The sequence below is a fragment of the Macaca thibetana genome, chromosome 4 (genome assembly GCF_024542745.1).
Source record: "Macaca thibetana thibetana isolate TM-01 chromosome 4, ASM2454274v1, whole genome shotgun sequence".
Lineage (NCBI taxonomy): Eukaryota > Metazoa > Chordata > Mammalia > Primates > Cercopithecidae > Macaca > Macaca thibetana.
Genome location: NC_065581.1, coordinates 145,986,393 through 146,274,750, shown reverse-complemented (window position 1 = coordinate 146,274,750; position 288,358 = coordinate 145,986,393). Strand labels below are relative to the sequence as shown.

The 288,358-nt window shown below is 39.1% G+C and overlaps 1 protein-coding gene and 1 non-coding gene across 3 annotated transcripts; one reads left to right on the top strand and one right to left on the bottom strand.

The window, feature by feature from the left end:
- Positions 1-89,946: 89,946 nt before the first annotated feature.
- MAN1A1 (mannosidase alpha class 1A member 1) lies at positions 89,947-267,282 on the bottom strand. Of its 2 annotated transcripts, none has more exons than XM_050788747.1 (13): positions 267,005-267,282; positions 264,951-265,775; positions 218,334-218,430; positions 213,395-213,510; positions 201,895-201,975; positions 159,362-159,456; positions 118,418-118,541; positions 114,651-114,744; positions 107,920-108,035; positions 103,837-104,056; positions 102,572-102,744; positions 93,370-93,485; positions 89,947-93,005 (listed from the first exon to the last, which is right to left on the bottom strand). In XM_050788747.1, the coding sequence occupies exons 1-13, from the start codon at positions 267,029-267,031 to the stop codon at positions 92,879-92,881; spliced, it is 2,211 nt and encodes a 736-aa protein (XP_050644704.1). In that variant the 5' UTR covers positions 267,032-267,282; the 3' UTR covers positions 89,947-92,878. The 2 variants fall into 2 exon arrangements, with proteins under 2 accessions (XP_050644704.1, XP_050644705.1); XM_050788748.1 differs by lacking the exon at positions 267,005-267,282 and adding an exon at positions 266,031-266,272.
- Positions 243,633-243,734, top strand: LOC126954007 (U6 spliceosomal RNA). The gene has a single exon (XR_007725471.1). It is a non-coding gene; the product is annotated as a U6 spliceosomal RNA (small nuclear RNA).
- Positions 267,283-288,358: the final 21,076 nt, after the last annotated feature.

The following is a 288,358-nucleotide window of genomic DNA, read 5'->3' as shown; positions in this document are numbered from 1 at the left end:
GTTAGGCAGTCAATTGAAAATGATATTAAATGTCTACAAAAGCACCTGTACTAAAGATCTTCAAAAATGTCTTTGGGGTTTGCCAGGTGATCTCCAAGGTACTTTTAGCTCTCTTCTTATTTGCATCTCAATGTTATGCCTCTTAGGAACATTCAGTATTTGAATGGGACTCAATCTGAGGCCATACAGCAAGGTATAAGGGACTTAGAATCACTATAGACTGTGTACAAGCAACTGAACTCCAATGGAATCAATAATCATATGAGTTTTTTGTAAGACTTCACACAAATAAGGGAAACATTTTGAGTTAAACATTCTCTAAATGACAACTCTTCTCTTGGCACAAGTCTCCATGTATAATGGAAAGATAATCAGAATCTTGGTTGGTATTCTGGGTCTCGTTTTGCCATTAAGCCACCTCTTTTCTTCATCTGTAAAATAAGGACACTGGACTAAATGATATTGAGTATTTCTTATGTCTCTCTCATGTTACATGTTGAATTATTTAATATTTTACATTATTTATTTATGTATTTATTTAAGACAGGATCTTTCTCTGTCACCCAGGTGTGAACTCTTGGGCTCAAGCAGTCCTCCCACCCTTGGCCTCCCAAATAGCTAAGACCTATTTTTTTAACTCTCTCTCTATATATATATATGTATGTATGTATGTATTTTGAGACAGAGTCTCACTCTGTCACCCAGGCTGGAGTGCAGTAGCTTGATCTCGGCTCACTGCAACCTCCACCTCCCAGGTTCAAGTGATTCTCCTGTCTCAGCCTCCCAAGTAGCTGGGATTACAGGCACTCGCCACCATACCTGGCTTTTTTTTTTTTTTTAATTTTTGTAGAGACAGGGTTTCACCATATTGGCCAAGGTGGTCTCAAACTCCTGACCTCAAATGATCTACCCGCCTCAGCCTCCCAAAGTGCTGGGAATATATATTTTTAAAATTTTTGTAGAGATGGAGTCTTGCTGCATTGCCCAGGCTGGTCTTGAACTCCTGATCTCAAGTAATCCTCTTGCCTCAACCTCCCATAGCACTGGGATTACAGGTGTGAGCCACAATGCCCAGCCATTATTTCATATTTTTAGAACAGAATTTTGTTGTGTTTGTATGGATATACCACACATCAATCATGCTCCAACTCTCACTTCCATCTCCTAACACACCCGAACCATGCCGTACACAAAATAAGCCTAAATAAGGTGGTTCTTGTTTCTTTAGATTAGTGGTTAATCTAGATGGCTGCAAGTTGGTAAACATCATGATAAAAGAGTTTGACTATGATTTGTTGGTTCTTGCTATGTGCTTCTTTCTCTTTTTTCCTTATTTTTGTTTCTTCACCATGAATTCAGAAAACTCAGCTCTATCATCAATTGATAATGATATTGAAAACCTTCTAAAATGTTTGATACATAATATATGCACAATAAATATTTATGTCCAATTTTTAGTTAACTTCACTCTCGACCAAAACTATCATTAGCTTTTTCTCTAACAACAGCCAGCCCTTTCTATGAATATCACAATCAACCAGCAGCCAACTGGTTTATCCATCTACTTGGCTTCCTTTGAAAGCAGGGACTGAATAAGTTTACTTGGTAAGTGATCTTGAGAAGCAAGAATATGAGAGTGATAAGGAAAAGCCATTGAAGGACACATTGTTGAGATGGTTACTACTTTGGTCCACTGGGACTCAATCTCTGAAGAATCTTGTAAAATCAATCTCAGAATTTTCTCTCCCAAAGACGAAAGGCGGACTCATTTATCTGCTGTCTCCTTTCACTCACTGATCAAAGGTGGCTACCAGGGGAATTAACATCTCTGAGTGTCTGGTTATTCAATGTGAGCCTAGTGAACTCCTGTGGCTTTGGAGACAGTGGGAGTCAGGAAGGCAGAGAGATCCAGCAGGTGCTTAAGGGAAAACTATGGCATGCATAGGAACTGTCCAACACCTTTGCAGCTGAAATCAGAAGAAGTGGCACAGGACATCAAAAGTATCTCCTACAATCTATCCCTTAAACCTTTCAGATCCATTTTTGCTCTATATGAAATTCACTCTGTTACCACCTCTTTAAGGTCATAGCTAGCTGCTAATTGTTAAAAGGACTCCAGATGAGACTTAGTGTAGCGAGCAGATGTCCCTTGCTGCAACTGCTCCAAAGGCCATAACTGATATTCATCAGGTCCCTTTCAGATTTCCACCACCTATTCCAGATTTTCCTTACCCTTCGTGAGCACTTCAGCTGATCTAAATTATTTGGTTGGTGGGGAGATCCAAGTGTCTTCATTCTTGAGGAATCCAAGCTCTTAGTTGGCTTACCCATGTCAGGCTGAGGTGCTATAATTTTTCATTCAGTGCTTTCACCAGGTATGACAGAACTAGGTGAATCCCAGTGAATCTTTTGAGATCTAGAGATAGTCCTTACTGTTTTCATTATTTAGCAATAATCCTAGATGCTTATGATAATCAGGATCAATTACCTTGCCAGTATGAAAAATGCCTTTCTTTGTCTACTAGTCCTTTGGCATAAACAGCCAAAGTGAGCAGGGGGTAGTCATAGCTATAGGTCCTGTGAGACTCTTGCTGTGTATTAATGCTGTGTACTAATACTATGTATTGATACAAGTCATTTTTCTCCCTCCCACCACCAGTAAAAATTTATAAGAATAATTATTTGTATTTTTAAAGAATGTTAGCAGAGCCTAAGGATGTGAACATAGGAAGCACAAATTCTGCAAGTGGGTCACTGGGCATGATGGGATGAGAGAAGCCATTTCAACTTCTCCACCTTGGTTTCCAGACTTACGTATTTCAGTTATTGGATACACAGCATTGGCTCAATGCATATATCACATCTTGTAGGCCAAATTCTAACCATGGAGAGTATTGTCTCCAAACTAGCCAATCTCTTAATTGTTCATTCCAACATTTTATCAGTTCAGCAACTTGAGCAACTTGTGGATACTGCGATATATGGTAGGAACAGTGGATCCCATAGTCTTCTGCCCTTATTGTCTTGTTGTGCCTCCTTCACTATGGGTCCTTTAGTCCAAACTGATGTTATGCAGGTTACCATGTTAGTAAATGAATCATTCTGTAAGCTGTCAGATAATAATCCTAGAAGCTACACTATGAGCAAGGAGGACAAACTCATATTCAGAACAGGAAACAATTCCAGTAAGGATGAATCACTCTCTTCTCTGGAGGGAGGATGAGGGATCTGATGCAATCAATTTACCCATAAGTTCTTGGCTGGTGTCCTCGAGGGTTGGTACTCTACTGAATGTGTATTATTGGTTTTTCCTGCTGACAAGTCAGAACTTTGTAGATGCAGTAGCTATGCCAGCTTGGTGAGAATGAGCCAATACAATTGGAGCCTTGCATGGCCTCCATACCTGCTGACAAAGCTGCTGTGTTGATAAGTCCATTGCACTGGCATTGGAGTGTGAAGAATAGAGGCTGGCTGACATCTACCCAAGGAGTAGCCTGTTCTCCTGGTTGTTAAGAGCCTCCTCAGTGATGGACACTCTCCAGAGAACATTAGTGTGAGGCATGAAGATGTGAATGTTCATTTCTACTTCTATTCGTATATCCACATGACTTTTATTTGCCTGCTTATTTACTTATTTATTTGGGGGACAGGATCTCACTTTGTCACTCAGGCTGTAGTGCAGTGGCATGACCATGGCTCACTGAAACGTCGACCTCCCAGGCTCAAGCAATCCTCACACCTCAGCCTTCCAAGTTGCTGGGACTACAGGCACACACCAGCACACCTGGCTAATTTCTTATTGTTTGTAGAGACAGGGTCTTGCCATGTTGCCCAGCCTGGTTTCGAACTCTTGGGCTCAGGCAGTCCTCCCACCTTGGCCTCACAACATGTTGGGATTACAGGCATGAGCCAGTGTGCCCAGCCAATTACTATTTTTAATTGACATATAATTATACACATTTATGGAATACAGTATAATATTTCAATATGTGTACACAATGTGTAAGGATCAAATCAGGATAATTACCATATTATCCATCACCTTTATCAGTGGGGCCATGATAGCATTTGGGTCCCCTGTTATTCATGTCACCTCAGATCCTGTATCTAACAGCCCTTGAAAGGTCTGAATAAATAGCCATAGATCTCTTTGGGGGAAGAATTGGAGAGTTTATATATACATAAACTCTGATATATATATATAAAAAACTATCATATATATAAAAACTATCATATATATAAATTATCGTATATATAAACTAACATATATATATATATATATATGATGTGATCGTAGGGCCTTTCCTTGAGCAGATCATGCTTCCCCTTCAGTCACTGGCCTCTGGGTCTGATAACTCACTCTGGTCTAAAAACTCAACAGAGTATTATGTTTGTCTACTGTGGCACTGATCCTAGCCTACTGCTCACCTGTTTTTACTTTTTCTCTGGTTATGAAAGTCATGTAATATTTTTGTAGGCTGCCTATCCATCTCACTTCTGGGGACATGAAGATCTATTAACCATTATCACAAATCTCTAGGGGCCTGACAAAACCCTGGTTACCCCTGTAGTCTTGTTGCCTATTACATGAATTATCTCCATCTAGCCTTTAATGTTTAAGTGCAGCTACCTGGACTCTCAAATAATTGAATACTTTTTATTCCCATTGACCCTAGAGGGCTCAATTCTGTGGCAGAATTTTATTCTGTGAACCCCAATTCATAGAGGACACTGCCACTAACCTTTCATAAAATATTGGTATGTTCCTTCTTACCCTTGTGAAGGGAGTACACTAGGAAACAGTCAGACGATGGGTCTCACATAAAAATCTCGTTCTCTTATGCCCACTTCCTTGAGCCTTCCGACCTTTTTTTAAATAGACAACTGTGGCGTCTCTACATTGTTATCATGTGCAAGTTTCAAGGCACCATTTTTGCAGTGTGTTGGGACAAACTCCAGGCGTCCTTGACAGGATGTTACCGTGAGTCATGGGAGAATTACATTCTCCTCTATTCAGCCTTACATCTCACTTACCTATTCAATGTAACACCTTCAGATTTATTCCCATAGATCTTTTCCTCTTTCTTGTCAGAATTTTTCTGTAATTCTTTCAGCAAGTCATTTCTTCCCATAGAAGAAACAGTACCTTCCCTCTTACGGTATGCTAGAACTCGACACATTTTCAAGCTGCAGGCAGTTAGGGGAGTCACTGGAGTGATCCCAAGGAGGATGAGAAACATCTTCCAAGACACTCAACTCAGGAAAGTTTTCATCCTCTAAGGCAAGGGAAGACTGCTGTCCTCCAGCAAAAGGCAAGAGACTGGCTTCTGTAGCCTCCCTGATTCAAGAGCACCCAGGATTTAAGGTCCTCATCCATATCCTCACAGATGCCTCCATCCCAAGTCTGAGTCCCACCATTTCCCTATCAAAGCTGTGACTTTAGCATAGATGTTTAACGTAGAAGACCTGTATATTCAGTCTCCTTTGCCATTCTGCCACCACCTAAGATTAAATTTGGAGCTTGAATTTTAGCGCAGACTGCCCTTTCATCTCCCCTCCCTCCCTTCCTTCCTTCCTTCCTTCCTTCCTTCCTTCCTTCCTTCCTTCCTTCCTTCCTTCCTTCCTTCCTTCCTTCCTTCCTTCCTTCCTCCCTCCCTTCCTTCCTTCCTTCCTTCCTTCCTTCCTTCCTTCCTCCCTTCCTCCCTTCGTCCCTCCCTCCCTCCCTCCCTCCCTCCCTCCCTCCCTCCCTTCCTCCCTCCCTCCCTCCCTCCCTCCCTCCTTCCTTGCCTTCCTCCCTTCCTCCCTGCCTTCCTTCCTTCCTTCCTTCCTTCCTTCCTTCCTTCCTTCCTTCCTTCCTTCCTTCCTTCCTTCCTTCTTTCCTTCCTCTCTTTCTCTTTCTCTCTGTCTTTTCTTTTCTTTCTCTTTCAGAGATGGGATCTCACTCTGTTGTCCAGGCACAATCATAGCTCACTGCAGCCTTACACTCCTGAGCTCAAGCGATCCTTCTGCCTCAGTCTCTCGAGTAGCTGGGATTATAGGAGCAAACCACTGTGCCTGGCCAGACTGCCATTTGCTACACAGTCCCTTTACTTGCTGTCATGGAAGACTTCTGACTTTCACAGAATGTCTTGACCTGATAGTTGGCTGACCTGCACTTGTCTTTGTCTTTCTTTGAGGCACTCTTCAAAACTTTTATGGCATTTCACAAAAGCCAGTCAATTCCACTACTCTTATAATTACCATCGCCCCCTTTCATGCCAGTATTAGATTCTATGTAAGTGAAGCTTTCCCTTCCACAACATCCTGTCCACCACAGGTGAGAGTTTGATTGTTATGCCAGAGGTTATCAACACCACAATTACTACCAGCAATGGAGCTTTTGTTTTCATCTGTCTGGTGAGCAAGCCTCTTCCAGAATATCATCTTGAGGGGATGCTTTCTCCAATTACACCGGGGTATTACTGTCTTAGTTTGGGTCCACCCAAAAGCAGAGCATGAGGTAAGGAATTGAGTTCAGGTAATTTATTTGCAAGATGACTCCAGAAAGTAGGAACGAAGGAGTAAGCTTATTGAGAGAAGGAAGATGGAAAAGTAGAAAAAAAAAAAAAGGGTATGTTATTGAACTAATTACCACAGTGGTGATTGGGCTCAAGCCTTCTGAGGATCCTTTGAGGAACCATGTGGAATACACTTGAGAATGGCGCCTGCAAAAGAGGGGAGGCCGAACAATTTACCCCCTGGCTTGCAGGCACCACTGGCTGGGGTTCTAATGGGGGAATGTTTCTCCTTTGGGCTTGCCTTGTACACATATAAGCTCCTAGCGTATAAGCTCCCACTGCTTCAGAAAAAGACTTGGAAAGGAAGTCAGAGAGATGAAGAGGAACTTGCGGTGGGACTCTGTCAGCATGCATGGGAAAGTGCATTACAGCTGCAGCAAAAAAATCAAAGGTGGGCTGAGTGGATGTAGAGCATCTACTTTATCACAAAAGCCAGTCCAATACACCCAGCAAATGGTCTCGTTTAATTAAATATTCCCACCTCTTCCTTGCTAAGAACCCTACTTATAAGCCCTATTCATTCTTACCAGGATAACCTTTGTCTCTTCAAAGGCACTGAATGAGAGAAGAAACAACCCGCGTGTGTTTTATAAAATGTGCTGAAGTCAGGAAAGATCCTAGTGAGAGGCGTTGGTGAGTTCCCGTGAGGTGTTCTTCTTTTACATTTTGTATTAAGTTACTGGGGGGAAAGCTATAAGCAAGTTATAGATATCTAATCCCTTGCTCCTGGCTTGAAAATCCAGTGGCCAGAGACAGAATTTAGCTCTACCTTTCATGGCACTCTTTTGGTGGTCTCTCAGAGAGGATATTATAATATCTAGATGAGAAATAATATAGGCTTTTATTTTTATTTCATCATTTATTGATTTATTTTAGAGATAGGTACTCATCTGTTGCCCAGGCTACAGTGCAATGGTGTGATCATAGCTCACTGCAGCCTCGAACACTTGGGCTCAAGTAATCCTTCCAGCTCAGCCTCCTGTGTAGCTAAGACTACAAGTGCACACCACCACACCAGGCTAATTATTTTTATTTTTATAGAGACAGGGTCTTGCTATGTTGCCCAGGCTGGACTTGAACTCCTGGCTTCAAGTGATCCTTCTGGCTCAACCTCCCTAAGCACTGAGATTATAGGTGACAGCCACCATGCCCAGCCAGGTTTTTCTATTTTTGTGTGTGTCTGAACTTCTGGTCCATCTTCCATTGCTTTCTAATAGGGGCAGTTTGTTGAAGTAGCAAGATGTTGACTCTTGTGGGTTTCTCTTTCACAGTAGGTTCTTCTGTGACTTTGGACTTTGGCAAGATTCTTCTTTGTATTTGAGCCTATCTCATTCCACCTCTCCTCCAAACAACTCATGTCATTTGAAAAGAATTCTTTAGGCCGTCGATTAAAAAAATCACTCCTTTGAGTTGGTGACATTGGCTAGCAGGGGAAAAAGTTACCTACTGTGTATTCTGGTCAGTGGCTTGAAAACAGCCTCCTCCTCAGCTTGCTGTCTTTATTGCCTCATCTCTCATGACACTTGTTTTCTTCACTGCTCCTGGTGTGTCTTCAGGTTATTGACTTCTGGGATTTGCAGATTTCGTAATGCGGTACTGCTTTGAAAGGAGTACTTTACACTGCTTTGGAAGAATAGAAAGAAAAGGTTAATGCTAAGGACTATTATTGGTATTGGTATTGGTCTAGGCTGAGATTCAGTATGGGAGTGATAGCACCCTGGATAAATGCTTGAACACACTTTTGTCTCTCCTACCTCCTGACACCAACTACTTCCCCACCCCCACTCCTCCCCACTTGCTCCTCTCAGGTCCAGGCCTGTCCCTGTCGGAAGGCATGGGCTGATCTCCAGGAAGCCCGTCCAAGCTCAGAACTTAGAGACAAAGCAAAGCATTCTGCACAGTACTGCTTGACATTTCCTGTCTTTTCTCATTTGAAGATTTTATTGTGTTACCCTGGTGATGAGAAATGTGGTTAAGAAAGAGGAATTCACAGAGCAGAAAGTATGGGGGCCAGAAGAGGCAGTAAGAGTCCAGATTTAGAAAAATCCTATCAGAAGGAATGCTGGGGTCAGAACAATGATGACATTCCATTCCACCCTTCCTATCTTGCAGTTCACGCAGTTCTCTCTCACCTCTGCCTCATGACTGGTTTTATTCACACTTAAAAAGTAATACTTCCTTTTTCAAAACATGTTTTTTTTCACTTAAGAAACAGAGCTCAGCTTTCAGTTCTCCACCTCTTTTCCTCTTCCTCCTTCCTGTCCTACTCTCCAATTTCTTGTGCTCCCTTTATAAAACGAACAATTAAAAGCAAAGACAAACAAAATGTGAACCATCACAAACACATGCTTGTAAGCAAGTTTTACGTAACAGAATGAATATTCGAAAATGAAAAACAAATGTCTTACTTCAGATTTCACCCAAAAGTGAACTCTGAGACAAGGATTTGGGTGCAAGCAGTTTATTTGGGAAGTTGTGGTACTATTTTTTGTATACATTTATATATGTATAAATCTTTTCTACCACGGTTCCTGGCTCATAACTCCCATAGCCCTTGTTACTTGCTAAGTGGCTGAAACAATAAGCATATCTTTTGCTAAAGGTTTTGTCCTTTTGTCTTTTGTTCCTGAAGCAGCTTCAGGGTGAAAAAGGTAAAAGGCAGTCTTTTGGTATAACGTTGCAATACTTTAGGCCTCAGAACTAGACCTTAGGAAACAGAATCTGTTTCTCTCTCTCTCTTTGACCTGCCTTCCTTTCACCTGCTCCTTTTTCTTCTTGAGGCAGGCCATAGAAACTAAAAATATACTCTAATCTTCCCTCACCTTTCTGTCTTGGAGCTGGCCATAAAGAAATTATCTGACTACATTGTCTGATTGTAGGCCATAATGTTACTGAACCAAACTGGGGTCCTCACACCGGGTGCAGTAAGGCCGAACAACCACACCGAGGTTTTGCATCAGGAGGAAGCAGGGTGATATGGTTTGGCTGTGTCCCCACCCCAATCTCATCTTGAATTGTAGCTCCCATAATTCCCATGTGTTGTGGAAGGGACCCGGTGGGAGATAATTGAATCATGGGGTGGTTCTCCCATACTGTACTCGTGGTAGTGAATAAGTCTCATGAGATCTGATGGTTTGATAAGGGGAAACCCCTTTTGCTTGGCTCTCATTCTCTCTTGGCTGCCACCAGGTAAGACGTGCCTTTCGCCTTCCACCATGATTGTGAGGCCTCCCCAGCCACGTGGAACTGTAAGTCCATTAAACCTCTTTTCCTTTATCAATTACCCAGTCTCGAGTATGTCTTTATCAGCGGCGTGAAACAGACTAATACAGAGGGAATTTCTTTGCAGAATGGCAAGTAAAGAGAACCAGGCAGCTCACACTTAAGACCCAACCTCCCTGTGTCTTACAAGCAAGACTTTTTAAAGGCAGGGGTAAAGTTCAACAAAGCAGAAATTACAGGCAAAATCATAAATGTATCGAGGCTAAATGTTGGTTTGTCTTAAAAAGGTGAGATAGCTTAAAGTGGGGTGTTACAGGTCATAGGTAGATTCTAAGTTTTTTTTTTTTGAAATTGGTTGAGGAAGAGAAGCTTTCTTTAAAATTGTGAGTTCGGCAGACAGAAATGATAGGTCTGGCCCATGGGCATGACTTCCTCCAGGTCCCTCAGGAAGAAATTTAGAACAAAGAACCATGGTGAGAGTTCAGTCCTCAATTCTTATCTGAGGTCTTTGTGCCAGTGGACCCATTTAGTGGGGGTCCAAGTTTCTGAAAAACAACTCAGGTACATGTGTTAAGATGTTATCTTTAGGCCGGGCATGGTGGCACTTTGGGAGGCCGATGCGGGTGCATCACCTGAAGTCAAGAATGGGAGACCAGCCTGACCAACATGGTGAAACCCCGTCTCTACTAAAAATACAAAATTAATTGGGTGTGGTGGTGCATGCCTGTAATCCCAGCTACTTGGGACGCCAAGGCAGGAGAATCGCTTGAACCTGGGAGGTGGAGGTTGCAGTGAGCCGAGATTACACTGCTGCACTCTAGCCTGGGCAACAAGAGCAAAACTCCGTATCAAGGAAACAACAACAACAAAAAAGATGTTATCTTTAGCTTCTGCAAGAAACCAAACACCTCATGACTATAACTTCCTCGTGGATTGTCTTAAGCTACTATTACTGTCCTGTGTGTCAAGTTGCTCATTTACTTCTCAGGGCTGGCTAGGTGCCTGGAATTTCCCCTTAAGGAACTAAAGATTTTCCTTTATTTCATGCTTGGGGGAAGAGGTTCCAGTAGACCCCTAAGAGGGGTCCCTGCTCCATCTCAATAAGACCCCTCTTTCAAAAGGAGTCCTGCTCCATATCCTGGAAGAAGGAAAACTGCACAGACAGGCCAAGAAGAATCTGGACAGACAGGCCTTGCTGGGTTTCTCCACCCAATCTATTAGTATGAGATCATACACTTTTTGCCCAATCACATTTCTCACGGTTGCCAACGTTCCTATCCATTGAAGTCTCCATAAAAGGCACAAGAAGACAGGTTATGGAGAGCTTTCAGATAGCTTAATCCATGGAGCTTCCTGGAGGGGGGCACACCTGAAGAGGGCATGGAAGCTCCACACTCCTTCCCATACCTTACCCTATGCATCTCTTCATCGTATCCTTTGCAATCTCCTTTGTAATAAGTCAATGTTTCCCTGAATCCTGTGAGTGACTCTAGCAAATTAATGGAACCCAGAAACGGGATTTGGGATCTCCAGTTTATAGCTAGTCAGTCAGAAGCACTGGTGAAAGAACGTGGACTTGAGATAGGCATCAAAAGTGGGAGAAACCTTGTGGACTGAGCCCTCAACCTGTAGGATCTGATGCTATCTCCAGGTAGGTAGTGTCAGAATTATGCTGGAGGACACCCAGCTGGTGTTCACTGCAGGAGTGATTGCTTGCTGGCTGGTGGGGAGAAACTCCCACACATCTGGTGTGAGAGTACGGGAGGAGAAACTGAGTTTATTTTTTTCTACACAGAGGTGATCCCAGGAACTGTGGTGAGGGAGAAATGAAATGGTACAGGAAATGGAAGGAGACCGGGCAAAGATCAATGCATTAGCTTTGCATTGGACAATGCAATATACAGGTTACTGCCATGAGTAATTGGGGTTCACTATCACTGTGGGCACTCTGAGACACATTGTAAAGCACATCTGAAATTGTTCCAAGAGACAAGGAAGCAAGGGTTTTTATCCATCAATATCTGCCCATTACTGGTTGAAGTTTGCTCCCCAGGAAATTAACTCCCCGAGAGCTCTCAGGCAGAGGGATGCTTAAGGTGAAAAGTCATTGGGGGGTAAGCAAATTGTCTACCTAAATAAGTTGACCTCCAGGGTGGGCCAGAGGGATATGGGCTAGACACTGACATTAGCTAGTCAAATATTTTTGTCTGAATAAAGCCAATAGCTAGTTTAGCTTTTACCTCTCTGTACTAACCCATTGGTTTAGTTTTCTTGAACATTAAAAATAGTCTAGGCTGGGTGCAGTGGCTCATGCTTGTAATCCCAGAACTTTGGGAGGCCGAGGCGGGCAGGTGACTTGAGGTCAGGAGTTCAAGACCAGCCTGGCCAATATGGCGAAACCTCATCTCTACTAAAAAAAATACAAAAATTAGCCAGGTGTGGCAGCAGGCTCCTATAGTGCCAGCTCCTTGGGAGGCTGAGGCAGGAGAATCGCTTGAACGTGGAAGGGGGAAGTTGCAGTGAGCTGAGATTACACCACTGCACCCCAGCCTCGGCAACAGAACAAGACACTGTCTCAAAATACCCCCAAAAAACAAAACAAATGTTTTGTTTTTGTAGGCTCTATGAAAATAGTAATCCCCTATAATATCTCACATTTCTCACAATGCACTTTCTTTTTTTTTTTTTTTGGAGATGGAGTTTCACTCTTGTTGACCAGGCTGGAGTGCAATGGCATGATCTCAGCTCACTGCACCCTCTACCTCCTGGGTTCAAGGGATTCTCCTGCCTCAGCCTCCTGAGTAGCTAGGATTACAGGCATGCACCAGGCCTGGCTAATTTTTTTTGTATTTTTTTAGTAGAGACGGGGTTTCTTCATGTTGGTCAGGCTGGTCTCGAACTCCCGACCTCAGGTAATCTGCCCACCTCGGACTCCCAACGTGCTGGGGTTACAGGCGTGAGCCACCGTGCCCAGCCACAATACACTTTCATATCAATTATCTCATTTAATCTCAAAACAGTCCTTGAGATAAATATTATTAGCCTTACTTTACTATAGGATAACAGTGACCAAGATAAGTTAAATATTCCCCTATAAGGCCATAAATCAAGCAAGTTGCTAATGTTCAAACTTCACTCTTTTGATTCTAATTTTGGTACTTTTCCCACCATACCCATATTTGTTTTCTATAATCACACAAATTTCTTGAGTGTGGGCATGGGATGTAACATACTAATAATGCTTAAATAATATGTACAAATCATGTTAACATTCTTCATATGAATCCTTTGTACTCATATCCCTCACTGGTACAAGTGGGATACATAGTAGAAGACAACCACCATAAAGACACACAAAAAAATTAAAGAATAAAGGACAGGTTGGGTGCGGTGCCTCACGCCTGTAATCCCAGCACTTTGGGAGGCTGAGGTAGGCAGATCACCTGAGGTCAGGAGTTCAAGACCAGCCTGGCCAACATGATGAAACCCTGTCTGTACTAAAAATAAAATTAGCTAGGCCTGGTGGCGTGTGCCTGTAATCCCAGCTACTCAGGAGGCTGAGGTAGGAGAATTGCTTGAACCTGGGAGGCAGAGGTTGCAGTGAACCGAGATCGTGCCACTGCACTCCAGCCTGGGAAACAGAGTAAAACTTCATCTCAAAAAAAAAAAAAAAAAAAAGAATAAAGGATATAAATACATTTATATCTATATATATAGTATATAGATATATAATATATATAATCTCTATTATTATAAATAGAGAAATGCTAGAAAGAAACTGAACAATATTCTATCATGGAACATGAGTAGTTAGGCAGGGCACAGTAAACAGCAGATTGTTTTCCATCCCTCATCAGAAGATTGGGAGTATAATTTTGAATGAAAAGAGTGAAGTTGATTATAAATGTAAGATATTGGCCCTTTAGGATTTGCTGTAGGCCAGCAGTTAGTGGAATTCTTAATTCCCCCCAATTATTACTAAAATTGTTATACCCTAAAGACCAAGAAGGCATGAGAAAGGAGGCCTGTACCTAAAATAATCTCTACTTAGAATCAGGCATATCAGGCAATAGAAATCATAGTAAATAAACTTCAGTATGTATCAGCAAAGCAGAGAGCTATTACCAGCAGAAAATCTTGAGTTTGAAAAATATCTCTGTATCACTATAGGCTGGGCATGGTGGCTCACAACTGTAATCCCAGCACTTTGGGAGGCCGAAGTGAGTGGATCACCTGAGGTCAGGAGTTCGAGACCAGCCTGGCCAATATGGTGGAGCCCCATCTCTACTAAAAAATACAAGATATTAGTCAGGCTTAGTGGCTTGTGCCTGTAGTCCCAGCTATTCAGGAGGCTGAGGCAGGAGAATCGTTTGAACCCAGGAGGCGGAGGTTGCAGTGAGTCAAGATAGTGCCATTGCACTCCAGCCTGATGACAGAGTGAGACTCCATCTCAAAAAGAAAAGAAAAGAAAAGATCACTAACAAAGGGCAGAGAAGAACAATATGAGCTCTAAAGTAGGACAGACCTGCCAGGAAATGCTACAAAGAACATATAGCAGGCCTTGGTTTTCTATACAATGTCTACTCCCTTCTTATTCTTTCTTAACAGGATCCTAGTTTTGCTCAGATATTCATCTATTCTGCATGCAATTCTGGAGTACCCTCCAGCTCAGGAGTCAACTCTAATTCGTCTGAATCAATTATGATATTCCTATTCTCCTGCCAGCAATTGGTTTATGATCATGTGGTTCAGGGACCTGGTTCTTGTCCAAGGATAGAGAAGGACCTGCTTTCTACATGTGGACACTGCTGTGTCTGTATGTGATGCCTGAAACTACTACATCCATCTTGTTACCAGTTGGAGTATGAAGCTAGGACACTGATGAATGTAGAGTGGAAAGATGAAATGAAGCTGGATCCAAGATGACATTGATGAGTAGCTACATCAACCCCTCCAAATCTATTTACTGACTACTTCAGGATTTTCTGATATATGAGTTAACAAATTTCTATTATTTAAAGACCAATCTGGCTGAGTGATTTTTTGTAATTTATAGACAAAGACACTTTAGCCAATGCAAGAATTAGGATGGTAGTAGACCTTCCATCCCAGCATGCATTCTTTGCTCTTTCAATAATGAAAGATGAGCAAGACAAAACTAGAAGATGGTGCAAATTGGATGTCCAATTCATTTGTTGGAAAAAATTCAGGGAAATTCTAAGGAACCATGTCTATGTTTTTCTGAGGCAGGAAAACAAAATATTTTTAAAAAGAGAGGAGGCCAGGCGCGGTGGCTCATGCCTGTAATCCTAGCACTTTGGGAGGCTGAGACGGACGGATCACGAGGTCAAGAGATGGAGACCATCCTCGGCCAGCATGGTGAAACCCCATCTCTACTAAAAATACAAAAATTAGCCAGGCATGGTGGCAGGCACCTGTAGTCCCAGCTACTCGGGAGGCTGAGGCAGGAGAATTGCTTGAACCCAGGAGGCGGAGCTTGCAGTGAGCAGAGATAGAGCCACTGTACTCCCAGCCTGGCGTCAGAACGAGACTCCGTGTCGGAAAAAAAAAAAAAGAGCAATATTCATTCTTTACTCTGGTAATAGTGTATTGTGCCATATACCAGAAAACGATGATATTTTTATTTTATTTATGTAAGTTTTTTTATTTTTATTTTTGAGATGGGGTCTTGCCCTATTGCCCAGGCTGGAGTGCAGTGGTGTGATCAGGGCTCGCTGCAGCCTCAGCCTCCCAGGCTCAAACGATCCTCCTGAGTATCTGGGACCACAGGTGCCTGCCACCAAGCCCAGCTAAGTTTTGTATTTTTGCCATGTTGGCCAGGCTGGCCTCAAACCCCTGGGCTCAAGTGATCTGCACACCTCGGCCTCCCAAAGTACTGGAATTACAGGCTTAAGCCACCATGCCTGGCCAACAATATTTTAAAAAAGATGTTTGAAAATATTCCAAATACCACAGCAAGAAAAATGAGGAAAGTATTGGCTTTTAGAATGTGGAATCTCTAAAATGAGAACTTAAACCTCTTGAGGGCAAGGATAATGTCTCAGGTTTGCATTCCCAGGGTCCAGCATAGTGCCTGAAAATAAAAGCTTGTCAGAGAAGTAATCTGAGAAACCGGGAAAATGTGCTCAAAATGGTATCACACAAATAGCATCACATAGAAGATGTCCCTACAAAGATTGTAAGAATACGATCTTAAGTGTGTAAAGTGTGAAGGTTCCACAACGTACCAAGACTTTGATGATTTCATTTTTTAAATGGTGCATGCTTTCAAAATTACAACTTACATTTTATTTACATGTAAAATTAAATGGCTCTTCACTCCTTAAGTGTGGACTGCAAATAGAGACGTCTTTCCAAAAAGCCTTATAAAAAGACGGAAAAAGCATAACTTTAGAGAGCAGAAAGTTACTACCCCATACTACCTCAACTAAGTGATCAAGGTCAACATCAATAGTGATAAGTCATTTTGACAGCATGTGCCCTTGATCTGATGTGATGAAAATAGCACTTGATTTCTGTGATCTTCACTGTCAAAATCCCTAAGTCCAGTCAAATTATGAGAAAAACGTAAGGTAAATTTCAGTAGAGAAACATTCTGTAAAACACTGGCCGGTACTACTCAAAACTGTTGAGGCCATCAAAGTCAAGGACAGCCTAAGAGATATGATGACTGAATGTAATACGGTATCCTATATGGGATTCTGGAACAGAAAAAGGATAGCAGGTAAAAATTAAGGAAAATGGGCTAAAATGTGGACTTCAGTTAATAATAGTGTGTCATACTAATATAAAATGTTAACAACAGGGGAAACTGGGTGTGGAATTTATAGGAACTTTCTTTACTATTGATATGGTTTGGCTCTGTGTCCTCGCCCAATTTCATCTTGAATTGTAATCCCCACATGTTGGAGGAGGGGCCTGGTGGGAGGTGATTGAAACATGGGGGTGGATTTCCCCCTTGCTGTTCTCGGGATAGTGAGTTCTCCTGAGATCTGATGGTTTAAAAGTGTGTGGCACTTCCCCTCTCACTCGCTCTCTCTCCTGCTCCACCATGGGAAGACGTGCTTACTTCCCCTTTGCCTTCCGCCATGATTCAGTTTCCTGAGGCTTCCCAGTCATGTTTCCTATTAAGCCTGCAGAAGTGTGAGTCAATTAAACCTCTTTTCTTCATAAATTACTCAGTCTCAGGTGGTTCTTTACAGCAGTGTGAAAATGGACTAATGCAACTACCTTCACAATTTTTCTGCAAATCTAAAATTGTTCTTAAAAAACTTTATTTAAAGAATATATGGGCTGCAAACAGATACCTTCAGTTTTGAGCTACGTTTCCTATTTTCCCAATAATTTTCATCTAATACAAAGCTGGTCTTGCCCTTTCAATAATAGAAATACATTTAAAAAACCATATGCATTGCAGAAATTTATTATAATCTGTACGTTGACAGCAAATATCAAGTACATTTAATGCCAAGATTCATAGTCAGTTGGCAAGCATTTATTTTAATTAATTATGTATAACTAACATAAATATATCGGTCATGAACAGCTGAATGTCAGTAAGTTACCAGCTCCATAATTAAACAAACCACATCACTGTTTAAGGTCACATAATTGTCTTAGATTTTTGGCATGCTTTTTAAAAATTGTCATTTGTGAATTGGATACTGCTAGAAAAAGAAATGCTATTAAAAAAACCAAAATGACACATTTAAAAAGAGAACATATTAAATGATAATTTGTACGGCTATTACTCAGAGTGGGACCTTTCGTCTTCTCATCTGCGTTCACAGTCTTAGGATTTTGAAAAGTAAGCCAACTACTGGCTGTGCCATGAGGCTATTAGTTTAATTTTTATAACTAGAGGTCATATGAATCATTCAGAGTAAACTCAGTACAACCACTTAATTGGCTGGCTCTAACTTTAGTTTTGAAACTAATTAACTGGATGGGCTTCGGTAAATTACTTAATCTTTTTGTGCCTCAGTTTTCTCATCTCTAAAAAGGACTAATTGTAATTATCTGATGTGGCACAAAGATGTTGTAACAAAGTAAAGTAAAATAGGCATGAAAAGTGTTTGGGAGGCAAGGTTTATTTCACACGACAAAAAGTTCTTTGTAAATACAGATATTCACTGAAAAAAATCCGGTAAGTTATGGTGAATGGGAAGGGTTCTGGAAGAAGACAGAGATTGGTAATTAGGAGTAAGTTTTTCCAAAAATGAGAAAAAGCCATAAACATTTGTTGCACTAATTTATCCAAGTTACTCACTTCATGACATGTTTTTGTAGGCCATATATTACTTTCACAGTTCTCATGGGAATATCAACATTTGGGGTAAATCTATTATCCTGAAATTGTAATATGGAATTGTTAATGGGAAATACCACTTAATGTGTAGTAAACATTAAATGTATAAGCTGTACATGAAAATAATTTCTACATGATTGCAGTCTGCCAAAGCCAATAATCTCTCTCATGGAAACTTATGTTCATACACCTTTCTTAGGTTGTCATGGGATTCTTAAGTTTTAAAATACTTATGTTTACTAATATTACCATTGTCATTCCAGAAAAAAATGGCACTAGAAAAAATTATCTCTAAATATGATGGATTTACTCAGGAATAGAAGTAAAGATTATAATTTGGAGTACATGGAATGGCAAGCCACCAGCGCATTTATTTGGCAAGGGAAGGGTAAGGGGAGCTTTTATTAGCAAAAAAGAGTCTTACGTAAACTGCTTAGAAACAGAGTTCATTCGGCCGGGCGCGGTGGCTCATGCCTGCAATCCCAGTACTTTGGGAGGCCAAGGCAGGCGGATCACCTGAAGTCAGGAGTTCAAGACCAGCCTGGCCAACATGGTGAAAAGTCATCTCTAATAAAAAACCAAACCAAAACAAAATACATTAGCCGAGTGTGGTGGCGTGCACCTGTAATTTCAGCTACTCGGGAGGCTGAGGCAGAAGAATTGCTTGAACCTGCGAGGAGGAAGTTGCAGTGAACGGAGATCTCGCCACTGCACTCTAGCCTGGGTGACAGAGTGAGACTTTGTCTCAAAAAAAAAAAAAAAAAAAAAGGAAAGAAAGAAAGAGAGTTCAGAGTTCATTGGTTCCCAAGGTTCAAAGTCAGAGTTATTGTCAGTTCATTGTTGGAGATGCTGTTGCTGGACAAGTGTTCCTTGGAGAGCATCATATCTGTAGTACTGCAGTCTTCAAGAATGTTTAGTGACATACCTTATTAAAGCAGGAGGTGCATGAAGCCCTCAAAGGGTTTTTATAAAGTCCTTTGAAACAGTTCTTGTCTCAGACATGTAAGCATGAGCCTTCTCTCCTTCAGGCCTTGCTAACCCTGTTTGTCTGGGTCTGACATCTTGGTATCTGCAACATTCACACAATGAATGAGAATACAAGGTTTTGAAAGCAGAGCAGATTATTATTTGCTTACAGCAAATAACCATACCAGTTCTCCTTTGCCTCAATTCTAAACTCTAAGATCTTAACACTAAGACCTAGATCAGGTGTCAGCCTACACATATCAGAGTTTGTAATGTAAGTGAAGAATCCTGAAAATGTAAATCTGGACATTTATACAGGAAAGAAATAACTGTTTCCCCTTCTCTCTTGAAATGTGGGGGCAAAAACCTTTGTTCTTTCAAAAGAATCCTGGATTCTTATTCTTACACTTTGAAGTGTAAATAAATCTCTCCAAGGGAAGATAAGACTAGTAGCTCCTTGGATGGTTTTATAGTAATTAAAGCTGCCCCAAATGTGTTGAAACAAAATGAGAAATAGTAGCCACTCTATCACTGCAGGCTACCAGGATACATTTGAAAGGTTTAAAAACTTTTTTTAAGTATGTCATAGATGGAAGGATTATGGAATAGAGAATCTCCAAACCTTTTTTTGAGTCTGTCATATAAATTTTAAAAAGCAATGCTTTTTCCCCCTGCTCTTAGTATTCTAAAGAAATTTAGGACATATTTATTAGGTGACAATGTTCTTTACAAATATGAACTGTATTGGAATAAAAGGTCAATTAGATGTTGCTCTATGCTTGACTAGGGTTTTCCAGAGAGCAGAATCAGGAATTCTGGGAGTGAGGTCTAGAATCTGTGTTTTAATGAGCTCTCCACGTAATTCCCAAATTTGAAAGTTTGAGAAGCACTGGTTAGTGTGTGTGTGTGTGTATGTGTGGTGTAATGTGGTGTGGTGTGTAGGGTTCTTGTATGGTTGCCATGACATTCATTTTCTTCCTTGTTTGTAGTAAATATGAGTCACTCATCCAGACCTTTTGATGCCTTGATATATGATGGGCAAATTCCCCTTGACATTCTCACTGAATAGTTTTTAATGAATGAGATTGGAGCACCTGTCTGGAGTAGAACCATCGCCAAGAACTCGAGTCTCTTCTCTCTCCTGAAACGCTGCTAAATGGCCTCTACCCCAGGCTCTATCGAGGTCCTCTGCACTTCAGTTTGCCTCCTCCAAGTCAGCAGCTCTAGAACTGGCTAGCACTGGTGGCGATTTTGTTTTCTTTGCCTCTGCCAAAATTCCATGGTGGTGTACTGGGGTTGTCACTCTTAAAAACTTTCTCTTGACTTTTTAAAAGATTGTCTACCTTTTTAAATCATAATCTTCTCTTCAAATTGCAGGCAATGCCTGCAATCCTCTTCATGGATTGAAAATGACAGTACCCTCTGGAGGTTGGGTTGGTTCCCTCTTTGGAAGGAGTCACCCACGGGTTGATGGATGGAATTTGATGGATAGTGAAGAGAGCTGCTGGCCCAGGAGCTGAGACTCAGCACAAGCTTGGGTACCTGGGATGCTCCTGGGTTTCCCAACCATTAAAGCTTTGAGTGGAGTTGGGAATGCCTGAGCCAATAATCTCCACACTCCAGGAAACAGAATTCACTTCTACTCAGCTTCTAAATATTTTCTTCCTAGCTTTTGAGGGCATCTATGAGTTGACCCAATACTACAAACCTAAATTTACTCCCCACTATTTTCCAAAACAAGCCTTCCTTCCATGCCACAAACAAGCCAAACATATGCATCCCTTCTTGACTTTGCTTCCGTTCTACTTAGAAAGTTATTTCTTCAACTATCTGCCTTTGTAAATTATCCCTATTCCTATCTCCTCCGTGAAACCCTTTCCCAACTATTCTTGGTCTTATAATTCTCCTTGCTTTCTCAATTTCTGTAGCACTTGCCCTCTAATCATATAATTTAGCCGTTAATTACATACTGTGCCACACTATTTGCTCTTCTGCTAATGTGTCTTTTTTATTCTCCAACTAAATTATAAGTGTCATGAGACGTTTCCTATCTCTTACTTTACAAATGTAGAAACCTGTTTGAAGTATACAGAAGAAATTAGAGTCACAGATTTAGACCTGATTTTATCACTTAAACCTAGGCCTCTCTCACAATCACTCTCCTATTTGGTTCCATCCCTTTGAGTGCTCTGATTCTAGAATATTTTCTCCAAGTCTTTCATTTTACTTTTTCTGTGAACCTTCTCTCTCTCTCTCTGTCTGTCTCTCTGTCTCTCTCTTGGATGTTGATAAATGTTCATTTCACTGGATGAATACTTTAGCTATATATACAGAGCACCAAATGTTTTCATTAAAAAGATATGGATGAGGACAGGATTATCTTGACCTTGTGGCATTTCACAAATGAGTTATTATAACATTGTGGCAAAATCTGATGAATTGAAGCTGTTAATGAACAGAGACTCCCACATTCATGAGGATTTTTATGAGAAATCTTAGAAACTCAGCTCTGCTTTTATTATTTAAAATGTCAGCCTCTTCTCCTCCTTCTACTCCTAAATGCCATTCCTTTATATATGGAAAAGTCTACTAACTCGTTACTTTAAATGTTGCATAATATCTGCCTTAGTATTTTAGACCTACGTCTGATAAAACCTTAGTATTTTAGACCTACGTCTGATAAAAATGTAGTTCTGCACTGCATTTTAGGCACCTTTTCTCAATTAAAAAAGAAGCTAGTATATTAATTGTCTTTATCTTTAAACACACATTTAACTCATCTATGCGTCCCAGGGACTATCTATCCATCTCACTTGGGGGTTGGGCTCTACTTCACCTAGCATAAGTTTAAGTATGGTGCTTTAACTCAATAAGGAAATATTTTTCTCGCATAACGGGAAGTGAGAAGTCCTTGAAAGTCCTTGAAAGGACTGCTTACTTTCAAGTAAGTAAGCAGTACACCTAGAGTTGGGTAGCCCAGGGACCCTGGGGCACCTTACCTGGGCCATCATCGCCCCAGGCTCCTTTTTCTACTCTGCAGTGCTTCACATGTGCGTTTACTTTCCTGGTGGTCCCATGGTTACAGCATGGCTGTCCCACCTTTTGTTTTCCACCCAGGTTTTAGGTAGGAAGCAGCCAAAACAACAAACAAAACACAACAAAAACAACAGGGAAGAACCAGAGGAGCCTGTATCAGGAAAGCAAAACTTTTGATCTCAAGCAGACTTGAGCTTCTATCTCCAGGACAGAATTGTGTCATACGCTCATCTCGGCTGCAAGAGAGGTAAGGAAATGATTTTTTTTTAGCTGCGTACACTGTGACCTAATCAAAATTGGGGTTTTAATTTGTAGGCAAAAAAGTGAAAAGGATATCGGATACACAACTAGCAGGATCTATCCCATGGAACAGCCAGAGGCAGTTCCTCTGAATGATGAAGACCTACTTTCAGAGCCTGAAGATGTGGCAAGATTATGCATGTGTGGTTGGCTGAGACATTTCAGGCAAGACTGAAAGCTGTGAGCAGAATTTCAAGCACTCAGATACTGATTCACCATTCTTTTATATTTCACAATTAAAGTACTCCTTATTAGTTAAACCCGCACAGCGTTTCTTACGTTGAACATGGTGACCTGGGGAAAAATGTGAATTCCATTCTAAAGAGGCAAAATTTAACTCAGTAAAAAACTGCTATGGTTTTGCCAAACATTGAGTCTAGTTCATGAATATTTGCTGCCACCTGCAGTTTAAACTTGATATTCACTCTGGTCACCACCTGTGACTGAAGCGTGGCCCAGCAAATGAAAAGGAAGGTTGCAATGAGTATCCTCATTATTGCTGCAGCCTTATGCTTACTGAAAATTGAAGTTTCTATTTGTACATCCCTGTTCATAGCAACATTATTTATAATAGTCAAAGTGTGGAAGCAACCCAAGTGTCCCTCGATGGTAAATGGATAAACAAAATATGTTATATACAAACAATATAATATTATTCAGCCTCAGAAAGGAAGTTTTGACACATGTTATCTATCACATAGATGAGCCTTGAAGACTTGACTGCAATAAGCTGATTACAAAAAGATAACTAATATATTATTTCACTATATGAGATTCTCAGAGCACTTAAATTCTCAGAAGCAGCAAGTAGAATGGTGGTTGACAGGGGGTAGGGAGGAGGAGGGAATGGAGAGTCAGAGTTTAATGGGTACAGAGTTTCAGTTGGAGAAGATGAAAAAGGACTGGAGGTGGATGGAGGTGATGGTTGCACAATAATATGAATGTTCTCAGTGCCTAGAATCGTACACTCGAAAATGGCTAAAATGGCAAAAGAGAATTTTTTAAAATGTTGTATTTCCAGGGAAATGAGGAAGCTGATTCCAGAGACTACGGAAACTGGGCGTATTCCAGCTTATGTTACCATGTAATAATAAGTTGGCACTAAGTCTGTTGGGTTTTCCCGTTCCCGAAAGAGAAGGTGCCTTGTCTGTTGATGAACAGATTGTCATGTTCTAGTCACAATGCAAATTATTTTGGCGGTGTCGGGAATGCAGCAGTTTAATGTACTACAAAAAAATCATGTAGTCGATTTAGCTGCAGGGAAGGAGGCAAGTTAGGGTAATTTGGGCACCTCATATTTCTCTATAAAATCCATTTCTTGGCATATAGACTGAATGTTTTCATTAAAGAAATAGTTTTTGGACTGTTTAGTAGCCCTAGAGAAATTAAAAAAAATTTTTTATGGTCTTTCGGTAGTTTCAGAACATAGCAAAATAACAAGGCCATGTACTGCATATTATTCTAACTATTAAAACTATGTAATCCCTGATTGTATTTATTCTGGAAAGAAAGCAGGTGAGGACCTCCTATGTCCATGAAATGTGTTATTATTATACATAAGGTGTCTGAATGATCATATTTCTTTTTTCTTTCTTTCTTTCTTTATTTTTTCAGATGTAGTTTCACTCTTGTTGCCCAGGCTAGAGTGCAATGGCACAATCTCGGCTCATCACAACCTGTGCCTCCCAGGTTCAAGCAATTCTCCTGCCTCAGCCTCCCAAGTAGCTGGGATTACAGGCACGTGACACCATGCCTGGCTAATTTTGTATTTTTAGTAGAGATGGGGTTTCTCCATGTTGGTCAGGCTGGTCTCGAACTCCCGACCTCAGGTGATCCTCCACCTCTCAAAGTGCTGGGATTACAGGTGAGACCCACCGTGCCCAGCCTTGAATGATCATATTTCAAATTGAACGTGTCATAACTTCCATCCGTGTTAGGTTTAAACCATTTAGAAAACTCTTGAGATAACATTTTTAGTTTTCCGGCCATTGAAAGTTGAATGGGTTTTAGAGTACAGCAGTCTCCTTTATCCTTTCCACTTTCAGCTTAATTGATTTCCACCCTGACACTTGCAATTCAGATCGTCAGGAGCTATTACCTGTAATACCCTGAAGAGTGGCCCACAGGACAGACATCACTCTACAGAGAAACTGAATTTTATTCTTTTGGAAAATGGATTGCAATCCTGTCTCATAACTTGAGATAGTCATACTAGTTTTTAAAGGAAATGTGTGGAAAAGATAAAAATGAAACTGAGAAAGGTAGTTAAAATATGAGGAGAGTTGAAAAAGGATAGAGGTGGAATCCAAGGCATCTATGGAAAACTTGTTTGTGTGGGATAAAGGATGCCTTCTGCGAAGAAACGCAGCAAAATGACCAACTGCCATAAAAGGGCATTTGCAGTACAGTTTTCCTTACACCAAATGCTAAGTGGAGCTGGAGAAGGGAGGGGAAGGTTTTACTTCCTGTTTCTGGTGGCAGAGGGGAGCGTAGTTGGCTACCAGCCCCCTTGCTGTTCTCTGGGTCCACACTGCCCCAGGATGGCTGCAGCCACTGACTGAGCATGACGGGGTACTACTGCCAGCTCAGTTCTGTGGCATGGGCACTGTGCTCATGGGCAAGTTTCCTGATCACCATTATCAGATTATTTGACTCAACCCTTAAAAAAAATGCTCTCATTGTGTTCTCGAAACATTAGAACTGTGGCCAAGAAACTCTCTTGCATGCTCAACCCGCCCCCTAATTTCCCCAGATCCCCCTGGACTCTCAATGTCCTTCCGTTTCACTGTTTAAATGAGGCCTGGCTGTGTCCTGAGTTACGGGTTCTCCTGCAGCTTTCTAAAGTCCCCATTACGACTTGGTGCCTGGATGTGGAGACTTGCTTCCCAATGATGCTTCTGAAACCAGTTTTCTTCCCTTTTTTTCCACCCCACCAACCCTCATCATGCTTCTTTGAAGCTCATACGATACAACTATAGTTCTCAGTCCCCCCTTATCTGTGGTTTTGCTTTCCAAGGTTTCAGTTGCTTGAAGTCAACTGTGGTCTGAAAATAGGTGAGTACAGTACAATAATATATATATATAGAGAGAGAGAGAGAGAGAAAGAAAGAGAGAGACAGAGAGAGACCACATTCACATAACATGTATTATATGACTGTAATCCCAGCACTTTTGGAGGCTGAGGTGAGTGGATCACTTGAGGTCAGGAGTTTGAGCCAGCCTGTCCAACATGGTGAGACCCCCTGTCTCTACTAAAAATACAAAAATTAGCGGAGCATGGTGGCGCATGACTGTAATCCTAGCTACTCAGAAGGCTGAGGCGTGAGAACTGCTTGAACCCAGGAGGTGGAGGTTGCAGTGAACTGAGATCATGCCACTGCACTTCAGCCTGAGCAACAGGGAAACTATGTCTCAAAATAAATGAACAAATAAATAAATAACATTTATTACAGTATATTATTATAATTTTTCTATTTTATTGTTATTGTTGTTCATCTCTTATGGTGCCTAGTTTATAAATTAAACTTTATCATAGGTATGTATGTGTAGGAAAAAAGCATAGCATATATAAGGTTCGGTATGATCTGTGGTCTCCGGCAACCACTGGGGGTCTTGGAACTTATCTGCCATGAATAAGGGTGACTGCACTATCCCATATTGCTATTATCTCTCATTCACAGAATAGCTTCCAGGGCAGTGTTTCTCTCCACCTGGGTTGTCAGATTTGGCAAATAAAAATACAAAACGCCCAGTTAAATTTGATTTTCAGACAAACAGCAAGTGGTGTTTTATTTGGCAACCCCCTATAGTCCCTGATTCCTCCCATGAATTTCAGTGTTTCAGTGTCCACAGGGATGATCCCACTAACACCATCCCTGTGTCACTAGCTTCCTAACCTTCCATGACCGTACAAAGGAATGGACTTTCCCACCCTCTGAGGTCACCACTTCATAGATTCTTCTCTCTTGTCAATGCTCCTCCAGATATTGCCCCATTTATCTGTTATTTATTTTTTGTTTTATCTTATTCATTTATTTTGAGACAAGATCTTGCTTTGTCACCCAGGCTGCAGTGCAGTGGCATGATAACTACTCACTGCAACCGCCACCTCCTGGGCTCAAGTGATCCTCCTGCCTCAGCCTCTAGAGTAGCTGGGACTACAGGTGTACGCCACCGTGCCTGGCTAATTGCTGTATTTTATGTAGATATGGGGTTTCACCATGTTGGCCAGGCTGGTCTTGAATGCCTGGGATCAAGTGATTTGCCTGCCTTGGCCTCCTAAAATGCTAGGATGACATGAGTGAGCTACTGTGCCTAGCCTTCATTTTGTATTTTGAGACAAGGTCTCACTCTGTCTCCCAGGCTGGAGTGCAGTGCCACAATCATAGCTTACTGCAGCCTCAACCTCTTGGGCTCAAGCAATCCTCCCACCGCAGCCTTCTGCATAGCTGGGAGCATTTTTTCAGGTGCTTATTGACCATTTGTATATATTCTTTGGAGAAATATCTATTCAAATCCTTTGCCAATTTTTCAATTTTTAGATAAATATTTACTTAATGTTCCAAATGATTTATAAATTTGTCTTTTTCCAAAATATTTCATTTTTCCATCAACCATATTTAAACTGGTCACAAAGAAACTGTTTATTCCACAGCTCAGATAAAATTGAATTTTCATATTCCAACAATATTTAAATATAGTTCATTCAATAACCATTTATTAATTATTTTATTATAGGCACTGAGGAAAGGGAAATTAATAAGATATGGCTCATATGCCTAATAATTCTCTTCTGATCACCCTGCAGAAGTAGGATAGACCCCCATCTGAAATTTGATTCAGATGTCGAGACTGATGATGCGACTGGGCGAGGTAGCTCATGCCTGTAATCCTGGCACCTTGGGAGGCCAAGGCAGGAGGATCGCTTGAGACCAGGAGCTCGAGACCACCGTGGGCAAAATAGTGAGACCCTGTCAAAAGACTGATGATGCCACACATACATCGAGAAGTTATGAAAGGTTTGTTACTTACATAATGAGACTTTCTGAGTACAGCAGGTCAACTTTCCCAAGCTGGTTCGAATGGCTTAAGAGAGCAGGGTATATGGCAGGGTGCGGTGGCTCATGCCTGTAATCTCAGTAGTTTGGGAGGCTGAGGCAGGTGGATCACCTGAGGTCAGTTCGAGACCAGCCTGACCAACATGGTGAAACCCCATCTCTACTAAAAAAATTAGCCTGGCGTGGTGGCACACGCTTGTAGTCCCAGCTAGTCAGGAGCCTAAGGCAGGAGAATCGCTTGAATCCAGGAGGTGGAGGTTGCAGTGAGCCATGATGGCACCACTGCACTCCAGCCTGGGTGACAGAGTGACACTTGGTCTCAAAAAAACAAAAAACAAACAAACAAAACACACACACACACACACACACACACACACAGAGAGAGAGAGAGAGAAAGAGAGAGAGCAGGGACTAGAGACTGTCTTGGGGCTTTATGGTGGTTAGGAGATGAGGCCACAGCGAGGGCTTCCCTATTCAGGGTTTGAATTTCCTATCAGCTCCAAAGGAGAAAGAGCATGGCTTTTTGTAATGGCTTGCTCAGAGGTGGGGGCAGAACGGGAAAAGGGAGTGGTGGGCTTGAAAACTGCCAGTAGTCCATTATCCTAAGTGACTTAACGCAAAGGCAAAAAATCAGATACCACATGTCCTCACTTACAAGTGAAGTTAAACACTAAGTACACATGATCATAAAGACGGGAACAATAGCCACTGGGGATCACCAGATGAGGGAGGGAGGGGGCATGAGCTAAAGGACCCCATGTTGGATACTATGCCTATGGCCTGAACGACAGGATTGTTGGGACCTCAAGCCTCAGTGTCACACAGTTTACCTATATAACAAATCTGTATGTATACCCTTAATCTACAATAAGTTGAAATCTTTCTTTAAAAAAGAAAACTTTCAGTAGTCAGACATAAAAAATAGAGTCAGGCTCTTTATTACAAATCCCAGTCTAGTGAAGGAGAAAAGCAGGTGAATCAATAAAAACATTACAAGGTGATAAATGTCCACAGTGCTGTGCAAGTCCAGAGAAATGAGTGTCCAGCTGCCTGTGGAAGACTTCATAAAATTGGCATGACTGGATCTTGAAGGGAAGAAGACTGTCTCAAAGCAGAGGAGGATTAAGGAGGACAGGAGGAATTTTCAGGCTTAGGGAACAGTATTTGGAAAATCACAGATCTATGAAAGTGCATGGTATATTCTGAAAACAATCCACAGTCCTTTTGTAAAGAGTAAGGGGCATTTGGAGAGGGAGCAGAGGCCGGAAGAGGACGCTGGGGAGGAAGTGTGTGTGTGTGAGATGAGCTCTGTATGGCATTCTAACATTCTGACTTTATCCTTTGGAAAACAGGAAAGCCTCCCAGACAGGACTGTATCTGCATTTTAGAAATATTATTCAGGTCTTAGGAGAATTGGTGAGTGACCAAGTAGAACTACCAGATGTGACCAGCAGGGGACACTATTGCAATCATCAAGGTGGGAGGCTAGGAGGATGTTAACCAGACCAGGGGGTTGGGAGTAGGCGGAGATTTGGGAGGCAAGTCTGTGGATCATTTTGTATGTAAGGGTGAGAGAGAGTGAGAAACAAACTCTTGGGATTTTAACTTGGTCTACCGGGAATCAGGAATGATCAACAGATTTCCGATTTTGGTGACCGTGTACATAGTGGTGCCCTTAACTAAGCTGGGAAACAGGGAAGAGGGAAGAAGAAATAATGAGATCCATGCAGAGAATGTTCAATTAGCAATGCCCTGGCAGGGCTTCCTGGCTAGTCCTTTGCGTACAGGAAGTTGTCAGTAGGCCATACTGCCATACAATATATTTGAGTACAGCAATGTATAATCGGACCCTAACCCAGGTGGCCTCTTCCACCGTGGTCACCTTGAGAGGCTATATCAGTTCTGTTGCTGCTGTCAGAGGCCCCAGTGCTTTGAAACATGCCTGCGACTCAAACATAAGACCTGCTTCTTACCTACCTTCACAGTTTATGAAGTACTTTATCTTAGGTGAACCTCAAAACAACCCTGTGAAGTACACAGTAGGATTATCATTTTCTACAGATAACGAAACAGACTCAATGAGGTTGCTTCTGTAGTTTCACCTCGTTAGAAATGGAGGACTTGAACCCTCCTTTTTAGTAATTAATTTAATTGGTTGAGGATTTCTAGGACCTGAAAGTTTAGCTAGCTGTGTGGAGTCTGCCTCTTAGTGCAAGTTTAACCAGCAAAGGGTTGAGAGAAACAGGCAGGGGTGGGGGTCTCCCAGAAGCAGGACCAGTCAGGGACTCGGTTACAGGAGAGAAGCAGTCAGGGACCAGAGAGCTGGAGGCAGGTTGTAAATTCTGGATCACCCAGAGGGTCAAGAAGAGATGAAGTGACACCAAAGATCACTCAGATCCTAAGGCAGAAACTTCGCTTTCTGGATTGTTGTATATGGCCTTTGGGGCATGGGAAGCTCTGACCTGCAGTTATTAATTAAGCCAGGACCTTTCCATAGATGCAGAGGTTTGGTCTTCCAAAATCAAGGATAATTCTTATTTTTTATACTAATGAAAAACTGGAGTGAATGTAAAACAGTACACTGACTCCACCATTCACTAGCTATAAAATTAATTTAATATGCATTTCTTCCTATGTAAAATGTGAGCATAAAAATCACCTATCTTTTTGTCAGTATTAAATAAAATAATACATATAAAGGGCTTAGAATAATACTTAGCTCACGTTAAGCACTCGATAATCGTTACCTTTATTATTGTGGGAAATGATCTCACAGCGTTTATACAGCCATTAAGATTCTGTTTCTGATGAATCTGTGATAAGATGGCATACTTTAAAAATTGTTAGTATATGAACACAAAATAACCACAACAGTAAAATTAAGGAAAAAATAGACTGCAAAAAACTTCTCCAACATGTCATCAGTTTTTGCTTTTTTTAAAAAAAGTAATAGCTATATTGAGGCCAGATGTGGTGGCTCTTGCCTGTAAACCCAGCACTTTGGGAGACAGAGGCAGGAGGATTACTTGAGTCCAGGAGTTCAAGACTGGCCTGAGCAATGTAGTGAGATTCCGTCTCTACAAAATACAAAAAAAAAAAAAAAAAAAAAAAAAAAAAAAAAAAAAAAAATGGGGCATGGTGGTGCATGCCTGTAGTCCCAGCAGGCTGAGTTGAGAGGACTGCTTGAGCCCAGGAGGTCGAGGCTGCAGTGAGCCATGATTGTGCCACTGCAACACAGCATGGGTGACACAGCAAGACCCTGTCTGAAATGATAATAATAATAGTCTTATTGAGACAAAATGCACATACCCTAAAATTCACTCTTCTAAAATATACAGTTCACAGTCAGTTGTTTTTAGCATATTCACAGACTTGTGCAAGCATCACCAGCATCTAATTTTAGAAGGCTGCATCACTGCAAAAAGAAACCCTGTACCCATTTGCTGTTACTCATAGTCCGCTTGTTCTTCCCAGCCCCTGGCAACCACTAATCTACTTTCTCTACGGATTTGCCTGTTGTGGACATTTGATAGAAGTGACATCATACGATATATGGTATTCTGTATCTTTCAGGAAACACAATGTTTTCAAGGTTTATCCATGTTTTAGTATGTATCAATATTCATTCCTCTTTATTGCCAAATAATACTCTATTGTATAAACACACTACATATTGTATAGACACTCTCCTTCAGTTGATGGACATTTGGGTTATTTCTACTTTGGGGCTATTATGCTGCTATCAATATCAGTGTTCAAATGTGTGGACAAATGTTTTCAGTTCTCTTGAGTATACACATAGAGGTGGAGTTGCTGCGTCATATGGTAACTCTGTGTTTCACATTTTAAGGAACTCCCAACTGTTCCGTCCAGTTTTCTAAAGTGACTGGACTAGTTTACAATCCCACTAACAATGTATGAGGGTTCAAATTTCTCCATATCCTCGTCAACACTTACTATTGTCTGTCTTATTAAATATAGCCATCCTAATGGGTGTGAAATAGGATCTAGTGGCAGAGCTCTTTCTATTTGAGTGGAGAAATGTATTACTTTTTATTTTTTTCACTCAATTTTGTGGACTAAAAGAAAGTGATGGTTTTTCTTTCTTTCTTTTTTTTGTTTAAAAGATAGGGTCTTGTTCTGTCACCCAGGCTGGAGTGCAGTGGCACGATCAGCCTGCCTCAAACTCCTGTGTAGCTAGGACTGTACGCAGGCACCACCACACCTGAAAAACTTTTTTTTTTTGTAGAGATGAGGTCTTGCTATGATGCCCAGACTACTTTTGAACTCCTGGCCTCCAGTAATCCTCCCACTTTGGCCTCCCAAAGTAGTGGGATTATAGGCGTGAGCCACCATACCTAGCCCTGTATTATATTTTTAATAGAAAAGTTTTTTGTTTGTTTGTTTTGAGACAAGGTCTCACTCTGTCACTCAGGCTGGAGTGCAGAGGGAAGATCACGGCTCACTTTAGCCTCAACCTCCTGGGCTCAAGAGATCCTCCCACCTCAGCCGTCCAAGTAGCTGGGCCTACAGGTGCATGTCATCATACCTGGCTAATTTTTGTATTTTTTTGTAGAATAAAGATAGGATTTTGCCATGTTGCCCAGGCTGGTCTCAAACTCTTGAGCTCAAGCAGTCAGTCCACCTGGGCCTCACGAAGTGTTGGGATTATAGGCATGAGACACCACGCCTGGCCTTTTTAAATTCTTTTTAAAGGAAAATAAGATCCACCAGCCGTATGAGAGTTTTAGTTTGAGTGCCATTTCCATTAGTTTTAAATAGTCCCTGAAATTGCACAATCCAGAAATTAACAAAACTTAATGATGTCAGCAAATTTGAAGTGGCAACTTTACTTATTTATAAATATTTTAGCAGCACTGACATTCTAATGAGGACATCTAAGATATTTGCTATCAGTTGAGTGATTATTTGGTATTTAAGTGTAAATTAACCCATCAGCTATATCACTTATATCCAGATTCATGCTAAATAGTTTAGAAGGCTAAGTGGTTTGAGAATAAGGCAAAGTGATTTCTCAAAAAGGCATGAAGATCTGAACTGTCAGTTAAACAGAACCGTATTGAATTCTGCTTTGCCAAGATAAGTGACGCAGTACTTAACATAATTTGGCCCTATTTATTATCCTTTCTATGTAAACTCTTAGTAACTTTTTATTTTATTTATTTACTTGTTTGTTTCTTTACTTATTTATTTTTATAGAGATGCAGTTGTTGGCCAGGGTGGTCTTGAACTCCTGGCCTCAAGCAGTCCTCCCACCTCGGTCTCCCAAAGTGCTGGGATTACAGGCAGGAGCCACCATGACGAGCTTGGAACTTTTTAGTGCAACTCTTTTCTATCAGAGTGAATTAATTAATCCATCTCTTAGGAGTGCTACTGCTCTTTCTCTGTGGGGATGTAGATCTTTCTAGAAGCACTGGAGAGACAGCCCTCTCCATTCTGGACCTCCAGCCTTAGTGGTCAGGGAGAAGTGGGAAAAGGCCTCTGAAGGGAATGTCTTGGATTAGTAGGGCTTCTAGAGGAATTCAGATATTGTTGGTCTAACAAGAGCAAGCTCCTTTTTATGCCTCTGCTGTGTTAACTTAAAAAAATACAATTTATAAATTTAGAAGAGTAGAAGAGGAGACTTTATTTCTTACAAAGGTTTGTAGCCAGCAAGGTGCCCTTTCTGACCGTCTGGGAAGCATAGCCTGCGGCCAGAAGCCAGAAACAGATACTTCAGAGGAGGGCAAAGGGAACAGGAATGTATGCCAAGTAGAGTGGCCACAGATACATACCCAATAAGCTGTAAAAGGAGTCATGAATATTCATGAAAGGAGAAACGTATACATGCACAACTGAGCTTCCTGCTGCTTCTCCATGTTCAAAAAATGGCATTGGGCAGGGCGCGGTGGCTCCTGTCTGTAATCCCAGCACTTTGGAAGGCTGAAGGGGGCGGATTGCTTGAGTTCAGGAGTTCAACACCGACCTGGGCAACATGACAAAACCCTGGCTCTACAAAAAATACAAAAATTAGCTGGGCGTGGTGGTGTGCATCTATCGTCCCAGCTGCTTGGGAGGCTGAGGCGGGAGGACTGCTTGAACCTGGGAGGTGGAGGTTGCAGTGAGCCGAGATCATGCCACTGCACTCCAGCCTGGGCAATGGAGCAAGACCGTGTCTGAGAGAAAAAAAAAAAAAAAAAAAAAAAAAAGGCAGTGATCTGAGGGTGGAGTTTTTAGTCCTCTGATGTCAAAAAGTGAAGCAGAGGACGTGAAAACCCTCACCGTGCATTCTCCATGGACTGGCCAGAACCACTCCATGGTCTGTGGTCTCAGGCAAAACAGTAAGGCAGGCTGGGCGGTGGCTCACACCGGTAATCCCAGCACTTTGGAAGGTGGAGGCGGGCAGATCACTTGAGGTCAGAAACTTAAGACCAGCCTGGCCAACATGGTGAAACCCCATCTCCACTAAAAATATAAAAATTAGCCGGGCCTGGTGGTGTAGGCCTGTAATCCCAGTTACTAGGGAGGCTGAGGCAGGAGAATCACTTGAAACTGGGAGACGGAGGTTGCAGTGAGCCGAGATCACGATACTGCACTCCAGCCTGGGCGACAGAGTGAGACTCCATCTCAAAAAACCCAAAAAAACAAACCAAAAACAAAAACAGTAGGGGCAGTGTCGGGTGGTTGGTTCATGTCAGTGGTAACATGATTTTAAACATGATTTAAATGTTTAAATCAAGTCAATAATGATTATAACTATTCCACTGGCTTTAACTTTTGAAAGGGCTGAGTTCTGTTAGGCCCTGAGGCAAGAAAGCCCAATCATGGTTGGCAAGAAAGGGAGTCTGACCCCGGCTCCCATCAGGGCCGAGAACTCTATTTTCAACGTTACTCAGGGTCCCCTTGGCAAAGAGATGATCCATTCAGTCCGTTGGAGGCTTGGAGTTTTATTTTTAGTTTACCGTTGTTTACGTGGACAAGTTGATTGCTGTTTATGTGCTGTTTACAGTATGTGCATGTGTTTGGGTCACAGAATCTTAGGAAATAAATATGGAGAGTTATACACTGTAGAGAAATATATTCAGAAACATTTGTTTCTTCTCTACTCTATTTTAAATTAGAAGTTAGCCATTTGCTGATAGTGCCATTACATTACAGTTGTAAAATGCAAGTTTAGCTACATCCTCAGACACAAACATTTACAAAGCACACTCCAAGATACAACTTTACACACTCCCAAAACGTAGTGACTATTGCTATTTGTGGAATCCTATGTTCCTGGTAATAATATCCACTGTGAAAATTCTCATTTTATTCTTTTTTTCAAATTTAAAATATTCTCAGTTACTCATAGTCTTAGCCAATCAGTGTTTATGCAGTTACAGACAACAGCTAAAGAAATAGTTTAGTTCAAAGGATGTTTATCTTTTGTTTCATTTGATTTAATTATCTGGCCTGGAACAACTTAAATTCTGGCAGAGTTGCTCTTACTCTAGTTCTTAGCCTTGAAAACTTCTTATATATGTCAACTATGTAAATAGCTTTACAGTATCAACATTCTTCTTGTAAGTTCAACAACTTTTATTGACTGGCAATGTTTTAGGTAAATTGTAGAGTTATGTTGAAACTTATAAGGTATCTCTTAAATGTTTAAATCAAGGCAATAATGATTATAACTATCTCATTGGCTTTAACTTTCTGTCAGTAATTATAATTATAATTTTAAAAACCTGCATGTATTTATAAAATTTTACCTGGGGGTGTAAAAGCCTTCTCATACTCTATTAAAAAGACCATTAGATGCTGTTAAAATGAATGCGGCTGAAATCATTGCTTACAAAGGGTTCATCTAAATGAGAATGGGTATAAAAAGGAAGTTACAACCTGGTAGTAGAGGTCTTTTTTTCCATCTGGCAAATCTAATAAAACGTGAAAAGACATTAAGTCATGAACAAACAGCCCAATTAGAAGATCAAATAAACCATGCCCCTAATGGTTTATTTTATTTTATATCTTTAAAGTACTTTTGGTAACAATTATTAATCTGTATATTCCAAGTAGATACAACCTCAGAAACTTTATAATACAACATTGGTTTTTAGCTTTCATGAGGTTATGTAGCTGAGGAGAGAGAGAAACATTTTGCCACAGGAAAATGCATATGTGCTTACTTGATTTTACATAAAAATCCCAGGGATTCGCAGTCCCCTAGAACTCCTGTTATATTGTATTATTTGTTGTAATTAAGCTAATTTTTACTAACGTTTTGAAAGTGCTTTGAAAGGTGTTATTTACAAATCATTCTTTATAAACATTGTTGTGGCTTGATATTCAGGCATTTTAATTCATATCCAGGCAGTTACATCTATTAATAGTTTTTTAGAATAAGCTTTCAGAAAATTTGTATATAAGTCTGGTCTATGACTTCAAACAGCTTTATCAATCAATCAACATATATATGGTTAATAATTACTGTCTGAATCTCCTTCAGCAAGTCCAATAACAAAATAATATTTCTTTTTTTTTTCTTTTTGAGATGGAGTCTTGCTCTGTTGCCCAGGCTAGAGTGCAATGGCGTGGTCTCAGCTCACTGCAACCTCTGCCTCCCAGGTTCAAGCGATGCTCCTGCCTCAGCCTCCCAAGTAGGTGGGACTACAGGTGCCTGCCACCACGCCTGGCTAGTTTTTGTATTTTTAGTAGACATGAGGTTTCACTGTATTGGCCAGGCTGGTCTCGAACTCCTGACCTCGTGATCTGGCCACCTCGGCTTCCCAAAGTGCTGGGTATTATTTCTTTGTTTTAAAGCTCATTTCTTTACATTCATTGAAGAGTTGGTTATAAACCTAGATGGACACACCAATTTGCCTACCATTGTTGGATAGTATGAGTTTTCTGGCATATATATCTATCTAAACTTTGCAGCCACAACTGGCAGACTACTTTTACATTCCCAGAATAGTTTATCTAATTATACAGTGGATCAATAGGTCAACTTTCTGTGAGGACTTTCTAGAGTCTTGCTCATCATATGTGCCCAGGGAAGTTGTTGGAAGCAACTAGCAAGCCAGTAAGTGGAGGACTTCCCGGTAGCACTGTAGCCACTCAGAGTTGTAAAATTTCCCTTAATCTGATCTGTTGTAGTTTCAGTGTAGATGGTCTATTCATTTTCTATTACTGCATAACTAATTACCATAAATTTAATGGCTTTAAACAACAGCTTATTAGCACACAGTTCTACAGGTTAGAAGTCCAGACATGACACAGCTAGGTTCCTTGTTTAGGGTCTCACAAGAGTAAAATTAAGGTGTCAGCCAGGGCTGTGATTCTAATCTGAGGCTTCGGGTCATCCAAAGTTATTCAGGTTGTTGGCAGGATCTTGTTCCCTGTGGTTGTAGGACTGTGATTGCCACCTTCTTGCTCGCAGAGTTGCTCTCAGCTTCTATGGGCAGCCCACTGTTCCCTACCATGTGGCACCTCCATCATCAAAAGTCAGCAACGGAGAATCTCCTTTGCATCAAATCTCCCTCATGCTTTGAATTTCTCTTTCCAGGAAGAGCCCAGTCACTTTAAGGACTCATCTGATTAGGTCAGGCCCACCAAAGATGATCTCCCTGAAACAGGACATTTTGCCTTACCTTTTGTAGCGGGTAGGAACTGGACTATGGGCACTGGAGCTAGCCAGCTGCTTTGGCTGGCTTCACTTGCTTGGATCCACTGCATTCCAGCCCTGGTGGGATGGGGAGTGCAGCTGAGTGGGTGCAGGAGCCAGGGCGAGTGCTTCCGGGCACTGGCAAGAGCAAAACTCTGCGCAGGCCCTATGGCAGCATCTAGAGGGGGGTACCTGTGACTCCCGAAGCCCTAGAAGGAGTGTTACAGTCAGTTCTCTTTTAGTTTTGCTGTCTGTGGACGGCTTATGTGTTTAACAGCTCAGTGAAGCCTCTGCCTTTTTGTGAGGGCAGAGGGTCAGTGTGATAGCTTTCTGTACCCCGAGCTCTTGTCTGGCATCCAGGAAAAATCAGGTCTCACAAATGAATTTAAGGGTAGTACATGTGGGGGATTTTATTGCCAATGGAAGTGGCTCTCAGCAGGAAGGGGAGCTGGAAAGGGGATGGAGTGGAAAAATACTCTTCCCCTGAAATCTGGCTGTCTCTGGCCAGACTCTTCTCTGAAGTCCGACCATCAAGCCATCTGAAGTCAAGCTGCTTCTTCCCAATGTGCAGCTGTTTCTTCTCCTCTCAATGTTCAGCTGTTTCCTTTTCTCTGCCGGCTGGGTCAGGGGTTTTTGTGAGTGCAGGATGGTGGGTGGGGCAGGCCATGGGTGGTTTTGGAAAAGGCAGCATTCAAGTGGGAAAACGAGAATGCATGTTCTCACTTTGGGCTGTGGTTCCAGGCGTGAGGGTGGGACCCTTGCCGGGAACCCCACCCTTTTGTGCCTAGAATTTCTCTGCCCCCTGTCCCTATCATCCTTATCTTAAGGTCAACTAATTTGGGCCTCAAATTTCACCTGCAAATCCCTTCACAGTGGCACGTTAGTGTTCGACTGAAAAACTGAGAAAAGGTGTGTGCACACTAGTGGTGGTGAGGTATCTTGGAGGACACCTTAGAATTCTACCTACTACAGTGGAAGGGCAGGACCTAGGATCTGACAGGGGAAACAAGTAGCTAGGACTGTTTTCTACTCTTTAGAAAAAACATCTAAACACACGCAGATTGTGAGAGGACATGTCCTGGGTATCTGTCAATGCTGGTAAACCTCATAGAAAGATACTTTGCCCAAGACTTGGGAAACAAGCCCCTGCCATTACGTAATTATGTGATCTCAGTCAAATGATTTAACTTCTCTGGGTTTGGAGCCGAGAGGATTGAATGGATCAGGAATTCCCTACCAGGCAGGAAAGCAGGAGGGAAGCAGCTACCCCGAAGTCAGCTGGGGAGCTTTTTCAAAGTGAGCATTTCTCTTTCCTTCCCAAGATGTCATAACAGTGTTGGGAGTAGGGAGAGAAAGGTTGAGAAGGGAGGCATGAGTATGTGCAGTGTGCAATTGTTCCTCAGGTCATTCCCTCATTCATTCATTCATTCATTCATTCGTTCAACACACATTCATTGACCATCTACTTTGTGTCAAACACTGTCTTAGGCACTGGGAATGTTAGAGTTGTAAATCAAAAATAAAATTCTAAGGCCCTCAACCAACTAAATGGACCCCCTGCTTGGCCCAGGAGATCCCAAAGAAACCTGAAACACTAGTTCAGGCCATGACTGGAAGGTGCAGGTAGAGTAACCAGTCATGCCTCCTTATAACCTCCTCCCTTTGGAGTTTAGGCACAACTGACTAGCATTAACATTAAAACAGAGATCTTAAGACTGACAAAAAGATCTTTGTAGCAGTAATGTAAGCAAACCCAGGTTCAGCTGCTCACTCCTGGAAAACTAGACATGAGAGACAAGAATTGGTGGGAAGAAAAGCAGGCTTCTTTGGAAAGCCGGCAAAACTGAGAAGATGGTGAACTAGTCACAAAGACCATCTTAAATTTTAAAATTTTATCATAGGGTTTTTAAAGGGAAACTTGATATGGGAGACATGCGGGACTAGTGCAGGGTGAAGGGTCTGTGTGTGTGTTCTGATGGCTATCTTGGGTAATTGCCTATCTGGAAGTATGGTTGGCATTATCTTGTCTTGGGCCAGATGGTAGTGGACTAATTGAGACTCCTCCTAAGCAGGAGAATTCAGCAGGGGCTCTATGCCTTGTTTGTTTCAAGATTAGCTTCTGAAATTTCTTAAGCAAGAACATAATTAGATAAACATGAATTACTTGGAGGGTAATGTCTAGAGAGGGAAGGAATAAAAGGGTGAGTGGAGAGGGAAGGAAGAAAAAGAAAATGTGTGAATAAAAATATTTTTGAAACTGAGGTCCCCAGTTACAATAAAATACCAATTTTTATTTACAATAAAAATACTGACTCTGGTATAGCATCACATGGCAGATAGCAGGCCCAGAACGAAATCAAGGTATTTTGCCCCCAAATATATTCTTTGACATATTTTGAAATGGTCCTGCAAAGCTGTCTCTTGTGGATGGGACAGGGGGCCTGGACTTTGCATTCTGTAGAGAATGCAAATCGCTATTGAAAGAGTTGGTGGAATGCCTGCCTTTGGCAAAAATCTACTTAATTATATAAACTTTAAGCCCACCAGGGGCAGGGACACACTGCAAGTTCCTAGCATCCACAGCAAGATGTAAAAACAGAGGCTCGCAAGGATTTAAAGGCTCCCCTTCCCTTACTAGTTTTTTTCTGGAGAGCCTGACACCTTTTAAGGTCCAATAAAAAACACTGTCTATTCTCTCTGAAGCCTGCTACCTGGAGGCTTCATCTACAAGAACCTTAGCTTCACAATCTCCCTTATCTTAACTCAACCATTTCTTTATGCTGACTTTAAACTCTTCAGGCAAAGCTCAACTCTTTCAACCAATTGCCAGTCAGGAAGTCTTTGAATCTACCTATAACCTGGAAGTCCCTCTCCCCCAGATGTCACACCTTTCCAGGTTGAACCAATGTGTACCTTACATGTATTGATTTATGTCTTCGCCTGTAACTTCTGTCTCCCTAAAATGTAAGAAAACCAAGCTGTAACCCAACCACTTTGACCACATGTTCTCAGGACCTCCTGAGGATCTGTGGCTGGGCAGAGACACCTAAATGTGATCTGCAGAGGATTGCATAGAGAAAGCTCTGCCTGTGGTTGACATACTGAGAGCTAACCTGGGCGCCTCCCAGCAAAACCAGCCACGAAGCAGATATGGTGGGGCTTTGGTAATCTTTTAGGGCCCAGATGTATTTCACTGAGATGCATGTTGCCTTTTTCTGAAAGTGTCTCATAATTAGTCTTTACGTGTGTTTCAATCTGGTTTCACACTCACAATTGCTTGAATTGTAGAAAGCGCATTTTATTTTAGTCCAGTAGAGGGAACCAGAGGGATTAGGCATTGGCGCTAACAAGACTTTAACTGTTTTTTTTGTTTGTTCGTTTTTGTTTTTTGAGACGGAATCTCGGAATCTCGCTCTGTCGCCCAGGCTGGAGTGCAGTGGCGCGATCTCGGCTCACTGCAAGCTCCGCCTCGCGGGTTCACGCCATTCTCCTGCCTCAGCCTCCGGAGTAGCTGGGACTACAGGCGCCCGTCACCACGCCTGGCTATTTTTTTGTATTTTTAGTGGAGATGGGGTTTCACTGTGTTAGCCAGGATGGTCTCGATCTCCTGACCTCGTGATCCGCCTGGCTGGCCTCCCAAAGTGCTGGGATTACAGGCGTGAGTGTATTTTTTTAGTAGAGACAGGGTTTCACCATGTTAGCCAGGATGCTCTCGATCTTCTGACCTCGTGATCCGCCCACCTCCGCCTCTCAAAGTGCTGGGAATACATGCCTGAGCCACCGCGCCCGGCCTTAACATTCCTAATGTTGTAATTAGAGAAATTCCTAGGGGTTCTCAAAGTGAACTGACTTTGAGAGAGCTGACAAGGGGAGTGTTTTTTGGTTTCATTTTTGTGTTTTGTGTGTGTGTGTGTGGGGGGGGTTGTTGTTATTGTTGTTTTCTTTTTAACTTACTTGCATAAAAATACTATTTTTTAGAGCAATTTTAGGTTCACAGCAACATTGAACAGAAGGGGAGTTTTAAAATATGTAGATTTCCAGCCCCTGCCCCCCATCCACAAAATCAGAAGCTTTGGGAATGTTGCCCAGAAATCCCTATTGAAAGGGTTGGTGGAATGCCTGCCTTTTGCAAAAATCTACTTAATTATATAACCCTTAAGCCCACCAGGGGCAGGGACACACTGCAAGTTCCTAGCATCCACAGCAAGATGTAAAAACAGAGGCTCGCAAGGATTTAAACATATGTTTTTAAAAGATAGAGGTGAAATACTTGGAGATTGTCAATATTTGGAGTATGAGTCATATATTTTTCCATGTCAATATTTGGAATATGAGTCATATATTTTACCAATTAAATAACTTCAACTGTTAAACAGAATCCACATAATTTACTTAGAGCCAGAGGAAAATCTGAAAACCACCATTTGAGGAAGACTTCCGGCTCCAGAAATGAGATTTTAGGGAGCCCCCCAATCAGAAAACAGTATGTTGTTTCTGAAATAAGCATTTAGTGAAAGACTGACAGGTTCCTGTAGATCTTATCCAGACTCGGGGAATAGCAATAAATGCCCTAGATTCAATTGCCATGAGACACAGATGTTTCTATAGTATCAAATACATCTGGCACACTGGCCAACAGACACAAGTTGGAGTCAGAGGGAGAAGACAGGCCATAGAGATTGTCACGGGGGAGGATTTAATAAATTCTACTTCATAAAAAGCAGTTTAGTATAAAATGAAGATACTCATTGATTTATAGGGGAGTATGTTAGGTAGCCCAAGTGATATGAAAAAATTAGCAATCTAGTTTAAGAAACACAGAACTGCCTACCCTGATGGACCCTGCTGCACTGTGGAAATTTACAAAGGAATTTGTTTAAACAAACATCAAGTCACCAGAAATCATATGATAAGATCCAGTCTTGGTAACAGGTCTCTGAAACTCTGGTTTGAATATCAAATAAAAATTCAGAGCAATGCTCTGCCTTTCCCAAGGTCCACCCGAATTGGGTATTTGACATAGTGTCCTGCTCAAAATTGTATTTCTCTCTCTCTCTCTTTTTTTTTTTTTTTTTTCTGAGATGGAGTCTTGCTCTGCACCCAGGCTAGAGTGCAATGGTGTGATCTTGGCTTACTGCAACCTCCGCCTCCCGGGTTCAACAATTCTCCCCGCCTTACCCTCCTGAGTAGCTGGAATTACAGGTGCCTGACACCTCGCTCGGCTAATTTTTGTATTTTTAGTAGAGATGGGGTTTCGCCATATTGGGCAGGCTGTTCTTGGACTCCTGACCTCAGGCGATCCACCCTCCCCTGCCTCCCGAAGTGCTGGGATTACAGGGGTGAGCCACCGTGCCCAGCCAGAATTGTATTTCTTGATGCCAGTGAATTTCCTGAGTCAAAGGGAAGGGAATGGCCCTTTACTTCCTCCATCTAAAGACATAAAGATTCTCAGCTAGTCAGACTTGAAACATTTCTCCTAAAATATTGTTATGGATTAATTAAATAAAACAATAATGTAAAAATACTACAAGGCTCAGTGATAAGTTTGGAATAAGTGTGGAAACAAGATTCCTCTCTTACACTTCTGCCTGAGGCATCTGGGTAGACTGGTGGCAATCTTAGACTTCTTCATTATTCTTTTGTTTCAAAGGTTTGTTTGCCATGTATGGAGGGCACTCATACACTTTTATTTATTTATTTACTTTTTGGAGAGGGTCTTGCTCTGTTGCCCAGGCTGGATTGAAGTGGTGTGATCATGGCTCACGGCAGCTTCAACCTCCTGGGCTCAAATGATCCTCCTACCTCAGCCTCCTGACTAGCTGGGCACACAGGTATGTGCCACTATGCTAGGCTAATTTAAAATTTTTTTTGTGTGGATACTGGGTTATTGCCCAGGCTAATCTCAAATTTCTGGACTCAAGCCATCCCTCGGCCCACCCACCAAAGTAGTGGGATTACAGGCATGAGCCACTGTGCCCAGTCTTATGCACTTTTAGAACCTAACCTACTATATCACAAAATAAAATCCTGTATTGTGTTTTATGCTATAGATACATTTTAATACAAGAAGACAGTGGAGTATTGGAAGATGTGGTAAGGAGAGCTATAGGGATAAAGCTATTTTTTAATTTATTCTCAAACTAACTTTTGGAAGAAAGGTTATATGAGAGAGAACAGTACAGTTTTTAATACTCAGATCTTCCAAGTAAAGCTTGTAAATGAAAAAATTCCATTTCTAGCTAACTTGGTTATATTTCCTTTCTTGCATAATCATGCCTCATTTTAAGAGTAAAATTTAAAAACCTTTGCTCCCCCATAAAAACTTTCCTTTGTTTATTTCTGTTATGAAATAACAAATGCCAAATTCTGTGTAAGTTTTAATGCTATTGAGTGTCAGAATATATATCATGTCTTTTATAATAAAGAATCAATGTACACTGCTAGCCATCCTCTAATCACTGCAGAATCAGTTTTAGTCTCTTACCTGCCCCTTTCTGCTGAGAGTTTTTCTTCTATCAGCCTATGGTTGCAAATGCAATGTAATTTGCAGTAAGCTGGTTGGCAGCAAACCCTGGTAAATCCTAGTAGCTGGCTTGGCTAGAGGACAAGAGCTCTTGTTTGAGGTTCTGATACAGCTCCAGCCACAGGAGATCATTAAAATTGTCATCTGGTGCTACAACAGCTGCCTGCATCCCAGTCTCTATAATTCATGCACTCCAAATCCACATTTTTGAAGAGAAAGGTAATTACAATTGTAAAGGCCACTTTTCATTCATTTGCAAATTTTTTTAAAAAACATACTCAATTTTCCCACACATTAGCCACCCCTTACTTCTGCCCTGCCTAGTCTACCTCTGAGAGACATTTCTAACGGACTACAGCTCTCTTTTCTTTTGAATGGGGATGTAGCTCTCTAATCTTCTGCAACACAGTGACCCAAGTTGTTGCTGCAAATTGTTGGAAGTTGGCACTTGAGGTGAAATCTACTTATTACATTGGCTTTAAGCTGCACCTTTCAGGAATATTAGATTTCAATTAACTTTTCCCTTGATAGTGAGGAACTTAGAAGATGGGTTGACTGGGATCCAGATGTTCATACGAGGCCCCATCACTTTAATCAACTCTGAGAGTTGAAATACCAGGGGACAAAGTGAAATCAGGCTAAGAGCAAAATCAGATAGGATTTGTTCATAAATACTACTGGTTTGAGACTTCTCAGTGAGTTGAAGAACTGGGCTGTAGTAAATCTTATTTGATTCTGCTTGTTTATACTCAATTGTGGATATTTTGTGGGGTCAATGAGATAAACTCATCAGAGGTCTGAGAATTAGCAAAGTCTTAGGAGGAAGCATGTGTTCAGAAGAGAAAGCTTGGCAAAGCGTTTGGCACATAAGTTCTACTAATTGGTTGTTGCCAACTGCATTTTACAGCTCAGTTTCTATATAGGCTTTTTTTTTTGGCCTGAGTTTGATTTATTCCGAATTGTTTTACTAGTTTATTATAAATTATCTTAATTAAGGATTGATTAAAGTAATTGTCACAGCTTAGGATCCCTAGGAAGACTCTGAGATGGAGATTAACATGCAGGAGGATTATTAGGGAGTGTTCTTGTTGTTAGTACCTATGGAAGGGAAAGGAAGGAAGTAGGACTGGGCAGAAGTAAGAGAAGTGGGGGGCTGCAGTAGAGCCTAGGGAAAGCCTCAGCCTACCCTACAGAGAGCTCTGAAAATAGACCAGCTCTTTGGAGTTGGCCTGACTTGGGGTGAGTAAGTTGGGCCTTTGTACCTCACGTTAACCAGCTACCTGAGGTAGGCTGCCCCAAGAAATGGGCGTGATGTGGGCAGAGTGACTTTGTTCAGCTGAAGACGGTTGACAGTTGAGGGCTGTCCTCCAGCAGCGCTCTCAGCTGCTGGGAGAATTACTTCGCCTCAGAAGGGGGTCCTCCGAGTTACATCACAGTGTCTCTTACAAGCACACAGGTGCATACCACCACACCTGGCTAATTAAAAAAATTTTTTTTCTTTTTTGGTAGAGACAAGGTCTCATTATGTTGTCCAGGCTTGTCTCAAACTCCTGGGCTCAAGTGATCTTCCTGGTTTGGCCTCCCAAAGTGTTGGGATTACCGGTGTGAGCCCTCGTGCACAGCCAGTAAGCGTTTCTTGAAGAAGACACAAAAGTGCAAAATATGCAGGAAAAGATTAATACACTCAGTTACATTAAGACTAAAAATCAGTTCATCAAAAGACATAATAATGAGAATAAAAAAGATAAACTAAAAATTGGGAGAAGGTATTTGCCACTCAAACTATTGACAAAAGATTAGTATCTAGAATATAAAACGTTGAAGAATCAATATAGAAAAGACAAACTAATAAAAAATGGGGAAAACACAGGAACTCTTAAAAAGGGGGAATACAAATAGTCTATAATCTTAGGAAAATGTCAACCTCATTGGTTATCAGGGAAATGCAAACTGAAACTAAACTGTGCGGTATCAGTTTTCAGTTATCTTTTGCCCCCAAAGATATTATTGCACATCTAATAGATTGACACAAGTCTATTGGGGGGGCCAAGATGGGAGGATTGCTTGAGTCCACAAGTTTGAGACCAGCCTGAGTAATGTAGGGAGACCCTGCCTCTCCAAAAAAATGAAAGTAAATTAGCTGGGCATGGTGGTGTACACATGTAGTCCCAGCTACTCAGGAGGCTGAAGCAGGAAGATCACTTGAGCCCAGGAGGTCGAGGCTGTAGTGAGCCATGATCGTGCTACTGCACTTTAGTCTAGGTGACAGATGAGACCCTGTCTCAAAAAAAAAAAAAAAAAAAAAGTGTATCACTCCTTATCATAAAAAGACACAGTTATACTCACTGAGATCACATGGGAAAAGCTCACAGGCAGAAGAGTTAACAGAATGTGAGTCCTCCATCCTCTTGACGTCTTTTCTTTCTGGGGAGAGAGAGAGGTTCCAGGGGCATTAAATCATGTTGGCGCTCCTCAATCCAAGGGTGTGGAACAATGGAAACACTATCCCCTGCTTGTGGGAATATAAACTTGTATAACCATGTCCAGAAATTTTTGCAATATTGCATTTTGCATATTGGAGAGTTGAACCTGTGCCTAACTTTTGATCCAGCAATTCCCTCCTAGTATGTTCCTTAAAAATACTTTCGTACATATGCACTAGAAAACATGTTTGCGGAAGCCTTACTCTTAAGAACAAAAAGTAATAAATAATCCATAAATGGACAAACTAATTATGGTATACTTATAAAGTGAAATACTACTGAATAATGCAAAACGAATGAACTACAGGTACATGTATCAACCTTAGGTAATCTAGAAAACAATATTAAACAAAAGACTCAAGTTGCAAAGGAATATGCACAATATATTTTTTTAGAGAGCCATATATATGACATAAAACTATACAGAAAAGAGGATGGTCGATACCCCATACAGAATGGTAGTTACAGCTGTGGGAGAGGGATCAGGAAGTAATTGGAGAGGAACATACAAAAGGCTCTAAAGTACTGGTAATGCTGTTTCTCAAAGACCATGAGAGCTTATTATTATTCTTTAAACTCTGCAGCTACATTTTAGACAATATTTTTGTAAAAATGATATGTTTCACAATAAAAAAATTAAAGTATTCCTTAAAAAAGACATAATTTAAAATGGAAAGAGCTATTTCAGTGAGTGAATGAATGTTCTTAAATATTCATCACAACACATCAAGCATCTCCCTATCTTCCATTTCTCCCTATCAGAATAGAAAAGTATAGATGGACTGAGCCTGGAAAAGAGAGTTGAGTTTCCACAGTTCACAAATGTTACTAGAAAAGTCTTGGTAATTTGCTTTCAGAGTTCCCTCAGAGAATAGCTAACCTAGAATAATAAGCTGAAATCCATACTTCATGCAAAAGAAGATTAGAATTTGGTTGAAATTGATTCACCAGGTGAATTCTACTGTTTTTTAGGTCTGTAACATATTAGTATTAAAATATTAAAATATATATTACACTCTTTATTCTCCTAAATGTTCAAATGTTTCAGAATAGAAATCTTATCAACTCTGTTGTTACCCAGATGGCCCTAAATATTAGGGTTTTCCTGCTGAGAAAAAAAGCAGAAAGAACATTTCTGAAAATATAGCACATTTCTAATGTGTATACTAATCACTAAACTTTTTAAAAGTAAAATTCTTGCCCAATTATAGATAGCTTTCAATATGTATATGCGTTTTAGTTGCATAATGATAATCAAGATAATTTATTGGCATTAGAAAAATTGGCAGCACAGATTTGATAGACCCATGTGTCACTGACAGTTCTTTGGGTGCAAGCAACCAAATCCAAATTCAAACTAGAAAAGGTTTTTTTGGAAGGATATGGACTGTTTCATCAAAGTGAAGAAGCAACTGACCAACCAGGCTTTGGAAAGGGGTAGGAATTAGGGTAGCTCCAGGAATCTAGATAATGGGACTTGTCGGGCACCATTTGTTCCTAGATACTATCATGAAAATAAACTAGCTTCAGTATTTTTTCAATTCTTGTGTCACTGCGCTCAACTTTCAAATTCCTGCTACAGTCTAGCCTGGTTTGGGCCATATGCCCATTTCTTGGCAAGAGAAAATATGGCATAATTGACAGTTCCACTAAGACTGCTACAGTGATAGGGTTGACACGGTGCTGGGAGAAGTCTGGGATTGTCCAAAGGAAAGCCAAGGTGCTGTTACTAAAAAAATGGGGGCATTGATGCTGGACTGGCAAAATCGCAGATAGCTACTATAACCCCTTTAGTAGAAATTAATTTTGCTGTAATCTTCTTATCCAGAACGATTGTACAATTTATATTAATGCTACAAACATCTGGGCACTGTCCCGGTCTGTTCAGCTGCCATCAGAAAACACTATAGACTAGGTGACAGACTGTTTAAAGTAGACATTTATTTTCTCACATTTCTGGAGGCTGAAAGTCTGGGATCAGGGTGCCAGCATAGTCTGGTTCTGGTGAGGGCTCTCTTCTTGGCTTGCAGAGATCTGCTTTCTCACTGTGACCTCACATGGCCTTTCGTGTGTGTGTGTGTGTGTGTGTGTGTGTGTGTGTGTGTGTGTGTGCGCGCGCGCGCCAGAGAGAGACAAAGAGAGAGAGAAGGGAGATAAGAGAGAGGAAGAGCTCTTTCTCCCTTTTGTTGTAAAACCAATCCTATCAGATTAGGACCCCATCCATATGACCTCTTTCAACCTTAATTATCTCCTAAAAGCCCGCTCTGCAAATATAGCCACAACTGGACCTCATTTAATCTTAATTACCTTCCTAAAGGTCTTATTTCCAAATACAGTCACATTGGGGGTTAGAACTTCAATATAAGAATTTTCAGAGGACACAATTCAGTCCACAGTAGGCACCTACTATGGGACTCAGAATTTGCTAACTCATTTTTGATAATCTTCTCATTCTTATGCACAAATGTGATAGCAAAGTCCAGTGAGTGAGCACCAGCCATTTCCTGAGTCATCTGTCAGGGGTTTGTCAGGCTCTATGGGGTTTATTGCTGTTGGCAGTCCTGTTTCTCCTCCTCCTAGACCAAGAAACCCTGTCCTCAGAGCCAAGGCCCTGTCTCCGATGTCCATGTGCCAGGCTGGCTTGGTTGAGTCTATTACTATTCTGTAGTTCGGCTCCACGCAGTCACTGCTCCAGCCTTTGTAGTGGTTCCTCTTCTGTTTTGCAGATACCCCAACCGAAATTCTTAGCAAGGCCAGGTGGAATAGCAGACAGATGTGGAAGTCAGAACAGCTGTGTTCTATCCCGAGCTCCAGCACTTAGACAAGCTATATGAATTTAGGGAAATCACTTAACTTTCAGTAAGGTCTTTTATGCCGTAAGTGTGCATTGCTTTCTTCCAAGTTTTGTGCTAGGTATTGAGAAGTCAGTGATACATACTATGAAGGAAACATATAGAATGTTATGAGAGCATGAGGGTTGGGGGGAGGTATCAGCGAATCTGGTGGTGTGGACTGCAGAAGGTTTTCCTGAGGAAGCGACTCCTGTTAAGAAAAGTGAAGGATGAGCAAGAACCTTTGAGAAATGGTGGGAGCAGGTGGGGAAGGAAATGCATCCAAGACAGAGGAATAGCATGTGCATAGGCCCTGAGGTAGGAGGGACTTGGCACATTGAGCTTCTGGTTGGATTCATAACAGGTATGGGAAGAGTGATGTGAGATGAAGTTGGGCAGAAAGGCATGGGCAAGAGCATGCAGCCATAGGGTCTTTGCAAAGATTTCGTTCTGTGTCCCAGGACCTGTGGTGGGCGTAATGGGGAGACATGATCCAATCTGTGTTTTTAAGAGGCTACTCAGACTAAAACATGGAGGAATTACTGGAGAAGACCAGAGGTGGCTGTGGCTAGACAGTGGTGTGGCCGGAAGGATGGTGGTTTGGAATAGAATGGGGAAAATAGAGATAAATAAACATGTTAGTCATTCCTAACAAAGGTTACTGTGCCTGCGGATTGTATTGTATCTACCTGACTGGGCCAGAGTGGTGTGTACTGACTAATGCACGCAACTGAACAGTTACGATGTGCCAGATATTTTTCTAGGTGCTGAGGATATAGCTGTGAACAAAACGAAGACTCTGCCCTCAAGAAGTTTACTTTCTGGTAAAATGGTTTACATTCGAGTGTAGTTGTTGTAGGATCAAATGAGATATGTGAGCTACCCAAATGCAAGTGGCTACTTTGGGATCTGGAGTTCATTGATTTCTATAATAGATAGTACTGTTTTTCAGTTTCCTTGCTCTTAGTTTCGTGTTGCTGCTGTAACAAATTACCGCAAACTTGGCTTAAAACAGCACCCATGTATTATCTTAAAGTTCTGGGGGTCAGAAGTCCAAAATGTGTCTCACTGGGCTAAAATGAAGACATCTGCAAGGCTGATCGTGCAAGCTCTTGGGGAGAATTCATTTCCTCACCTTTTCCAGCTTCTAGAAGCGACCTGCATTGTTGGTTCATGGCTGCCTTCCATCCTCAAAGCCAGCAATGGCCAGTCAAGTCTTTCTCACATTTCACCACTCTGACGCACTCTCTCCTTCCTCGCTCTTTCACTTATTATTATTGTTATTATTTTTTGAGATGGAGTTTGGCTCTTGTTGTCCAGGCTGGAGTGCAATGGGGCGATCTCGGCTCACTGCAACCTCCGCCTCCGGGGTTCAAGCAATTCTCCTGACTCAGCCTCCCGAGTAGCTGGGATTACAGGCATGCGCCACCACGCCTGGCTAATTTTGTATTTTTAGTAGAGACGGGGTTTCTCCATGTTGGTCAGGCTGGTCTCGAACTCCTGCCCTCAGGTGATCCGCTCTCCTCGGCCTCCCAAAGTGCTAGGATTACAGGCATGAGCCACCGTGCCCAGCCCCTTTCACTTATAGGTATTCTTGTGGTTCTATCAGACCCACTGGAATAATCCAAAAAACCTCCCCATCTCAAGATCCTTCACTGAATCCCATCTGCAGAGGCCCCTTTGCCATGCGCAGTAGCACATTCACAGGTTCTGGGGGCCAGGAGGTGGACCTCTCTGGGGGTGGGGCTTGGTCCTGCCCACTCCTCTCCCCATGCAGCTCCAATCATGAAACAGAAGCGAGCTTTCCTTTTAGTTTTGTTCTCAGTGGATAACTGAGCAGTAAAGTGACTGAAACACAGGGACAACCAAAGCGAAATCAGCCTCTTTCTCTGGTGCCTGAGGAGTTTCAGAAGAAGCTCGGAGAGCTTGCTCTTTATCAGCAAGTCAAGTGTCAAAACCACAGGCCTCTCTGGAGCAGCTGGGGAGAAGGGCCCAGCAGGTCGTTGCTGGTTATCACACTCAGAATATTCCAGCCAGTGTCTGGAAATCTTTAACCGTGAGTGCTCTGTCGAGCAAGATTTCCTACCTACAGGGATACTCGTGGGGAGAAAAAATAGGCACTTTAAAGAAAATCTCTGACACGTTTTACAGCAGAGACAGGAAAAACATTCAAGTGAATAAGAAAAGATACGGAATTTGTTTTCTTATGGGAGACAAGATTCTAAGCAATTTCTTAAAGTATTACACTTTCTCCTAATGTTGTATATTTAAAGTAAAAAAAAAAAAAAAAAAAAACCACTGGGGATATTTGGTGAGCCGTTTAAAACTAATTAATTGGCATTTCATTGTCAGGGTCCAGGCTGTAGTTTTACGAATCTCTCTCTCTGGCCCTTTTAGAAAAGCGGCTTTGAAAAAGAAACAAAGGGCTGTCTTCAAGTCCTCTTTTTTCCTTCCAGCAAATGACTAGGGTTTCTTGATTCCAGGTAAGAAACTGCCAATTCAATCACAGCAAGTGAAAGATTAACCCTTCCATATGCACAATTGTGTGAGACGCGAGTGAATTCTGCAGCTGCTGCAAACGTCTGCGCTCACTCCCCAGCTTTGAACAGTGGTGCCTTGCTGCGGCTGCCCAGGGTGGCTCGGACCTCAGGCCCCTGAGTGAGAGGGCTTAAGGACTGACTGGCAGTGGGGAGTCATTAAAAATGTGTGGGTCTTCACCTGTAAAATGGATTAGTAAAAAAATGTGTGGGTGAAAGTGAGCTTAAGAGGCAGCTTGGGTACTAGAATGTTCAAGAAGGCGAGGTCATCCAGGAGGAAAATGGTGCAGTCTGCCCTCATGAGTTGCCTTGGGTTTGATAGGGAGAGGACATTGAGGATGTAAGGGAGTACCAACAAAGGGGAGCAGAAGAATGCATTTTCTGGCCACGTGTCTTTATTGTTTGCCATTTCCCATGCTAGTGGGTTGTCTGATCAGATTTGCTTCTTCAGTGAAAATGATTCTCCACTGTCCCTGGCCTCATGAGAGAGCCCCTGGGAGAAGCAGTGAAACTGACTCTAGACAGGATGGGCCTCATCTTTGAAGGACAAATGCACGGCAGGTACCTAATATGCAATATCCACTTTCCCGAACTCACAGGGCGTTTCTTTCTTCCTTTCTCAGCCATTTTCAGAACCATGCTCTCCGCTTTCCTTCAGTCCTTGTAATCAGCATCATCTCATCCGCACCTTTCAGCCACTGGCAACACAATGCCTGCAATCTGGTTCCCTCGCCTTCTTTCTCTGCTGTTGCAGTTTGAAGTCTCAAGGGCACCAGCAGAACAGAGGCTGCTTCTGCCAGAAATTGAGAGTCTCCTTTCCCACACTCCAGGCAGGAAAACCGGTGAAAGGGAGGCGAGGGAGGGTCTCTCTTTCCCTTTTGGAATCCTGGCATGAGAACCCTGCTAGGATTTACACGCAGCACTTTATTTTGCATCGTGGTCTACAGCCACTGTCTTTTCTATTAATGCTAGAATTGATTCACTTGGTAATAAATGGAGGAATCCTCCCCAGGCTTTCCAGCAAAATTACTTATGCTATTAGTAGCATTAAGCAGGCATTTACAACTGGAGATAAGCCACCTGATGTTCTGTCTGCTGGGATATGTGGAAGCCAAGGCTACTTTATATGACCAGGAGTAGGTGATAGGGACAAAGGAGAATGTAACCATTTGCATCTCAAGTCCTTTTCTAAGGTTTGGTTGTATTAGGAATTGCTCTTCAATTCTTTTACTAGAGAGCCACAGCTCATTAAAACTAACTAGACCCAGAGAGCATAAAATAACAACACTTTAAAACTCAGACTTTGCCTTAGGGTTTAGCAGCCTGCCTGGTCGAATTGCCCTGGTGTTGATCTTACAGCAAAGCTGCCTCTGTAAATAAATCACCAGGTGGCCCTGTTCAAGCCTCTGAGAAGTCTGTGTCACTGAGTTTGTCACTTCTTCTTTCCGGCTGGTTGCAGCTCAACAGTCAAGTGCAGCGTTGGCACCAACCGGAGGTTCCTGGATGCAGGGCTGCTGCCTGCTGCATGGCGGGTGGGGGTCCAGGGAATCCTTTGCCTGAACTCCTTTATTTTATTTTATGTTTTTGAGACAGAGTCTGGTTCTGTTGCCCAGGCAGTGGCGTGATCTTGGCTTACTGCAATCTCTGCCTCCCAGGTTCAAGTGATTCTCCTGCCTCAGCCTCCCGAGTAGCTGGGACTACAGGTGTGTGCCACCATGCCTGGTTAATTTTTGTATTTTTAGAGGAGATGGGGTTGCACCATGTTGACCAGGCTGGTCTCGAACTTCTGACCTCAAGTGATTCACCTACCTTGGCCTCCCAAAGTGCTGGGATTACAGGCATGAGCCACTGTGCCTGGCCCCTGTACTCCTTAAAAAAAAAAAGTCCATCTTGGGGCCCCAGAGCTGCATGTTGTGGAAAGAAGCTGTGTGATAAATATTCAGTAGCACCTATTCCAATAGAGGAGCTCAGAGAAATTTGAAGTAAAAATACATTATTGTTTTATTACATCATCTCCTTAAAGGAATCACACAACAAATCCTGTCTAAGCCCAAATAATCACCCCTTAATTTTATCTCTTCTAGAAATGCTGATTTTCATATGTTGGAGAATGGTTATTCCTCTAGAGTGCAGGGCATCTGGGTACGTCAGCCATTTAGTAGCAATATAGTTAAAGTGCTGCGAGTTAATCATTTCTATCCTTGCTCCCAGCAAATCTATTTTGTATGCCCCAGCTTGGAGAATGTTATGTAGGACACGGACGAACATCTGAAGACAATATATCAGCTAGGCAGCCCAAGCCTCTCTGGGGTGTGGTATTTATGGATGTGATGACTACTGAATGGGCCGGGAAAGGACGTAATGACCTTGAAGCCCTGATGGTGTCACTTCCCGAGATCATCCCAGGCACACTGTTTCTTCTAGGACAAGGAGGACAACGCAATGCAGCAGAGGGCATATTCTTCAGAGACCAAAGGCCACAAAAGTTAGAAAGTTTCTAAAGCCGGGCTTTATCTACTGAAGTCCACACTTAACATTCTTCATCCTCCCAGGGATGAAAACAACATTGAACATTTAACAACTCACAGTGAATGCAGACCCGGTTGGTACTAGAGTAGAACTCAAAAAAACAAGAATGGATTTAACATTGTGAGACAAGGCAGCATAGGGAGAAGGAAGTTCTTGCATTCAGAAGACAAACGAGCTCAATGTCAGTTTAGCCATGTCCATGACTCCTCTCCAGTATGAAGCCTCAGCATCTACAAAATGGACTGAAAATTCTCATAGACCTCCTGGAGGGGGAGTGTTGTGGTTGAATTGTGTCTCCCCGAAAGATATGTTGAAGTCCTAACCTCAGCAGCTGTGAATGTGAGCTTATTTCCAAATGGGTCTTCGTAGATATAATCAAGTTAAGATGACGTTATACTGGATTAGGATAGCCCCTAATCCAGTTATTGCTGACCCGATAAAAAGAGAGAAATTTAGAAACACACAGAAAAAGCATGCCAAGTGAGAACACAGACACTCAAAGGGAAGATGGCAAACAATGGCGCTGTATAGCTACCAGCTGAGGGCACCAGGGATTTCTGGCAATCACCAGAAACTAGGAGAGAGGTATGGGGCAGATTCTCCCTAAGGGCTCCTAGGAAGGAACCAATCCTGCTGGTACCTTGATTTTCAGCTTTTAGTGTTCAGAACTGTGAAAGAATACATTTCTCTTGTTTTAAGGTACCCTGGTTTTGGTACTTTGTTAAGGCATCCCTAGGAAGCTAATACTGTGATTATTCCTTTAGTAGGAGAAAAACACAGGTTTCAGAGATGTTAAAGAAATTGCCTAAGATTGCATAGCTGGTAAATGATTAACATAGAGGATTAAAATCTAGGGTTGTGACTTCAAATCCTAGATCCTTCCCCCAACATGAACTTGCTTTATGGGATGCAGAGAAGCCCACATTGTCCTGTTCAGAAAATCAACTAATCTATATCTCTGAAAACAGTTGGCATGGAGGTGAGTGAAACAAAAGATGTGTAGCAATTCCACATCTGGGTATAGGCTCAAAAAGAATCAAAAGCAGGGTCTTGAAGAGATATTTGTACACTCATGTACATAGCATTATTCACAATAGCCAAGAGGTGGAAACAGCCGAAGTATCCCACAGCAGATAAATGGATAAACGAAATGTGACCTCTACATGAATAGAATATTATCCAGCCTTAAGAAAGAATGAAATTCTGACACATGCTACAATATGAATGAACCTTTAGGACATGATGCTAAGTGAAATAAGCCAGTCACAAAAGGACACGCGCTGTACGATCCCACTTGGATGAGAGGCATCTACAGTAGGCTAATCCAAGATGAGAATGAGGAATTGTCTAATGGGTTTAGAGTTTCAGTTTTGTAAGAAGAAAGAGTACTGGAGATTGGTTTTACAACAGTGCCAGTGTAGTTAACAACACTGAACTGTATACTTAAACATGATTAAGATGGTAAATTTTATATGTGTGTTGTACATTTAAAAAGAGAGAGAGAGAGAGAGACGTGCATGGGGGCTTTTTCTGATAACAGCATTATTAGCTTGGCCTAGATGTGAGAAGGCAGTCTGATAGAACAGGCTGGTTTCCTCATTCAAGAAAATATTGTTTCTGCCTGACTGGGACTTGCGTCCTATGGAAGCATTCACAGAAGGGGGGCTGCCTACCTTACTCCAGTGGGGCCTGGAAGCCCACAGCTCTGACCGGTGCTGGCTTTGCCCTTCAACCAGCACACACTCTGCCACTGTTAGTCCAAACTGCTGTTAGAGTCAGCGTGGCTCAGGTGTTTAGCATCTGCTCCTGAGACTGACAGTGCTAGGTTCCTTTCTCAAAAGACTTGGGGAACAAACTCTTTCTGTGCTAGTAGGTGCGTGATTTCGATTGCATTGCTTCTTTATTTTGCTAGCTTGTGGTGAGGGCAAAAGTCATGAGAGTCTTTTCTATGGACTGTACCTGCCTCCAAAAGCATGCTGCTTAGTAGCAGAGCTCTGGCTAAGAAATGGGAGCCAGTGCTGAGCTTCCGCCAGCTCCCATGAAGTGTCTCCTGGCATAGGGGGTGGTAGATGGGTGGTATATGTGTCTATTTTATTTGCACTCCCACTTGTCTTTGTGTCACTGACATACACATTCACAGTCTGAATTACTTAACGTCTAAGTAAATTCTACTGAGAACTCTCATTCTACTGAGAGTTTACAGAGTGCAAAAGGGCATCATAGATCTAGCAACATCATCGTGTTATGTGATAAATGTGTTGGTCCTTCTCTGTCTGACCCTCCAGCTCCACTCTCCAACCTTCTCTGCTGACCTCTAAGCATGGCATGTCGAGTGCTTCCCTTGTGCTGTAGCTGCAGCTGGTTTGTTTCTGAGCGGCACTGGCCAGAGATTGGCAGGCAGGAGGAGAATCCATCCATGGCAGGTATTCTCTCTGCTCCCTCCCTGCTGGTCCCTACCAACGTGGAGACCCCTGAGGAGCGTTGGGTGGAGTGGTCTGTCATGGCTGCAGCTCTCCCCAGGTTGCAGCAATAGCTTCCTCCCATTGTCTGTTAGGCTGTAGGGGTATAAGAGCTTCCTGTTGTTGCTAGGCCCTGGGAGATAACCATCTTTTGTTGGCTTCTTTTTTTTTTTTTTTTTTTTTCTTTTTTTTTTGAGACGGAGTCTCACTCTGTTGCCCAGGCTGGAGTGCAGGGTGCAATCTTGGCTCACTGCAAGCTCCGCCTCCCGGATTCACACCATTCTCCTGCCTCAGCCTCCCCAGTAGCTGGGACTACAGGTGCCTGTCACCACGCCTGGCTAATTTTTTGTATTTTTGGTAGAGACGGGTTTCACCGTGTTAGCCAGGATGGTCTTGATCTCCTGACCTCATGATCCGCCTGCCTTGGCCTCCCAAAGTGCTAGGATTACAGCCACTGCGCCCAGTCAGCTTCTTTAGCTCCTACCCACACTTCTGCAAATACACCCTTCTGTCATTAAACCCTTCAATCACTCCTTTGGGTGTGATCTGATTCCTGCTGGGACTCTGACTGATTCAGTGAGTGCCAGGAAAAAAATACCACACAGAACCAAGGGACTAGGAAACAAGTCATATCAAAAATAAAAGTGAAAAGTAGGTTGATACACTTAGGTTCACTGCCTCACTGGCTGGCGTTTTTAACATGAAAGGCCCTTTGGCTTGGTTTCTTATTTTCGGTAGTCTGCAAATCTTTTAAGACATCCATCCTCTGTGTATTTCAACCACATTCCTCTCCAGAGATAAGGCGTGAGTGTTTTGAGGGCCAACTATTAGGAAGAGCTATGCACCAGTGACCCAATTCAAAAGGATAATAGTAATCATACTAATAATAGTGACCGCTAATATTAATATTTATTATTTATCATATGCCAGGCATCATGCTAAATCTTTTATGTATCATCTCACTGAATCTTCGCATCAGCTCCATTAAGCAAAAACATGATTTTACAGGGAAGGAAATCAGACTTAGAGAGGCTAAATATTTGCACATGATTTTACAGCTAGAAGTCGAACCTAGGCAATCTGACACCAGAGCTAGAGCTCTTAACTAGTATTGCACAAGTATTTCGCCAAATGTGGCCCTAGTACCAGTAGTGGCATAGGAGACCATTTGGGGACAGTCTATGGGTGAAGAGTTTGATTTGTTTAGTTATGTATTTATAGTTAGGATTACTTTCTATTTATGACAGGTAATATTGACTTTTTATTTTCAATAATGATATAATTTCCCTTTCAAAATAAATGTAATAAAAACAAATAAATTAATTTAAAGAAAAACATTGAGGAACTCTGTAGGCTGAGTATAGATATGGCCAAAATTATGACTGAAATTTGGGAACTCTGTACGCTCCACATGTTCACACAGAACAAGACTGCTAGAAATGAGAACAATTATACACCGTCTGCTCTCCAGTGCCTTTCCCGATTCACTTACCTCTGTGTGTGTGTGTGTGTGTGTGTGTGTGTGTGTGTGTGTGTGTATTTGGAGACAGCGACTCACTATGTTACCCAGGCTGGAGTGCAGTGATGTGATCATAGCTCACTGCAGCCTTGAACTGCTGGGCTCAAGCGATCCTCCTGCCTCAGCCTTCCAAGTAGCAGAGACTATGAGTATAAGCCACCATGCCTAGCTTAAATCACCCATGTTTTCCCATCTCCAGATACTGTTCATAATACAGTCAGTTTTGCTATAACTAGGGTTTCTGTGTCACCAATTGACTCTTATGAATTTGACAAATAAGGAATAATGTCAGTATATATGGGGGTGGTTGGTCGACTTTTCCCAGCTGAGAGATGCTGTAAAAATGGGAGTAGAGTTAAAATCACCAGCAGGAAAGGAAAAGTCGCCCTCTCTGCTGGTGCACAGATTGGAGCTCTTCCAACTCTCCTTGAATTAAAAAGGAGTGCCTGTACCCAGGTTTTCCTCCCAGAGATGTGCACCTCCAGGCTTGCATTTATAGCTCTTGCCCTTTCCACATGATAGTCACTACATTCCAGAAAAAATCAAATGTAGTTTACTAGCCGGATAGAGCCAGGGCCCCAAACCCTAGTTAGAGGCACTAAGACATCCAGCAGGGGCAGTGCCAGGCTCTGTGTTTTTTTTTTTTTTGTCTCCCAGATGCCTACAAAATGTGCCAGCCTAACATCAATACCACCAACACAAGCACCACTTCCTCCTCTTTCTCCTGAGGCTGAAATCTCTTCCAAGTTCCTCATCCAGTCATGACTAAGGCAGCAAATAATCAAGTTGCTTCAGCTACATACTAGTGGCTGGGAGAGGGTTTAGCATGGGTGCATCCGAGCTGTGGGTCTGAGCGATGATACAACCTGGTATGAATCACCGGGCTTCCAACCGGTCCTGTCCCCTTGAAGACCTGATTCTGACCGGGGATAGGGTGGGTGGGGCCTTTTGCTAATTCCAACTCCTCGCTGTTTGCTGACATAAGATGAGGGCTCCCAACACTGACTACCTCTTTCCAGGCTGATCCTTGCTTGAGTCATAGCCCCTCGAAGTTGGTAGACTGAATATAGAAACAGACCAGACCACATGTAAAAATAGACCTTTGACCCACTCTCTGTACCAGAGAAGAAAACCAACCCCCTTATGTACAACAAACAACGCGGGAAGTCAGCCTGCTAGAACTCAGACTTGTAGGAAGCCAGGCTGCTATCTCCAGTGACAATCCAGGAAGCTGAACAATGACTTCTGTAACAATCAGCCAAAAATGGCCAGGACCTGATTAATAACTGACAGCTTCCCTAACTTTCGTCACCATTTTTAACTTAGGAACAACCAGAGAAAGCCAAATCTGTACCTACCCCTAACCAATCACACAGTGTGCCCTGCTTCCAGTTAGCCCACCTGCAGCTTCCCCAGGCGAACAACCTCCCATCAGGGCACACCTGAAGACTTTTTTCCACTCTAAAGCTTTCCCAGTGCTTTGCCTGTGATGGGGTCTCTGACAAAATGCAAGTAATGGTGGCCAACTTCCTTGCTATAGCAAGCTCAGAATAAACAGCCTTTGCTTTTCTCATTTGGTTGGCCTTTGTCTATTTCCACGGAACCTATAACCTGCTTACTGTCTACCCACCCACCCTAGTTCCCTGCCTAGCAATGAAGCTCCATACCTCAACTTCTCCTATGTGGACAACATTTCTTCCTTTGCTGGAAAGAAGAGCGTGACCAGGAGAGTGTCAGCAGAAGCACTTTCCTGGGAAAGAGCCCAGGCAGGGCTTGGCTGGACTTCTGGTGGTCTCCTGAGTGAGGTGCATGGAATGCCTGTCTTCTTCTAAGAGCCAGTGACCAGGGAAGACTGTAACTGGGTTTTAGCTCCAGTTGCTATTTTATTTCCCAGTCCCACCTACCCCACGAGGTTGGAGCCTAGCCTTATTCTTGCCAATTCCTCCTTCTCAGTGATGAAAGTGTTGCGTATGAACCCAAGCCCACTAGTATGGCCCTAATCCCAGGGGGTAAATGTCCTCTCTGCCAGCTGCCTGTCCCCATGGCCAAATCCAACTGTCTGGATTCTCTTTGTCCCGCCCCTGCTCTGCCTGCAGGGAGCCTCTCAGCTCTGTCTTTCTTAACTCCTTCCCCAGCACACTGTTGCTGCCTGTATCAGATGTGGGACTAGCCAGCACTGTTCTGCAAGCCTCCCAACACCATGAAACTGGAATCATTCAGTCACTCTGCCAGGCTTGGATCCAGCAGAATTTTTGAACAGATTGCGAAGTGGCCACATGATGGCACTATAAATCTAGCAATGCCCTCAGAAAGTTGGCAAACTGCAAAGCCCCAGGGAGTCAGGATCTGTTTTTTGTTTTGTTTTGTTTTGTGTTGTTTTTTAATGAATGTCAGAAAAGTGAAAACTGGTAATGGTCAACAGCCCCTGGAAAATCTTGATCTTATTTTGCTAAGGATTCTTCCTGATCAGTGGCCATTTGTTTTTGACACTTGCCAAACATTAGCTATCCCTCTTCAGCACGCATCCCACCACCCAACACTGCCTTCGCTTTGTACTCAATGCAGGCACATTTCTGTTCTAGTCTGCCGGTTGCTATGAACACAAAAATAGACACACAAAGATTTAAGAAAGATGGAAATGTCTTACCTAAGCATGAGTAAAATGATTTCTGCTTTTGTTTTGGTCCATTGTTATGCTACATAAACGGAAGCCTTTTCCCTCTTCATATACAGAACTGAGCCAATCACAGGCACAAATGAAAATTGCCTATATCTAGAAACAAATCCCTTGGCCACCCTGGTTGATTAGTCATTACACATTTACATAGCACAGAAAAGGTTGCCCGGGTAATCATACAAACATTTGATATTTTCCCATGCCTTCTCTTGGCTGATCCAAATTCTTTGGAATTGAGATTTGTTTTGTGTACCCTTTTAAAAATGAGTACTGTGAGATTTACTCGGACCTCTTATTTTTTCATGTGAGTGAATCATAGCCTGGTGTGCTCTGAGCTTTGCATGAAAGGCAGCACAGCACAGTGGAGAAAATACATCTTCAGGCTCAAGTGGTGGTAGGTAGTGGCCGGGGCAACCTAAATCCTGGCTCAACTCTTTCTTGCTTTCTTGGCCAGCTGTTCTCTACTTCTTTGACTTTCAATTTGCTTATCAGTGAACTGGGATAAAGAGTACTGAACTTCTAAATTTGCTTGGGAGACTAAATGAGATAATGTAATATATATATAATAGGTGTTCAACCAAGCGTAGCTAGCATTCTTCTGAGTAGAGTGGATGACTACAATATGTAACCTATGGCCAAGCAGCCAAAAGGTGGAGAAAGTTCTTCATGCTCTTTTGGAAATTTCATGTGGTGATTAACAGCGTGGTTTTTTGCATCAAACTGTCTGCATCCGTACCCTAGTTCTACTATTTGTGTAGTAGATGCAAAAGAAAAGTGTAAGCAAAACTGTCTAGGCCTCATTGTCTCATTTTGTAATGTCAGTAATCATAGCCCCTGCCTCATGATGCTGGTGTGAGCATTGAATGAGACAATGCATGTGTTAGGGGTTGGATTGTGTCCCACAAAACGTGTTGAAGTCCTAATACCCAGTACCTGTGCGGGTGACCTTATTTAGAAATAGAGTCTTTGCAGATGATCAAGTTAACATGAAGTCGTTAGAGTGAGCCCTAGTCCAGTGCAACTAATGTGCTTATAGAAACAGGAAATTTGGACACAGAGGTACCCACGCAGGGAGAACACTGTGAAGATGAAGGCAGAGATCAGGATGATGCATCTGTAAGCTAACAAATGCCCAAAATTGCCAAGAAACGATAAGATGCTAGGAGAGAGGTATGGAACAGATTCTCTCCGACAGCCCTCAAAAGGAACCAGCCCTACTGACACACTGATCTTGGACTTCTAGCCTCCAGAACCACGAGACAATACATTTCTGTTGTTTAAGCTCCCAGTTGGTGGTGCTTTGTTATGGCAGCCCTAGCAAACTAATACAGCATGGATGTATGTGACCCAGGGCATGCCTCCTAGTAAGCATCCAGTAAATGTTTGACACTATTGCTGTTGATGTGGCTAGTGAGATCTCCACTTTTTCTTATTTATTTATTTATTTATTTTGAGATGGAGTCTTGCTCTGTCGCCATGCTGAAGTACGGTGGCATGATCTTGGCTCACTGCAACTTCTGCCTCCCAGGTTCAAGCGATTCTTCTGCCTCAGCCTCCCGAGTAGCTGGGACTATAGGCGCACATCACCATGCCCAGGTAATTTTTGTATTTTTAGTAGAGACGGGGTTTCACCATGTTGGCCAGGATGGTCTCAATCTCTTGACCTTGTGATACGTCCACCTCAGCCTCCCAGAGTGCTGGGATTACAAGCGTGAGCTACTGTGCCCGGCCACTACTTTTTCTAATCAATAGCTTCACACAGCAATATCCCCAGCTGGTTTCTCCTACCTGTTACTAGAACCTGCTTTTCACTGTGATGCTTAAACATGTGCAGAAAAGAAAAGAATATCCAAAAGCAGATTTCAATCAAGCTGTTTAGATTTTTGGACGATTTAAACACCTTGAGCAGAGATTATTAAATAGAAAGTCCAGCGTATAAAGAATGGTTTTATACAAGGTGAGGGTAGAACCAGACAACACCCTTGATTACACTGCGAGGTGTTTTGGCAGATGTCAGGTCCGTGGCTAACACAAGACAAACCAGCAGTGCTGAGTGTGGGGGATGCGGATTCCTGAGTTGCTGTTCACTCATCTCTAGGGAGGGGAAGTTCACCTCATGAAAGGCACATGATTCATAGCAGGGCTCCTTGGCAGCTGCTGTTTTTAAACACTTGTTCTGCAGCAGCACAATGGAAGCAGTTTTATTCTGTAATTTCTTGATATGAACTGTCTCGCTGATGACAACTGTGCAGAAGTCTTGCAGAACCTATCTGGCTTGTAACTTGAGTTTGGATCTTGGCATCCTAACTGTCTGTAAGCCAGCAGAATCTCTAAACCCACCTACACAGCAGAGAAGCCTGTACAGCTCCAGACTCATAGAAGGGTTCAATAATAAATATTTGGTGTTAGAATAAATGCACTGTGGGCCAGGCGTGGTGGCTCACGCCTGTAGTCCCAGCACTTTGGGAGGCTGAGGTGGGTGGATTGACTGAGCTCAGGAGTTCGAGACCAGCCTGGACCATATGGTGAAACCCCATCTCTACTAAAATTTAAAAAAAAAAAAAAAAGATTAGATGGGTGTGGTGGTGCATGCCTGTAATCCCAGCTACTTGGGAGGCTGAGGCAGGAGAATTGCTGGAACCCAGGAGGCAAAGGTTGCAGTGAGCTGAGATAGTGCCACTGCACTCCAGCCTGGGCAACAAGAGCGAGACTTCGTCTCAAAAAAAAAAAAAAAAAAAAAAAAGCTGCAAAAATAAATATGTAGTTTACTAATACTTGATTCTGGGATAGAAAGCTCATTAGCACAGCCTTATAGGAAAATATGCTTTTAAAGTTTGAGGTAGGAAGCCTTGGTGGTCTTTTTTTTCCGGAGAAATTAAAATTTCAAGCATTTCCTTCCTCTCATACATGCTGTGTACAAACTATCCCTAGAAATGAACTGTCTGGGGTATTTTATTTCTTAATTAATCCAGTTTTGCTCTTTGGTATAAATAGGATGATGTTCAGGCTGAATGAAAGAACAGGAAAGTTTAGGGGATACAATTCAAGGAGGAATTTCAACTCCCTCCACATCTGCTGCTCTATTTTGCTTTAAATTAGATTTTAAAATTAATTTAATTTTTCATTTGAAACTGCTGTGCTCTCCCCCACCTCTCTTTCTTTTCTTCCAGTAACTGGTCCTCCTCTCTGTGGCCCTGGTCCTTCCCTAGGAGACCGAACACTGCATCATCTGACAGTTCTTTTTCCATCATTTTTTTTTCATTAGTTAGCCAGGCAGGTAATTTTTTAGTAAGGAGAAGGTGGTATCAGCTGACAGGACTAGGCTTATGGGCATATGAGAAAGACAAAGATCTCCCTCACCAATTATAGAAATTCCAAGTTGTGATCCACTTCTTTCTAGTAAGCACCACCCTCTTTTAACATGCAAAGACTCAAAACACAACAGTACATAATTTGACACCTCACCTAAACTTCTGCATCTGGAAAACTGAGACACAGCATCGGCTACCTATTTCACGGAGCTGTTGTTGGAAATCATATTTTCATGTATTTATTAATTCTCAGCTTCCCACCAAACAAAGTTTTGATCTTCTGACCACAGACATCATACAAGAAAAGAATGTAAGATAAAATAAAGGAATCGGGAACAACCAAATTACTCATAATAGCCGAGGCGGGCGGGTCCTGGCTAACATGGTGAAACCCCATCTCTACTAAAAATATGAAAAATTAGCCAGGCGTGGTGGTGGGTGCCTGAAGTCCCAGCTACTCGGGAGGCTGAGGCAGGAGAATGGCGTGAACCTGGGAGGTGGAGCTTGCAGTGAGCCGAGATCGTGCCACTGCACTCCAGCCTGGGCGACAGACCGAGACTTCGCCTCAAAAAAAAAAAAAAAAAAAAAGTCAAAACTAAGGGAATATATGTTCAGATATTGGAGAGGGGTGGGCTACATAGTTTTGGTAAATAAGCTTTAAATATGACTCTGAGATTCTTGAAAGTTCAACGTTGTTACAGTGATGTCTGTGGTCAGCAGATCAAAACTTTGGTGGAAAGCTGAGAATTAATAAATACTTGAAAACATGATTTTCAGTTTTGTGGTTTTCATGATCAGAGAGAAATGTAAGTCTTTTTTTTTGTTTTTTTTCTTTTTTGGAGTTGGAGTTTCACTCTTGTTGACCAGGCTGGAGTGCAGTGGTGCGATCTTGACTCACTGCAACTTCCACCTCCTGGGTTCAAGTGATTCTCCTGCCTCAGCCTCCCGAATAGCTGAGATTACAGGCATGCACCACCACGCCCAGCTAATTTTTGTATTTTTAGTAGATACGGAGTTTCAACATGTTGGTCAGGCTGGTCTCGAACTCCTGACCTCAGGTGATTCACCCACCTCAGTTTCCCAAAGTGCTGGGACTACAGGTGTGAGCCACTGCACCTGGCCAAGAAGTATAGGTCTTCTAAGAAATGGTGTGTGGCACTTTAATGTCCTTAGCCCCACCAGCACGTGGGTACAATGAGGTGACATGTTCATTAAAAACAGTTTCTCCTGACTTTTGTCCCCTGCTTGTTGATTGCAGACTCTTCTCATTCCTTTACTGCTCTTCTCCATCTCCCTGCATCTATTTCTTGCAGCCACAATACAAACAAACAGTGGCAATAACAGCAACCACAAAACAAGAACAATTTCCCACAGACATCAATTTGTGCGAGCAGACCTGAGCAGGGAATGGTCACCAATCTCTCGTGAATTACATGAAACCAGACTCGAGATTCTGTTTAGGCTCTCTGGGACCCTACCCCTATAAGACTCGCCCATGCAAAGTGATACACAAGTGTAGGATTTTATCAGCGTGTCACTGAAGACATTTAAAAGCCATTTAGGAGGTGGAAAGGAAAGGGGGAGACTAAAGACAAATGCTGGCTCTTTCCCCAAGTTTCTTTGCCTTGTCTCTAGGCTTTCTTGTCACTGTTGTTGTTAAACCCGGATTTCCTTAGTATCCTTAAGAAATGGTGGTGGCCGAATCTTCTGCTTAGTAGTGGGGTAGGTATGAACAGGGAGAACTCAGATCTTTTTGGTTTTTAATTTAAAGTGGTCTCTAAGTTACCTATTTTGGACACAGTTGAAACCCCTTGGGTGGAGGGGATAATGAATTAGGGAATTAATAGAAGCCAAAAGAAAGAAATCAGGAGAAGTCTTCCTGTATTCTAACTGAGAACTAGGCTGCTGACCAACAACCCCTGTCGGGCTCTCTTCCTTTTTTGCTTTGGAGATCTCTTCAGGTTACACCGTAATATACCCTAGCAGAGTATTAGCTCTGAAGCTGGGCAGCATCACTTTTTATTAACTTGTCTGTCTCTCCTTCTGGACTGTGACATTACTTGAGGGGAGAGTTTTGTCTTTTATCTCAGTATCACCATTTCCTAGCGGATTCTTGGCTCCAAGAGGGAAGAGAATTTATTTTATTATTTCCTGTACCTCTTACTCAGTCTCCAGTAAATATTTATTGTACGGATAAATAAGTGACCTGGCAAATTGTAGGCACTTAATAAATACTTGTTCAATTATTGAATTATACATGGAAATTAAGTCATATTTTCATTCAGTCAGGAAGTTACCTATTTTGAGAAACATCTAATGTATCCTATGTAAAGTGACTTTCTTCTCCACTTAAAATTCCTAGTTTTCTTTTTAGTTTTAAATAATCTGGAAAATAATCTATGTTACAGAAAATCTGGAAACCACAGAAGAAAAAATCCATTCACGTCAAATTAAAAACTTGTATTGTGTATATAATTTTTTTTTTTTTTTTTTTTTTTTTTTTTTTTTTTTTTTTTTTTGAGACGGAGTCTGGCTCTGTCGCCCGGGCTGGAGTGCAGTGGCCGGATCTCAGCTCACTGCAAGCTCCGCCCCCCGGGTTTACGCCATTCTCCTGCCTCAGCCTCCCGAGTAGCTGGGACTACAGGCGCCCGCCGCCTCGCCCGGCTAGTTTTTTGTATTTTTTAGTAGAGACGGGGTTTCACCGTGTTCGCCAGGATGGTCTCGATCTCCTGACCTAGTGATCCGCCCGTCTCAGCCTCCCAAAGTGCTGGGATTACAGGCTTGAGCCACTGCGCCCGGCCTTGTGTATATAATTTTAAATCCTGCTTTTTACATAATCATGACTATTTTGTTACATCATTAACCTTTTTGGCTTAACGTCCTTTTTAGTGGCTATACAACATTCTGACTTATCAATGTGTCTTAATTTTAGCTATTTCTTTTGTTATTTACACTGTAGGTTGGTTTTAATTTTTCACTATTATAAATGACATTTAGCAATGAAAAGATTGAATATAAATTCCTGCTTGCTTTTCTGATTATGTGCTTAGAATCGATTTTAAAAACTCTTCTTTTTCTCCTAAGGTGTTCAGTCAGGGCAGCGTATTCAAGTAAAGACTGGCAGTTTCTGCCTTTCGTTAGTGACGCTGGGTAAAGGTAAACACGGTTACTAGCTGTTAGTTTGCTGATTGTCCTTTCTTAAAAGATAGTGACCCAATATTTTTGAATACTGTAGCCTTGTGGCCAGCTCCTGAACTGTATCTTTAACATAGCCAGGCTTATGACCCAACCCTCTATCTCCCACACCCTCTGCCCCCAAACCTGGGTGCTCTGGACATTCCCGTGACAGCCAAAGAACGATTTTGAAAAAGCTGAGATTGATGTGGCCCATTCAGGCGTGCAGTCTTTAGGTGGAAGGGATAAAAGGTAAGTGCATTTTTATGATAGCTTTCAGTCATCCTGAACACCTATTGCCCTAACTGAACTCACCCCCTGAGTTTATGCCCCTGGTAACTCTGAAGAGTACACTGGGCTCTAATACAAACTCAAGGACATGCTGATTCTTTTTTTTTTTTCTTTTCTGGGACAAAGTCTCGCTCTGTCCCCCAGGCTGAAGCGCAGTGATGTGATCTCGGCTCACTGCAACCTCCGCCTCCCGGGTTCAAGCGATTCTCCTGCCTTAGCTTCTTCAGTAGCTGGGATTACAGGCATGTGCCACAACACCTGGCTAATTTTTGTATTTTTAGTGGAGATGGGGTTTCACCGTGTTGGCTAGGCTGGTCTCAAACTCTTGACCTCAGGTGATCTGCTTGCCTCAGCCTCCCAAAGTGCTGGGATTACAGGTGTGAGCCACGGCGCCCAGCCAAGGACACGCTGATTCTATAAAGACAGTGTGGGGCAGCAGATTATCCTTTCTTCTTGCTGTCTAAAATAGCCCATTAGAAGAGGAGACCAGGTGACGTGGCTCACTAGCACTTTGGGAGGCTGAGATGGGAGGATCCCTTGAGCTACGAGTTTGAGGACTTTGTAAAAAAACAAAAAGAAGAGGAGATAGGTATATTTTAGTCCAATACATTGTATAAGCAATGCCACAGCATGAGGAACAGCATATCTTTATATTTATTTAGAGACAGTCCATGCTCAGCTAAAAACCCAAGTGGCTATTGATTTTAACTGAACCGAGCAGAAATTGCCACAGGGTGAAAAATCCAGAACTGGTTATAGACATCAGCTCTGTACAGGAAGGCATCTGTGTAAATCCTTCCTGCCACTGGCTATGGTCTCCAGCAGCAACTGGGATAGAGGCTGAGTGACCTGCATGGTAAGACACAGCTGATGGTACAGGATGGAGCACAAGAAGGTCACATGGCTCAGAAGAGTATCAAGAGAGTCAGAATACCAAGCACCCACTTCTCCTTTTAGAAGTTGTGTGGGTTCCAGGGCCTGACGTGGGGTGGGGGGAGCGGGGAGGGATAGCATTAGGAGATATACCTAATGTAAATGATGAGTTAACAGGTGCAGCACACCAGCATGGCACATGTATACATATGTAACAAACCTGCATGTTGTGTACAGGTACCCTAGGACTTAAAGAATAATAATAATAATAATAAAGAAGTTGTGTGGGTTACTGTTCCCTGAGAGGTTGGTAGGTCCAGCAGAAAGAAGTTCTTTGAGGGACAGGGGAGTTGGGGAGTTGAGGTCATGTATTGGGGAGCTGTGTGCCCCAGGCCTGAGATGAGCACAGAGGCCTCCTCAGGCCTGAGATGAGCACAGAGGCGAGGACGGTCAACAGAATGGTGGAGGGAAGGCAGGTAACTGTCACCATAACCACCTTCACAGCCAGCTAGTTCATTCTGTTGCTCTGGCATTTTTTGTTTTAGAATAAAATAAACTCTTTGCCTGGAAAGAGATGATAGGCAGGATTAAAGCAGGCATTTATTAACTAATAGCATGAACTTTAAATAAGTGATACACACACTTAGCTATAGCCCAAACAGTGTGTTTCTTGTTTTTTTTTTATAAATCACATGGCCAACAAACCTCACCAATATATTTTTACAAGGCTGTTAAATACTGCCAACACTCTGTGACGTTGAGCCAAATTATTCTGGAATATCGTGGTAAAAACACCATGTTTTTGTGAAAGACTAGAAATACCAGGGGAGCAATCCACAAAGCTCATAAATGTCTCAGTGTAAACCGGAATGTCTCAGTGTGAGCCAGCCCCTTGGGGCTGAGGGTCTCACCTCCTTACCTTTGATGGCTTGTGGGGGTAGAGTTAGGCTCAGTGGGGCTTCTCATTTGGAGGCAGGGGAGCCAAAACCTGGGTCTTTTAAAATCCTGAGACTGTATCTCATAACTAGAGTTGGGACTTTCACCTCAGTAAGTGCCAGTGATCTTTTCCAAGAGCCGATCTCAGAGCTGGTAGGAGCTCAGCTTGCAGGAGCCTGGAGCATGTCTCCTCGACGTCATTGATCTCAAGCAGGCCCAGCATCCAGCTTTCACCAAATGCTCACTGCATCCAGGGCCAGGCTGGCCTGCCGCCTACCTTACTAGGTGCCATCCTAGCCAGTGCTGCTTCCCACCACTCCCACTGGGACTTCCTTCCTGCCTTACTGCGGCCCCTCTTAATCCAGCCAGATTGCATAATTAGCAAACTGTGCTTCAGTCTGTACTTCAGTGCAAGGAGATTCAAAGGACTGGGAGTTTGGCAAAGATTTGAGTAGTAGACAAACCAGAGTACAGCTGAGAGGCTGTGGAGTGTGCAGATGATTCACATCTGGCTTTCTGCAGAGGTTCTCAAAGAGCTGGCGTGATGCATGGTCTCCCACAGTGCTAAGGGAGATAGCACATGAGTGCTGGCTGAAGACATTGAAATTTACTGGGGTACAGCAAACACACAGGTCATCAGCATCAGCGTATAACACACGTCCTGGAGCAAAGAGTAAGTGTACCATAAATATTTACTAAAAGAGAAGGGTAATTCCAACCACAGATAACATTGTGAAGGACAGAAAGAAGTATTTTCATACTGGGAAGTGTGGATCATTAGTTCTTTTCCCAGTAGCAACGCCCCTCCCTACCCCAATCTACCTTCTGAAGGGAGAGTCCTCTGGATATGTAATGGGGCTACATTTACCTCTTCAATGTATCCCCGGCAGTTTTTCTGCCATTCAGATGAAGCCATGACCACTGAGTAGGAAAGAAAGAGGACTTGACTTAAGGAAGGTCTTACTGGGTGGAACAAGGAGAGGAGAGTGCTCCTGCCTTTGTGGATGGGCATGAACTTGAGAGGAGATGTAAAGTGGAGGCAGAGGTCAGCTCGAGCGCCTGGTGCCACCTGCAGCGGTTAGGTGAGGTGTTGGCAGCAGGGTAGGCTCTGCCTACCAGCAGTGGGCCCTGGAGCACATCCTTCTGTCCCTCTCCTCCTCCACCCAGTCCAGCCCTCTGTCACGAAGTGTTTCCCAGGCTACCGTGACTGGAACCTGCAAATGCAAAATAAAAGAACAAAAAACGGATGGGGCCAAAATAATGTGGTCTGTGCTTGCCATCTGTGAGTTTTCAGAGTGATTTTGCTTCCAGCCTCCCCTCCAGAGGCGCTGACATTACTTTCATATGCAGAGCTTCCCCTATCCTGGCAGCCTTCTTTGGCTGCCAGAAATAGAGTATCCAGGTTGAGAAGCCTCCCCAGAGATCTGATCCACTCAGGAAGAATGTTCTCTGTGGCTGTGACTCCGTGGGATCTGGACAGCATTTACTTCTGCTGATGCACTGAGTGTGTGCTGTGTGTCTGGACAGCCTTGTGCATCATGGGAAGGTGAAAGGGCTGTGCAGCAGCTCTTTCATCATCAACATCAGCCCAGCACATGGAACCTTCAATGACCCCATATTTCTCCATGGGTCATTTCTTAATGAATAATTCTAAGCCTTTCCTCTTTGCTTTCAACACTCTGCTCGGTCTGCCCCCATCCTGCTTATGCAAGTTGTTTTGTACTTGTCCTTAATATCCCTTCCTCTGTCTGGTCGCCCTATTGGCCTCATTATTAAATTTCTCATCTTCCATAGAATCTTCCAGGTCTCCTGGCTCTCCTCCCTTCTGATCAGTGACACTTACTATACAGTTGGCGTTCATTGTGCACCATCTTCAAAGCTCACTCTTGTCTTTTGTGTCAGTCTTGTCTCCCACTCAGCTCATTTAAAACACATGGAGGTCAGAGTTATGATCTAATTTTTCTCCCCAGGCCCCATTTTGGCAAACACAGACAAGAGCGGTGCTTTCCTTGGAGTTCAGGAATTCCTAGGCAGGAGATCCAGTGATTTTCAGCTGTGACCTGCTGTGGAACAGAGAGGGACAAGTCAGTTAGTTCTTAGAAGGGGAAAAGGAATGGGGCAGTTGCTGCCCGACAACAAGGAAAATTCCTCATCAATCCTTGGTTATTCTCAACTAATCACAAAGATACTGGAACACTATACCTATTATTTGGTGCATGAGCAGGAATAGTAGGCACTGCCCTGAGCCTCCTAATTCGAGTAGACCTGGGCCAACCAGGAACTCTACAATGGGATGACCAGATTTATAATGTTAATGTTGCAACTCCTTCCTTTACATACAAGCAGAACAGGCTCCAGGATGGCCAAGAGGGAGCCTGCTCCTTCCTGCTGTGCTGTTCCTCAGCTTCACTTTTCTCTCAAGGCATTGTGACCTAAAGTCAGGCCTGGAGAAGAAACTCTAGCCTCGGTTCCTGCTTGGAGGAAATCCACACCACTTCACCACGCTGGGCCCATCCTTGGGTGGGGAGGGTTTGTGGGAAGGAGAGAGGCATTTGCCACAAGAAATTGCGCGTTTGGCAGTCTGGCTGCCGCAGGCTCCCATCCAAGCACTTCTTCTGCAGTACGAAGAGGACTCTTCTCCCTCTTGGTTTCCTCTCATTGGTCATAAGGGAGAAGTGGGAGAAACCACAGCCAGAAAGGCTGCAACTCTCTCCCCCTACCCTAAGGAGGGTGGAAATGGAAGCCCCCAGGTCCCCTGGAGTGAGCATTCTGCTTCAAGGAAGACCTGCCGCCTGCCTGCTGTCCCCTCTCTCATATGCCCTCTTTGTTTTTAAGAACCTGCGGTCTATACCCACTTCCCTCCTCCAAGAAGTACTTGAGATGCTTTTTGTTGTGCCCAGTGGCAACAACCAGGAGGGCCCATGGTGACAGTCACTCGGCGGCAGGATAAGGCCCCACCCCACAGTTTAAGGCCCAGGCAAGCATGGGGGTGTTGGGGGAGAAAAGAGACAAGGGAGGGAAGGAGGAGCCCCTTGGGAACAAATGTTCCTCTATCTTGGACTCTCCGCATTGATGTTGAGTCTCTGGATCGTACAACTCCTACCCACTGCCAGGGGACTGAGGGAGTCTCAAGCTTGGATGCTGGCTGGAGGTGGGAGTCTAGGGCAGGGAAAACCTTCATATTTGTTGACAAAAACTTTAAACATCTTATTTAAAAATGTGTGCACTCCACTACTCTGTTGTAGAGCACAGCTCCCACTTCCCAGCCCTAATTTTGGGCTAATTTGTATGAGTTATGTCATCTGGGGCAAAAGAGGGAGAAGAAAAACCACAGACTTTTACGGACACTCCACTGTGTGCTATGCCAAGCCCTTCACACCTGTTATCGCCTTCTCACAGCCCCTTGCAGAGGTATTTTTCTATACATCGTATCAATGAGGAAGTGAGGGCAAGAGGAGGTGAGTTACCGCTGACAATGATCTTCACGTCACCCTCCTGCAACTCTGTCCTATCATTTATGCCCTTGTCCATTCCACTGCTGCTCACGGTGTCCTCGCTGTTCCTTGACCTGCCATGCTTCCTTGTACTGAAAGTCCTTTGCTGTAGCCAGGGCACCCTTGCAGCACTCTTCCCTTGGGAATCCCAAATAACTGCTTGGCTAATTCTTCATAGCTTTCATGCCTTTGCTCAAATCTCCTGTTCTCTACTGGCCCATTCTGACCGCTGGCTCTTAATACTACAACGTGTGCTGCATCCACACTCTGCATCCCTGAGCCTCCAGGTCATCTTACTCTGTTCCACTTTTAAACTTTGCAATAGCTCCTATCATCTCCTAACTCTTATATGATTGACTTACTTATGAAGTGTATTGTCTTCTGCTAGAATGTAAGCTGCATAACAGCAGGGAACTTGGCCTTTCTTGTCCACTGATGTTTGCCAAGCACTTGGAATGGTGACACGCATATGGTAGGCACTCAGTCCATAGCTAATGAATCAATTTTTATGAAACGTCACCCTAGCCTTGTTCTAGTAAGAGGCAGAGCTGGACTCAACTCAAAAGCTGGTCGTCTTGCCTTCCCACCAAAGAACCCACGGCCTGTCCAGGTAGAGAGCATATTGTTGGTTGCTCAAAAGATGCCTGTTTGTTAGATTTCACCATTAGACTGCTCCTTCATAGCAGAGATGCCAGACTGATGTCTGTGAACATAGGACCTTGCCTTGTCTTTCCTGAGTTACAGGTTTTCCCATGGGCCCACCTGTTGCTGGCATCCTGCTGTTTCAATGAGGTGGCACACTCCTGGTCACAGGGCACCAACCTCTATGGTCCTTGGGAGTGTCCCCAAAACAGCACAAGTTGTTGGATCCATGCTGGATGCTTAAGACACATGCTTGAGATCTCTCCAAGTCAGACACCTGTCAAATCCAGGGTTGGCTCTCAGCCTCTGCTTGAAGGATTTGCTTTCTAGGAAATGATGGAGGGAAACAGCTGGGGCTTGTTTGTAAGATGTCAGATGGAAGTGCCAGGCCAGGACAGAGCCTGAGAGGGTGTGAGGAGAAGCCAGTGGAGAAGGGAAATCACGTTACCAGGGTGGCTGCTTTCTGGGCAGGAAAGCAGTTGAGTCTTAGGGCTGGGCTGCTGCAGTGGTTTTGTTCTATGTTTTTTTTTTTTTTTTTTTTTTTTTTTTTTTTTTTTTTTTTTTTTGAGACGGAGTCTCGCTCTGTCGCCCAGGCTGGAGTGCAGTGGCATGATCTCGGCTCACTGCAAGCTCCGCCTCCTGGGTTCACGCCATTCTCCTGCCTCAGCCTCCTGAGTAGCTGGGACTACAGGTGCCCACCACCATGCCTGGCTAATTTTTTGTATTTTTAGTAGAGACAGGGTTTCACCGTGCTAGCCAGATGGTCTCGATCTCCTGACTTCATGATCTGCCCGCCTCGGCCTCCCAAAGTGCTGGGATTACAGGCATGAGCTACTGCGCCCGGCCTCTGTTTTGTTTTTAATTAGAATTTGGGATGGAGGTGTTTACTGTAAAGAAACTCCATACCATGAAGGCACAGTTGGGCCAACTGGTGGGGTCCACCAGCTTTAGATTACAAACATGTAGCTGTTCATCTTTACCTCAGTTTCCTCAGTATAGATCCTCCTGTGAACTCCCATTCATCTGATCTTTTTACCTATTACGTGTGTGGTTCTGGTTTCTGTTTTGTTTTTCACATTTTTGTTCCTGTTATTGGCTGACCTTGTTTATGCTGGCATTAAGGGCAATTTTCATTGTAATCTCAATAGCTTGGTAATAAAAAGTTACACATTGTATGGATGTTGGGCAGAAGGGAACATTCATATTTATTCTCATACTCACTGGCTCACTATTAATGTTTCTACAATAGCCCAGGAATTAATGTTTTAATGAAAACTCCAACTGCTCAGGAATACTATCCTGGCACATATTAACCCAGTTAATGAGCAGCCAGTTAGATTGGCATTTGGTCAACAACAAGCATTTCTTTCTCACAAAAGAGAGTAATGGGATTCATTTATCATTTCCTAGCTTGTGGCATCTATTTCAACATAAATCTCTATATGGAGATTGATTGCATATATAACTATAAAGCAGAGTATTTGGGGGAATAGTATGATGAAGAAAATCAGAACATAAGCACAGATCAGGCCTTGGCTGATGGCATGCAGGAAGCCAATGCATATTCTTGGGAACAGCACTTAGAAAATGGACTTAGTGAAAATAAATCACTTATATATAATTTCCTACTGCAAGAAGTTGATATCTGCAAATATTGTCAGTACTTGGAATGAACATGTCATTCCTTTTGTTAATTCTGGATGATTTTCTTAGTTTTGCTCCCAAAAGAGATACATTTTCTCTTTATGGGTTGCTTTGTAATGAAAGATCTCAAAGCATGTCTCGGGATGCGGACTGTCACTTTTTGATCACCTAACAAATAAATGAAACAAATCTTTTAGAGAGCACCCGAGTGGCTTTGAGACAACATTCTCAACTCCCCAGAGTGTACTGGTTAGCAGCATGCAGTTTGTTCATGGCCCCTTGACAAACCCACCTGCTCTAGCAGAAACATACTGGGTATTACCCAGAAGCAGCTTCCTTTTCCACATGTGCATCTCTTCTTTGATTTCTTCTTCTTCTTCCTCCTCCTCCTCCTCCTCTTCTTCTTCCTCTTCCTCTCCTTCTTTCTTCTTCTTTCTTTTCTTCTTTCTTCTTCTTTCTTTTCTTCTTTCTTCTTCTTTCTTTTCTTCTTCTTTCTTCTTCCTCTTCCTCTTCTTCTTCTTCCTCCTTTCTTCTTCCTCCCTTCTTCTTCCTCCCTTCCTCCTCCTCCTCCTCCTCCTTCTGCTTCTGCTTCTTCTTCTGAGATGGAGTTTTGCTCTTGTTGCCCAGGCTGAAGTGCAATGGTGTGATCTCAGCTCACTGCAACCTCTGCCTCCTGGGTTCAAGCAAATCTCCAGCCTCTGCCCCCCAAGTAGCTGGGATTACAGGTGCGTGCCACCACACCCAGCAAATTTTTGTATTTTTAGTAGAGATGCAGTTTCACGATGTTGGTCAGGCTGGTCTCAAACTCCTGATCTCAGGTAATCTACCCACCTCGGCCTCCCAAAGTACTGGGATTACAGGTATGAGACACCATGACTGGCCTCTTCTTTGGTATTTCTAATTGAAATTCCTAAATAAATAAAAAAAACCATGTTTACTGTCTGTTACTGGGAGCATGGTAGAAAAGATGAGCAATTTTAGCAGAATTCTACAGATCCAAATAGATCCGTGTAACAAACCTGCATTTGGGGGGCTCCTGGTTAATGGAACCATTTGTATTTAATTGTTTACTGTAGCATCTGTCTGAAACAGTAGTTTCCAATCTTTTTCAGGTCACAGGCTCTCCTCCTCCTCCTCTTTTGAGAGTCTGATTAAAGTTTTGTATCTTCATTTCTGAAAAATACACATATATGCACACCCCCTGAGACCCCAATCCTGGACCCCTGGGTCAATAATCACTCATCTGACACCATGCCACAACTTTGTTGTGTTTATATGTTCTTTGGTGTGCACTCTAGAAATATACCAGAATTATGCTGTTTATGTTAAAACATGTGCATATACTACCTATGTATGTGAATGACATTTTCTCTACTGAATGATTACATGAATGAATCTTCATACACGTATGAAGATATATCATAAAAAGTCAAAGGTGATAATGTCAGTATTGTTCCTCTTATTTGCACTGGCCATTTAAACATTCAACACTAAAGCTGCTGGGCGACATTGCAGCTGGTAAGTTATCTTATGGAAACTGCTCTTAAATATGATCTTTCCATTCTCATAATCCCAAATGCCTTTTTATTCTTGTTTCATTTGAATGATTTATGTAAACAATCACAGCCTTCCTACTCTCCAGTCTTTAGAGAACAGATACTTTTTGGGTGCATACTATGTATAAGGCCCTTTGCATTCTGTGAAAAAACAGAACAAAACAACACTTCTCCATAATATTCTGTCAAGCCTGCACATAACTGTAATTCCAAAAAAGGTCTTGCCAAAAGCAATTAAATTCTGACCTGAATTAGCAATTTTATTAATTACATTTCAAGCAAGCCAATTACTTGTTTGTTTAATGGATTTCTTATTATGAACTGATTATAGACCATTAATGTTCATTAACATACCAAACTAGATTTCATGTCTCCTGCACCATATACTGGAAATAACACCAGTCAACACTTTGCTAGCATCAGTTATAAAGGATACGTGTTGCAGTCACACTCTCAGTCAGGCTTGGGAAGTAGATAACTACTCAAGAACAACTTATGAGCTTGCTAACCCCTGTGCGTTTAGCTGTAATAGAAAACTTTGATATGGAAGGCCCTCAAGAGTGTTGTCCAAATGAAATTCCTGGATTTGAGGAGAAGGTAATTATGAAAGAGATAACTTTGTCCTGGCATATGGTTTATGTATAGTGAAACTTTTGCTTAAAATTCCAGGAGGAGGAGTAGGGGAATGAGAGGAATAGGAAATGCAAGAATCAGACTCTCTCTGAGAGAAGAGTAGGAAGAGAGACAATGTTTATTTTCCATTTTGAAAAATAGCATCTTAGCTCAGTAGAATCAAGTTCGAACTCGCGTATTCATGCAAAATCTAGGGGCTTCAATAAAAAAAGACCTCTGGCCAACCAGTATACACACAATTGTTGAATACCTGAAAGAATGGGTACCATCTATTGATATGGATTGTACCCAGTAGGAAAAAGGACAAAAGTTATATTCATAGTCATTTATTAGATACTTATTATGAATTATGAGCAACGTCAAAGATGAATAGGCATAAGTACAACATTTTTCTATAAAAGGGAAACCATAGCTTACATATTGTTTTCTAGCCAATCAACTTTAGACTTTAAAGTTTTTCCAATTTGTCTTCTGAACATGTGTTTCAAACAGTCTTCTACATTGGATATTTTGGTTGTTTCAACTCTTACCTATTACAAATAACACAGAGTAGCAATGACTAGCTGAAAATAAATAAGGAACAAATGAGAAAAATGCCCAATCCCATTTCTTTAAAAGTGACAAAAAGTGTTTAAATTCTGGACCCATAAAGTGTTGAAAAACAACCCCATTGTACAACAGAATTATAACACTTGGCAAAAGGGACTGGAATATTCATTTTTGACCAATTTCTGGTACTGACCAATTTATATTTGTTCAATTTCTAAAGTTAAATTGCTTTTGACAAGTTGTTTTTGTCTAAATCACTAGTAGAAAGAGAGACTGGCAACAAATAATTGCAATATAATGTAGTAAGTACATCCGTTAAGGCTTATAGAAGACACTAACAGAACAAAACGGAAGGAGACAGGGAAAGCTTCAGAGGTGGCATTTGAACTGGACTTGAAAGAGTAGGTATTGCCATCTAAGCTCAGTGAGAAATTCAGAACAAGATGTTCCAAAACGTCTTTTCTCTAAGTAATTCTTTTAAAAAAATCACAGGGTTCCAGGTGGATGAGTACTGTGCTATTAAGCTAATAGAGTCAGTGTCTTAAAAATAATCTAAGTTCTCTCTCTTACATGATCATTTAGCTTTCATCATTTTTATGCTCCACTTGGTAGAATATAAAATGAGGCTGGTATATTTGGGTTGGCAGATGAAGGCTTAGGAAAGTGTTACTGTCAGTCATATGAAAATTTGGAGTTAGGATCAGTTGTGATCCAAAGCAGGGTGGGCAAAGTTTAATCACTGACATCTAAAATGATCATTTTGACGGCCATGCCTTCTACAGGTTTTATTTTAGGCTTATCTGTCTTTCTAGTCTCTGAGAGCAAGTCCTTCATGAACTCAAATTTTCTTCTCTGAAATCGTTTCTTCGATGGAAACTACTTATTAAATATCATTTTTGAACTTTCATGGGTGTGCCATTTGTAGCTTCTCGCTGGCAAGTTCAGTACTGAAATACGAAGGAGCTCTTAAAGGCTCAAAAAAATACATCCATTATTTTTGCTGTGTGGGGTCAGGGAGGACACAGAGATCACAATCAAGCCTCGAAACCTGTCAGTGTCTAGTCGCTGGTGGTCTTGAGGTTTCTTTATTTCAATGAAGACCTCTCAAGCTAAGCAGAGGCTCCAAATGGTGAATCGTGATTAGGCTACAGTCACTTTTGCCAGTCATTTAACTGTTTTCTCTCATCTCTATTTCCCAAACTTTCTCAGCTTGGCCCTGCATCTCAGGGAACTCGATTTTTCAGACTCCCTTGTCCTGTTTTCCTGGTAGTCTTGACAAGTGGGAGGCACTGGCAAAAGACTGGAAGGAAGGAGACCCCAGGATATGTCTCCTATTCACTATGCTTCTAGTGATGTCTCTGGCAATTGCTACATCTCCTTCATATTCTGCCTCCTATTGGACTACTGCTTCTCTCTGTCATCTCACTTTCTGCTGGGAAGTCCTCCATTGCATATCTATTAATAGTTCATGCTCTGCTTCCTATTTCTGGTCTGTGGTGCCATCACTTCCACATTGTGTCTTTCCATCTCCTACCCCAGATAGAAGCATCCTGCTCTTGTTAATTGCAGTATTGTCATCAGAATTCATCATCCTCTGTGTGGCTTCTCAGCTCTCTCATCACAGGTATAACCAATTCCCTGTGTTAAATTTCTTCTTTTTGAGATAGAGTATTTTCTGTTTTTCTGGCTGATAACACTACTTGTAATGACAAATATAATGATTATGAAAGAATCTGAGAGGCAAGACTAAACCAGGAAGAAGTTGAATCCCTGAATAGATCAATAACAAGTTCTGAAATTGAGGCAGTAATTAATAGCCTACCACCAAAAAATGCCCAGGACCAGATGAATTCATAGCTGAATTCTACAAGAGGTACAAAGAAGAGCTGGTACCATTCTTTCTGAAAGTATTCCAAACAATTGAAAAGGAGGGACTCCTCCCTAATTCATTGTATGAGGCCAGCATCATCTCAATACCAAAACCTGGCAGAGACACAACAAAAAAGAAAACTTCAGGTCAATATACCTAATGAACATGGATGTGAAATTCCTCGATAAAATAGTGGCAAACAGAATCCAGCAGCACATCAAAAAGCTTATCCACCACGATCAAGTCAGCTTCATCCCTGGGATGCAAGGCTGGTTCAGCATACACAAATCAATAAATGTAATCCATCACATAAACAGAACCAATGACAAAAACCACATGATTATTTCCATAGATGCAGAAAAGACCTTTGATAAAATTCAACAACCCTTCATGTTAAAAACTCTCAATAAACTAGGTATTGATAGAACATACCTCAAAATAATAAGAGCTATTTATTATAAACCCATAGCCAATATCATATGGAATAGGCAAAAACTAGAAGCATTCCCTTTGAAAACAGGCACAAGACAAGGATGCCCTCTCTCACCACTCGTATTCAACGTAGTATTAGAAGTTTTGGCCAGAGCAATCAGGCTAGAGAAAGAAATAAAGGGTAGTCAAATAGCAAGAGAGGAAGTCAAGTTGTCTCTGTTTGCAGATGACATGATTGTATATTTAGAAAACCCCATCATCTCAGCCCAAAAGCTCCTTAAGCTGATAAACAACTTCAGCAAAGTCTCAGGATACAAAATCGATGTGCAAAAATTACAAGCATTCCTATACACTGATAATAGACAAGCAGAGAGCCAAATCATGAGTGAACTCCCATTCACAATTGCTACAAAGAGAATTAAATACCTAGGAATACAACTTACAAGGGATATGAAGGACCTCTACAAGGAGAACTACAAACCACTGCTCAAGGAAATAAGAGAGGACACAAACAAATGGAAGAACATTCTATCTTCATGGATAGGAAGAATCAGTGTTGTGAAAATGGCCATACTGCCCAAAGTAATGTATAGATTCAATGCTATTCCCAAACTACCATTGACATTCTTCACAGAATTAGAAAAAACTACTTTAAATTTCATATGGAACCAAAAAGGAGACCATACAGCCAAGACAATCCTAAGCAAAAAGAACAAAGCAGGAGGCATCATGCTACCTGACTTCAAACTATACTACAAGGGTACAGTAACCATAACAGCATGGTACTGGTACCAAAACAGACATATAGACCAATGGAACAGAACAGAAGCCTCAGAAATAACACCATACATCTACAACCATGTGATCTTTAACAAACCTGACAAAAACAAGTAATGAGGAAAGAGTTCCGTATTTAATAAATGGTGTTGGGAAAACTGGCTAGCCATATGCAGAAAACTGAAGCTGGACCCCTTTCTTACACTTTATACAAAAATTAACTCAAGATCGATTAAAGACTCAAATGTAAAAACCAAAACCATAAAGACCCTAGAAGAAAACCTAGGATACCATTCAGGAGATAGGCATGGGCAAGGACTTCATGTCTAAAACACCAAAAGCAATGTCAACGAAAGCCAAAACTGACAAATGGGATCTAATTAAACCAAGGAGCTTCTTCACAGCAAAAGAAACTATCATCAGAGTGAACAGGCAACCTACAGAATGGGTAAAAAATTTTTGCAATCTACCCATCTGACAAAGGGCTAATATCCAGAATCTACAAGGAACTTAAACAAATTTACAGGGAAAAGAAAAAAAAAAAAAACAACAAAAAAACCAACCCCATCAAAAAGTGGGCAAAGGATATGAACAGACACTTCTCAAAAGAAGACATTTATGTGGACAACAAACATATGAAAAAAAGCTCAACATCGCTGATCGTTAGAGAAATGGCAATCTAAACCACAATGAGATACCATCTCACACCAGTCAGAATGGCGATTATTAAAAAGTCAAGAAATTGGCTGGGCACAGTGGCTCATGCCTGTAATCCCACCACTTTGGGAGGCCAAGGTGGGTGGATCATCTGAGGTCAGGTGTTCAAGACCCACCTGGCCAACATTAAAAGTCTCTACTAAAAGTGCAAAAATTAGCTGGGCGTAGTGGCGGGTGCCTGTAATCCCAGCTGCCCAGGAGGCTGAGGGAGGAGAATTGCTTGAACCTGAGAGATGGAGATTGCAGTGAGCCAAGATTGTGCCACTGCACTCCAGCCTGGGTGACAAGAGCGAGACTCTGTCTCAAAAAACAAGCAATAACAACAACAAAAATAAAAAAAAACCCATCAAGAAACAATAGATGCTGGCAAGGCTGTGGAGAAATAGGAACGCTTTTACACTGTTGGTGGAAACGTAAATTAGTTCAACCATTGTCGAAGACAGTGTAGCAATTCCTCAAGGATCTAGAACCAGAAATACCATTTGACCCAGCAGTTGTATTACTGGGAATATACCCAAAGGAATATAAATCATTCTACTATAAAGACACATGCACACATATGTTTATTGCAGCACTATTTACAATAGCAAAGACATGGAACCAATCCAAATGCCCATCAATGATAGACTGGATAAAGAAAATGTGGTATGTATACACCATGGAATACTATGCAGCCATAAAAAAGAATGAGATCATGTCCTTTGCAGGGACATGGATGGAGCTAGAAACCATCATCCTCAGCAAACTAACAGGAACAGAAAACCAAACACCACATGTTCTCACTCATAAGTAGGAGTTGAACAATGAGAACATATGGACACAGGGAGGGGAACAACACACACCAGGGCCTGTCAAGGGGTAGTGGGGTAAGAGGTGATGGGAAGGAGAGCACTAGGATAAATACCTAATGCATGTGGGGCTTAAAATCTAGATGACGGGTTGATAGGTGCAGCAAACCACCATGGCACATGTATACCTATATAACAAACCTGTGTGTTCTACACATGTATCCTGAAACTTAAAGTTTTTTTTTTTTTTTTTGAAAGTACACAGGAGGGATTCTCACCTTGATCTCTTCATTATATGCTGCCTGCTTCTCAGGGTTCTATCTAGGTGTATTGGTATATTCTTAGCCACCAGAATCACAGAAAAAGGAAGGGGTTTTTCTGACCCCATTTGAGATGTGGAGTGCATCAATAGTTTAGCCAGTGGTCTCCAAGGGAGTTTCTCCTGTGTACTGGGGAGTCACTAAGTGACCTCTGCTCAGTGGAGTATTAATTCTTAGATATCTACTTGGAATTAGTTGGAGTAGCAATTCTTGGAGTAGGAGTTCTTGAATATCCATCTCAGGAGGAAAAATACAATTTCATTGCCGAATAGGGTCTTTTCCTACTTCCAACTTTTTATAGAAAAATTGCAGGCAAAAATGTAACATATATTTGTAGGATGGGAGAGGAGTAGCAATGTCTCGTTTTTCCCTTTACACCTTTTACCCTAATGTAGAATAAAACATTTATTTTAGAGAGTCTTTAAGATTCATTTTAAGCAGAATATCCTCTACAGTTAATCAATAGATAAAGACTCTTTAGAAGTCTTTGATCCTGCCTGGACATGCTGAAACTTCTATTTAAAGAATGAGCTGTGTATGTGAGCCAAAAATGCTTTTTGGTTTGGCAGTCTTTATCTAATCTTTGGGAGAGGTTAAAAGCCCAGACATACAATGTGGAAATTTTGAAACTTCCCTTAATGTAATCATCATTGTATGAAGAAGACAAGAGGAAAGCAATCTATCCTCTATTTTTTAAAGCAGCAAAATAAATTCAAGAGCTTGTTAAAATTAATTATATTTATCTACTTTTTAATTGTGGTTTTGACATACTATATTTTTGTTTATCTAGTGTTTAAAGAAATCCTGTATGTTGATTTATAATGGTGACAAAAGTCACTTTCAGATTTTCAGGGACTGATTAATCTCTCTGAGATCCTTTGTTTTTCTCCCTCTCTGTTCTTTGATCATTTGTGTCAGCACCTCTTCTGGAGGTAGAGAAAAGAAGATAAGGTGGATGATGGCGAAATCGTAATCAATCATTTCATTTCCGTTAGAATGGTTGAAGAAAAGCCAGCTTGGAAGAACAGAGTGAACTTATTTGAAAAAATTTAGCAATAGAATTATTAATAGTTTCACTTTAGCCCTAGAATCCTTGGTCCTATTACTAGAAAGGATTACAGAAAGGTTGCAGTCACTACAGAGAAGTTCTTTATTATTTACATCACTCACAGTGCTCTTCAAGTGTTCCATTGAACAGAAGAAGCCAGCCCTGGACGTGGGGGCATGCCAATTCAGGCATCGATAAGGGTTCAAACAAGCAAACAAACAAAGACATCCCCTGACTCCCCTACCCTCAAACCAAACACAAACAAGACAAACTCTAGCGGAATTGAGAGTATCTGATATGTCTGTTGATCTCAAGGATAGTGAATAGTTCACAAGCAATGACAATGAGAGAATATAGCTTGGACTCTTGTGGGTTTTCCCTAAGACAGTTGGTGTATTTTGAACATACTACAATATGAGAAAACCATTCTACTTTTGGTAAGTTTGTTTTGAAATTATAGTGATGCAATTTTTCTAATGGCAGCTTATAATTAGGTATCTCACAGTTAAGGTAAACACCAGATTTTTCACTGAAAATAGAATCTGTATTCAACTTTGCAGATGGAAGTACCACTTTGAGTTAGTAGCACTTTCCAGGGCTGTGTTGTGTTGCAGGCAAACTTAAGATGAAAATTATGTGTATGTTTTTGAACAGAAGTTTGAGACTCACTTTTTCTTCATTTCTTAACAATTTGTTCACTCTTCACCAAGTGTTCACTGAGTGCCTCCTATGTGAAGAATGGAGGGGTAAAATTGGGTTGAAAACAAATGTGTGCCAGATGCTATATCAAATCCAGTATTTATATTAGCAAATAAGCCATGACGCCCTCTTTTTTAAATTTTAAAAATTCTATTTTTTGCGTATTTGCCTTTTTTCCTAGTCAAGACTTGCAAGAAGCAAGTCTAACTTGCTTACTACTAAATTCCCCAGGACCTATGACAGTATCTGAAATATTCTGGTTACTTAAGAAATATTAGTGGGATGAATGAATGAATGAAAACCAATAATGACAATATAGTGTGATACATGAATAGGAGTTTGCACGAAGTCCTTTGGAGTCCCAGAAGAAGCAAGAACAAATTGGAATGAGAGGCAGACTGGTCACAGACATACAAATTGAGACTTAAAAGGAGGAATAGACATTCTCCAAGAAGTGGAAGGAGGTAGACCAGGAAGGCCTTTTCAGGGATAATACAGAAAAGTGAAGGCCAGCAGGAGGGAGGTGTATTGGGGGAAGGAAGTGAACTATGGGTACTTTGTTCAACAGTGTTAGCCTCTCTTCAGAAGCTAACAGCCTTATTCTTGTGTGGGGAGTGCCAGAAGAAAAGGTAAATATTAGTTGCATATAATTTACATCTCCACTGCTATAGAAACCAAGAGTTTTTTGTTGTTGTTGTCGTTGGGCGGCTCGGGGGTGGTGGGGACTAGGTAAGTAGACTCTCAATAAAAATCACCTTATACATTTTTCTTTGAAAGTGATCAGTTTTAAGTCACTATAAGTAATTTTCAAACATACAAGCTGATTTTGGAAGCAATGCTGGTTCTTTCAGAAGAGTTATTTCAGTAAACCTTCCTAGTTCATAAAATTGATTTGGTTGGTTTCCAAAGCTACTCCGGGTTGAAAATAAAACTGCCCTTCAATCGAAAAGGAGTTCTTAGCTGTCGTAGACACTGTCTCATTTTCATTGGATTGTTTGAATACACAAATAACACAATTGATAATAGTTCAACAATCATGCAGTTTGATCCCTATTTCTTGTCTTCTACAAATGCTAAAAAAAATCCCACAAGCCAAAAAACAAAACTCTACTGCTCGCTAACAAAAAAAAAAAAAAAAGTGGAAAAATGTCCAATTAGTTCATGATGCAGGTGTGAAGAAGAAGAGCTGGCTACTTCTGTCTTCTCATGTCAGAAAAGAGCTGAACTTTGACCTTAGAAGATGAGTAATAACATGTGTTTGAAGCAGTCTGATTGAAGGAAGGCATCCAAAAAAGCCTAGGGTTATTGGAAACAGCAAGTAAAATAATAACAAATGTGTTGTCATAACAAAACAAGCTGGAGGCTTCCCAAGGTGGAGGAAAGATGATTCTTTTATAGGATGCAGAAGCTGAAAGAAGGGGCTGGAACTCATGGATTGAAGGCATGAGCTAAAACCTTTTACATATATGATTTTAATTCTCTGGAAAGTAGATATGATCCCTCCCATTTTATGGATGAGGACACTAAGGTTTTGATGTCTTGTAATTTGGGTGTGGTGGTCTCTAGTCTATGCATGGAAATATTCTAGGCATGTGGACTGCTGTTTCTTGCTCGGGTATCCACAACAGATGTCATGCAACGCACAGCCTAGCTGTTAGGCCTGGGCTAATCACTCCTCTCATTTTACATATTAAGGAAAAGGAGATGTGAAGAGTAAGTTCTTGTTCCAAATCACACAGGGAGTTAATGACACCAGCTAAGGCTGGGAACCCTTGTCTGGATTCCTAGTGAGGTCAGCTTCCCACTGGCCCATTGCACCTACTTTCTACCCCTTCTGTATGCTGCATCATATACAGAAGAGAGACTTAGGCTTAATGTATTTTAATGGGGCATTAAAAAAATATATTTTTGCAACTCCCTGCCAAGATTATGTACGTCACAAAGTTATCAAGTTGACAAAAGCAAGATGGAGAAGGAATGTGGATAGCTGAGAGAGGCACTTAGGGTTTATTTAACCAGTGAGGTTTATTTAACCAGTGAGGTGCAGTATTGAAAGGCAGAATGGTAAAGAGGTTTTGCACAGGAAGGAAGAGATTTAGTTTGCTTCTCCTTCAGTCACTTGTTAAATAGACAGCCTTGGGTCATAACAAACCAAAGCTGCCACATACATGAAAGGGAACCAATAGCATCGTGCCTGCCTCAAGAAGTTGTTATGGAACCTCCCATCCTGGTTCTGCGAGGTGATTGTGTTTCTGTTTTCCACAAAGAATGCCAAGAGTTGGAAAGTGAGGAATAAAGTTCCCAAAGATTTTGTGAATGGGAATCATTCACTTGTTTCTCCTAGGAGAGTTAAACAAAACAAAACAAAACAAAACAAAACAAACAAAAACCTCTCAGGTGCCAGTCATTTTGGAAAATACTATTTGAAAGCAGTACACTTTATGGCCCTGTTTGCAGAATTGTGAATTAGTAAGCGCTTGTAGCCTAAGGCCAAAATATCCCAGCATGTGTAAAAGTTTTAAAAAACCATACATCTATCACTGTTTTCTAATGTTTCATGGTAATTTGCCTTCACTGAGGAATTAAATGGATCTGTGATACACATTTAATTTATTCTGTAAGTAATGGCATGTTTTAAGGGGACTCAAAGTAATCATAATAATGGCAAGTCAACAAATCTTTGACAATTAGCATAACAATGAATGTAAAAACATGGGTGGGGGAAATGAAGGTATTTTTCAGAGGTCATTTCCAAGAACATTTTATACATTTACATGACATATAGCCAAACTAGAAATTCCGTGTGGTCTGTGCAAGTGACACTCGTGTTAAAATCAACAAGAACAGTAGAAACAATTTGAAAAATGACTTAAAAATACAGTTATTGGGAAAAGAAAGCCAATGAAACAGTTGCTGAATAAAAAGAAGAATGATTGTAGTTAATACTTTTGAGATTCCCCTAATAAGAATTATGTTTAAGAATCTAGTGTAAATCTGTTTCTAAAAGATTTAGGTGTATGGCTTATTGCAGATGAATGCTTTTGTAGAAAAGGAAGAATCTGTTTTCGAAGTGACCAAAGTTACGTCAAGTTGTACTTAAACCTTGAGGTAGAGACAAAAAAGCAGGAAAAGGTACACATTCTTGTCATGATTTGCTAATTAACTCATTAATTGTTCTGATAGTCTTGGGATTTCCTTCTACCTATAACTTAAAATTGTTTTCAACTTTAGTGTGTGTAGGAGTAACACAAAGGGCTAAACATGGGTATTCCAGGACCTCATCACAATTTTGATTTGGTAAAATTTGGGGGAAGGCCTTGAAATCTGCATTTTAACAAACCTTAGCTGAGATTCAGATTAGGTAAACTGTAGCCCACAGCTGGAGAAAGAAACACAGCAGTAGACCAATTTCTAAGGGTGAACTCTGAATGTGAATGTATACCTTTATTTTGGAGTGGTTGGTTGGAAATAACATACGCTCTCATACATGGCTGTTTTTTTTTTTTTTTTTTTTTTTTTTTTTTTTTTTTTTGAGGCGGAGTCTGGCTCTGTCACTCAGGTTGGAGTGCAGTAGTGCATTCTTAGCTCACTGCAACCTCTGCCTCCCGAGTGCAAGTGATTCTTTTGTCTCATCCTCCCAAGTAACTGGGATTACAGGCATGCACCACCATGCCTGGCTGTTTTTTTTTTTTGTATTTTTAGGATTAGCACGAAATCTTACCATATTCCTGTGTCTGGCAGCACAGAGGAAGGATAGAAAAACAGTTCCTGTTGCTGGGAAAATCCCCATTTCCTCATATTTAAAATGAGAGTTGGACTAAATGCTGTCTACATTCCTCCGTAGTTCCAATACTTTAAATATGTATCTGACGCCTAGCAAATATTTCTTGAAAACTGTGACTCATGTATTGGCTAGTGTGGTGGATGGAATGAGCCTGGAAAAAATAGAAAGGAGGCTTCAGGCCATAAAATCAGTTAAGAAGTTTCCTAAGACTCCCCTCCCTGCCCTCACTCCTCAGTCACAAGGTAGGGACCCTTGCATGGCAACTAGATAGATGAACTCCATGTTCAAATGAAAAAGATTTTATCTTACCTTTGAAAAGCTTTTTAAGCAACCGTCTACATATCATTATCAGTCATTAGACGTATTTGTTGCCAAGCTGCCATCTCTGTGTTGATGGCTGATTAGTATACATAAAAACCATGCTTAGAATAAATTTTAATAATTCTGTCACCAACAACATAAACACAACCAACATCATTTGTGTTACCAATAATTTAATTCAGAAGGTTCCCATTTGACTCTGTTAGGTAATCAGCTGATTTCTTTGCTTGGTGCTGTTATAATCATTTTTTGTTTTTTGTTTAACATATGAGGCAGGGACTGTGACATTAAGTCACATAAAACAATAATGGGCTGTTGAATACTGAAAACTCTATTGGAGGAGTCATGCCTTACTTTATTTTACATGATGTAAGTGGATTAAAAATAACGTTGATTGAGAGTTGATTCTAGTCACAAACATGTACTTTATTTTTAAAAAGTGTACTGCTTAGTAAAAGACATTTGCAAATAGTTGTAGCAAAGACTATGAATATAAGGCAGAGTTTCCTAATTCATGTACTTTCTCGATTGTGGAGTACATCAACTGCTAGTTGTTGCTCTCAGCACTAGACAGAGAAATGGGGGGGAAAATGCCAGTTGAAGTTTCTTTTCTCATGGGGTTTCATACCAAGGGGTTAGAAAGACATGAACAAATAAGGAAATAAATATGTAATATAACAAATGCTAAGTAGAAAATAAAATAGGGTAGGGGACAAAAGGTGGAGATAATTTTATACTGATTTGCCAAAGGAGTCATTCTAATAAGGTGACAATTGTGCAGAGACCTGATAAAGAATGAGCTATAAAAATACTAGGCAAAGTGAGTTCCAGGTAGTGGCAATGGCAACCAAAATATCTGAAACATTCTAAAAAGTACAGTATGAATTTGAAGAACTTAGAACCTGGGCTTTTTGAAAATTTTTGGAGGATCTCCTACAGCATAAGTTCTCCTTTTTCTATTAAGCCTCTCTGACCACTCAAATGCTATGGACCTCCTGTTCCCATGAACTTCTATAGAATTTTGGGCTTGTAATTTAACACAACTAAATGCTATTTTTGTCTTGTTTTGAGGGGTAGTGTGGGGTTAGTCTAATTTTCTTAGTTGCACTGCAAATTTATGAACAAAGAACATAGTTTGTGCCATTTCTGACACCAAAACTTCTAGCCTTTGTGTCCTGGTGTTGAACATATGTTAGATCCTTAATAAAAGTTATTTGATTACCCAAACACTGTATAAGCAAAATTATGTGCAATGTAAAGTTTCTTAATGGGAAATGTTTCCTTGTCAAGATTCTATAGGTGTGGTATGGAATTGCTGTTAGGATCAAGTACTTTTATTTGCAACAGAATGCACTCACCCCTTAGATATACAAAAGCCAACTAAAAAGGAGAAAAATATAACAAATGAGGAGATATATTAAAAGACTTTATTCACAATAGAGAAATTTTACAAATATAATTTTTAAAAATTATGTGTCAATCTATTGTTTCCCATAACATTGGAGATTTATATATAAAGTTGAAAATGACAGAATGGATTTATGTAAAAATCAAAAACAATGTACACAATGTATAGCTCATGTGAAAATGTCATGACAAGTCACTGAGTTCTGTAAACCGCCATACAACTCACATGTGTAATATTAATTGCACAAAGTATATCAAGACATATTGAAGAAACACAAAATTAAGTGCCACTTTAACTGTTCATTTTTCAGTATGTGAATACATAAATTTAACTGCACAGTTTTGTTGAAAATAAGTTTCTACTTAAAGACTTCAGTTGTTAACCCAAAATATAACTTTAATTAAATTACATCACTATAATATTCCTCTCTTATCTTGTTTACATTTTTGGTGTTTTGGGACTTTTGTTAAAAAAAATCCAAGTTCTAGAATTGCAAAAACTTCATTGTTGCCACTGAGAGAGCAACATATAGTACAGCTTCTTGTCTATTCACACCAGGACACCAAGGTACCTTACAGTGCAGTGTGTACACACAACCTGATTTTAATACTGTATCTGCTGCAGAAGTACTTATCAGCTTTGTGCTCTTTCAAATCAAACTGAAAAGAAAATGAGTTAATTTAAATGGCAAGTTCAAGGACATTTATACAAACATTATAATCTTAATACATACGGCCCAATTTTGGCAATAATTTTTAATATTTTGCCTTAAAGTCCTGGGAACAAAGGGCTCTTGCTATCCATTTATTTCATTAGGTGAACTGAAGACATGAGTGGGAGAAATTATTCTGGATCACAGAGACACATTACCACGGAAATGATGATGTATGGAAGAGTCTTTTGCATTTACTAATTTTACTAATTTATTCTCTGACATACACCAATGTATGATACTGAAAAACAGAAAGCAGGTCATAAAGGTGGTTCTGTCAGATAAAGGCAATCTTTTAAAACACTTTCAAATGCTAAAATAACTAAAACCATTAAGCCTATAGCTAAGAAAATAATTGTCTTCAGTAATATTAGGTGGAACCATATGAAACTGTGGACAGTTTTTAAACTACAAATGCAGCAATTTCATATGCTTCAGCCTAATCCATGGGGTTGTATTGATCTTTCTGACCATTCTCAGCTGAAAATTCACATGGTCAAAGTCTTTGCACTTTAGTATATGCATCATATTAGCCCTTTCATGGAAGTATCTCTATCCACATAAATATATATGCATATATAGCGAGCCAGTGTGAGCAAACACAAGGTATCACCAAATCTATTCTTGAGAAAACCATTCCTATTTCAAACTTAATGTTTAAAAGAATCAGATATTGATTTTTATCTACTCCAGGACTGTGGGGGATTGGGAGCGGCCATTTCTTTATATTTCTTCTAAGTTGTGATCTCTACGTTGAATATAACCATACTAAATATGCTATATTCTTATTTGGTCTAAAATTTATTAGATTTTCCTTGATTGATCATGAATAAGCAAAATTGGCAAAGCTTCCTTCAGAGCCAAATCCTGCTTTCACAAACTGAAAGGAAATAATTTACTACATTTGAGATAGAGCCTTTTTCAAATCTGAGAAATCTGAACCAAACAGAATGCTTTATTTTCCCAAGAAAAAAAATCAAGATGAAATACAAACAAATGGAACTAAAAGCCATATGAAATACCCTCTCTTGGCCGGGCGTGGTGGCTCAAGCCTGTAATCCCAGCACTTTGGGAGGCCGAGGTGGGTGGATCATGAGGTCAGGAGATCGAGACCATCCTGGCTAACACGGTGAAACCCCATCCCATCTCTACTAAAAACACAAAAAATTAGCCGGGCGTGGTGGTGGGCGCCTGTAGTCCCAGCTACTTGGGAGGCTGAGGCAGGAGAATGGCATGAACCCAGGGGGCGGAGGTTGCAGTGAGCCGAGATAGCGCCACTGCACTCCAGTCTGGGCGACAGAGCAGGACTCCGTCTCCAAAAAAAAAAAGGAAACACCTTCTCTTTAGAGAGACCCAATTTCTTCATATATTCAGTTAAACACAAAAGCTAATCCATTAAATTATACTATTTTCTTTAGAAAAATGTAATTCAGTGATAGCAGAGCTCTGCAAAATTTGAGAGCTCACCTCTCTGTGTAGTAGGGAATGGAAGAAATTAACCAGTATATAATTCAGAATTGACACAGGGCAGTAAAGTAAAATTAAAGGACACATTTACAAAATAGAAAACACTAATATAATTAACCAACAAAAATACACTGCAGTTCCGATGAAATGAGGTCAACATGAGATGATCCTTTTGGAATGACTTTCTAATTTGAATTATAATGTGAGTGAAGTATTTTAGAAGACATTCTATCAAATAATGATAGACCTGCATAAAGAGGCTGTCACAGTTAGAAGATCTGTCTCTGGTGGACAGACAAACCAGATTAACATGAAATTGAAAAGGAAAAAGCTTTTTTATACTTATTATTATGGCTTTTTGCAACATGGCAAAACATTACAGCTTAAAGCAGACATTATCTCCTCTTAGAGGAGGAAAAAGTTTTGCAGTCAAATCAAATTGTAATTAAGAGGTCATTGCTATACCATTCTACTCAGTTTAATAAAAATGGTATTACACCTTCATGAACTCCAGAGATAATAGGTTACTTAAAAACAAACAAAAAACTGGTGGATACACTGGCTGAATAATAAAGGATACGATAAGGAATTTAGGTCCACCTATACTTATGATAATAAACATAAAAGACTGCAAAACAATTTAAGAACTTAATCACAGACCTACTAATCAAAGTTCATCATGTGCCTGATTACCAGGAAAGGAATTATTAAGGTATGCAGTGAAGGGAATGGAGCAGAGTAAAATATAAAATGTCTTTTTATTCCTCTCTGATTTCAACTTCCTTTTTTTCTTTACGGAGGATAGGGAGAAGATGTGCCTCGCTATTGAAGATCCAATGCTCCAGTGGAAGAAGATCATCGTCAGAAAATATTAGGTACAAATATCTGGTGAGAGAAACATAAGTATATGAGGCCCAAGGGCAGGCAGTGAAACCACAAACACACAGCAAAAACCACATCAATGTCTCCATTCATCTTACCGAGAAACATGGACAAGAGTCAAATATATCAACAAAACCCTGAGGGGTTATACTCACTAACGTGGGGTAAAGAAGCTACTCAGTGCTTTGGTGTTGGCAGTATCAAGTCACTGAACCTAGTTATTGAGAATACGCCTGCAATTATAGCCATGCCTGATATTCTGAATCAGTCACACTTGATATTACTTCAATGTGTTCGTGATAAAAGATATCTACAAAGATCTGTCCAGGTACCTTAGCCACATGGTTTTAGAATAATTTTTACCTACTTCAATGTCTCTGCCAGGAAGAAACTCTGCTGCACATCATCATAACTCTCATGAAGAAGGTAAACATCCCTTAGGCCTGAATAGCCTCCATTCACTCTGCAATGGTTTTCCAAGGCCTAAATTACAAAGAGGAGGGGAAAAAAATGGTCACATTTTAATAAGCTGATTGTCACTAATTTTTATTATTAGACTGTCAAGTTCAGATAAAACTTTTTATTTTTTATTTTTTTGAGACAGGGCCTCACTCTGTTGCCTGGGTGGAGTACAGTGGTACCATCGTGGTTCACTGAAGCCTCTACCTCTTGGGCTCAGGTGATTCTCCTGCCTCAGCTTCCCAAGTAGCTGGGACCACAGGCATGCATGCCTGGCTAATTTTTTGTAGAGATGGGGTTTTGCCATGTTGCCCAGGCTTGTCTCAAACTCCTGGGCTCAAGCAATCTGCTTGCCTCAGCTTCCCAAAGAGTTGGGATTACAGGCATGAGCCACTGTGCCCAGCCAAAATTTATTTTTTACAAATTGGATTCAAATTAAATCAAAGTTTGTTAGAGTTTTAGGTAAAAAAAAATTAAAACCATAACTAAATGTAAATCAAAAATGAAGTCACAGAACATATGGACAACATACCTTACCTAATTTGAAACACTTCTGCCTTTAGTTTTGGAAAAATTTTTCACTGATTTTTACCAATTCCTCCAATGGTCTAGAGCAGGGTTTAGCAAAGTATGAACCATAGGCTAAATCCAGTCCACTGTTTATTTTTGTAAATAAACTTTTATTAAACCACAGCCATGTTGTTTAAATATTGTCTGCGGCTGTTTTTATACTACAATGACAGAGCTAAGTAGATGCAAAAGAGACTGGCTGGCTGTCCCCCAAGCTTGATATTGTCTGGCCCTTAACAGAAAGAGTTTGCTGACCCCTAGTTTGGAGAGATTGCTAATGTCAACTGGGATCATAAACCACTGGTTGAGAAACTGTACTGGAACAAAATCAGCTGCTACTATAATTGGAATATCTGAGTTTTTGAAAATTGATTGTAGGGTACTAATCAGTGATACTGGTAACAGAGCTAAAAGAAGAAAATGAAAGACAGTGAGAGACATGTGACTGGGATCTATTCCTAAAATACATTTTTTTTTTTTTAAGTCTAGTATGGAAGAAGATGGGATGACTCCACTGACAACTCTCTAGAGAGAAATGATCCTACATTTCTGTAGTTGTCTGAATTTAATGAATATTTGGAAAACAGATGGGTTGGGCAGTGTGAGGATGAACATTTAGGTAACAACCTAAACCAACCTGCCTTCCACTTTGTTGGTTACCACTAAGATGGCTGCTGTTTGTGTTTTCTTTTCTCCTTCCAGAGCCCACTTTCTTTCGTTTGTTTCTATTTTTCTTTAACCTTTTTCCAGCTTTCCCAATGTATGACAAATACAAATAGTATACACTGGAAGGTGTACAATGGGATGTTTTGATATACACTTCTGTGGATATACACCATCTTCTGTGGTGGATATACATCATCTTCTGATGTGGATATACACCAAGAATTAGGATTGCTGGATCAGCTCTATTTTTAATTTTTTGAGAAACCTCCATATTGTTTTCTACAATGGCTATATCAATTTTCACTGCCACCAACAGAGTACAAAGGTTCCCTTTACTCTGCATCCTCACCAAGACTGATTATCTCTTGAATTTTTGATAACAGCCATTTAAAAAGGTATGAGGTGATATCTCACTGTGGTTCTGATTTGCATTTCCCTGATGATTTGTGATGTTGAGCATCTTTTCATTACTGGCCATCCGTACGTCTTCTTTGGAAAAATGTCTCTTCAGGTCCTTTGCCTATTTTAAAATCAGGTTGTTTTTCTGCTATTGAATTGTAAGTTCCTTAATATTTGGGATAGTAACCCCTTATCAGATATATGGTTTGCACACATTTTTGTTGTGTTTCGTTTGGTTGATTGTTTTCCTTTGCTGTAAGGAAACGTTTTAGTTTGATGTAGTTTCATGTGTTTATGTTTGCTTTTGTTGCCTGTGTTTTTGGGTCAAATCCAAAAAATCATTGCCAAGCTCAGTGTCAAGGAGCTTTTCCCTCATTGTTTTCTCCTAGGAGTTTTATGGTTTTAGGTCTTATATTTAAGTCTTTAATTCATTTTGAGTTGTTTTTTTTTTTTGTGCTGTTTATATTTTGAAATTACATTTGCTGCTCTGCTAGTTACCAGGCATATTCATTTCTAGGGAAGTTATTTTCTGCTCATCACATCCTACTAATCTTATTAATTATATGGTCAAATAAAAATTTCCATTGTACAAAAATTGCCATCTGCAATCTGGTTCTAATTTATTGACTATAGACAAAAATAATAAAGTTTAACACTAAAACCCTAATATATTTTATAGTGAAATAAAGAAAATATAAACAAGATATACTTACTCTTAGTTTCTCACGTCATTTTTCACTTTTTAGTTTTCCCCTGTGGATCATAGTTCTGTCCCTCTTTTTTTTTTTTTTACATGTACAATTGTACCCCATTTTCTCCCATTTAATCCAACTACCAAGAAGATGGAAAGCATAGACCTTGCCTTATTACTTGAGAAAAATCTTCTCTGGCTAGAAAGGATTTTGGAGGAAAATAAGGCTCTAAGAATGTAGAGCCCAGAAAAGAGGTGAGGGAAAGTAAATACCAGCCATGGATTCTCATGAGCAGAGATGCTGCACTGAGAGCTCAGCTCCCATCTGCAGATACTGATAATGAGGTTATTGATTTTTCACATCAGGGCTGGAGGACAGAAGGGAGAGAGCAGAGACTATGAGGAGAAGAATTTAATTACCTGGTTAAAGAAAATCTGACCAGAAGGCCACATGAATAAAGAAAATGCCTTATGATTTCACACTTTTAAAAAGCCCCCAAGAAAATAAGACCAATCAACTTAAAAACAGATGCTTTGATTAAATTCTAAGTTCCAGACAGTGCATCAAATGGAGGAGGAGTGTGAGGAAACTTTCTTTTTTTTTTTTTTTTTTTTTTTTTTGAGACGGAGTCTCACGCTGTTGCCCAGGCTGGAGTGCAGTGGCACGATCTCGGCTCACTGCAAGCTCTGCCTCCCGGGTTCCCGCCATTCTCCTGCCTCAGCCTCCTGAGTAGCTGGGACTACAGGCGCCCGCCACCGTGCCCGGCTAATTTTTTGTATTTTTAGTAGAGACGGGGTTTCACTGTGGTCTCGATCTCCTGACCTTGTGATCCGCCCGCCTCGGCCTCCCAAAGTGCTGGGATTACAGGCTTGAGCCACCGCGCCCGGCCCAGGAAACTTTCAAGTCCTATTATTTTTTCTTTCCTCCTTTTTCTTTGACAAAAACTCAAATACCAGATACGTAGAGTAAGCCAAAAATTATTGGTTAAAAAAAGGAAAAAAAAAATCAGAATTTAGAAAAAATGGGCAAGCTTTTTATGGGAAACCCCATTTCCAGATATTTCTTTAAACAGATTTTAATCCCAAAACCTGTGTTCCCTTGAGGTTTTTTGGTGATGAGCTAATGATAGGGCCAGCCATGATAAATAGCCACTCCCCCTGCCCATGGAAACTGCTCTAAGCTCCTTCTTTTGTTAGAGGAGTTGCTTTTGGGGTAGACAATGCCTGATCACCTTTCTTTCTAGTTCACCCTCTCATTCTTGTTCCCCACAAGTCCTCCTGAGGTAAGCTATAGTATTCATGAACACAGTCAAAAATTTTGAGTGGTGGGCCAAGTTCCAGCTTGAGACTCCCCTTATCATTGGCCCCAGAGGCTCCATGTCCCAGGCAGCGTCTTCCTTCTCAACATGCGGTTGTAAGTGAGAATGAAACAAAATGAAGAAATGCTTAGACAATAACAAGGGCTTCCAGAGGTTTAGAGAGGCCCAGCCACTTTCAGTTTTTAAAGCTTTTGGTAAATTAAAAAAAAAATTTTTTTTTTTTTTAAGGAAAAGCATCAAAGAACCACCCCTCTCCCCTTATGCAAAAGTCTAGATTTTAAGACTTTAGGAATGTGAAGCCGGGGACAAGTAACTTTCCTGGGCCCTTACAACAGCCCTGATTCTATCAGCATCTCAACAGTGGAAGTTGTCCGTGTTTGTATGGCTAAGTCTAACCAGATCATCATTGTACTACAATCTGTTCTTGGGACTCTCAGCCTCGAGGCATAGGGACCACCTTGGTTTTGAGTAAATTATTAGTAGTTGTTAGTAATTATTATTAGTGATCCTATGTGACTGGGATGTGCTAATAGCAGAGAACAGGATATGAGAATGTTTATAGTGACTGGAGCTCTAAACAAGGGATGAAGGGTAAGAAAATAGCAAGCATCATGAGTTAAATCCTAAGTCAGAGGACAGAAGACTATTCTCTTGTCTACCAGATATATAAATGGCTGATCCATGGAGTAAGGCTGTCTGTGTGAGTGTGGTCTGAACTCAAGGGTAGAACACAGAGAATCAGGCACCTTGAACAAATCAAAGAGGGTCTGGAAACAGGATGAAGCCTGAGGAGGCAGGAGTATGAAGGAAGAAGAGAAGTCACTTTCTGAGAGTCGAAATGACTGAGTGGAAAAAGTTAGGTTTAGAAGAGCAAAGAAAAATGTCTGTGCAAAAAACAAAGCCAAAAAACCTGAAATTACCAAAAAAAACCCCTGAAGCCAAAAAAATCACAAATCCCTATGTAAGGCTTTACCCTCTACTGTAGATCAGCTGAGATATTATATAATCTGTGAATATATACATATAATTAATATTCCGATAAAGCTCATGCTGTAAGTTATCAGATGTTTTACTGGAAGGAATTTGTCAGTTTCTCATGTGTTTTTTTTTTTTTTTTTAAATTTCGAGAGGGTCTTGCTCTGTTGCTCAGGCTGGGGTGCAGCGGTGCAATCTTAGCTCAAAATAACCTTGAACTCCTGGGCTCAACTGGTCCTCCCTCCTCAGCCTCCTGAGTAGCTAGGGACTATAGGAGTGTGCCACCATGATGAGCTAATTTTTTTTTTATGGGTATGAATTGGTATTTTATTGTGCTTTTGATTTGTGTTTCCTTGATGACAAATGATATGAAGCATCCTTCCATGTACTTCTTGGCAATTATATGGCTTTTGAGTGAAAAGTTACTCAGATGCTAGGGTGGTGTGGGGGCTGGGGTGGCCGGAGAGATGTTGGTCAAAGGATATAAAATTGCACTTAAGAGCAGTAAGTTCAAGAGATCTATTGTACAATGTAGTGATGATAGTTACCAGTTAATAACAATATATGGTAATCTTAAAAAATGGGGCCATAGACCAAAAAAAAAAAAAATGCTGAGAGAGGTCTGCTGGGTGGCTCATGTCTGTAATCCCAGTACTTTGGGAGGGCAAGGTGGGAGGATCACTTGAGCCCAGGAGTTCAAGACCAGCCTGGGCAACATAACGAGACCCCGTCTCTATTTAAAAAAAAAAAAATGTTAAGAGAGTAGATTTAAATGTTCTTACCACAAAAACTAAGCTATGTGAGGTAATGCATTTGTTAATTAGCTTGATTTAGCCATGCCACAACATATATATATTTCAAAACATTATGTTGTACACAATAAACATATACAGCTTATTTTGTCAATTATAAAAAGAATAAGGGAAATAAATAATTTTTGAAAAGCTGTTCATTCGGGTGGTATTTTCCTCCACAGGCATGAGTTTCGATGAGCTAATTTTTAAATTTTGTAGAGACAGGGTGACTTGTTGCCCAGGCTGACCGCAAATTCCCATCCTCGAGCCATCCTCCCACCTCGGCCTCCCACATGCTGGGATTACAGGCTTGAGCCACCACGCCTAGCCTTCCTGACATTTTTGACAAAAAGCAAAAGAAATATCAGTTAAATATTATTAATATAATTATATTATATATATTATATATATAATTTAAAATTATATTTTATATAAAATAAAAATAATAAAATAAAATATTATATTTTATATATAATATAATAATATATTATAATTATAATATATTAATAATATTAAGTATTATTTCTGTCAGGCAGACTTGCAAGTGCTTGAACATCTGTGGTTAATGGAGTGCTGTTAACCCACAAAAGAACTCCCTAGTGTTGTAGTGCTGGATTATATACCTTTTCATATCTTATTTGACATTATTATTAGAAATTTAAGACACAGAAAGCAGGTTTCTCAAGTGTATCAGTGAAAGAAGGCTGGGAAGGGAGTGCTTTGTTAGAAGATAGGAAGACGGCTTACAATTTACAAACTGAAAGTATGGGTGAAAAAGTACAGTGCAAAGGAGATGTGACTCAACGGTAGCGAATGGAGAAGCTAACACTGACTATAATTTCAGTATAAGCCAGTTTTTTTTTTTTCCTTTGGAGATGACAGTCTTGCTCTGTCACTCAGGTTGGAGTGCAGTGGCATGATCTCGGCTCACTGCAAGCTCCGCCTCCCGGGTTCATGCCATTCTCGTGCCTCAGCCTCCAGAGTAGCTGGGACTACAGGCACCCGCCACCACGCCTGGCTAATTTTTTTTTGTATTTTTAGTAGAGATGGGGTTTTACCATGTTAGCCAGGATGGTCTCGATCTCCTGACCTCGTGATCCGCCCACCTCAGCCTCCCAAAGTACTGGCAGTTTTTTTTTTTTTTTTTTATATAAATCTACTAAAAGAACAAGTTGGACTATAAGCTGTGAAAAATCACACTGCTAAGAGAGGAAGAGAGGTTTTTGAGACACACTGCTCAGCCCTAAAAGACCACAGCTGGAAACCAGGTCAGGAGAAGAAAATCAAGGGAAATGATGGATGAGGAAAGGAAGAGATGGCAGAACGTGCTGTCTTCAGATAACTGGGGAGCTGAAATGTAGAAGGGAGATTTCTTTCCTCTGGTACCCCCAGAGCACAGAACATTGTAAATTGTGGCTTCAAAATAAGTAACTTTCTAACACCTTCAACCATTACCAATTGGAATGAGTTACTTTATTAGGTGATACATTCCCCTTTGCTGGGAAGTCCTTGGGTTGATGAGGAACAGCTATCTTGCAGAGATTTGGAAGGGAGTCTTGTCTTTAAGTAGAAAGCGGAATGAGGTGATTTTTAAGACCCCCTATGTTTCGGTTTGGGTTCCCTTAAAAATAAAGCATGAGACAAGGGTTGGACGCAGGATGCAGGAAGTCTGTCAGGGAGGTGACATCAGGAAGTGGGCAAGTGGGAAGAGCAAAACAGGGACGCAAGAGCCAATGAATTATACTAAGTTACAACTGTGTGCAACGAGGCTCACTCCTGCTAGAAACCCTCTGAAGAACCATGTAGCATGCATTCCAGAATGATTCTTGAGAGAAAGAAGACTGGCATAGTTATCCATCAACTCCAAAACCTCCTTGGTTGACAGCCATTAACTCCCCAGCACTTCCCAGACCACAGCCAGCTGGCTAGGGAAAGCTTTTCCACCTTCTTTTCCTGACATGGTTTCCAGCTGTGGTCTCAAGTGTGCATCACAACAGCCAAGTGCTGGAGGTGCTGGGGGTGAGAGCTGCCAGCATATGCAGGTCTGCTGCTGAAACACAGGAGGCCACGGGGGCGGGGGAAATGTGTGGCCATGCCTTCAAAGTCCTAGTTTTTCTGGTTTAAAAAATGCAAGATCCTACAGCACTCCTTGCTCACCACTATAGCTCAGGTTCTAGCAGAGGTTACTGGGGGTGTCCCCAAAATTGAGACCTCAGTGTTGTGACACAGGGAAATGATTTCATGTCATATATTATGTTAAAGGGTTGACAAGAAATAAAAATCATAACACATAAACCAACCTTATGATCCCATAAACAACCAACCTCCCGAAGAACAGAGCAAACCAAAGCACCCTGTCTACCTTGCAATACGAATTTGCTTACCTCCCATTTTTGATCCCTTCTCGGCCATACATTTTGCACATTCTAACATCTATAAAATGGATGTCATAATTTAATTGGCAGTGTTATTTTTCTTAGTGGTATATAAAACAATGATGCTTCTTACTAACTATGGTGTTTTAGATTTGATGGAATACATTATTCCTGATATTCTCAACTTAAACTGATATTCAATTCATTTGCTGGCCAATTGAAGATCAAAACAATTCCTATCATCAAAGTTTAGAAAAGCCTCAATTTTAACATTTTTTTCCAGAGGAAAAAAACAGAAATGTAAAGAAATTACAATGACTACTGATTAAATGTAATAAAACTGCCCCCTCAAAGAGGCCTAGAGAATTGCTGTTATTTAAAATGACTGATGATTAATAAGAAGACACATACTAAATGAAGAGGATAATCAGCAAGATTCACCGATGGCTTCCTAAGATATTAGTTAAATTTTACCAAAGGCAATATTCATTTTAGATTTCCTGAGAGAAGTCATTCCTCATGGACAGTTTTTAAAGATAGCTAACTTTCTAACAAAGAGTGCTAGAGAATGAGAGTGTAATTAAAGCATTTGCTTGTTCTTATCACCTGAATTCCCTTCCACTCCTTGCGGAATAATAACTCTTACAATTAGACAGACATTGTTAGATGCATATCCTGCAGGGTGTCTCCTCAGGCATTTGGCACACAAAGCATTCACTAGATTAGTTTAGGAAGGAGATATACCATCCTGGGCAGGAAGAGACCCAAGAGGTGACAGACAATGAAAATAACACCCTGGGCAGATGGAAAGCTTACAGATATTCCAAGAAACCTGAGGCTGGTAAAGGAATATCCTTATACAAAGTAATTCTTCTATAAGTGCTTTCTAAAAGTTAGACCTAAGTAGCTATTTACTCTAAGTAGAAGCATGTACTAGCATTTTAAAGCTCAAAGACAGAAAAAAACAGGAAGTGTTTATTGAAACAGACAGAGGTGAATATCCCCAAGCTGCCAATAACCCTTAGCTGGAATTAAGAGATCATCATTTTTGTATTAATGGGAACTTAATTTTAGACTATGCCTTTCTAGTCATCTCCTTCAATATCTATCAGTAGGTATATCTATATCAATGTTATACAAAGCAAAGCTGAAGCTAGGGATATAAAACGACTTCAATGAAAATACACAGTCCTAGGTGGAAAAAATCCTGGTTGAAGCTTTAAAAATTATAGAAAAGTTGATAAGCCTGATTTATAGGTATCAACTGAACATTTTTTACTATGACATTTATCTATAAGAAACATGCAAATTAAAACATCACCTCTACAGCTTCCCAGGCCCATTTCCTGTACTTTGGTTCATGAGTCAGTCTCCACATATACATGTAAGTCTCCATAACTTCTGGCCGTAAGATGTAGTATTTTTCATTTTGTCTTGTAGCAATGGCTTCAACACCACCATCAAATCTGAAAGCTTCTGGTCCCAGTTTCATAACTAAAGGACATGGAATGAATGAATAAGGGTTATTGTTCTGGACAGTGCTTACAGTCAATAAGTTAAATGAAACTAGAAAGTACAGTCATCCCTCAGTATCTGTGGGGGATTGGTTCCAGGACCCTCCGAGGATAACAAAAATCCATGGCTCCTTGAGTCCCTTATATAAAATGGCAAAGTATTTGCATACAACCTAGGTACATCCTCCCATATACTTTAAATCATCTGCAGTTTACTTATAATACTTAATACAGTGTAAATGTTATGTAACTAGGTGTTATACTGTATTGTTTAGGGAATAAAGATAAGAACAAAAACTCTATAAATGTTCAGTACAGAGAGAACCATCCATTTTTTGGGGAACATTTCTGATCTGCGGTTGTGGAACCCACGGATACGAAGGTCTGACTGTACTTTAACAACACTGAAGAGAGATGTCAAAGTGGTCAGTTTTAAAAAAGAATTATAAACATCATGTAATACATAAAACTCATATACTTAAAACATTTAGTCATCTAAAAGAGTCCATTTTAGAAAACAGTAACAATTTTTTTTTTTCATTTAACCCCCATTTACTGAGCACCCACCAGGCAAGTGCAAGACACCGTGGAATACCATTTGAGTTAGCCAGAAATTTAGTGGTTGACAATCCTAAGTAATTTTGCTACAAAAGGCCAGTTATTTGTACTTTGTGTTGCAAATTCCTATTTTATAAGAAGGGAGTGGGATTCATGATCTATTTCATGGGGGATGTGGAGAAGATTAACAATGGATAATACAATGCTAAGTTTCTCTTTGCAGGGAGATAGAGACCCTTGTCCAGTGTTATTAGCAAAAGCAGAAGTCAGTAAATTAGGCTGGCTTTAACTCTTTAGGGCCTGGATTTTTGTTTCTTGGCAAACTAAAGGTAGATATTTTCAGGTGGAAAATCATTGCCTTTTAAAATAAAAATATACATTCCTTTATGACATTAATCACGATCATCAAGTTTCATAGGCAGAGTGGACAGTCTTTTGATGGCAGCAATGACAAAACTGCATGAAATCAAAGCATGTGGGAATAGACTGTAAGTGAAGAATAACATGTACTCACATGTTCGATTATATGATTCATGACAGGTACGGGCAATTTCAGCCCCGAGTTCAAGGTAGTGTTGGGCCATGGCTTCGGGAGCTCCATCAGCCCCGAGTGCGAACATGCCTCCTGCAAAGCAGGTCAGGTGGCCCATCTTGTGCTCCAAGAGGCCCCCTTTCCACTCCGCGATGTAAGTTAGTCCGCTGCTAGACTTGCGGATCAAATGAGTCTCGATGGCCTGTAAAAAACACTTTTTTACTATTTTGTAATCTCTTCTCAAATTTATACTAAAAATATGCCCAACATTAATAAAAAAGAGAATAAAACACAACTCCCAATCAGAGTTTGGTGTTACAAATCCATTCAACCTGAAATTACACGCTATTGCTTTCTGTATTCCTCCGCTAGCTTAGGCCTTATTAGTTTGGTTAGTCAGAATTAACACTGCTGCGCCAGCACAGTTGGTTTTGCTTGGTTCCGCGACCAAACACTTGTATTCCTCACACTCAAAAAACTTTCCCCTTCCCAAAGACAGGCCACTGTGCAGCGGTAATAGTTGTTTTGGTACATTTTCATTTCCACAGGTGGTGAAATAACACAAAGCCCAGGCCCTAAGGTGGATGAAGAACACAGCATATTTGTGCATGAGATCCAGGATGGTGGCAAAACTCTTCCTTTCAATTCTGTAGGCCTGGAGGGATCACAAAATAGAGTGACAAAGAGGAGGTGTTCTGTGGCCAGAAGACTTGGCTTCAAATTCCAGCTCTGACACTCTCTCTAATTTGTGGAAGTGAACAATTTGCTTACTATATCCCTAAATCTCAGCATCCTAATCCATAAATGGGAACAACAGGATCTCCTGATAGGACTCTGCCACATTTTGTTTATAAAGCAGTCACTAATGCAAGTGGCACGTGATAAAAGTCATTTATAATTATTCACATTTCCAATGTGGTGACACTTGAATCAAGTTCCTCCCTAATACTTCTATTAAAAAGCACACTATTATATAATGAATGAATATATATATTTTAAAAATCGGAATAAAAATCTTTAAATTTGGGAGAAATGATAATGTTTACAAAAATGATTTATAAAACATCTTTTATTTCTATCCCAGGTCTGTTGATATTCTCTTAAACTAGACAGACAAATAAAATATGCCTTATATTTTAAAAAGCAAAAATAATCTCCAATTCCTCTAATAGAAAATGCTCTCCCTGCTGCCCCACAATTACTTCATGGAAGGAAAAAGGCCATGACTGTGTCTATACCTGTACACTGCTATCAAGAGACAGGGATTTGTTAGGAAGCACATTTGGGAATAGACACAGAAAAAAACTTGTGATAGAGAAGAATGAATGAAAATGAATACACAGGAAGCTAAAACCTTTCCTACCTTTATTAGAAATAAACGAATGAAACCAAGATGGTAAGAAATAAATGAACATATTACTGTGCTCATTAACTGTGGTTAAGCTAATGTTATTGATGGTTTAGTTATTACATTAATATTTCATTCTTATTTTATGCAACTGAAGATCTTAGCTATTTATACTTCTCATAACAAAAATTGCAATAAAGTCCTTCAAGCAGATACTTGTTCATAACCCAAGAAATTATTCTTTCTACATGGCAAGAGTAATAGCTTTTGAGCATGAATTAGAGAAACATTATTACCCTGTTATGGATCCTAAATAAAGTACGATATTATTTCTGGCATGATTCGGACCAAGTTGCTACCTCTTAATAAAAGCTACAAGGAAATTCCAAGACCTTCAAAGCAGTAATTTTGTGTGGCCATGGGAAAATGCAAATAAATACAAAGAAGGATAGTTTTTAGTAGATCTACTGTGTCAAGGCTACAGATAATTGATTAGAAAAAAGGGTACTATATATTTTGTGATTTAATCCTTCTATAATTGCTTTAAAAAATTGGTTTGATGAAGGCTTCAGAATCTTAAGTGTCTGATAAGTCATCTGCCCAGGTATCATTTACCATTGTGAGTTCCTAGTGTAATCTCCAGATAGGGCCATGATAGCCAGTTGAAAGCTCAAAATATTTTGTTACTAAAATAATCAAATAAAACATACCACTCTGGGATTAAATGCTTCCCAAAATCTACTTGAAGCTACAACAGAGTAACCGTATCTTCAGTAATCAACTGTCCAGAACAATAGTGTGCAGCATCCTCCCCCTTGGTTACAATAATCTTCTGAAGTACAACTTAACAGAAAGAAACTTTGCTGTATAAGACGCTGCTACTTCTCAAAACAGAAATTTAGTTGTTCTAGCTTTGCTTTCTAAGTTGAAAATATACAATGCAATGAATATTAGCTTTTACTAGGAAGAGAAGCAGGAAACACTTTGACTTCATTTGTTCTTAATGGATTTTCCTGTCAATGATTTGTCTGATTACAATATACTAAAAGTTGTGTAGGTATGGTTTTAGGAACTAGGAAGAAAATATTTCAAATAATATTTTAAAGTTGTCTTTTTTTGAATATCAAGATCTCAGAGGGCCAATTTAGGATTAGAATAATTAAAATGTCTGCCAGTATGGTGATTAGAGGATGACAGAATGGAAACTATAAAATATGGAGAACTCCCTAGATTAAAATCTGAAACCTCATAGCAGTGAGGAAAAATAAACCTAAAAGAGGCCATGTGGATCATATCCTAGTTTGCTTTTGATGTTAATCACATGCCTTTATAAAGGCTGTGCCAAATGTAGGCCAATGTTCTCACTAAGGCGCTTCTGGTTCCTGCATGGGAAGTAGTGAAGACTCGTAAAGGAAACCAACGTCATACTCAGTGCCAGAACAAAGCAAGCTGCATTTATATTTAAATAAACAAGTATGCCTATGTCAAAATAACCCAGACCTCTTGTTAGAAAGACCAATTTTATAATGGCTACATCTTTGGGATTAAAAATTTCCATTTTTTTCCTATGAATTAACACTTTACTAAAAAATTTCTAAGCTGTCAAGACAAAGAAAATTTTTCTGAGGACTGAGCCACTATTTTACAACACTACTTGAGAAACCTTGATAATAATATTAAAAGAATATATGTGTTACCACATTAAATAATCACAAAAACACCTGATTCCACTAAAAAATTTTGTTCCTGAAGAGTATAAATATTTTAGATAAAATAATTTTCTTCCTGACTTGATTTACTTTCTAACTTTATTTTCGGTTTTGATTGAGGCTTAACTGGAGGTGTTTCTTAGTTTACTTTTATACTGGCCTATAGACTTTAAGTAGTTTCTAACTTACCTTACTAACTTACTGCTTGCAAATTAGTAAATGAAGATTTAAATGTAGAATGGAAATTCTTACAAATAAATCCACAGTGAATGAGTTAAAAGGAACAGGTGTTGATACAGACAAACTTTAATCTTAATTTTGGTTTGACATGTAATTTCTCTGAGGTACAGCAACTTTATCTGTAAAACTGGGTGAGTAATAGCTCAAGTACTGTGAGAGAGAAAAAAAACAACACAACTCCACCATTTCATTTAAAGGAGCTACCCTAACACACTGCTTAGCACATGGTTGGCAATTCAACACACAACTGTTGCCTCTTACTTCTCCACTGTAAAGAATCTTTGATACTATTAATGATCTTCCCTTAAATATGAGTTTATTCAGATTTTTATGTGTGGATTTCCTTAGAGTACTGTCCACATATCTCTGGGGACAAGTTTACTTCACATGGAGGTAGCCATTGGGACTCTCTGTCTTCTTGGGCAATTTTAACTTAGGCAATTGTCAGAATACAAATTCAGGATTTCCCCCCACATAATATAAATTGTGGTCCTAAGGAGACAATTCGTATTTATGAAAGAATACGACTTTTTCAGATATGTGACTCTTAACTGAGGTTTAAACCATGCAAAAACTTTAGCTGCCCAATTAGAAATAAACATCAAATATGATTACAATTATTATCATATTAGCAGATATCGAACTCTACCTAACTGGAAGTATTTTGTAACTCATTCATGTAGTACATCACTTATTCATTAAAACTTGATTAATATAAAAGTTATAAATTAGGGCTGAGTGGCAAAGAAGATTTAAATATTAGGTTACCTGAACAGCATCAAAATACATCTTCTTAGCTTCCAGATCTGTCTTGTCAGACATTAACCAGGCCTTCAGCAAATATTCATAGAAGCTGTCTCCAAGACCTCCAACTGATACATGATCTAGAAAGAGAGGGAAATGAATTTTAGAGTGATTCAGCTTTTAATTCAGATAAAGGAGCAAAATCACATTAGCAACTAGGATGCAACCTTATGTCAACTGCAAGTCACTGTTACATTTAAATTCCAACAAATCTTTTATTTTCAGAAAGATATTCTGAAATGAGCAGATGGGCTATTAACTAATGTAACATACTCTAAATAATTACCAGAGTAGTTTTGTAAACATGGAAGATAAAAGATATGTAATCACCCCTAATTCTAAAAATCTGGTTCTCTAGTGAAAAATACCCAACTAAAATGTTCACAGTATATATTTAAATACATTTTTATTTGCTTTAGTTCTGAATAATATAAAATTCTGGCCATGCTATGAATATTAACAAATCTTTTTTAACAAGTGGTTTGTAATAAATTAAACAAGAAGCTCCTCAGGTTCATTGCCATTATTATTATTTCTAATCTCACTCTGTCACCCAGGCTGGAGTGCAGAGGCACGATGATAGCTCACTATAACCTCAAACTCCTGAGCTCAAGCGATCCTCCTGCCTCAGCCTCCCAAGTGGCTGGGACAGCAGGCATGCATCACCATGCCAGGCTCATTTTTAAATTTTTGGTAGAGACGGCATCTCGCTATGTTGCCTCAGCTGATCTACAACTCCTGGCCTCAAGCGATCCTTCCACCTGGGCCTCTCAAGGAAGAGGGATTATAAGCATGAACCACTGTGCTCAGCCTATTATTGTCTGATAAATTTTCTAGTGCTATGAATCTGAAGGGTCAAATACCTATGGGACAGGGGCAGTCAGAAAGAATATGGGGCAGAAGAAGTTTTTCCTCCTAATACTCCGTTCCTACAGTCCACCTTCACTGCCATTTATCATGCCGGACCCACTACATGTATTATCAACAATCTCACAACTGTAGGATAGGTATCCTCATTTTTTTTTCTTTTTTTTTGAGACAGAGTCTTGCTCTGTCACCAGGCTGGAGTGCAATGGCGTGATCTCAGCTCACAGCAACCTCTGCTTCCCAGGATCAAGTGATTGTCCTGCCTCAGCCTCCCGAGTAGTTGGGATTACAGGCACCCACCACCACGCCTGGCTAATTTTTGTATTTTTAGTAGAGACGGGGTTTCACCATGTTGACCAGGCTGGTTTCAAACTCCTGACCTCATGATCCGCTCGCCTCAGCCTTCCAAAAGTGCTGGGATTACAGACATGAGCCACCACACCCGGCCCAGAGTTCTAATGACAGTGCTCCTTCAATCTGTTCCCCACATTAATGTCAGAGTAGCCCTCTTAATACGTGAATGTGATTACCCTTTACTCGAAGCCCAATCCTGTGTGTTTGGTGCCATGCAAAATCTCAATCTTCTCTATGCCATTCAGTCTGGCTCCACTTGCTTTCTGCTCACTTGCTATACAGCCCTTCTTTTGGTTCCTCAAAATCATCAGGCTCCATCTCATCTCAGGCAGGGCTTCTATAGGCCTTGTTCTCTCTGCATGAAATGGACCCTAGGACCCCCTTCCCCTTCTTTAGTAGTTCTTACTCTTACTTCATACCTGGGATCAAATGGCACTTCGTCAAAGGAGTGTTCTCTGACAATCCCACTAGGTTCCCTTGTCACACCCTTTTTGATCGCACACATTTATCACTTGCAATTTCATAATGTGGTAACATTTTCTTCTGTCTCCTCCACGAGATCATGAACCAAGAGGGCAGAGACCAGACCTATTATGTTTCCCAGTCCACCCAAGCCCCTGGAAAGTGTCTTGCCCATGGTAGGTACTCAACAAATAATTGATGAACAAAGCAAAATTCTTCTATGTCAACCTTAATAAAGGGCTGTAACTATCCAAGCTAAAGAGCCATGTTTTAAAGTAGTTAAGTACGTGATTTTCTTGTTGCAGAAAGTGTAGAATTATAGTTTAAATTTTAGTGTAAAAATATATTTTAAAAATTCTAAGTCTGATTCTTGAAGTGACATTTACAGTTTCCTAAATTAACACAGAAACCTCTGACATTTACAAACTAAATAGATTAAGTATGAACTCATCAATAATAAACCCTGTTGTTATCAACATCATTGTAGGAGACAAATGCAAGTGATGCGTGGAAAAGCAAATCCCGGGCTGGCATTGTCAAAACAACACTGACTCCATGAAGTGATAGGAAATGATGGCCAGGATCCAGACATGTCCTTTGGAGTTAAAGCAATGAGAGCTGAAAACCAACGGCCAGAAGGAGCTTGATGTTTTCCTCCCCTTGGGTTATGATTTTCTAATAGATGGAAGAAGCAAGTTTGGGCATTTGGGGATTTTTTTAAAATAAGAAAAAAGTGTTACATAAGAAAACATTTGTTTTAATTAATTTTGGTATTTGCTAGTTTTCTATTTTTAAAATTTCCTGCCTATAAAAATTTCAGACAAAGAAACGTAAAGGAGAAACAGGTCTTCTCATTAATTTAGCATATCACTCACTAAGCTTCCTTCAGGCCTGGATGGCTGTTTGTTAACACAGTCCTGTGTAAACATCTTAGCGGATGTGGGGGAGAGTAGGCCTGATTTTATCAGTAGGAAAGGATCAACCTACTTCTAGAAAGAACATAATATGGTATTTTTATGTCCAACCGCTCTAAAGGTGAGGTGTACTGTAGTCAGTCAGATATTACGCTTTTCTCTGCAGGAGTAATTTATTCTTTTCTTCATAAGAATAGGTCCCATAAAAGGATTTCTAATATCTAAAAAAGAGAAAAAGCAAGTAGCAAAAGAATCCAGACAAAGAAGAATTAAAATACTCAATATCTCCCTTTTAAAATTTTTGTTGACTTCATCTGAATTTCTCTCTCTGAAACAATCCCCCACTGATGCTAGTGACACTACACATAGCTAGCTAGATTAGATACAGATAGATGGATGGCTGTTACAGAATCAAAGGATGATAAATGCTCTGTGTACAGACATGAAACCCTGCCATCTGGCCTCAATAGTAACAAGATCAGTTCATATTATCAGTGACCAGGACCGGATACTGCCTTTCAGCCACAACTGAGGAGCAGGGGCAACTGCTAAAAGAGAACAAGCAGAACAACCATTAAAAGCAGAAGCAGGCCCAGTGTGGTGTCTCATGCCTATAATCCCAGCACTTTGGGAGGCCGGGGAGGGCGGATCACCTGAGGTCAGGAGTTCAAGACCAGCCTGGCTAACATGGTGAAACCCTCATCTCTACTAAAAAAACAAAAATTTGCTGGGTGTGGTGGTATGCGCCTGTAGTCCCAGCTACTCGGGAGGCTGAGGCAGGAGAATTGCTTGAGCATGAGACAGGGAGGTTGCAATGAGCTCACATCATGCCACTGCACTCCAGCCTGGGTGACAGAGCGAGACTCCATCTCAAACAACAACAATAACAACAACAACAACAATAACAACAACGGAAATATACACAAGTTGTTTTATCCCCAGTCCTCTAGTGGCCCTCAAACTGTTGAGTCTCAGCACCCTTTTGTAATCTTCAAAAGAAATGGGCACCCCAAATAATTTATGTAAGTAATTTACTACATTGGAAAATTAAAATTTTCCAATTTACTACATTGGAAAATTAAAATAATTTAAAAATACTTTTCTTATTTCATTTAAAATAATAATTACATGCCCATTAACATATACAATTTTTCAAAAAAGTTATATTTTACAAAACAAAACAAAAAATTAGCGAGAAGACTGACACAGTTTCACATTTTTGCATATCTCTTTCTTGTTTGCTTGATAGGAGACAGTTGGATACTCATGCCTGCCATACTTTCAATCCTTTGCTATATGTTATTTGGGCTATAATACATCAAGAAAAGTCAGCCTCACACAGTAATACAGTCAGAAAAAGAAAGGATATTTTAACAGACTTTTCACACAATTGTGGATATTTTTCTTTGATACTATAATAGTCAACAGGTGGTTTCTTTTTTAAAGGTTAATTGCGTTGTAAAATTAGAAATTACATCAATGAATTTTTGTATTGTTACATTAAAATCCATTGGTCTATCTTGTACTTTACATAGATTGTTTTCCATGTATGATCTTATAATGTCATGCTTTGGTCATTTGGAAAATACTGGCTCACTGAATTATGCAGATCTTTCAAATATTGACATGTTCCATTATACAATGTCAGAAAACCACATTTGTTAATATCATCATCAATCTAATAGGAAAAGTATTTGTGTCAAGTTCATGGTAGCATGTACAAGTTTTCCAAAATTCTATTTTTTTTTTTTTTTTTTTTTTTTTTTTTTTTGAGACGGAGTCTGGCTCTGTCGCCCAGGCTGGAGTGCAGTGGCCAGATCTCAGCTCACTGCAAGCTCCGCCTCCCGGGTTCACGCCATTCTCCTGCCTCAGGCTCCCGAGTAGCTGGGACTACAGGCGCCCGCCACCTCGCCCGGCTAGTTTTTTGTATTTTTTAGTAGAGACGGGGTTTCACCGTGTTAGCCAGGATGGTCTCGATCTCCTGATCTCGTGATCCACCCGTCTCGGCCTCCCAAAGTGCTGGGATTACAGGCTTGAGCCACTGCGCCCGGCCCCAAAATTCTATTTTTTATTTAGAAACTTGGATTATAATCATTGGCATAAATACTGTGACTTTTCCTTGAAGTGACAAGCTCATTTTCAAGAATATAGCTCCCAATTACCTAGCCTAAATAACCATTTTTTAAGTTGTTCTTTCAAGTAAAAATGTTGAATCCAGGAAACAGTAAGTGGCTAGTTCAGCTTGCAACTCAAACACCCAAGAGCTTTTCCTTGACGCAACTACCATTTTTCATAATTCAGCAGGAGTGATTTATGAGTGCTTTCCATTTCATCTTATAGAACATGACAAAGGTGTGTACTCAAGGGTTGATATTTACTAGAATCACTAATTTTTTTTTTTTTTTTACTGTTTCATTAAGCACATTCATAAGTGAAACTGATATCCTTTTTTTAAATGCTACTAAGAATACAATGGGGGCTGGTGTGGTGGCTCATGCCTGTAATCCCAGCTTTGGGAGACCAAGGGAAAGGGATCGCTCAAGCCTAAAACTTTGAGGCCAGTCTGGGAAATATAATGAGACCTTGTCTCTACCAAAAAAAAAAAAAAAAAAAAATGAAAATTGGCTGAGCATGGCAGTGTGCACCTGTAGTCCCAGCTACTCAGAGGGGCCGAGGTGGGAAGATCGCTTGAACCCAGCATGAGCCCAGGAGGCAGAGGTTGCAATGAGCTGAGATCATGCCACTGTACTCCAGCCTGAGTGACACAGTGAGACCCTGTCCCACAAAAAAGAAAAAAAAAAAAAGAAAGAATACGAGTATTAGTACTATTTGATGTTTGTTTGCCTTTGTTCTCAGTGAGGCTTCAGCAGTTTCACCTAACAGTGTAGGTATAAATATCAACATTTTAGAAAAGGAAGAAAGTCTTTTAAAGTACCACTATTAAACAGCAGAGGCAGAGAGAGAGATGAGATATAGAGTACATATGTATTCACAAAATTTAAGTACGTAAACACCCACTAAGTGCAAGACATGGTGTACTGGCTTAGTAAATATGACTAAGACATGTATTACATGTCTTAATATATTATATTATTATAATAAAAATAGTTTTGACCTTGTGGGCCTCTTCAGAGGTCTCAAGGACTTCCAGTGATCTGTTGACCACACTTAGGTAAGTGGTAACCTTGATTATAGCCCTAAGGTTTCAACGGCTAGGCTTCCAGAGCTATAGACACATTTTAGCATATGGATTTTAGCATATTCTTTCCTATTATTCTTTAAGAAAAGTACTTCTAAAGTAACAGTGAGGTATCTAAGAACATGACATAAAAATATAAAGAAAAAACCCAAATTAGAGTAAAATCTTAAGGCAATGTACTCTTGCCACAGCTGGGCATCTCAATATTCTTCACTTGTTTTCAGTTGCTATTTAATCTACTACTGTTTTTCCAAATCAGCTTGAGAACATTTCTTTCAACTACTCTGAATCTTTATGCCCCTTCTCAAAATCATCTGAAGAGTCTTAAGTGCAGGCTTCTAGGATCAAAAGTCCTTGTGCAATACTTTCTCCCATCCTAAAGGTAATTCTACTGGCAAGAAACCTTTATCTGGCAGCTTAAAATTAAGTAGAGAAAAACAGGCTGTTTGCTCTTCCAATTTCCCAACTCTTAAAAATTCAGGCTCCCTCTTATTGTATAGTCACGAAGAAATAGAGAATGTTGGGAAGCAGAATGGTCTACCTACTCTCTATAAAACCCTCATAGTCATTAATACAAAGGATTGAATTTCCTTTCTATCCACATGACCAGCTTGTTACAGGTTATCATCCCCACACTACTCTGGCCAGATCTTCCCTTTCTTATTAATAGCTTTAAATGTGCTTATATGTCATCACACTTGGAGTTACATATGAAAAATACACAATCCAGTTTCCTGGTAACACAATCTTGATGACAGAAGCCTGTTTATCAAAGGAGCCATGCCCTTTTCTCCTTTTCTAAACATTTCTCAACAAAATCTGTGCTACTTTTGTGCTTCCTCTCTCTCGACGAGTACAGTACCATAAAGAGCTATAATAATGCGAATCTTCTGACTTACGTTGACCCCACTGTCCACTACTGGGATTCAGATAGTTAGGATAAAGGCCTTGTGGTTTTTCCAGTTTGTTCAGTACTGTTCGAATATTCATTACCTATAACAGAAAATAAAATGTTACTGTGAAAATCTGAAAAACAATTTTCATGCCATTCTTCTTCTTCTTGAACATATTTTTCCATTTTAGAAAAAATAAGTTGACTTAAATGATGCAGAGTTAGAACAAAGATAATTGCTGTTAGCTTATTATTACAAACATAATAGCAGTAAGTGAATATAGTCACACTGATTAGTTATCTACCATTAGCCAGATGTCATCCTAGGAACAAGGGGCCAGTGGATAAACAAAGTCACCGTACTCTTAGAATTGTGCATCCTAGTGGGATGGGACAGACAATAAATAAATAAATAGATAAATAAATACGTAAGTATAGTCATGTGTCACTTAATGACAGGGATACATGCTGGGAAACACAGGCATTTTCACTGTTGTACAAACATCATAGAGTACACTGTCAGAAATGTAGTTGGCATAGCCTACGGTTTGTAGGCTACAAACCTGTGTAGTGTATGTTACTCTACTGAATATTTGTGTATCTAAACATAGAAAAGTACACTATAAAAGATGAAAAACGATACCTTTCTATAGGGTTATACATTTTATAACCCTATATATAAATACAGGGCACTTTGTAAAGAACACTTTTCATGAATGAAACTCGCAGGACTAGAAGTTGTAGTGGATGAGTTAGTAAGTGAGTAATGAGTGAATGTGAAGGCCTGGGACGTTACTGTGTACTACTGTAAACTTTATAAACACGGTATACTTAGCCATTATCAATACATTTGTAAAAGTATTTTTCTTTCTTCAATAATAAATTAACCTTAGATTACTGTAATTTTACTTTATAAGCTTTTAAATTTTAAAAAAATTTTGACTCTTTTGTAATAACTGTTAGCTTAAAACACACTCTGTATAGTTGTACCAAAATATTTTCTTTTTTTATATTCTTATCTATAAGCCTTTTTCTATTTAAAATTTCTTTTCAAAGTTGTTTAACTTTTTAAACTTTTTGTTAAAAACTAAGACATGTATACACACGAACTTTGGACTACACAGAGCAGGACCATCAATATCACTGCCTTCCACCTCTACATCTTATCCCACTGGAAGGTCTTTCAGGGGCAGTAGCATGCATGGAGCTGTCAACTCCTGTGATAACAATGCCTTCAAGAGGAATACCTTTGCTTCTACAGGTAACTTAAAAAAAAACTGGTACATTCTAAAATAACAATATAAATGATAGTACATAAATCAGTAATGCAGTCATTTACTTTATCAAATATTATGTACTGTACATAATTATATGTGCTATACTTTTATATGACTGGCAAAAACTGGTACATTCTAAAATAATAATACAAATGATAGTACATAAATCAGTAATACAGTCATTTACTTTATCAAATATTATGTACTGTACATAATTATATGTGCTATACTTTTATATGACTGGCAGTAGAGTACGTTTATGTCATCACCACCACAAACACGTAAGTAATGCATTGCACTATGACATTATGACGACCATGATGTCACGAGGCCGTAGGAATGTTTTCAACTCCATTATAAACTTACACTGTCATATATGTGGTCCATTGTTGACTGAAACACTGTTAAGTAACATCTAACTGTATAGTATATCAGGAGATGGTAAATACTGTGGAAAAAAATAAGAGGGTACTACGGATTGAACTGCATACCCCTAAATTCATATGCTGAAACCCTACTTCCCAATGTGATTGTATTTGGAGATTTATTTGGAGATGGCAATTAGGTTATGATGGTAGAGCATTATACGGGAATGGGTAAGTGACTTTAGCACTGTGGTGCTCACTGGTCACTGCGACAGGTGTGGCTGGGGGAAAAGTCCTACTGAAGCAGGTTCAAGTGCCCTCATAAGAGACACAAGAGCTCTCTCTCTGTGATTCCTTCTCTCCCTCAGAGCACAAAGATGACGTCATGTGAACAAACACTGGGACAGTGCTCATTGTCTAAAAGTCCAGGGAAGAGGCTCAGAATGAAACCTACCTCATTGGTAGTTTGATCTTGGATTTCCCAGCCTCCAGAACTGTAAGAAAGAAATTTCTGTTGTTTCTGGCTGCATTTTTGTTACGGTAGTCGGAGCTGATTGAGAGTAATGGGACAGGGTGATGTGGAGAGGCTATCCCATGTTAGTCAGAGTGGCCCGGCAAGGCAGAGGTGTTTGAGCTGAATATTGAAGAAGTGAGGGAGCAGGCCACGTGGAAATGTGGAGGAAGCGCACTTGGAACAGAGAGGGGAGCAAGTACAAAGGCCCCGAGGAAACAGCAGGTTTGCAAGGTCACTGAGGCCAGAGGTGAGGAGGCAAAGGGGAGAATGTCAGCAGGCAGAGGAGAGGAGAGGAGAGCCAGGGCCCAGGCCACCCAGGCCCCACAGGTCACAGTAAGGGCCTATTTCACTCTTGAGTGTCATGGGAAGGCTGAGGGGGCAAGACAAGAAGTGGTGGTCAGGTGGCTACTGTATAGTCCAGGTGACATGATGGATCCCAGATCAGGACAGCAGTAGAGGCAGCGAGACACCCAAAGGATTTCTTAGTGGATCTGGGCCTGGGGTTTACCAAAAAGAAGAACCAGGAGGATCTCAAGATCTTTGGGCTGACCACTGGGTACAGTGAGATGCCATTTACCAAGATAGCAAAGACTGGAGGAGAAGCAGGTCTAGGCGTTGAGCCTGAGGCATTTTAAGTGGGACTTGTCTATCGGACCTCTTAGTGGAGATGTTTAATAAACAGATATAGAGTCTGGAGTTCAGGAACGGGTTGGGACTGAAATAATAAACTTGGAGTCCAGAGTATAGAGATGGTATGCCAAGCCCAGAGACTGGATGTAACAATGTAGGGAGTGAATATAAAAAAGAAGAGGCACAGGATTGAGTGCTAGGGCTTTCCAATATTTAGAGGTTGGGGTGTTGAGGACACAAAAAGGAAGACAGAAGGAGCATCCAGCAAAAAGGGAGACAAACTGGGATCATATTACATGCCATGCGCAAAGTGTATCTCAGGAATGAAGAACTGACTGACTGTGTCGAATGCTGAGAGCGCAAGGAAGATGAAGGGGAGAATGGGTAAGTGGCTTTAGCACTGTGGTGCTCACTGGTCACTGCGACAGGTGTGGCTGGGGGAAAAGTCCTACTGAAGCAGGTTCAAGAGACTTGAAAAGCAGACAACAGAGACGACTCTTTCAAGGAATTTTACTGTAAAGGGAAGCCAAAAAGCAGGTTGAAAATAAAGGTAGAGTGATGGGGGGAACATGAATTTATCCAAATATCGATGGGTTTGCTTTCGGAAAATGAGGGACCAATTCAGGTGCAACATCACATTTGTATAACACTTTCAGTCTGTATTTCACATAGTTGGCTCATGCAGTGCATTTAGTACCAAATATTTTTAGATAAGGACACAAACTTCAGACGAGTTAAGCAACTAACTTAAGGTAGAGGGCACCAGAGGTGGAAGCCGTGTCCTCACATCCTGAGCTAGAGTGGCGCACTGGAAAGGCTGTAGGTTTACAGTTTGGGTAATTGAAATGCTGCATGTTGCAAAACTTCAGAAAGAGCTATAACAAATTTGGTTGTTATTTCCACCTCAAAAATTCCTAAACCTTCTCAGAGAGGATACTGTTTCTCATAAGTGTTGCTTTGCAGGCCAAGGCACATTGAAGAATCTCACCTTTTCAGCAAAGATGGGGTTTCCTGATAAGTGGCTCAAGTGCATAAACTCCAAATGCAGGGTTCCAAATTCTGCCAGAATACTGCTGCCTCCAGAGGCCCAGGGCCAGTTCCTTCCAATACCGCTAAAGAAGAGATGACATCGAAGAGTTATGGGTCAGACTAATTTCGTTTTTCACTACGTAAATAGTAGACATGAAATAGATGGCTTTTAAAACAAGGCATCCTACCCTAACAGTCCCCTCTAGATACTGTAAAACCAAGCACTGTTTTCTTTGGCTACCAGTTTTAGGGTTTGACTCCTGTCTCCAAATTGAAAATTACTGTTGACTTAATTTAGAAAAAAGCTGCTGAGTACTTGCTGTTGATGAACAGGCAAATCTTTTGGAAAGTACAGATGCTATATAGATGTATAACCATTCCATGCAGAATATAAAACAAAACCTGACCAAAACAGTCCCACCATGCCCAAATACCACATAAAGCTCTTCAACATTTTAATTAGTTTCAGCCTGAGAGTCCAAGGAATTTTGGATATTATGTACAAAATTTTATTTGGATAAAAGATGAATTTCCAAGATTCATGAATTATACACTCACTTCAACCCTCTCCAAATCTTCCCGCATTTACCAGACTTTCTTTCTTCCATGTGTCTTCACTCTATTTTATTTTTTTCTAAGCATATTACCTAAGGTGCTAACTCATTCCCTACTCTATACAACCTGTGATCAAGAATTCCAACAAAATTAGGTTATAAAATCTGGAAAGGTCAGAGGCATGAGCTTCAGAACTTACTGCTCCATGGCCTTTCTTGGAGAAATGCTTTTTTAAAAAACTAGGCCTTTTAAAACAGTTATAAACATACACACATCCAAATACACATAAAGTGACTCCTGAGACATGGCAGTACTCTTGGGTACAGTTTATTTCTGGAGAGCCACTTAACACTTCAAAAAAAGATGTGGTAATTCAAAAGAATAAAGTTCGTTATTCTTCTAATACATTCCCTTTCTGATAGCTAAAATCCCACACTTTTAGTTTAGAATGCACATTTAGTGCATGCCTACTATCTGCCAGGACTATACATGGCATTGGGTTACAAGCATGGTTATGATAATCAATCACTTTTTCTCAAAGACCTAATAGTGTAATAACAGAAAAAGAACTAAGCATAAATAGTTCCAATCACAGACGGTGAATGCTGAGATACATGTGTGAAGAGTTCTCTGAGCATCTAAAGCTGGGACACACAGTCCAGCGTGGTGGGGATGGATCACAGAAGAACTTCTTCAAGGAAGAGACTCCTGAGTTGATTCTTGAAGGGTAAGTATGAGTTGGTGAGGAAAAAATGATGAGAATCTGGGCAAGGAGAGAACACACGAGCAGAGGGGCTGGCCAGGAACCAGAAGCAGCTCTTACGCTGCAGAATGGAGGGAATGGAGGTTGGTGGGAGAGAAGGCTGGAAGGATAGGCTGCAGCCAGGTCTTAACAGCTTGTGGAATTCTCTCTTTCTAAGGTAGACCCCATCAAAATGCTGCTCTTGGTGTTCACCCCCACTTGTTTTTGCCATATATCCGTCACAGCTCTGGGTAAACCCTTTCAGTCCCGTCCTGGCGTCTGCCGCCAGGCTGCTGAGGAATGCTGAGGAAGAGAGAAACCATGAGGATGACTGGCGCTTACAGTCCTGGGCTCGCCTCACTCTCACTTCTTGCTCCTTTCTACAGCAAAACCTAGAGTTTCCTCCAAAACACTGACATACAGTACATCTAAGAAAAGTAAAGAGAAATAAGACACAGAGATCTGAAAACGATATATTCATTTATTTTACAAAATGCCCTAAATTTATTAGGTTCTGGGAATGTGAGTCAGTTTTTATTTTCATAGTTGGCTTATAAAAAAGAATTTTCAATCATCCAAATAGGATGAATAGCTACTTTCAAAGTTTATTAACATATGGCAAATGCACATGGTAATTGGTCATTAACTAGTTGTCACGACATGTCAATTTTTTTTTTTTTTTGCAACAGAGTCTTGCTCTGTCGCCCAGGCTGGAGTGCAGTGGCGTGATCTTGGCTCACTGCAAGCTCCGCCTCCCAGGTTCATGCCATTCTCCTGCCTCAGTCTCCCGAGTAGCTGGGACCACAGGGCCCGCCACCACACCTGGCTAATTTTCTGTATTTTTTTTAGTAGAGACAGGGTTTCACAGTGCTGACCAGGATGGTCTCGATCTCCTGACCTCGTGATCCGCCCGCCTCGGCCTCCCAAAGTGCTGGAATTACAGGCGTGAGCCACCGTACCTGGCCAACATATCAATGTTTTATTCCTATCACTCCATCACTGACCAATGCCAATAAGCCTATTTAGCAAAACTACAAATTTCTGTGGTCTGGAGAAATATTAAAAACAAAGCTGCAACATAAGGCAATATCAGGGTAAGAGGAGATGACTTTATCCTGGAAAAGAAAGAGAACACAGTGCTGAGGAAGCCCAGCCCGCCTTCCAGATCTTAGGGACTGGTTAAGTTCGGGGATTAGAGCATGTGGTAGCACACTCAGATGAGAAAGTTAAGCAATATATATATACTAAACTAAACCTCATATTACTTTATATCCATGTATTTGTTCTCTGCCATTAATGTGGTGAATCAAGAGAAAACCAGAGATATACTGGAAAAGCATTCAGTATGTTTAGAAACATTTCTTAACATTTAATTTAAACAGTTAAATGTATCCTTCCTCCCTCTTTGTACACGTTCATACCAGAAGGAAAATGGTACTCTTTTCTGTCACCACCCTCCCAACCCCCAACCATGGAAGCAAGAACATTAAAATCACTAGCAGAGGAAATGTTATGCTAATAGAAAGAAAACTGGATTTAGAATATAAAGCATGTTTATATGAAAGGACAGCTTTGGTTACCATTCATTCAGTCTGCAGAATTAATGTATTTCAGTAAGATTACTTATGTGATCAACGGTTGTACTGGCTTTTAAATATAGGTCAGGGAAGGGGTTCAATAAATTAGAGATAGTACAACTATAGACATTAGATGAGGACATGGGGCACACATCTATCTACCACAGGCCGCCACAGTTGAAATGTGTGTGTGTCTCAGAGAAATGGCTGCTTCCTGTGTTGCATAGCAAGCATGTAAGCTTTGGTCACTCAGAGATTGAGGGAGATGAACAGAATGATTTCTAAAGTTATTTTTGTCTTTAAATTCTATAAATCTACTGAGGAATCTATGTATTTGTAAGGCTTTAATCTTTAAAACGATGTATGGACACAGGCATTTGACACAAAATGGGGGGTTGGTGACAAAAGGAAATGAGGTCAGAGAGAGTTTAGCTCCCTTGGTCTGGTGCGGGGGTCCCAGTGTCTCAGGCGTCCCCGGTTATGAAAGGTGAGGCATTCTAGACTGCTGGGCCAAAAATGAATTTTATCTATGGCAGTGGGAGATTTAAAATGTCTCTAACTTCAGTTCCACTATGACATTATTTTAAACACAGCTATGGTGTTATCTGGCCTATTTTACAAAAACTAATCATATTTAGAAAAATATTTCAAAGATAAAATAATAGTTTGTGTTCAGAAACCATTAGTTCCATAAGACAGGCATGAAAGGAAAGAATATTTAAATATTACCAATCTTGTTACAATGACTACATTTTAAGCCAAGATGATGAGTCGGCCAGTGCAAATGTATACACAAAAAGGCAATTAATGTGATCTGGGGAGCTGCCAAGTGTTTGGTTCAAAGGATTCTGCAGCAGAACTTCAACTTCTACATCATTCTAATTATTTATGTTTCTTCCAATTCCTACTTCTTCCATTTTAAATTGGAGTATTACTTAATGTATATGTTTCAATTTTAAAATTTTCAGTATTCTATAAAGGTAATAAATATTTAAAAAGAATATATCACAACTAAAATAATTGATTTTGGCAACTATAAATAGAAACGTCTCTTTAAAGGAATTGAGTCACTATGATCTTTTCAAAGTGTGGAATGCTTTTGTTGCTTTGGAGGCTGTAATTTGAATGTAGTTTATTAACTGTGGTAATATACTTCATTCTACTTTACTCAAAAACAAGAAGGCATAATTATTTACAGACCTCAGAGCTCTGAGAGCAATGGGCTTTATGTGCTTTTCCTCCTGTCTCCTGGGAATGGTTAATAGAGTCAGAGGAAGGAACTGCAGTACTAATGGTGCTAATCTATTCATATCTGGATCCTATGGGAGAGATGCTAACTCTTTTCCTAAAGCCTGTAATGATTCAACTAGTTGGAGGATTGTTCTGGATTGATGGTGTATTCTTTCAAAATAATCTTAAATTAAGGTAACTCAAGGTACAGGTTGCTGTGTGCGATGTATCATTCTGGTAATCCCAGCACTCTGGGAAGCTGAGGCAGCCAGATCACTTGTGTCCAGGAGTTCGAGACCATCCTGGGCAACATGGTGAGACCCTATCTCTACAAAAAATACAAAAATTAGATGGGCATGGTGATGTGCACCTGTAGTCCCAGCTACTTGGGAAGTGGTAGCAGGAGTGGATCACTTGAGCCTGGCAGGTGGAGGTTGCAGTGAGCTGTGATTGCCACTGCACTCCAGTCATGGTGGTAGAGTAAGACCCTGTCTCAAAAAAAAAAAAGAAAGGTATAGGTTACAGTGACTGTCCCAATACAATTTGGATCATTAACACATATATTTGGCTACCTATTATCATCAAATGTACCAGATAATTTATAGAACTGAAGCAATTCTAAAAATTGCCAGATGAATATATAAACAAAGCATTAAATAGTTATAAAGTCTTGATTAGCTATGACTTTCGATTTATTCTTCCTTACTGCTTGCTATTTGATGCAAAATGGGAAATGAACCAAAATTATTTTTCTTGAGAATTCTGGTTTGAATAATTTCTGAGCCGTAAGCAAACTTCATTCAAGTTCATAGTCCAGAATACAGTTGACTCCTTGGGGTTATACGGTTATCAATTTTTGGAAGAAAAAGATTCCCTCAGATCCCATACAACTATTGCAAAGCCTCAGTCATGTACGCAAATAGAATGGCACAAAGGGATATTTAATTCAAAAGAGCAGATAATCCAATATTATTCCTTTTGGACTTTAGCACAGATTGGGAAAGAATAATCAAAAATGTCATGAATGACTGTGTCATTTAGCTGTATTCTCAAAGTGAACTGATGTTTAGATAAAGCAATTTCGGCTTCACTTACAAATGCGTCCTTCCTGAAAAGGTTTGCACAGTGCCGATCTTTCAAGTTTACATTCTTAAGACCTCACTAAAAGCTGGAATAACAATTCCAGGGGACTGGCATTCTAAGACTAGCCACAATTCTATTGCAGCTTGCAGAAACTCTGACTGTGGAGGACTACTTCCCAATGACTATCCCTCTGGGGAAAGGTGGCTAATAGAGGGCAGCTATTTACTGAATTAATCCATAAACCCCAGCTTCCTGCTTCCAAACAGCAGCAGGGTAAATCTCCACAGAATTTCCACACAACTTTTTAACTAAGGGTCAAAATAATGTTTAAAATTAAGTCATATCTTGCTCCATCTCATAACGGGTAGTTGTTTTAGACAGAGCTGCAACTGAACATGGAACAATTTAGTTTACTCTGACTCTCAGTACTGCTGTTCTTACATCTGACTATCTTGGGCTGTGGGGGAAGATGGGGATTATGAAGACAAAGATGGCGAAAGGTGCTCTCTGATTCCACAAATAACCTGCTCCTGAGGTTCAAAGATGCCATAATTCTCGTTCTCATCTATCTTTTGGGTAAGATCTCCTTGCTAACGTCTATCAACAAATTGTAGATAAGTCGAGTGCAGTAATTGCAGATAAGTTGAGTGCAGTTTCTGTCCAGTTACTGGGCAAGTCGGGATATTCTATCACTAGCTTCAGAGACATGACCAAAAAGGCGAGCAGAACTGATGAAAAAGCAGTTTGGTGTATTTAGTTGGCATGCATATACACCACTTAAAAAAAAATCAGTCCTACATGTTGCTTTAAATATACACTGCATTTTTCACAAACATTTTCCATGCCAATCAATGTACATCATTATTGCTGTTGAGTGCATACTATCTGACTAAATAGATGCATTATTTTAAAACATTTTCAAAGGACATATTCCGATGTATTTAAACTCACTGTAGCACTGGACACTGAAGCTAATTTATTTGTATCTTTTTGCCACTATAAACAATTCAGTGGTGTGTCTGGTTTCGTTTTTTTCCATTCCTGTCATGTTTATGAATCATTTCTTTTTAAAGCTAACTTATTTTCAGACAAAAATGTCTACAAAGATTCCAGCTGGAAGATGTTGGTTTAATTATCTAAACTGATAATGAGGAAGGACTTGGGAATGTGTATTAGAGACATAAACATCCAATACTTACACAGCTATTTCTCTTTACAGTGTGGGCCAATAATATCCCACCTCATTTGGTAGCCTCCATAGCCTTTGGGATACTGCACATCCATCCACCTGTTGTAAATCATCATACTGACTCCTTTTAAAACCGGGGAGGGGGAATCTACACACAATCATTTATATCAAGATATTTTTCTAATAGGCTTCAAGATGGAATAGAAGCATAGTATATTCCATCTTCGGAAATAATAATATATGAAATTAGTTTGCCCAACATCTCTTAAAATTCCCCCTTACTTTGATTTTAGATACAACTGTCCCATCATTGTAAGAGTTAAACACATAGCTTCATTTCAAGACAGTACTTAAGACACTAACACCATAGTGAAATTCGGCTATGTCTGTCCATCTCTGTCTTTCATTCTATGGGTCTGTGGATCATCTATGGCTCAAGCCACATGAAATTAGTACAGACTTCAGGCTTTTAGTAACTCTCCAAATTCTGTCGTATGGTCTCTTATGGTAAACAGTGTGGCCAGTATTACTTGCTTCTCCTAGTTTCTAAGATCATCAGCAACAGAGATCCCTGCATCATGCACATGTTTTATTCCAAAGTCTACAGCAGTGCCAAGAAACAGAGGTGCTCAATACGTGCTTAATTTAATAAAACCGAAAAGCAAAAACAAGGAGGTTGTGTCATTGGCTCTCACCCCAAACTTATATCTGGATAATCTAATCCCATATTTAGTGTCACCACATACATGCTCCTCTGATAGCCAATTTAAGGAAAACTTCCTCTTCCAGGCTGATCCCATGATTTACTATCACAAATTTGCAATGGTCTGAAGTGACTTCTAAGGGTCAAGAAAAGGTAAAATGAGGAAAATGACAGGGTGGCAACTTCTTATGAAGGTTTAAATTTTATTCAATTTAAATGATTGTCTTTTTTTCTGAATCTGTCTTTCCTATTTTTGTGATGTTAAGCTTATCTTTTTTTTTTTTAATGAAATAATAGTAGGTTTTTTTTGTTTTGTTTTGTTTTGTTTTTTTTTTTGTTTTTTTGAGATGGAGTCTCACTCTGTTGCCCAGGCTGGAATGCAGTAGTGTGATCCTGGCTCACTGCAACCTCCACCTCCCGGGTTCAAGCAATTCTCCTGCCTTAGCCTCCTGAGTAGCTGGGATTACAGGTGCCCGCCACCGTGCCTGGCTAAGTTTTTGTATTTGTAGTAGTAGAGACGGGGTTTCACCATGTTACCCAGGATGGTCTCGATCTCCTGACCTCATGATCTGCCCGCCTCAGCTTCCCAAAGTGCTGGTATTACAGGTGTGAGCCACTGTGCCCGGCCAATAGTAGGGTTTTTTTTTTTTTTTTGGTATACTTTTTAAATGAAATAAAAACACTGGTAACCTAAGGCCAGTCTCTCAGTAATTAGGAAAATTTTACCTGGCCCATGAAAGCTACAAGTCTGGCACCATTAGTCTCAGGGCCCAGCTGAAGCACCAGAGCAATTACTATTGGAAAGAACAGTTCACTATCAATTATGCCAAAAGTAATGTTAGTTTTTGGCAGAAATTCTGAGGCATAAAGGACAATATTAAGTGATTCTGTTCAACAGGTTAAAAAGTAAGCACTTCAGGGATGCATCTTGCCAAACTCAGCAACTTACAACTGAGCCAGTCAGTCTGGCATAATTTACGGAGCGCTTACTCCATGCCTGTTACCGTGCCATCCAAACACCAAACGCCTTAGGAAATATGCTCAGGTTGTTTTTGATGACCAAGATGTCCTACCCTGAAATGTTGGAGGATTGGGGTCTCAATTGCAATTCAATTAAATTTTGTTCTGACAGCTGAGTAGAGGAAAAACAGTTTTTGGAAAACCATTTCTGTTCTTCCTCTGGGCATTACTTAGCCAAGATCAAGAGGCTCTAATTAAACTTCTATAAAATAAATTGAACTTCATCTGACTGGTATATGAAATACACTGATATCTTATTACCCATTTCAGCAGATCCTTACTGTAGGTCTTTTCCAGATATTGAACTACTTAGGATTAAGTGGAAAGGATTCATTCCTTGAGGCCTAGTATATTCATCATCACTACACCTCAGAGTGAGTAATCAACTGTTTTAAGGCAGGATCAGTAAAATGGATGCTATTAAGGAACCCATAGGGAGAAAATGGTATTCAAATTCCCAAATGATGAATTAATATGAAGGGAGTTTAGGAAAACAGATGATGTCTAGGTAATCAGGATCAATAATTAGGGTGTAATTTTTAAGCTGCATGAGGTAAGTTTAGATATTTCTCTTCAAATTAAATGAATCTACCCAACCAAAAGAAACCAGACAGTTAATTAAACCATCTCATAATTTAAAATGGTAGCTTTTCTTACCTTTTTTTAAATGAAAGAAGTAATGCACAAATAAAAATGTGCACATAGCTTGTGATAAAAACAAACAGATTCAGAGATTACTCTCAAACAGATGCTGAAGAATAAAGCTACCAAACTACTTCATTCTCATTTTCCTGCCTTCTGCCTGCAACTTATGGTTTGGAGGCTGTTGGATGCTGTGTTATGAAACACTTTGGCAACTAAAATTTTAAAAGCATAAAGATGAAAGAAAAAGACAAAATAATAAAAAGGACAATAAAGAATAAAAAATGAGGAAAACTCAGCAATAAAGATAATCTTTTCAATGGAACATAAACTACTACAAGGAAATCAGTGTGTACCCTGTTTTGGTCCTTAGAAACACCTTTATATAAAATACAGTCAGTGTTAAAGGACAATCTGCATCTAATCAGCTCTATGCTGCCTTGCGACATCTTCTGTGTTTAACTTCTCATGCAAATCTAAAGGCAGAAAAACAATTGTTTCTTTTACTAGCACCACCGCTCCCTCAAAAAGATAGTTACATAGTAGATGCCATTTTATAACTGCTGCATTTATAATAAGGCAGTGACAAATCCATTTCTAACATATCACAGTAATCCATTATATTTTCTATGAAATAGAAAACAAGGTTTATTACACAAGAGTTAAAATATTTTCATGTGGTGATAGTTTCAATTTATGTTTACCTTTAATTTACATGTTTATACATTTTCAGTGATTAAGATTATATTATTGGATAAATATATTGCAAATGTAATGAAACTCCTAAAAACTTTTTTTTTTAAGATGAATTCTTGCTCTGTCGGCCAGGCTCAAGTGCAGTGGCATGATCTTGGCTCACTGCAACCTCCGCCTCCTGGGTTCAAGCAATTCTCCTGCCTCAGCCTCCTGAGTAGCTGGGATTATAGCCATGCACCACCACGCCTGGCTTAATTTTTGTATTTTTAGTAGAGATGGGGTTTCACCATGTTGGCTAGGCTGTTCTCGAACTCCCGACCTCGTGATCTGCCCGCCTTGGCCTCCTAAAGTGCTGGGATTCCAGGTATAAGCCACTGCGCCCAGCCCTAAAAACTTTTATAAAATAAGAATAATCAAAATGGAGCTACTTCTCATGCTCTGAACTTCTGGTAGCCTCCTAATAATGATCTTGACATTAAAAAATGTTTCAAAGAACAAAGTAACTGGCTGATAGTAAAACTGCATATTTTCTAGGAGAAATATTCAAAATATATCAGTGTTGACAGAAATAACTGCAGTTTATTAAAAAAAGTTTTAAAACTGTTTATAAAATGCAAAAAGTAAAAACATCACTATAGTATTTTGTATTTTTGTTTTGTTTTTTGAGACAGCGTCTCACTCTGTCACCCAAGTTGGAGTGCAATGGCAGGATCTCAGCTCACTGCAGCCTCTGCTTCCTGGGTTCAAGCACTCTTCCCACCTCAGCCTCCTGAGTAGCTGGGACCACAGGCGCGTACCACCATGGCCGGCTAATGTTTTGTATTTTTGGTATAGATGGGGCTTCGCCACGTTACCCAGGCCGGTCTTGAACTTGTGAGCTCAAGTGATCTGCCTGCCTTGGCCTCCCAAAGTGCTGAGATTACAGGCATGAACCACCACACTTGGCCCACTATAGCATTTTGAAACAAATTACTGGCATTATTTTGCCTTTAAGGAAATACTCAGATAAATTAATGCTGACACAAGAAAACTAACTTTTGGAAACTGTACTTTTCAGAAAGCATTATAAAATGCAAAATAAAAATCTTAGAATAGCATTTTGAAATTAGAGATACTAATCATTCTCATTTTATCTTTAAGGAAAAGGAAGAAAGAAAAGAAAAACCTTTCTTCTTTATGTTCTGTTAATGGAATCTGGGCTTTACATGGCATCAAACATATAGTATGAGGTACATGGCAAAGGATACAGAAAAGTTTATGTAATAATTAGGCCCCAAACTCTCACTTCTAGGGAATCATTAGGGGTAGAGACTGGTAATGTGGTAAGAAGGGTCTCTAGCTGATAGATGAATCTGAAACAGCAGGAGAGAGGCTGAACTTCAGACTATTTATACTAGACTAATACTAGACTTTTCCAGATAGATCTGGTGTGAAATGAACTGTTGAGGAATAAAGCAATGAGCCAATGAGAAGATCCCACAATTTATGGATTGGGTCTACTCTTGGTACAAAGTATATCTTATGGTTGGGATGAGTTGCTTCTTTTTCCTTGAATGTCAATTTAAGGATAATAACAATATTTTTGGGCTACTTTTCTCTTTACTCAAAATGAAAATGTTTTCTTGGATCCTATGGGGGAAAGTAGATATTCTTAGAGCTTAAGATTACTTATTTCAGTTAACAGTGGAATGCCAATGTGAAAAATGGCTAAACTCTCTTGTAATGTGAAGTGCCAAATAGAAAATAAAACAGGTTGATGTGGTGGAGTCTGATGAGAAGCTTCTTTAGATTGGCTTGTTGTGAAGAACATGTAGAAGGCGAGATCTTCAAGCTGAGACCAGAAACGATCAAATGAACCTGCCAGTGAAGACTGGGAGTAGCTCTTACAAGTGTCCTAAGTTAGGCATGAGTCTGCAAAGTGTGAAAACAGAAGGTTGGCTGGTGTAGCTGACAGTCAGTGAGGGGACTCCAGTGCCAGGGCCTCTGGAGAGCTGATAAAGGGGCAAATTACACAGGGCCATTAGGCCATATCAAGTGTTTCTTTGATCCTGTCTTCCCTCATCCCCAAATCCAGTTCTTCCTGACAACTCTTACCTCCCGAACATAGCTCCAGTTCCTCCATATCAGTCCAGCTCTACTATCAGCACCCAGACCAGGCCACCAACCATCTGCCTCTTGCCTATATAATCATTTGCTTGCTTGGCTTCACTCTTCCTTTTATGTAACCTATTCTTCCCACGGTGTCCAGAGTGAACTTTAGAAATGTGAATCAGACTTTATCATCCCCTGTTTAAAAACCTGGAGTGATTTTCTTCCTAATTAGGTTCAGGAGAGAAAGTTATAGTAGTATATACAGTATGTAAAGTTTACTGTTTTAAACTATAAATATTTTTGTTTTTCCCATCAGATAACATGTTGTATTAGGCTCACCTGTTCAATATCTTAGCTAATTACTGCTCTTGAATATTAAACCACCAAAGATCCTCAAATAAGGTCTTTTCATTCAATGTCCTTTACTTATAACATTGATAAGAAAAAAAAAAAAAACTTGATTCCGGACTGGGTCCACTGTCTGTATGGAGTTTGCATGTTGTCTCATGTCTGCCTGGGTTTTGAGTACTCCAGCTTTTCTCCCACATCTCAAAGCTGTGCATGTTAGGTGAACTGGCACGTCTACATGGTCCTAGTCTGAATGAATGAATGAATGTGTACGTATGAATGCACCCTGCTCTGAGATGGCGTCCTGGCAAGGGCTGGTTCACACCTGGCACTCTGAGCTGCCAAGATAGGCTCTGACAACCAGTGACCCTGAACTAGAAAAACTGGGTAAATAATTATCTGTTTTATTAATCTTTCTTAAATGTTAAGTATAGCTCACATTTACTTCAATGTTTAATATTAGAAGTGCTTTGATCTTTAGAAGTTTGGTGATGTTTTTGTGACCATGAATGTGCCGTACAAACTTAACCCTTGTTTATAACAATTAGCCAAGGGTAAAATTGGTTTGGTTATATATCATTTTGCTTAAAGCTGCAGTTTCAAAGTAATACTTGCCTACCCCATCTTACAGAGTTTTAGTGGCATCAGATGGAATAATACACATGAAAATGCTTTGAAACTACAGGGATTAGTCCAGCAAAACATTTTTATCTTTTTGGATTAAGCAATTGACATTTAGCTAACCAAAAGAAATCTGTTTTTTTTTTTTCCCTTCAATTTTAGACGTCTACTAAAAAAAAAAAAATTCACCAAATGTTCACTTGGAGATAGAATTGCAACACAAGTAGTAATGAAACAATGTAAGGTATTCCCAAATTTAAAAGTGTAACAAATTGCTACTGTTAACAGCCAACTTTCTCAAAGCAATTTAATTGCTACACAACTACCAAATATGCAACATTTTAAAGAAGCTCTTATATGTCATAAGTCTTCCAGAAAAAGGTAATAAAAATATTTCTAATAGTAAGAGACAGCGACAGACATCAATGACACATTATACAACTTAGTAAGAAAAGCTAGGAAAACCTTGTCTGGTGATTTTTTTTTTCCCTCAAAGGAATATCTTGCAGGTGGCTAAGTAATCAACTATGAGTTCTTACAGAATCATCATGTAAAAAATCCATACACTTTTGAATATCCACATGCACAGGAAATTAGTAAAAATTATTCTCTTTATCCCACCAGAAGAAGACTTTTACCACAATATTCATTTTAGAATGATTTTCAAAAGACTACCACAGAAATCTTTCTTCTGCCAAAACTTGTTCATTACGACAACTACTTTACTATGGACAATATATAAGGTTTGTAAAGGACATCATGATATTTGGAGTTGCTGATTCAGTCACCAGTGAACCCACTGGTCAAATGCAATACAAAATTTAAAGCTTAATTCCAAGAGGTAAAAATTTGATAACATAGGAATTTATTTTACTTGGTGAGTTTATAGAGACATTGATTAAAATTTTAATTTAATTAAACATTACTTTCACGTAGTATCCTTTTGTATGTAAAATGGTTTAAATTTCCTTCTCTTTAGAATTAAATTTTAGAATTTGTTTTTGTAAACAAAGCAATGCATATAACCAATGTTAAACTGCTAGTCCTTCAGACTTATTGGTAATCCGCATTTAAAAAAAAAGAGGCACCTTCTTTAAATGAGGACACTACAAGTAAGAGTTGTTTATGTAATTCAATTAATCACCACAATAACCTTGTAGGTGGTAGGATATTACTGTTTAGCAAAAGAAACTGGGACTCTACAAGGTTAAGTGACTTGCTCCAGTTATTAAGTGTCAGGGGTGGGTGGGTTTCCACACCAGGTCTGACTGGTTTAACAATGTGTGCTCTGCTTTTTTCAGATACTACAGAATGTCATTTTTCATATGAATACTTCTATATAGGTTAGCAGTTGAATTAGCCAATTTCCTGAGCCGAGGAGAGCAAAGGAAATTTATTAGCACTGAAAATTGAGATATCACCAATCTATATTTATTTGAAACAACATGGCATTAAGGAAAAACAATATGTACAAAACTGACTCATAATATACTTTTTTCTTTAAGAGTCCCCAGTGAAAACATGTTATAAAAAGACAATAAAAGAAAAACAATGCTGACATGTTGTAACAAAGAAAAAGAAGTCCAATTTTTTAATACCCCCGAAGCAAATTCTAAATGTATTCAGCAGGTCAACAACAGTTACAAGCGCAGTGCTTTAGCATTATATGAAAAAATTTTTGAGCATAAAATACATTTTTCTATTTTTTAGGCTCCAATCTTTAATGACAATATTCTCTTTCTCTTTCAATATATAATATTTATTAGATAATAAAATGTTTCAAAATATTAAAAAGCATAAAAAAGTAACCACAAATTTTACTTCCAATTCCTGCCCATTCCACACTTTTCCTATTCCCTCTCCACAGATAATCACGTTGTTTCTTCAATCACATTTTAAAGATAATTTTTGCATATACTGACAAATATGAATAGATATCCTCCTCATGTTACCTAATACTAGCAAACTAAACATACCATTAAGATCATATTCTTGTTTTGTATCTAGAATATTCAGAGACCCATTTTCTTTTCTTCCTTTCTTTTTTTTTTTTTTGAGACAGAGTCTCACTTCAGGCTGGAGTGCAGAGGCACAACATTGGCTCGCTGCAACCTCCGCCTCCTGGGTCCAAGCAATTCTCGTGCCTTAGCCTCCCCAGTACCTGGGATTACAGGTGATTTTTGTATTTTTAGTAGAGACAGGGTTTCACCAAGTTGGCCAGGCTGCTCTCAAACTCCTGACCTCAAGTAATCCACCCACCTTGGCCTCCCAAAGTGCTGGGATTATAGATGTGAGCCACTGAGCCCGGCCTCAGAGACCAACTTTCCAAAACGTTATTTTTAATGAAAAATGTCAAATACATAAAAAAGTAACAACAAGAGTGAAATAAACACTTAAATTTACTCATATACCCACCATTTAGATTTAACAAATATTAATAATTATTTTGTAGTGGCGTCACCTATCTATATATAAGCATAATATTCTTTTCCATATTAATATTCTTTTGGGAAATTATTTTGAAGAAGTCACAGATATCAATTCACTAAATATTTTAGTATGCATCTCCAAAAAGTAGGGAAATTCTCCTTTATGACCACAATACCATATGGCAACAAAGAACATTAACAATAATTTTCTCAAATGAAATAGTAGTACGTTGTCCATATTCAAACTTCCTCAACTTACTTAAAAATGTGAAGAACCATATTTTCCAGAGTTCATTTTTGCTACAGCACTGTTAGCATAAGATATATATTATATTTCTGGCTAATATAAAACGTATTACAGATAATAATACTTTTTAGCTAATAAACATCCTGAAGTGTTTTTTATTTTGGTTATTAGCTTATAGTATCTTTCATTTTTTTTTTTAAGGATTTTTTTTTTTTTCCTTTTTTTTTGAGACAGGATCTCGTTTTGTTGCCCAGGCTGGATTGCAGTGGTGTGGCCATGGCTCACTGGAGCCTTGACCTCTTGGGCTCAAGCAATCCTCCTACTTCAGCCTCCCAAGTAGCTGAGACTACAGGCATATGCCACCATGCCTGACTAATTTTTTTAAGTTTTTGTAGAGACGAGGTCTTGCTATGTTGCCCAAGCTGGTCTCAAACTCCTGAGCTCAAGAGATCCTCCTGCCAAAGCCTCCCAAAGTGCTGGGATTACAGGCATGAGCCACTCTGCCCGGTCCACCTTTTATCTTTACAAAACAACAACACCACAAAATGATCTTGATTTCATTTTCACATTAGCATAGGGAAACTTCTTCACCATGACTGGTTTTCTATAGTTTAAAAATGCACAAAATTTCCTTTAAAATGTTATTTATATAATCACAGCTGAAATCCTGGGCAGAGTTTGGGAGTGAGGAGGAGAAAATCCAGCTTCTCTGGTGGCAGAATCTCTCTTCTCCTTACCCCATAAGCTCTCTCCTTCCTGACCTTGCCACTGGGATTCTATCTGTATTCCCATTTTGTCACTCAAAAGGGAAGGGAAATCTGTTGTGCTGATGGCTGCACAACTCTGTGAATATACTCAAAACTATTGAATTGTACCCTTTAAGTGGATGAATTATATGGTATGTGAATTACATCTCAAAGTGGCTTAAAAGGGGGGGAAGGGAAGAAATAAGAAATAGGAAATTTCTAAAATATTCTGTGAACAAAATTAGTTCCCTATAGTGGAATTTAAAAATTTTCTATGTTTTTGTATTTACTGAAATAAAAGTCTACTAATTAAACTACATAAACTAAAGCTCCTACTCATTCTACTATTTTAGTTATATAACAGTATTACAAGTGATATTTTTCTTAATGTAAGCATAGCCTATGCAGTTTACAAAACAATCAGGAATAATTTTTTGCTTATAAAACAAATCAAATAATTCTTTTAGCAGAAACCAAACACCACCAAATCTCGTAAGTTTAAAGTTATCTGACTTTAAAAAAAGTAAGTAATCTTACATTTCATAGATGGCACTGAAAACTGGCACGACCATTCTGCAGGGATGTTTGGAAAAATGTACCAAATGTATTAATATTCATACTTACTAACTGAATTCATTTCTAGAAATTTACCCTAAAAATTATAATTTTATCCCCAAGAATACTAATATTCCCAAGTAAAAATACGTGGTTTATACATTATGGTAGTATTTATACTATTACAAAACTGAAAAGAGTTTGGATATCTAAAAACAGGAGACAGGTTAAAAGTTATGGCCTATTTAGGAGATCTGATATTATGCAGCTACTAAAGGTCAAGCTGTAAGAGGATGTTTAATGACAGAAAATTCTTTAGGATATTTTAAAAATGGAGGGACTTCTGGCCTCTAGTAATGGTGAAGAAAATTGGTCAGCAAATACTCTAGTAATAGCAATTATAAAATCTGGGCATTTTATATATGTATCATAAAACTCAACTATTTAAAGGCATTAGAAAGTGACCAAAAGCAGGCGCAAACTAACAGAGCATTAACCATTGAAAGACAGCAACAGCAACAGCAATTAGTAAGAATTGGAGTTACAGTCTTTTAAAAAAAAATCTGATTTCAAAAAATTGCATTTCATTTTAAGATGGCACAGGAAAGACTGAAAGGCTGGCAGCGTAGCTGAAAGCTCAGGGTGGAATCCTGGAAACAAGTAGGCCATAGAAGAGGTGGGATCAAAACTCTGGGGATAATCTCTGCTGAAATCCCAGGATGACCACTAAACAAGACATGCTATAAGGGAGACACTGGGGATCACCAAGAAATAGCTGAGAGAAACCAGACGGATAGCTACCTTTGAAAGACAGACTGCACTAGATGAGATTTCATGTTTGCTACTTTATAGACTGTGAGTACTCCTGAACCCATGATCTACGCAGGACGCAGGAAGCGAAATCCTTACTGAAGTGTCAGAAGACAGAGCTTAGCAATGTCTACAAAATTTGCCAAAATCCTTGACTGAATGCTAAATTGCACAGGTACAGAGAAGATCCCCAGGGTGCCAGGTTGAAAACCAACAGCTGGAAACGGAAAGAACTGAGCAGAAATACCAGCTGTCACACACGGCAGGGGACACAGTTTATGGTTTGAATCCAAGAGAGTTAACTGCTAGGTAAACAAGAACAAAATAATTCTCGGAAGAACATAATATATCAAAAGCTGCTAAACATATCTAAAATATCCAGTTTTTAACCCAAAGTTACTAGACATACAAAGAAACAGGAAAATGTGACCCATGCTCACGAAGAACAACAATGAACAGAAACGGACCGTGAGTGGGTCTAGATGCTGGATTTAGCAATGACTTTAAAGCAACTATTTAAATACAATCAAAGAATTCAAAGAAAATGTGCTAAATAAGTGGGCAGAAGAAACAGTAAACTTGAAGATATCACTAAAAATAATTGTATCTGGGGCAGGGCGCAGTGGCTCATGCCTGTAATCCCAGCACTCTGGGAGGCCGAGGTGGGCAGATCACAAAGTCTGGAGTTTGAGACCAGCCTGCTCAACATGGTGAAACCCTGTCTCTATAAAAATACAAAAATTAGCTGGGCATGGTGGCGCGTGCCTGTAATCCTAGCTATGCAGGAGGCCGAGGCAGGAGAACTGCTTGAATCCGGCAGGCAGAGGTTGCAGTGAGACGAGATTGCACCACTACACTCCAGCCTGGGCAACAGAAGGAGACTCTGCCCAGGCAACAGAGCGAGACTCCATATCAAAAAAACAACAAAAAAAATTGTATCTGAAGAATATTGAGAAAAGATTAAATATAAATGAATAGAGCTTTGGAGACTTGTGAAATAACATTTAGGGGTCAAAGAAAAGTATAACTGGAGCCAGGTGTGGTGGCTCACACCTGTAGTCTCAGCTACTTGGGAGGCTGAGGCGGGAGGATCACTTGATCTTGGGAGTTTGAGGCTGAAGTGCCATTGAACTCCAGCCTGAGTGACAGAGTGAGACCTTGTCTCTTAGAGAGAGAGAGAAACAGAAGGAAGAGGAGGAGGAGGAGAAAAAATATCTGAAGAGGTACTGGCTAAAAACTCCAGATTTTGTGAAAGCCATGAATTTACCAATATTAAAAAGCCAGCAAACACAAGCAGGATAACTATAACAAGAACCACCCTAGCTATGGATATCAAACACAAACTTCTGATAGCCAAAGATAATGAGAAAATCTTGAAAGTACCCAGAAAATAAATAACACATTACATACATGGAAAGATTAATGGCTGACTTCTCAGAAACAATGAATAGCCATAAGATGCAAGAATGGCATCTTCAAAATTTGATAAAAAATCTGAAAACCAATAACCCTTCTTTACATATTTTTTAAAGAACAATATATCTGATAAAACTTTTCTTCAAAAGTGAAAGGGAAGTATTTTCGGATTAGCAAAAAATGAGATACTTTGTTACTAGCAAACCTGCAGTAAAAGAAATACTAGAAGAACATATTTAGGCTGCAGGGAATAGCTATAGAGGAAAAAACTAAAGGCATTTAAAATGGCAAATTATGTAGGTACATCTGTCTGTCTATCCATCTATCTGAATTTTTTCCCAAAAGGTAAGATGGTTAAGATCTATACTTTTAAAGTTCCTATAATTTACTTGAAATACAATATTAACTCTAAGTAAGTTGTAATCCCTACAGCAGCCATGAGAAAAGAAAGTAATATGAAGAGAGACGGCTAACATGTCTAAAGAGGACTCAAAATGAATACTAAAAATATCTGATTACCATAACACACACACACAAAGCACAGGAAAGGAGTGAAAGGAACAGCAAGCAGCATGAGTTTCATCCATGCATCAGTGCCCCTTGCCTTTCACGTCACACAGGGGTGACGCATAGCCGCCTGGGTGGACGCTGCACATGCCACTGGCTTGTGTTACAGCTGAGGGAACCCTAATCTTTAAAAGGTGCTGCTAGGAAACACACCCCATCTTTGTTCCAGAAGGAAATGTTATTATTGTGGACAGCAAACAAACTAAAAACCAATGAAATCAAACAAAAAACTGCCCATTGTCCTAAAAGATGACATTTTAGACACATCTTCCCAGGTTGTTTAATAAACATCCTTGAAAAAGACAGTAGGGAATAAAAATTGATATGATCAATAATTCCACTGATAGGTATCTACCAAGAATAAATAAATATATAAAATGTTCATATAAAGACCTGGATATGAACTTTTTATTTTTATTTTTTAATTTGAGACAGAGTCTCACTCTGTTGCCCAGACTGGAGTGCAGTGGCGCAGTCTTGGCTCACTGCAGCCTCTGCTTCCTGGGTTCAAGAGATTCTCGTGTCTCAGCTTCCTGAGTAGCTGGGATTACACGTGTGAGTCACCAAGCCTGGCTATTTTATATATTTTTAGTAGATACAGAGTTTTGCCATGTTGCCCAGCTGTCTTGAACTCCTGGCCTCAAGCAATCCTCCTGCATTGGCCTCCCAGAGTGCTGGGATTACAGGTGTGAACCATCATGTCTGGCCTGAACGTGAACTTTCATAAGCTGTTTTACTCATGATCACTGAAATGTGCAGATAACACACACATCCATGAACAGGAGAATAAACTATAGTATATTCATACAATGAAATCCCACTCAACAATACAAAGGATTTAACTACTATACACAGAATACTTACTAACGAACCTTGAACACCATGCTGTACCAAAAAAAGCTATATAGTAGAGTACATATTGCACATTTGCTTGTATAAAATTGTAGAAGGGACAAAACTAATGTATAATGATAGCAACATATCAGTGGTTGCCTGGGATCAGATGATGGCAAATGAATGGCTGCAAAGGATCACAAGGAAAGTTTTGTAATGAAAAGTTTTTATCTTGATTGTGGCAGTGTTTGCACAGACATATACATTTGACAAAATACATTGAAATTTACACTTAAAATGGGTGTATTCTGTAGGTAAATTATGCCTCCAAAAAGTGGATGCAAAGCAAAAGCAAACGCAACAAAAGTATACAATTTCATTGTTTTGTTTGTTTTTAAGGCATGGTCTCAGTCTATTGCCCAAGCTAAGTGCAGTGGTGTGATAATGGATCATTGCAGCCTTGACCTCCTGGGCTCAAACAATTCTCCTCTCAGCCTCTCCAGTAACTGAGACCACAGGCATACACCACCATGAGCAGCTATTTTTCAATGTTTTGTAGAGATGAGGTGTCACTACGTAGCCCAGGCGAGTCCTGAACTCCTAGACACTCAAGCTATCTTCCTGCCTTGGCCTCCTGATGTGCTGTGATTACAGGCACGTGTCATTGCACCTGGCCTGTTATTTTAAAAATGAGAATTGAGTGATGCATATGTTAACATTGGATTGCAATTTTGAGTGATTTTTTTTTCCCATGAACATTTTTCTATAATCAGAAAAAAGAAACTATGTTTTATAAAAAAGTGAATTTAACAAAAAGTTTTATTCACTAAAATTTTAAGACAATGCACTATATATAGAGAAATACACCTGCAATGTTTCATTGCTCTATTCATGTAAATGCTTAGGAAACCAAAACTTTTTTAAAAATATGAAAGTATTGGAGAGAAAAAAAGAAACAAAACATTTTATATCATAGTTCTTAATTTAACATACTCAACTAAAAGTTAATGCTGAAATTTATTAGACTTGTGAAAGGGATATGGTTCAGAGAGACCCTTGTAATACAGTTTTGTAGTAATTACATATTGATTGTTCACCAGCATATTTATTCCTCAATAACTTAACTGAAGAAAGTTTTACATTTAGTTTAAGAGCAAAGAATATGATTAACTTCATTCCAACCCTAACGGTATTTCATGTATTTATAATGAATCCAAAGCTTTGGGTAACACAAATGATCATAACGCAAGTATCATGACATTGTGGAATTGACTTAGGGTCTTCTTTAATAATATATAGTGCTAATTTTCAAAAATCTTAATTCTTTCACTAAATTTTTCACTGAGAAATTCAACTATCTAGACTTGCCATTCAAATATACATCATGATGGCTTCCCTGGTGGTCTAGTGGTTAGGATTCGGCACTCTCTCAAATATACATCATGGAATACATGTTATTAGACCGCAAAAGACCCTTGTAATTCAGAAAAAGAATTCTATGACTATACGTCTTAAATTTGTATCACAAAATTAAATAGCTCAGACTCTTAGAAAACTATCTTTTTTAAAGAAAAACCCCCAATTTCTTAGTCATAAGGATATGAAATTCAGAATAAATCTGAAGAACTTAAAAAAATTCTGGAAGGAAAGGTTAGAATTTTTCTAAATATACAAATTATGTACCTATCCATATATGAAAATAGTTATAATTATAGTATATCTTATACTTTTTAAAAAATGACAAAACATAGGCATAAAAAGTGTGGGCCCTTATAGTGGCCCATTGCAAAACTTCACATGTGTAACTATGTGTGACTCTACCTTGTCCCCACTACTTGGCCTCCTAGTGTTCAATTCTCTCACTGAGGGCAAACAAGGCTGCTTTTTTATTTTTATTTTTTATTGAAAAGAAGCATAAACAGAGCAATAATGCTAATTTTCTGCAGTAGGTACTTTTAAAGATTTCGTATTATAAATCACAAAGTATTCTCATTAGTAACTAGTATACATGTGTAATAAATGACTTACCTCAAATTATTTTAAAATATATTTGAGGCAAGAACTTTATTACTAGGGTAATGATATTAAGATGACTATTTTGAAGGACATATAACAACATTTATCAGAATCAGTGACTATCAAACTGTGTTCTGGCGACAAAAAAAAAAAAAAAAAAAAAAAAAAAAAAAAAAAAACCCAAAAAACGCAGATCAGGAATACTAGTAATTGTTTTGGATAAAAGAGGTTCTATGGCGAAAGAAGTTTGGGAAGCAGTGTTATAGTAAAGCTCCATCCCAGAGATGAGCCATGTACATTGCACATTAGCCAGTTAATAGTTCTGAGAAGTTTACAGTAATGAAACCTTTTAAATCCAGTGTTGACAAACTTATTTATCTATAGAGCTGTTTTCTTTTCATAGATCATCTATTAATATTTCATGGACATAATATTCTGGGTAATGCAATTTGGGAAATATTACTTATCCATAAATTGTTATGTTAGCTTAAATATGTAGGTACACATTTCATAAATGCAGTGGAGTTGCAACCACTTTTGACTGAAAATCAATGGCACCCACTTATGTCCTCTGAATGTAAATACTTTAACAATACTAGCACAGAACGTTCATTTTTCATGAACCTTTCTCTTGGTCTCCTATAGTGCTAATTCCTCCGTCATGTTTTCAATTCAGGCAATCCCCTCTTCTCTGTTTTAAAAATAAAGAAAATAAACAGATAAAGATATGTACATATATCTGCACGTTCTGACTTTAGTTTTTTGGTGACTGGACTCATTCTAAGTTGTAGCAATTGTGAACCTGAATCCATTGTACATGACATTCTCTTCTTCAAATTAAATGATTCTTTTTTTAAAGTTATTTTTGACTATCTGAAACAAGTTAACAGAACTAAAAAATACAAACTTGCTAGCTGTGTCAAATACATGCTCTTTCCCACAAGTGAGGCCTTTCTTTTGGTAGCAGTCTCTAGTGAAACAATCTGATGACAGATAATCTCAAATGAAATCTTTACTGTTTGATGGTGAACCAATTCCAGGAGACCAACCAGAGTTTAATACTATACCCAACATTTCAAGGGCCTATCCAGCTAGGAACTTGCGTTTGCAGGCTTGTGTTTTTGGGAAAAGGTAAACAAATATCAAAGAGGTAAAACATGACAACCTAAAACGATCGCTCCTGACAGCTGGCATGATTTGGTCATAATGCCTCATGGCTCTTGAGACAGGGATAAGCAGTGAACCTGAATCAACTAAACACAAACACAACGATGTCCTTCTCAGGACCTTGAGTGCTTCCCACTGATGCCAAGACAAACCTGAGACCCTGCCACAGAGTCTGCCTGTGTTTGCTCTCCAGCCTGCTGCTCTCTGCCCCAGGCAGCTTTGCCATCCTTCAGCCTCATGGCCTTGTCCTGCTCCTTTTCAATACAGAGATTTGACACTCCACGTGCTCTGCTGCCTGGACCATCCACTCTCTTCTCTTGTCCTAGCTCTTGTCTACACATCCCCTTGATCTCAGCTCAAAAATGACTTCTTCACGTCCTGCAATTCGAAATGCTTTTGTGATTAACTAATGTCTGTCTCTCCCCTAGACTATAAACTCTGTGAGAGTCACCTAGAAAATGTTTACCAGTTATCCCCTGCACCTGGGTCCAGGATATAGGAGAAGGGTGTTCACCTGGTATTTCCTGAATAATGAACATTTTTTTTGTTTTAGGGGAAAAAACCCCCAAATGAACATATTACTTTTTAATTCTCCCAAGAGCCTTCATTTTCATGCCTTCAACACAGTTATGTACTAACAGAACTTGGTGGAGTCCCTCAACTCCATGGTATAGCTTATACTGACAATGGGAAACCAAGTGTTAGAAGGAGGAGGTGGTGATTACTTTTCCAAGGTGGGGAAGGGACAAAGATGAGAGAAAGAGATGATGACATCTTTTACAGATGAGATGACACAACTGAACCTTTAAAAATAGCAGGGTTTTGTTTGAGGTGAAGTCCTTCAAAGGGGCTACATGTGGATGAACATGGGGTTACAGAGTGCAGTGCCTACTTAAATGCCCATGGCCGGGTGCGGTGGCTCAAGCCTGTAATCCCAGCACTTTGGGAGGCCGAGACGGGTGGATCACAAGGTCAGGAGATCGAGACCATCCTGGCTAACATGGTGAAACCCCGTCTCTACTAAAAAATACAAAAAAACTAGCCGGGCGCGGTGGCGGGCGCCTGTAGTCCCAGCTACTCGGGAGGCTAAGGCAGGAGAATGGCGTAAACCCGGGAGGCGGAGTTTGCAGTGAGCTGAGATCCGGCCACTATACTCCAGCCTGGGCGACAGAGCAAGACTCCATCTCAAAAAAAAAAAAAAAAAAAAAATAAAAAAAGAAAAGCCCTGAAGCTTTTGGAAAACTATTAAAGATTCTTGATTAAAGGGAAAAAGTATGAAGAGCAGAGTGCTGATATGTTTTGAGACAATGAATCTTGAATTACAATCCCCATAATCCCCACGTCTCAAGGGTGGGTCCAGGTGGAGGTCACTGGATCACGGGGCAGTTTCTCCCATGCTGTTCTCGTGATAGTGAGTGAGTCTCATGAGATGTGATGGTTTTATAAGCATCTGGCATTTCCCCTGCTGCCACTCACTCCGTCCTGCCACCCTGTGAAGAAGGAGCCTGTTACTCCTTTGCCTTCCACCATGATGGTAAGTTTCCTGAGGCCTCCCCAGCAATGCAGAACTGTGAGTCAATTAAATCTCTTTCCTTTATAAATTCCTCAGTCTTGGGTTTTTCTTCATAGCAGTGTGAGAACAGACTAATACAATTACTGAGGAGCTTTCATCTACAGAAGCCTCCCCAAGGCTGGAGGCTTGAGGAGTCAGGATAAGGTGGAGGGAAGACCAAAGGTCTCATTCCCTGAGGGCCTGGCCAAGGCACTGAAGGAAGGATGAAGCCCCTGGACTGGAGGGAAATGCTTTCACTCTCACCACTGAGGCTCTCACTGAATATAGTTTCACATTCGATCACATGATCACAAAGATGGGGAGAAGACAGAAGAGTAGTGGAGTCAAAAAGATGGCATAAAGGAAGGAAAATCAGTTCTAACAAAAGATGTTTAAGAGAATCCAGGTTCTATAATCCTAGCTTTCACATCCAGGTAAGAAAGGTGCTATGTACATAGTTGCCACTTTTAACTCTTTAGAGAAAGATTTTGAACTTTACATTTATTTTTTATCTTTAAATAGTGAGAATAAGCTTAATGAAAGGTGGTTGTATATCTCAAACCCTAGGATTACTGGTGAAATATGGTTCTGCTAGGTATGTAGAATTCAACCTGACCCATGGAAAACTTTTTAAAATAATATTGGAACTACTTAATGATCAATATACTACAAATAGACAAATAGAGTGATAGCCTACAATGCTAACAAGTGATAGCTTACAATGCCAATAAAATACTAAGATAATTTTATCTTCCCTGCCTTTGCCCTGAGTATTGGGAAGTTTAAATTATTTCTTTCATTTCCAATAGTTCCAAACTATTTCAAAAGGAAATTCAAATTTTAAAATTGTATATTCATGCTTGTACCAGATTAGATCAAATTAATGAGACTTTATACATACACGTGTGTGTGTGTGTGTGTGTGTGTGTGTATTTGGAAATCTGTTATAGACTACAGAAAATTACAGAAGCATAAGGCACTACTATTAGCTTATCTGGCTGCCTATAGCTTGTAAATTCATAATTTTCCTGACTCCCACCTCTTCTCCTTTACTCTCTTTTCCTTTAGAATTAACATAATACTGTATATTGTAACATCTTTAGTTTGAAAAGGGACCTATTTTCCCTTCTTTAGAAAAACTTGAAAAGCAAATTTATAATTCTTAAGGATTATTCTATGTAGTGCTTATGCTTACACTACAAATTCTATTTTCTGAAATTTCTTTATCAAACATAAATATGAAATTATCACTTTCTTGCTCATAAGACTCAGAAACTCAGATTAGTGAATTCTATAATTTGAATCCTTTTGAATCTAGCAAAAATTTTGGATACTAGCACCAAGTATGTTGTTCATTTATCACTCTTTTAGTACAGACTGACACCCTCCACCATGTTATTGCTTACCCAACCAATATTAGAGAGTAATGTGTTTAAGTACTTTCCAAGTGATTTCACATGAAAACCACCTAAGACAAGCTCTTTATCTAATCAATAACCAATCTGGGCACAAGAACACAGTTTGGCCTACTTTAAAGTGGAGAAAATTAATACAAATAAAAGAGTGTGCCACAAATTTAGTCTTGTAATAGTTACATCTAGTTAAAAATAATTTAGAACTTTCCTTTAAGCCAATTTGAAAAATATTCTCAAGAGTAATCTGAAGAGGATCAAAGTCCACTTAATGTAATGAGACAACATGCCCATTATAAACTGTCAGATGATAAGGAATTGGTCTGGGCTTAAAGGTAAATGACATTTAGATAGTTATTGTTTATGGCAGCAGCCTTTGAAGCCAAATGCAAGACTCTTAATTAGAGTGCAATAAGCATAGGGTACAAGAGGAAACTATCAAAGCTGCTAACTCTTAAATCTAAAAGCAAGAAAAAAGGCTTTCATAAATCTTCAGACATATACTGCTCCCATTCCTTGGTGCTTCTGTGAAAGGTGACATACAAGAGATACCAGAGATTCTTGTAGAGACTCCACAATCAGAAGTTGGCAATGGGACCCTCACTGTTCTACAGCTTTCAGAGGCTTTTGATGGATTGTGGATTATGAGGGCCACCAATGCAATTAATTTTAAAATCCAAAACCTTTGCACAGTAGAATTATTACATTATCACAATACTTTGTAAAGAGCTGGACAGTGACCACAATAATATCTGTACCAAACAGATTTTTGGATTGTCTTGAGGCAAAGTATTTAATCAAAAGTTGCCATTTCACAAAATAGAAAGGTGTCCCCACATTTGCTGATGGTTTCTTCTGTGACAAGTGGTTGTCAGCAAGTATGCTTCCTACCAGATAATTTGAAAAGAAGAAAACAACACACTTGATCTCCCACTTCAAGATAAAGGAGGTGACAATTTAACAAGAATAGAACAAATCTGCATTTTGAAAGAAACTCATTCTAAGAAAAGATTACTTTGAAACTAAATTAATGAAAATATTTGTGAAAGTGGTTCACCTTTAAAATTCATCTTTGTATTTAACTTAAAAATTGAGTTTTTCTACCTTGTCTTAAAATCTTCCAGAAGAAAAGTTTCAGGCGTTTCTGAACTCATTTTTAAAAATTGTTTTTGTGTATGTGTGTGTGTGTATGTATATAAAATAAACAATAATTTTTTTTTTTTTTTTGAGAGACAGGGTCTCACTCTGTCACTTAGGCTGGAGTGCAGTGTTACAATCATGACTCACTGCAGCCTCGACCTCCTGGACTCAAGCAATCCTCCCACCTCAGCCTCCCGAGTAGCTGAGGCTACAGGCATGTGCCACCATGCCCGGCTAATTTTTTAAATTTTTTGTAGAGACAAGGTCTTGCTTTGTTGCCAAGGCTGCTGTTGACCTCCCAGGCTCAAGCAATCCTTTTGCCTCGGCCTCACAAAGTACTGAGATGACAGGTATGAGTCACTGCACCCAGCCACATAATTCTATATATTAAAAACTATACATTTAAAAAGTTTATATACAGGGATATCTCATTGCACTTTGCTTTACTGCACTTCACAGATATTGTTTTTTTAACACATTGAAGGTCTGTGGCAACCCTGTGTCAAGTCTATTGGTGCCATTTTTCTAATAGCCTATGCTCACATTGTGTCTCTGTCAAGTTCTGGGAATTCTTGCAATATTACAGACTTTGTCATTATTATGATGCCTGTTATGGTGATTTGTGATCATATGGTACAATTCTAAATGTATTTTAGGGTGCCATCAACCCATATAAAATGATGAACTTAATTTATAAGCATGTGTGTTCTGAGTTGCTCCACTGACCAGCTGTTTCTCATTTCTCTCCCTCTCCTCAAGACCTTCCATTCCTTGAGAAACTACAATATTGGAATCAGGCCAATAACCCAACAATGGACTCCAAGTGTTCACAAGAAAGTGAGAATCGCATGCCTCTCACCTTGAATCAAAAGCCTAGAAATGATTAAGTTTAGTGAAGAAGGCATATCAAAAGTGAAAACAGAACAAAAGCTATGCCTCTTGTACCAAACAGTTAAAGGAGATTAAAAGTTCCAGTGAAACCATGAATCATAAGAAAGCAAAACAGCCTTATGGCTATATGGAAGAAAGTTTTAGGTGGCGTGGATAGAAGATCACACCAGCCACAACATTCTCTTAAGCCAAAACCTACTCCAGAGTAAGGCCCTAACTCTCTTTAATTCTATGAAGACTGACAGAAGTGAAGAATCTGAACAGAAGTTTGAAGCTAGCAGAGGTTTGTTCATGAGGGTGAAGAGAAGACGCTGTCTCTGTAACATAAAAGGGCAAAGTGAAGCAGCAGGTGCTAGAAGTGCAGCAGACTTGGCTAAGATTATTGATGAAGGTAGTGGCCACACTAACAGATTTTCAATGTAGATGAAACAGCCTTCCATTGGAAGAAGATGCCATCTAGGAATCTCACAGTTAGAGAGGAGAAATCACTGCCTGGCTTCAAAGCTTCAAAGGACAGGCTGACTTTCCTGCTAGGGGCTAAATGCAGCTGGTGACTCTATGATTCCAGAAATCCTAGGGCCCTTAGGAATTATACTAAATCTGGCTGGGTGTAATGGCTCACGCCTGTAATTTCACCACTTTGGGAGGCTGAGGTTGGCAGATCACTTGAGGTCAGGAGTTTGAGACCACCCTGGCCAACATGGCAAAACCCCGTCTCTACTAAAAATACAAAAAATTAACCGACTGTGGTGGCGTGTTCCTGTAATCCCAGCTACTCAGGAGGCTGAGTTACGAGAATTGCTTGAACCAGGGAGGCGGAGGTTGCAGTAAGCTGAGGTTGCACCACTGCACTCCAGCCTGGCTGACAGAGCAAGACTCCATCTCAAAAAAAAAAAAAAAAAAGAATTATGCTAAATCTATTCTGCCTGCGCTCTACACATGGAAAAAAAAAGCCTGCTTGACAGCACATCTGTTTATAACATGGCTTACTGAATATTTAAAGCCCACTGTTGAGACCTACTGCTCAGACAAAAAGATTCTTTTCAAAATAATACTGCTCATTGACAATGCACCTGGTCACCCAAAAGCTCTGATGGAGACGTACAAGGAGATCAATGTTTTCATGCCTGCTAACATAATGTCCGTTCTGCAACTCATGGATCAAGGAGTAATTTTGAGATGCGTGTGGTGGCTCACGCCTGTAATCCCGGCACTTAGGGAGGCTGAGGCAGGTGGATCACTTGCTGGTCTCGAACTCCTGACCTCCTGGCAAACATGGTGAAACCCCGTCTCTATTAAAAACACAGAAATTAGCCAGCAGGGTTGTGGGGGCCTATAATCCCAGCTACTCGAGAGGTTGAGGCAGGAGAATGGCTTGCACCTGAGAGGCGGAGGCTGCAGTGAGCCAAGAGGTTTATACCTGAGAGGCGGAGGTTGCAGTGAGCCAAGATGGTGCCACTGAACTCCAGCCTGGGCGACAAAGCGAGACTTTGTCTCAAAAGAAAAAAAAAAAGTAATTTTGACTTTCAAGTGTTATTTAAAAAGTACATTTCATAAGGCTATGACTGTGATTCCTCTGATGGATCTAGGCAAACCAAATTGAAAGCCTTCTGGAAAAGATTTGCCATTATAAATGCTATTAAGAACATTTGTAAATTATGGGAGGAAGTAAAAAAATCAACATTAACAGTAGTTTGGAAGAAGTTGATTCTAACCCTCCTGGATGACTTTGAGGGGTTCAAGACTTCAGTGGAAGAAGTAACTGCAGATGTGGTAAAATAGCAAGAGAACTAGAATTAGAAGTGGGGCCTGAAGACATGACTGAATTGCTACCATCTCATCATAAAACTTTCATGGATGAGGAGTTGCTTCTTATAGATGAGTAAAGAAAATGGTTTATTGAGATGGGATCTGGTGAAGATGCTGTGCACACTGTTGAAATGACAACAAAGGATTAAGAATATTACATAAACACAGTGATAAAGCAGTAGCAGGGTTTGAGAGGACTGACTCCAAACTGGAAAGAAGTTTTACCGTGGGGAAAATGCCATCAAAGAGTATCACATGTTAAAGAAATCTTTCATGAAGGGAAGAATTAAAGCAGTAAACTTCACTGTTGGCTAGGTGTGGTGGTGGCTCACACCTGTAATCCCTGAACTTTGGGAGGCTGAGATGGGAGGACCGCTTGAACCCAGGAGTTTGTGACCAGCCTGGGCAACATAGTGAGATCCCATTTCTACTTTTTTTTTTTTAAATTAGCCAGGCATAGTGGCACGTGCTGATATCCCAGCTTCTTTGGAGGCTGAGGTAGGAGGATTGCTTGAGCCTGGGAAGTTGAGGCTGCAGTGAGCCATGACTGTGCCACTGCACTTCAGCCTGGACAACAGAGTGAGACTTTGTCTCAAAAACCACAACAAAATAAACTTTGCGGTTGTCTTATTCAAAGAAATTGCCACAGTCATCCCAACCTTCAGCAACCACTACCCTTATCCATTGCCAGGATTACAGGCGTGAGCCACCACATCCAGCTCGAAATTACTCCTCGATCCATGAGTTGCAGAATGGACATTATGTTAGCAGGCATGAAAACATTAATCTCCTTGTACGTCTCCATCTGAGCTTTTGGGTGACCAGGTGCATTGTCAATGAGCGGCCATCAGCATCGAGGCAAGACCCTCCACCAACAAAAAGATTACTATTTGCTGAAGGCTCAGATGATTGTTAGCATTTTTTTAGCAATAAAATATTTTTAAATGAAAGTATATTCATTGTTTTTCTTAGACATAATGCTATTGTACACTTAATGAATTACAGCATAGTGGGAACATAACTTCTATTTGCACTGGGAAACCAAAACATTTGTGTGACTCGCTTTTATTGCCACAGTTGCTTTACTGTGGTGGTCTGGAAACAAATACACAATACCTCCCAGGTATGCCTGTATTTATATATTAAAATTACATACTCACAACACCTATTTTTCTATTAATTTGTAAGAATGTATGATGATATCAGGAAAGACATTTGCTAGCAGAATTTTAAGAAGATTCTTTGCATAGCTAGAAGATGGGATTTGAAATAAACATGTTTTAGGAATGTCAGCCAATACCATACTTCTTTCATCAGCACCACTTTGTGTCTTTTCATCATGTGGGACAGATGTTAAAACCAAGTTTTGAAATAAGCAACACAGACTTCTGAATCACTCACTATACCACAAGTGTTAAACTGGAATTTTAAGAATGAATGTATTCACTAAAAATATCAGTATCTCACAATGCTCTCACTAAAACTTTTCATCCATTCTCAGTAATTTATAAAGACTTTATTTCTTCATCTATATATTATCATTTTACAATTTTACTTTTTGAATGCATCAAAGTGAACATGACATATTAGTACAGTGGTACATGTACATATAATTTATAAATAAAAATACATGTTTTGAGGTGAATGCACAAAAATATTTTAATGATGAGAGAGCAATCAAAACAGTTTGAAGACCCCTGGTTTATGGTCCTGATATATTTGTGGGATGCAATTCCTACACCATCATGCAACTAGATATAGTAATTCATATGTAAATAAATCGATAAAAGGACTGCATTTATTATAGTGTGACATTAACTTTTTGGTGTTAAATTTAAGGTCCTCATAATATTTCATAATTAAGGAAATCGCCACAACTTTAGTCCTTATTCTAGTTTCATTTTAGGGTATTGCAATAATTGAAAAATAATCATTCTTCAGCTGGGTAGTTTCATTGTATACTTCTCTTTGTTGTCCCAGATGATGACAATTACCATTAGGACTCTATAATGCTTCCTTGTTTGCAGAAGACTGTGCATTATAAAATGAATACATGGAGGATTGTTAGAACTACAGATGTGTGTATACATCTCACACACACACACACACACACACACACACACACATGCAATTCTTTACTTCAAAATCCATTCTTCCTTGCTAAGGTCTAAATCAAACATAGTACGGATGGCCCCTTAATGATTTCAGGAAATCTGGATGGGCATTATGCTGGCAGCAACCTATATGAGGTCCTGGAATTCCATAATGATCCATTCCTTTGGGCGTAAAATATTGCTCTGCTCCTCAAATTTCTAGGTCCTGTCATAAATGTGATCTTTGTAAAAATGATATTACTTATTAGTCCTACTTTAACAAATAAGAAAACCAATGCTTAAACAAGGTACGTTGACTAATGGCTAGGTAGCATGCTACATTTTTTTTAATTAAAAAAGATACGTGATCGCACTTAAAAAGATAGAGTAATACTCAATAAAGCACAGCACTTTAAATACACACAGTTAGATGGACCTAGGCAAATATATATAACTGTCACATTATTCTTAAAGTGATGGAAGCAAGACTTACATCCCTGCTCTTTCTACTGCCTTTTCTTTTCTGCTGATTTTTCTTAAACACAGTCAGCACAGTTACAGGAATTGGCACTGTCAGATATTTAAGTTATGGCAAATCTGTAATTCATAATTTATTCATTTTTCAATGTCCATTGCAGAATGTCTACCAGGTATAAAAAGGCACTATGCTGACTTTGTCCCCAAAAAGCTTTTGGGGACAAAGAAAGAGCAAGACAAGATATTCTATAGCTCTCAGTGGAGAGATAGCACCAAGGACATAGCACATAAAAAAGTAGAGATGAGAGAACACATAAGAACATGTAATTGTTTTGTCCATGGCATATGGAAGACCGCTTGTAAAATTATATGCTCTAAGGGCTTAGCAAGTAGACTAATTGACCTTTGAAATAAACAAATGTAATCATATTTAAAAAGAAAGAAACACATACAAATTTAAACTACATGTATAATGTACTTGAACACAGCTATTTGAAATGACACCCACCTTAAAATGGCATATATCATTTTTATTGTACTTTGGGGGGGGCAGAATAGATTTATGCTTAAATTTTGAAAAACTGTTCACTGATAAAGCCATTATAGTAATTGCACAGGGTCTGTTTATTACTTTGTCACCATTAAGAATAAGAGCTTAACTAATGTCCTATTACTTGATTAGTTTTGAAAGTGATTATCTTAAGAACTTGACTTAATTGGAAGCCTCTCAATTTACAAGGTACATTAAACTCTCAGTAGCATCTTAAGATTATTCAATATATGCAGGTCAATTACCAGTAATCACTGTTTTGTACAAGTGTTCCATAAAAACTATAGCATGACATGACAAAGAGGGAAAGCAAGATTTAATTAATAATGTTAAACTCCAACTCACACTTTCAGGATAAAAGGGCAACATGAGCATTCACATAAAGTCTTCCTGAAACTGGGTCTATTATTAAAAGATGAATAAAGGAATCCTAACAACTCTCTACCTTATAGATGAAGATAATTTGTCATGATTGCTAAATCACCAAATTGCACTGCCTGTACTTATGCCCAGCTGCACATTAATTTCCAGATTTGTAAATTGCAATTAATTCTCAGTATTGCTCCATCACTTTTTTCTCTAGTTAATAAAAAGAACTGCAATTAATTATTGTTCATCCCATTTTTCAGAACAGATCAACTATAACTATTACTGCACAAGCAGGAAACATGGAGTAGTTAATGTATCCATTGAGACTGTGAGGTCTTTAAAACTATTGGCTGTAGCCTAAATATTTTACATTGACCTTCCAATTCCCAAAGATTCAATGTAGTTAGTTGAATATTTACAATGATTAACAATTATGAGGGCTGATAAAGTGCCTTGATACCTGGGCTGATTTTCAACCATGTATTCAAACAATTTCATAAATTTTTAAATGAAACTTTATTAATTAGATATTTGAAAGGTTTGTCCCACAATAACAACATAAGCCCAGTCTTGAGATTAATCACAGGAAAATTGATTGCTGGGTCATTGAAAACCTGAGGAAGTCAATTCCTTGAAAAGATTATTCCATTGCTAGCTTGTGAGGGAGGTATATGAATTTACGCGTTCTGACTTGTTCCTGATCTAAGTTCTGTACACAGCATAAATTTCAAATTGCTGAGGCTGATTCGCAACCAATTGTGTGAACAGCGTGAACAAAGCTGAATCTGTAAAACACTAGTTCTGTGCATTTGAAAAACTTGAGATGAAAGCCACTTTGAAATTGTTGCATTAAAATAACTATAATTGTCCTTACATGAAATTTTCCTGGTGAGTTAACTGCTTAAACTGTGGTAGATGCTATGGGAAAAGTCGTGGTCATATTTAACAATCCAGTCCCATCTGCTTTGAACCAAGGTTCTATTTGCCGAAAATTGAAGGGTGAGGAAGCCCTCTTAACAGACTTCCCACATATCACAAGTCATTTAAAAAGAGATTTAAGCAACTCTCTGGATAAACTGCCTCTAAATTCTCTTACATATCACCTTTGATAAATTTCTGCACTTTAATTATTCATATGCTACAATTTACCCTTAAAATGTAGAACCTTCTGAAAGTTTCGAAAAATATTTTAAAATATCTAATTTATTGTTGAGTAAAACATGAACCTGGTCATTCCATTCATGTCAATTTTCTGCTCTTGCCCTATCAGAAACACACAGCAGGAGCCTGAGCAGATGGAAATTCATGGAAAAGGAGGGAGGGTGGGGAGCAGAAGAAATGAGGACCGCGACAGCCTGTGTTCAGAGGCAGATATGGTCTGCCCCTTCCTTCAGAGAATAAAAGACACTTAAAAAACCCATTTACCTGAGTGCTAACTTCAATTATGACCAGAGAGGTGGGAAGAAAGGTAACCTTTCAGGCATCCTGAGGTTCTTCAAATTCCTACTGCCTCACAATGCATGACCAACAACATCAAAGCATCCTTTGCTCAGACTTGCTTGTCCCTAATGTCTCCAAAAAGGGGGCTATACACAAAGTACATTTAAATTAAGTATCGCTATCCTTAACTGTCCACTTGCAATAAATAAATGTCCTTAGTTTGGTCAAGGTACTGAGTGCCTGGCAGAGCTGTAGTGATCCAAAGTTCGGTGAGAGGATTAAATGATCACAGAAGAGACCTCTATTCCCTCCTGTTCATCTGGTGGGAGGGTAATCCCTGATGCTGCTTCATTCTTGCCAATACCCTTAGGTACAGGGCCAGGTTACCAGTTGTTTATAGTAAGGCCACTTTGCCTGAAGCTACAAGTGTGACTTTATGGAAACAGCTTTACTTTTAAACAGTAACCCAGAAGTTTCTAATTAAAAATGCCTGTTTTTTTCTCCTCTATGCTAAAAACGCTGGTTTGTTTTCCAGTCTCACCGGATTGAAAAAAAAAAAAGTACAAGGGGAAAAAGGACACGCAAACTCTGGGTAATTACTGCTTGGAATTGGCTGCTTTCCAGAAGAAGCAACAAACTGCTTAGAGTTAAGTGGAAACTTTGTGTAACTATTAACGAAAGTAAACTAATGATAGAAACAGAACACAGGCCCCACTCCGCTTCCCCAACAGTGGACCTGGCTGCCTCACTGAACAGCTCTGAGATTTAACTACATGCCTCTGATGGCTCAGTCATTTCTTACTACAATGGTTCTCAAAGTGTGGTCCTGGGGTGAGCAGCAGCAGCAGCACCAGCAGTAGCTTCCCCCATCAGCTGGAATCTGGTTAGAAACGCAAATTATCAAACCTTACTAAACACCTACAGAATCAGACTCTCTGTTTATGATCCAGCAATATATGTTTTCATGATCTCTCCTGGCAATTCTTATATATTCTAAAGTTTGAGAAGCACTGTTCTATTAAAGCTGGGTATTTTCAAAGTAATTTTCTAGGATTTTAAAATTTCAATAATTAAACTGACCATCAGTGAATAGGGAAACGTTTTCAACCCAATGTTTTCAAATGCAACTGAGATGAGAAATAAAGCTATCCTCAGCATATAAATCCTGGATTCCTGACCCTAGCTGAGTATTAGAAGGTCCTGGGAGGTTTTTAAAAAAAATGCCAGGATTTTATCCCCAAATCAACTGAAACAGACTGGGGGAAGGGGAAAGATGAAGGCAGCAATTAAATGTATGTATGTATGTATATGTGAGTTTGTGTGTGTGTGTGTGTGTATATGTGTGTGTGTGTGTGTGTGTTAGAATCCCAGTTATTCTAAGGCATGGGAAAGTTGAGAATCACTGATATAAAGCAACCAGAACGGTTAGACCCTTAGCAGAACAATCCAAGAACTAGGAAACAGGGCTATGTGGCTATCTATAGCAGACACACACCACACACACCACACACACACACACACACACACACACACACTTTCATAGACTGGGTTTGCACCACATTAATTAGGCACTAGCTAGCATGTAAGACTTGGGATAAGCACAGAACCCTGTACTGCCTCACATCCCTTTTAAAACCTAACTGGCTGAACAGTTCCAGTTTCTAGTACATAGTTCACGAATAAATGTAAGTTTAGGAAGCAAATGTAGTTTTGATGCTATAGGCTGGATCCCAAATAATTTAAAAAATAATAAAAGCTTGAGCATGGAGCCACCACTATCCTACATAAACCACATTGAGACATTCTCTCCACACATCCAATTGGTTCTACCATCTCTTTTCTGTCAGAGAAAAATACAACTCGAGCTTGAACAGGTCAGGAGCACTGATGGCTTAAAAATGAAATCCTACCATAAAAGGACATCAGAACCAAGTTAGTCAGTTCTAGAAATGTACTATTTTATCATATACCATATTCATATATACTCTTTCATAATGAAATATTGAGAACAGAACCATAAATTAAGAAAAAATTCAATGTCCATCTATTTCGCAGCACTCTGCAAGGTTTAACCTCCTTCTGCACATTAACTAAACAGATTTCCATAAAAGCCCTTACGAGGTCAAGACAGGTATTATTATTGCTATTATTTTAGTTTTACTTATGAAAAGATAAACCCAGATAGTTAAGTGAATTTTCCAGAGACAGACTGCTAATAGCAGCTTTAACTATGGTAATAATATTCTAATGTTTGACATCAATAACTGTACATACCACTATTAAAATCTTAAAGTATTGTTGATTACTATTTCCAGAAGACTACAAATGGCCAAATGAATTAAAATAGATAAAAGAGGGAAGTGGGAAACCCAATATTTTAAAAAACTCCAACTGGGGGAAGAATAGAAACCATAAAAAAGATTAACTTAAAATACTTGGAATGACTGTAACTTCTTTTAAAAAAACTTTTCTCCAGTTGCTAAACTTGTCTCTCAATTCTTAACAGATCCATAAAGCATATAAATAAAGCATAAAGTGTAAGATGGAGCTCTGATTTTATACTCAGGCTTGTATCACTGCTACAAAACATTCTTAGGATAATTAAGCAATATTTTTGCCTCATAGAATACTAGCACCATTAAATCAATTTGATCTGCTTATGTTCAGAAAATTTGTTTACTGATATTTTCATATTATTCCTATTACATGAAAGTATGGAATTGTATTCTGCTTCATTTGAAAATATAATACATTTCTTTCAAATCTGAAACCAGGAACTTTAAAAAACTGTTAGCAAATTTAATAATGCAGAAATTTATGCTTTAACTGTCGAGTAAAAACATAGGGAGATACAGGAAAATACTTTAACAATATTTAACCTATTAGACCATCTTTCATAGTTTGTGTTTATTAAAATTAACCAACTATAATGTAATATTTAAACATTTTATACCACCAAAGTATTAATAAACCCAACAAGGGTCTATCACCTTTTCTTAAAATATACACATTACATGCTTCCCTAGGATAATCTTTCACTATTAGAAGACAGGCAGCTATGTACTATTCTTAATTAAAGCCCTATTTCAGTTAAAGTAGAGCAATCTGCAATTTAATTATAATATAAACTGTAATGTAACTAATGACATTGTATGTATTTTCATCAGATAATTAGAACAGTCAGTAAATAAAGCTTTACAAAGCAGGAAATAAAACAGGTGAGGGGTTGTGCCTCATTCGTCACCTCACTGCTAATGAGAGTCTGAATGAAGATCAGTCATCTCCTACCTATGCCTTGACGGTGTGCAATAAAAGCACACACTGTAGACAGCTCTACTAACTTAATGTAACACCAAGCAGGCGTCAGAAAAATCCACACAGAGAAGTGATAAAATAGTGTACAGCTAAAACTAACTCATTTATCAAGAAAGACAGAATAATTATGAGGAATGCCCAGACTGTAGGCCCTGTGATAGAAATGAATAATGGGAACATTAACTACACTATTTTAAGAACACACTTAAAAAACCCCCAAATCTAAGTCTACTCTACCTAGACTTGAATTACCTTTGGAAATACAGTAATGGTGAAATGCCTGATTTTACAATCACAGAGGTAATTTTTCTGCTTCAGGTTGGAGAAAAAAAAGCATAGGCTTCTTGCTAATAGTAATAACAAGAACAGACACCAAACTTTGACATTTTCACATTAGAGAAATTGAGTTCTACCAAAACCTAATACTAGAAAGGCAATGATTTTCTTTTAGCGGAGGTATGTAACTTATGCATCCTCATTCTATGATCGTATTGGTGAAGGAAACATGTTAGTCTAGTGAGGGACTGTGTATAGCATTTAGGTCATCAAATGAGTACTTTCTATTAAATCACCATTTCAGAATTTATTGAATTAAGAATTCTTATCGAATTAAGAATTTATAATAGATGTGGAAGAAAAGACAATTTAAAAATATTTTTTTTCTGAACCGCTTTTGGAATAGAGTTCCTAATGTAGTATATGAGTGAATTATTTAGTTTCTCTGCATATATTCAGCTTGCACAAATACTGAAATACAACTTGACTTACTGATGTTTTGTCTCCAAATACATAAACCTCCCCAATTCAAAATGCTGCTTGCTTTAAATTCAACCTGGTGAGTACTTATTATCTCTCCTTGGCCCATCTTAAGTTTGTCAATCACATGTGTGAGTGTATAACACAGAAAAAATATATTCTGCTTTACCAACCAGGCTGAGAGTCCCCTGAGGGAAAGAACATGCCTGTTATCTTCTTGAATAAAGTGAAGAGAAGTAGAAACTCTTCCCAGGACTTAGTAAGAAATCTTTATCACAGCAGAGACTCAAATAAATGCTTAGTTTTGACAAAGAAAAGGTAAAGAAACCAATTATCTTTAGGCAATAACCAGAATACCAGAGGAATGTGAACAGATAATACCAATAAGTTTACACTGCTGTTAACATATAGATGTTGACAAAGAGACACATTCAAAAGGATTTTCAAAATTGAGAGGGAAGAGCAGAATTACGATATTACGGCCAGCACATTCAGTGTCTCTCCAGTGGTAATTCTTGCCAAGAGTTTCAAAGTCAGTCAACAATGACTAACACAGCTAGTCTAAAAAGCATCTTTAAACCCCCCTTTTTTCTTCTCCTGGGTAGCTTTCTACATTCTCTTATTCTGAGAAGGTAATTAAAAACTATGATTTTGCCACATATATGTTTCCCCCCTCCTTTGAAACTTTTGCTGGTGACAGCCTTCCAAAACTAAGAAAGCAGCTTTAGGCCAGCTGTTCCCTATACCTTGGCCCATACTGTGAAATAAAGTGATTCGCAGAACAGTATATATGTATAAGTGACACCAAAAGCACATCTTGAAAAGTAATATTGTAGATAAATACGAAATGTCACTTCTTCCCCTACAGGAAAACTTTTAAGATGATAAATCATCCTCACACCTTGAAGTATAGCTGATTCAAGGAGTGTACTTGATCAGGCAAAGGAATGGGGAATTTTAGTGAACTGATACTATTAATTTTGCCAGTGCTTATTGTGCGAATTTGGGTAAGTCACTCGTATTTAGTAAATGGGATTGAGAGTGGATACAATTTATAATTAAAAATTCATGCATGTTGCCAAGAAGAAATTATTTTTATCAGCTGCAAAATGGTTGCTCAATTTCATTCAGTTTAACTTCAAAACATCAGAGAACACCAGAAAGTCTGTTCAGCCTGGGGGTATGTATGTCTGTGTGTGTGTGTTTTCCAATTGGGACCACGTTCTCAAGAACTTGGCATATTAGGGTTCTCCACCAAAGAAGATGAGAAGGTTGGATTGATCTGAGTGAGTGCATCAGCTGCCTTCCCGTCTTACAACTGGGGGCTGGGTAACCGCAGGTGCTCCCAGTCTCCATTATACCAGCTCCTTTTATGGGGGATCTGATTAGGCCAAATATTGTATCTCTGCCATACTTCTAACCAGTAGCTCAACTGAAATAAAGGTTCTTAGGAATTTGCTTCTTTGGAAGTGAAATGCTTTGATGACAACTTTAAAGATAATGGGATTCTTTTGGTATTTATGGAGAGAGACAGTATCATTGATGCAATGTCACTATGAAACAGTGAAAACCTCCAATCCTGTCTGGCCTGAATGACTCTGTTGAGGTCATGCCATCCCACAGTGGGGACACACCTGAGGCTATGGAACACTGGAAAGCTAATAGCTGCCAACGAAAAGACAGATCTCAAGACTCCCAGTGGAGTCTGTTAGTCACCAGCATCATACAAGTAATTATCTATCTCATGTATACTTATTAAGCAACAATCTTGAATATTTAAACTTAAAACATGTTGTTGAAAATGAAGAGTTTTACCTTTTCATATTCAGCAATGCCCAAGGTATTCCAGAGGGAGTATGAAATGCAGGTAGTAATTTTACCCCAAGTTCCACTGCTTTCTTTCGAAAAATCTGAAAAGTTAAACAGTTAACTGTAAGCTACTGTTGCAAGCAAAACAAGAGGTACTACACTATTATCTAACAGTTACCACTTTTCTACTTTAATATTTTCTACCTTAATATCTGACAAAAAGTTTACCAAATTAACAGAATTACCCAGTAAAGCAACAATGGTCCAGGGGCCATCACACTGGGGGATATTTATTCCCAATCTTGGTTGCTCATTAGAATCATGTGGGGAGATTTGGATGCTACTGATGTGAACGTCTTACTCTTGAGATTCTAATTTCTTTGGTTGTAAGCTTCTGGATCAGGATTTTAAAAGCATCACAGGCGATGCCAGGTGATTTCAACGTGCAAGCCAGTGGGGGAACCACTGTTGTTGGAGGATAAGACTGAGAACCAGGAGGTCTGGTCTATCCCACCTTCAGCACTATTATTCACTAGAGCACAGAGGAAGGAGAAGTTTTAAAAAGACATTATCACAGGTCTATGTGTCTTCTCAGCCCTTGTAGCTTTAACTTTCTCTGATGTTAAGTGTAAGTGATATAAAAAATACTAAGTTAAATTAGGTACAGATTCTGCCCAGAGTTTAGTAGGGAAGATAATTATATGCACATAAATATCTAGAACACAGATAAAATGAGAGCTGGAGATAAAATACTAGGTGAGTTCAGTGAGGCTGTATGCTGGAGACAGCATTTAGATGAGAACTGCATGCAGCATTGAACTGGGGCCGATAATACCACAGACCGGAGTGAAGATTGGAAAGTAAAGAGGGACTCCCTGAGGGATCAGCCTCCTCCCCACAGAAGAAGGCAAATGGGGCCCTACAGAATAAACAGGGAATTGGGCAGCCGGCCTGAAAAAAGGGGATACTGGTAAATCAGGTCAGGCATCCACAGCTCAGGCCAAAACATGGAGGGCCACAAATGTAAGGCTACAACTTTTATCCTGGTTAGAATGGAAAAATAATGAAAGTTTTTGAGCTGCCAATTCTACTGTGCAGAACTGTGTTTTAGGAAGATTAATTAGATGAGATCTATCCTCAGTTTTAGGTCCAAAGAAAAGCACTAGCTTATTTACTGAAGAAAGGCCTGCTACAGTTGTAGCACCAAGCAGGTGCCTAGTCCCATCCTTTAAGCTGTATGACTCAGCATGGCGGACTGGAAGTGTACCATTTCCTCCTCAAACAAGGAAGAAGTGAGAGAGGCTGGAGGAGCCCTGAAGAGCATGGAAAATAGAAGCAACGTTCTCTGTCGGCCACTGGGGAAGCATTCACTAAAGCAATCAACAAAGAAGTCGTGTGTGGCTTCTCCCCAGAGGGAAGGGCTTCAGTGTCTAACTCCTGCCCTAAGTTCTGAGCCTCTCCACTAAGACATCCAGGCACCTGGGCTCCCAGATGGAAGGTAATCCAGTAATACCAATGTTGACGCTACTTCCCAAACCCTATCTTTTGGGATCTTAAAAAAAATTATTTTTTAATTTAAAATTTTCCTTATGCATACCATAGATCTTTTGGAATCTAAGTCTCATTTAGTAGTGGAAGTCAAGAAAGAAATGACTTTGGTTGACAGTCAATTTAGATAAACTGATATTCCTTGTATACAAATAAGCACATTTGTAGTATATAGAAAATGCTAAAAAATAGAGGTGCCATTTTCTCCACAAATTATTGTAACTCTTGTCAAAGAGGGTAATTTCCTGTATCAATAACTTGTAGCGTATGGAGAGGAGAAAAAAAAGCAGAGCAAAGGGTATATTCTTCTTTCCCTTTCTCTGCCTTACCCTAGATAAATTTCATGTTGTCTTCTGCTATAAGGATTTATCCAATCACTGCCCAGCCATCTGTTGATTTTCTGGTTTCTGCCCAAATTTTTAAAACTGTTAATTAACTCCTTTTCAAGAAACTTACATAAGATCAAAGTCAAACCATGTAATTAAAACATGAAGTTGGGTATAACCATATGGCACAGGAGTTGAGAGCTCAGGCTTCGAAGCACAATGCCTGTGCTTGAATCTCAGCTCCACTTCTCCAAACTGGGCAATCTTGTACAACTTGCCTAATTTCTCTGTCCTAAGCTTCCTCATCTGTACAATGCAGATAACAACAGCATTTACTCTTTAAAGGCTGTGGAAAGAAATAATAAGTTATTATATTTAAAGACTTTAAGACACATAGTAATCACTAACAGGTAGTTGTAGTTTTTATGGTGATAATGATAATGGTATTTCCTCAAGAAGCTGGCTTTTATCCAACCATTGCTTTGGTACCTTCTACTTATTCAGACTCCTCTCTCATTCTCTCTCTCTCTGTGCGTGTATGTGTGTTAGTTACTCCCCACCTGTCTCCTTGCCTCCTCCCCAACATACACACACTCTTAATCATGTGCATGCATTCTCAAGAGCTAAGGCCTCAGTTCTCATCACCTATTTGCATTCTCAAATTCAACTTTCTATTTTAGCTCTAGTTCAGTACTTCTACCTGTGTACACCCATCACAATTTGGGTGTCTTGTTATCTTCTGAAACTTAACATGTCCAACATGGAATTAATCTTTTAATATCCTGGGCAAACTTCCCCAGCTCTATCACTGATATTACTTTCTGGTCAGTCCCTTGGACTCAAGTGAGCAGGCATTTTTGATTTACTGCCCGCTTCAGTCACCAAGTATCATTGTTAACTCATCTGAAATGTCTTGTATGCAGTTCATTCTCTGATAGGAGCATAGGCCATGTTCTCATTGCCAGGTACAATGAAATGTATGATTTAAAAAAAGAAGGTCCTCCTATCTAGTCTGCTTGTTCCCTTATTTTCATTAATAATTTTTCCTCATTTCTATTAATCTGTATTTATATTACCAACTTTCTCTTTTTACTATAAATTTTCTTGTTCAAGAAATGATCATGACTTCCTCTCTTGTCTAACATCAAGTCAAATCTGCTCTACTGACCATTCAACCACCTTTATGAATCAGACCCTTCAATTATTTTCCGTCCGTCTGGCTCTGGCTCCAGCTCCAGCTTTTGAGTCTTCATGGTCTTAAGTACTCATTCATATTCAGTCCATCTTAGCAACTTTATTTATACATTCTCTCATTTTAAATCACTCTCTTCCGCCTCCTTTTGGCTGGTCCAAATTTACTTATTTTTTAAGGGCAAAGTCAAGTCCAGGCCAAGACTCCAGGCCAAGATCTTTGCCTTCTGTGAATTCCCACACTGACAACTAGTACCATACAATATGGTCTTTGATACAGATCCCTAAATGAAGATACAGAAGGCAAGAGAGAGATCTCTGAACATTTTCTTGTGTGATTTCTCTCATATACCCCAATAATTTTTTCTTCCTAGAAGTAGAGAAAAAGACCCCAATTTCTCCTTCACTGCCTATTATACAGATCTAGCCCAGATTAAGTCATTTTGTATTTAAATTTACGGATATCGCCACAGGGCTCCTATGAGTAGTAGGCAGGAAGAACTAATATTCTCAGTTAACAGACAGGAACAGTGGCCCCTTCCCATATCGGGGTTTTTACACTTGCAGTTTCCTCTGCCTGCAATGCTCTTTCCTGAGCTCTCTCCATGCTTCGCTCATTCTTACCTTCAGGAATCTGCGTAAATGTCCCCTCGAGAGGTCTTTTCCTAACCACCCCACACAAAGTTGGCCATCCCTATTTATTATATCACCTTGTTTCTTTTCCACTATTTATCATGTCTTAATTATTTTATTTGCTTGTTTATTGTTTGATAACTCCACTAGATACGATCTCAATGAGGGCATGGAAGCAGCTGGCACTCAATAAATGTTCACTCAATAAATAAATGAATCAATCTAAGATTAATTATTAGGTGAGTACAAAGGTAATTGTGGTTTTTGCATTGTTGGAATTTGCTGTTTGATACTGGAATACATTCTTAAATGTGGTTATGTTACATATAATTTTAATGGGTATTTCTCGCTTTCTTAGTTTTTTTCCTAATGAATTATTACTTGCTGTTTATTTTATGTTGATTTTAGACTATGGAAATGATGTTAGACAGAAAGCAAATTCGAGTGATTTTCTTATTTGAGTTCAAAATGGGTGGTAAAGTAGCGGAGACAAACTACAACCTCAACAACACATTTGGCCCAGGAACTGCTAACAAACATACAGTGCAGTAGTGATTCAAGAAATCTTGCAGCAAGGCGCAGGGGCTCACGCCTGTAATCCCAGCACTTTGGGGGGCAGAGGTGGGTGGATCATGAGGTCAAGAGATCAAGACTATTCTGGCCAACATGGTGAAACCCCGTCTCTACCAAAAATACAAAAATTAGCTGGGCGTAGTGGCGCATGGCTGTAGTCCCAGCTACTCAGGAGACTGAGGCAGGAGAATCCCTTGAACCTGGGATGCGGAGGTTGCAGTGAGCCAAGATCATGTCACAGCTCTCCAGCCTGGTGACAAAGTGAGACTCTTGTCTTAAAAAAAATAGAAAGAATAAGTTTTGCAAAGGAGACGAGAGCCTTAAACATGAGGAGCATAGTGGCCAGCCTTGGCAAGTTGATAACGACCAACTGAGACCAATCATTGACACTGATCCTCTTACAACTACATCAGAAGTTGCCACAGAACTCGACGTTGATCATTCTATGGTCATTTTACATTTGAAGCAAGTTGAAAAGGTGAAAAAACTGGCTAAGTGGGTGCCTCGTGAGCTGAGTGAACATCAAAAAAATTGTCATTTTGAAATGTCTTTCTCTCTTATTCTACACATTAATATGAACCATTTCTCGGATTGTGATGTGTGACAAAAAGTGGCTTTTATATGACAACAAGCGATGACCAGCTCAGTGGATGGACTGAGAAGAACCTCCAAAGCACTTCCCAAAGTCAAATTTGCACCAAAAAAAAGGGCAATGGTCACTGTTTGGTGGTCTGCTGCCAGTGAGATCCACTACAGCTTTCTGAACCCTGGTGAAACATTGTATCTGAGAAGTATGCTCAGCAAATCGATAAGATGCATGGAAAACTGCAATGCCTGCAGCTGGCATTAGTCAACAGAAGGGGCCCAATTCTCCATGACAATGCCTGACGGCATGTTGCAAAACCACTTCAAAAGTTGAACAAATTGGGCTATGAAGTTTTGTCTCATCCACCACATTCACCTGACCTCTCGCCAACGCATTACCACTTATTCAAGCATCTCGACAACTTTTCACAGGGAAAACATTTCCACAACCAGAAGGATGCGGAAAATGCTTTCCAAGAGTTTGTCAAATCCCAAAGCATGGATTTTTACACTACAGGAATAAACAAACTTATTTCTTGTCGGCAAAAATGTTTTGATTGTAATGGTTCCTATTTTGATTAATAAAGATGTGTTTGAGCCTAGTTATAACGATTTAAAATTCATGGTCCAGGCCGGGCGCGGTGGCTCAAGCCTGTAATCCCAGCACTTTGGGAGGCTGAGAGGGGCGGATCACGAGGTCAGGAGACCGAGACCATCCTGGCTAACCCGGTGAAACCCCGTCTCTACTGAAAAAATACAAAAAACTAGCCGGGTGAGGTGGCGGGTGCCTGTAGTCCCAGCTACTGGGGAGGCTGAGGCAGGAGAATGGCGGGAACCCGGGAGGTGGAGCTTGCAGTGAGCTGAGATCCGGCCACTGCACTCCAGCCTGGGCGACAGAGCAAGACTCCATCTCAAAAAAATAAAATAAAATAAAATAAAATTCATGGTCCAAAACCACAAGTACTTTTGCATAAACCTAATAACATACCTGGGGCATTGTAATAAGAAACCATTGATACTATATTGTTTGCAAAGTGCTCCATCCCATTCCACTAGTTGCTACTGTCTGAAAATAATTATCTCCAGTATTGTAGAGTCTCAACCTTGGGCACAATTAGGGCACAATTACAAAATATTTTTAGATAAAAATATTAATTAGCTCATTGATGCTTTAATCAAATCATACATGAGACTAAATCAACTTCAATTCTCAATGTTTGATTTGTTATCTCCTCCTGAGCTCTGATGAAGTTGCTGGAGGAAGAACACAGATTCTAAAAGAGAATATCCGTCTACCTCAACTGGTGAGCTTCAAATAAAACTAGCTTGTAAAATTAAAATTGTTGAGAGAATGAAGGAGGCATATCACAAATCATTCTAAAGGGCAATTAAGTTTTAAGTAGCACATCTTAGATGATGTGCTAAAAAGCAAATTATTACAAAAAGTACACTAAATGGTACTTTAGTGCTACTTCAAATGGGGATACGCATGATGGAGATACCCCCGGACCCAGGTCCTTGGACTGGCTGCACTACTGTTTCCATGTGAGGCCTGGGCTGGTCAGTTAACTCTTCTGGTTCTCAATATCCCCAGAAAAAAAAAGGGAGAGTAGGGCTGATCATTTCTATTTTTGATTTATCACTAGAAAAATAAGTACTCAGAAGCCACAAAACTAGTACTAAAATGTGACTGGGAAAAAAGCAAGACAAATATTTTTTGAAGATAGGAAATGTTAATTTGCCAACAAATTCTTCACCAATCTTGGTTTCCGGGGTTTGCTGGTACCTCTATTTGGTAGGGAGGATTTTATAAAGAGAGCCAGGTGAAAAATTACAGTTCATAAAATGTAATCCCTGCTAATAGAAGATATTTTTTAATGTCCACTAAAAATATGGTTTTTGTACAACTAGCAATCAGTTTGGGATGGGCAGACATCTTATGATCCAACAAGAATTTTCTAAAATATTTTGCATTCTAGGGATTCTGATCACATTCATAGCAAAAGTCAAAACAATGTAACTTGCTGAAAGAAGGGTGGTAAAATATGATGAAACAGTTCTTTTGAGCATGTAACTAACAAATAACTTTAAATAAAAACTTTTATAGCCTAAAGTTAAGAATTTCAAAATAACTACATGAAAATTGTATCTTTTCATTACACTTAAGTAACAACATCACAGTCTTATTGCTGTTTTTGATCAATGTTTTAAAAATTTCAAAATTTAAAATCTATTAAATAAACACATTTATCTTTTTACTTTACCCTGACAGATAGCATTAGACAAGGCTGTAAACAAGACATATGGTTTTCTTTGCCTTTCTAGTTTGCAGTTCCCTAAAGAACTATATAGGAATATATACATGCCAGAGCAAAGAATAAGGGAAAAAGAAATGAATAAGAACAGATGGATTTGGAAGGAAATATTTTCAGTTCAGACATGCTTCAGTTTGAAATACGCAATCAATATCAAAGCCTTTCTTCAAATGCTCATGTTGAAAACTTCACCATTAAAAGATCAAACACCAATTCACCATTAGGATAAGTAGAGTTTACCTATTACTCATTTTCACTACATAAAGCTTTCAGCACAAGATGCCATAGATACGATAAATACCTTTGGCTGCAAATAACTAAAATAACCCATACACTGTTAGTTGACTTGATCAACTTGCACATAATACGGGCCAAAATCAATCATTAAACCAGTAAGTACTTATTAAGCTATTCTGGCTTTTTAGAGTAGACCCGTGAAAGATTTAAATATCAGAATAAAGATATGTAAAAATAATTAATCCAGCAGAAACTTAAGAGCTGGAAGGGACATCAAAGGTTATCTAGTTCTATAATCTGATATACAGATGAGGAAACTGAAGTTCAGAGAGGGCCTATTCTCCTAGTTAAATGCTCTGATGTGGGATAGTTTACTGCCAGCTACACCCAAGTGAATACCAGCTTCCTGTCATCTCAGAGACGCGTGATCCTTTTGATTCAGAGGGACTCTTCACTGTGCGCACACCACTGTCTCTTTCTTTCTTCTCATTCTGTTTCTGTAATTGATCAAAACCTAAAACTGAAGTTTTAAATTAAAAAAAATTACGTGTTGTATTCGTCAAATTTCATTACAAACTTCATTTTTTTAAAAACAATGTATTTAATTAGATGACTGCTTTTGTTAATTACTTTTTCTCCCGTGATTCAATACAATTCAATTTTTAGCCTTCAGGCAATTAGATGAAAAGAGTGTTGCTTATTTTCCTGAAATATTAAAGCACAGAGATCTTCCCAACTTGTTTCTTTCAAAATAAAAAGGCTACAATGCTATCCTGCCAATAACCATCGATTATAACCAAGAAGAATCAATGTAGCTGTCCTTTAGTCTTGAGTTTATTAACACATAAAAGCATAAAATGTAAAAAAAGGAAAACACTTCTAATTGTAAGCCTAGTTTAAAAATCTAAATGTAGAATGTTCTAGTGAATAGGCACTTTAGATTTATCTAGCTTTTTAAAGATATTTATTCTCATGAAAAAAAGAGGTAGTGAAGAGAAGTGGCTTTTATGCTATCTCCTAGTCAAAATGAGTAACTGTTGATACATGAATGAATAAAATTACATCCCGTTATTGATTTTTTTTTTTTTTTTTTTCCCTGAAAGAGGACTCTCATTCATTCCCTAGTTTCTGAATAGGGAGGGTTTTATAAAGTTAAGAAGGCAAGATGAAAAAATGGGGGAATGCTGGGGAGAACTTCAGGCTGTTGTTCAGGGCAGGGATATCACCGCTGTCCATGTGAGCAGCAGTGAATGCCATGTTCTTGTGGCAGTGTTTCCCTCAGCATCAGCGTGGTCAAGGCTGCCTGGGAACAGGCACACTGAACTAAGAGTCAGGAGCCTTAGGTTCTAGTTCAGGGCTTGCTACTCACCAGTTACGCCACAAAGAAATGGGTCACTTCACTGCTCTAATTTTCTCTTTGTAAAATGGGAACACTAGATAAGACACTCTCTGAGGAACATTTCTGCTCCACAGGACAGGCTTATTTTAAGACTTAATAAGCACTTACTACACATTAACCAATGTGGTAAGGACTGTAAGAGAGATACATGAGAAAAAATTAAATCCCTGATCTCAAGAAGCTTACCACCAGGAAGGTAAGTCAGCCATTTAAAGCCATATAAGCATAAGATATACAATATAAAACAATATAAACCATAGGTAGAGAATACATTAAGTGATACATGCTGTAACTGTGGGAATTTTTTGAAAAAGTGAGTTAGGTCTAGGGTGAGAGGTAAGGTTGAGGAAGTGGCACTTATATAGATACAGGTGTGTACTTATTTTGGAGTAGGTATGTACATGTTTGTGTACATGCTCTGGGTTAATGTGGAGGAGGACAAGAGATCAAAAGGGAAGACAAAGGGCTTTTCATGATAGAGAGCAGGTGGAGAGCTAGATTACTAGGGTCTAGAAAATAGAGACAGAGGTCGGGCGCGGTGGCTCAAGCCTGTAATCCCAGCACTTGGGAGGCCGAGACGGGCGGATCATGAGGTCAGGAGATCGAGACCATCCTGGCTAACACGGTGAAACCCCATCTCTACTAAAAATACAAAAAATTAGCCGGGCGAGGTGGCGGCGCCTGTAGTCCCAGCTACTCGGGAGGCTGAGGCAGGAGAATGGCGTGAACCCGGGAGGCGGAGCTTGCAGTGAGCCGAGATCCGGCCACTGCACTCCAGCCCGGGCTACAGAGCGAGACTCCGTCTCAAAAAAACAAAAACAAAAACAAAAAAAAACAAAAGAAAATAGAGACAGATAAAATAAGACAAGCTCATGGCCTTAAATGCCAGGAAGAGAAGTTAAAAAGATGGTTAAAAGAGCACATTAGATGTCTTAAGGAAGTCCTAACACTGTGTTAGTGCCTCCCGTTTATGATAAGTGGAGGGATTTCTGGGTCATCTGGGTTATGAGAAATAGGGAAGGAAGAAAGACAGTAGTTCTCACTGGTTATGGGACTTTTCTGAGTTGTAAGAGGCAAACATATATGAATGACAACATCAAAAAAACACTGTATTGGCTACCTGATACCTGATGAAGGAAAATAAATCTTAAGAAATAATTAGAGTCCTTTAACAAATTTTTTCTCAAGAAGAAAGTACATGCTATTGTACACATAAATGAGCAGTGGGCTGGGAGCAAGGAAATAGTATGATAAAAGTTACATGTCCTTCTAATATGCATTCAATATGGAAGTTAAAAAAGGAGAGGAAACCCAATGGCTATACAGCTCTAGTGCTTCAAACTATTCTTAAGCGTACCACATGTGTTATTGTAGGCATTCTAATTACTAAAATACCTGCCCAAGAATGATAAATAATAATAAATTACAGCAAGAACACCACAATAATTCAAGTCATTATACGGTGCCTAAAGCTGCTCATTGTATCTCAATTTTAGGTTTAAAAAATGGGCAAATCGCCAACATGACATTTAGAAAAATATGCAGTATATAGTGAATAATGTTTACACTAAATATGACAAGTAATTTCTGAAAATACATTTCACATCAAAAGGAAAACATCTTTATTTAAAAAAGTATAATGTCTACTAAAGGGAAGGGAATTATGAAAGCACATACTCTATCTGGCTATGATTTCTAACTGAATTTGTGGAAACCACTTCATAGATGTTAATATGCGACATCCATCATAGGGTTAAAATTGGGGCTATTCTATTTACTATTGCTTTTGCAAGCAGACATCAGAAATCATTAAAATATACACAATCCAAGCTTGGTAATATTTGTTCAAGAAAAAGACAAAAGAAAAAATTATAGCCTCGACTATGCAAGTACAGTTAGACCTTTGTATCTGTGGGTTCCACATCTGTGGTATCAACCAGTTGCAGATCAAAAATACTTGAAAAACAATGTATGGCTGCATCCGTACTGAACATCTATAGACTTGTCATTATTCCTAAACTACACAGTACAACAACTATTTACATAGCACTGACATTATATTATGTATTATAAGTAATCTAGAGATGATTTTAAGAATATGGGAGGATGTATTCAGGTTATATGCAAATACTGTACCATTTTATATAAAGAACTTGAGCATCTGTGGATTTTGGTATCCTCAGGGGGTCCTGAAACCTACCCCCACAGATACCTAGGCATGACTGTATGTCATAATTCCCTGACATGTTTTAGTTACGAAGCATTCTACACTAGTGAATTTTTTCCTGTTAACTGAACCTCATCTCTGAAGAGCATTAAAACATTTATAGTTTAATAATTTACATAAGTTTTAAAGACATGTTTATCTGTTTTTTATGAGTCGGTGAAAAGTAGAGTGATCCTGCCTTTACTCAACATCACCATCATACGCATACAGAGTTGGGACTAGGTGATGGAGTTTTCCATTATTACTTCAACGGTCTGTACGACCTTGAACACTCACTCAACCTCCTTTCTGTGCCTCAGTTTCCAAATATGTGAATAGAGAATAATCCTCCCAAATCACAAGATGGTTATAATTAAAGGAACAAGTGCTTTTTAAAGAGCAATAATAGTTATCATTCTTGGCTATAAGATAGTAGTTTCCTCAGGAATAATAGAAGGATATTAGGCCTTTTGTCCACACACCAAATGGTCCAAAAGCTGCTGAGCTATCATGTCTGCTTTCTATAGTCCTACTGCTTCTTTGAGTTATTAGCCATCAGTTCATTAAAATGAGATTTCTCACTGTTGTATTCATTCTCCTTCTGAGTTGCTTATTTTGTAAATAGTTATCTGCACAAGGATCTGATAAGTCAAATGTCTTTCCTCTTACAGTGAAGGGCACAAGCTTTAGGACATGGTCCCTTTCTGTGTCACATGCCTGAATTTGAACAATTAAACTCTATAGGTATGAAAGAGCAATGAATTACCATACTATGTAGCAGTAACAGTTTGCAAATTTACAAAGTCAACTGAATATCTGTGTGCACAGGTTTTGTTTCTTTTAAAAAATGTAAAATGTAAGCTACTAATTTTTCATTCTATTTAAGCAAATGTAAACCTATCCAGTACACACTTAATACCATTAGACAGGCAGTTTGTGATTTCTGCATAATCCTCCTTTATCATATATTATACACTGATACCTTTAAATTGCCTTTGGGTACAGAGTCTATAGTTTTATTTCAGCTGACAGATGAGCATTTTAAATTATCAAATGGTGACACTGCTGGACAGAAAATTTGGCAGCAATGCAATTTTTGTCTTATGTTTGTATCCCTCCAGGGAAGTTAATTAAACTCTTAGTCTCAGTTTCCTCATCTACAAAATGGAAAAACATATTTGTGTACCTTGAAACTGAGAGAAGTTCTCTTTTTTCTCCATGCCAATATTAAATTTTTATTTTCTTAAACAATGAATACATTCTCATTATTGAAAAATCACAAAATTAGACATAAATTATAGAATCTTATTAATCCTGTCTACCCAGAAATAACTATTAACATCTTAAGTGTCTAAATGATATTGATTGCATTTTTTTAAAAAAAGTATTGGTCCATATATACTATTTTGTAATGTTTTAAACCCATCCCCACCAATTTAATCTCCATTGTATACAACATTCTGTATCAGAGGTCAGCAAACATTTTCTATAGAGGGTTAGATAGTAAATATTTTAAGCTTTACTAGTCACATACTCTGTCTCATGTTTACTTTTAACAATCCTTAAAAATTTAACAACCCACTCATAGCTCTGGTAGTATAAAAACAGGTATTGAGCCAATTTGGCCAAAGGGCTGTAGTTTGCTGACCCTTGTTCCCTAACACTAGATACATTTCTGTAACATCTTTTTAAAAATAGCTATATCATACACTAGTTCTGGTATAATAAGGATACACCAGAACTTACCTAACCAGTCTTCTATAAGTCAACATTTAGGTTTCCCTTGTTTTGATATTACAAACAGCTGTGGAATGACCGTCCCTGTACATACTTATTTGTATATATAACTATTTCCTCAGGTTAAATGTTTGAAAGTGCAATTTCTGGTCAGCAGTCATTCATTCAATTTATTCACTCACTCACTCACTAGAGCTGTAGGGTCAAAGCAGCCATAGACAAAATGTGAATGAATGTGCTTGGCTATACTTTGCTAACCCCTGAATTTTGTTAATTTACTTGAAAGCATCTAATTTTTTTTTTTCATTTAAGAGGCTTTAACATATTTTCATATATCCCATTTCATGACAACATTGCATCTGTTTTTAATAGATCAGTGTTAAATTCTTACAGTACTATAAACTCAATGAAACAACGCCCTGCCTTAATAACGATCATCATCAGAATATCAAAATGTCACATAAGTCAGTATCTTTTTTATTAGAAGAGTTTTGAATATATCAGACTGAAATAATTTGGCAGGCATTTCCTCTTTAGAATACAAACAGAAATAATAACAAGAAACATAATTTATGTTGTCCATTGTAGCTACTCATGCACTATCAGAATGTTTTTTTTACTGCTTTTTAAAGATATTGCACACACACACATATTTCAACATAATTGAAACTTTCTAAATTACAAACTTTCAAAAAGGAACTGCTTGTATAATTGACCTTTTAAAAATGTCAATCCATTTATTCAACAAATATTTATTTAATGCCTATGTACTTACATACCAAGCTGCACAAGCACTTGGAATATGAAAGTAAACATGACAGCGGTGGTCAATGACTCATAATAACACTTGTTTTTGAAGTGCAACACTGGAAAAATGTGATAGATAGGAAAGGATCAAGTAATAACTTCGATTCCTCCTCAAAAAGAAAATGAAGACAAATACTGTGAATACTACACAAGGTAATCAGATAAATTCTCACCATCAATCTTACCACATACAACTGGCAAATTTAGAAAGAGAATAGCACAAAACTGCAAAGAAAGGTCATTTAAGTGTTTTTGAAGATCTTAAATTCAGTTTTAGATAAAACTGACTTTACCGAATATGATTTATGTACATTATATGTATATGTTTTCTTCTGAGACTGGCCAACATCCTGAAGGTTATTGTTGAGACAGGAATCATCCTAAGTAGTGAAGTAACTGATCTATTAGATTTGTTCAAAAGGACTAGTTCTAAAAGAAATAGTACCATAGCAGCATGTGCATTTAAAAAAGACCCAAAGCTCTAAGTGGAAAAAACATAGGTAGGCAAGGGTTAAACGGGAAATAACAGAAGTGATGGTGGATGGCAAGGCAAGGGTAAAAGGGAGTAACAGAAGTGACGGCAGATGAGTGGCAGTGCAGTGTCCCGTCCCGGGGCTGGGCAGCAAACACCGGCTGTCTATAAAACCCACAGAATCGAGGTGCAAAAGAAATGGAGTCCAGCTGTTTCAGCACTAAACAAATAGCAACACAGTGGTTAAAAACTTAATATCAATGCTGAACATTTCATCTACTACAAAATAGAATAAAAGTGAGTTACTGTTACTCTGGCTCTAATTTTAGCCAGTCCAAATTAGTACCATTGAGGGCAAATGGCTGATAACCATGGGAAAAAGAAACTATCTTATTTTAGGGGGTAATAAAACAAACAATTCTGGTAAAGGCCAACACGGATCTTGGGCTTTAAGGAAATAAGATTTCAAAAGCCTTTTTAAAAAATTTCATTATATGGCTATTATTAAAAAGTAAAAAAAAAACAAAAACAAAAAAACAAAAAACAGAAGCTGGTGAAGTTGTGGAGAAAAAGGAATACTCATTCATTGCTAGTGGGAATGTAAATTTAGTTCAGCCATTGTGGAAAGTAGTTTGGTGATTTCTCATGAATTTAAAACAGAATTACCATTCAACCCAGCAATCCCAGTATTGGGTATATACCCAAAGGAATATAAATTGTTCTACCATAAGGACACATGTATGCATCTATTGTGCACTGTTCATAATAGCAAAGATACAGAATCAACCTAAATGCTCATCAGCAGTAGACTAGATAAAGTAAAGGTGGTACACATACACCACGGAATACTACACAGCTACAGAAAATGAGACCGAGTCTGTGAAGGTTAATACTGAGTGTCAACTTGATTGGATTGAGGGATACAAAGTATAAATGCTGGGTGTGTCTGTGAGAGTGTTGCCAAAAGAGATTAACATTTGAGTCAGTGGGCTGGGGAAGGCAGATTCACCCTTACTCTGACGGGCACAATCTAATCAGCTTCCAGTGAATATAAAGTAGGCAGAAAAATGTGAAAAGGAGAGATGGGCCTAGTCTCCCAGCCTATGTCTTTTTCCCATGCTGGATGCTTCCTGCCCTCAAACATCGGACTTTAAGTTCTTCAGTTTGGGGACTTGGACTGGTTCTCCTTGCTCCTCATCTTGCAGACAGTTTATTGTGGGACCCTGTGATTGTGTTAGTTTTATATATAAAAGAGGAGTTTATTAAGTATTAACTTAATACTTACAGTTTATTAAATATTAATACTTATAGTTTATTAAGTATTAATTTAATACTTATAGGATATATGTAGATCCATAGATACAGATAGATAGTTCTGTCCACTCTAAGAGCACCCTGATTAATACAACGTCCTTGCATCAACATGAATAAAGGTGGAGGCCATTATCCTAAGCAAACTAACACAGGAATAGGAAACCAAACACCGCATGTTCTCACTTGTAAGTGGGAGCTAAACACTGAGTACACATGGACACAAAGAAAGGAACCACAGACACTGGGGCCTTCTTGAGAGTGGAGGGTGGGAGAAGGATGAGGACTGAAAAGTTACCTATTGGGTACTATCCTTATTACCTGGGTGACAAAATAATCTGTATACCTAACTTTCGTGACATGCCATGGACCCATATACCAAACCTGCACATGTATCTCTGAACCTAAAGTTAAAAATAAAGGTAACTCAATTAAATATGCAGCCAGGGAGATTAAGCAAAGTATAACACAGGAGAAAATGACAACAAACAAAACAATACCAGAAAAACTTCATTAAATATTAATGATAGAAATTGGTGTCATATATTCCTCAGGGATTTTAAGAGGGCTCTTCTATCTGCTTTATTTAACTGGAGTTTTCCCAAATATAAATGAAACCTCGAATAGTTTAACACTCCGTTTGATAAATACAACGTTTGTAAGATTTCAAGAAGCAGCTTTACTATGATATCCTATAGAAGAAACGTTTCCTTCAGTTCGTGACCCAGTAAATTAGAACATGGTTTCCTAAAGAGTAGTGACAGCCAAATCATGAGCCCTACTTTTTGTTTTTAGCTAACTTTTTAAAAAAGAATTCTGTTCATTGTAGAGAGAAAGGTTTCATGGTAATAGGTCGGTGGTTCCCCAAATGTGGTCCTCCAGAGACGCAGCATCAGCATTATGGAGAAACTTAGAAATTCCAATGATCAGGCCCAACCCAGATCTACTGAATCAGAAGCTCTGAGAGCAGGGCTTATAAATTTGTATTTTAACAAGCTCTTTGGGATCCTGATGTACACTACATTTGAGAACCACTGAACTAGGTTAACTCAGGTAATTCGACAGGAATGGGAAACAAACTGATTGGAAACAATACTTTAATCAAAATATTTGTATAATATAAGTACTGCATTGTTCCCGCAGCGAACAAAGCAAAACATGTTAATAATCTTTAGTCTGGCAAATAACACATAAGATATTAAACCATGAGATCCTGAATGTGCAGTTTAACAATCAACTCTCCATTTGCTGTTATATTTAAGAGTAAATAGGACAGCCAATTCCTGAACAAATGGCATGCCATCACTGCATAATTTCGGTTTTTATGTGCTTGCGGTTGTTGTTTAGGAGCTTATTTTACTGTTAAGTCATGTCTCTAAGTCATTTAAGAGCATTAGAATGAAAAGATATGGTCAAATTTATGAGGCCAAGAATGAACCTCCTGTGAGTACTTCACACCACATTGAAAATCTAATTATTGGTCTATAACAAAGCATTTATTAGTATTTTCTCTTTTCATATAGACTATGTTGCAAATTGGCATACAACAGTATCCAGTTTTAAAGGGCCATTTATATGTAAAGTAGCTATTTTATCTATTTGTGGTAGTTCATAGGTAAAATACCCTGTTTTAGCACAAGACTGGTGATAGGAGGTTAAAAACATTTTTAAGAAATGAAACAGTTTTCAACAGTGAAAGCTATTCCAATACTGTAGATTTGGAATACCATAATTGAGAAACATCTGTAAAATGAGGCCTGTCTTATAGTAATAGTGTGAAGATTTATGTACAACTTTCCTGAGATGCATTTTGGACTTCTTTTAAGTGCCTTTTTAAAAAAAAATTTTTTTATGACAAGGTCTCACTCTGTCACCCAGGCTAAAGTGCAGTGACACAATCATAGCTCACTGTAGCTTTGAAAGCCTAGGCTCCAGGGACCCTCCTACCTCAGCCTCTCAGGTAGCTGGGACTACAGGCATGCACCAATACAACCAGCTAATTTTTAATTTTTTTTTTTTTAGAGACAGGGTCTTGTTTTGTTACCCAGGCTGGTTGCAAACTCCTGGGCCCAAGTGATCCTCCTGCCTTGGCCTCCAAAAGTGCTGGGATTATAGGCATGAACCACTGAGCCTGGCTTCATTAAAATTCTTAATAGAGAAATCAACAGGATGGAAATATAAACTAGAGATGTATGTAAATATTTCTTGATGTCTAAATACTTCAGGAAACTTGAACATTTTCAATAAATAAACGTTTTAAAAAATTTCCTAAGGTCTTTCCAAACTCTTCACACAGCCTAAACTTCTTCTACCAATGATTACTTAGAATCTAGAAGGAAGGGGAAAATAAACATATTGGTTTTGCGCTGGTTGAGCTTTTACATTTGAAAAATCATAATACGGTGAGAAACTAGAAGATTTCCCACTAACATCAAGAATAAGGCAGGGATGTCCCCTCTTACCACTGCTTTTCAATACTGTACTAGATGTCCTAGCTAACACAATAAGAAAAAGTGAAAAAGGAAATAAAAGGTATACTGATTAGGAAAGAAGAAAAACAAAATTTTGTCTGCAGATGACATATTTTCTATGCAGAATATCTGAATCAACAAAAGAAATCTGAAACTAATAAGTGAGTATTGCAAGTGAGTATAAAAGACTAATATAGAAAATCAATGCTTTCCTATATATCAGCAATGGACAAGTGGAATTTGAAATTAAAAACACAATACCACTTAGATTACATTGTGAGCACCCCCCCAAAAATGAAATATTTAGGTATAAATTTAACAAAATATGTACAAGATCCATATGAAGAAAACTACAACATTTTGATGAAAAAAATCAAAGAACAAATGGAGATACTCCATGTTTATAGACAGAAGATTGAATATCAAGATGTCAGTTCTTCCCAACTTAGTTAACAGATTACTGCAATCCCAGTCAAAATTCTAGCAAGTTATTTTGTAGATACAAACTGATTCTGAAGTTTATGTAGAGAAGCAAAAGGTCCAAAATAGCCAGTTTCTGACAAAGATTGACACTACCCAACTTAAAGACTTTCTATAGAGATACAGAAATCAAGACAATCTTGTCTTGATTTGTGGTACTGGTGAAGAATAAATCAATAGGAACAGAACAGAGAGCCTAGAAATTGATCCACTTTTGTCAGTTGATCTTTGACAAAGGATCAAAGACAATTAAATAAAGAAAAGATAGTCTTTTCAACAAATGGTGCTAGAAAAACTAGATATCCATATACACATACAAAAAAACAAAATGAATGTAGACACAGACCTTATACCTTTCACAAAAACTAACTAAAAATGGATCATAGACCTAAATGCAATACTATAAAACTCCTAGAAGAGAATATAGGATAAAATCTAGATGACTCTGGGTTTGGAGAAGACTTTTGAGATATGACACTAAAAGCACGATCCATGAAAGAAAAAACTGACAAGCTGAGCTTCATTAAAATGAAAAACTGCTCTGAAAAAGACACTGTCAAGAGAATGAGAAGACAAGCCAAGGCCTAAGAGAAAACATTTGCAAAACACATACCTAATAAAGAACTGTTTATGAAAATATACAAAGAACTCTTGAAACTCAATAACGAGAAAGCAAAGATTCCAATTTTAAAAATGGGACAAAGATCTTAATAGACACCTCACTAAAGAAGACAGACAGATGGTAAATAAATATATGGAAAGGTGTTCCACAACACAAATCATCAGGTAAATGCAAATGAAAACAACAATACCTACTGATTAGAATGGTCAAAATACAGAACACTAACACCACCAAATGTTGGTGAGGGTGTGAAACAACAGGAACTCTCATTCATTGCAGGTGGAAATGCAAAATAGTACAGAGTTTGGAAGACCGTTTGGCAGTTACAAAACTAAACATACTCTTACCATATGATACAGCAATAGCACTCCTTAGTATTTAAACAAAGGAACTGAAAACTTATGACTATACAAAAAACTGGACAGATATTTACAGCAGCATTTTCAGAGATGTATTATAGAATATTTACATGTACAAATTTGAATTATGCTTGTTTTATGTTGAAATATAATCTGCAGCTTACATATATGAAGATAACTCAGTACATTAAGTATTATTTTACAAAGAGAGAGCCAAAATACATCTCAAGATCTAAGGCAGATTCCACTAAGCTTGATTTTCTAAATAACCTTTTAAAAATTATGTAGTTATTTCAAAACTTTTTTAATTAAAAAGACACACACAGATATGAACTCTCCAACACAAACATACAGCTGTATAGCCTAGTGTAACATTATAAGACACACGCCATAGTACGCAGCATCCAGATCAAGAAACAGGACTTTGCCAGCCATCCCAGAAACCCTACGTGGGCCTTGTCCCAATCATACTTCCTTTTCTCTCTCCCAAAGCAACCACATCCTGGTATTTACTATCTTATATGGTTTCAGCAACCAAATCTACACCATTTGACACTACAGACAGCCATCATTATTTTAAAAAAGGATGACTTTGAAGCCTCTTATTTTAAATCATAGGTGTCTCAGTTTTTCTTTTCTTTTCCTTATAATTTATGTGGACAAATTTGGGTTATTTGAACTGTTGGAGACTTATTCTATGGGTTCCTGACTGTATACGTGTGGTGGAGTTTGGCACGTTCTTTTTTCTGTATTTATGACAAATTGGAAGCTGGATGTGGAGACTTGATGCCTTTGGCAAGACTGTAGGTGATATGTTATCAGGAGGCATGTATGTGGTTTGCTCTCCTTTTGAGAAGTGAGCAGCTGTTGGTGACCACGGCCCAGATCCATTAATTCATCAGGGGTTGTAAAAATGGGTGATTTTCTAGTTTTATCATTTCACTTTCATTTGTAAGCAGGTATAATTTTAAGAGAAACTTTGCTTATCTACTATTTAGTTACCGGTGATATAGTTCATACAGGAGAGGCAAGATAAATATCTGATTCTTTTCCTTTATTTACCAGACTTTTTTCTTTAAAAGTAATTTATTTGATTCTGACCACAAAATACAGGCAAGGAGCAAGGGCTACTCTGTAATGCCCTGGTCACACATCTTCCCAGTGTATGCTTCTATACATACTCTTTGTAAAACAGCAAGCTCATACAGTCCCCAAGTGTTTCCCGCCCCCCCCCCCATATTCTCACAGCTGCAGAGTATATAAGGTGGGAAGTTGAAAACAGATGGCTCATTCAGAAGGTAGGGTTCCCTGCATTCATGTTCCAGCTCCCTTTTGCTAATCTTGAAACCAAGGTAACTGGCTCTTCTTACTATTGTTTTACTTTTTTTTTTTTTTGAGACAGGGTCTCACTCTATCACCCAGGTTGAAGTGTAGTGGTGCAATCTTGGCTCACTGCAGCCTCGACCTCCCGGTCTTGGGTGACCCTCCCACCTCAGCCTCCCAAGTAGCTGGGACTACAGGCATGTGCCACCATGCCTAGCTAATTTCTGCATTTTTGTTAGAGATGGGGTTTCATAATGTTGCCCAGGATGGTCTCAAATTCCTGGACTCAAGCGATCTCTTGGCTTCTCAGAGTGCTCGGATTATAGGTGTGAGCCAATGCGCCTGGCCCTCATTTTTCTAAAACAACTCTCTCATGAACGAGTAGGCCATAGACAAATTACGCCTGAACAATTCTTAGAGTTGTTTAAAGTAACAATACAGATGGGCAACTGACTAATGCCCTTTCCCGCCACAGCTTCCTAAGTCCCAGGCTGTCTGTGGCACCTGGATTGCCACCCTTGGGTCTTCTACACCCTACAGCAGCAACGGTGGAAGGCCAGGCCAGGCCAATCATAGGGAATAAACAGTCTTCACTGGGCTCAAACCAGGAGTCCATAGGGCTTGAGAACCTCTGTGTAATTGTTTTCTCCTCCACATTCTTTTCGGCCTGTTTACATAGTGTCATAAGCTGTTTTTCCTTCCAATAATGGATACTGGCCTTCTCCTTCCTCTTCTCCTGGGTGGCTGTCACTTCCAGCCAACCCTCGTGAACCAGGCACCCCAGGCAGGCAAACTTTCTCACAGGCTTCGGACGCACAACCTTGGGAGCAGCAGGAAGCATCATTCACTTTTTCTTGTCATAGGGCAGTGGGATCCCATTAAACACCTTGGGGTGGTCAGGGACGGCCTGGTCTCACTCGGTCTCGCAGGGCACCATGCCTCAAGCAGTCTGCCAAAAGATGCAGGTGGGGGGCCTCAGAAAGGGTTGGTGTTCATCTGCTTGTGAAGGAAGGCCAGGTATTCCAACTTGTTTCTGTGGAGAGTGCCAAAAATGTTGATGCCTTTGCAGTGCACGACCACCACCTTCTGGCCCAGCAGTACCTGCCTATCCATGACGGTGGTCAGGCAGCCCAGAAGGGGGCCTCGGCCAGTGAGCATCGGGACCTGCCCCTCCATCTTTGGCAGCTGCCTGGGAAAATACCAGCTTTCAAGATAACTGCTTTCCTGTCATTCTTTGAAGGTGACCAATTATTTTTGCTTTTCATTATGATGAACTTATCCATTTGATTTTTATTTTTAATTAGAGATAGGGTCTTGCTATGCTGTCCAGAATGGTTTTGAACTCATGGGTTCAGGCTATCCTCCTGCCTCAGTCTCTCAAGTAGCTGTGATTATATGCATGCTTCACTGCCCGTGGCTTGAACTTACCAATTTAAACATACTTAGTGGATTTTAATCTATTAGACAGTTCTTATTTTTACTGAAACTCAAAATTATCATTTTTGGCCAGTGGAAGCCTCTTCAAGTTGGCTCCCAAGTCCTTTGACCTTACTCTAGTAGTCTTTGTTAGCTTCTTTGTTACCTGGTTTGATATTTCAGACTAATCCTGTACATTTCCAATTTCAGTCTTTTCTCCAAGAAGCCCTGGTTAGTGGAAAATATTAATTCAAGCCTGCACTCTGTGTGTTAGAGATGCTCATAGCCACTGGTTTCATTACTGTTTCTAGGCCTTTTCAGGGGACACACACATATATGCATATTTATATATATTTAAAATACAATATATCATATGCTCATATTAATATTTTCAATTAAAACTCAGAACTATAGTGTTTTTCTTTTTAAGACCTTTATCATACAATTCATCCATTTAAAGTATACACTTTAGTGGCTTTAGTATACTCACACTGAGTTGATTCACAATTTTAGAACATTATCATCATCTCAAAAAAGAAGTGCTGTGCCCATCAGCAGTTACTCCCCATTTCCCTTCAATCCCCTGTCCTAGGCAACCAGTAATCTACTTTCTGTCTCTATGAATATGCCTATTTTGGACATCATACAGTATGTGTTTGGTTGTCTGAAGCTTGTTCCCAGGTAGTTTCATCAATTCATCAGGAAAGCTCCTGGAAACAATATTCCCAAGTTCTTGCAAGCTGATAATAGCCTGCTTGTGTCATTTATATCTGAAAGTCAGTTTTTCTGGGTATAAAAATCTTTGTTTCTCATTCTCACCATGGCTGCCAGAATTTCCCTTGAGTTGGTCATTAAAATGAGAGATTTATTTATAATATAATAGAACGCAATCTGCAAATTTGGGGTAAGAAATGAGTTAAATCTGTGGTCATCCCATAGGAATTAGTACATATTCCCAACTGTTTCTGTGAATACTGCAGTTTATTGTTTTCCTTGAACGACTTCTCTACTTTTTAGCATCTTCCTTCTGCTATCCACCAACTACTTTGTCTTCCATAGAACACAGTATTTTTCCAGGGGAAAAAGATGCCCAACTTTTCTACTTCTTTTTCATTCCCATGTATACATATCTGGACTACCTAAGCATTGTACGGGAAGAAACACAACTCTACATTTCACTGGAAGGAGTCATTGGGTTTAGATTAAAAAAAAAAAAAATGGGTTAAGAAGTTTTCACTTATGGGAAAGAAATTTATCCCACTATACCCCTCCCCTAATTTATAATATTCTATGAACTTGAATGTTAGTATATCATAGTTCTAGAAAACTGGATTTGAAGGAATGCTTAAAAGACACTTATTTCATATTCCATTACTTAAATCAATTTAAAAAAAAAACAACAATGTGATAAAGGGTTTGCTCTAGGTAATACCTAATAACCAAACAGAGCCTGAGAAACCAGGATTCTAGATTCTAAAGGTAATGTTCTTTCCACCCTATAAGAGCTACTTCTTAAGTTCACTAGCTGGATGTCTCCAATACAATGACTATTTCAAGTAGCCCGTCTTTACTTTTATTTATTTATTTTTTTCTTTTTGAGGCGGAGTCTCACTCTGTTGCCCAGACTGGAGTGCAGTGGCATGATCTCGGCTCACTGCAACCTCTGCCTCCCGCGTTCAAGCAATTCTCCTGCCTCAGCCTCTTGAGTAGCTGGGGTTAGAGGCGTGCACCATCACGTCCAGCCAATTTTTTGTATTTTTAGTAGAGATGGGGTCTCATCATGTTTGCCAGGCTGGTCTCGAACTCCTGACCTCAGGTGATCTGCCTGCCTTGGCCTCCCAAAGTGCTGGGATTACAGGTGTGAGTCACCCTGCCCGGCCAATCCTGTTTACCAATGGTTTACCTATAGGCTCAAAATTTGGTGATTTCCCTCAGAAAGAAAGAGAACTAGTAAGGGCCTCAGATCACTACATAAAAGTCTACTCCAATTACATGTTCTCAGACAAGCAGCTCGTATCCTATTACTGGAAGGAGAGGCACAGCCTTAGGGTGACAAGGAAGTAAAGTGAAAGAATACATTATTAGCTTTTTGTCACATCTACAGATCCCATGAAACAGTTTTTAAAAATTAAGTATTTCAAATTTACACACAGCTTTAATATCTGTGTAGTCCTAACCAAACTATCAATTCCTATCATTAACAGTCTTAGATTTGCTTTGGATAATTAGAAAAGTAAAATATTACAAAATTTTAAACATATACTTTCTAATTATCTTGGGTTTCCATGGTAAAGCGAGTCTAGATTTTGATTTGTGAAGCCTCACGAGTTTCTGGTAGACTGTGTCCTTCCCTTTTAATAGTCACCTCTTTTATCTCTCAGACCAGGTTTTCTTTTTTCTCCGGCTCATTACTGAACAGCTTTTCTCTTACTCCCTTTTTCCTCAAGTAAGCATTCATTCTTTTTGAAGTTTCTTAAGGGCCATTTACTGCTTGTAACAACAGAAAAGAGCTCTTTGCTATGCCTTTCCTAACACCTTTCAATTAGATCCTGTAGGAAAAGACAAAGTCACTGATTGTGCCAGGTATCTCAGTAGCCCAAAATTTCCATGTATGTTAGTAATAAACTTTATTATATTCTTATCTATAGTAATAATATATTAATACAGTGTATATACTTATCACAAATAATTCAACTTTTGACTTCTAAGTGGTTAAGGAAAATGCAAAGAGATTAGAAATGTTCATTTTTTTAAAAGAATATGAAAGACATACTATTGTGTACCACACTTTCAACTGATTTATCAATGCGTGTGTGTTTTCAATGGAGAAATCTTGTTACTATCAGCAGCCTTTGTCTTTTTGAACTGCTTTTGATAATATAAGGACAAAGTAGTTGGATCTGAGACTGTGCAAGGATTTATGACCAATCTTTATTTAAGCTTTATATCACCTCCATTTCCATGTGAATGGAGAATAATATTAACAGCTAATAGATGTTGTTGTAAATAAACAACCTTCTAAGATGGAAATCTATAAATTGACTATAAAGAAGGAAATCCAGTCACCATTAAGTAAAGTCATTTTCTTTATGAAACAGATGTGAGAAAGGGAAAAAGATGACTTTTAAGACTCTATAAGCTGAATTCTAGTATGAAAAGTTAAAAAAATTTAAACCTTAAGAGGTTAGAATAACTGAATCCTGAGTAAGAATGGGGAAGAAATTTAATGATTTTTTTCCAAATCTGTTGTGATTTTCCCTTAATATTTTTCTGATCATAAGAATACTACAAGTTCAATATGGAAATTCCGATGAGTACAGAAAAACAGGCAGGGGGAAGGATCACGTACCAACCAGAAGCAAATATTTAGGAATATTAAGTTTATAGGTTTCTATTTAGAAATAGCTCCATATGCATTTTTCTCTATATTTTCCATAGCTGAAATCATGTTATGCATGAAAGTACCCTGCATTATTTATCATATCCATACCTGCCCATGCCCTTAAATAAACAAGCATACATTTTAATGGCTGCATATCATTCTGTTATGTGAGCATTCCATGATGTGCTGCGCTCCCTTACTGCTGAATATTTGAGATGTTTCTTCTTATTTACTAAATATATAAAATATTTCCAAGACCTACTTTTGGCATAATATAATTACATTTTTGGATTATTTCCTTTGGATAGATTCCTCAATGCAGGATAAGAGTAACTGGAGCTAAAAGGATCTACTCATATATATGGCACTTTTTTTTTTTCTTTTCCAGAACACTTTTATCATATTGCATTCCCAACAGCAATGTCTGAAAGTAAATTTTTGCCCCACTCTTACCAAACTAGGTATTAACATGGTTTTCTGTCTTTGTTAATTTGATAGGAAAAAAAAGGGTGGGGGGAGAGGAGTCTAAGTGTTGGTATTTTATTTTGAGTATTCATAAAGTGGGTAAATGCTGATTCAGCATTTATCTGGACATAGGGGAAAGCAATGAATGGATAAGGAAAAGTAGCGGGAATTGCAATACCAAGTAGTGGGGTTGAGTGGGATTGAGAACATCTGTCAATGTGGAAAACTGTTCATTTATGAGTAATAATTAAACTGCATTATTTGAGGGGATCTCCTGAGATTTCACTATGGGTTGGACCCCTATGAAAAACTCCTGACAGATGCCAGGTCACTGGATCTAATCTTAGTTTAACCTTAGAAGCACTGGTTTTGAGTGTTCTCATTTGCGAACAATTAACATAATTAAGGGAAAACATACTATATAATGTTCACTGCAAATCTTTAACTATAATAAGTAGATATTTTAATCATATTTTTCCAGTTACTTTTATGATATATGACAATCTGAGCGATCCTGTCTCACTTTTTCTAAGTGAATAAAATATAAAGAGCACTGGAGTCCAAATTTTTATTCATAGTCTGGAGAAATTCATTAAAGTGCTGTCAACATATGGTAGATTTATGAGCTATTCCTAAGTGCTTTTTGGAGTTCTCTAATTACATAAAAGCATACCAATTGTATTGGTAAACCTTCACAATTTATGTCTGTTGATAAAGCCAAAATATTTTAGTTTCATTTGAAATGACAAGGTTTTACCTTTTCCCTTCATATTTTATATCAGGTATGATTTGAAAATTGAAAATACTTTTTTTTTCTAAATCGTGAACATCTACCTCATTCAGTGTCTCAACTACTACCATCTTCAATATGCCTGAGAAAAGGCTGAATGTATACCTTAACTGTCACGATGTCACACCAAAACATATTCATTTTACCAACATTTTGAAGTGTATCTGACACTAGTTCAGAATAAAAAGAGGGATTAAAGCTGAAATCACATGGCTGTCCTTATATATATATTAAAAGTTTTTGTTACATGTACTTACTGGACAATGAAAACCATTTTACTCTACTGAAGAGAGAGACTGAGGAATAAAAACATGGAGAAAGAAAATAATTTTTTCAATTTAATGAACTATATGAAAAATTCAAGGAGAGCTTTGTGTTTTGAGACAGCCTTAAGTGCAATGAATAATTTCAAATACAACTTGTGCAAAAATCTGTTATTAACTCATAAGCATTATGCGTGTGATTACAGCTTAGTTTTCATAAGTTAATTATTCTTTGTTGCTCAAGAAGTGGAAGATTTCCTGGGCTAGAAGGTTGCTGCTAGTTCCTTTTTTTTCTTTTTGAGACAGAGTCTCACTCTGTTGCCCAGGTTGGAGTGCAGTGGCACGATCCTGGCTCACTGCAACCTCCGCCTCCCAGGTTCAAGCAATTCTCCTACCTCAGCCTCCTGAGTAGCTGGGATTGTGGGCGTGCATCACCATACCTGGCTAATTTTTTTATTTTTAGTAGAGATGGGGTTTCACCATATTGGCCAGGTTGGTCTCGAACTCTTGACCTCAGGTGATTTGCTCGCCTCGGCCTCCCCAAGTGCTGGGATTACAGGCATGAGCCACCGTGCCCTGCAACTGCCAGTTCATTTTTATGAGATTTAGGTATTTAACTGATGAGCAAGTAAACAGAAGAGGAAGAAAAGTTGTGGTACCAACCCTGGCAACACTGTTTTTGGGAATAATATGTGGACAGGTTCATGTGTTTTGCTCCAGACAGCAGAGTCTAATCCCGTTTCTGTCATCTCCTATATGGCTAAGGATTAGCTTCTCAGAGCTTCAGTGTATCTACAATATGGAGATTATGTAATTACCCCAGTACTGATACTGTACTTGGCACACAATAAACCATAAAAAAAGTTTTATCACCACTGCTGCCTTCCTTCTCCTCTTCCTCATTCCAAAAGAAAGAAAGAAATAAACCATCAATACAGAACTCTTCAGTTCCTCTGTTTAGAATGTTATTTTCTCCAAATCTTTCATGGTTGACCCTTCTATGTCATTCAGACTGTGGCTCCGATTTGGCCTAAAGTAGTCCTCATCATCTCCCTTTCCCACCCTCTGTCACTTTATCCCATGGCTATATTTTCTTCAGAGCTCTTATTGTCATCTAAAATTATCCTGTGAACTTGTTGAACATTTTACCCCCTTACCATGTAAATTTCATGAAAGCAGAAACTTTGTCTAATTTGTTCACTGCTGAATCCTCCAGAGACTGGAACATGGCATGGAACATAATAGATGCTTAACACATTTGCTGAATAGAGGAGTGAATCATAAGGGACTAGACATGTCAAAAATTGGAAGCCTGACCAGATGATAGAGAGAAGTCTACTATAACTAGTTATTCAGGGCTCAATTCTAAGTTAGTATTATTCTAAGTCTAGTTATAAAGCATTCGATGGCAGAAACTCATAAATGCTGGAGTTGTTATTTGACTTAACAATTAAGCCTAAACTGTATTACACAGTGTTCTTTCTACCTGACTACAGTAAGTACATGAGAGAAAACGAAAGAAGTCACTATTTAATAATCATAATACTAAGTTAGATCTAAGAACTGAAACACAAAAGTTAGCAGTAATTTATAAATTAGATCAACTGTGGGTATTGTTTTGTCAACTAAAAACAACAAAATATGATTACACAAGTAAATGCATCAACCTACTAAATGGTATTTATAAAACTAAGATGAAAATCTCTTCTGCATATCTTTTCTAACTCTAGCCTTCTACCTAATGGCAAGAATGAAAAACAAAAGTGTTTAGAACAAAGAGCCATGAAAAAAATTCTTCTGTTCTATGCCTATCCTATTAAAGCTCCTGAATTTCCTTGTTTTTGAAGGACCCTAGAATCTCTATCTGTACTACTTCAGAGGAATCGGATACTTCAAATTATTGTAAAATAAAGATCAATTGTTAAGTTAAAAACAAACATTGCCCTCAAGGCTTATGTTTATTTTAATATCAATTTAAATGAATTTTCAGCTAAATTATAAGACTGGAGCTGTTTGCTTTCAAATGCAAATGAATCGTGGCATACTCAGATATATAACCTCTCTTGGGAAAATATTTCATCATGTAGCAGAAGTGGACTCAGTTACTAAAATGGTTAACCCTATGATCTGTCAATGAACTATTTTCTAAAATGTTTTAAAGAAAAAAACTTTAAAAAGTACATAAACTATAAATCTACATCATAAAGTGATAACACAAGAAAGTTTGACAAATGAAATCTTTAGAGGACATCCTTTAGAAGGCACCTCATTCCCAGACCATAAAAATTTTTAACAAAAACAAATTTTTATGAATCAAATGATAGTTTCATACATTAAGGTAAGACTTAATTTACACAAGAAATCCAGGCCAGGGGCAGTGGCTCACGCCTATAGTCCTAGCACTTTGGGAGGCAGAGGCAGGAGGGTCACTTTAGGCCAGGAGTTCAAGACCAGTCTGGACAAAATGGTGACGGCTTAAGTAATTAGCCAGGCATGGTGGTGTGCATATGTAGTCCCAGCTATCCAGAGAGCTGAGGCAGAAGGATTCCTTGAGCCCAGGAGTTCAAGGATGCAGGGAGCTATGATCATGCCACTGTGCTCCAGCCTGAGTGATAGAGAGACCCTCATTTCAGGAAAAAAAACAAAAACAAAAACAAAAAAACCCCAAAAAAACCCAATGACAAAAATCCAAAACAAATTCACAGCACCACAATCAAATTGTCTACATTTATCTATGCAGATAAAATTCCAGGAGTTATAGTTTACAAGAAACAGCTCTGTACAGGTATAGTTGCATTAAAATCCAGCTAATTAGCTGATATGCATTTTGTTTACATTTCTACTGCCAACTCTAATCATCTGACTTACTTCTTAAGGCTCTAGAGTCATAATGTTTGTTCAACAATCACATATTTAAACTTCATTCTGCATGAATATTTCCCTCTGCTTTTTGTTTAAGCAGCAAGTTTTGTTCAGTACCTATTTTAGTATGGATTTATGAATTTTATAGAAAGCGTTTATATTTTAGCAGTATTAAAAATCAGTTCACTGGTGCTTAGATTTTTTAAAACAGCAATTTTTACATCTTATTATTTTTAAAATTGAAATACGTTGCATAGTCAGTGATAATAGATATCTGTCCCCTCCAAATCTCATCTTGAAATGTGCCCCCCTTCCCAGTGTTGGAGGTGAGGCCTAGTAGGTGATGTTTGGGTCATGGGGGCGGATCCCTCATGAATGTCTTGGTGCCCTCCCCTTGGTGATGAGTGAGTTCTTGCTCTGCGAGTTCACATGACATCTGGTTGTTTAGAGAGTATGACACCTCCCTTCTCTCTTGGTCCCTTCTCCCACCGTGTCACATGCCTGCTCCCCCACTGCCTTCTGCCATGAGTGGAAAGCTTCCTGAGGCTTCACGAGAAGCCAAGCAGATGCTGGAGCCACGCTTATACAGTCTGCAGAACCGTAAGTCAAATAAATCTCTCTTCTTTATAAATTACCCAGCCTCGGTATTCTTTTATAGCAATACAAAATGGATTGACACAGCCATGCAGAGAGACTGGCAAAATCCCCCCTTAACCACTCAATCTCATAATGTTATCTTAGATTATGACATCACTTAAAACTGCTCCATTACAAAAAAATTATAATTCATACATCCCACCATATAGCCTTAACTTTAAAAGCTTCCAATAACCTGTTATATTATGGCTACTACTCCTATTCTACTTCAGCTAAACCTCAAGCAATTCAACCAGTCCATTTTCTCTCTAACCACTACTTACCTGCCTTTTTCCTACTGCCTTATATTCACCTTGGACTGCATGGTCTATAAATTCAATAAATTTTGCCAGTACTTTAAAATCCATGCCTTTCTCTCTGTGTTACCTGGCTACCAAACCTCAACTAACACCAACTAACTGCCTTCTCCATGCTCGTACCTAAAGTGTTGATCACTGTTGGAAAAAGTATTATACACTTATGAGGATTGAGGCTACCATCGATTCATGGCTATCAGCCTAGATACTGTCCAGGACCTCTACCATGTTTCTGTAGTCAACCCTTCAGAATGACAATTTTAAACTGTACACATTCACATCAAACATCTCTCCTCTCCCTGAGTCTCAGCAGAAATCCTTGTCTTGTACTTAACAGGATCCACCAGAGAATAATTATCTCATTTATTTGCCACCAAGTCTAACAAGTTACCTACTTATATTCCTACCTTCTCCCCCACTTTCTTATATTGCAAAGGATGCCTCCCCAAAGGCCATCTGTTTTCATGAATGCCACCTTCCCTAACTGCTTAAAGACCCTGAACGAATCTTAATTTCCTTACCATCTTCTCTTTTTCAATCAAAAACAATTTGGATTCTATCCTATTACTCTACCAGAAGAACCCTGCATAAAGTCATCCATGACCTCTATGTTGTAAGATGCTAAAGAGTCCGTATACAACTTCTAGCAGCAGTATTTGACACAATTGAACATCTCAGTTTTCAAAATACTATTTTCTCTTGGACTCTGTGATGTCAAATTCTACTAGTTTCCCTCCTACTTCTCAGACCATGACTTCTCAGTCTCCTTTTCTAGCTCTTTCTTCTTATTAATGCTTAAATATTAAGGCCTATTGCCCTGGACAACCTTATTCCTGTCCATTCCTTCAATTATCATTTAGTTGTTGATGACTCATAGGTTCAGGCCTATCGATACCTTATCTTCTGTGCTTGAGATCTCTAATGTCTAGCTGCTATTCAGTAGCTTGGAGCCAGAATGCCCAAGTTTGAAGCCTAGCTCTGCTACTTTGCATGTCCTTGGGCAAAGAACACTCTGCCTCTGTTTCTTCCTCCATAAAATGAGAATAAAAACAGTTCCTACTCCTACTTTATAGGGTTGTTGTGAAATTAATATTAGAATTAACATTTGTCAATGGGGACTATGTTTCTCTTATTCACTTGTTTCTGCAGCACCAACTGCAGTGCCTCAAAGCAGGTATTCAATAAGCATCTGCTGATTCACTTAATGAATGAAATTACCAGATGGTAAATTATCACAATTCTCAGGCATTTTCTGCTAGCCCTATTAAATTTTAAATTCCTCGCTACAGCTATCTTATATACCCTTCTAAAGGAGATCACAATTTCAAAGAAAAATAATTTGCAAGAACATTCCTGGAAAAAACAACTTTTGTTGAAAAACATTCACTCATAGGCAAAAATCTGTGTTAGAAATCCATGTCAATATGACTCAGGCAATAAAAATGATTTGATGTACTGGTTTCAACAGTCATTATGAATTATAAAGTGATTCAACATAAATCAAAATATAACGTATTACCTCATCTCTTTCATTAGGCTTTTGAAAAATGAGAAGTGACTGACCTAGTGAGCACTTAAATCAAAGAAAAAGTGGTGGAAGGAAAAGCACCAGGTCTTCAACATCCAGGCAACACAGCAGGCCGCTGCCAAACAGCAACTGGCTCCCATCACAGACAACAGCAGTGGTGGTATAGAGGGCAGTATATGTCTGTCTGTCAACTTTACTGTTTCAAATCTGGAAGGCTGGGGAGAAGCCTACAAAGTAGAAGGTATTTCCAGGAGAGGGAAAACTTTGTAAACAAGTGCTTTTTACTTGAAAATTTAGTGAAGATGTGTATTAGTGAAGATTCGTATCCCAAATCATATTCGTCACCCTTACTACTTTGGTGCCACTTTATGGAAGGCGTTTTCCAGTGAGACTGGCTGGCTCCAGTGTGGGGACTCTTGAAAAAGTTATCTTCTCAGTAATTCTTATCTTCTGCTACTCTGGGCAGTCGAGAGGGCTACACAGTCTAACCCAAGCCAGCGGTTGCTGTGGTGGTCATGAATGCTGTTCATCACCTCCTCTTCACCCCTTTAAGTTACAGTGGCCCTATGACTTGCTCTGGCCAATGAAATGTAAGCTGAAGTAACATGGGTCTTTCAGACAGGTGCATTCAAAGCCAGTGTGGGATTTGCCAGAATCTCTTTTGTCACCACTCCCTCTTCCCCATGACAACTGGAAATGACCTAGATGGCAGCTGCCCCAGCAGGTTGGACTCTGAAGGAAAGATGATGAGAAGCAGAGTCAAGGTAGAACATACTGTCTTAATCCATTGAGATTTCAGGCTGTTGCTGAATGATAACACAGGTCTATTTCTCAATGATGTGAATTTGTAGTTTGCTGCTATGTGTAGGGAATTATGCTAAAGTACAAGGAATAAAAACATTCCATTAAAAAAACAACTGAATTTGGCCGGGCACGGTGGCTCATGCCTGTAATCCCAGCATTTTGGGAGGCCGAGGCGGTTGGATCATGAGGTCAAAGATCAAGACCAGCCTGACCAACATGGTAAAACCCTGTCTCTGCTAAAAATACAAAAAAAAAAAAAAAAAAAAATTAGCCAGGCATGGTGGCGGGAGCCTGTAATCCCAGCTACTCAGGAGGCTGAGGCAGGAGAATTGCTTGAACCTGAGAGGAGGAGGTTGCAGTGAAGTGAGCCAAGATCGCACCACTGCACTCCAGCCTGGGCGGCAGAGCAAGACTCCGTCTCAGAAAACAAACAAACAAAACAAAACAAAACAAACAAACAAAAACAACTGAATTTTCTGACTTTCCCTTTCCGTTAGGTTTCAAACACTCACTTGGCAATGAGATCAAGGGGTAGGCCCGCTTCTACCATTTACGTATTAAGTATAAATAAGTTTTAGTGCTGGGATTACTAGTGAAATGTAGAAATGAGCTCATGAATTGTGGAGATAACATTTTTACAGCTTATAAAACTATGCTTTCAAAAACAATTATCAGTGCAAGATAGGGCTTATGCAGAGGGACAAATAGAACAAATCTGAGTTAAGGGGTAGGTATGATTTCTGTAATTCACTCTAGGACAAGAAAAAGTAGTAATTTCTTTTGACTAAAATATGTGTTGTTTTTGAATCAACTCTGTACTTTTAAAGTGCAAATTAAATTTACCAATCATAATGGAATAGTCAATGTGTAACAGCTATAACTCATTAACCATGGAAATTTAATTATAAACATAATAAGTAAAATTACAATTCTCTGTTTTACTGAATTAAACTTTTAAATGAAAATATTAGCTATTCAGTATTTTACATTCCTTTCTTATAAAAATTTCAATAATGCCAAATAGTAAATTAATATTTAAAATATATGTAAGGCTAAATCTAAACCTCTAAGAAATTATAGGGCCGAACACATTAATATACAATAATTACATAATTATATAATTACATTAATATAACAATCAGTATCACCTGATAATTAAAATTGTTCCTTTCTAGGAAATTGGCATAAATGTGTCATTAAGTTTTAGTTAGATAGTTTCCTCAAATTAAGGACCATATATATATACCTTGTAGAATCACTTTCACATTTACTTTTTATAGTTTCTCCTTAGGTTTATAATTTCAGAATGCTCTATGTCAAATCTACTTTAAATGTCTACATTTACATAAAGTACATAAGGTACATTTAAATACAGTAGCTCATTTATGACTAAATGAGTCATAAATACAGTAGCTCATTTATGATTCAACTCATTTATGAGCTACTGTATTTAGTAATGATATAATTTAGAAATAATTATATCATTATTTATTTGTAATATAATTTACAAAATACTATTTGTAATATAATTTACAAATAGTTTCCAGCTGATTTTGAAAACTTTCTTTTTCAGAGAATCAGCATGTACAGAACAGGTAAAAAGGAAGATGTTTTGCTAGCTGGGGTGGTTGGAGGTGGAGCCACAGAGGCTGTATGTGGTTAGAGATCATGCATATTGTCAATCACCTTACTACATCACATTTTCTCCTTCCAATCTCTTACCCCAAGCCTTCCAGGCCAGTTGCTTATTTATATTATCCATGTACAGATTTTACTTTAAAAGTCACTGGAAGAATTTTCTGTTGGGGTTTTAAAAAGTGAAGGTCACAGAAAACCTGTTGAAGAGTTTTAGTCAGTGAACATTTACTAAATGTTTTCTAGTGCCAGGCATACAGTGCTAAGCATGAGGATATGAAAACAGCAGAAACGTCATTTTTATTTTTGAGTTGTACAAATCCTACTGGGGAAAAGGAAGTGAGGAGGTGAGAAGGTTCACAGAGCCATGAACAATGAACTATAATAGCAGTGTATGCAGAGAATGCAGGAAAGGAAGAGAAGGGGGAGGGGTGGGGTGTCTTAGTGTTGTGCAACCAGGGAGGGCCTCAGAAGGGCTGTATCTATCTTGGCAGGTGGAAGGAGCAGGGTGAAAGCCATTCCAGGTAGAGGGAATGCAGATATAAGAAGTACTCAGATGTGCTTGGTGTGTTTTTTGGAAGAAAAAGGGTCTGTTATACAGCGGAAGATGCATGAGGATGGTTATGAAGGAAACCAAAGAAGGTAGGCTGAGACTGAATTACAAAGGCTTTGTAGGCTGAATCAAAACGATTCAACTTTTAAGGCCACATGGACCAGTGGTGGTTTGCAAGAAGACTGTGTGGAGTGATGACGACTTTCCTTAGTGCTACAGTGGGGGAGAGACTAAAGAGGGGAGATGTTGGCAGTATGAAGGTCAGTTGGATGAACATCACTGTCAGTTTTCTCCCTGTGTGCTCGCCTGTCATTCCAACAACAAAACTGACCAACCAGAACATCAACTTTTTTCTTACAGGTCTCATCAAGTTTTCCAGTTTTGGTTTACGAGCTACATTTAATCAGTAAAATGTAAGCTCCACAAGGCCAGGGACTGGGGGCTATTTTATCTTAGGCATATCTCGAGGCCATGGGTAGTGTCTGACACGTAGTTGACACTCATCCAATACCTGCTGAAGAGATACATGATTTCTTCCAAATAGTGATTGTGATCTGCAGCATATCTCTCACGGCTTTATCCCAATCACCACCCAATCTGATAAGCACCATTTCCATGAGCTGCTCTGTACAGGTGAGGACACTATACAAAAACATGCCTAGAAGAGTCTTCCTGCTGAGGGGGCCACTCAAACTCACGGTCATCAAAACTTTCTGTCTCTTAATAAGTGAACAACATGGTTCTTACTGCTCTCAAGGTTTTTCCCAGAAGACTGTCTCAATAAGGATGCTGTTGAGAAGGGGCAGAGAAAACTTTATCAGCTTCTCTTTCATTTTGCAATCTATTTATATTCTTATTTTTGTTATATATTTCTGCTTTTTTTCCCTAAATTAATGAAATATAGACTTAACCACATATTTACCTTTTCTTAATGCAGACCTTTGGAGCTACGTATTTTTTTTAAGTATAACTCTGGCTGCTTTCCACCAAATTTAATGTGATGCTTATACTGTAGTTGTTAAGTAGTCTAATATTATATACTCATTCCTTGATCTAGTTATTTGAGAGATTTTTAAATTTTCAAGTAGGCATACCATTTTAAATATGTGTACATTTCTAATGTTATATTTTGATTGGAGGTATGATGTACATATTTTCCTAAAATTTTCATTGTCTATAGCATATGAAAAATATTGTAAATAATTTAAGTACTGCATTAGTCTGTTTTGTGTTGCTATAAAGGAATACCCAAGGCTGGGTGATGTATAAAGAAAAGAGGTTTATTTTGGCTCATGGTTCTGCAGATGGTATAAGCAGCACAATATCAGCATCTGCTTCTGGTGGGGCCCTCAGGAAACCTACAATCATGGCAGAAGGTGAAGGGGGAGCAGGTGTCACACATGGCCAGAGGGGCAGCAAGAGAGACAGGGGAAAGGGAAAGAAGGTAGCAGACTTTTTTTTTTTTTTTTTTTAAAGTAGAGACTGAGTCTGGCTTTTGTTGCCTGGGCTTCTCTCAAATTCCTGAGGCTCAAGTGATCCCCCTGCCTCAGTCTCCCCAAGTGTTGGGATTACAGGCATGAGCCACCGTGTCCAGCCAGATTCTTTTTAACAACCAGACCTTGCGGTAACAGAGTGAGAACTCACTCATTACCCTGGAGGAAGGCACCAAGCCATTCATAAGGGACCTGGCCCCATGACCCAAACATCTCTCATGAGACCCCATCTTTAACACTGGGGATCACACTTCAGTATGAGATTTGGAGGGGACATACATCCAAACTGTATCAATTACCTACTTTTCAATTTCACTGTACCACTATTTCAATTCTTCCTTTTAACTGTATTGCACAGCTCTGTTATTTCTTCATTGTATGGGATTAACGTTTATTTTTATTTTAAGGTATTATGACCACTGTTTTCAATTCCGGCCTTTTTATTTTTTTCCCCAGTTAGGCCTTTTGTTGATATCTCTGCTTTCTGGATTTACATCTACCGAATTAGAGATCATAATTAAAATTCTTTCCATATATAAGAGAGCAGGATAAATCTAAACTCAATTTTCATAATTTAGAATTTAGGCAGGATTTGGGAAGGTGCTAATGTATTTCTGGTGGATCCAAATGTATTGCCGGATTTTTCTTGTTTATACCACGTATTTCTGCCTTTTATGGAAAATTCAACATAGCAATATATGTGGGTTATTTTATGATATCAAATTTTTTGTATTCATAAGGCAAAACCAGATTGCTGTTAATTCTCTTCCCTTCTTTGCTCTGATCACTAGGAAACCTGAAGATACATTTCCGTACAAAGCCCAGATGATTTACAAACTGGCAAAATGCACTGCTATGTGCTAACCTTACCTGAAACTTTAATACGCCCTAACTTTATTCTCTGTTTTTCCACAGCTCTGATTGAATCATACCTATTTTCCGGCACTCTGATTTTTTTGCAGAATGAGGCAGGAAACAGTCTGGGAGATTACTCACTTTCTAATGAATTGTGGCAGACATTGAGTTTGAAAGGTAACCAATCATATATCCTAATTTTCTTTTCTCTTTTTTTTTTTTGAGATGGAGTCTCGCTCTGTCCCCAGGCTGGAGTGCAGTGGCGCAATATCGGCTCACTGCAAGCTCCGCCTCCCGGGTTTACGCCATTCTCCTGCCTCAGCCTCCTGAGTAGCTGGGACTACAGGCGCGTGCCACTACGCCTGGCTAATTTTTTGTATTTTTAGTAGAGACGGGGTTGCTCCGTGTTAGCCAGGATGGTCTCCATCTCCTGATCTTGTGATCCACCCGCCTCGGCCTCCCAAAGTGCTGGGATTACAGGTGTGAGCCACCGCGCCCGGCCCATATATCCTCATTTTCCAGAGAATTTCTAAACATTTTTATGATTATCCATAAAACAAACTCTAAAAAATCGATTTCTAACTCCCAAATACTCCAAATATCTTAACCCTATTATGAAAAAGCAAATACATCTTCCCACCAGTAAACATTCTCAATCTTATCTCTCTCCTCTCTACTCCACAATCCTACTCCCCTCCGTGTTTCCTCCTTGTTAGTCTTAAAATTTGGCAGTATTATACTTATTGAGTAAATCTCTCTCAGCAATATTTTGTACTGGTGTTTGCAGCAGTGGATAACTTTTAGGGGGAATCTGAAGAAAAATCCTTTTGCTGCCTTCAAAATGAAAGGTTATCATAGTAAACTCATCTACTGTAAAAATCCATTCTGTCTCTTTTACCATTCTTGGATACGATGTCTCCCTCACCTTTTTTCTTTGAAAGCTAGTTCTTAATCATTTTGGCTTCCAGGAGTTGGCTATTGTTTTTCTATTTTACACACTTAAGTTGTACTGGCAGAATGTTTTCTTTGAGGATTAAATACTCTGGTCTATTCTAAATGTCGTCTCTTAGCTTACAAAACAGTTTTGCAAATCAGATTACATTTTTTCAGATATCTTATTAACTTGTCAGTTTCCATGTGGCTTGTCTATTTCCTCTGCCATATTTATATTCACCACAGTGGGTGAAATCTTATTGTTGGCTCCTACCCGTCCTACCTCCCTACCCTTCTCACAGGGCCTCAATTTCCTGTTCAGGAATTATCTATACTTCCTTATATTACTCAGTCTTCACGGGATATGAATCCCGTGAACTTTGCACAAGACTTCTATCATATCCCTTTTCATTCTCCAAGATCCCCAAAGAGGCTGAATGTAACTGAAACTTTCACAATTAGTTTCTTTCTCCAGGGACTTTGTGTCTTGAGTAGACTAACAGAAGGGTGGAAGAAACAGTCATGTTACTAATTGCAGGGTGTCCCAGGGTGATAATACAGCTATAGAGATCCCCTATGCCAACTTGACACTTTTTGTTCCAAGTTGCTCTTCAGCCCTCTCTCTGATTCTGTAACATCTCTATGTCCTATTACATTCGCTTTCTGCTCAATATAGCTATTGGTTTCCGTTGTAAAACAATGTTATGTGGTATATTCACATAGTTCTTTTCTACATGTGTCACCTTCTCTTGCAATGTCATATTTTACATGTTTTTGCACTTGTCAATGTCAATATCATCTTTGCTTTACTCTTATTCTGTAGTAGCATTTCCAAAAATTGTTCTGAAAAATAATTATAATTTACCGTTAGCAGATGTCACTTCATTTTTTTTTTTTTAAATAAAGGAAGGCTATTGTTAAGTAAGTGTGGAAAATGCAAGGATAAATAAAAGTTAATTCGCTTTTTTTGTGCATTCTAAATTTCCAAGAAAGAATACAGGATGTAGCTCTTCCCAAACATATTTTTAGTATCTACACAGATACAGATTTATCCTGCCATATCAAAAGAAACTAGTGGTCTTTAGAACATATTTTGGGTAATCATATTCTAGATCCTGCTATATTTACCATCTCCAGTGAGAATTTTAGTTCCCTTCCAGCTTATAATAGAGCAGTGCTACCTTTTAAATTTATTTTTAATACTGATCCTTCCTATTTAATATTCATCTTATCTCCATCCTATCTGTTTGTAATTCTCGTGGTTGAGTTTCTTACATAACATTTGAAAATACTGAGGATTGACTTTTTTATGGTGCTACAAAATATTTTAACTGAGCTAGGAGGTTTCAAATTTTTGAATATGCGCCTGTAATCAAAGTTTACTACAGGTACTTCATGTTTCTATTAGTTTTTCGATAGCTTAGACTTCTGCTGGGATTCTTAACTATTGTTCAGTGTTTCTAACTGTAACTTTCCTGAAACACGTGTCACAAATCAGTGGTACTTCTTCTCCTGCTTTTGCAATATAAATTTAAGAATCTTGAGCTGATATCAATGTGGGGTCTATCTACTTCTGATGGTGATTTGTTCTTAAAATACTCCTGAGCCTCAGTGATGAAATCAGAATGTCAAATTATGGTGGTTTAAAAGTCTTCCTACGAGATACACAGAAAGATGAATTGTCCTAGACACCTTAGTAAATTGTCTGATCTACATAAAAAGTGTGTCGTATAAAACTTTGTCAACTATTTAAAACCAACTTATTCATAATTTGCTATGTTGGTGTTCTATTACATGAATGCTCATTTAAAAACATTTTGATATGAATACAAATAGCTCAAGAACAGACCTGGGGTAAAATAAATTTTCTGGATCACATTCCTAATGGCCAATTCCCCTGAATGCATTCATCAAATGAAAATCAATTGTCAGGGACTAAGTAATTGGGAGAAATAGGTAAGTGATGATGTTAAAACAATCCAGTATTAATCACTTCTCACCTGCCAACACCACTTCAGAGAATAAATATTTATTGATTATAGCAATATTATTCAAAATAAAAAGATACTGAAAATAATCTAATTGTCCAACGTTTAGAAACTATAAGAAAAAACATGCTAAGAATATGGGTCCCTATAACTAAAGCACTCTACAGATACAAAAATGAAAGAAGAAAATCTTAAATTTTTATCATAAAAATAAAAATACAAAAAACCTACATGTAATAAAAACATGTTTGTATAGTGATGAGGACAAAGCAGACTGAAAGAATAGTTATTTGCAATGGAAGTGTTCTTTGTAGCCATTTGTTTACTAAAGTTCACTGTACAGAATTAAAAAATATCCTTACAAAGTCTTAGGCAAATTATTTTATCTATAGGCAAACTATAATATGTGGGTATTATAATTATATATATATACACATCAAGTATACACATATATAGAAACACATTTATATATGTAAACTTAAAACACTGAGTGAAAAAGTATCCTAATCAAATATGATGTATATTTAGAATAAATACGTATGTGTTTTTCTTTGTATGCTCTATTATCCTAATTGAGCCCAGACACAAAAGGATGCAATCCTTATTTCCTCCAAATTGTCTCACCTCCACAAAAATCATGGAAGAAGTTAAAACCAAGGTCATCTTAGTATATCATATCCAAAGCAATGAGAACATCCTGGCATTGGACACTCAAGGACAAGTATTCTAAAAGCAGAAACCTGTTAACTAAAATAACATTAGTTAATTTTAAACATAACTTTTTAAAAATATAGTGTTCTGGGGTATTTTGGTTTGGGCTTATTCCTTAGTATACCCTAAACTGAACTGAACAAATGAAGTTATTTGGTAGTGGAAAAATCGAAAAAAGGGAGGAAGAGGCATAATGCACCAGGGGATCACATTACCCTGGCTGAGAAGGTAACAGAGTCCACAATGAACAACATTTAACACTAAAACAGGAGAGATACAGAGGAATACAGAAGTCATCTATTTACTTTGGAAAGATCTAAGGTAGAATAAAATCTAAACAGAGAGGAAATGTAAGATTGTGAGGGTTGTATGTTGTGGTTAAGAAAGTGCTTGAGACACACAAACAAAGTCAAGCAGCTTTTCTCATTAAACATTTATTGCTCTGCTTAAATCTGTTTGAAGGAGCATAGCAATACATGAAATACTGCATTGGGTAAGATCTACTCTTTCCCCAGTTGGAATGCTGAGGCTAACTCAAATCTGATTGACGTGCAACTGAAGTATGTGACAGTTTTTCCATAATGTCAGCATTTAACACTGTCAACATTAAAGATAAGGCCCATTCCAACAACCCTTAGTGGACACTTACGATATTCATAAAGTTGTCCAAAACCTTTCAAGAAAATAGCATCAGCGGCCTTTAAAAGGATACAAAAATCCTTTCTTAATCTATCAATAAAAGGCAGTTAAATTTAAAATTCCTGCCTTGCTCCAAGCAGTGGATAATTAATGAAGCCTTGACTCAGGAAGAGCTCCAAAGCACTTGATACAGGGATGCTGGCCTTTAGGACTGTTTACTTGGTAGCTAAGTGTCTCACCCCCTCAATTACATAAAAACTATAATTTTTATATCTTACTTGCCAGGCTTTATTCATTTAAAAAAGTTTTTATTTGTATTAACATTGAAATAATTCTTAAAGAAAAAAATTCATCCACAAGCCTGCCACTACACTAAACTTCTTTAATTTGTCCATAGGCACATATAATTTGTAGCTATAATCACACCATACATAACACAATAGAGCCAGTTTTTAAAGGCGTTAACATTTGCTGACAATATGTTCTGCCAAACTTTCCCAGCTTGCTCATTTAATTAGTACATATTATAAGAAACTCAGTGTAAGCTACAGCTTCATTGAAATATAAAAATTCCATAGATTCCTTCTAAATATATGTCACAAATGGCATATTTTACCAAAAACGTAGTTTAAGACGCTTTATAATTCACATTTATATACCACTTTTCATCTTACCTCTTCTCCAGACAGATAGTAGGCTGAGAGTAGTCCACCAACAAAGCGTATATTTACTTCAAAGACAGAAATTTCAGCATTCTATGGAAAAAAAAAATCAAACATAGTACACATTTCAGAAAACCATAATTGTGATAAATTATACTAAATACTTAAATTTTGTTCAAATCTTATGCTTACCCAGAGAAATTTACATACAGGGGGAAACGCTCTCCCTTTTAAAATTAAAGTATTAAATATCACTGTGCATTACATATATCAAAACATCACTAATGGACCCCCAAAATCGTACAATCATTATACAACAATTTTTTAAAATAAAGAAAAAACATACTTAAGATAAAAGATATGGTGTGTCTCTGTGTCCCCACCAAAATCTCATCTTGTAGCTCCCATTATTCATACATGTTGTGGGATGGACCGCATGGGAGATAACTGAATCATGGTGGGCGGGGGTCTTTCCCGTGCTGTTCTTGTGATAGTGAATAAGTCTCATGAGATCTGATGGTTTTAAAAAGGGAGTTTCCCTGCACAAGCTCTTTCTCTCTTTGACTGCGGCCATCCATGTAAGATGTGACTTGCTCCTTGCCTTCCGCCATGATTGTTAGGCCTCCCCAGCCATGTAAAACTGTAAGTCCATTAAACCTCTTTTTCTTCCCAGTCTCAGGTATGTTTTTATCAGCAGTGTGAAAATGGACTAATACAATAGATAAAAATAATTTTGACTCCTAAACAAAATTATAAAAATATTTGCAAAATAAAGTTCTTTCCTCTCTCTTCAACAGCAGATACTTGATATTCCCTATTTGTGTAAATGCAATGGGGCCAGGGTATTTTTTTTTCTGATCTGCATTCTCCTTTATTTTATTCATTTGTCTGCTTCTTATTCCTGAAAGGCCATTCAGCCTACATTAGTCTAGGAATCTAGTAGTTCAACATTAGTCTAGGAATCTTTTCATTATGATGCACAGCTGGACTGCAAATAGGATTTGAAGTCCGAGGACTTGGGTCCTAGTGCTGGTTTCCAACTTTTTGCCTGTGGCTTGGGATTGTTCTTCTCATCTCTGAGAAGATAATTCATCTTTGCATAAAGGACATGATAATAATCATGTATGCTATACCATGGTGAAATAGTCCTTATTTACATCAATAATAGCTTGCTTTTATTATTTACAACGTACCAGGTGCTGTGCTAATGTCTTTATATAGACTATCTCTTTTAGTCCTCACAATGACCTTATGAATTAATTACTATTCGTATGTCCATTTTAAAATGATAAAGCCGAGACTTATAGTGGTTAATGTTACTTTTTGAAGTTCAGACAACAAAACTTAGAAGCAGGATTTGAACTTGAGTACTGTGACTCCTGATTCAGGGCTCTGCTAGTCTGACTTCTATACACCTCACATGATAATGCCCCCAAGTCTCTTTATTCATGGTCATATAATTAGTAATTACTGCCAATATTTTATACTCGATTAGTAAATAGATCCGTCTTACATTGTGTTACTAGATAAGTTAGAATAGTTAACCTACTATTTAGATTATAAAGTACATTTCAAGCTTTAGTTACCTTCTTTTCATGTTCATTGGGCCTACTGAGTAGTTGTTCACTTTTGCCTAACATCAAACCACTCACTAATAATCATGGGACTCACAGCAATTTAAAATATATGGAGTCAATATCTGGCAGATAAACTTACTCCAAATCATGAGATATTATTTCCTTTAACAAGCATTTATTAAGCAACTACTATGTGCCAGATCCTGTCCTAGGTTATAGGGAAATGGCAATAAAGACTGATAAGGTCCTCAAGGTCACTTGAGTCTACATTTTAGTGGGATAAAACATTTCCACAAAAAAAGGTGATAAGTATTCATTTTATCCTTACATGCTCTCTGTAAAAAGGTTTAAGGATCTAACAATTAAAGCCAAATAATTGCTTAAGTTAAAAAAATTCAAAAAAATTCCTATAAAAGGACAATTATGAAAACAAGTTAGGAGACAGAATTATTAGGTCAAAGTTAGGCAAAAACATCACAAAATAAGACTGGTGTGTTTAACTGTATTTTATAATTTGTAATGTGCACCTGATACAATCTGATTAAAAGTACTCTATATAGGTGTAATTTAACTTTGAGGTCTATCACTCTGAATGAGTTTTACATAAATACTGGCAAAGGCTTTAATGTTCTACAAAATTACTGATAAGGAAAAGGGAAGATAATCCATACATTTAGTTTGGTTCACGTGACTATGTTTCCTATGTTTAAGAGTAATAATATCTAATAATAAAATGGAATAAGCTTAAACCCTCAAATCACATTCCTCTCAATTAGTACTTGTGTTTTTCAGTTTTTAAACCTGGAAACAGTTTCCCACATTGCTGCCTATTGAAGACTTATAAGATGATCTTATATTCTTATTCTGGCTATAGATTCTTTACATAATGCATTTTCTCTTCCTCCTGTGAAAATCTGGATAATCAGGACCTTTATATAGACATCTGATAAAAATTATTGCAACATGGAGGTCTGAGTTATGTCAAACACCGCCAGAAATATATCTTCAGCTAGACATCAATCAACTGTTGGATGCGGTTATTCAACCAGTTATTGATTCAATTACATATTCTAAAACCTAAATTTTATTTATCTTGTACTGTACAATATTGAGAAATGACCCTGCAAGGTGCCATACTCAAGGTAACTTGCTATAGCTCTGGATTTCATGGATCTAACAGTCTGTCCAGTGAGCCTGTTTAAGAAGCAAATCTGGCTTGTTAGTTAATCCATGAAGGATCCCAGTGACTGCTATGTCCTTGTCTTTAATAAATCTTGCTCTGGAACATCACACCAGCACCATCACTAGTTCTCAGGTCACCATCTTCTCTGTTTGAAAACCAGAACCACATTCAAATTTCCAACATATAATTCTTTCTCTCTCCTTTTCAAAGTTAAGTTTAAGGAATATAGAAACCTTACTTTGAGGTTGCTTTCAATATTCTAGGTTGTATTATGTTTTTAGGCCAAAAGATTGAAATTTAGACCCTTTAGTTCACTCTTTACAGATCCGTAGATGAAAAAGACTAAGAAGATAAAAATCCTCTCACCACACCAAATTGGTTGGCTATCCTGGAGCAGCAGACTATAAACTGCAGAAATCAGAAAGACCTGGGATTGAAGGCTGATTTGGAAGCCATCTGAGTTTGAGGTCCCAGGTAACCAATTTATTCCGAGTCTTGGTTTCATCATATGTAGAAAGGGACAAAGCATTCCTCCACGACATAAAGCAATGTACATAATAGCTGGCCCAAGTAACGCACTCAATAGACAGTTGTTGCTGCTACCACTGTGCAGCTCAGCCTAAATGAACTACAACCTACCTTCCCAGGGTCACTGGAAAATCAGAAACTCTAGAGTCATAAATACTCACCTTCTTTGGCCTATTTGAAGTCTTATTTCTCAAGGGCTTAAATATCCTCTTTTGAAATACAGAAGTTGACCAACTTCCTTTGGGGCTTGATATATTTTATATGAAATCTGAATTTTCAAAAGTGAATTTCTACAATTGAGGGTCTCAGGCCATTTCTATAAACTTCTGATTCTAATTCCTATTAAAATATTAAATTTAAATGAATATATTCTTATTAATAATCATGATGTTCTAAAAGTTTTCTACTGACTTACCCTGATGACAGAGGGGGTATTTGGAGCCGGGGGAGGACAGCAGGTAGACAAAGCAGCCTGTAACACTAAATCTTATGAGATTTATCCTAACAATGTGAATTTTGCAGTCTACCTGAGTTTGTTTTAAAATAAACTTAACTCCCCCTTTAAATCTTTAAGATTGCATTCCGGTATGCCCCATGTATTCAGTGGCTTCTAGTATACAGTCTTACGTGAGTGGCAGTTTAAGAAGTAGATCCCATCTTTTATTTAAATTCCATGTACCTATTAGTTAGTCAACCAATAAACAAGAGAAGGTTGGAAATTTTTGGTTAAGACCTACCAATAAAAAAATAAGAATTGGAGAAACTGTTCTTTCATTTTGATTTACTTATATCAATGACCACTGAATCAAAGAACTGACTAAACCAGATTCATCTATAAACTGAATATATGGTATGCCTAAATTTACACCTAAAATCAAGAGGTGAGTATTACAAATCATGAAAAAATTATGTCTCAGTACTAATCTCTATCATTATCTTGGGTATTTTAGATTGATAACTTCCACCTTAAATGTATCCCTTTTCTGTATATTTTTGTCTACTCATTTACTACACATATATGTAAATGTATGAGATAAAGTGATAAAGACTGCTAACATGAAAAAAAAAGTCCAATTTATAAATTATTTTGTATGCTTCCCTCCTCCAATCCTAACATCATGCTCCATCTCTCTGCAAAGAAAGGCTTCTTCCAAATCAACGTATCATGAGATCATGGACAGGAAGTATATGACCCCATCTAGGCAACAGAATGAACACTTCAAAACCTGTTTTCAAATAAGTATCTGAAAGACCAACCTCTTCACACTAGACAAGACAGCACTTTAAACAATTCTGAAATTTGATATTTTTATAGGCAACTTATTCACCAAAATTAGCTACATGATAATGTATTTTAATAGATTTCAGTAAGTGAAATAACAGGCTTGACAATGAAAATAACAAATTTAAGTTTTGGTGCAGATTCAGCCAGTTTCCTTTTGCTTGAGGAGTTATATAAAAATGCAAGCTTTTCCCGAGGAACACATAAATTGTTTCTTTGGACCTTCAAGCCTTATGATGTTTATTTTGAGTCACATTTGTATTAGAATTCTCCTTAATTATTATCTTATGATTCCATACAGCATGACAGATCTGATTGATTGCATTAAATGGAAAAATATTTCTTGGAAAAGAACTTTTCAGAAATATTTAAATTCTATTCTGAGTGCTTGATTTTCAGAGTGAACTCAAAAGTGTCATAGTTTTCGTTTTTAAAAGGACAATTCTCCAATCCCTAAAATCAGTGGCTACTCTTTTGCTAGCTATTCCTCCAAACTCTGTATCAGCTTTCTACTTAGTGAATTATGAGCCTGGATACGGGGCTGTTATCACACATGAGAATCAAGCAAGCTTTAATAACTGCCCACTACACACCAATGCAATATTTCTGTTTAATATCAACTGTTTCACTACAATCCAATGTAAATAACTAACAACTGCTCCATTACTAACACATGATAATGATGCTTTATCTTTAATCAATGGCTTTGTCAGAAGCAACACGAGACTTTTCAAAGCCATTGATTAAAGACTGGTAACTACCAATAAGCCTTGCCTATGTTTAGGCTTAGCATATACCTTTATTTATAAATGATACTTCAAAGTGTGTGCTGGATTACCACTTTTAGGATTAAAAGCATACAGCTCCTTTAAACAGATTAAATTGCGATATTTCACAGTGTAAGTCAGTGTGTCACAGTGTGTCCGAGGAGCCTTTGGCTTCCTATTTAAGCAACGTGACAAACCTCTTAAGACCACTAACAAAGTGCAAGTTCTGTGGGCCACAAAGATATGCAAATATCTATTTTCTCTATGTTAATAGATTGGTTTTACCATGCAGGTACAGAGGCTCTCAAGCAGCAGCCCTAATTACCATCATAGAGAACAGCACAGTATCCTCTTAAAACCAAAACCCCACTTTGGGAGGCTGAAACGGGCGGATCACGAGGTCAGGAGATCGAGACCATCCTGGCTAACACGGTGAAACCCCGTCTCTACTAAAAAGTACAAAAAACTAGCCGGGGGAGGTGGCGGGCGCCTGTAGTCCCAGCTACTCGGGAGGCTGAGGCAGGAGAATGGCGCGAACCCGGGCGGCGGAGCTTGCAGTGAGCTGAGATCTGGCCACTGCACCCCAGCCTGGGCGACAGAGCGAGACTCCGTCTCAAAAAAAAAAAAAACAAAAAAACCCAAAAAAACCAAAACCCAAATCATCACTCTCGGCAAGTATTCCCTAGCATTCAGATGGAACACACTCAGTAACTTCATTTAACAGGATAATTAATTTAGTTATCTGCACCCATCAGGATGTAACACGGCTCTAAAACAGACCTTTCTCAGGAGCAACACTAGGGCAAAAGTAACTTCTTTCATGCTCTATGGCATGGAACTCTGGACCTAAGCCAAGTACTCAGTCATGCATTTGAGAAGATCCAAAGTTGCTTCTTGAAGTCAACATATATCCTCCTGACAGGGAACCCTACAACTTAACTTTCTTGAAAAGTAGGAGGGCATTCCAACTGGATATGCAAACAATCTGGATCTTTACATTGAAGGAAAAAAAAAAAGTCACCGTTGCCACCAGTACTTATGTTCTCCAAAATACAAGGTGTTCATTACAACCAAAGGCATGATCCAGATGCTTGCCAAAGATCACAGTTGCAGTGTGTTGCTAGTTAGTGTCTACAGCAGGCTGATCATCTATCCTTTGCCATGCTCAAGGCTCTGCCTCTCACACTCAGATATCGCTTTATTGCAGTCTAGAAATATGGCTTTAAGGAAAATTTCTACACAGCTTTAGCTTTTACAGAGGGTTAATATAAGAAATTGTTATCTGGAGAAAAATTCTACATATTCTATAAAATTCATTACAGAAGATAGTTTTCAATATTTCTCATGTGAGGTTCTAGGTAACCAACATTGTTTTAAGTGCCAGTAAAAGAACACAATTGAAATCAGTAATACCCAAATAGGAAACCCTTGATCATTTGTTCTTACGTAACTGATCCTCCTGTTGTCAGGGGCCACTCAAATCTGTTCTGGAAATAGGTTAGGTAATAACAGGTAGACCAGCTGACTTGAACTCCAGATCATCTGTAACTATATAAACAGATGACACAATACAGCTACCCTTCCACCTGAGCTCTTCTTCCAGCTGAGTATAGCATAGGCTGTCAGGAAGTAGGACAAGATAGCTTAACTTCTCATTCATTTAACAAACATTTATCAAATCACTATCGAACAATAAACTCTAATTAATACTGTAATATTAAGATGACATGGCTAACCTCAGAGGACTCAAATTCTCTGGCTGTCTATATATTTCTCAATTCTTTGCATTTCTTCTCCAATTAAAAAAACACAAGGTCACTGAGTTAGGCAGACTGTGTTCATCAAACCTGAGATCTTGCTGCATAATTTGGGACAGACTAATTAACCACCTATTCATCTATAAGTATAGGGAAAAATATCAGTTACTACTCTGTATGCTTGTCACAAGATTAAACAAGATACACCCATGAAAAAAATCACATATTATAATACTTGGTATGTATCACAAACTACTAATTTTTTTTTTTTGAGACAGAGTCTCACTCTGTTGCCCAGGCTGGAGTTTTTTTTTTTTTTTTTTTTTTAATAGATATGGGGTGGGAAAGGTCTTACTATGTTGCCCAGCCTCCCAAAGTGTTGGGATTACACGTGTGAGCCACCACGCCTGGCCAAATAGTAGTTTCCTCTTTCATTTCTTTCCTACCGAGATAGCCTGGTACTAGCTAGGGTTCTCTGACTACTTTTCCTGCTAGACTAAATGCCCATAAGAGTAAATACTTGATCCTTAGAAGATACTTAGTAAATAATACATGAGTGAATGAAGAGTGACCAACCAAGAATCAGTTTTAGATTCTTTGTCCTAAGATTACTTTGAGCTAAAATTAGAAAACTTATTCATGGAGTCAATACTTAGGATTTTCTCCCAATATCTATGTGCTTCTACAGATACTTGAACTGAATACAAGCTCCTTCTGTGAAGTCCTTGCTCCTTACTCCCCAGAACATATTATCCCAGTGACTTATTTTAAGCCAGCTATTAAAGTCATTTGAACTTTGTGCTACCAAGTATGCAAAATGAATCAACTTCCTATGCCCTAATGAAAAGAAAATGAGTTTTAGTTAATTACAGTATAAAACAATAGAAAACTTTACACTTTTCAGTGATATAAATTGGATATTTCACATTAACAAATTTATTCTTGAGTATAAAATTTGTTTATACTTAGGAGCACCACAGGATAAGCCAACTCTCAACAATAGTGTTTGTTTTGCTTTTATTTTCCCTTTGCAATGAATTTAGATGCATTAACTTTTCTTTTTTTTTTGAGTCTGAGTCTCTCTGTGTCGCCCAGGCTGGAGTGCAGTGGTGCAATCTCGGCTCACTGCAACCCCTGCCTCCCAGGTTCAAGCTATTCTCCTGCCTCAGCCTCCCGAGTAGGTGGGATTGTAGGCACGTGTCACCATGCCTGGGAAATTTTTTGTATTTTCAGTAGAGATAGGGTTTCACTGTGTTAGCCAGGATGGTCTCAATCTCCTGATCTCCTCGTGATCCGCCCGTCTTGGCCTCCCAAAGGGCTGGGATTACAGACGTGTGTCACTACGCCTGGCCAACTTTTTTAATAATACCCTTACACTGTCAAATAGAATACCTTATCAGGAAAAAGTTTTAACTAAAATGTAAGTAACAATATTTATAAGCTAGAATTATACTACATGTTATTTAGTATAATTTTTCTTTTTTTTGGTAAAGCTTTTTCAATTTCTCCTTTCTCCATATAAATGAGAAAAATTTCTCAATTTTTTTGAAGAAAAATCCTGTAATTTTAAAAATAATCATTTGGATTTCTGGATAGAATGGGTGAATATAAGACAAATTCTTATGTGAAATATTAAAACCAACTAGAATACAGTAAGCTGAAAAACTTCACAACACAATGATTAGAAAAGTAAATCAATATACCTCTCCTGAATTTATATGTTACTATTTTTAATATGGGAAACATTGTTTGTTGTTGACAACATATTTTTTAAAAGGAAAACATGGTAATACCCAAAGAGAGACCTGCAACAAATATTTTTCAAGACCTCTTATATTAAGAAAATAGTGTAATAAATACATTTGAGAAATGTGGCTGTAATTTTTTGAAATATATTTAATTTTTATAAATACATAATAGTTGTACATATTTTAAAATTATATCTTGAAAGGTATAACTCAAAACTATCATTAACAGGCCTAAAATATATATGCAAAAGTCTGCATACTAATTGAGTGAAATTTTATTAAAAAATAAAATAAAAATTTAAATAAACAAAGAAAACTTCAAAGTTCAATATCTTAGCAATAACTCAGTGTTAGTCGAATCACTTCATCTTACAAGTAAGGAAGCCCAGTAAATTCTTCTTCTCTTCTACACAGTCTGATATCCCCTATTAAATTCATCTTTCCTTCTCCCAGGTCCCCAGGACCCATGGAACACATTGAAGACATCCTGTGGTGGTCTGAGGGCAGCCAACTGCCTTCTGTTATAGTAACATCTCGTCTGTTACCTTTGTACTTACTCATTTTAAATAGAACTGCTCCTCATCCTCCACCAACCCCAACCCCTGGCCCCAAGTCCAGAGCTCCTCAGACTACCACAGGTTGCACAGGTTGTGAAAAGAAAAAAACTGCTATGATATTTGAGGAGGTTTGGGGCAACAATGCTACAATTATCAGATGGACAAGTCCAAGATTCAGTAAGAAACTTGGACACTATTCATAAGTCAAGTGTTATTAAAGTTTGCTTTCCAGTTTTCCATCATTAGTGTTTTAGAGGAATGTAGTTATTATTCCCTTACCCTTTCTTGAAAAGAGAGATATCAATAGGTCTCATATATAGCTAAAGATAAGCCTACAGGTTTTTGAAGGTAGGTAGCTGATTTTAATAAGAAGGTAGAACCAAAGAAATTTTTTTTTTTTTTTTTGGAGATGGCGTTTTGCTCTACTGCGCAGGCTGCAGTGCAATGGTGCAATCACGGCTCACTGCAACATCTGCCTCCTGAGTTCAAGTGATCCTCCTGCCTCAGCCTCCTGAGTAGCTGGGATTACAGGCACACACCACCATGCCCGGCTAATTTTTGTATTTTTAGTAGAGATGGGGTTTCACCATGTTGGCCAGACTGGTCTCAAACTCCTGACCTCGTGATCTGCCTGCCTTGGCCTCCCAAAGTGCTGGGATTACAGGTGTGAGCCACCACGCCTGGCCCACAGAAGTATTATTAAGAAAGCAAGCCTCCAAAATGAAACAGTTTTTTTCCAGTGCTTTAATTTTTCATATTTAGCTCTATCAATATCAGCACTACCACAGGTCACTCTAATCAAATAGCTCCATAACCTTGAGCAAATCACTAGCTCCTCATGCCTGTTCTCTCATGTTTAAAATAGAAGGGTTTAACACATTGATCCCCAAGGTTCCTTAATATTGATTGGAATATGGTCTCCTTTATATTCTAGATTCAATTATTAGGCAAATTAAACACAAACTCATCTGCCTGTCTTTAAGGTGCCCCAAATGAGGTATATATAGCAATTAATTAGGGGAGTAGAAACAAAATATTAAACTTTTAATTTATATAAGTTTTTAATTGAAACAGATGGGGGAAATACTTAGCTTTACTGATCCTTAATATTCTGCCTAACACTGGTGTCCTCATTTGGTCTCTGAGAGCAAGAGTGCCACAAAGCAGAGGCAACAGCGAGAAATTCTCTTTGTCCACTTTCAACATACAGAATGTTACTTGTGCATGGTGACTGGGATTTACAGATACTATCAAATGCTTACCCAACAGACAAGAGACTTACGAGAATTTCTGCAAAGTGGTCTCAGATTAGAAATACCGATAATGCACACTTAAGTGAATGACTAAAAAATTCCATGGCCTACATGTTTTCTTTTCTTAGAATAAGTTGTCAATATCATTATAACGTAAAACAACGACTATCAAATCAGAGCTGATAAGATGTAGTCCTCCCCATCTGAAATTATCAAAAAGTATTAGAAGTATTCACTATCCTTAATTCTGACTCTTTCCCTCAGTATACAATGGGCCTTGAAATATTTGCTGAGAACGATGGCACACAAAATTTAAGAACATATATCACATATATAATCAATTTGTTTTTACTGAGAGGTGTATAAGATCCACAAAATTTGAAGCTTTCTTTACGGGAAAATGAACGCTGCTGCTGCTGCTGGAGACACCATGACACCGTGTAAAAGCATAAGCACTGGAGCCCCACGGACCTACATCAGAATCATAGCTCTTGACACACAACCAGCTGTGCAGTCTGGAGTAAGCCTCTGAGGTGCAGATGTTTAATATACAAAGGTGTGAAATTAATGTCCATCTCATAGCATTGTGGTGGGACTGAACAAGAATACTAGGCACATGTAGGTCTCAATAAATACTAATTTATTTTCTCTTGCCCTTACTTTGCCAAAAAACAAGACACAAATTTGTGTAGTAAGTGAGGACAATTTAAGAACACAGTATAAGATAATAATATTTGTACTATCTAAAGTTGCATTATTTTTGTTAGAGTACATTACAATACAATAATAGGGCCCACTACAGAATTTATCCATGTTAATTGAAATTTAAGGACTGAATTAGCAACTCTTATTTAACTTACCACATTAAAATCTAAATTTTCTTCAACCCATGATTTTGCTTCTTCAAATTCATTTTTCATTTCCATAATAAAAAGTGTATCCAGGGCATCTACTATAGTTGCTCCTTTGATATTACCTGAAAATAGCAGAAAAATATTTGATAAAATACTTTGGCTAGATAAAATATATGTAAATTGACCACACCTAAGACAGGGAGAGGGTAATACTGGATTTATTAATAAGCAATAATATTAAACATAGTTTAAAATTCTTTCAATGAAAGTATAAAACGGCACCAAACTAAAAATTATCACAGGCTATTGACTGATATACTAATCTTTAAAGTTTCTTCTGAGTTATAAAAAATAAATGTCTCAGAAATTTCTCTTAGAAATTTCATTTGTGATTGCATTCTCTCTCTTTTCTTTCCTTTTTTTTTTTGGAGATGGAGTCTCACTGTGTTGCCCAGGCTGGAGTGCAGCGGCACAATCTCAGCTCACTGCAACCTTCATCTCCCGGGCTCAAGTGATTCTCCTACCTTAGCCTCCTGAGTAGCTGGGATTACAGGCGCATGCTACCATGACGGGCTAATTTTTGTGTTTTTAGTAGAGACAGGGTTTCACCATGTTGGCCAGGATGGTCTCAATCTCTTGACCTCGTGATCCACCCGCCTAGGCCTCCCAAAGTGCTGGGATTACAGGCGTGAGCCACTGCACCCGGCCTGTGATTGCATTCTCTAGCAAGAAAAGAACAGGCCTAAAACCAAGGAGCAACAGACTTATTAAGACTAATGTAATCAAAGTGCACCTGTGCAAAACTCTAAATATAATTAGATCTAAAATTGTTTAGTGATAGTTCTAAGAAGACATTACTCTAAAATGAAATTTCACCCCCGTATGAACTCTGACTGATGCTAACTGCCCTCCATCCTCTACAAGTCCTGACCTCTGTGGTTTACTTCCTCTGAATTCCAATGACATGGAGACTTCATGTTGCCCTGGCATTCATCACCTTCTATCTTGTATTAAAACTACACATGTGCATCTTTTAGTCTATAAACTTTTTTCTTCTTTTGAGATAGGGTCTTGCTCTGTCCCCCAGGGTGGAGTACAGTGGCGCAATCATAGTTCATTGCAGCCCCAGACTTCTAGGCACAAGTGATTCTCCTGCCTCAGCCTCCTGAGTAGCTGGGATTATACGTGTGTGCCACCATACCTGGCTAATTAAAAAAATTTTTTTGTAGAGATGAGTCTTGGTATGTTCCTCAGGCTGGTCTCAGACTCCTGGCCTCAAGCAATCCTCCCACCTTGGCCTTCCAAAGTACTGGAATTAGAGGCATGAGGGATGCACTCAGCCTATAAACTTAGAACAAACAAGTCACGTCTTACTTATCTCCAGATTCCTTATGGTGTCCTGTGAAATTGTGACAATGATACCCAATTGTAATTGAGTAGTTCAGCTTCAAAACGTATTTTAAAATGTTTTTCTTCATCCTTTCTTCCAGTCTCAAGATGTAACCTTGAAGCAAACTGTAGAAACCTTTTTCCTTAGTCTTAAAATATGCCCCTGAAACATGCTTTGAAACTTCACTCCCTTCCCTTTCCCACTATGCACTCTTTTACCCCATGAACATTTACGTAATTGTATACTTGGATCTAATTATGTGCTTACTTAGAAGTTCCAGAGGCTAATCTTGTGACAGATCAAGGATGGAGACCCAGTTGCAAAATTTCAGAGATTACCTCAAGGCAGTTAGTCAGCAACCCAGCCATTGTTGATACAACATCAGCCTGCACTCCAGGTGGACTATAGCTAGAGAAAGCCACCAGAACAAGACACGCAGACCTTACACTCAGGCACCCTTCCCATATGCCTCCCAGTCCAAGTTCCATTTTTAAGATCCTCTTCCCAGCCTCAAGTTTGAAGCAGTTTCTAGAGGAGTAAGCCAGCCACCTCTAGTTTTGGAAATAAAAGTCATTTTCCTTTCACTGAACTTCATCCTTGTTATTGGCTGTGCAAGTGGCAGGCAGCCGATCCTACACTCAGGTGCACAATGAATGACTGCTGAAAGACTGGGCACTACACTTCCTATATATAATTAACATTCTGGACGATCCAAGACCGAATCTATAAATATAAATGAAAATTATTTCACTGGCACATGCCTTTCAAATGCCAAGTTAAGAAGTTATTAGAAAACTATAAATAACAGGATATTAAAACACTTGATTTTCAAAAAGATAAAAATTGTAAACTTTATCTAATGATAAGGAGAAAGAAACCTGAAGTCACTTGCATTTTGTGACATGTTTTACTGTAATCCAATTTCCTTTAACTTTTTCGAAGCTAGAACTATGGATTCAGAGAGACACTGGAGGGAATATTTTAAAGTGGGCGTTTTGAAATATGATATCAGCTTCATATTTTCATTGACATTTCATTTCTAGGTTATTAACAGCCTTACGTTAATATTTTTATTTCTTGTATTGTAGCTTTACATGAGAATAATTGGTCGGGCACAAAATACCTCTCTTTGAGGTGCAGTTTTACTTGAAATCTTTTTACCACTGAAATATTGAAATAAATAGTTCTAGTTTCCTGTTTAAGATGGAATTGGGAGATCACGAATATTTAAGATGCTTTTTTATATTCATTAAAGTTGTTTAGGAAGGAACCAGTCTTTGTCTATGAAAAAGATGGAAGGTTCAACATAACTGGTGAGAAACAACCATGAGAAGGAAGCAGACCTGAAGAGCTCCCCAATGTCTCAGAACTGGGAAAAGATTCATAATGCCTAATACTTTCTCCAAAAAGGTTGTTTTTAGGGTTAAAACTCAAAATCACTTATCTCAAATGAAACACTATTTCCTAAGAAGCCAGGTGGTAAAGAACTCACATTTTCCTAACTTCTGCCTGGTTTGCTGAGTGAATATACGGTACTACATATTACACAGATAAGAAATCTGACTGAGAAGTGGGCTAAAGAAGTCAGTTAAAAGTTTTTCTCATCTGTAAAAATGAAAACTTTGTATGCCTTTGTAACAAGTTCCCCTATATTGGTATTTCTATAATAAGAAAATCATTATGCATCTTATTTTAATTTGAAGATGGAATGAGATTAAATACCATTTGAATTATTAATATTTCATTTCCTTATGCTAATACCTGTAGCTCTTTTTCTAAGAGCAAGTTCTTATCTTGATTATGAAAAGTGTTTTTTTACTGAAAAAGCCAATGAAAACCAAAAAACAAAAGTCAGGCCTAAGAGACCTAGCATATTTTTAATGTTCAATAACAAATTTTAAAATCGTAAATGTTTTAACAGAAAACCAAACAATCCCTCTGACAAAGATTATGGCAATTTAACACATTAACTGATTTCTTAAGGGTACGAACGACTTTTATACAGATAAAAGCAAAATGGAGTTATAATTTTTTCAAAAAATGTTATAATAAACAATGAAAAAATAAAGACCTCTGGCTCTGCATGAAGTTTCAGAGTTTCTCTCTTCAATTCATACCTCTCCCTTACCCATGATAACTGGTAGCTGGATCCTAAAACACTACTTTAGAAGTGTCTGGAATTACTTCTACTGCCTCTACTTCAGGTACAGGCTCTATTCATCTCAAAACTGTGTCACTCTGATAGACCAACAGTCTCTTTTCTTCTACTTTTCCCAGCTCTTTCTACCTGTTCTTGCAAACCCTGCAATGCCCTTCTCCCAACCTGAGGTCCTACTGCTTCCTCAGAACTTCATGGAAGTATATATTGAACCACCTGGTGCATTGATAATTCACTATTTACATTTTATATGTTGTGTACTAGGCAAATACTTGTGTAAAGACCTGTGCAAAGACTTGTATTATTTTCATTATCACCAGTGCTACAAGTAAAGCCAAACACATGGAAGGTTCTAAATAAATGGAAAAGCAACATGTCAGAATTAGGAGCATGGACTCTAATGTTAGCCACCCCAGGGTTCAAGTCCCAGCTCTGCCAGTTAGTAGGTGGCTATCTCTGGGAAAACTAATCTCTGGGCCTCATTTTTCTCACCTATAAAATTTTATTTTAATGAGGCTAAATGAGATAATGCAGGAATGGCACTTGGCACACCGTAAGTGCTCAATAAATGTGAGCTGAAACTATTATGTGAATTGCTATTATTTAACATTTTCAGTTAAAGTATAGAAAGTGTTCTATTGTTGAATTCAGAAGTTCCTGAGTAACACTGTATTCCCTTCATCCTGTTATTTACAGACAAATTTTTAAGGATTAGAAAGAAATCAAGTGCAGTAGGAGGATACTGGGCAGCTCTGTGACCCAAAGAATCCATGAAACCCTTGTGTTACTTAGCTTTCTTACTTCCACAATGGAATGTTATTAACACCCACAGTACCAGTCACAGAGAGCTGCTACAGGAACCAAATACAATAAAGCGTGCAAAAGTGGATAAATGGAAGTTCAATTAACCTAATCCATCCTCACTTTCTCTTCCATGGTACAAACAGGAGAAACCTACAGCCAAAATTGAGATACACTGAAGATCACCACGGCTGGCAGCCTTGCCCAGCTTATGTATAAAGGCACAGCTTTTACCTAACAGGAAGCAGTTAGTGCAGCCCACCAAGTGCTTCTATGGTGGGAATCACCCCAGAGGCCAAAAATCCTGATACTGCACCCTATAAACATTAAGTGAGAATCTTTATAAGTATGCTCCAGGAATCAGTACTCTTTAAAGTTACGCAGGTTATTCGAATACGCAGCCACTACTCTAACCGAAGGACACACTATGCACAATCCTTACCTAATTCCATCAGGTGTGCAAGTTTCCTAACCAAATGGCCTGGGCCATATTACACAGACTTCTTCACCATCCATAAGCTGAAGCAATTGGGGAGAAGTTACTAAGTTACTGAGAAGTTACTAAGTCACTAAGAAACCAAAGCACATCTACTCACCAAATAAACTGCTTGAATGGCCTCCTTTTGATATAGGTTTCAGTTCATTTAATCCCCAGGCATAACCTTTATAATTATTCCAAGCATGTTTCATCATCTGAGAAATAAAATAAAAACAGGATTATAATTTGAATGGAGATGTTTTTCCTACAAAATAGGTAATATATGGAAGAGCAAAGGCTGAAACATTAAAATTCATTAGTTAAAAGGATGACTAAGTAAAAGGGTTATGATTATATAAACCAGAAGACACATGCTCATATAAACATGCTCGTACACATACACACTACCCTTTTATGTTTACAAATGGAAAGTTTTCTTTTTGAGTTCGTTTAATCCCATTTAATACAAATACCATTTTCAAAAGTCAGTTCCCAACAACAGGAATTTAGCTTATCTTAAAAGTATGAACCATGTCTACATTTATCTAGTTCATTTTCATAACAGATTAATTCTGCAAAGACTATCTTTAAAATTCATATTTTTGCACAAAGTTCTTCTTACTTTGTTGACCTCACAGCTTACAGATAAATATTCAGGTTATCCCTTTAAATCACTTTGATGTTTCTTGACCAAGACTATATGGAGAAGTATTTTAAAATATTTACAAGAAATAAAAAATAAAACTGTGATCATGCCTAGATTTTGGAAATGCTTGTTTATTTTAACGTGATCAATCTTTAATTGGATACATATGTGTGTATATGTATGTAACTGAAGATTGATCCAGTATATTCCTAATTGAGGGTCCATGCACCAATAATGGTTTTAAAAGCCAAACCCCTCTGCCATAAATTAGTTGTATAAATTTTTTTCAATGACTCAAAGAACACATAATTATTTTTGTACACATATTTTTTAAACGGGTTGGGATGCTTCAACTGTCTATAACTTATTCATGCCACCACCCCCAATTTATTATCAACAGTAGTCAAAATATGGACATAATTGGAAAATGTTCCAATCTGGCTCCATATTTCAGAGTATCTTAAAGCATCACATAAAGTTATAGATATTATTTATGGGCCATTTACCACTCAAAATCTTCATTGAGATCAATATCATTTTATTAATAACAAAGTTTTCATACGTTCCTGAACAAAACAATCAGCATCTTTAACCAATTTGTAAATTACCTTCCTAACTCACCACTATTATTACCAACAGTTACCAAGAATCAGTATTCTCTGCTGAGTACTCTGCTAAATACTGTGACTTTAGTATTGTAACCAATTCCTGTTACAACCCTATGAAATATGTTTTATTACCATTGTTAGGGAAATGAAGAAACTGAGGCTTGGAAGTTAAAAAAACAACTTTAGTCAAAGTCATCACATTTTCCCATAGACAAGGTGCCAGGGTTCATCTCCAAGCTGACCTGACTCCAAAGCCCACGGCATTAACCAACACATTGCATCACCTTCCTTTAACGAGTCAGCAACAAAATCTTCCTTTACTGAATCAGATTATTGATCTTCCAACAATCAAAAGAATATGTATATGATAGTAGTTTTAGGATTTTTTTCTTTTTTTTTTTTAATTTATTTATTATTATTATACTTTAAGTTGCAGGGTACATGTGCATAACGTGCAGGTTTGTTACATATGTATACTTGTGCCATGTTGCTGTGCTGCACCCATCAACTTGTCATTTACATCAGGTATAACTCCCAATGCAATCCCTCTTCCCCTCCCCCCTCCCCATGATAGGCCCCTGTGTGTGATGTTCCCCTTCCTGAGTCCAAGTGATCTCATTGTTCAGTTCCCACCTATGAGTGAGAACATGCGGTGTTTGGTTTTCTGTTCTTGTGATAGTTTGCTAAGAATGATGGTTTCCAGCTGCATCCATGTCCCTACAAAGGACACAAACTCATCCTTTTTGATGGCTGCATAGTATTCCATGGTGTATATGTGCCACATTTTCTTAATCCAATCTGTCACTGATGGACATTTGGGTTGATTCCAAGTCTTTGCTATTGTGAATAGTGCTGCAATAAACATACGTGTGCATGTGTCTTTATAGCAGCATAATTTATAATCCTTTGGGTATATACCCAGTAATGGGATGGCTGGGTCATATGGTACATCTAGTTCTAGATCCTTGAGGAATCGCCATACCGTTTTCCATAATGGTTGAACTAGTTTACAATCCCACCAACAGTGTAAAAGTGTTCCTATTTCTCCACATCCTCTCCAGCACCTGTTGTTTCCTGACTTTTTAATGATCGCCATTCTAACTGGTGTGAGATGGTATCTCATTGTGGTTTTGATTTGCATTTCTCTGATGGCCAGTGATGATGAGCATTTTTTCATGTGTCTGTTGGCTGTATGAATGTCTTCTTTTGAGAAATGTCTGTTCATATCCTTTGCCCACTTTTTGATGGGGTTGTTTGTTTTTTTCTTGTAAATTTGTTTGAGTTCTTTGTAGGTTCTGGATATTAGCCCTTTGTCAGATGAGTAGATTGCAAATATTTTCTCCCATTCTGTAGGTTGCCTGATCACTCTGATGGTAGTTTCTTTTGCTGTGCAGAAGCTCTTTAGTTTAATGAGATCCCATTTGTCAATTTTGGCTTTTGCTGCTGTTGCTTTTGGTGTTTTAGACATGAAGTCTTTGCCCATGCCTATGTCCTGAATGGTACTACCTAGGTTTTCCTCTAGGATTTTTATGGTATTAGGTTTAACATTTAAGTCTCTAATCCATCTTGAATTAATTTTCGTATAGGGAGTAAGGAAAGGATCCAGTTTCAGCTTTCTACTTATGGCTAGCCAATTTTCCCAGCACCATTTATTAAATAGGGAATCCTTTCCCCATTTCTTGTTTCTCTCAGGTTTGTCAAAGATCAGATGACTGTAGATGTGTGGTATTATTTCTGAGGACTCGGTTCTGTTCCATTGGTCTATATCTCTGTTTTGGTACCAGTACCATGCTGTTTTGGTTACTGTAGCCTTGTAGTATAGTTTGAAGTCAGGTAGCGTGATGCCTCCAACTTTGTTCTTTTGACTTAGGATTGTCTTGGAGATGCGGGCTCTTTTTTGGTTCCATTTGAACTTTAAAGCAGTTTTTTCCAATTCTGTGAAGAAACTCATTGGTAGCTTGATGGGGATGGCATTGAATCTATAAATTACCTTGGGCAGTATGGCCATTTTCACGATATTGATTCTTCCTATCCATGAGCATGGTATGTTCTTCCATTTGTTTGTGTCCTCTTTGATTTCACTGAGCAGTGGTTTGTAGTTGTCCTTGAAGAGGTCCTTTACATCCCTTGTAAGTTGGATTCCTAGGTATTTTATTCTCTTTGAAGCAATTGTGAATGGAAGTTCATTCCTGATTTGGCTCTCTGTTTGTCTGTTACTGGTGTATAAGAATGCTTGTGATTTTTGCACATTAATTTTGTATCCTGAGACTTTGCTGAAGTTGCTTATCAGCTTAAGGAGATTCTGGGCTGAGACAATGGGGTTTTCTAAATATACAATCATGTCATCTGCAAACAGGGACAGTTTGACTTCTTCTTTTCCTAACTGAATACCCTTGATTTCTTTCTCTTGCCTGATTGCCCTAGCCAGAACTTCCAGCACTATGTTGAATAGGAGTGGTGAGAGAGGGCATCCCTGTCTTGTGCCAGTTTTCAAAGGGAATTTTTCCAGTTTTTGCCCATTCAGTATGATATTGGCTGTGGGTTTGTCATAAATAGCTCTTATTATTTTGAGGTACGTTCCATCAATACCGAATTTATTGAGCGTTTTTAGCATGAAGGGCTGTTGAATTTTGTCAAAAGCCTTTTCTGCATCTATTGAGATAATCATGTGGTTCTTGTCTTTGGTTCTGTTTGTATGCTGGATTATGTTTATTGATTTCTGAATGTTGAACCAGCCTTGCATCCCAGGGATGAAGCCCAGTTGATCATGGTGGATAAGCTTTTTGATGTGTTGCTGAATCCGGTTTGCCAGTATTTTATTGAGGATTTTTGCATCGATGTTCATCAGGGGTATTGGTCTAAAATTCTCTTTTTTTGTTGTGTCTCTGCCAGCCTTTGGTATCAGGATGATGTTGGCCTCATAAAATGAGTTAGGGAGGATTCCCTCTTTTTCTATTGATTGGAATAGCTTCAGAAGGAATGGTACCAACTCCTCCTTGTACCTCTGGTAGAATTCAGCTGTGAATCCATCTGGTCCTGGACTTTTTTTGGTTGGTAGGCTATTAATTATTGCCTCAATTTCAGAGCCTACTATTGGTCTATTCAGGGATTCAACTTCTTCCTGGTTTAGTCTTGGAAGAGTGTAAGTGTCCAGGAAATTATCCATTTCTTCTAGATTTTCCAGTTCATTTGCGTAGAGGTGTTTATAGTATTCTCTGATGGTAGTTTGTATTTCTGTGGGGTCGGTGGTGATATCCCCTTTATCATTTTTAATTGCGTCGATTTGATTCTTCTCTCTTTTCTTCTTTATTAGTCTTGCTAGTGGTCTGTCAATTTTGTTGATCTTTTCAAAACACCAAATCCTGGATTCATTGATTTTTTGGAGAGTTTTTTGTGTCTCTTATCTCCTTCAGTTCTGCTCTGATCTTAGTTATTTCTTGCCTTCTGCTAGCTTTCGAATGTGTTTGCTCTTGCTTCTCTAGTTCTTTTAATTGCGATGTTAGAGTGTCGATTTTAAATCTTTCCTGCTTTCTCTTGTGGGCATTTAGTGCTATAAATTTCCCTCTACACACTGCTTTAAATGTGTCCCAGAGATTCTGGTATGTTGTATCTTTGTTCTCATTGGTTTCAAAGAACATCTTTATTTCTGCCTTCATTTCGTTCTGTACCCAGTAGTCATTCAGGAGCAGGTTGTTCAGTTTCCATGTAGTTGAGCGGTTTTGATTGAGTTTCTTAGTCCTGAGTTCTAGTTTGATTGCACTGTGGTCTGAGAGACAGTTTGTTATAATTTCTGTTCTTGTACATTTGCTGAGGAGTGCTTTACTTCCAATTACGTGGTCGATTTTGGAGTAAGTACGATGTGGTGCTGAGAAGAATGTATATTCTGTTGATTTGGGGTGGAGAGTTCTATAGATGTCTATTAGGTCTGCTTGCTGCAGAGATGAGTTCAATTCCTGGATATCCTTGTTAACTTTCTGTCTCGTTGATCTGTCTAATGTTGACAGTGGAGTGTTGAAGTCTCCCATTATTATTGTATGGGAGTCTAAGTCTCTTTGTAAGTCTCTAAGGACTTGCTTGATGAATCTGGGTGCTCCTGTATTGGGTGCATATATATTTAGGATAGTTAGCTCTTCCTGTTGAATTGATCCCTTTACCATTATGTAATGGCCTTCTTTGTCTCTTTTGATCTTTGATGGTTTAAAGTCTGTTTTATCAGAGACTAGTATTGCAACCCCCGCTTTTTTTTGTTCTCCATTTGCTTGGTAAATCTTCCTCCATCCCTTTATTTTGAGCCTATGTGTGTCTCTGCGTGTGAGATGGGTCTCCTGAATACAGCAGACTGATGGGTCTTGACTCTTTATCCAGTTTGCCAGTCTATGTCTTTTAATTGGAGCATTTAGTCCATTTACATTTAAGGTTAATATTGTTATGTGTGAACTTGATCCTGCCATTATGATATTAACTGGTTATTTTGCTCGTTAGTTGATGCAGTTTCTTCCTAGCCTCGATGGTCTTTACATTTTGGCATGTTTTTGCAATGGCTGGTACCGGTTGTTCCTTTCCATGTTTAGTGCTTCCTTCAGGGTCTCTTGTAAGGCAGGCCTAGTGGTGACAAAATCTCTAAGCATTTGCTTATCTGGAAAGGATTTTATTTCTCCTTCACTTATGAAACTTAGTTTGGCTGGATATGAAATTCTGGGTTTAAAATTCTTTTCTTTAAGAATGTTGAATATTGGCCCCCACTCTCTTCTGGCTTGGAGAGTTTCTGCTGAGAGATCTGCTATTAGTCTGATGGGCTTCCCTTTGTGGGTAACCCGACCTTTCTCTCTGGCTGCCCTTAACATTTTTTCCTTCATTTCAACTTTGGTGAATCTGGCAATTATGTGTCTTGGAGTTGTTCTTCTCGAGGAGTATCTTTGTGGCGTTCTCTGTATTTCCTGGATTTGAATGTTGGCCTGCCCTACTAGGTTGGGGAAGTTCTCCTGGATGATATCCTGAAGAGTGTTTTCCAACTTGGTTCCATTTTCCCCCTCACTTTCAGGCACCCCAATCAGACGTAGATTTGGTCTTTTTACATAATCCCATACTTCTTGCAGGCTTTGTTCATTTCTTTTTCTTCTTTTTTCTTTTGGTTTCTCTTCTCGCTTCATTTCATTCATTTGATCCTCAATCGCAGATACTCTTTCTTCCAGTTGATCGAGTCAGTTACTGAAGCTTGTGCATTTGTCACGTATTTCTCGTGTCATGGTTTTCATCTCTTTCATTTCGTTTATGACCTTCTCTGCATTAATTACTCTAGCCATCAATTCTTCCACTTTTTTTCCAAGATTTTTAGTTTCTTTGCGCTGGGTACATAATCCCTCCTTTAGCTCTGAGAAATTTGATGGACTGAAGCCTTCTTCTCTCATCTCGTCAAAGTCATTCTCTGTCCAGCTTTGATCCGTTGCTGGTGATGAGCTGCGCTCCTTTGCAGGGGGAGATGCGCTCTTATTTTTTGAATTTCCAGCTTTTCTGCCCTGCTTTTTCCCCATCTTTGTGGTTTTATCTGCCTCTGGTCTTGATGATGGTGATGTACTGATGGGGTTTTGGTGTAGGTGTCCTTCCTGTTTGATAGTTTTCCTTCTAACAGTCAGGACCCTCAGCTGTAGGTCTGTTGGAGATTGCTTGAGGTCCACTCCAGACCCTGTTTGCCTGGGTATCAGCAGCAGAGGCTGCAGAAGATAGAATATTTCTGAACAGCGAGTGTACCTGTCTGATTCTTGCTTTGGAAGCTTCCTCTCAGGGGTGTACTCCACCCTGTGAGGTGTGGGGTGTCAGACTGCCCCTAGTGGGGGATGTCTCCCAGTTAGGCTACTCAGGGGTCAGGGACCCACTTGAGCAGGGAGTCTGTCCCTTCTCAGATCTCAACCTCCGTGTTGGGAGATCCACTGCTCTCTTCAAAGCTGTCAGAGTCGTTTGCGTCTGCAGAGGTTTCGGCTGTGTTTGTTATTGCCCTGTCCCCAGAGGTGGAGTCTACAGAGACAGGCAGGTTTCCTTGAGCTGCTGTGAGCTCCACCCAGTTCGAGCTTACCAGCAGCTTTGTTTACCTACTTAAGCCTCAGCAATGGCGGGCGCCCCTCCCCCAGCCTCGCTGCTGCCTTGCCGGTAGATCACAGACTGCTGTGCTAGCAATGAGGGAGGCTCCGTGGGTGTGGGACCCTCCCGGCCAGGTGTGGGATATGATCTCCTGGTGTGCCTGTTTGCTTAAAGCGCAGTATTGGGGTGGGAGTTACCCGATTTTCCAGGTGTTGTGTGTCTCAGTTCCCCTGGCTAGGAAAAGGGATTCCCTTCCCCCTTGCGCTTCCCAGGTGAGGCAATGCCTCGCCCTGCTTCAGCTCTCGCTGGTCGGGCTGCAGCAGCTGACCAGCACTGATCGTCCGGCACTCCCCAGTGAGATGAACCCAGTACCTCAGTTGAAAATGCAGAAATCACCGGTCTTCTGTGTCGCTCGCGCTGGGAGTTGGAGACTGGAGCTGTTCCTATTCGGCCATCTTGCTCCGCCCCCCCCCGATTTTTTTGTTATAAATTAATTTTGTTGAGAAGTAAAATAGATTTGAGGGTCACATGACTTGATTTATAATCCCTACAATGCCACTGATTAGTCACAAACTTAAGGATGAGTCATAGCTTTTGTGATTCTTATCTGAAAATTTGGGATAATTTCTTACAGGATGTATCTAAGGAATACATGAGCATGGTGTGTGTTTTTGCACCTTGCATATTGCTTGACAGATGGCAGGTAATCACATGTTTATTAAATTTTAAATCTACATTAAAACTAATTTAATTCACATCACAGAAAAATAGAAACCAATGAGCCTCTGAAAGACTAGGTATATAAAAAAATCTATAGAACACCTAGAGATTATATTTGAGTTTTATTTGGTTTTCCCATTACATGTACTACATTTAGTAAATCCTTCATTCTTGTAAATTTCCAAAGACACTTTATAAATTCAAAAACTTTTGGAATATACTGAACATCAAAACAGAAAAAAAAAAGTTATGATGATTTGTTTCAGCTTTGTCAAAAATGATCATTTATACAATGTACCACTAGTAGAGGATCTCCTAAAGTAACCTCTGTAGCATATATTAACTTTTCCTATTTTATTCCCTCAAGGGAAAAGCTGACACTAATTGGTTAGTTTCCTACATTTCAAAAGTTGCTGACATATTTCTCAAAATGGGTTCCTGATCCCATGGGATTTCTATGAGTTACAGTTAGAAAAGAAGAAAATGATGTGGTCAAAATGCCCTGAATTGGAGGGGTTTATCCAGCAATTGTAAAGAGGAACAGTCATATTGTTAACCAATTCCACCAGCTGATCACCTCTGGAAATGATTTAGCGCATTAAAGTTAACTATAAGACATTGTGTGCATGTGCGTGTATGCATACATAGACTAACTATGAGCTTCAATTTGAAAGTCACAAATAAAATCAACTTGTTAACTTAGATTTACGACTTACACAAATATTAGAAAACATCAAAAGGCTACCAGCTTTTAATTTTGTAGTATTAAGGCATTACCCAGCTGAGTGGCGATGGGGATGAAGTAATTTAAGTTCTCTAGACCCAGTTCTCATGAGCTGGTAGGACAAGGAAGTCACTTCTAAAATTTAACTACTAACAAGGATAGAATTGATCCCCCCTCTTCACAGGCTCCTTAGGTTTCTTTTGTAGTCTTTCATCAACTTAATTAGGGTTCTACAGCCTGACATTCCATGTAGAAGTAAAATGGGTCCAAATTTCAAATGCAGTAGTGAAACCCTCACAAAAAAAGATAAACCAAAAGCAAGCCAAAGATGTTTTTTTCCTGCATACGTCTATTTGCTCCGGTGAAAGGTACGGCTGACACACTGTGTGAAAGGAAAGAAAGGACCCAAAATTTCATAATTGCAACCCATTATTTTAACCCAGAAAATATTAAATTGGGTATAAGGCATTAAAGAAATAGTATTACTTCCCCTTGACTCCATGCTTATAAGAAAAGATTCTTTGATTTGTACTTTCTTCTCAATTGGCATCGGGGCTGATTAATTAGGCCAGGTCATTTATTGAGTATCTGCCACACTATGAAAAGTTAAGATTCTAAAGGATTGAAAGGGAAGTATATAGGACTGTGTCTCACTTATAATCTCATTGATAATGTATGGAAACAGAAGATACTGCCTGCTTACATACTCACTAAATGTTTATGAAATAGAAGACTAGGAAAACTAATTGAATGTTGTATACAACTCTATTGTTGTTTCTAACAATTTAAGTTTAATGTCCTGATCTAATCAAGCACACTGAAGAAGTACGTTGGAATTTCCCTAGTATGCACAGATTTCATATCCTGCATATTTATTGCTAGAACTACTTTTAGCAAATACTTCTATTTGCTAAAGTTTTAAACATATAATCTTTAAATTTTCATATTAGACACATTAAAAGTATTTGAAAATTACATGATTTTGCCAGACAGATCTTAGGAAAACTTCGGGCTTTCATTGCCCTATTTCATTGAAGCCTACAAGTTCAAGTCCCACTTATGGCCTCCTTCTATGGGATCTTACATAAAATTTCCATAGTTTATAGGATGTGATGCTGGCCCAGCTGAATGAACCAGGGCCTGGAGCCCAATTCAAAGGCAGAGAGCTGTGAGCCAGCCATGAGCCTCCAAGGCGAGGCGCCCTGGTGTGCAATTCTCACTAATGCATTGGGCGAGACAACCCAACCATCCACTCTACCTAGGGAAGTGTAACTGGGAGACATTCAGAGAGAACCTAGAGGCCAGAGAGCGACATAGAAACAGAGAAGTACAAACACACAGGAGAAAGGGCCATGAAGCAGAAGCCATGAGAAAAAAGAGGAGAAAGGAAGGCGAAAAAAGTTAAGAGGCGGCTGAGACAGAGATGATGTTGCCACTTGGATGGTTCCCCAGTGGAACTGTGTTAGGCCTATACAGCTGCTATAGAACGATCAACGATGCTGCTGAGTCCTGAATGTTGATGAATCATCTTCCCTTTTCCTCTTTGCCTGCTGAGACTGTTTGCTTACTTCTCCATGTGTACTTGTAGAAAAGTTTCTCATTTACTGAGGAGTAATGGTAAGAGCGGATCACAGGCGCACACATCTGAGAAACTGGGTTCATATCTGAGCTCTGCGATCGTCAGTGTGACTCTAAGTGAGGCAATTAATCTCTCTGAGCCCACTTTCTGCATGTGAATAAAAACACCTCATTGGTTGTGGTGATGATTACATAAAACAATGCATGTAAAGAGCTTAGCACGTTGCCCGACACACAGTAAGTGCTCAATGCATTTTAGGCATTATAGTTACTTTTATTAAAAACCTAAGAATATCTGTGATCTTTGCAATCTAAAAGAGTTTCATAATTTTTCCTAGTATAACACATAAATACAAGGGACAAATATATGTGAAACCAGGCAAATCTATATCATACACAAGCTCTTTATCAATATATACATTTAAAAAATATACAGAACTATTTGGTATCCAAAAGATGGAGGAAGAAAGGCAGAGTAGAAGGGTCCACTCCAGGGGTAAGGCAATGTGGGGTGATCTTTAGTTCTGGAAGTTCATACACTGGCTTTCATAAAATCTTAGTTGTGCCAAGGTACTACTGTGTAGGGGGTGTTTGTTCAAGGGATTTGAAGTTGATCTGGGAAAAAGACAGGACCACAGAGGCAGTTAACACACAACAAGCTTTAATGAGTAGTGCTTTGTACAGGGTTGCATGCGAGGGCATCCAGAGGCATACGGTGAGTAGGTCGCCATGCAGAAGGGGAGGAGGGCGAAGGAACTCCCAAGGGAGAGATGCATTAGAATGAGGGCTTAGGACTAAGTGATGTCACTTCACAGCATGGTGGAGTATCTCTATGTCAGAGAACTTTGAAGGGCAGTAGCAGCTCAGTGTCTTAAAACCACAAAGCTCTATCTTATCAACGGCCAACAGATGCTAAGTAAGTTTTCACAGAATGTGTAAGGCAGGCTCTAAATAGCTAAAAATCTGCTTATTTGGGCTATTTTAAAAATAATTCGATGTATAAAAATTAGTTTGGTGTTGGTGGGCTCTTGAGTTAATGAATCTCAGCCTGCAGTGAGGAAATAACCTAGAGACCAACAGACAGAGGCCATCTTTGACTCATTTATATAACAGTCTGCTGTCATGAAAGGGAAGAAGCTCTGTGGTCCAGTGACAATCATGTCCCTGCTGTTCTTGGGGACACAAGGGGCTGTGCCTGGTTTAGGCAAGCTCTGAGGTGGAAGAGCACTCTAACTCACTGATTGTTAAACCTGAAAGTGATGTGCCATTTCTCTTAAAACTACACTTAGCATTGATGCTTTGAAAAACAGTGACTTTAAAAGCCTGACAGCAATTTCCATCAAACTTTGCTTAAAATTACTTGGCTGTCATATAAAAGTAACTTCTAGAACTTTCAGATAATATATTTTTAGGGTCACTGAATCAACCTTATTTCTTTCAATCTTGGAAAACAGAAGGGAGGGACATAGACAAAAAGCAACTTGGAGGAAATTAATTCACAATTTCTCTAAACCTTTACTTATCCATTGGAAGAGAATTTCTCCATGGATGAACAAAAGACAGCAATCTAACCACCCCTTCCTCTGCTTATCTAATGCTATCCCCACCACTGACATTTCCTTATGAGAATGAAGATCTGGAGGGCCAGAAGGACCACTGGGCAGCGAAAGACCAGATACTGAGGCAGGTCACAGGCACATGGCAGAGCAGGTCACAGTGGATAAGCCTGAAGCCGGGTGCCTCAGGGTCCGCCCTTCTACCCCTTAGTTCTCTCATCTTTAAAAAAGAATAACCCATTTTAACAAATGCACCAGTGTGGGCTGAGGTGCTGAAATTGCGAGGTTGTGCCGGTGTGGGGACAGGGGGTATATGGGAACTTTCTATACTTTCTGCTTAATTTTGCTATGAGCCTAAAACTGCTCAGAAAATAAAGCTTATTAAAAAAATAAATATTATCTCCCTTACAGCACAGTGAGGAGATCAGGTGTGACAGGGCACCTGACTAGAAGACACTCAATGAACCTGGCTGACCTTTATCCATGCACGCCACCTCCTCAGAGTCCTCCTAGGCTTCAGGTGGTTAAACAGAGATAAGGGAGAACTTAGGAAGGAAGTTCTCCTTCCTTTGATGCTTTGAACTTTAGCTGAACTCAGAGTGGGCAGAGCAATTCCGGGATAGGAAAGAAAAGAGGCCAATGTCACCAAGAGGTGACAGTGCAGAGCCTGATGTGACTCCGCCTTCACAAAGACTGCCTGCCTGGAGTCTACCACAATTACATCTGAAAGTACTTAGCATCCTCTCATGTAACAGGTATCAAGATGCCACCCAAGACAGTCTTAGGAATGATCCTTGTCCTTACATGATTCTTCAGTGAGCGAGGGCCACCTCCAGTCACCTTCTAGCTGTCATCACCCAGTACGTGAAAAAAATAAAAGCCCTCTAGCCATGATAGTTTCCAATTTTACCCCATATCAAATTCAAACACTCATTCACATGCTATTTCAAATGCTGAAATAAATGTATCCCCTCTCTCTGTCCCAAAGGCTGCTGAGGTGTTCTATTTTCAAGATTCTTTACCTCAATGTTACAATGATAATTACTACTTAGTACCTACAGTTGTGAGGATGAGAATTATAAGTGGGAATAAAGCAGTATTGCCAGATTTAGGAAATGGAAATATTACACAGAACCCGCTTACACACACACACACACACACAAAAGTTGTTTATCTGAAATTCAAATTTAACTGAAAGTGCTATATTTCACCTGGCAACCCTAGGACAAAGGGATAGGATACATTCAGTTCCTGGTTCTGAGTCCACCGTCTGCTCTCTGGTTTGTGCCCCTGCTCTGCGGTGGGCTCAAAAAAGGGGTCAGAACATTTGAAGGGCCAGACAGGAACAGAACCACCAGGTCTACGGCAACTAGAAGTGAATAAACGAGAGTCAAGCCCCCGACTAAAGCTATTTAAAAAAAAAAAAATACTACACTGGCTAAGGGTTGAAAAAAAAAAAATCTCTGAGCCACAGTTAGCCCACAGCCCAGCAGTTTGCACTGCAACCCCTACTTTACAGGCACACGTCTAGAACTAACCACTCTGTTTTTAGGTCTTTGGGCATGCGGCTTCCCACTAGCCCTGGTTCCCATAGCTCAGCGAGGAGCTTCTATTTCACTTTTAGCATAGGCTGCCCTTCAGAGCCAGCTTCCTGGACTGCTCTGGTAGCACCATATGTGCTTTCTCTTTGCCACAAATTAGCAAGTCTTTGAGATCTGAGGTATATAAAGCATTATGTGTAAGCTTCTTAATTCTTTCACTGGATGAGTAGTAGTTTCACATTTTAGAAAGTATTATTTTGTTCTACAAATGAAACTGTAGGAGCTGTCGTCATCATGGGTTATGGAGTCTGAGGCTGTAAAGGAGGAAGTGAATTAACTTCGTCAAACAGCTACCACATTGCACTGTGAAGGGAATTCGATATAATTTAACACATCCAATCCTTAGGACACCCTCTCTGGGGTATTATTATCCCTGTTTTACAGATGAAGCTAAGGCCCAAGGTAGTGTACAGAAGAGCAAGGCTGGGAACTCTCTCATTCTGATTTTCTCCACTATACACTGAACAGAGCCCTCACTTTTTGCTGCTTGCAAACCTCAGACAGTCATCTGAGGCCCCTGAGCCCTCCTGCTGCTCCACGCACAGAGGGCAGCCCTCACTGGGGTCTAAGCAGCTGTGGCCAGGTGTGGCACCAAATGACACACCGAATCAGGCTTGGGAGCTGGCTCAACTGAAGACCCTCACAGTACCACCTTTCCTTGCCTGCCCTACATCCTTCAACTCTCCGAGCCTTCCTCCTCCTCCACTTTGGCTCTTGATTCCAGCTCTGTACCTAACTTTTCTCCTCCTGCCCTGTATGCTACTTGGGCAGACAAGATGGTGTTGCCCTACCCGACCTGACCTGTCACTAGATTTATGGAAAACCATGGATTCCTCTCCTCATGCCAAGCTGCTGTCTACAGATCTGATATTTTCTGAGGTTTACTACCACCACGGGAGCTAATGTAGACCAGCTTCTCTTTCCTCTTTCTATATTATTCGACTTTTCTTGTTGCTATGTGTGCAATTTGTTTGTTGCCAGGTACTCAAGGTTGCCTCTTATCCGCTGAGTGGAGAATATATATATATGGATGCGGATTTTCTTCAGATTGAGGTGTCCTGAATTCTCCTACAGCCAATTTTAATGTACTTCTAAGTTGGCAAGAGATATATAAAGAAACAGTAATTATTTAATGCTATTGCATGAATTCTAATGTGCCACTGAGCATTAATTCCCCAGTGAAATGAAAGCGTGGTTAGCAACAGCAATTTCTTTAGAAAAAGAGTCAGAATGCCTGATAAAGCCTGTTTTAAAAAATGAGAATTCTAGTAATCACTACTTGTAGAGGACAGATTGTTCTGTTTCTAAGAAGTATCTTGTTCTCCTAAGGAAAAGCCAGTGTTTCTAGCTCTAGCTCAAAAAATTGGATCATATGCATTTAATGGTTCTCTTTTTTTATGGCCAAATTTTGACATTATTTTATAAAACTCTTGTGCTGTTACCAAACGGAAGAGGGTACAGGGAAAAAAAAAAAAAAAGAAATACTTGACCAAAATGTAAGTCCATTTCTCTAAAACATTCTAAGGGATAATAATTTAGCAACTCAAAAGTTAGAGGTCAGAAAAGGGCTTATTCATATGTGAATATCTAGTCCATTCCTTTTTGGAAAGAAGCACTATTGCTGAGAACACTTCCCTTACATAGAATAGTTTGGCATCAGCTAAGGGTCTACCATTTGCAGTTATTTCCTCATCGGAAATATCTGTCTTGTGGTTAATGACTATGGTCTCCAGGCAGAAGCTGTCATTGAGTTCAGAAGTTGTCACTTTGTGTTTAAAGGTTTAACCTCAGGTTTTTGGTCTGTTTATTTGGCTGATTTTTAATTAACACAGAAACTCTGAATTCATTAGATTAGCCTTGCTAAGACCTCTGTGGTCAATGTGAGGCCAGCAAGTGACCCCTTGCAGGCCTGAGGTGACAGGTGATCTTCCTCACTTGGTTCCCAGGCCAAGATCTTATAGGGCTTTCCCAACAGGGGAAGCATCAGCAACTATAGATCTTTAGTGATTAAGAGAAAAAGGTATTCGTTTTGTGTGTGTGTGTGTGTGTGTGTGTGTGTGTGTGTGTGTGTGTGTGTTTTGAGATGGAGTTTCACTCTGGTCGCCCAGGCTGGAATGCAGTGGCGCGATCTTGGCTCACTGCAATCTCCCCCTCCTGGGTTCAAGCGATTCTCCTGCCTCAGCCTACTGAGTAGCTGGAATTACAGATGTCTGGCTAATTTTTGTATTTTTAATAGAGAAGTGGTTTCGCCATGTTAGCCAGGCTGGTCTCAACCTCCTGAGCTCAGGTGATCTGCCCGCTTTCGCCTCCCAAAGTGCTGGGATTACAGGAGTGAGCCACCGTGCCCAGCCAAAACAGGTATTCTTTGCTGGGCTATCATAGATGCTCCCTTAATATCCTAAAGAGAGCTAAAAAAGTATTCCATAGAAAACAAATACTATTTTCATGTAGTGTCTAATCTCAAAAGGGTTTTTTTTCAATACTTGTAATAAAAAGGTAAGCCCAAACATTCTAACTCACACATTTATCATTCTACAACTTCAAATTTTCACTACATTTTAATTTTTGCAGTAGTGACAAAATGCTTTTACAAATTGAAATATGCTATCTTTAAAAGATTTATTTACAGATTAGTCAACCTTACAAAGACTAAACTTTTTTTTTCCTTTAGATTCCTTTTTTAAACTTTACAAATACTATGAGGCTATCACTAGTATTACTAGTGGTTAATAAAGTTACTAATTATTTAGTGATAGATAAAAATGAATTAGCTTGAATTTCATTAAAATGAGCAAAGTCAGATATAGTTACCTTTTTAAATTACATTCTTTTATTCTTCTTCTTTTTTTTTTTTTTTGGAAACAAGCTATTCCCAGAGAGTCAAGCCCCATTCTTCAGTTGTCAAGAGGAGAACTGCAGGGCACAAGTATTTCCCCTTTTTCCTTTCTTTTGTGTGTGTATGTTTTCTAAAACAGACTTTTTTTTTAAAACAGAAGTTTTAGATGCACAGCAAAACTGAGTGGAAAGTACAAAGTTCCCATATATCCTCTGTCCCCCAAAGGCACAGCCTCCTCACTATCAACATTATGCACCAGAATCGTGCATTTATTACAACTGATGGACCTACACTGACACATCATTAGTACCCAAAGTCCATGACTTACATTAAGGCTCACTCTTAGTGTTGTATATTTCAGTGGTTTTGACAATGTATAATGGCATGTATTTACCACCATAGTATAATACAGAGTATTTTCACTGCCACGAAAATCCTCTATGTTATCTATTCATCCCTAACTCTCCCCAATCCCCAGTAATTTACTATCTGCATAGTTTTGTTTCATCCAAAATATCATATAATTGGAATCATAAAATATGTAGCCTTACATTGTAGCCATGTTACTTCTTTCACTTAGTAACATGTATTTAAGGTACCTCCATGCCCTTTTATTGCTTGATTGCTCATTTCTTTTTAGTGTTGAATAATATTTCTTTTCAGTGCTGAATAATACTCCATTGTCTGGATATACTGCAGTTTAATTATCCATTTACCTACTGAGGAACATCTTGGTTGCTTCCAAGTTTTGGCAATTATGAATAAAGCTGTTAAAGAAGAGAGTTGCACAGTATAAGCATTTCCTTTTCAAATTAAGGCCAGAAATCACTATTTTCTTAATTAAAGGATTATGAATTGTAATTCTCTAAGTTATTATTATTTGAAGGTAGAATTCATAAAAAATAGATTGGCCATAAAATGCCACATATAATAGGAAAATTTGTTTTTCCTAAAAACAAAACAAAACAAAACCTTCTGAAGTAACTGTCCTTAAAACTGTCCATTATTAATAAGTGGAATATCCATTGTCATCTAGAATCCATGATCTCGTAAATTCTGAAAGTAATCCTTTCATACTGCTGATGACAGTTTTACAAATTATTATCTGGGCGTAACAATAATAAAAATGTATAAAAGGACTTTACTTACGAAATGTAATACTACCAGAAATGCTGGTTCTTAAGGATAATCTTGGAGTAGCAACTAGTGATTCTACAAGACTTAAAATCCATAATTGGTATGTCCCAAAAAGGTATTTTCTTATCATCATCCTTGTCATAGAAATAGCATTTATTGAACATTTACACATCAGGAAGTATGTAAAGCATTTCTCCGCTCATCCCTTACCACAACTCTGCAAGGAAGGTAGTCTCACCAGTGAGAGTTCCACTGCACAGATGAAGAAATCAAGAGGTTAAGTAATTTTCCCAACATCAGATCTTAGCGATGGAGGTTGGCTACGAACTCACACTGAGTATGAAGCCTAAGATATATTACCTTGTACACTGTCCTGAGCCAAATGTGTGACCCATGCAATCTGGGGGAAACTTGCCTTCCAAATAAAGTGTTACTCATGTGCTGTTGATATACATCTTTGCATGTTTCTGTTACCTATCTCATTATTCTGGAAAAATTTACATTATGTTTAAGAGTGAGGCTTTCAGAAACATGACATGCAAAACCAACTTCCCATACTTCTTTTTTTGAAAACCTTGCAGATGCAGGGAAAGCATTAAATGTACTGCTATGTTAAGAAAGTGAAAATATGAATATCTCTTACTTCTGGTACCCTGTAGGGAAAAAGTTACCTGACATATACTGAAACAGATCTTTGCTTTATATACATTTTAATAGCTAAAGTTCCTTGCTTTGAAAGATTTCTGTTCATCTCTACTTGGGCATCCTACACGGTTCTTTCATCACCATGAGTCTTGGTTTCATCGAGGACTGTGTTTCATCACCAAAAGAACACTCTAATAATTTCATTTTATGTTACTGAAAAGACACACATTGCTCAATATACTAGCTTGAATGTCAGTAATACTCTAAACATTGCCCCTAAATGGCAGTATCAGATTTCTTATTAAACACATGCAGAGAAAAAGTACTGAGATACAGATTATTTTTCAAAGCTCTCTTCTATGGTTTCATCTAGACTTCTGTGTTACTAAGATTTCACTAAAAATGGCAAATAATTATTTTAGACTATATGTGATACAGTACCATCTTTAAGGCAAGCACTAACATCTGATATGCCTGTATCATTACCACCCTAAAATCATATTTTCTATGGACTGAAGATCATCTGAGGTATTTTGTAAGTGATGGCAAATACTTCCTGGGCCTGCAAACGCATTACTCTAACACTTCTGGTAGGGCTTTAAAATCTGATAGAACTTGATTTTTTCTCCAAAATGGTTAAAAAAAAAAAATCATCTTCATCATCATCATTCATTCTATTGTTGCTGGATGGCAAGTGGCCAGCAATAAATATATGCCCGATTCGGCAACCTGTTAAAATAGACTGCATTACTTAATATGAGCTTTGAATGCAATGACTTCCAATTTTCTACAGCTATTTTATGGCTTAAAAATCGGGCAAAGACCTCCATAAATTTAAGAAGTAAAAGGAATGTCAAGTTTGTCAGCAGAGGTGAAATTGTTTTATTATTCCAAAAGACTACACAAAGCTGCAAAACAGTAAAAATGTGAGTATCTATTAGACCTACTGCAGATAATATAGATATATTTACCCCACGACCAAACCTCTTCCTCCTTTGCTTCTTGCTGAAACTGACAGCTGTAAAAGCCTAATGTTCTTTCTCAGATTCTTCACAGCCAGAAGCGGCTACTGGTCAAAGTTCCAGCCAATGGGACATTTGTCAAGGTCAATGGGTATCTTTGCTTTCCCTCTTCCTTCTGCCTTGAACAAAGGTGTGGCACGTGCACATATGCTGTCGCAGTGGTTTTTCTGCCAGGAAAACTGCGGTGGTATCTTTTTTTTTTTTTTTTTTTTAAGAGACAGAGTCTTGCTGTGTTCCCCAGGGTGGAGTGCAGTGGCGCAATCTTGGCTTACTGCAACCTCCGTCTCCTGGGTTCAAGCGATTCTCCTGCTTCAGCCTCCCAAGTAGCTGGGACTACAGTTGCTTGCCATCACGCCTGGCTAATTTTTCGTAGTTTTAGTAGAGACGAGGTTTCACTCTGTTGGCCAGGCTGGTCTCAAACTCCTTACCTCGTGATCCACCCGCCTTGGCCTCCCAAAGTGCTGGGATTACAGGCATGAGCCACTGCGCCCGGCCAGTATCTTCTCTTAAGGAGGGGTCAGCCAGTTATGTTTAAAGTTCAAACTAAAGTTTGAGCTACCACCAATCACTAAGGCATTTAGCATTTAAGTAGTTATCCTTTGGCTGCTTGTTTAAAACTAGAGTGATCAGCTCAAAACTGGGCTATGTACCATTGCTCCAATTTGAGAAAAGAGAAGTTTTTCTCTGCAGTATTTTTCGTATTATTTGGTAGCTGAAACTTCTCTAAAGGTTTGACAGTGACAATTGTGTAATAATAAATAGTATGATTTACCAAAAAAATTACAGTAGCCAAGTCCTCTGATTAAGTTTTAAAGACTCATGTGGGCTTGGGGGAAGGCACAAATGGTTAAAAACAAAAAAACAGAGGTATGTGGTCAGGGTTCTGGGATTCAGTCAGAAAATAGCAACATCATAGAATAATTTGAGGAGTTTTTCTCCACCTTGTTTGAAAAAAGTAAAATATGTGATCAAAATCAAATACATTATTCAAGTAAATATTGTTATCAAAGAAGGCTATATTATATACTTTGGTATAAACCTCAAATATTAAAGTATCTTCTGTAATACAATTTATTCATAGTGCTAGTAAAAACTGAATTACCCCAATAATTACATACCACTCTGTTAATAACATTAAACAGCTTTAGTTTTATGAAAAGGGGCTCTTGTTAAAAAATATTTTATAATAGTATTTGTATTAAATACTATGCTTCTAGTCAGTAAAACTGATAATACTATTTGAAATGTTTAATTTTTACCTAATTTTACAGGGTATCATAGCTGAATTACAATTTTTCTTTCTCAAATGTAAAATTTCTGACCCTCAAATATGTATACATGAAAGAATACAACTTTCTCCCCAAAGTTTTACTGTAACTACATGAAATCTTATTTAAAATAGGTCAGTATACTTGTGATCTTCTCCTGTCGATTTCCATATAAACTGACTCTCACACTGTTTTCTTTTCAATGTTGGAATAATATTAGAATTCCACATCCTTCATTTCTGGAAACAAGACTGTTGTTCCAAACAGAGAAGTATGACCTTCTACTGTTGACAGAAAATACCTTCCCAGTACTGAATATAAAATGCTGTCCTTGGCTTAGGACTCTCTAACTTGATTTAAAATATCCTTGTTTAAAATGCTCCTCCAAACCAGAAGGATATTTTACCTTCTACAGGATGCTCTGTCAGGATTTATGAAGGATCTGTCCCTCCTGACTGCTTCCTTGGTCCTGTCTCAGAAGGTCACCCTCCCAACAACTAACTACTCACCTTTGAATTTTACTGACAAAGAACCAAGGTCGTGAAATCTAGTGGATTGAATACATGGCCTGCATTTTTTTTTTCTTTTGAGACAGGATCTTGCTCTGTCTCCCAGGCTGGAGTACAGTGGCACGATCTCAGCTCACCACAGCCTCAACCTCCTGGGCTCAAGTGATTCTTCTGCCTCAGTCTCCCTAGTAGGTGGGACTACAGGCACGTACCACCATGCCTCGCTAATTTTTAGTAGAGACGGGATTTTGCCATGTTGGCCAGGCTGGTCTTGAACGCCTAACCTCCAGGGATCTGCCCACCTCAGTCTCCCAAAGTGCTGGGATTACAGGCATGAGCCACCGCCCCTGACCCTGCAAATGTTTACTTTGAGCAATGGTAAAAATGTTCCAGGGGCCGCAGCCCTCCCTAACAGTGGCCTACTCCTGTAGAGCTCACAGAGAAGGAAGCAGCTCACACCTTCCTCAGCCAGGCACAAAGCAAATTCCCCGAGAGATTCAATGGGGCAGCAGGGTGGAAGCTGTCCTAGTACTGGACTCTCCAGACCAAAAGCCATTCCGGTGTTCCTTTGTGCCAGGCAGAACCATTCCTTCCTTCCACAATCATCTTGAGCACCTACAGCTATATGGCCTACACTGCATTCAATTCCTGTCCACAAGGAGCTCACTGGTGTACAGCTGTATATCTGTGATGATCTTATCCACATTACGAAGTGTTGTCATTCTGGTTCCATTTCGGCTTTTTTTCTTCTCCCAGGCTTGACTCTCTGGGTACTGGGCCCTGCTCAGCTTAGACTAATCACTACTATGATATGCCTTGCCAGTATTCTTTGGAATCCAGACTCAGATCTCAACTGTATTCTCAGAACTAATGGTAACCATCTTTTGTAAAGGACTTGTCTTCCTAGGATGATCTCAAGTCTTTGGGACCCTCTACTCACTGGTCCAGACTACCACAATAAAATGTCACTATGTACACCGAAACGAGGCAAGAAACATGGTCCTGTGTGTGCTATTTGCTACTCAGCCAGGCCTGCTTACAGAAATTCTATATATACGTAGACACTGATTCACTGTAATCTAAGTCTCTCTTCCCCAGATCAACTAATTATTGATGAAAACACTTAAGTATTTCCCCATATTTCACTGATAAAGCTGTTGAGTTTTTTCCAAAAATGTCTTCAGCATAAGGCTCTGAATTAGGAAGTAGCAAACCAAGGTTTGGGTAACAATCATTTCAAAGTAGAAGGAAGGCTTTAACTAGTTTTCAACTGCTATGTAGCTGGGTCTTTGATGTGGTGCTCAAGCAGGCAACTGAGCCCACAGCAAGGTGGTGGCTGACAGAAGAGGTTCTCTGTTCTAATACCCTGACATCACAGGACACTGGCTGGACTTTGCCCAAACCCTTGAAAGATGCCAATTATATTTAAGGCTCATCTCTCTCAATCACAAAATCTGTGAAGAAGTAGTTATCACTGTTACACCACTTTAGAGAGTGTCAGAAAAACAAACTAGTCAAACTGAACAAAAGATCGCATTATAAAATGTAGTTCTGCTGTAAACTGCTTTTCCCAGGTTCTAGCCCTAATTTAAAAATATGGCAGATATGATCTGAATCAAAAAGGTTTTGTTTCTTCCTTTTAAATAAGGAGTCAGGGTGTTTCTCTTTATGCCTATAGATTCAAAGTTGTAATACAATGATCCAAAAAGGATAGAGTGGTTACCATCCTCGCTGCAATTAACACCTTCCTTTTGTCATAATGATGTAAGCCACAAATTTGTTAAATACCATGAGAGAAATGTATTTCTAATATGATCACAATCTCATATATTTTTACCAATACTTAGCAATTGTATCATGTAATCAATGATCAAGTATTTTTAGCACTTAGTTGATGCCTAACATGTCAGTATTCTGCTTAATCTTAATGATGAACTGCAGGCTATTTTTGTTTGTGTCTTGTGATTCTCAGTTTCTCCAAGTAGGTTAACAGAGTGGAAGGTATGGGAATGTGCCCAGGTTCTTTCCTACATGATCCAGGATGTCAGTCTAATCAGCTTCTGCACTCTGTGGTCATGCAAGTGTTGGTGATTAAGTGACCTATCATCAAAAGGACAAATTCTGTAACCACGAAAATGAATAGAGTCTCAGATAGTCCTACAGAATCTTGTACAGACAAATCAAATAGCTGAAATTGATAGGAGAGGTGGTGGAGAAATAAGTAGTTGAAGAATACCCTAAATTCTAAATTATTCAATATTCCTAGGGGATGAGAAGGAGTGAAGAGAGCAAACACGTAAGCCTTGTATCATATTCAGAAATAAAAATAACAGTGGCAAAAACATTTGGGGCCTTGCAAAATTTACCACTACTACAATATAGGTAAATTCCACATAAGCAACTGTAATGCATATTTATCTTAACTCTCACTGTATTCTAACATACACAGTAACAGCAAGTTTCCAAATCCAAGTACAGCTGACCCTTGAACAACATGGGTTTGAACTTGGGAGTCTGCTTACACTTGGATTTTCTTCCACGTCTGCCTGAGGCAGCAGGAACACCTCTCTTCCTCCTTCTCAGCCTACTCAACACGAAGACAACAAGGAATGAAGACCTTTATGATGACTCGCTTCCACCTGATGAATAAATATATTTTCTCATGTTTTTCAAAATAACATTTTCTTTTCTATAGCTTACTTTGTCATAACAATACAGTATATCATACACATAACATACAAAATACATGTTAACTGACTGTTTATGTTTAGTGAGTAAGGCTTCCAGTCAGCAGTAGGCTATTGGTAGTTAAGTTTTGGGGGGGAAACTGAAAGTCATACGCAGGTTTTCAACTGCATGAGCGGTTGGTGCCCCAATCCCTGCATTGTTCAAGGGTCACCTGTAATTTCATTCCTTATCATCTCCAGAAGAACCTCACTGGAAAATTAGAAAATGAGAACTCCCATTCAATGGTTCACAAGACCAGAGTATTTCTTACCCTTAATTATATATTCTAGAAGTTAAGCACACTCTTTTCCTGTGATACCTGTTTTTATAATCACCAGAACAATTATTTTCTACTTTTCACTTTACTGTAGAACTCAGAGCCAGCCCTATGGCTGTCAGTCATGAATTTCCTCACTGTTAAAAGTCACTCATGATACATGAATATTTTATTTGTAAATGAAGTTGTTACTAAAAACATAAAAGCCCCAACAGGGGCTTTTAATCTTGACACTACTGACATTCGGGATGGATAACTCTGTGTTTGGGGGTTGGGAGGGCAGCCCTGTGCATTTTTGGACTCAGAGTGGTATCCCTGGCCTGTACACACTAGATGTCTGTATTTCACCCTGTCAGATGTGAAAACCCTTATCTCCAGACACTGGCAAATGTACCCTGGGGAGCAAAACAGCCTTAGTTGAGAACCAATGGTTAAAGCACATTGTTCAATTAGAATAATAATCCCAGGACTCACACAGCACTATGTACTAGTTACAATTCCAGACACTTTACATATATCAACACATTTAATTTAATCCTCAATAATAACTCCACAAAGTTAGGCCTATATTTACCTTCATTTAACAGGTGACAAAACTGAAGTACAGGGAGGTTAAGTAACTTGCCCAAGGTCACTGGACACATGAAAGAGAGAGAAATCAAAATCAGGGAGTTTGGCTCTAGAGTTTTTGCTCCTAACTTTTACACTATACCTGCTAAGATGCAGGGTGAATAAACAAAAATTAGAATTATTTTTCATTCAAGATTTTCAGTCGTCTGGCCAGACATGGTGGCTCACAGCTGTAATCCCAGCACTTTGGGAGGCCGAGGTGGGCGGATCACTTGAGGTCAGATGTTTGAGACCAGCCTGGCTAACACGGTGAAGCCCCGTCTCTAGTAAAAATACAAAAATTAGCCAGGTGTGGTGGCATGTACCTGTAATCGCAGCTACTCAGGAGGCGGAGGCAGGAGAATCACTTGAATCCAGGAGGCGGTTACAGTGAGTTGAGATTGCACCACTGCACTCCAACCTGGGTGACAGAGCAAGACTCTGTCTCCGGGGGTGGGGGTGTGTGAATTTTCAGTAGTCTTACAACACTGGGTACTTTAAGCACCCCTATTGAGCCTAGAATACGAACAATAATGGAATGGAAGTAAGATAGCTTGTCAAAGGCTTCAACAAACGTCCTAAGCAAAAAATGGAATATTCTTCCTATTTATCAGTACTCCTTACATGTGGATCTGGCATGTTTGCTTGCCTTCTCTGTTTATTTGCATGTACTAAAAGTTGCTATACAAAGGAACTACTGTACAACTACCAACCGAGCTTCTTTTGATTTGCATTACTCCTACCAGCAACCTGAGGCACAAAATATCTCTTGGGTAACAGTTTATGTTTGTTGAACATAAATCACAGCAAAGTCAGAGACCCAGCTGAAGAGGACTCCATGTGATGTTGCTGGTTTGAAAAAGGAGGGAGTGTTCAGTTCTTGCTTTGGCAACTTGTATGAACACTGGAACAACACAGAGAAGATGAGCATGGCCCCTCTGCAAGGATCATGTGCAAATTTATGAAGCACTTCGTATTTTTTTTTTCCTTTTTGAGACAGGGTCTTGCTCTGTCGCTCAGGCTGGAGTGCAGTGGCTCGATCTTGGCTCACTGCAATCTCCGCCTCCCAGGTTCAGGTGATTCTCCTGCCTCAGCCTCCCAAGGAGCTGGATGACAGGTGTGCACCACCATGTCTGGCTAGTTTTTGTAATTTTTAATAGAGATGGGGTTTCGCCATGTTGGCTGGGCTACATTCCATATTTTTAAGATGGTAGTACAACATGGTGACTATAGCTAAGAACACTGTATTGTACACTTGAAAACTGCTAAGAAAGTACATTTTAAGTGCTCCCGCCAAAAGAAATGGTAAGAATGCGAGGTAACAGATATGGTGATTAGCTGAATTTAGCCATTCCACAATGGATACATATTTCAAAATGTGTACACCATAAATATATACAATTTTTATTTGTCTAAATGAATGAATGAATGAAAAGAAAAAGGAGGGAGCAAAGTGATGAAGAAAGCAGTTGGCCTTCAGAAACTGAGAGTCCCCTGGCTGACAGCAAGGAAATGGGGACCTTAGTCCCACAGTTGGCAAGGAACCGAATTTTGCCAACAACCTGAATGAGCTTGTAAAACAGATTCTCCCCTGAGCCAGATAAGAGCCTGGGCCAGCTGACAGCTCATTTTTGGCCTTATGAGACTCAGTGCAGAGAAACCAAACAAGCCCACTCTGACTCTGACCTACAGAACGGTAAGATATTAATTCGGATTGTTTTAAGTCACTCTGTTTGTGATGGTTTGTCACAGGAATGAAAGAAAACACACCACACAACATGCCCAAGGAAGAACAGTAAGTCACCCACTGCCATACCATGAATTACCAAGTGGCAGAGAGGGATTCAGAAACCTGGTCTTCAAACCCCAAAACTATTTCCTTAAGTCATCAGTATCTGCATAGGTTTCCTAGCATGCAAGTAGTTTTGCATCCGTTCACCTGCTGGCTCCTCACATCCAGGAAAGGTAGGCATCATCATCACTCTCACAGATAAGAGATAAAGCTCAAATGCATTGTATACCTTCACAGGGTTGGATTGTTAATAAGTGGCAAAGCTACAAGCTCTTTCATCTCAGTGCCTTCGTGTGTGCTGCCTTTAACACTAAGATAGTAAGTAGGTTAAAACAAAGTGAGCCATAAAAACAGAGAAAAATAATTTTCTGCTATTCAGGGGATAAGAACAGGCAAGAATTTATGGAATGAAGAAGATTTAAATTGGGTCTTGATAGGTAGGATTTCAAAAGGAGACTTGATTATTTTGTAAATTTGGAATCAAATTCTGGATTTGATGTGTGCAGGTATGCGTTTTAACTGGTCACCATTAAAGGGTTCACACTTCATCGCATAATGAAGCAGCAATGTGAGAGGCTGTGAAACGGTTACTATCTCAGGGAAAGTAAGTTTTGTTCATGAACTGATATTTTGCAGGCATGTTTGTATCACAGTTAATGGAACAACATAAAATGCTAAAGCTGTGGAACTGTCATTTCAATAAGGTAAAACCTTCCATAATGAATATATAGCAGAACCCTGGACAACTTGCCTCTGACAAGTAGGCCCACAACAGAGAAATCTCCAATAAGGTAAACACAGCAAAGCAGATGTCTGGATGCAGCAGAGATGCCAGAAAACCTCTGTGCAGCCAGGCAATCCTCTCCTTCCTGTCACTTAGGAGGCTCTCTGCCATGCCTACATTTGCACTAAAAATCAATACTCCACCCCCTGGCCATAGACGATTAGACACTTAACTAAAGCTGGGTCAGATTCTCCACTCTGGGAATTTGGAATTGAGCCTCTGAGGTGCTTATTATAAAGTCTATTAGTGTTTAAACTTATTGGCCATGTAAACTTGAGGACTGATTCATAAGACAGCCTGTCTGCAGAGGAAAGAATAAAGCAGGTATGACTGGAGGAAAGAATAAAGCAGGTATGACTGGAGGAAAGAATAAAGCAGGTATGACTGGAGGAAAGAATAAAGCAGCTATGACTGGAGGAAAGAATAAAGCAGCTATGACTGAAGATAAAAGACTAGCTATCCCAGAATAAGAAATGAGGAATAGCGGTCTTGGTTCCCGGGACCTTCACATTTGTAATTCCAGGCTCTGTGAGGTCTTCACCTAAATCCATGAGAGATCCCTTTTTGTAATAAATATCCCCTCCACCCACCGATCCCAAATTGAGTGGATTTACATTCTTACTAACAAATGATCTCTTGTATCAGATTCTCAAAAAAGTACTTGGGAACTTGTGTCTTCCTTGATAGGTCAATCTACTTGTCTGCCTTGTCCAAATATGGCAGAGTGGTTGAATCCCACTAAGGAAAAATCAAACTAGTGAGTAGAGGGGGCCAGCTGCCGGCTGTGACTGCATGCTCAGCAGTGCCCAGCAAGTATTCTGTTTCTTTACTCAGCCTTCTCATTGCCCCCTGTCATCCTGCAGCTACCTACTCTCTGGCCTCATTCACAGTGACCTTCTTGAAAGAACTGTCTGTGCCCTCCCTTAGCTCCACCAATACTGTGCCCTTCCAATACAGGTACCACCCTGAATACTGCACTGAATTGGCCCCAGTAAGGGTCATCTTCTACCCGCTTCTTACCAAATCCACAGAACAATTCTTAGTTCTTGACTCTCAGCAGCGTTTGAGACTGCTGAGACTCACTCCTTCAAATACTGAATATCTAAAAATGCTTGAGTGCCACACTCTGCCAGTTTTCTTTCTGCATCTCTCTGATTGCTCTTTCTCTGTCGCTGCTTACTCTGCACATCCTGTAAATGTTGATGTTCCTTGGGCTTCTAGGCCCTTGACTCTTTTTACAGGACACATCATCCCTAAGGGATCTTATTTATTTCCATAGTTTTATGGCCTCAAGATGGGCATCTCTAGCCTAGACCTCTCTTTGCAGTGCTTATTGTATACATCTAACTGCTCACAAGAGACCTCCACTTGGACATCTTTCTCCTCCAATGCCACATATCCTAAACCACATCCATTATCCCTCTCCACTCCTCTCTTTTTCCTGACGATTCCAACCATGAGAAAACCCGTGACCCAATCAGGAACCCAAGAACCTCTTTATCTCCATTTCCTCTCTCACTCTCCATTTTTAAGTGCTCACAAAGTTCTATAAATTCCGTTTTTAAGTATCTCAAGGATCTGTTCACTTTCTTTATCTTCACTACCCCTTTATGCATTTAGGTCATCCTCACCTCTCATCTGGATCACTGCCGAGCCTTCTAACACATGTCCTAGACTCTAGTCTTATCCAAAAATGCGGAATTGATATTATTTCTGCAACTTAAAACCCTCCCATGGTTCCTGATGATCTCAGGATAAAGTCTAAACATCTGGTCAGACCCCTTCTCTGCTTCATTTCTGTGGCCCACTTCCTCTTCTCAGCACTACTACTCTGGCTCAGTCCTTTGGCTGCCCTGGGGACCTTCATATAATCCATTCCTATCCTGCAGCCCTCTTCATCTTGCCTGCAACTGGCTAATTCCTACTCATCCTCAGGTCTAATACTTTACTTCATTTAGAAAGTGTTCCTGAACCCCTCAATCTGCCAGAGTTATGTTCTATCCCAGGCTCCCATAGTACCTCTAGGCTCCTCCCAGGGTACTTGTCCCAGGGCCTCCTTACTCTCTATCCCTTTGGGTTCCATGTGGGCAGTGGTGATACTGGTCTTGTTTACTGTCATCTCTCCAGTGCCTTGCACAGGGTGACACTTCTAAATATTTGTGGGAGAGTTGTTGGAAATGATTCTTAATCTGATTTATTAAAGGAATATAATATTAAAATTAAAAAAAAAACCTATTCGGGTTTGAATGGACACTGTGTTTCCCCATTTGCAGAAAGAGTTATACTGTCCGGATCTCTTAGGATCAATTAAACAGAGACTTTGTTGTCACTTCTATATAAAAACTTCAGTGTCAAGTCAGTAATAATGTATTATTTGGACTCATAGAATTCTTTTTGGTGATATACGCTCACTGTGAATTTAAAATTCAAACTGCATTTTTGTTAATGTGGTCATACTTTATAGAATATCTTGCTTAAACATTAAATAATTGTAACATTATGTATCCTAAACTTTAGGAGTCATAGTTGCCACAAGATGAGGGAGAAAAAAGGAAGCAAATTTAGATTTGTTTCTTCCAGTGACTATTATCTTTCTCTTGATTTAAACAACTTTCCAGAACCCCCAATAACTTTCATTAATGCTTAAGACATTATTTTAGATAATTATATACACACACATAATCATGTACATATTATGCATATATATATATATATAATCTCATCAAGGTGATATATACATACATGAACACATACTAGTAAACACAGTGCTTAAGTTGAGTACAATATTACTCTTGAGAGGCTTTTCCAAACAAACTGAGCATTGGTGCTGCTTTCAGAATTAAAGCATGTTGTCTGCCACAAGCGGGGGTAGAAATCGTGCCAGCCCTCACCTCATTTCCCTTTACTTCCTTCTCAGGTAGAGGAGTGACTGCAACAGGAGTCCTGATTCTTTATTCAAGGTGGGTAAGATCTGAGACTGCCAAGGCACCAGGGGGTGTGGGGAACCCAGCAGAAATGAGTGCACAAGAAGAGGGTGGGGGCAGGGACCAGACAGACCTGGGTTCCAACCTCGAAGGAGCTGCTCGACCCTGGGCAATTTGCCCCTTCCTGGCCTCAATTTCCTATGTATAAAATGAGGAGAATAAGGGCAAATACCAGTATTCTGAGAAAAACCAAATACTTGTTCTGAGAATTCAATGAGAATATGTACATAGAGTGGTGAGCATAGTATCTAACAGGAAGTGAACACTCAACAAATGGTATCCTGTAGTTACCGGCATACTTTTCACCAGTCTAGAATTAAAACTGCAGATAGCTGGGCACAGTGGCTCACGCCTGTAATCCCAGCACTTTGGGAGGCCGAGGCGGGTAGATCATGAGGTCAGGAGATTGAGACCATCCTGGCTAATACAGTGACACCCCATCTCTACTAAAAATACAAAAAATTAGCTGGGCATAGTGGCGGGCGCCTGTAGTCCCAGCTACTCGGGAGACTGAAGCAGGAGAATGGCATAAACTCGAGAGGCGGAGCTTGCAGTGAGCCGAGATCACACCACTGCACTCCAGCCTGGGCCACAGAGCAAGACTCCATCTCAAAAAACAAATAAAAAAACAAACAACAAACAAAAACTGCAGATAAAGGAAACAAAAATCTATGCCAAGATGAGATGTTAAAAATCTCACTATTGATTGCCTTAATTATATATAATAATACTAACTGATGGTATAAAATCAATTAAGGAGCCACTCTCAGAACAGGAAGAATAACAAACACATTCTATTAGGAGAAAAAGGGAATACATGATGGAGTACAACTGAGAAGCCGCACTTTTTATTAAAAGTATAGTTTTAACTGTTGCCTCTGTTTTAAACCTAGAGAAAAAGAGAAAATTATCATTGTTATTGTTGCTGCTGTTATTCATAAACCAAATATACTTGCAAATTAATAGCTGAGGTTTAAAAGTCAACTGGTCGGGCATAGTGGCTCCTGCCTGTAATCCCAGCACTTTGGGAGGCCAAGGTAGGAGGATCACCTGTTGAGATCATGCCACTGCACTCCAGCCTGGGCGACAAGAGCAAAACTCCGTCTCAAAAAAAAGAAAAAAAAAAAAGCCAACTGAGGAAGATAATTTTTATTTTAAATATGAAGACAAAATTCTGTTTAAAAGAGAAATGTCTAACTTGGGGACTTGGTATATACCAGTGGAAGACTCTCGGCTGCATAACACACAACAGACACTCTTATGGCTACTAATGTGTTGTGTGTCCCCTGGATTTGTGAAGACAGGGCACTCCAGAGTAAAGTAACCCTGAGGTGAAGGAAGAACCTTCCCTCCCTGCCAGTTTGGCTTATTACTTTCAAATCAGCCCCTGAAAGTGCTGTCTGCAAAAATCCCCCAGTGTTTTGGAAAACACTGGCAACACGGCTGATGCATGAGATTTCAAATCAACCAAAGGCATTACTTTCTAAGATAGCTTTCGAGCAACTCTACTGAAAGCTAAAGGTCCACAAATGTGCTAACTAATCATGTAACTAGACAGCTTCCTCTCTCAGGAATTCTAAAAGGTTAGGAGCGAGTGCCCACAGGTCAGAAAAAGGTGATCCTTCTGAACACCAGCGGTAATGTATGGAATTCACCTCTCAAGGTTCCAGGAAGCGAGAGGGCTGCTCATTCCCTGTTGCCAATCATAGTCAATTACTTAGTATTAAGGTGACTAGTCTTCTGACGTGTGTAAAATATATAGTACCAGTCTGCAACTCTCCTGCTGTCTGCCTTTGCACCATTAGCACCGCATCTCACCAGCAGAACACACTCAAGGATGGAAGATCATTAAGAGCGTGGGTAAAAAGTACGACAGGAAAAGACAGCTAATACTAAATTAAGCTAATTATTAAGCTAGAACTAACACCTGATTACCTGCAGCATATCTGGCTCAAAAATCCTCAACCTCTATTACCACATCCATCAAAAGTGGAGAATTTCTGTCAAAACTTGTATTTATCAAGAATACATAAATTCAGACTAGTTTTCTAATAAATAAACTACCACTGGTTAACTCAGACCAATACCTGGTATTATACTTTGCCAAACTTCTTCCTAGTTTTCAAAGAAGTCCCTTCTAAATGTCTAAATTGTAGAGCCTTTACCTTATAAAAACCTAGGGTGTAATTCTTCAGATCACAGGTGGGTGGAGAACTACAACCACAGAAGCAAACAGTGACACGGACTTCCCAGAGTCTCAGGTCTATTCTAATAGGATGGCAGTTAAAGCTTTAAGCAAGAAGCAGATGGACAGCATCACCATCTCCCACTCTCCCAAACACAACTTCCTATTTCAGCTTATCCTACTAGGCTATATCTTAGAATATGACTCTTTTTTCAATTTATAAAATTACAATGGTTTGTTTTCAATCAATTTTAGAAACATTTGACAAGGTACAGGAAGTAAACAGAAATAACCTTTGATTTTAATTTTCCTATTTTCTTTACCATCAACAGCAAGCAGATTTAAAATTCTAAGATTGAAAAATATAGACCTAGGGGGATTTTAAAAAGCTTGGGAAAAGAGACCCAAATATCCTCGTGCCCAATGAAGAATATCTTTCCTTCTATTAGTTGGTTTTTATTAAACAATTCCTGCCTTGAAGTCTAACATGAAATACTTTAAAAGTTAAAATTAATATCATAGATTAAAAGCTTTCTATTATTTTAGGTTGAATCATAAGAACTTAAGTGTACCTCGTATTTAAGACTAAAACAGCCAAAATGTTCTTCAGAAAATCTTTAAGAGTATAATGTTCCAATAAAAGGAAATAAACTTTTAGAACATTAGTTGGTGTTCTGTTTCCAAATCTAATCCTCCAGGCATAAACTACAAAGTTAATAAGGAGCAGATTAAAACCACCCAAGAACAAATTATTAATTCAGTTTTCCATTTCACTCTTGAATTCTTGTCTTAAATGCACTAGGAATCTCTGCTGGCAACGTAGTTAAAGCTGCAGCAGCTCTAATAATCAACGGATATTATCACAAAGGGTGGATACATCCTAAAATGAAAGCACCATATGCCTAATTATTGAGCTAAATTTACACACGTAGCTATCTCTGAATGAAATATTTTCAGCTTTTCAGCTCACAAAAATTATTTCTTTCTATGCCCTGAAGGTATTTCTCCAGATTTCTTTTTCCCCTGGCTTTCTTTCTTCCCCACATATCTGAGTGTTGTGTGACACCAGGCCCAGAAGTCAGAGGTAACTGGACACTGATGAATGAATGAGGAACCACTCCATTCAACACTCTCTCTATGGTTTTCCTGAGGATGAGCATCCCTTCTGTGTAATAACAATTCTAACAAGGCAAAATAATGCTTACTTTCCTGCCACAGGAAGTGACAATTTTGGCAACAACAACTAAAAAGGGAGGCAACAATAGAAAATACAAGCTATTGGTCAATACAGCAACACTGCAGCCAAAACATACTTTCCTTTCCTGGAAATGACTTTCTGAATCCAATTTACTTATCAACCCCTGTCCTTAGCAGAAGTCCAAGCTTATTACTCCCACCAATTCCTTGCTGCTAGTAAGTACATACTATGTATTGAACAACGAATGCTACATGCCAGGCATTGCGCTCAGAGATTCACATACATTTTCTATTCTAATTCCTACAACAACTCTGAAAAAGAGGAATTATTAGCTCCCTTTCAAAGGTGTGGAAAAGGAGGCCAGAAATGTTTCTACTCTGCCATACTGCCTCACATTTGTAAAACATTTTGTTGATATACTTAATCTGGGTTACATTCAAGATGAATTGCTTTTTATTGTCAAATTCTGGGCCATGGACCTATGAGATAAAAAAGGTGTCCCCACTTTTACGGTGTCTGAAATCTACTTGAAAGATAACATATGTGCACATGAAATCAGTGACACACAGGCCAAAGACAGAAATAATAAATAACATGGGAATTTGCAGAAGGGAGGGATCAGTAAAGGTTGAGCATGTAAAGAAGGCTTCATGAGGACATGAATTTTGAGCACGTGATAAGACTCTCCTTTTGAGAATCATAAAGTAAACAAGGTAAAATCCAAAACTACATGTGTTCTGGAGATAGTAACCATGTAAGTTTTGTGGAAGCACAGAGTCCTTCCTGGTAAGTAACAGAGATACAACTCAAGAAGTAAACTGAGGCAGATTTATGGACGACTACGGATACCATGTTAAACATTTGTGACTTCATTGTGACTTCATTCTAGAGCAGTGTTTTTCTAGCTGAAGTCACTGGACCAGAAGCATCTGTATCACCTAGCAACATGTTAACAATGCAAATTCTGGGGCCCATCCAGGCCTACTGAATCAAACTCCAGGCTTTTAAAATTTTATCATTATTATTTTTGAGACAGAGTCTCACTCTGTCACCCATGCTGGAGTACAGTGGCACAATCTCAGTTCACTGCAACCTTCGCCTCCTGGGTTCAAGTGATTCTTCGGCCTCAGCCTCCCGAATAGCTGGCACTACAGGCTCACACCACCACACCCAGCTAGTTTTTGTATTTTCAGTAGAGACAGGGTTTTACCATGTTGGCCAGGCTGGTCTCGAGTTCCTGGCCTCAAGTGATCCTCCCCTCTGCCTCCCAAAGTGCTGGGATTACAGGTGTGAGTCACTGCGCCCCGCACCAGCAATCTAGTTTAACATGCCCTGCAGGTGATTCTGATGCATGTTGAAGTCTGAATCATTACTTTATAGGAAACGGAGGACCATTAAAACCTGAGTTGGGCAATATGGGAGAAGTGACATTTTAGGAAGATTAAGAGTCATCTGCAGAATAAACTGGAAAAGGGACCATTGACAAATGCATAAAATTCATTGAGCCTCTACCATGCAATTATTTATATGAGACAGCACTTTTCAAGAGAAACAATATGAAACTGGGAAATAGAAAACCAAGCTTCTTTCTCTTTCTCAAAATATCACACCTTCTTAGGGAGGAAAATATTTATGTAATTCTGATTTCTCTAGTGGAAAATAACAGCTAACCTATGACTTTTCATTTTAGTGTGGTACTGTAAGCATTACTCATTAAGACACCTTTATCTCTCAAAAATTTTTGCCAAAATGGAAGCAAAACAAAACCAACTCTAGGTATATCCTGTATAAAACTGAAATACAAGAAAAACGGCATCCCTTATTAAATAGTGTCCAGTATTCTAGGTAATAAAGAAATGAAGACACTACCTACTTTAAAAATAACATATCTTAAAAAAATGGCTGCAGATATAAACACTTTTCAATAAAACAACAGAATCTTTATATATTCGAGTGTTGGCCTTTAAAGGAATCTCACAATCATCTACATTTATTTCACCAGTGTTATATTTGGTCAAAAGTTTTTTTTTTTTTTTTTTTTTTTTTTTTTTTTTTTTTTGCACCACTTTCACCAGTTTACAGTCATATAAGAAAATGAATGCAGTTTTCATTTTATAAATCATTCTGGAAAACAACCTGAAAACTGGAAAAGGCATTTCCTACATTCATTAGTCTCTTTATTCACTAGGTCTGATTCTAAATGACTTCTGACTGTTGTACAAAAAAAAAAAAAATCAAAAAGACAAAGGCTTGTAGCCATTGAGTATATACATTAGAAAGGACTTCAAAGATGAGTGGACACCACTTCAGGAATACCAGATTACTTAGCACGGAATCATACTTAACGTGAGTAACACCTGCAGGCATGTTTATTTCAAAGAGCATATTCATTCAACACATATGTACTGGGCCCTATTATGGGCAGGGCCCAGAGCTAACTGATCTGTTGGACACATGGATGAATAGGGGAAGCTCTTTCTCCTGCCCTCAATATGATAGCTCTGGAAGGGACGAATGACTGCAAAGAGCCAATGTCACAGAAACTCTGTATTCTTGAGAGTTAGGGAAAATAGAAGTACTTCCAACCCTATACTGTGGCTTTATCTTATTACTGATGGAATACTTAATAAATCATCATTTTTATTCACCCTAACTGCTAAAGCAGCTTTCAACAGTAGTTAATAAATCATCTTCATTTTCTATGCTCCTCATCCACCCCCCTTTAAAGCTACTGAGTTCTTCATTACACATTCTATGTTAAGTAACCACAGGAGGATTAAATAATGAAGACTAACCAAAGTGCTTAATATGAGTGAATATATACAATGTATTAGATACATGCCAATTATAAAATACGTTTTTTACTACATAAAGTTCATTTTATACCTCCTAATAAGAATGCCTCATAAAATTGCTGACTTGGGCTAATAACTCCTTAAATCACAATACGGACTTCTCAGGCATTTCTAATTATGAGCCGAAAACCTGTAGTTGGCTAGATAAAACATTCAACACTGCTAGTTGACTAAAAGAAAGTCTCCAAAAATAGTGTTGTAAATATTCTAAAATTACTATCACGTCTAACTACAATTTATAAAAAAAATAGTACATTTATGTCAATCATTATTCATCATGTTAACACAGTGTTATAGCCAAATTTAAATAGTTCTGGCGTTTGGCAGACTTTTATGAACCAAGGTCAGAATATAAATACATTTTGAAATATGCAGCTCTTCACTATCTTAAAAAACATGACTAAAAACATTTGAAAGATTTAGTGTGGGAAAAAAAAAGCACAAACTTCACACACAAAAAATCATGCTTTTCTTTAAAAATATCTTTGATAAAATGCATATTTATCCTATTAAAACACTGAAGACCTCTCACACACAAAAGATTAGCCTGCCTCTTCACACATAAGAACAAATATTTCTATGAAATCTCACGATTTCCTTTTGGTTAAATTTTCTTCCTTAAGAATTCAGCTTTGTAAGACTTGCCATTTTCTGGCATCATTAAAATCACTTCTCAAATTCTATTTGTACTACTTTTGATCTTCAACTATTAGAAAAGCATCCTGATTCACTCCAAAAGGAGAAAGATCCTTCCGCAGATCTCCAGAGAGGTCAATACCTTCCTCAAATATCTGAGGCAAAATCCCAACTATCACTTAACAATGAAGATGCGCTGCTCAAGCTGGCTAGGTCGTAATTGAGGGATGTGGGCTGTCCCAAGAGCCTGGTAAGAGCTCCTATCAATAAAGGATATTTTATCCTAAGTGTGCAATCTAGGGGAAAAATTTTTTTTCTTGCAACTTTGCTTTATAAAATTCTAACTCTTGCCTTGGGGACTTGGCCTCCCACAGGAGTCCATGTTCCATTCAGCCACCCTGCCAGATCCATCTCCTCTGGTGGATCTCACTCCTTAGGCCTCCAAGCTGTGCCATCTTTGCCATCTTCCCAATCTTCCTCCTTTTAAAATTTCCTTGTTCTATCTATACAACTCACAAGGAAGAAATGCAAATGACCAACACAGGAGAAAGTGTTGATCAAAGAAAAGCAAATTGAAAATGCCATATACTGCTTCATCACCTATGAAATTCACAAAGAATCAATAGACTTCATTCACTATATGATACATGGGAGTATAAATGGTTTCTGGAAAGTTATCCCTCAAAACGTACTATCTGTTGGCCAATTTATTTCCCCTCTTAAGAATTTAAGAGAAAATCCCACTTACCAGGGTGTGCGCAATAAAAAGTGAGACAGAAATTTACTGGACAAAGGTGTATGTCTCAGCATTTTAAATAAAAACAAAAAAGTGGAAATAATCTAAATGTTCAGGTACAAAGGACTGGTTAAATAAAGTATGATGCTTTGACATGGATATATTATGCTAACATAAAATGACACTTGCAAAGCAAATGGAAAAAAAAGTATATATAGTGTGGTTATAACCATAGGGGAAAAATGAACTTAAATATTAGGGTTAGGAAGGAGCATTATTGACACTACTTAGTTACTGATAAAACCATGAAGGATTTTTTTTTTCTTACTCTAGTGTGCTTTCAAATTTTTCTTTCCCAAGCAGACATGAGTTTATAAAATGAAATAACACAATGGACGACACTTGCTTCAACAAACCTATTCTATCCCTTGCTAAGACAAGTATATTAATAACTCTGCTGAGCAACTTTATTCATCTACGTTTAAAGCAAGCCTTTAAGAATCAATAAATGGACAGGTACGGTGGCTCACGCCTGTAATCCCAGCACTTTGGGAGGCCAACGTGGATGCATCACTTGAGATCAGGAGTTTTAGACTAGCCTGGCCAATGTGGAGAAACCTTGTCTCTACTAAAAATACAAAAATTAGCCAAGCATGGTGGCAGGTGTCTGTAATCCCAGCTACTCAGAAGGCTGAGGCAGGAGAATTGCCTGAACCTAGGAGGCGGAGGTTACAGCAAGACAAGATTGCACCACTGCACTCCAGTCTTGGCAACAGAGCAAGACTCCATCTCAAAAACAAAAAAACAAAACAAAACAAAAACAGTAAAAAGGAAACACTGGTGGTCAATTTCAGGCAGCTGGGAATCAGATTTTGAGACGGGGTACATACCCCTGACTTCCCTAATTATTCCACAGGTCTGTTCTCTTGTCTTATGCCCCGATAGAGAGAGATACAGTGAGGAAACACACTTCTCTTTTTAGTACGTAGCTCCAGCATGTATTCCCGTGAAAGAGGAACTAGGGACAGACAATCACGACCTAAACATCAGCTCAGGAAGCTGGACATGCCACCCCCAGCACAGGCTAGGATCCCCGGCCTCCTGTACTATTTCTGAGATCATCCCGTCATTTAGAAGAACTGAGGGTTCTGAAGGGACCTTGAGGAGATCATTTAATGAGGAAGGATTTGGCAGAAACGGAGACACTAGCAATAGCTTGTAGTCTGTGGATGGCCTGAGTTCACATCTTGGCCATAGTCATTCACAGGCCTTCGGACACCAATTACTTTCACCCCCTTTCTCATAAACTCCTAGCACAGACAAACAGGCACCAGTAACAAAGGCTGTTTCAGAGGGTGGCAATGCTGTGTTATTAAACCACCCTTTCAGAACTTGGTGTCCTTCATCAGGTTTTTATCCCCTCATCTCCACGCCCTCTCTCATACTAAGTTGCTCATACTAAACACTCCCACACAAGACAGGATGATCTAATTAGCGACCCACATAAAAATATGAAAAATGCAAATGAAGTTAATATAATATGTTCTGAGTGTCACCTGAATGAAGGATGTAGAGCAAGAGTGATGAGAAAGCAGCAGAGCCAATCAGGGACTGGGCTTTCGATAAACTTAACAGCCAGGGAGATGAGTGGACTGAGAAACGTGAGAAAGAAGGAGTCATTCTAGTCACAAAAGTCGAGTAAACACAAAGGATACGTGTGCTTTTCAATTTTATTATCTCTGTTCTGGATTATATGCAGGACTGCTCGGCTCTGAAGTACGGAAAGCAACTACCAGAGTATTCATGACAGAAATGAGGGCTGTGACTTTTAAATGCTCTTAAGCCTTAATCTCATTTGTTTTCTTTCAAGTACCTAATGATCACAGACGTCTTTAGCAGAACTCAGTGGGGGTGGGGCACTGCTGCCACATTCCTGGGAGCAAAGGAATTAGCCCGTATTGCTTTCTTAGGCAACCCCCTACCCAGCAAAGATGTCCCACCTCCCTCTACGATGGTCTCAGTGGGGCTTCTGGCAGCTGGCCCGTCATTTGGGGCTGAGGAGGGAAGGCCTGGTCAGCCAGTCACCAAAGCACACGTTCTCATTAGAGTCAAGATTATCCCAGGTGGAGTGAGGCCTGGTTCTCAGTACTTCTCAACACCTGAGAAGCAATTCTCAGCTATTGTTTGTACACTGGGGGCATCTCAGGAAGTCACAGCTCACTGGCCTTATTTCTCATGTGTAAAATGAATAGTGGCTCTGGGATCCTAATAAATCTAAATTCAATGTGAAGCTCTCAGAAAGACCAAAGTCTCTGAGCTACAAAATAAAACTGATTTATGCGCACTTCGACTATCAGGTGATGGACGGAGCTCTGATTATAGAATTTATCATAATTACGTAATTTTTGCCAAGCCTAAAATAATAATTCTCACTTCTTAAAAACATTCCTCCAAGACGAAACAGACTGAAATTCACTTTACTTGATCTCTTTATGTAGAAGAATAACTTCAATACTTAAAGACGAGTAACTCAGCCAGGCATGGTGGCTCACACCTGTAATCCCAACACTTTGGGAGGCCGAGGTGGGAGGACTGATTCAGCTCAGGAGTTTGAAACCAGCTCGGGAAATATAGTGAGACCCGATCTGTATTGTGTAAATAAAAAAATTCTTTATTAGAAAAAAGAGAAATTAAAATAACTCGACTGTGATTACTCTGAGAAAGATGGTATCTGCAGGAACAGGCATATTTGACTGTGAGAAAGAGACAAATTAATTCTTTAACACATATTCTGAAGAAGCTGAAGATGTATATGCAGTAAGTATATCATTCTAAAGATACTTAAGTTTTTTTGGAATTTGGCAGAAATCAAAGAAAATCAGTGTTGACCGTAGCGCAATAAAATTACAGCTATATGGAAAGGTCTTTTTGATGAACTGGAAATGTATCCCTTTAAGCACTAAAACTCAATTTTAACTATTTTTGATGCCCTTTTGAAACTCCATTATCCACTTTCCTGAGTTACTAAACAGTATATGGATCAATGCAATCTTGGCTTGATGGCTTTTGGTGGTGACCAGTAACAGCAACAATCACAAGCAGCTTTTACTGTGTGCCCACTTCATGTCTGATACCATTCTAAGTGCTTTACTATCACATTTAAGCCTTGGGATCCAACAAAGTGGGTACTATTAACCTCGTTTTACAAATGAGGAAACTAAAGTTCTGAGAGATTAAATCATTTGCAGAAGGTCGCAAAGCTAGAGAATGGTAGAGAACAGATTCAGACCCAGGTTATGTGAGTCCAGAACCATCCTTCTAACCACGACATCGCTCCAAACGGATGGAGCAGAGACAGGTAAGTGCACCCAAAAAGAGAATCACCAGAACCTACTTGGGTGGAAAGAATTGCCCATAGATTGATGTGATTTTTACATGTATGTCTACTTTTAAAACAATCATCCTTTAGGTTAGCTGCCATTCTTCTGTTATCCATGGTGCAGTATCAGAGGAGCACACACATTTATAATTTTAAAGCAGCACTTCTAGTCACCACATGTCCCTTCCCTGGGTGCTCCCCTTTCACCCTTTGTATAGACAGTAACTCACTCTCTTCTGCTCTCCCTTCCTTCTTTTCCCCACTTTTCTTCATAAAGATTGTTTAACTGAATGATTACAAATGCCTGTGCTTCTTGGAGAGCTCTTTATAAAGAGAACAAGATGTCCTATCAAGCTTTCCCTGGGTGTCTTTACAAAGAAGAAGGCTTCTAAACCACGCCATTGGTAAGATTTTTAAAAATTACCACAATTGACTTAAAAATTACTTTGATCCATGGTTGGCTGAAAAAAAAAAAAGAAAAAACCACCAAGCTAGTATAAGGTCAAATTTATAATAATGCAGAATTGTATATTTTTTTACTCTCTATTAGGGCCTGCAAATAATAAACACGGATAATTTATACAATTCTTTGGAGTTTTATTTAGGAGACAAGCCATGTGGGGGACAGTGAGCAACACTCACAGAAGACTGGGGCTTCCCTCTGCAACTCAACTCTGCCACTAGCTGGTGATGTGATTTCCAGAAAGATCTTTGTGTCTTGGTTGCCTTTACTGTAAAATGAATGAGCCATCTCTCAGATCTCATTCAGATGCAATACGTTATGACTTAGAGCATACATTTAGTTTTAAAATCTGAGATTTAAAGTTATCATGCCATAATTTGCAGAGTTTGTGTAAAGGGCCTTTTAACAGATTGAGAGGTGGTGGGTGGGGATAAGATACAGCTCAATCACTGAACATCAAGCAAGGAACTAGGCTAAGAATACTGAGGGAAAAGTCAAGACTCATTTCCTCAAAGAGGGAATCTCTTCCCTAAACCACCAAACAGGTATCTTGTTTACTATTTTCATCTACTTGGGGGACAGGCTGTTTTGCCACTCGTTTCACAGTATCTCTGGAGCCCATCATGGCTGTTCCTATTTTTACTAATCAAACTCTTCTTTGACCAACATACACACAATTATAAAGAAAGACATTTAAAAGACCACAGGTGCTCGACTGGGTTAGGGGGTATAACCAGGTTCCAGCGCAATTCTGATCTACCCTGTGTATTTAGCCCTCACCCCTCACACGGATCTGCAGGTATTCTTTCCCTCTGACCTTCGGACACATGCTTAAAATTCTCTTCAATAAAAAATTTGCATCACTAGAGCTTATGAAATAATCTGATTCAAATATGTAAGTTCTTCAGCGAATTCCAACCAATTCAGATCTCATACAAATGCATCTTGTGTAATACTAAGATACATTTTTCAAGATGGTATAGTTCATTAGCTCATCTAAGAAGTGTAGATAGCTGCATTTGTTTGAAAATACATTTTTTAAAACCTCTTTTCACACTTTTAACTACGTTGTAAGTCCCATATACATAAGCAGCTCCTTTATATGAATCCTAGTTAAGAGGAAGACAGAATACTCTTCTCGGAGAAACTATCAACAGCTTACAGAAAATGAAGCTGAACGTAATTAACTACCCATTAATGTATATATGTATTTTTTTGCTTTTGTATATTAGCAGTCAGCACCTACTCCAGTACTTACACTGTTGAATACTTATCTACTTGCTAAGGAGAGAAAAACCTTCGCAAACACCCCATGTCCTCCCTGCTCTGGGGAAGGGCCCCTGGGTGCAGCAATTCCACAGTGACCTATGTTCAGTAGGGAATGTGTCCAGCACAGTGGCACAGGCAAGCAACCTAAGGATGTTGAAGCTTCTTGGGTCGGGTCTCCAAATCATGGCTTTTATTATTTTGTAAATATTATTTTCCACCCCAGAACTACCCATATAAATAAACTAGAAAGTTAAGTGTCAAAATAAAAGTGTTTTGCTTTAACCTGTCAAGGCAGATTATTCTCACATCTGATCTTTACCAAAAGGGTAAACTGTCGATAGTTAACATAAATTATAGGCTATAGGACCCCACAGGTGCAGGGTCACCTTACACGACAAATCTAAGGCTGCCAGTCTGCACATACTCCCAATCCCCACTTAGGTTGGTGAGGATTCCAGCCTGAGAAGAAAGGAGTCCCCTCTGACAATCTGACAGTCTTTAGCCCCAGCCTCTATTACTCAGGACCCCCCTTAATTCCAGAAAACGAAAAAAAAATTCTTCCTCCAAATTGGGTTAAGACTCTAAATCCTAAAGGACAGCACAGGCTCATTGTGTAAGTGGGAGAGGTTGCAGGGCAGGGGAGAAGGGAAGCTAAAAACGATTTCTGATTTAAAAAAAAAAAAAAAGTAAATGGACTATTTTTCTAAAACTTGCATGCTGCTATTTTAACTTCTGTGCTTCATTATTGTAACACTGCTTTTTAAAGCAAAGGACAACCTGAGTACAATTTTAAGATCAAACTCATGAAAATAAATATACACTATGTATGTATCTTAAATCTCAGCAAAATCCCAGAGTTAATTTACAAAGTTTTAACAGGGGTTAAGGAAGGAAGATCTTAATTCTATTTTGAAGTTTTACATCAAAGATTTACCATCCATCAAATTAGTAGTGGAAAGCATTTAACATTTTTTGTGAAGCATTCTGTACAATGACCTATTTGAAATTAACAGAGTATCTCCCCTAAGACACAAAGTTGCTAAAAATCTACTGCAGTACTAGTAACATAATTCTGCTGTAGATATAAAAAATAGTATTGACTGACTTTGAACCAAGTACAAAATAACAGGTTGACTCAAATTACAATCCAAGCTTCCAACATGTTAGATTTGAGTGCACTTTCTAAATTTTAACTATAAGTGTTAGTACATTCAGGTGTGATAGAGAACCTAAGTATAAAGAGAATTAGAAAATACAGGAACAGATCAGGCATGGTGGCTCACACCTGTAATCCCAGGACTTTGAGAGGCCAGGTGGGTCCATAACTTGAGGTCAAGTTCGTGACCAGCCTGGCCAACTTGGTGAAATCCAGACTCTACTAAAAATATAAAAATTAGTTGGGTGTTGTGGCACACGCCTGTAATCCCAGCTATTTGGGAGGCTGAGGCAGAAGAATCGCTTGAACCCAGGAGGCAGAGGTTGGAGTGAGCCGAGATCGTGCCACTGCACTCCAGCCTGGGCAACAGAACAAGGCTCTGTCTCAAAAAAAAAAAAAAAAAAAAAAAAAAAAAAGAAAAGAAAAAGAAAACACAAGAACGGTAAAGAATAAAACTAAGGCAAAGATTTTGTTTATAACAAAAAGTCCACAGTGGTGCCTGAAACTGAATCCAAATATGTAAAGTCCAGTGCCCTATTTATAATGGGCAACCACTCTTGCCTCTCTAAAGCCAAATATTTACAGCACAGTTTTTAGAACAGCATCATAATTTTTTTTTCCTTTTGGTTTCCAAAGGAATACATCTGCCTGAACTAATCTGATGGAAAATCATAATCCATTTCTTCCCATTAGCCTTTGACTAAACGCTGAAGCTAATTATGCTGGCTCTTTTGGGTTCTCACAGCAACAAGGAATTTTAAAGAACACATTTAGTTCCACTAGTTTATGCAAGACTGAGCGGTTTCAAAACATCTAGGTGCTAAGATGTTAGACAGAGGCTACATAAATCTCGTTTACATGGTTAATTAAGACCTTGTGATTTAGGGACACAGACAACATGGATCTACCAGGGATGGATATGTACACTGTTAATATGCTGTCCTGAGTCTGAGACTGCTACTGTCTCACTGGTTCTGCTCTGAATGCACTTGTAATCACTGTTGGTCAGTACCAACAGCTTAACATCTATGTATCTTTAGTATTAAAATCTTTTCCTTGGACAACTGTGACTTTGTACTAGCTAACTGGCAGCTTGTATGGCTTTGGATGCATGACATGTATGAATTACACTGTTCAAATTTAACAGAAACACATGCAGATACAGATCATTTGGGGTTAATTTCCTATGGTTTTGGTTGGATATTATTAAAGAGTCTGGGAGGATTTGGTAAGAGGTAGAGCTTTGTTCCACCTTCCTGATTTGGTAGCACAGGCAGGATTTCATGGAGAAAGGAAACTGCTAAGAGAGTTGTTTTGGAGAGTAGAATCCATTCCCACAAGTATGGGAGGGTTCTGTCCCTGAGGAGGGGTCTCAAAAAAGCAGATATGCCGATGGACTGTGGAAATAAGCTGCCTGCATAGGAGCGATGAAGGCATTCTTATCAAACTGAAAGGGATCCAAGTCCACTTTAACTTGCTCAATTACAGCTTAACCAAACTCACCTGGTCTTATATTACAAAGTCACAAATCCTAGCGTAAGTGGCTGCCTTCATTCTGCAGCCACTTACGCTAAATACCTCTCAACCACCTTAAAAAATCTGTTTACTCTATGAAAATGGGATCAGGGACTTCCTCTCCTGATTACCTACCCAATATGAAAACACAATATTTACTTTCACAGAGATTATATTATTTTTTAAATGGCAAAAATATTACCTCCATTCATATTTTAGAAAATGGAACCAAGATTTGGAATGACATGCTTTTAATGTGGTTCCTACAGCTTTTCTATGTAAAACCCAGGCTGGCACCGTTTCACACAGGGAAGTAGCTCAGAGAGGAGGCATGTCGACAGACAACGTGGTGACAGGTGACTGGTGGAAGTTCGGACCTCAGGCTTCAAGTCCTGACTCATCACTAACGGGTTCTGGAGCTCTGGGCCCTTCGATTTTCATCTTGAAAACGACAGCCTGAAAGGACTTTTTACGGCCCCCTTCAGCTTTAAGCTGGTCCTGACCTAATCACATGTGACAAGTTCTAACTGAAAATTACGAGAAGGAAATTAGGAAAGACGTATCAAAGTCCATGTTTATCCTGGATTAAGTTTGTCACCATTGTGCTGCTGTGGAGGCAAACCTGTTGCATCACATGGAATACCTTATTTCTGGCTGTGCATTAGAAATACAAGAGGCAGAAGACTTTTTATATTTTCATTTTTTAAAAAAGTAAACAATAGTATCCCTCGATGATGGGAAGTTCTCAAGTTTCACCTTTATAGTCTGGAAGTACACACAGAATTCCACCTGGCAGACAAGGGCCACATGGCTGAACCCGGGGTATGCCGGCTCCATTTACCACGCGTGAAGCCTCACTTTAAAGCCACGTCCCCAGTCCTTACCAGGGGGCTGATCAGTGCGGTCGCTGTTACTGGTGGGATGATTAACCGTGTAGCGGCCAGAGAAAGAGGTTTGTATATTACCTGCCCATGAATTTATACCTACTTCGTGTGGCTTGTGCTCACCAGAGCAAGAGCACGCAAGTTAAAAGCAACGAGATTTGACCTTAGAACTTACTGGACACATCTACTACCATATTGAAAACAGGAAACGAAACAGCTTTTGACACAGCACCTGGTGGAGGGAGCACACCTCCATCTCCCCATACACTGCATTGTTGCAGTCTTCAGAGTTTCAGAGGCTTGACGTTTTTCCCTGAAAAACACGGCCCGTCGGGAGGCATTTCTGGCGCGGCCCACTCACCTCTTTGATCTTTGCCCTTTTCTCGCGGATGGCGGCGTCGGCGGGCTCCCGGCTCTCCACGCCGATGGGAGGCACAAAGTCCACCGGGGGCAGGCCTCTGAACGGCGCCTTGTCACGCAGCTGGTCCTGGGCCACCTTCTTCTTCTCCAGTAGGATGTCTCTTTGGATCTCCTCGGGCAGCTTCTGCAGGGTCTCCTTGGCTTCCCTGAGAGCCCGCTCGTGGTTTTCGCGGATCCTGGCCAAGTTGTCCTCCAGGGCGGCCTCCGGGTCCCCGGGTGCCCCCTCCTCGCGGCGCCGGGCTCGCCCCTCGGCCGCGTCCTCGGCGCGCGCCCCGGGCCCGGGCTTGTGGTCGGCGGCCGGCTGCAAAGCGGGGCTGGAGTGGAACAGGACCCCGCTGAGCAGCTTGGAGGAGTCTGGCAGGAAGAAGATCGCCCCGAAGCAGAGCGTGATGAAGGCGCTGAATACCAGCAGCAGCACGAACTTCTCCGTCAGGCGGAGGGCGGCGGGGCCCGACACCTTCCTGCCGCCGCCGCCGCCAAGCCCCCCGCCCAGGCCGCCGCCCGCAGGGCTGCTGAAGAGCGGCAACAGGCCCCCCACGGGCATCGCTCCCGCTGTCCAGTGGCCCAGCGCCGCGCTGCTCAGCAGCCAAACTTCGCCGCCGCTGGGCGTCCGCGGCTGCGGGGCTGGGTCTTGCGTATCCAGGCCGCCCGACCCCCTCGGCTGGGCTGCGGATCTCCCCTGGGGGAACAACTCCGCGCCGGGTCTTCTCCCCGGGGCGGCTCCTCGGGCACACAGGCACGCGCGACAGACCGCTGGCTGCAGCCCCTGCGGGGAGAGAAACAGTAAAACGTAGTAATTACGGCGATGATAAAGTTTCCAGCGGGTCTCCGCCCTCCGACTCCTGGCGAGTCGCCAGGACCGCTCCCCTTGAGCAGACTCCTGTCCAGCTCCGGGCACCGCCCTCGCAACCCACTCTTCAGACTTGGGGTGAAGTTTTCGGGTCCCGTGGGTAGGGGCGGGCTGTCCCGCGCAGGCGGGGGGCAGGGCAGCGCGCTAGCACCTCGTGGAGGGGCAGCGCACCTCTGGGCAGGAGGGGCGCAGCGTGGGCGGGGGACTCGTCAACTTCGCCAGCTCCCCATCTCCGCGCTGAGACTGCTGCCTCTTTCCTAGGCTGGGCTGAGCACGCTGGCCCGTGGCTCCGCAGCCCCGGCGCGACTCAGGTGGGCGAGCGCGCGGACCTGCGGGCGAGTGGCAGCGAATAGAGCAGCACGATACCCTCCGCCGCGGCCCCGCGAGCACTAATCTCACTGCCGGTCTCGGGGCTGTAGGAAACGAGGGAGGCGACGCGGCCGGAGAGTGACGGCGCGGCCGGGCCAATCACGCGCTGCCCAGGGTCCCGCGGGGGCGGGGCCGAGGCAAGGAGGGGGCTGCGCGGGGCGGGGAGTTTACGGGAAGCGCAGCCTCGCGGGGGCCCGGCCGGCGGCGGGGAGGTCGCCGGGCAGGGAGGCGCGAGGTAGGCGGGAGCCGCGGTGAGGAGGGCGGTGGAACCGGTGGCTGAGGCCCAGCCCCGAGAAGCAGCAGGCGGAGTTCGGGGTCGGGGAGTTTATCCTGCGCCGGCCTCGGCCGGGGTCCCCGGGTGGTTGATCCTCGACTGACCCGGGAGGCGCCTGGACCGGCGCGGGACCTCCCTGCCTCCTCCTCAGACCCCCGCGGGGCGGTCGGGGGGCGTTCCCGTGGAAGTCCCGGGAAAGACAGGGTCTCGCAGGGGATTCCGGGCACTGGGTCGTTCTGAAGCACGACTTTACTCCAGTTACCCTCTTTTTATCCAAGGCCAGGGTTCCCCAGATGCCAGGTGGCAGTGAAACCCCAGTTCCCTCGGTTAGGGGAGCCGTGACCCTGGGAGCTTTTGAGCCCTCTGGTATAACATCCTTTTACATCTTAAGAGACAGTTCTGATTGCTTAGGACTTTTTTCGTATGCGCCCTCTCTTCCCCCCAAAAACCGAAAAAACTTGTATGCCTCTCCCGCCCACCCCTACTTTTCGTATTCATTTACCTCATAGAAGTTGGTCAAATTTTCCATTCGAAGACGAGTTTTATGCTGCGGTAGCTTCAAGCAATAAGTCGAACATTGTGTTGAAATTAAGTCTTGGATCCGACTACTTCCAGCGAAGTGAGGAGTTGGTCCAATAGAAATTATTTTCCAAAATGTGTTGTAATTCCCCTGTTGCTGCACAAATAAAGGGTTATCAGAGAGGAAAACGTTGACTGACTTCCCATTTCTGAAAGCTGATTTGTAGTCGCCTTATTTCATCCTCACCCTTCTCTGGAAATGTGACGTTAGTTCTGTTTGTGCTTAAGACAAAGGAAACAGCTAACACCTTTCAGGAAGGTGGTTCCAATACAGTTGTTTCCAGGTGTTAAGCTGTATGAGAAAGTAGAAAAGGAATCAGAAATCCTTACTAGTTTTCTTTTAATTATTTAAATATTAATTTTAACCATCATTATTTGTCGTCTACTTGTTTTGTGTAAAATGAGTCATACACTCAAAGTTCTTGTTAATAGGAAATTATTGTTTGATAAAGCTGGCTTTATGGCTTGGTAATTTTGATACCTGCTATGAAATTCTATGCCCAGAAGAGTGCAGCATATCCAAGCAGGGTAATAAGTTCAGAAGGACCTGAAAAAGAAAACAAGGATGATTTTTTTTTTTTTAATGATGGAAAGGCAATTTTTATCTCAAACGATTATGCATTTGTAGGTCGTGCATAGGCTGAAAGGTTTGAATCACTGTGGAATAATGTTTCTAACAACATCCTTAAAACTGAGTTACCTCTTGAACGGATAGATAAATAGGAACTGGGTTAATTACCCCAAACGCTAATCTTTTTATGATCATCCTTTTTTGGAATGATTTATTTTAAAAATTATGTTTTAAGACTGGCATTATAGCCCCAGAAATATTTAGAAGCTTTATTTCAAATTAATGTTATTAAGTATTCCAGCAAAACAATAAATTCCACTTTTAAGTGTATGTTAAAATGGTGATGAAGGAGAGTTATAACTTAATTCTATTACTGACACTTTAATTTTGATACCAAATCAGTTTGGGCATTTAACTTCTGTAGTGGAAATATTCAAAATTTAGTACGTGGGTTTAAGGATTTTTTTTTTTTCCCCTAAAAACTTTAAATTTATCTATGTTGTTTCTAAATCTCTTAAAGTAACTACTTTTTTTAAATTCATCATGAAGCTTATTTTAAGATGATTTTTCTTATTTTCTGTATTTCTTATATGACAGGGTTATACTTGCAGCCTGGCTTTAATAATATGTTAAACAAGAAGTTAACATGGGGAGTTGATTACAGGTACATATTAAAGGGTGTCTGTGTGCATTAGTTGGGATAAGAACTATATGGGAACACCGATATTTGGGCCAGAGCAAATTTGAAAAATTCACAAAGAAGGTATCTGAAGAGGCATAGCAATCAAAGTATGCATCCTCTTTAAAATAACCACATAAAGCCCTGTGTGCTCATGGTAAGGGAGGAGTAGAAAGAGTCAACAAGTAAAAATGTGCATTTTGTAGAAGCAAAATCTGACTTCAGATTTCCTCTGATTTCAGTACTACAAAGCACTTGACATTCTACCATTGAAAAAAGTACTTTGTACCCTGAGATAAAAATAAAGGTGATTGGTTCTTGTCCTTCAAGTAATGAAACCTTGACTTTGTCCCCTAAGACTCCTTAGCCACATCTACCTGAAGGTAATGTCACCATCTTTATGAATGCAATGATAGTGCTGAAATTGCTGTTTTCTCATTATGGATGGTCTAGTGTAAACCTAGGAGCCTTAGTAATTTTGTGGGATTTTTTTTTTGAATACTTGCTGTGTTTTTTTATTTGGCCAGCCAGTCCTTTTGAAGTATGACTCTCTTGTAATTTTTGCAGGTTTGCTTGCAAACTTAATTCTTACATTTTCCTTTTTCAATACTTAATGTCTTTTTGTATTTCTTTGATAATTTGTAAATTTTTGTGTTTCAAGATTATATCTTTAGAATCAAGTTATTTTTTAAAAATCTGATCATCGGTGATACCCCAAAACACTACAAAGAAATCCCCAAACAAATGTTGTTGCTTAGATTTTTCTGCTTTCAAAAAAAATTATCGAAAGGTAGATTTAATTTTTACATTAGCATGCCTAAAATGAAATAAAGTAATAATTATGAGCAGAGTTACAGGGGAAAAATTGGCAATATTTTTATAACACTGGTAAATTTATATTTTTATAAAATTATAAGTTCTCAAAAATTAAAGTGCAAAAACTTTTCTTAGGAAGTTTCTAGGCACTACTGGTTAGAAGTTTATAGAAGAATCCTTTTGAGGATTTTTGTTCTCTTACTTTAAATAAAACAATCTAATAAAAGAAATGAATTTAATCTACATGTATAGTAAATAATGACTGAAATTCTCCAACAAGTTAGATTTCTGATAAGATCTTTTAATAGGAGATTTTCTAATTATCTTCAAATTCTAGGTCACAATAGGTCTTTGCTCTTATTTAAAAAAAATCCAAATGTAATATGTAAAAAATTATTTATTGTGAATATTAATCTTGAAGTTTCAATACTTCAATGGGCACTCTCATTTTACATGAAATATATTAAGTTGGAAATTAACCAGAGTTTTAAAGGAAACTATCAGTGTTATTTGTATGCAAATTGAAATCTACTGTTATATTTCTGATTCCATGTTTTTGCTCTTCCTCGATTTACTTTGAAACGCCTGAGTGGCAGATTATTTTTATAGAATTCCAATCACGTTTTTTTGAGGGGGCGTGGGTGCCAGGGGCAGTGAGGGCAGGAGCCCTCTGTTCCTGCAGGCTCCTGCTGAAATACACAGTTTTGTTTTAAACACATTTCATAAATATTAACTGTCCCCAACTTAAAAACATTGTGTCCTGCAAGTATTTGTGTGCATTGGCTCTTTGGAACTTTCAGAGCATTTTTCTTCATAGAAACAGAGTTGTAAATGGTGCTTTGGGTTGCTAGCCTGCAGTGCAAAGACCTCACCCTAGGGAAGGATAACATCTTGGAAAAAGTACTGTTGCAATGCTGGTAATCAAAGTAACATTACATTAGAAAGTGTTTTATTTATTATGAGCGCTGGAGCCTGAGGACAAACAGATTTATTTGAAAGAGGAGATATAATGATAGTTTCAGAAATATTCTAAAATCAACTTGCAAGCTCAGAAAGGTGTGTGGAAGTTCTTAGGTATAGTTTTCCTTTACCATGTGTAGCTTTCTTTTGGTTTGAAGAATATCATAACTACTGCCCTCTAGGTATTTTTACTTTGGTTTTGTTTTGATTTGATTAACAAAGGGACTGAAAGAAATAACAGGGAGAGGTTTTCGTGAGGTCACTGGGCAAGGGTTTGAATAAGAGAGGAATTTATTATAGAGTACGTGCATGTGCATGTCTTGGCTATGTGACCATGGCCAAGAAGTCACCTATTCTGTGTCTCTCATTCTTCATCTGCAACTTTGTTGTGCCTCTTAGGTTAAATGATGTAACTAATGTGTCTGGCACAGTAGGCATTTAAGAAATTTAAGTCCATTTTTCCCCTCTCTTAGAAGGGTAATTAATGTTGGGAATGAGGAAAGAACAGTGTCTGTGGGATTCTTCTAAAGAAGACCCGAGAAAGGATGGCAGGCAGGGTATTTTAGATTGTGTGGCTTTTCATATGGTTGTCACTTTTCAACTCCTAACCCATATTTGAATAATATCCACTGGAGAAAAAAGTATGGTTGGGAGGAACAGTGTCGGGTTTAGTAGCTGGAGAGTCTTAAAATGTTTCTTCACCCTTTATAGGATCAAAAGGTTGACCAACTAACCTACTGTTACTACTACTACTTGTTAATTGGCAATTTATAATTGTATAATTTTGTAGAGTAAAAAGTGATGTTATGATTTCTGAATGTAATGCAGAATACTTAAATCCAGGTAGTTAACATCTCCATTACCTCAAATACTTAATATCTTTTGTGGTAAGAACATTTGAAAATTACTTTCTCATTCGGTTTGAAATGTATAGTATTCTCTCATGAACTATATTCACCGTGCTGTGTGATAGAACTAGAAAGAGAAATTCCTCTCATCTGAGATTTTGTATCCTTTGACCATTATCTCCCCATCCCCAGCCTCTGCAGGGTAGAATGGTGATTCTGTTCTCTGCTTCTGAGTTCAGTTGTTTTAGATTCTACATATAAGGGAGAACATGTGGTATCTTCCATGCCTGACTTACTTCACTTAGCATTGTTTTTCAATTCCAACCACATCATCACAAATGATAGAATTTCCTTCTTTTTTAAGACTGAATAGTATTCTTTATAGTTCCTAAAGCCTTGACAAAATGTGAGTGATGGCAAAGTCTCAATGTGGGGAGAATGGCCTTATGGTCCAGTGCCTGAAGAGTCGGGAAACCAAGGTCTTAGAGCTGAAAGGTGGCACTGAGAATGCTAACAATGACCATTAGGGGTCCTTGTATATAAAATGTTTGAATGGTATGACTTGAGGAGAATATACTATTTCAACTAAGTGAAACAAAGGAAAAGTTTCTTTCCATGGTCAGAGAAAGATATAAAATATTTCCTTTTTCAGTTTCTAGTACATTAGCTATATTTTAAAAATAAATCAGTTTTTCTTTTAGAAAATCTTTTTTTTTCTCTCCATTCTCGGTCCCATAAAAACCACATGCTTTTCTGGAACAATAAAAAATTCAGAAAGGGAAAAAAATAGTGAGATGTCATTCTGCCCAGTTATAAGTAATTTTTATGAAATAAAGTGAAATGAAACCACCACATGTGCTTGTTCCTATTTTGGAGAAACTACCTACAACTGTGACACAACAGCACTTGGCTTTCCAATTTTATTGCAAAATAAAGGTACTGTTTGCACAACATGTTCTGTCTTTCATATGGTCCTTGAGGACAGAACTTTGTCTTAGCCTTGGGTCCCTGTAAATGGATAGGAACTTACCTCTGGTTCTTTGTCCATTAAACTTATTTTTTAAGTTCATTTGGAGCATTCTCCTGGAATATACAGACTCATTTATGGGATAAAGTAAAAGCAGATCTGTGTTGCAGATAGTACGTTGGCAAATTATATTTCTGTATGTTTGATTTGTAGTCATTTCATTTGGCGTAATTAATACTGGTCTGGATTTGGGGAAGGAGAGAGAGACACACACTGAAATTACCATCGGAAAAAAGAAGGGAAGAATTTCAAATCAGTGACCCATGTATTTATTAGACTTAATTGGCTGGAACTGGCAGGATCTCATATACGGTTTCTAAATTACTAGGCTTAAAATGTGATGAGTTTGAGATACTTAGCCTGACTCTCAGATTATAAACAGTTTTTGAACATTCATTGAGATCATTAGGTTCTCCAGTTTTCTCCAAATACTAAATTTGTGTGATATATTGTACGATGAAAATTCTGTCATATCTTCAACAGTAACCAACAAGAAATGAAAATATCTAGTGTTAACAGAGTGCCACCTATTTTATATTTTTATTATTAAAATTCATGTATGTCTTCACCAAGAAATTGACTTCAGTATTGTTAAAAGTAAGTCAGCATTATAGTTTACTTAAGTAATTCTAGAGTTATTTTTTTTTAATTCATAGGTATTTATGGGGTAGAACAAATTACTATAAGAAGAAAGGAAATTTAAATTTGTGAAACTTCAGTTACTAGAGAGCTATATATACTGTGCCTTTAAGTACGTTTTATTAAGTGTATATAGCTTCATTTCTCTCTCCTTAAAAAAAGTATTTTTCTCTCTGGTAGGAATGTAAAATGGTGCAGCTGCTTTGGAAAACAGTGTGGCAGTTCCTCAAAAGGATAAATATAGAGTTACCATATGATCCAACAATTCCACTCCTAGATACACTCAAGAGAAATGAAAATATATGTGCACACACAAATCTGTACATGAATGTTCATAACAGCATTATTTATAATAGCCAAATGCTGGAAACAACGTAAATGTCCATCAACTAAGTGGATGAACAAACGTTGTGTATCCATACAAAAATTATTATTCAGCAATAAAAAGGAATGAAATGTTGACACATACTACAACATGCATGAACCTTGAAAGCATTATACTAAGTTAAAGATGTCAGTTACAAAACACCACATATGATGTAACTGTATATATATAAAATGTCTGAAATAGGTAAATCTATAGGGACAGAAAGTAGATTAGTGGTTGCCGTGGGCTGGAGGGATAGGAGGATGGAGGGTCACCATAAGGGTATAAGATTTATTTTGGAGGTGATAAAAATGTTCTAAAATTTTCTATGGGGATGGCTGCATGACTTTGTGGATATACTAAAAAAGTACTGAATTGTACTTTACACGGTTGACTTTTATGATGTGAATTATATTTCAATAAAGCTATTACCAAAATAATGTTTTCCTTTCAGAACTGTTTTATAAGAATCTTAAGAACCATGGAATATCTTACTCAAAATATATAAAAATAACTAGATGAAGTTGACATTATACTAAATAGCATTATTAAATTTTAAAGTCCAAAAAGTACTAAGAGAATAAAGTCAAGAAGCATTTTCAGAAACACAGAAGAAAATGCTATTGTTTGTCATCTTGAGAAATATGTATTTTTATTTAGTAGTCAAGCCAAGGGAATTTTTTAAAGTTATGAATCACTTCTATGCTGTACGCTCATTCCTATTAAGTAAAACATAGGCAAGTAGTATTCATATTTTCGATGTGTGGAAAATTACTATTAAATGTACCTCACAGCACTGTACTGACCGAGATGTTTCCAGGAGAACTTAACTTGTTTGTAGTTGGCAACTGTTTTTTTTTTTTTTTAAGTGGAGTTTTGCTTTTGTCGTCCAGGCTGGAGTGCAATGGCATGATCTCGGTTCACTGCAACCTCCACCTCGGTTCAAGCGATTCTCCTGCCTCAGCCTCCCAAGTAGCTGGGATTACAGACGTCTGCCACCACGCCCAGCTAATTTTTTTGTATTTTTCGTAGAGACGGGGTTTCACCATGTTGGTCAGGCTGGTCTTGAACTCCTGACCTCAGGTAATCTACTCGGCTCGGCGTCCCAAAGTGTTGGGATTATAGGCATGAGCCACCGCACCTGGCTGGCAGCTTTTAAACATAAACAAAATGATGCAGAGGCAAGAAAGCTGGATTGGGAATCAGAAGCTCTATTTTTAAAACTGACTATGAGTTTTATGAATTAAAACATCCTCAATTCCGTCTGTAAAATAATGGGGACTCCTCCAAACTGAAAAATTTGTTGTGAAGATAAAAATAGATATATGTGTATTGCAGAACGCTGTACAACTGTAAGGTGTTGGAATAACTATTAATAATTATTAATAAGATAAACCACTGGGTACAGTGGCTCATGCCTGTAATCCCAGCATTTTGGGAGGCCTAGGCAAGATGATCACTTGAGGCCAAAAGTTCAAGGTCAGCCTGGGAGACATAATGAGACCTTGTCTCTACAAAAAATCAAAATGTTAGTTGGTGTGGTGGCATGTGCTAGTAGTCCCAAGTTAGGGAGCTGGAGTAGGAGGATTGCTTGAGCCCAGGAGTTTGAGATTACAGGTAGCTATGATTATGCCACTGTACTCCTGCCTGGAGAAGAGCAAGATGGTCTAAAAAAAAGAAAAAAAGATGTAAATAACACTAATATTATTCGTTAACATTTTGTATTGTTGTTGTATTATTAAAATTCCAGGCTGGGCGCAGTGGCTCACACCTGTAATCCTAGCACTTTGGGAGGCCAAGGTGGGTGGATTACCTGAGGTCAGGAGGTCAAGACCAGCCTGGCCAACATGGCAAAACCCTGTCTCTACTAAAAATACAAAAACTGTTGGGCTTGGTGGCTGGCGCCTATAATCCCAGCTACTCGGGAGGCTGAGGCAGGAGAATTGCTTGAACGTGGGAGGCGGAGGTTGCAGTGAGCCAATATCTTGCCACTTCACTCCCGCCTGGCAAAAGAGCAAAACTGTCTCAAAAAAACAAAAAACAAAAACAATAAAATTATTGTGAAGACCAAAAGGATAAAATTTCTCTCTCTCCCTTTCTGTCTCTCTCACCCTCACTCTTGTTCTCACGCTCCCTCTGAGATCTTGAACTCAAAAAGTTAAAATATTTTGAAGAACTATTTTCTAGAGAAATCATGAATATTTAATAAGACATTATCAAATGTATAGCAGAACCTATAACTGACTCTTTTATGTTCAGTTAATCTCATCAAAATAGAACCATTATCTTTCATGCCTTCAATAGCTAGTATCAGTATATCCTGAGAACTTTTCTATTCTGCTTTCATATAGTATTCCCCATTTAATTTATATTTCTTTTAAATAGATTTTTATCCTTTACTTTTTATTGTTATATATTCTTATAACAAATATATAGGTATAAATAAAATTTAGAATATATGGACCAACAAAAAATGAAAAAAAAAAATCTTAAACTTCTTACAATAGTAAGTTGTACATGTCTTATAAGATAGCATAAATCGTGCTGTCTTTCAATATGTTCAAATAAACATTGTTTCTGGATTTCCTCCTCCTCCCTCCATCCTTTAAAAAATTATTTGTAGTGAGTAGTATCTGTCTTTCTTGCCTAACATGGAAAGCAGATGGATATGCATAATGCTTTTGCTAAATCTCTAAACGTTCTCAGTTTTGAAAAACAGTAACCAATGGTAAATGAAAGAACTATTATCACTGATTCCTCTTTATAATCTGTGGAGTTTTCTGTTTACTCTGACCACCTATTTCTTTACTCTTACTGGATGCTAAATCATTACAATGTGATTTGGGGAAATAAGACATTATAAAAAGAGAAATCAATTATTCATACCTCATAGAAATAATCACATTTAATATAGTTTAAATGTGTCATATATATATTTTATATCTGCCATATATATATATATATATGTGTGTGTGTGTGTGTGTGTAGTTATATAGAACCAAAAACACTTAAAGATGTAAAACTGCTAAACCATTCAGGTGCAATTTCTTTTTCAAACCATAGAAATGTAGAATAATCTGAACTAGTGCAAGCAAACTTCTCTTAGCATCAGCTCTTCTATGTGCCTATGCTGTTTTTCTTGGTAGATTAAAATTACGCAAACCTTCTTTGGTTGATTAAAAGCTGTAGGTACTCTCCAATTTTTGTTGTGGTTTGCTTTCTCCTTGGTTAGAAGTTTTTAGTTAAATTTAAAATGTTTGGTTGTTTTTTGTTGTTGTTTTGTCTTGCCTGTCACATACTAAATCCAGTGAGAAGAACCTGGCACGTTAATTATTTTCACTTCTCAAAATAGATTTATTGTTAATTTCCCCTTTCAGTGTTACTGTTCTTTCAAAGAGATAAAGATTTAATTCTGGGCACTGCCCTACAGGAGCCATACAGGACATTTTAGTTGACCAATCTTTAAGTAAAAACAGAGTCCTTTTTCATTTCATAAATGCCTTGCTGTTTATGTATTGCTTGTAGCAAATAAGGGGCTCGGAAATCTGAAATGCAAAGAGAAAATTCTTTGCAGCAGTTTTCAGAAGTAGTTATTCATAAACTGAACACCGTAACAATGAGTCGTAATTAGGATACAAAGTAAACAGAACACATAATCGTTTATATTCTCATTTTCTTCATTTAGTACATGAAGAAGGGATGCATAAACTATTTTTGAAATAAGTTATTGTGTGTGTGTGTGTATCTCTAAGATGTTTGGCCAAAACTTCATTTCTAGCTCCTAAAGTTATCTCAGTATTCCTCTTTAAAAGATCTTTTATTTTAACTCTCCTCTCTGCCCACCAACCTACTTAGATTGTGTGGTTCGTAATTTCAAGAAGTGCTTTGCCAGTATCTCAAGCACTTTTCTACTTCATCTTTTTTTTTGTCCAAACCTCTAACTTTAGGAAACATCAACTTTTTCACTACCTGCACCCTAGCAGCCCAGGTCTTAGCAGAAAAAGTACAGTATGGCAGATTGATTCCATCAGATTTCAAATCTGACTTCAAATGTTCCTAAACACTGTCTGGCAAGCCCTTGTGTCTATTTGGTTGATTTACTTTCCCACTTAACAAGACACTTTCAGACTTTCTCCATTCTCTTCTACTCTCTCCAACCAGCGGTTGTCACAAGAGAGTGGGGGTGTGGTGGGAGGAGCAGTTATGCCTCCTACCCCTTGGTGACATTTGGCAATACCTGAAGGCAGTTCTGACTGTCACTGTTCAGGGTGGGCAGGAGTGTCACTGAAATCGAGTGGGTAAGAGCCAAGGATGCTGCTCAACATTCTGCAACTCACAGGACATTCCCACACAGTATAGAATTGTCTGGTCCACAATGTCAGTATGCCGAGATGAGAAACCCTACTCTAGCACCTTCATGCTTGGCAGATGCCTTCTTTCCTTTACAGAGAAATAGCAGCTAGCTTTTGGGAACTCCCTCATCTTTTCTGTTTCAAACACAAAACACGTTTCTCGGCGCTGAGCCTCACATCTTGTTATGATAGAGCGATGATACCCTTTTCCTGGCTGAGACTAACTACCACCCATGCGCTGGACTTTAAAACCTCTCATTTTCTCTGTAACATTATATTATTTTTATCCATTTTTTGTTCATCTATATTCAATTATGCCTTTTATATTTGCCCTTTTGACTTTAAAACAAAACCATTTCTTCAACTAGACAAAACAAAACAAAAAGATGTTCTATTCTTTCAGGTACTGCCTGTCCTTCTCCCTCTTCACAGCCACATTTCTCCAAGTGGTTGTTAACGATACCAGCTGTCTACAATTCGCCACCTCTCACTCACTGCTCAACCTACTCCAGCCTGGCTTCTGGTCCTACTCCTCCATTAAAATAGCAATAATGAAAGTCACCAATGCCCCTCATGTTGTGAATTCCTGAGGTATTTTTAAATCTTCCTTTGACTTCACATCTCAGTAGCATTCAACAACGCTTATCTTTCCCGACTTTTTTAAACAGTCTTCCCTTGATTTCTGGAAGACACAGTCTCTTGGTTTTCAACATCTCTGGTCAATTATTTTGTCTCAGATGGATTCTTCTTCTTCCTGGCCTTTAAATGTAGGCATTTCCTTAAGGCTCAGTCCTGGAACTTCTCAATTTTCACTGCCTTCCTAACTCATGCCATTCAAACCCATTGCTTTAGTGAGTATGTATATACAAGATATTTTCAAATTAGTATTTCTGTTTCAGACTTGGACTTTGAGGTCTGTATGTCCAGTTACCTACTTCTTTTTTTGTATGTCTCAAAATATCTCAATTTCAACATATCTCTAATAGACATCTGCCTCTTTCCTTAAATGTTGCTCCTTCCAATACCCCCGTTTCTCTTAGAACATGTTTATGGTCCTCTGTGCTGTAGGACCTCCAAAGTGACCTCAGTTTTTGTCTATTTTTCAAGCCTGGTCATTCAGAAAAGTAGAGATTGTTCTAATGGAGCTTACTTGGGAGGGGTCTTTCCCTGTGCCCTCATCCAAATTCTTTTCGAATCACTCTTTCACAATCAACTATTACTTTCATGTGAGAACTAGATAGATTAATATTGAAATGTGGCAGCCCAAAAGTGGATTAATGTTGGGAGTGGTGAATGTCTGGTTTTGGTTTTGGTTTGTAAGATAAGAGGTGCTGTTAGCCCAGTAACTAAAAGTTCCTAGGTTTTAGTTCATACCATGAGACAAAAATGTATGTATTCAAATTTGATAATCTCTTTCTTTAACATTGCTAATGCCATCAAAAGCACTAACTTCTACCCATAGTCACTGAATTGTTTGAATTCTTCACTGGTGGTGGCAACATTGTCTCCCAGAGCTTTATATCCTGTTGGGCAGTTGAGCTCAGGTAACCAAGAAAGATAATTTAATTACCATTTAGTTATTGTATACCATATACTTCTACATTGTCTTCCCAAAATATTAAGGACACTTTCATGGCTTTATGTAACACCCTACTTCCTGATTCCAAATTCTTTCAGTTAAGATGCTTTTGATTGTAAATAACAGAAAACATACTGGTTTCCTTCAGCAAAAACAAACAAACAAACACAAAAAAACAAAGGAATTTATTAGAAGGATATTAGGAGGATACATAGGCTCACGGAATCAAAATGTGACTACTGTTTCCTTAAATGAAGTGGTTATGCTGCTAGAAGGAACTAGAATGATTTGCAAATTTATATCTAGAGTTAGAAACACAGGCAGCCTCAGGACAACAATTATAAAGTAAAACCCAGGAGGAGAAGGCTTAGACATCAAAAGATTGTAGGACTCTCCCAGTTTATATCAGTAGCAATCACATATATAAGAATAGAATTTTAGGGCGTATGACCAGAGATGGAGAAATGTTTTAGATTAGTCTGAACTTATCAAAATGAGTTCGCTTACCAGGGATTCCTGATGCCATGTGATAGAGAGAAGCTGGGCTGGTTAACACTAACTTGACCTTACATCTGAACTTCAGGTGTCACAAATGCCTTAGAATAACATGGAGAAGATTATTAAAATAAGTGGGAGATTGAAATCTTGGATTTGATTTATCATAGGTGTCCTGCCACCCATCCAAAAATGTATACCTAAAGCAGGCCCAGAAAACATTCCATTCATTAGGGCTTTTGAGATATACATTGTATTCAAAGCAAAGCTCTGACATATTTCAAAAGGGGTGTACTGGTTGTTCTTTGCAGATTGTTCGAGAAGCTGAAATAGAAATTGATTTCTTGATTTCAGTAGGAATAGTGAGTCCCTGAGAGGGGAGAAGCCAGACGGGTCACTTATCACTGGAGGAATAAACGGTGGGCCTGGTCCCCCTAATGGCAGCAGGGTATGAAATGGGATGACTACAGAAATCTCTAACAGGGACTAATGGATCATAGAATTCTTGGGGCTGAAAAAGAGCATTCCATTAAGGCCACATTTGATTTTACTATCCAAAAACCAAGTCTGGTGAACACAGTTCTTTTCTGTTTACACTATAATAGAATGAAATATATATGTTTTATTAGTAGAGGTTAATTCTAAAATTTATCATTTAGACTACAGAATACATATCACAATGTAACTAGAGGGAGAAAGGATATAACCTGGAGACTGTAGATTTGTAACTAAATAGAGTAATTGATGAGATTTGTGATTATCTTCATTTGGAAAAGGAATGTGCTTTTGTAATATCCCTTATCCAAAATGCTTGGGACCAGAAGTGCTTCAGATTTTGGATTTTTTTGGATTTTGGATATTTTTGGATTTTGGATATTTGCATGTACATAATGACATATCTTGGGTATGACAACCAAGTCTAAACATGAAATTCATTTATGTTTCATATACACCTTATATACATAGGCTTAAGGTAGTTTTATGTAATACTTTAAGTAATTTTGTATATGTGTTTTGACTATGATCAGTCTCATGAGGTCAGATTTTCCACTTTTGGGTGTAAACTTTTCTGCTTGTGGCATCATATTGGTACTGAAAAAGTTTTGAATTTTGGAGCATTTCAGATTTTAGATTTTTGGATGAAGAATGCTCAACCTGTACAAGTAATACCTATATTACATTAGGAGAAGCAATCTTTTGGGCAGTGTAATTTTGAGAAGAAGGATATGAGTGAATGTTGTGGTATATGTTTCCCATTTTATTTCTGACTGTCTAGTATTTAACCATGTTGTTGCTGTATGCTGTACTCTCTATTTGGAAGCATTCCCCAGTGAATATAGTCTAGGAAATATAAATGCTTCATCTCCCACTACTGACATGAAGGTGTCAGATACTCTCCCTATACTCATAGAAGCCAAGGCTTGGGTGTGTCACCTCATCAATTAGACACTGGTGCATGGGATTGTAAATTTAAGTAAGAAGAACATAAATGAAGACAGGATTAGGATTCATCTTTGGTAGTACAGTGGCATGATGCTTGTAGTGTCAGGGGTCTCCTGGCCAGATGATGCTTGTCCAAAGACACTCTCTGGTTTTCAGGCATTTTGCTCTAGCTTCCTTTGATTTGGCGAGTTCTTGATTTTTTCCTCCAATTTCTTGTTTTTAGATAATTGGAGTTCATTTATATTGCTTGCATCTTACTGGACACAGAATTTAAAACCAGCCTAATATTCTTTCCTCCCTAATCCTGGTCCTCTTCTAATATTCCCTGTCTCAGTGAACAAGTTGAACAGGCCAAAAACCCAGGGTATATTCTTGATAATCCCCTTTTCTCCAACTCATGTCTAACCCATCATTAAATTTTATTGATTTCTCTCCTTGAATCTATCCACTGCTCTCCAGCTCTACTACCATCAACACCAACGCCCGAGTCCAAGCCATCCTCATGTCTCACCTGAACTACAACAATGTATTTGTTCAACCTGAGCTCTTTTCCTCCCCCAACCCATTCTTCCCCAAATCCTTTAAATGTAAAATCTGATCATGTCATACACTACCCTGCCAGCCAGCCACTTCCACTTTCTCTTAGTCCTCAAGGAAATTGCCTTGGTTCCTACCTCCAGGCTCTTTCCTCTTTCTGGAATTCTCTTCTTCCCCTACTCCCTCCACATAGTTAACTCCTATTCATCCTTCTTCACACCTTCTACCTCATAGTCTCTCCTTATGATTGCTGTCTTATTCTGCTTGGACTGCTAGAACAGAATACCACATATGGGGTGGCGTAAACAGTGGAAATTTGTTTCCATTTTGGAGGCTGAGAAGTCCAGGATCAAGGTGCTGGCAGATTAGGTTCTTGTTGAGGGTTCTCTTCCTGGCTTGCAGATGGCCAACTCCCTATTGTGTCCTCATGTGACCTTTCCTTGGGAAGGGAGAGAGGGAGAGAAGGAAAAAGGGAGAAAGAAGTAGAGATTGACAGAGAGAGAGAGAGAGAGAGAGGTTGACAGATGGACAGAGAAAGAGAGAGAGAGAATCTTATAAAACTACTAATCCTGCCATATTGGAGCCCCACCCTTATGACCTCATTTAACCTAATTATCTCTTAAATTCCTTATCTCCAAATATAGTCACATGGAGGTTGTATTAGTCTATTTTCACGTTGCTAATATAGACATACCTGAGACTGGGAAATTTACAAAAGAAAGAGGTTTAATGGACTCTCAGTTCCACGTGGCTGGGGAGGCCCCAAAATCATGGTGGAAGGTGAAAGGTATGTCTCACATAGCGGCAGACAAGAGAAGAGGGCTTGTGCAGGGAAACCCCCCTTTATAAAACCTTCAGATCTCGTGAGACTTACTCACTATGATGAGAATAGCATGGGAAAGACCCACCCCCATGATTCAGTTACCTCCCACTGGGTCCCTCCCTTAACATGTGGGAATTGTGGGAGTTACAATTCAAGATGAGGTTTGTGTGGGGACACAGCCAAATCACATCAGAGGTTAAGACTTTAAGTATGAATTTGGGGATGGGGAGACAAGATTCAATCCATGGCAGTTGACTTCCTCAAACTCCCTGGCAAGGTTAGAATCCCTATTGTATGCTCTCATTGTCCCATGTAACTCTTCCTTAGAGTACTTGTCCTGGTTGCATTTTACATTTTATTTAGATGATCTCTGTCTACTTCTAGGAGGGTAGTTCCACAAAGACAAGGATCTTGTTTGGCTTTTCTCACCAGTGTTTCTTTGTAAGAACTGATGTAAACCAATCTGGGCAAGCACAATGAGTATTTCTGTTTTATAGATAACAGAAGCTGCTAATAGTTAGAGATGGGTGAAGCTGGGTGCTCTCCCACAATCTCTTCTGCAGGTTATGATGAAAGAAAGTCTTAGACTAAATTGGGCCACTCAGATAATCATTTATTAAACAAATAAGGATTAATAAAAGGCAAAGCCAGTGTATATTATCTATTCTGGTAAACTCTGTAAAATCCCAGTTATTCAGTTCTTTTAAGTTTCACTGAAAGCAGATGCAACATCAATTTAGAGTCAGGATTCAGTTATCTTTATAGTTAGCACCAGCTGCCAGAATTGTCTGAATCAATGATTAGATTCAAGAGTTCAAGCCTGCAGTGTCATCCCAAATGGTGAAAGATGAAGGAGGAAGATGAACTGTTCACTAGACTCTTACCCCTATTCATGGAAACATGGGAGTGGGGAAGGAAGCTCTAAAATACCCTACTCTAACCACCTATTTTGAATACCACTAACTTCACTAATGGGTATCCATTTCTAATATTCACTATACTAATTAACAAGCCACTAATTTTACCAAAGAAAACGATTTTCTCATATTCTTCATACTAATTCATGGAAACCTCTGCTTGATATGTAGAAGAATGCTATGTATAAGGATGACTGAAACCTTGTACTAGCTGTTTCTAAAATGTGGCCTTTTGAAGTACTGTATATGTTAGTTGATGACCCTGAAGTTCAGGGACAGGCAGTTTTTGTTTAGGACAACAAAGAAAAAAACACATATTTAGGGTATATCACATTGTTTATGCTAAAATATTTTAAAGTACATTACAGATAAACATTTACAAGTGCCCAGCACTCAGCCATTCAGTGAATGCTCAATAACCATGTGATACATGCACTCATGTGTTCTTTGCAGCTCTATTCACAATAGCAGAGACACGGAATCAACCTAAATGCCTATGAATGGTAGCCTGGATAAAGAAAATAGTGGTACCATATACACCATGGTATATATGCAGCCACAGAAAAGAATACGATCATGTCCTTTGCAGGAACATGGATGGAGCTGGAGGCCATTATCCTTAGCAAACTAATGCAGGATCAGAAAACCAAATACCACATGTTCTCACTTATAAGTGGGAGCTAAATGATGAGAACACATGGACACATAGAGGGGAACAACACACACTGGGGCCTATCAGGGCGGAGGGTGAGAGGAGGGAGAGAATCAGTAAAAACAATGAATGGGTACTAGGCTTAATACCTGGGTGATGAAATAATCTGTAAAAAATACCTCCATGACACAAGTTTACCTATATAATAAATCATTGAATGTACTCCTGGAACTCAAAAGTTAAGTGAAAATAAAATGTAAAACAAAACAAAACAAAACAAAACCAGATGTTGGTGAGGCTGTGGAGAAAAAGGAACACTTATACACTGTTGGTGGGATTGTAAATTAGTTCAGCCACTGTGTAAAGCAGTTTGGAGATTTCTGAAAGAACTGAAAATAGAACCACCATGTGAACCAGCAGTCCCATTACTGGGTATATATGCAAAGGAATATAAAGCATTCTATCAAAAAGGCACAGACACTCATTTGTTCATTGAAGCACTACTCACAATAGTCAAGACATGAAATCAACTTAGGTCCATCAATGGTGGATTGAATAAAGAAAATGTGGTACATATACACCATGTAATACTATGTAGCCATAAAAAAGAGCAAAATCATGTCCTTTGCAGCAACATGGATGCAGCTGGAGGCCATTATCCTAAGCCTATCAATGTAAACAGAAAACCAAATACCGTGTGTTTTCACTTATAAGTGGGAGCTAACCATGAGATACACATGGATGTAAAGATAGGAACAATAGACAGGACTACTAGAAGCGGGAGGGATGGAGGCGGGCAAGAGTTGAAAAGCTACCTGTTGGGTACTGTTGATAGAGACAGGAGACAGCCAAGGGTTTCTGGTGAAACTTCACCTTCAAGCCTAAAACAGCCTGAAGGCTAAAAGACCAGACTGCTGGTCCCAGATGAAACCCGCGACCTAGAGGGAGAACTGCCTCTGTTTGCCCACGCTTTCCTGATGGATTCTTTCTGAATAATGCCCACATGCACACGGGGGGAATGGGGTGGAGCCACTGGAAGTTTGTGCCTTGTGCAAGGAGGAGCCTGGGCTGTTCATCTTGGTATTCAATCTGAAGGTGGTTTGGTATTCGATCTGTGAGGTGGAAGCCTGTTGGCAGGAATCTCTCTAGCTTTGCTGAGAGTTTTTGTTTGTTTGTTTGTTTTGTTTTTGTTTTTTCCTTTTCACCCAACAAATTCTGCTCTCCTCACCCTCCCGTGTGTCCGTATGCTTAATCTTTCTTGGCATGACACAGGAACCCAGATTTAGCTGAACTAAGGAGCAAAAATTCTGCATCACTATGTTTACTCTCTGGGTGATAGGATCATTCATACCCAAACCTCAGCATCACACGATATATCCATGTAACAACTCTGCACATGTACCTGCTGAATCTAAAATAGAAGTTGAAATTTTAAGATAAAAACCATGTGATGCGTGATATAAATGAATACATGAATGAATGATGAATTAATTAATGTTAGCCCGGTTTGTATTGTTTGGGAAAAGATTATAATGCTACTTTTACTTTTTGTTATATTAATCATTGAGTTAGTATATGCTACAGATGTAGTCAGTTGAAAATAAAACAAAACTGTTTTCATTTTGAATAACAAATTGGCTCATATGTCCTGAGGGCAATGTTTTGGCCTCTTTGTAGTATCAAATGTTCTGATCAAATGTTGCTAAAGGACCCACTTGAGAGATAAAGAAGTCTTCACGGAAAGAAACAAACTCTACGTGTTTACAGAATTGCTAATCTCTAACAGTGTAATGCCCAACAGGTTCTCCTTCTTGCTGTGTAGACAGACCAGATTTATCAAGACAGGGAAATTGTCATAGAGAAAGAGTTTAATTTACACAGAGCTGGCTGTATGGGAGACTGGAGTTTTATTATTACTCAAATCAGTCTCCCTGAAAACTCTGTAGCGGCCAGTGAGTTGGTGGGAGTGCTGATTGGTTGGGTCAGAGATAAAATCATAGGGAGTCGAAGCTCTCCTCTTGCATTGAGTCAGTTCCTGGGTGGGGGCCACAAGACCAGATGAACCAATTTATTGATTCAGGTGGTGCCATCTTCCATCAGATGCAGGGTCTGCAAAATATCTCAAGATGTTATCCTCAGGAGCGATTTGAGGAGGGCCAAAATCTAGCTGCAGGACTCCTAAACCATGATTTCTAATCTTGTGGCTAATTTGTTAGTCCTACAAAGGCAATCTAGTCCTCAGGCAAGAAGGGGGTTTGTTTCAGGAAAGGGCTATTATTGTCCTTGTTTCAAAGTTAAACTATAAACTAAGTTCCTTCCAAAGTTAGTGCAGCCTATTCCCAGGAATGAACAGGCTCAGGTTGGAGGTTAGAAGCAAGATGGAGTTGATTAGATCAGATCTCTTTCACTGTAATAATTTTCTCAGTTATAATGTTTGCAATGGCAGTTTCAATTGGAAAGAAATATTAATAAACTCTTCACATGGCTACAGAGTTGCTAATATCTAAGTCTCTCTTAGGATAAATGACCATTGGAAATGGGACTTCAAATGGTGTTCAACATACTGTCTAACTCATAGAAATGCTCAGCAGAGACTTACTGAATTATTACATGGAATGGGGGATGTTTTACAGCAGTATTCCCAATACTAGGGCTAATTGAAGGCAACATGAAAGGGTCCTGAAGGTGAGACTCCATCGCTATAGCAGTGTTTCCCAAATTTGCCTGAAGATAAGATACACCAGGAATGGGTGATTAAAAACAAATTCCAGAGCCCTGAGCCAAATCTATTATATGAGAATTTCCAGAGACACGGCCTAGAAATGTGGTATTCAATAAGCGCCGTAGGCCAGTTGTTCTCAAGCTTTACTAATACACCAGAAGCACCTGCAGAGCTTGTTAAAAGAGACTTGAGAATGCTGCTGCCCTCTCCTTTCTAGCTTCTGATTCAGTAAGTCTGGGGCGGGGCTTGAGAATTTGCATTTCTAACATTGAGAATCACTGCTTTAGTTTATGAAAGTGCTTCTCAAACTGCATCTGCATCATCTGGAAGCATAGTCAGATTCCTAGCGTCCAAATCACAATCCAAATTTAACAACACATTTTAACATGGTTCTGTGCTGATTAATGTTTGAGAAGCATGGTTCTAAGTGCTTTGTATTATCAGAAAATTTAGGAGAACTACCATGAATAATATGATGCACTTGCATTACAGAAAACTTGCATTACAAAATAAAAAGGCAACCAACATATTGGGAGAAAATATTTGAAAACCATACATCTGATAAGAGGGTAATATTCAAAATATGTAAGAAACTCCTACAATTCAATGACACAAAACAAAGCGAAACAAAAAAACCCAGTATCCTGATTGAAAAATGGGCTAAGGACTTGAATCAACATTTCTCCAAAGAAGACATAAAATGGCTAGCAGATAAATGAAAAATAATCTTCAATGTCACTAATTAGTGAAATGCAAATCAAAACCCCAATGAGATATCACCTCATTCCTGTCAGGATGGCTATTATCAAAAGGACAAGAGACATGTGTTGGCCAGGGAGTAGAGAAGAGGGAACTTTTGTACACTGTTGGTAAGCATATATATTGATGTAGCCTTTATGGAAAACAATATGGTGGTTCCTCAAAAAGTAAAAATAGAACTACTACATGACGCAACGATCCCTTTTCTGTGTATATACTCAAAGGAGATGAAATCAGTACCTTCATGAAATATCTGCACTCTCATGTTCATTGCTGCATTATTCACAATAGCGAAGATACAGAAACAACCTGAGTGTCTGTCAATGAAAGGATGGGTGGATGGAGAAATTGTGATGTATATATATATAATGGAATATTATTCAGCCTTAAAAATGGGGATGCCCATTTGAGACCACATGGATAAACCTGGAGGACATTCTGCTAAGTGAAATAAGCTAGATAGAAAAGTATTGCATGATCACACTTACATGGGATATACTAAAAAGTGAAATACAAAGAAACAGAGGTAGAACAGTGGTTACCAGGGCTGGAGAGGTGGGACAAATGAGGAGATGTAGGTCAATGGATACATAGTTATGGTTCTGTAGTATGAATATGTCTAGAGTTCTAATTTACAGCATGATGACTGTAAGTAATACTGTGTTGCATATTGAAATTTTGGTAAGAGATTAGACTTCAGGTGCTTTCAAGGAGACACACAAAAGTAACTGTGAGATAGGTATATTAATTTGCTTGACTGTAGTAATTATTTCACTGTTATATGTATATATATATAAACATCATGTTGCATACGTTTAATCTGTACAATTTTTATTGGAAAAATATACTTTGTCCATGAACAGTGGTATTTAGACAATATTCACTTCTAATACTTTTATAAGCCACTTCTAAAATATATTGCTTTTTTGGATCTTGACAGCAACACTGTTATACAAGCGGAGCAAATAATCCTATTTCTATTTGATAGTTGAGAAACTAAAAATTAGTGTAGATCAATCAATCATTTATTCAAGGTCATACAGTTAATATATGACAGGACTTTAGTTTGAATCAAGTACTCTGCCTCAAGT

Excerpts from the sequence above, each read along its gene's own strand:
- MAN1A1 (XM_050788747.1), bottom strand. The coding sequence starts at position 267,031 with ATGGAAAATTTGACCAACTTCTATGAG. Across the intron at positions 159,457-201,894 it reads ACTATCTGTCTGGAGAAGAG|ATTTTTCGAAAGAAAGCAGT; the intron begins GTAAGATGAAAA and ends TTAACTTTTCAG. Across the intron at positions 102,745-103,836 it reads TGAATCATATAATCGAACAT|TTATGAAACTGGGACCAGAA; the intron begins GTGAGTACATGT and ends CATGTCCTTTAG.